At 62.2% G+C, this 273722-nt stretch overlaps 8 protein-coding genes across 10 annotated transcripts; 4 read left to right on the forward strand and 4 right to left on the reverse strand.

The window, feature by feature from the left end:
* Positions 1-4492: 4492 nt before the first annotated feature.
* Positions 4493-4918, reverse strand: LOC123823299 (pyroglutamylated RFamide peptide). The gene has a single exon (XM_045845881.1). It carries the CDS (start codon positions 4916-4918, stop codon positions 4493-4495), a length of 426 nt encoding a protein of 141 aa, XP_045701837.1.
* Positions 4919-11515: 6597 nt separating this feature from the next.
* Positions 11516-33570, reverse strand: FIBCD1 (fibrinogen C domain containing 1). The gene is made up of 7 exons (XM_045846417.1): positions 33499-33570; positions 24647-25126; positions 21448-21607; positions 20916-21052; positions 12986-13082; positions 12296-12475; positions 11516-11775 (listed from the first exon to the last, which is right to left on the reverse strand). The coding sequence occupies exons 1-7, from the start codon at positions 33568-33570 to the stop codon at positions 11516-11518; spliced, it is 1386 nt and encodes a 461-aa protein (XP_045702373.1).
* A 34724-nt stretch (positions 33571-68294) lies between these two features.
* Positions 68295-120770, forward strand: LAMC3 (laminin subunit gamma 3). The gene is made up of 28 exons (XM_045846267.1): positions 68295-68670; positions 78376-78680; positions 83710-83840; positions 87210-87376; positions 89560-89748; positions 89860-89977; positions 90429-90527; positions 93108-93244; positions 95741-95851; positions 97632-97824; positions 97960-98069; positions 99784-100002; positions 101540-101728; positions 102441-102686; positions 103454-103607; positions 104252-104394; positions 104822-105000; positions 105809-105947; positions 106934-107139; positions 107527-107603; positions 108727-108861; positions 110142-110289; positions 111403-111546; positions 114728-114830; positions 117174-117373; positions 117856-118002; positions 118105-118204; positions 119387-120770. Exons 1-28 carry the CDS (start codon positions 68295-68297, stop codon positions 119635-119637), a joined length of 4716 nt encoding a protein of 1571 aa, XP_045702223.1. The 3' UTR covers positions 119638-120770.
* A 2945-nt stretch (positions 120771-123715) lies between these two features.
* On the forward strand, positions 123716-145144 carry AIF1L (allograft inflammatory factor 1 like). Its single transcript, XM_045846476.1, has 6 exons — positions 123716-123910; positions 124122-124183; positions 134634-134700; positions 136953-136994; positions 139321-139483; positions 142211-145144. The coding sequence occupies exons 1-6, from the start codon at positions 123880-123882 to the stop codon at positions 142296-142298; spliced, it is 453 nt and encodes a 150-aa protein (XP_045702432.1). The 5' UTR covers positions 123716-123879; the 3' UTR covers positions 142299-145144.
* A 1062-nt stretch (positions 145145-146206) lies between these two features.
* NUP214 (nucleoporin 214) lies at positions 146207-223205 on the forward strand. Of its 3 annotated transcripts, none has more exons than XM_045845882.1 (36): positions 146207-146350; positions 148543-148738; positions 153955-154106; positions 155097-155295; positions 155947-156017; positions 157450-157513; positions 157950-158053; positions 160772-160878; positions 161617-161683; positions 163820-163946; positions 164912-165073; positions 168024-168495; positions 169995-170164; positions 170904-170998; positions 173818-173904; positions 174382-174531; positions 175634-175792; positions 178036-178139; positions 180031-180216; positions 181272-181357; positions 181450-181533; positions 183885-184154; positions 185418-185579; positions 188919-189018; positions 194595-194673; positions 195813-195891; positions 197727-197817; positions 199735-199796; positions 200315-202264; positions 203999-204069; positions 211247-211403; positions 215648-215800; positions 219662-219833; positions 221583-221722; positions 222543-222567; positions 222972-223205. In XM_045845882.1, the coding sequence occupies exons 1-36, from the start codon at positions 146306-146308 to the stop codon at positions 223003-223005; spliced, it is 6432 nt and encodes a 2143-aa protein (XP_045701838.1). In that variant the 5' UTR covers positions 146207-146305; the 3' UTR covers positions 223006-223205. The 3 variants fall into 3 exon arrangements, with proteins under 3 accessions (XP_045701838.1, XP_045701840.1, XP_045701839.1); XM_045845884.1 differs by having other exon boundaries at positions 211250-211403; XM_045845883.1 differs by having other exon boundaries at positions 180034-180216.
* Positions 223206-236844: 13639 nt separating this feature from the next.
* Positions 236845-248671, reverse strand: FAM78A (family with sequence similarity 78 member A). The gene is made up of 3 exons (XM_045845885.1): positions 248539-248671; positions 247750-248285; positions 236845-237684 (listed from the first exon to the last, which is right to left on the reverse strand). Exons 2-3 carry the CDS (start codon positions 248070-248072, stop codon positions 237156-237158), a joined length of 852 nt encoding a protein of 283 aa, XP_045701841.1. The 5' UTR covers positions 248073-248285; positions 248539-248671; the 3' UTR covers positions 236845-237155.
* LOC123823329 (translation initiation factor IF-2-like) lies at positions 248582-250595 on the reverse strand. The gene is made up of 3 exons (XM_045845914.1): positions 250523-250595; positions 249453-249685; positions 248582-248842 (listed from the first exon to the last, which is right to left on the reverse strand). Exons 1-3 carry the CDS (start codon positions 250593-250595, stop codon positions 248582-248584), a joined length of 567 nt encoding a protein of 188 aa, XP_045701870.1.
* An 8075-nt stretch (positions 250596-258670) lies between these two features.
* Positions 258671-269634, forward strand: PLPP7 (phospholipid phosphatase 7 (inactive)). Its single transcript, XM_045846426.1, has 2 exons — positions 258671-259418; positions 268315-269634. The coding sequence occupies exons 1-2, from the start codon at positions 258968-258970 to the stop codon at positions 268677-268679; spliced, it is 816 nt and encodes a 271-aa protein (XP_045702382.1). The 5' UTR covers positions 258671-258967; the 3' UTR covers positions 268680-269634.
* The last annotated feature ends 4088 nt before the right edge of the window (positions 269635-273722 follow it).

Genomic DNA, 273722 nt, shown 5'->3' on the forward strand with positions numbered 1-273722 from the left:
TGCGCAGGCCGAGCAGCCGCCGGCAGCGGGGAGGTCGGGTCTCCGCCCTCTCACTCCACGGGCAAAGACGGGGGCCCGGGTCCGCAGAGTCTGGGAGCGGTTGCACCGTGCTGGACACCCGCTCTCCGAAGTCTGGGCTTTTCCGCGGGTGGCAGGCTCTCCCCTCGAACGACACCTCTCAGGTCTGAGAGAAGGCGCGGGGCGACGGGGATGGCAGCTACGAGGGACGGCTGCCTCCCTCGAGTCAGACACGGACTGGCCGCCGCGGAATGCTCCCAGCGGCCTCTCTGGCAGCGCGTGTGGTAGGGCCCTCTCCCAAACGGGAGTCTGCCGTGTGTCCCCCGAACTTACACTTGGGGCTAGCCCTTCCAGGACAGTGTTTCTTGAACTCTCTCAGGTCAGGGGAGCCCTTGGGAACTGCAGGCACGCCGGCTGCAACCCCAGAGCGACACGCGCGCGCGCGCATGCGCAGCGGCTCCCAGAGAGCGCGGAGTTCTGCCCTCCAGGCCCAGAACCAGGGAGCGGCCAAGGGCCCACCCCGCCAAACAGAGCCGGTGCTGTGGACGTCGTCACCACGACACGTGAGCCTGAAGTGTCGGAATGCAAAAAACACTCCCGGAGGACAACGCGCAGGTCACCGGTGGAGGAAAGGATTAGCGCGTCGTGGCCCGTCCGCCGGGTGGCAGGTTCCCGAGCAGTGAGAAGGCACCGAGCGGTGCCGCAGCAGCGTACGAGGGCACGTCTCCGGCGTGATGCGGCTGAAGTGGCCGCGCACACCGCTGGTGCCGGCGCTTCCCTTCATCCGAACGGGCAGAGCTGCTGGTCTGGGGTGTGGTGCTGGGAGTCTGGGTGGGGGTCACTGCACGGCAGGGCAGAGGGAGCTGCGGGGCGCAGGCAGCCCTGACGGTTTGCAGACTGCGTGGTGCCGGCCGGTGGGCGTGTCCGCCGGTGAAAGTCCGCCCAGCTGTGCGCGCACTTCGGGCGGGAGCGCATTCTCGGCGCGCGCGTTCCGGTGAAGGCTTCCTCAAAACCCCGGCTCTCGCGAGCACTCCAGCTACTTGCAGGAGCTGGTCATGCATTCTGCATGAGGCACGTGGCCTTCTCACCTGGGTCTTGTGAGGGTGGTTCTGTCACTGCCCTCGTTGGATGGGTGAGGAAGCTGGGGCTCAGAGACGGGAAGCGGCTTGCCCAAGGTCGCACAGCGTGTGCCGGCTTAGAGCTCCTCTGCCAAGGCGCATGTTTTGACAGCACAGATGGCCGCAGCATGACTAGCAGAGACTCGTGCTCCGGAGCCAGGCTCCTCCCTCCGTCGTGGAGGAGAAGTCAGGAATTAGCTCACTCACCTTCTCGGTGACAAGATACTTTATAGAAGGTGTCCCCAAATTGAGTGCTCTGGGGAAACCAAATTCTGTGTGCTGTCTTGGCGCCAGGCGTTAGGTGGGACAGGACTGACCAGCCGGTCTTGGGACCAGCCTGTCCCTGCCCATGCCTGCCCTCGTCCCCAGGGGCCCACCCAGCCTCCTGGGCGAGGTCCCCAGCTCCCGGCTGGGAGGGCGGACACACCGTGTCTGGGTCGGCCTCTCCGTGGGATGCGTCATGTGGCATCTGGGGCCCTGGGGCCAGTGTGGCCCCTTGTCGTCTGCAGCAGCTGCCTAATGGCCTGCTGCCCACAGAGCCTGTTTTTCTTAAACATTCTTATTGTTTCAAACACGTACGAAAATACAGAAGGAAATATTCCCCATCCAGTTTAATAGGTATTTACCTTTAGACCTACACCCAAGATGAAGACTTCTGTGTGTTTTAAGTAACCAAGTGTTGCCAACTGCCCTGGGGCGCCTGCGCCGCCGCCCTGTGGAGCAGACTCGGCTGGCTGCTCAGGGGATCCCGCTCTGCCTCCGAGACAAACGCGTGCCGACGAGCCCCGCCCTCACTACCCCGGAAAGAGCAGGGCCCGCGCAGGCCCCCGACCTTGGCAGAGCCGGTGAGGCCGGGAGTGCGCCAGGGTTAAAGAGGAGATTAGCCATGGGGAGTGCGAGCGGAGTCAGCGGATCAATGCGCGCTGGAGCAGGTCGGCGTTCTGGCGGCCGATCACTGGGCTGGAGAGCACCACGGAGCGCACCACGCACCGGCCGCTGCGGGGGCCGCGGCCCTGCCGGTGTTTGTGTCGTGGGAAAAGCCCAGCGGCAGGCTGTGCGCGCCTCTGAAAGCCCCTCCCCTGCATCTCCAGCTTCCCCATCGAGGTGGGTCTGGCCGGGCTCAGTTAAAACCCAGCCAGGGCGAGTGTGTGGGCACACGCACGGGGGTATGTCAGCCTGGGTGACCACCGAGTCCTGTAATTAGTGACCGCGTGGGTGGGTGGCTCTTTTTTCTCAGGTGTGTATTTACACACTCTAAAAGTAGGAATGGGCAGGTGAGGGTCGGTCCCTCTGCTGTTGGTCTGTGGCCCGTTTCACCTGGTGATTCCGGAGCACGTGTCTGGGTGCATGTGAATGAGCCGAGGGAGGGGGGGATCCAGGTAGCTGCCTGCCCGCCCCCACCTTAGAGTGGGCGTGGCCACGCCCTGGGGTGAGGGGGCTTCATCCGGACACCCTGTGATGTAGACTCTCAGTGCCCAGCCGTCCCCGGTGGGCAGGCACACGGGCTTATTTTCTGGAGGTTTGCCCTCCGTGCCCTGAGGGCCGAGTGGTTGCCCCTGGGAGCAGCAGACAGAGCCCCGGGGTGTGCTCCATCCCCCGCAGACCATCTGGAGGTCAGGGGGACTCCCGACCCCACCCCTCGGACTGTGGTGGGGGTCGGGGTGTGATGGGCCTCCCCGATCATCTGGTCCCGGTCACAGAGCTCAGGGCCCCAGGGCCCCAGGGCCCGCGCACGGAGGCGCTGGGGAGCAGTAGTGGGAGCTCGGGGCAAGGCACCTCGCTGCGACAGCAGGCAGTGTTCCGGCTCCTGTGCACCCGTCATGTCCACCGCCCCCGTTCCCCCCAGTCCACCTGGCTGTACGGCTCAGACCTGGACACGCCGCAACGAAGTGCTTTCTGGCTGCGGAGGGTTGAGTTCTGGCTCTGGGGGCGTGTAAGTCACCGATAGACGGGAAAACACGGACATGCTCCGGGGCGCCAAGCGGGGCCGAGCCCAGGGCGGTTCTAAAAGGCTAATAAAAATCCACCAATTAACTGTGACAGCTCAATGGGAAACTATTCAATGGTGAACAGGGGCGAGCAGCAGCTCCTGAGGAGGAGGAGGGGAGATGTTGCCATAGTAACATCGATACAGGTTCCTGTCTCCTCCGTTGAAGCAGCCGGGGAGTGAGAAGCGTCCGGCTGCTCTGGCTGCCCCAGGACGGGGCGCCGGGCCGTGCCAGAGCAGCGTTTGTGGACGCGCTCCGCCTCGCCCGGGGCCTGCAGCCTCTCCGGATGGAGCCCCGGCTTCCTCCCTGCAGGGAGGCTGTTTCCAGAACGCTCCTTGTTTGGAGAGCGCCCGGGCGGGAGCAGCCAAGTGCAGGGCCAAAGGCCATCGTGTGTGTGTGTGTGTGTGTGTGTGTGTGTGTGTGTGTGCGCGCGCATGTGCGCGCGCCCAGTACTTTTGACCACGGGCATTTTACCAGTCGCCGATTAAGGGGGTGCTGGGAGAGGGGTGCGGTTCACGCAGCACGGTTTCTGTCTCCCCACGGCCAAGGCCCCAGCAGCCCGGGGGCGCGAAGGTGCCGGGGCACAGAGGGCCTGTGGGCACGAGTCAGGCGAGCTTCCTCCGCTTTTATTCAGGAGACCCACGCCGCGCACCTCACGCCCCTGCCGTTCGCAGTGCACCGGCTGCAGCACGGCTGTCCATGCCCCAACCCCGCGGGCCCCTCGGCCGACCCGCACCCCCAGCAGGGCGGTGACCGGAGGGAGCGGGCAGCCAGTCCTGAGTGGCACTTAGACACTGCGTGCAGCAGGGTTTTTGTGCCCGGGGGTCTCGTGTTCATGGGGTGAAGAACAAGAGTGTGTGGTTTTGGGGTTTTTTTTTTTTGCTGCTCCCTCTCTGAGCCGTGCTCTGTAGCCAGCGGGACCCTCCCCGTCCCCGGAGCACTTTGGGTGTCCACCACAGATATCCCCACGGAGACTGCCAGAGCCTCGGTCCCCCGCGGTCATCGCTCAGTCTGCCTGACCTCAGCTCGGAGCCAGCACAGCCCGCTGCCCGCTCGCGTTCCAGACCGACAGGGTCCTCAGCCCCGCGCCGCCGCGGCCAGCCAGGGGGCTGCTTGGAACCAGGCCACGGGGAGGGGCCGCCGCGACAGTGGCGTCTTCCTCCTCACCCAGAACGGCTTGTTTTTTTTTGACACAGCCCAGGTTTTTGCTTCAGCAAAGTTGGAAATCAAAACAAAGCACCCACCTAGCCAGTCCTATGGCTAATAATTCATTGTAATAATACCTACGCCTACTCAGGGTCTTGGAGGTGGGGAGGATGGTGGGGCCGGGGTCCCGGGAGAAACCCTTTCCAGGACGCCCTGGTCCCTTCACCGCCGGCCGAAGCGGAAGCTGAAGCCGCCTTTTTTCCTGCTGTAGCCGCTGAGCTCTCTGGCCAGGGCCCCCAACTGACCACGCGCCGTCTTGCCATCAGCGGGGAGGAAGCCGGCGGCCCCGCTGCCGTCTTCCTGCCTCCCGAACCGAAGCCTCGGGCCGGCACACGCTCTGCCCACCGGCGGCGGCGGCGGTGGCGGCGGCTCCTGGGCTGCGACGAGCAGGGACAGCGGGTGTGCGGCTCTCCGCCACGGAGAGGAGCCCCACGGGAGGCAGGCGCGGCGTCCCCCCGCCGGGTCGGCGCAGCTTGGTTTGCTTCTGATGCCACCCCTGGCGTCCCCGGGCTCTTCTCCGTCCGGCAGAGGAAGGCAGGTGCCCAGCGGCAGGAGGAGGAGGCAGGACAGGAAGTAAGGGCTGGCCATCTGGTCCGGAGGAAAGAGGGAGAGGTTAGAGGCCACCCACGTGGGCCGTGTGGGGCACTAGCCACCTCCTGCCCCGGGTCTGGGCAGCTGCCGGCGGTGTGAGCTGGGGGCTCAGCAGAGCCCGACCGGGAGGCAGCGCAGGGGGGTGTCTCCAGCTGGTGCTCCCTCCTCAGCCTCCCCGGGTCTGACAGCCACGGCAGCTCAGGGTCTAGTCCCACTGCTGCTGGAAGGGCTGACGGCAGCCCCGGGAGAGCCGGGCAACTGGGGTTCGTTCTTCTTGTACAGTCACTGACTCCGGCCGACTCATCTCAGAGCCGCGGGGCAGAAAGTCAGTAGCAGGGCTCCCCGTGTCTCAGACGTGGTCATGAGTGGGTCTGGCTGAGCTGTTAGCTGGGATGCGCTGCTCCTGCCTCTCACGCAGAAGCATGTTGCTCCCGAAGGCAGGAAGCAGACCAGACGACCCTGGTCTAGCTCCGGCCGGTGCCCACCTGCAGAGGGCATGCAAGCATGGCCGGGGCGCCGCTGGTGCCCACGTCAGCCTCAGCACAGCCCTGACTCTCAGGCACTGGGACTCCCGTTTCCGCCAGGAGAACTGTCCGGGAGACGAAGGATTGTGCCTCTGCTGGCCCGTGGGCACTGCCTCCTGTCCACGTCTGCTACCGACTGTCCTCACTGTCCTCACTGCCCTTCCCCAGGAGGTGGTACCCGCTCCGTGGGGACCGCAGGCTCCCACAGGGGACTCGCCCCAGATCTCACAGCTTCGCAGGTGACGGCCAGGGTGTGAGCCCAGGTCGGACTGGGCTCGACTCGGGAACTGCCCCGTGGATGGGGGTCCGCGGGGATTTGAACCCGGGCTAGCACTGCCCGACATGCCCCTGCCTCGGCAGTGATCGACCGTGTCCTCGCCAAGGAGGCCTTTTTGGTAGCGGTCGGTCGCGGCATGTCGGGGCCGGCTGGTCCTCTGATGGGAGCAGGCTGAGACCAAGAGCTGGCTCTGGGGAAGGCGGCCGGGGCTCCCTGAGTGAACCTGGCCTTGGCTGTCCAGAGCTCACGAGAGCGGCCCTCCCAGGCTCCTCTCCTCCCCCAGGGCTGGAGCCGCCTCCTTCTGGCCTTGTGGGGAGGCGGCAGGGGGGGGGTGGTGGGCAAGGGGCACTGCAGACAGCTGTGTGAGCCGGGCAGGCTCCCAGCGAGTGGACGAACCCACCTAGGGAGGGCTCCTGGGTCCCGTGAAAGGGGACATCTTGATGCATAGAAGGAAGTGGCCCTTCTCACCTTTTGGGGGTCAGGGGCCCCTTCAAGAACCTGGTGGAAGCTTGAGGCACTTGCCACCTAAAATCGGGCCCCAGCACACGTCGGGGCTTTTAGGCCCCGACATTCAGGACGCAGCAAGAAGCGCATGAGATGGGGGGCCGGGGCCGAGCCCCGGAGGGCAGCTCTGTGCTTCTCCGGGCCGTGGGGTGAGGCGCTGGTCTCACCTCCCTGGGCCTCCCCAGCCCCCCGACCCGGGTGAGAGCCTAAGCAGGGTCCCTATGGGGTGCGGGGCAGCTGCACTCACCGTGCAGTGGGCCTGGGCCCCTGGCCGGGCTGGGCAGCTCCTCCGGGCTCTGGTCCAGGAGATGCGGCTCCTGGGTGATCCCTGTTTTATACGGGCCGCCCGCGTGGGCTGGCCGCCCAGGCTGCGCTGATTGCTGTGCATTCCTGACCCCGGGATCCCATGGGGACGCCGGTGGTGAAGGAGGGGGCGGCGCCGGCTGCATGGGTGAGAGACCCACCGCCGCAGGATGTGCTCTGACTGGGGCTGGCGGGCTGCCCTTGTCTCCTTCCGAGGAGAGCCAGCGCATCATTAACTCTGAACTGCAGCCACCGGCCCTCGAGTGCCCCGGAGGAGGCGGCGGTGCCACCCTTAATGACCCTAACGGTCCTGGTCCTGCCTCCGTCGGGCCTGCCTCCTGCACTGACTGCCCGGCCGGCACGGCCGCTGCCGTGGGCTCAGGAGCTCGGACGCCCACGGAAACAGCGGTTGTCTCCCACTCTCATCAACTGCACCATTGTCAGGTGCCTCCGTGTACCGGCTCTAGAGCCTCGGGCCGGGCAGCGGGGGAGTGCAAGGGGCCCGGAGCCTGGGAAGCTGTCTCAGGGGAGGGTCAGGGCCACGTCCCAGCACATCCCAGCACGTCCCAGCGGACCGGCAGCCTGTCCCTGCCTCTGGGAGCATGGGCTGAGGGCAGGGCCTGTCGGGGTGGCGGCCTGGTGCTGGTGCCACTGAGCTGACAACCCCTCGGTCAGCTCCCGGGTTCGCGTCCCCCTCCAGCACCAGGTGAGCCTGAGGACTGGTCCCTCGGCTGCTCAGCCACGAGCCACCCGTGGCCGCTGGCGACTCTTGTCACATGCTGAGCCACCACCGTTTCCCCGCCTGACTGGGGATGACAGCAGTGCCCACGTCCTGGGGGGTCGTGCGCTGGGGAGGTGGAGCCCACCTGGGGGTGGAGCCTGGGGAGGTGACTCGGTACCCACTGAACCGGGGTGGGCTGCCTAGGGTGCCCCAGAGCCCAGCCGGCGCCCTCTCCATGGGCCCGGGCCTCCCCGGGGTGGGGGGCAGCTCCTCCTCTCGTGGGGGCCCCTCCGGTGCTGCATGAGGCCCAGTTTGGGGCTAAACCGCAAGCACCCTCCTCGGCCCTGAGAACCCCGTCGTGGCTGAACTCACCGAGTCTCGTTGACCGCCCCCCACCCCCCACGACCTGAGCCAGGGCAGCTCTCTGATGAGGGATGGGCCCCGGGGCTGCAGGGGAGGGGCCGAGTCGGGCAAGGCTGTCAGCTGTGGCCCGTGGGGAGGCAGATGGCCGTGGTCACAGTCACTCGCAGTGGCCTGGCCCACCCCCGGGCGCCCCTGTGGGCCCGATATGGAGCTCCCCAAGTGGAGGACACTGTGGAGGGGACAAGCCCCCACCACCCCACAGGGACGGGCGGGCGAGCGGCAGCCTCTGTCGGCCACACGCGCTAGGTGCACGGTCAGCGCCCAGCCCAGGCCTGCACCAGGCCTCCCACGCAGGCACTCAGTAAATACTGGGTTTTATTAGATAAGCTCGGGGCACTGTTCTGTCCTTAAGCCTCAAACTGGATTCACGGATAAAGAGCCACTGGGGGCCGTTCTCAGTAAAGACTCAGCTCCTCCGGAGTCCAGCCACGAGGGACCCACAGGGACAGCGTGTCACCCCGGGGACCCTGATGGGATGGGGCCCCCCAGCGCCCAGCCCCTCGGGTTTAAGGCGCTCTGGGAAGTGGTGGGGGCGAGTCAGGGAACCGCAGAAGGCCCCCTGGCCCTGGCGTCCCACCCACCTCGTGCTCCCCTGCGGGCGCGGAGCGGGGTTGGGGACGAGGCCCGAGCCAGGTCACCACGAGACTTTATTGGAGACGGGAACACACACGACGCCAAGTGCTCTCAGCGAGGATGGGCACCTGCCTCTCACAGGGCGGGCCCGCCCAGTCCCCCACCGTCCAGACCCCCAAACCCCACCCAAGGCCAAGCTCAGCCCCTGGTTCGTCCAGTCCCGCCCGCTGCCTGGGCCCCTCGGGCTGGTCCCTGCAAGCAGGGGAGCACCGAGGCCCTGGAGAGGCCTGGGCCGCGCAGACCGGCCCCAGGGTCCTTTGTGCCCGGGCCAGTGCGTCTGATGTGTCCTGCCAGCACGCTGCTCCTCGGACAGCCCAGGACGGAGTCTGCGGCATCGCTCCCGTCCCCGCCCCCAGCCAGCGGGTGGGCACCCACTCCCGCCCTCGCCTCCTGGCACAGCAGGGGCAGCAGGCGGTTCCTCTGAACCCACCCACCTCACGACCCTTCCCTCCTGATCCTTCTGGGCTGCAGCTCCCCCCGACCCCCAGCCTGAGGGCCCGGGAGGGTGAGTGGCAGTGTGGGAGGCGGGGCCAGGAGGAGGTGGGCGCTGACTGGTGCCATGGCTTCTGCCTCAAGGCAAACACGAAGCCTGTTTACAGGTGGCTGCAGACGCAGCCGCACTCGAGGGTTGCCCGCTGCTCTGTCCTGACTGCCGAGGTCCTGGGGGGCTGGGGGGAAACCAGGTCTGTCTGTCCTCTGGACTCGGGGGGCTCAGGTGGCCAGCCAGGGGGCTGGACTCGGAGACATGTCTGAGTTTGGGAAGCAAGGCCCGAGGCCCCGGCTGATTCCTCGGAACCTGCCTGTGCTCGTGGAGAGGAACTTGGAGGGGCGGGGTGGGGGTTACATGCACTGTCCAGCGTTCTGGTGTGGGCACTGCCCCTCCTGCAGGCTCCTCTCATTGGAGGAGGCGGGCGGTCCGCTGGCGTGGGGGGGCGGGGCCACAGGCACGCGCAGCATCAGTCTGGGCCCGTGGGTCAGGGTTCCAGTGCAGGGACCGTGGTCCTGGGTGACCTTTTGCACGTCTGTACCCCTCGGGACTCGGTGGGGCCTCCCCTCTCCACGGGCCCTCCCAGCATCCCCTTCTTCCTGTGGTCACTCCCGTCTGGTGTGGTGGACGGCGCAGCGCGGCGCGGGGGCCTGCCTGGCTCCCAGCAGCCTCCTGCGCGCCGTGTCCGCCTGTGCTCAGCGCCAGCCCCTGGAGGGGGTGCCGGCCTGGCCGTCCCCACCGTGATGCTCATTCAGCCGGCGTTTGGGCCGGCCTGGTCCCCTGGTGGTGCCGGGCCTGGGCTGGGAGCGGGACTGGGTGCTCTCGTACAGGGGGATGGGTGCCCCCAGGCTGGCCGGATGCTGACCGCAGGCCCGCGAAGGCCGTCCTCACGTGTCTCCGTTAGGCCCCAGCTGAGGCGCGTCTGCCCCTCTTCCCAGCCCTAGCATGGCCCCCTGAATGTCACAGTCACCGGGAGCGTGTTTGATGGCCGAGCAGAAAGCGCCGGGCACGTGCTGAGCGGCAGCTGGCTCTGCAGGGCTGGCAGCTCCAGCCCGGGGCTGGCCAGGTGTGGCCGCCCCACACCCGCCTGCCCCTCCGTCCTGCCTGCACCTGGGCTGCTCCCGCCGCTGCCCCGGGCGCCCTGGGCTGCAAGCGCCCGTTCCTGGGCCACCTCCGCTTTGAGCTGAGTGCCGAGAGGGCGGGGACTTGGTCTGGTCGAGCCGCCCGGGGCAGAGCAGATGTCCCACAAATCTCCGCCGAGCACCGAGGACCAGGTGGGGCTGGAGGGGACTGGCCGGGTCACAGGGCAAGTGGGCGGCCCTCCAGGCCTTTCCTGCCACCCCAGCCAACTCCAGCGTGTTGTCAATGCACACACTCTGGCGGGAAGGGCGGGGAGAGCGGAGCCCCTCTCCCCGTGTGCCTGCCTTCGGATGTCCTGCTGCAGGGGGGTCACCGGTGCTGCCCACGCTCTGGGCAGCTCCCCCCCGACTTCTGGGCCCCCACAGACCCCATTGCACAGGTACCCACAGATGGAGACTTGGAAAAGCAGCCCTGAACTTGGTTCCAACAGCAAATGCATCAGGGGCCCAAGGTCGTTGAGCAGGAGGTGAAGGTCAGGGCTCACAGGCCTGCCTTTCCCGACCACTGACCTTGGAGCCTGCAGTTCTTGTTGGGGGAGGGGGCGCACCAAGGGTGCCCTGGGCATTGGGGGCCTCAGTGAGAAAGTGTCTCTGAGTGCCGGGCTGGGACCCGTCTCCTCCACTGGCCACGTGAACCCCTGACCTGAGGTGGCAGCATGAACAGTCGCTGCCAGGGGCCAGCCTTTGCGCTGAGCGGTGGTCTCCGGGCTGACATGGGGGTGATGGCCACTGAACTCCCCAGGCCCCGCCTCCACCCTCCAGGCCTGCCCCGAGGAAGTCTTGGGGTCCCGGAAATTGGGGGTGCGGCAAGCCCCGAGCTGCCCAGAGAATCAAGAGGTCCTCCCTGGCTGGGCCCAGACTAGTGGTTTGGGGTCTGTCCCCTCCTCCCGCAGGCAGGAGAACGGAGGGGGCTGGGCCCAGCAGCCAAGGGCACGGGGACCTCCCAGGACGCGGGGACACAGGGTGGAGGGAGGGACTTCGGGGAACCAGCCCACCGTGGGGCATGCATCCCAGCAGGCGATGAGCCGCAGCCTGGCCCGGGGCCTGGTGGGATGTGCCAGCCCCTGGCCACAGCGGCCCTTGGCGCTGGCTGCTCCCAGGGCTCTTGGGGAGAGGTGGGGTCTCCAGGCTCGGTGGAAACAAGGAGGGGGGTGCCCGGAGGACCGGAGGAGGCTGGCCTCAGACCTGACTCGGTCTGCTAGGGGGCCTCCAGGGTGTTGTCCCCTCTTCCACGTGCCCCCATAACGCCAGGTGCTTGGGCTGGCAGAGCGCAGGGGGGCTGCGCGGAGCTGGGGCCGACTTCCGGCCAGGAGAACACAACCCGGAAGCCAAAGTCTGGGCTGGTAGAATTTGGGGGCATTTGCCCCGCCCCCCATCAGAGGCAAATTGGGGACTGGGGACAGTGTGAACGTGACATGCGACCTCATCTGCCCAGGGTGCTTAGTGTTGGGGTGGGCCTGGTGCACCCCAGCGGCACAGGAGCAGGTCAGCCAGGTGCGGGCCGGCAGGCGGGCGACAGGCAGGAGCGGCTGGGCTGGGGAGCGGAGGGAGGGCGGCGCGGGCGGTCGGTGCGCGGGGCCAGACTAGCGGTCCTCACGCACCGGCCGGATCTTCATCTCGGAGAACTTGAGCGAGTACTGCCAGCCGGTCCAGGAGGACCACTCGACGCCGTCGGCGTAGGAGGCGTGCGCGCCGCGCAGGTACTGCCCGTTGAGGTTGGACGTGTGGCAGTTGCGGTACCACCAGGCGCCGCGGTAGAAGGCGGCGCAGTTGTTCTCGGAGTGGTCGCTGTCGCGGTCCTTGGTGGTGAACCTCATGCCGCTGTGCTTCAGGAGGGAGTCCCCTGCGCGGGCACACACGCGAGTGCGCACTCGGGGCGCAGGTGCAGGCGCGATGCTCCCACGTGCCCCCACGTACACGCGCCGGGGCACACACACCTGCCCCGCCCAACAGACCACGGCGCCCATGCGGCTCACGGGCGCCCCCTTGCGGTCCCCGTGGCTGTCCTGGGGTCTAGGCAGTCCCTGCCTCCTCCCAGCCGTTCAGACCTTCCCTTCCTTTCTTGCCGCTGCCTAAGAAACCCGCCCAGAGGGGTTTAGCCACCACACTTCAGGGGCCCAGCGCAGCCCAAACTCCAGATGTCCCCTTTCCTGGCTCTGGGCCCACTCTGCTCACCTGCACAGCAGGCGGACCCTCCCGGCCCTCCTGGCTGGGCGGGGGGCAGGGGAGGGGGCAGCTGAGATAAGGACCCCGGGGGCCTTGGTGGGGAAGACCTGCAGGACCGCCCCCCCCGCCCCCGAGTCCTCCCAGGCAGGGAGACTGGTGGCCACCACGGCCACACACCCCAGCGCCCAGAGCCCCACCTGCAGTGCCCGAGTAATCGGCCACCGTGAGCGGGAACCCGTCCTCCTCGGGGTCCACGGAGAACAAGCCCACGCCGAAGCTCCCGTAGTGGGCGTGGGCCGTGCCGTTGTCGAAGTCCTCCAGGTCCACGCGCAGCTCGTAGGCCGCCTGCGCCGTCAGCACGTGGAGCCTCTTGAGCCCTGGAGAGGGGAGGGGACGCAGGAGGAGGTGGGGGCCTGGAAGGCGACCCCCAGAGAGAACCAGGGAGAAGCAGGAGCTAGGCTTGTGGCTGGTGACGGGCAGGTGACGGGAAGGGGGTGTCTGTGTCTCGCGCCTCCCCAGGGCCTGACTCTGTGCTCCCCCCGCACAACGCCCAACCCACCTCCTCCCTCCCTCCGGCCCTGCCCCCCAGCCCTCCCGGCCCGTCCTGGGGTCTCCCACGACCTCCCTCTCCCCCACCACACGCACCCACAGCGCTTCCCTGCTCCCATTACCTCTCCATGACGAGGCCACTTAATTAAACGCCTTCCAGGTTATCGGCATCTGGCGATAGTTCATCAGCCTCTCCCTCCTGCCTGCTTCCCTGAGCCCCCACCGGCCCCCCACCCGTGTGCGGGTCAGCGCGTGCAAGCTACCCGGGCATGAGGGCTGTGCGGCCCTTCCCCGTCCAGCCAGGCTGGGGCACTCGGGGGGAGAGCGGGGCCCCTCACCTAGCCAGTGCTCCCCGGTGAGCTTGCCGAAGCCGTCCCGGTACGCCTCCCAGCCTCGGAAGAAGTTCACGGAGCCGTCCTCCCGCCGCTGAAACACCTGCAACGGCAGGCGAGGGTGGAGAGTGGGCACCGGCCTCCCCCGCCCCTATATTTGCCCCCCTCCCGCCCCCCCGCCTGCTCCAGGAGGCAGGGGCTAAGCCTCCCGTGGCCCTATACGGCTCCCGGCAGGGGGCCTGGAGCAGAGCCGGGGGTCTGAAGGGCTGTGGTGGCCCGAGGTGGGGCTACCTGGATGGCCCCAAGCCCTCCGTAGGACCCTCACGAAGGGGTCACAGTCACTGGGGTGGGGTGAGGTGGGGGAAACCCAGCTTCCTTGCCTCACCGTTGGACCCTAGATGGTCCTGTCTCTGCCTGGGCCTCAGTTTCCCCACTAGTCAATAAAAGGAGTGGACAAAGGCCCTCATATCTTTCCCAGGCGAAACCGAAAGCAAAGAAAATCCCATTCTCAAGTTTTTAAAAACGGAGAACACCCACGCACGCACGCACACCACCCCCAGCCCCCGGGGTTGGCCTCCAGAGCTCTGCCAGTCACCCCCACCCCCACCCACAGAACAGCCCGGGCAGGGGATGAGGGGGTGGTTGGGGAAACTGCAGCCCCAGCCCCCCCCGCCCCAGGGGAGGACGGGAGTCGGCAGCAGGCTCGGGTGTGACTTGGGTGCTGATGATCAGCCCAGCCGCCTCTGTCCCTCCTTTAATAACATTCCTGGCTGGGGAGCGGGGAGTCCCATCGGTTACATTGCTCTGGAATAAGTGCCACGCTGGCCCAGGCCGGAGCTGCTGCACTAGCGCCGACAGTCCCCTCCCCCGCCCGCCCCACCGGCCCCCACTCCACGGTTTTCTGTTTAACCAGCCTTTTCCTCCTCATCTGCAGAGGCAGCGCCCCTGGCCCCGACCCCGCCATCTGGGCAGCCCGAGGTGTTGGGCTTGGCGGCCGCGCCAGCGCCCGGCCGGGTTCATTACTAAGCAGCCTGGCTGCAGCCACCCGGAACTGGCGGGCGCGGGCTGCCTGCAGGTGCACGAGAGCGCTCCGACCTGACATCGGGCGGGGGAGGGGAGGTCACCTCTTCGTCGTGCTCCACGACCTGAAACCCAGCCCGGCCCTGAAATGCGGACGCTGTCAGGAGGGGCCTGCTGGGCAGAAGGAGATTCGATCGGGCTCAGAAGATCTGAGGGTGTGCAGAGCTGCCGAGTGTGGCCCTGAGCACGGCTGCCCACCCTCCAAAAGGCCTAATCCTGGCAGGCGGGGGGAGGGGGCAGCAGGGGGAGGCAGGCTGTTTGGGGGCTGGGGTAGAGAGGGGCTGGGGGGGCGGGGATGGGCACCACACACGGACCTGGGCTCCAGCCCACCAGGGAGTTATCATTCCCTCCTCTGAGCCTCAGCTTCCTCATCTGTAGAATGGGGACCCTGACAGCACCCCGGCCATCTGCCGAGAAAGGCTCAGGGCCTGGCACGGTGGGCCTCGGGGAGTGCCAGCTGGGGGCAGCACGCGGCTGCCGGCCTGCCCACGGTGGGGGTCTCCCCCCTTCCCTCTCCCCCAGCCTCTGCTCTCCCTGTGGGACTCAGGCCCTGGACCCCCTCCTCCGTGAGCCACCCAGGGCGCCGGCCCCAGGCCCCTTCCATTCACTCAACTATCCCGCCAAGCGCCTCTGCACCAGGGCCAGCTGGGGGAGCTGAGTGAGGGCTCGCCCCTCAGAGCCTCAGGGCGGAGGAACAGGGCACCCACCACAGGCAGGAAGCAGGACTGGTCTGAGGGCCCGGAGGGGAGGGCTCATGGACGGCCCTGGAGGAGGGACAGGGTGCTGGCCCCACGTGCGCCCCCTTGTGGCCGGGGTAAGACATCCGTCCCCTCCGGGCCTCACTGCCGCATCCGCCGAGAAGCCTGCCTCCCAAGACCGCAGCCCGGAGTGGGAGGCCAGCGGCTGGAGGTGTTACTGCCACCATTGCAGTTAGTTTCCCCTGTTTCTGCTGTCAGGACATCGTAGGATGTGGGGTGCCAGGCCTCGGGCACGAAGCCCAGACGACCTGCCTGTGAGGACAGACGGCCAGGGCCACCAAGACCAGCTGGTGCTGAGGGTCGATCCTTCCCCGACCCGGAGCCAAGGTCCTGTGTCCCCCGCCCCCTCTCGTTACTGCCCGGCCGGGGCAGGCATCCGTGAGCAGCAGGATGGGCGGTCATGCCCTTGGCCCAAGGCCGGCTGCACACCTGCAGGCCATCGTCCACCACCCACGTTCACAGGTGTGTCTGTCAGGGTTTACCACCGGCCAGGGCGTCCGCTGCCTGGGCCGGGCCCCTCCCGCCCAGAGCTGACCTCGGAGCCGCAGGCCTCAGGGCCCCCTCTTTCGTCTGCCCTCCCGGGCCGGGGGCCTGTCGCAGGCATGTCCCCTCCGAGGGGCCTGGGTCCGGATCAGCAGGAGTGAGCACGTGTCCGGGGGTGCCCCCTGGACGCCCAGGCTCTCTCTCCCCCACACCTGGGACGGTGGACGGCCACCAGGTCGGCGCTGCCGACGGTCCCGACAGAGTGGTCGGCGTCGCCGCACCCCCGAAGCCACCGCAGTCGTTTGCCAGCTCGGGCCCTGCGACCGGAGAGAGGACAAACCCCCACCGCCCGTCCTCGAGGGGCCGGGACGCGTCTGTGACGAGGGGTCGCAGAAGGGGCCCTGGACTCAAGGACCCGGGGACGCAGCGACACTCAGGGCCCAGGGCCTCCCTCCGACACAGACGCTCGCTGGAACGGCGCCTGCCCTTCCCGGGAGGGAGGGTCGGGCTCTGCTATTTCCTGTCCTGTCTTCTTCTAGTCCCCTCTCTTCGACTTACAAAACGGCGCTGATCACAGCCCACGGGACTGATCTCACCACCTGCCCACACGTCGCGACCTAGTGCCGACCACCGGCACGGGCGGCCCTTCCGCCTCGGCTCAAACACCGCCGCGTGACCCGCCGTGCAGGGTCCGGGCTAGCGTCTCAGACTCGGAACCCCCCGAGTCTGGGGGGTTCGCCCCGAGCCCGTCCCGGCGCAGCCTGCTGGCAAGTCCAAGTGCGACAGGCGGCCCCAGCTCGTCTGCTGGTCCTCCCATGTCCTCAGACGTGCGGGGCGGTGTTCTCTGACTCAGGCTGAGGCGTGGCTGTGGCTTCAGGCTTCCAGAGACCGGCTGGGCTTTAGGGACCCCGGACGGCGGGATGGCGCCATGCCGGAGGCCTCCGTGCAACAGAGCAGGGGCCGGCCAGAAAGGCAGAGCAGAGAGGAAAGGGGGTGAAGAATTGGGATTCTCTCCCCATTCTCTGCCCACCCACCGGACATGAATCCCACTTAAGGGAAAAAGAAAGGGGAGCCCTGGCTGGTGTGGCTCAGCGGATTGAGCGATGGCCTGAGAACCAAAGGGTCACCGGTTCGATCCCCAGTCAGGGCACATGCCGGGGTTGTGGGCCAGGTCCCCAGCAGGGGGCGCGTGAGAGGCAACCACATATTGACGTTTCTCTCCCTGTCTTTCTCCCTCTCTCTAAAAATAAATAAGAAAGATCTTTAAAAAAAGGAAAGAAGAAAAAAAAGAAGGGGGGAAGGTAGGGAAACGAAATCATTATTAATTTAGAAGCTAAACTACCCATCAGTCCAGCCCCCGGGGCATCTCCGTGGTGTTCCAGCTGCGAAGCGATTGATGGAGGAGCGCTGGCGGCCGCCGTGGCCTCTTGGGCCCGTGCCACGAGCGAGCGGGAAGACAGAGCCTGTTCTCCTGGCGGGGGTTTCTGAAGCCGGCCGCCGGCGCATCTTCCCGGTGCCGCCGAGGGGGCTCAGACAAGGGAGCCGCCCCCGGGCTCCCGCCGCTGCAGATGGTGCTCCGGTTTCAAAGGCAGGCAGGCGGGCGGGCGGGCAGGAGAGTGGCCGGCTGTCCCGAGTGTCACACAGGCTGCAGGGACCCATCTCACGCTCCGTGGGTCCAGTCCCCGCCAGGATGCCTTCCTCAGACAGACCGCCGTCCGACCTGCTCCTGGTTTATTGGCCTCGGTGCCCAGAGTACGGGGTCGTCGTCCTGAGCCCCCCACCAGGGGCCTGGCTCCGTGGTCACCCCACCCAGACAGTGCCCTCAGGGACAGCCGCCGCCCTGCCCGCCTCACCACAGTCCCAGAGCGAGGCTCCGAGCTCCCCTTGTCATCAGACAGGTGAGAAGATGGGGGTCCCCTCTGCACAGTGGGGTGCCCCAAGGCTGGGCTTGGGGAGGCCCATGGAGGCCCAGAGAGGGGGGCCCCTGTGGCTGAGGGGATTGAGCAGGGCTCCCCCACTCCCGTGAGCCCGCCCGGCCCTCATCGTAGCTGAGCGGCCAGCCTGGCTCCAATCCAACCATGGGGTGTCCTGGGCCGGCCCCCAGGAGACCAGCCTCTATTGGGACTCCAGCCAAGGGGCTGCGCGGCCATCGAAGTCTGGGCTCGTGTCTTCTGCAAAATGAGAGGGCTGTGTCCCCCGGCCCCGTGGGGCGTCCCCCAGCGCACAGGGGTGACTCTGGCCCTTGGCCAGCTCACAGTCCCCCTGGAGACATGGACGCACAATCCAGCAGCCAGTCGCAGGGCAGAGAGCTACCTCGGTCGAGGCAGGCTCCCAACTGGCAGTTCCCTTGATCTTTGTGCCTCGGTTTCCTCATCTGTAAAATGGGCGTTATCACATGAGGTCTTGGTGATGGTCACGTGTGCTGGTTGCTATGCAGCATTCCGTGATGGTAACAGCTGCAGTTAGACCCGCTGGGAGCTTGGAGGAGGGGGAGCCAGCCACTGGGGGGGAGGGTGGTCCAGGAGGGCTTCCCAGAGGAGGAGGCGCTCAACTAACCAGTTGATTGAGCAGGGTCTTGGCAGGTAGTCAACTGCTGAGGCCCAAGGGATGGGGATTGGGCACATCCAAACCCTAAAGACGGGGAGGGGGCGTCTCTGCCACAGTGGAAGGGGCCTCTGGGATTTTCCTGGGCTCTGATGAAGCTTCTGTGGAAACCAATTACTGGCAGGACTGTGCTGGTGGCGGCCACCAGCCTCTGATCCGGGGGGGGGGGGGAGTGGGGGAGGCTGTGGCAGAGACGGATTCTTGCTTCTAAAGAACAAAGAACTTGGATGCGCGAGCGCACGCAGCCCTTCAAAGGCGGCCCCTGGGGAAGGCTGCTTTCCTGGGACACGGTGGCTCCTTAAATCCCATCTGGACACCTCGGGGTCTCGCCAGCCAAAGCACAGGTTCTGGAAAACCCCAGCTCTGCCTGCCGCTCACCGGCGTGCACCCTCGGGGAGGTCACGGCTCTGCTGGGCATCCGTTCCCTTCTCCAGAAAAAGGCAGCGTCTGCGACCCCGTGGGCACCCCGCAGGGTTGCAGCCAAGAAGCAACGACAGAAAAGAGGAAGCCAGGCGGCACACAGTAGGTCTAACCGGCGTCCCCTGCCTCCCCTTCAGAGCCAGCTGCCAAGCCCAGCGGGCCCTGCCCTCTTCTGGACTGAAAATGGTACCCCCGGGCTTGGCTGTCCGCCACGCTTCCCAGGCCTGGCAGTCGGCACCTGGCACGCACTGCTCAGCTGCCGTTTATCAAGCGCCAAGGCACCGGCCCAGCCTTCACGGGCACTGTCCCCGCTCCCCCGAAAGTTTGAATATCCAAGCTGCTCAGACACAGGCAGTCTGGTCACCGCCCTGGCCATTATCAGCTGTGCAGGCGCCAAGGACTCCCCAGAGCAAGGGCAGCCTGGGAACACAGCGGAGCCCCGGCCGCCACAGCCTCGGGGTGGGGGGGGCCAGCACCCCGGCAGGGTCACCATGGCCCCAGAACAAGCCCCCCCACCGCCTTGCCGACCTCCACATGCGTGTCCCCTTCACCTGGAACACTGTCCTCGCCTGGAACACTGTCCTTGCCTCGTCCCCCAGCACTCAGACCCCTGCCCAAGAGCCTCTCCCCGCCACCCCAGGCCGGGTCAGGGACTCTCCTCTGGGCTCCTGCGTGCCCCAGGCTGGCTGCTCACATGCTGGGTGCCCTTGCACCAATCTCTCGCCCTCTCTGAGGCTGCCCGGCCAGCCCCAGGGACCGGAGGGGTGCCGGAGCTCTGTGGGGCAGGGCAGTGCGATAGAAACTGGAAAGCACCCCCTAAGTGGGCAGAGCTGCTGACCCCAGCCCCGCCCCCGCCCGTGTCGGGGAAGCAGGCTCTGCCGACTGGAACGTCCAGCCCCGGGCGCCCTGTCCACCAGGGAGCGCCCTCCAGGGCCGGCACTCGAGGCCCAGCAGTTTGCACGGGGAACCTAACGAGGATGCATGGTCCCGGCGGCCGGAGAGGCAGCAGCCAGCTCCCTCCCGAACAACAATTGAGCGTCTGACAGATTCCGTGTGGCAGGGAGGTGGTCCTGACGGGCGCCCACGGCGGCTGGGAAAGGACGGCCTCTGGCGGAAGCCCAGATGGATATTAACGTTTATGGGCCCCGCAGACACTTCCCGGCGGAGGGGGGCCGTTCCCCCAGGGCCGGTCCCGGAGTGTGAGTGGGAGGCGGTGGGGGGGGGGGGGGGGCTCTGCCTTGCTCACTCGCTCCCCTCTGATCGCCCAAAGCCCAGCCCCGGGAACTGCCCGCCCCCGGCCCAACTCCGGAGCGGCTTCCCGGGAGGCCGAGGGAAGATTCACGGCTCGGGCTGGCGTCTGGGTCTTTCATTAAGTCTGTCCGAAGCCTTAACTCTGATGTCTGGGCTCCGGCTGGCGGTCGGGGCTGCTCTTCCCGCCCGCCAAGGGGGTCCCAGCGGCAAACACCATAACTCAGATGTTCCGCGTTAAGGAAACAAAGAGCTTTGAGCCCCCAGACGCAGATCCCGTGCGTCTGAAAGATCTCCTCTGGAGCTCGGAGAGAGGTTTAGAGGTCCGTCCGTTTGTCCGTCTGTCTTGGGGCCTGTGGGGAGCCCCACGCTCTCGTCTCACGTCCAGCGCTGCCGTCCAGATGCGCTCGCCTCGCCCCACCCTGCCCTGCCGGCCCACCCGTCTCACGCGGGCACCCCTGGGCTTCTCAGCTGGCGGGGCCTGGGGGGCTCTGTTCCCGACTGGGCGGCGCTGAGCTGGTTTCTCGGGGCTCCCCCCGCAGTCTCCCTCCCCCCAGATACCCCTTTTCTGCTTCAACTGGCCCCTTTCCATGGCTTGGAGTTGAGACCTCTACGTGACGCGGGTGGGCATCCCCGTTCCACGGCCGAGGGGACTGAGGCTCCGAGAACCTGAGTGACGTGCCCGCGGTCCCACAGCAGGGCCGAGAGCCACCACGGCAGGCCTGCGCGTGGATGGCGGGGCATGTAGCCTCTCTGGCAGTGGGCTCGGTGACGGCCCCAGCCCTGTCCTTCCACCACCAGTTAGGACCTCCCTTTGCTCCCACTTCCCCCCTGCTCCGCCCGGGCGGGGGCCAGAGGCGCAAGGAGGGCAGCATGGCCCCTGGCCTGGCGGGAGAGCGGCAAACTGGGTCCCTGCCCCCCGCAGCCACGCCTCCCGTCACCTCCTGCACGCACCACGAGGGTCACTGGACAGAAAGCCAGTGTCCACGCGTCGGCCCTTGCACTGACATTAGCCACAGGTGCCCCGGCTGGTCCCAGCCCTGCCCGGCCCTGCCTGGCCCAGGGAGGTGGCTCCACAGGCAGGCAACAGGGAGGGGGCCAGCGTCTGCTTCCCGGGGGGCCCCCTGCCCCAGGGTCAGCCCACAGGCTCCACTTGCCCCGGGCAGGTGGCGTCTGGGGGTGTGGAGCCCCCTGGTGGGATGACAGGCAGGTCTGTGGGGGCCAGAGGGCCCCGGGCCAGCCAGGATGAAGGGTGGGAGGCTGGTGGCCCCGCCCCCCGGGGGCCCCGCCCCCCCAGGCGCCCCGCCTGTCCGCCCAAGGCTGAGAGGAAGCAGCGGACTCACCGTCCAGCCGCCGCCGTCCGTGCGCATGTCGCAGTACACCTGGAAGCCGGCGGGGTCGTGCGTGGGGAAGACAGAGTACACCCCGTCCTCCTGCCGGCCGCTCAGGAGCACGTCCAGACAGTCGCGGGGCCGAGAGCCTGCAACGGGGAAGGCCTTCAGCAGGGCGGGCCCACCGACCGCGGCCCGGGCCCTGCCCCCTCCCTCTGTCCCTGGGTCTCTCTGGCCCCCCTGGTAATGTCGCTTGGGCTCCAGAGCCCCAGCCTCGGGGCTGGGCCTTGGCTCTGGCACTCCCTGGGAAGGGGGTGGGTGATGGGCACGGTCTCTGAGCCTCGCTTTGCTTATCTGGAAAATGGGCACAGGGAGCCCCGCCTCAGTAGGCGGGGGGAGGGGCGGGCCCCAGTGCCGCCCGGCGGCAGGAAGTCCTTGGCAGACTGCCGCAGTGTTTCCTTATCAGTGTGGCAGGTGGGGGGCAATGAGGGGGATGAAGCCGGGCCCCAGGACCCCAAGGAAGGCAACCCTCAGCCCCACTCACCGTTGGCACAGCCCCGGGGCCGCGACCCCCTGGCCGGCGCCCTCTGCAGGTCGGCCTTGACTCGGGGCCGGCCCAGCCCCCGGTCTCTGTGCAGGGCGTCCAGGACGTCGCTGACCAAGTTCACCAGGTGAGCCATGTGGCCCTGGCTCTCCGACAGAAGCTGCGGAGCACAGGGGTGGTCAGAGGGGGCAGGGGCTCCAGCGGGCACACAGCGGGACACCTGCCGGCAAGGTGGGCCCCCCGGCCCGGCTGCGGCCCGGACCCAGGGTGGTCTGAGCCCGGGTACCCGGAGGAGAGGACTCGTGTGGGAGGGGCTGGGGGGCTCCCGCTCCCCCCTTTTCTGGGCCGTAGGCCCCGCTGTGCGTGTGTGTGTGTGTGTGTGTGTGTGTGTGAAGGGTGCACCTGGCGCTGGGCAAAGCTGGGTTCGAACCCCAGCTCGCCCATTTTCCAGTTTCTCGACGGGAGGGGGTGAGCGACGTAACCAAACAGGCCAACCTGGCCTCCTGGCCCCGCTGCTGTGGGACCGGTGACACTGTGGGAAGGACCCGGCGTGGGGTGCAGCCCACAGCAGGGCACCCCATACTCGGCCGCCTCGTCACGTGAACCCGTAAGGCACTGTCCATGTTACAAAACACCCTCACCCACGTCTCTTCTGATCCCCGCAGCGCCTGGAAGGCCGGGGGATGGGATCTGCCCATGATGGGGGGGCCCTGGGGCACTGCCCCCCCCACTTGTCCCCCGGGCGAGCCTTGCTTTGACTTCGCACGGCTCTCTCGGGTCCAGCCCCGCCCTCACCCCGCAGGACTGCCCAGACGGAGGCCTTGTCTTCTCCTTGTTACAGTTGGGGAAACTGAGGCCCGGAAGGAGAGGTCCCTGGCCGAGAATGGCCTCAGGCCGCTTCCCAGGGGCCGTGCCACCCTGTGTGGGGAGCCCAGGGTGCAGGCAGCGGCTGGGATCCGGGCCCTGGTGTCAGCTCCGGGTTTTCCCACAGGCCCTGGAAGGGCAGCTGAACTTCCCCATGCCTCAGTTTCCCCTCTGTGAGCCAGAGGGGTGGGACCTGTGTTGCAGGGGCTCCTACAGCATGTGGAGGGCCTGAGCGCTCACTTGGTGTTCCCGGTACCTGCCCCACCCCTGCTGGTGGCCACCCTTCCCACCACCTACGTCCAGGGGGAGCCACTCAGTGCCGCGCTGTCCCCTGTCCCAGGACCGACCTCCGGGCAGGGCCTGCAGCCTGAAGGGTCTGAAGCCTGTCCCCTCCCCTCCTTGGGCTCTGGGAGACTGCAGGACCTCGAGGATGGGAGGTCGGTCACAGGGTCACAGGGTCACAGTCAGGCGGCCAGGGGCCAGCCCGAGGGCCTGGTGGGTCCTCACACGCGGAGATAACAGCCCGTTCTAGGAACAGGCTGCGCAGTCTGCGGGACGCGGCTCCAGCTGGTGCGGCAGCAGGGGCTGCAGAGCTCTCGCTCCCTGGCCGTGTCCCCTCTGCTGAGCAGGCCATCCAGTGCCAGCGGCCGGCAGCCCAGGGGAGCCGGCGGAGACGCGCAGGGAGAGGGTTCCGCCAGGATTTCTGCGGCCGGCCGCTCTCCCCCTGGCCTTCAGTGCAGCGCCAGGCAGACGGACAGGCGTGTGGGGGCGTCCCTGGGGGAGCCCCGGGGGTGAGGGGTGGAAGGCGGGGCCTGTGGGGGGGCAAGGATCACCGGGCTCGCCAGTGAAGTGTCTGGGGTTCCGCCCACGTTTCTCAGACACCACAAACACGTGAGAAACTCGGGCACGGCCCACACTTGCTAACAGGCAAGGAAGCCCTCGGTTTAAACGAGCAAATGACTCAAGTTAAAACGTGCATAGAATCAGGCCCCGGGTTGCGGGGAAGTCCGTGCCTGCTGGCTGAGCTGCGTGGGTGCGCTCCAGAGGACACGGCAGCTGCAGAGGTGGGCGCCAGGCACCGCCAAAGCCCGGGGACAGGGCGCTCGCCACGCTCAGCCCAGCGTGCCCCTCCGTGGCAGGAGGTCAGGACCCCGGCCCTGGTGCTTAGCACGCGGGCGGGCCTAGCACACGGCGGACCATCACTCCTTCTGCAAAAGGGGTTGTTAGGGGGGTGCCCCCGGCTTCAGGTGCAAACAATTTCCGCCACAAGAAAGGAAGCTGATGTGCAGACGGCACCCGAGGGGCTGCCAGCAGCTCCAGCGCCCCATGAGGTGAGGACTGTGTTGTCCCCATTTTACAGGCGAGGAGACCCACCCTGGGGAGGGTGCCAGACGTGCCCCAGGTCCCACAGCCAGAACTTGAACCCTGAAGGCAGGACCTCCGGGGCCAGGGATCTCAGCCACGGGTGCACGAGTCTCCCTGGCACTCACGGAGCTGCTGGGGAGTCTGGGGTGAGGCCCAGGGACGTGCCTTTGGACCGCAGCCCTGGCAGCCCTGGCAGAGGTGCCCGTGGGCACTGCTTCAAGCACTCAGGTCTGGGCTGATCAGCTGAGGGTCTGGGTAGCGTGGGGAGGGGCTGGGAGCCACAGGGCTCTGCAGGACACTTGGTCCCTAAAATCATCACCCTGAGCCTCTGGGGAAATGAGTCAAATTCCACACGGCTCCGGTCCCACGAGGGGAAGGCTTCTTGCCGTGCTCCAGGTGTGGTCAACGTGGTCAGCGCTGGAAACTCCCACCCTGGGGCCTGGCTTGGCTCGGGGGTGCGGTGGGGACAGGCTGGGGTTCTGGTTGGGCTCGCTCACTGGTCCCTCCTTCCCTGGAAAGCTGGGGCATCGAGTGGCAGTGGGGGGAGGGTGGGTGCAGGTGGCACCACCAGGAGAGAGCGTGTCACTGACCTTGAACCTCAATTTGCTACTGAAGGGCGGGCCCTCACCAGCATCCCACCCGCCCTGGAGCACCGGGAGGCCCCCAAAGCCCTGGATCAGACCTGACTGTTGGATGCCAGGGGTCCCACTCAGAGAGGTACCCAGGGCCGCCCGGGACTGTGGGCAGAAGGCAGTTGGAATCCTGGCACCATCGCCTGTGTGGCCTTGGATGAGAGACTTGCCTCTCTGGGCCTCATGTGCCCATCCGTAGGAATAGTCACAGCCCCTGGTCCCGGGGCATGTGGGGACTGAGTGAGGCCACGGATATCAAGTGGCCACCACAGGGCTGACGCCAAGGGGCAGCAACCCCGCCCTCCCACCGAGACCTCAGGCCCGGGCCCGGCCCTCACCTGGATGAGGCGGGCCTGCTCGCTCTGCAGGGCGCCGAGCCCCTGACCCAGCATGCCGTGGCCCTTCCGCAGCCCTGCGCACTCCGTCTGCAGCTCTGAGGCCCGGGCCAGCAGCCGGGGCAGCTGGTCGGCCAGCGTGTCCAGCAGCTCCCTGTCCTGCTCGCCCGCCAGCCGGGGCTGGGCCTGGTGCGCGGCCAGCGCCTGCAGCACAGAGGCCTGGGTGTCCTCCAGGCGGGCGAAGCCGTCGGTGAGGTCGGGGCAGCGCGGGTCGATGAGGATGCTGAGGCGTGAGCTGTCGGCTCTCTCCACGGTGACCAGGGCGCCGTTGGCACCGGCCGGCCCTGTGCTGACAATGGGCGGGGGCGCTGTGCCGGGGGCGTGCGCGTGGTTCAGGAAGAGCACCGCGCCGGTGACAGCCACGGCCAGCAGCACGGCCAGGGACAGCAGCACCGTGCACACCACATAGCCGCAGCTCGGCCGCTGCAGGCCGGCCAGGGCACATGGACAGAGGCAGACAGGCGGACAGACAGGAGAGAGAAGGAAGAGGCAGCCTCAGGGGCAGACCCAGCCTCTGGACGAGGCTCAGGGGGCGCCCTGCCTGCCTGGGGACCGGGGGAGGGAGTCATGGAGACAGAGGAAGGGGCACACCAAAGAGAGCGAGAGCGAGAGAAGCTGGGAGACAGAGGTGGAGAGGATGGAAAGGGAAACTGAGGTAGAGGGACAGGGACACCAATGGAGAGAGCGACCCCTTTGTCCTCACTGGCCCCAGCCCGCCCCACTCAGCCAGCCCAGGGCACCAAGCCCTCTAGGTCTGGAGAGAGCTGGACCCAGGTCCCCACGCTGCCATTTCCCATGGGGCGACCTCACTGATCCTCGGTGTCCCCACCTGTAAAGTGGGGGCAATGATGACACCCCCTGCCCCGCACCTGGGCACCTGCCCTGCAGACTCCTGCTGGAAGAGAGAGCCGTAAGTAAGGTGACAACAACAATGCTACAAATGTCACTCTGTCCCAGTGGAATGAGTGCCTTGGGGTGGCAGTGGGCATCCATCACTGAAGGTCCCTCTCAACCTGAGGCATCCACGTCCCAAGTCCCAAAGCTGTGCGGGCCCCTGAGGCTGCCAAGGGTTCTGGGCGCAGGGGGGCCTCCTGAGCACCCCCTCCCCCCTCCTCCCCCCACTGTCCACAGAGCGGGCCCCAGCGGGAGAAGCGGGGCACACACCGCGACGGCAGAGGACGGGGCGGGAAAGGGCCTCTGTTCTCCCCAGGAGGGGGGGCTGGGGTGACAGGGCAGCTGTGCCCCCCAGAACCGGAAACGAGGCAACGCAGCAGACGAAGGGTGGAGGCGGCAGGCCAGGCGAGAACGGGACCTGGGTTCGGGGGCGCCGTGGGGGCCAGCAACCAAGGAAGCTGGCACCCAAGTGCAGCTTGTACGTGAAGGAAGCGCTATGACACGGTGGCAAGTTGGTCATAGCCGAAAGGGAACGTGCAGAACGCCACCAAGCCTGTGACGCATGGGGAAACCCGAGACCCAGAGGGGGCAAGGGGCTTGCCCCGAGTCACACCGCAAATCAGAAGCTGAGGTCAGACTCGACCCCTAGCCTCCACCCGCTCCCAGGGCAGCCGCCTCTACGAGTCCATCCCCCACGTTTTCAGCGTCCCGGAGGCGGAGGCGAGGCGCCCTTGAACGAGTGAGCGCACCGACGCACTTGGCCCCGCCCCCGGCGCAGCGAGCCGGCCCGTGAGTGTCAGCGGCTTTCCCTGTCCCAGGGTCAGTGTACAGGCGCGTCTGCAAGGGCTCGGTGTTTCTAGTTTCCGCCCGAAGTGTTACTTCCCTGCGTGGCTGATACGTTGCCACATCTCTGGCGTTGGGGGGGCATCTCACTGCTGTAAGGGACAGCTCGCTTGCTTCGTGACCCGTAAAGCAGCGCCCCCCCCCGCCTTACGTCACATCACGTAACAGGCCTTCCTCTGGGAAAGGGGGGCGGAGCGAGCAGCTGCTTTCCCACAAATTTAAACGCCAGGAGTAACTCCCGAGTTACTTGGCCCCGGAGGGCGTCGGGGTCAGGGGAGAGGGGCAGGCGGACAGGCAGCCCCCCAGGGAGGCCGTCGGTTATTGGTGACATAAGGGAGAGAACTCCTGAGCCCGCGATGGTCGGCGGGGGCGCTGCCAGCCTTCCCACACCACGGGACCAGGGGCGCTGACCACTCTCCCCTGAGACGGCCCAGCGAAGCAATGACAACGGCCCAGCCGACAGCAGCCGTCCAGGTCCTGGGCCACAAATAACAGGCCGCATAAACAGAGTTGAATCTCATTGGTCACATCACATAACAAGGTTGCTTCTGATTGGTTAATTCTTGGTAGCAGAAATCCTTATATACAAGTATAGGCACCTGATTTTTTAAAAAGTCACTTTGGAGCAAAAAGGGTGGGTAATCACAGTTATTATTTTTTGTAAATCAATCAAAATTATACCTAGTTTTTGTCAGATCAGCAAAAAACATTTTTTTGGTGTGCCGCAGAATTCTGGTAATTAGTGTGTGTGTGCCGTGAGATGACACGGGTTGAAAATCCCTGCCTCTGCCAGTCCTTGCAGTGGGGGAGACTCACTGCGCCCTAGTTTGCTCCAGCCTCCTGTCCCCACACTGGCCCGGGCCCCGAGGGCCACCACAGCCATCCCGGGCTCCACGCGTCTGGACTGGTCACTCCACCCACACCTGCCCCCGGGGGCTCTCCTCCGCCGGCTCTGCACCAGCTGCACCCTGGGCTGAGGCATCCACTTCCCCTGCTCCTCTTCCACTGGCCTCACTCGCTCTCCTCCCTCAGGGCTCAGCTAGATGCCGCCTCCTCCAGGAAGCCTCCCTTGACTGCTTCCCCAGCCCTCCTCCTCTCAGCCCTTGCTGCCCCCTCAGCGGCACTTAATAAGACAGACAGCCATCGCTTTTGATTTCATTCAGACATCCAATCAGCAGTCACTGGTGTCCCCATGAGCCAGGCTCCAGGCCAGCCCCTGAGTAGGTCACTGTGGACACTTGTCCCAGCCCTGCCCCGAGGGAGCTCATGTCCCAGAGGCTGTGAATCCTACCCTCTTGGGGGGGCACAGATCCCTGTGGGCAGTAACAGCCGCAGACACAGGGAGAGCTGGCACTTGGGGGCCGGCCATCGCAGGCCCAGAGGCTGGCCCTGGACCAGGAGGCCCCGAAGGGCGGAGACCTGCGCACCGTCCAGCACAGAGCGGCGGCTGCCGGGCAGAGGGAAGAGCAGAGACACTAGGTCACTGCTGTGGGGCCGTGCTGGAATGGGGAGGGGGTGGCGTCCCTGGGACCCTCGGGGCCTGGTAGGGCAGAGGCCCAAGACCCCATGCTGAGCCCGGGACCCCGAGGCAGGGCCCCTCTGACCCTGTGGCCGCCTCTGATGGCTGGGCGCGGCATGAAGGCGGCCTGCGGGACGTCCCAGTTCCCCGGGCGGTACAGGCGGGCAGCTTCCAGACCAGCAGGCTGGTCACCACCTCACCCCCGCTGACCCTGGCTCACCTCCCCTGGAACCTCCAAACAACCCCCCGCTGTGGTGGGACTCGTCCTACAGGTGGGAAAACCGGGGCTCAGAGAGCAGAAGGCTTCGCCCGAGGCCACGTGGAAGGCCCCTGAACCCAGGGCCGGGCGGCCCGGGGACCGCACCGTCTGTGCCCAGGCTGCTTGCTGAGCAGCCCCACAGGGGTCAGCAAGCAGGTCCCCGCCAGGGCCTCCCGGAGCCCACGGCGGACACCCGGCCCTGAGCGGCGTGGAGCAGTGCGCCCCGACTGCAGAGCGCTGAGGACCCCAGCTGTTGAGGCAGTGGCCCGCCCCGTCCCCCTGCGCACCCACTTCCACCCAAGCCCCGGGCCCCTGGCTGGGGGGCAGGGGTCATGGAGGAGGGGAGGGGCTCAAGAAAGCTGCAGGGGGCCCCCCAGGGGCAGGGGACCGTGGAACTCAGAGATGACCCGGGCCACTGGGCAGAGGAGAGTTAGTCTTCAGAGAGTGCCGCGAGCAAGAAGTGCCGCTCGCTTTTACAGGCCACCGCCGCTGCGCCTGGCAGAGAAAGCCGCCGGGGATAACGAGGGGGCTTCGGGGGCGTGCAGCTGGGCCAGGGACGCTGCGGGGCTGGAGCTCCATGATCGCCCCCACAGTCCCCCTTTCCAGCGGCGAGGGGCGGGCGACCAGAAAAGCACCCCAGGAAGGGGGCAGGAGGGGAGCCCCGGGCTCAAGACTCCTGTCGCCCCAGCCACCTGCTTGAGCTCCCGACTAGAGGCAGGCGGCTTGCCCCCCGTGGACCCCCCAATCCCCCCGTGCCAGCCCACGGTCAGGCTGCCCCGGGAAGCGCGGGCCAAGGCGAGGACCAGATGGGTTCGGGCCGGGGAGGCAGGAGGCAGGGAGCCCCGGAGGGGCCTCACCTGCGCGGCAGCCTCTGTCCCGCTGCCTCGTCGGAGCCCCCGGCGTCCAGAGGTGGACGCGGGTCCGGCAGAGGGAAGGAGGGTTTGGGAGGAAGGGCCTCACTGCCCTGGCGCCCTGCGGGCCCATCCTGTCCGGCCGGCCCCTGCCTGCTTCCTTGCTACCTAAGGGACATGGGCGACGGCTGTCCCCTGGGTGGACTCGGCCCATACTGTGCGTACCAGAGTGGGAAGAAGAAAGTCCCCTCTGGCGGGGGGGCCAGGCAGGGTGAGGCCCGGGTGCAGGCCGCCCCCAGCCCCTCTTCTAGGGCACCCCGGCTGAAAGCAGGGGGCTGTTCATGGAGAGTCACGCTGTGGACTGCACATGGGGGCAGAGGGTGGGCGGTGGGTGGTCTGGGGCCCGGCAGGGGCTCTCTGGGGAGCTTAGGGGGTCAGCGGGGAGGGTGGGAGGCCCAGCCCCTGCCCTAGCCCCAGGGGGAGTCCACCTCACCTACCCCAGAAGCCCACCCTTGGGTGAAAGTCTCCTGACCTGAGCCGAATCCTGAGCCTCTGGCCCTGGAAGAGAGGCGTCCCAGAGACCCCTGGAGTGAGGGGCTGGTTGTTCTGCTCAAAATTCTGGGGTCCCAACGACTTAGGAAGAATGCCTGTGCCCTGCTCTATGAGCCCTTGGCTCAGGGCGCCTGCAGGAGGCAGGCTTGCCACCCCCCAGCCCCCCACCCTGCCCCACCCCCACCCCTCCCCGGTCCGCTGTCACCGCACAGCTGGCTAATGATCGAGGGGCCCAGAGGAGGGGCTCCGGAGGCGGAGGAGGGGGTCCTGGACTTGTAGCCCCCTCTTTCTTCCTTTCAGCCCCCTCCTCTCCCACCCTTACCCCATAGGGACCTCACCCCAAGCCCCGGGGGCCGAGAGGAGAAGGTGTCGTTTTCAACCTCGCGCCCATCCTGCTTTGTGAGAACCCCCCCCCGCCGAGGCTGCTTGGCCCCCCAGGACTGTGAGTTCCGGGGGGCAAGGGCTCCGGCCGCATCTCCCAGCTGCGAGGGGGGTACTGTGTAAGCGTCACTGAGTGAATTAAACGCAGCGGCATAAAGCTTAGGCCTCAGGAAGAACCTCTCAAGAACCTTTTTTCTTCCTAAAATGTTTTTAGAAGTTCCCAAAGTGTTGAGAATCGCCCGGGGTGGGTCGGAGGTGGACCGCCCCGCCCCGTGGGGCGGCTCGGCGCGGGGCTACTCGGAAACGAGCCCCCCCCCGGAAGTGGTTACACGGGGGCTTCCGGCCCCACGCGCCGGGACTAGAAAGATCGTGGCTGTGTCCAGATCCTTCCACCAGAGCAACTCCGAACTCCTGGCGGATATTCCGTCGGCATCTCCTGCCCCAAGGGCGCGCGAGCCCCTTCACTCTGCGGTGGAGAGCGGAGGCTCTAACGAGCGCGGCGTCTTGTCCAAGGTCACCCAGCGCAGGGGGAGCGGAGGCGGACGGGCTGGGGACAGAGCTAGCCCGAGGCGCCCCCAGAAACAACTGGACACAGGCCCTGCACCGGCCGCCGCTGGTGCCGCGAGTCTGGGAGCCACGCTGCCATCCGTCCGTCCCTGGGAACTGACTACGTGACGCGGCCGGGCGGGCGGAGCGGGGGACGCGCAGGCAGCCCCTCTTCCCTTCGTGTTCCCACCCAGGTTCGTGGCCTCCGGGGAGGGCCCCGCTCCAGCTCTGTTAGCCTCAGTTTCCCCATCCATCAAGTGGGACGATCGGCCGGCCACCAACCCCCTAGGGGGTGTGAGTAAGAAATGGGAGCCCGTGGGGAGAGACTGCTGGTGCCCGGACTGCGGCACTGCCGTCTTCTCCTGGAGAACGTGCCTGTTGAAGCAGCCGAGCCCCGCCGCGGGGGAGCTGGGGCGCCAGACCCCTTTCCCTGGTGGGCAGAGGGGCGGTCGGGACCCCGACAGCCTGAGAAAGGGGACAGGCTGCTCTGAGAACTGTCACCCGCCCACCTGGAGGGGGACAATGCTCTACAGTTTGCAAAACACGCCAGCACCTCACTTGACCCTTCGATCAGCCCTCGTGAAGTGAGGAGGACGCAGGGGCTGCGGTTCCCTTTTACAGATGGTGAAGCGCAGGCCCAGAGAGGGTGAGTGACTTACCCGGAATCACACAGCATGTCTGGGAAGCAGCTAGAAGCGGGGCCCCAGGGAACAGGCCTGGAGGGCAGGGGTGCAGCAGAGTTTCTCTCTTCCGACCCAGGGCACGGGAAAGACCCTACCCGGAGCTGGCCCAGGGGACAGCCTGTCTACCTGCTGGGCCACCGGAGGACCTGCAGGGTGAGGGAGTGCTGGATACTGGCCCAGGCCCCCGGAGCCACAGGCCCTCGGCGGCCTCTGATGCCCAAGGGCAGACCACTGGGCCCTGACCTGGTGGCAGCTGGAACAGGTGTCCCCAGGGAGGGCAGAGAAAGGCTAGGGCCAGCAGCCCAGGAGGCCCTGAGGCCACAATTCCAACAGATCCCAAAGAAGCCCCGTCCCTTCGAGACACAGCAGCACCTGCTGGCTCCTCCCCCTCAGCTCCCCTGGCTGAGGCTCCGTGCAGCTCAATTCAACAAATATCCCTCTGCTCCTGACGTGAGGGGCCTCAAGGCCAGCAGCTTGAGCCCAGGGGAGACCCCAGGCTGGGGACCCAGAAGGAGCGTGTGTCCAAAGGCAGCTCCTGATAGGGGAGAGACTCGAGGCTAGGGTACAAGGCAGGGGTATGAAGGCAGCTGAGCAGCACAGGTGCGATGTTGCTGGGACTTCAAGACAGCCTCTGGGTACCAGGGAGGGCTTCCTGGAGGAGGTGGCATTTAGTTGGTTTTCCCTGAGAGTGTGTGTGCGTGTGTGTTGAGGAGCTGGGTGCAGCCGACACAATGAGACAACGAAAGACTGGAAATGGGCAGGCTGGTGGGGGACAAGGGGCCGGCAGATGACAAGCACTGAGTAGCTGTAAGGGGCTAGTAAAGAGGGAGAGTGGGCCGGGCGAGGGATGGCTTTGAGCGACAGGTCTACGAGGTGAGCCTGCTCGTGCTAAGAGGTGAGAAAGTCGGGTCTCTTCTCTGGGGGTGGCTGGGGTGTGGACCTGCCCTGACAGGGAACAGACCGCCCTGGAGGCACCAGGGGTGGCTTGGGGTCAGGCTCGGCTCCTCAGCCTTGCCCCCCCACCCCCCACCCCCACTGACACGCCACGTCACATGGGCATATGCCCCTGCCTCTCTGAACCACCCTCCCTCCCGCCCTCTGGGGCTCGAGAACGTGCGTCGGCGCCTCGTCCCCGGGCTGCCGTGGGGAGCCAGGCTGGGAAGGAGCTTTGCAAACTGTAGAGCTCCCGTCACGGCGGCGTGTCACTCCGGGAGAATGAGCGAGTGGCGGCTCGGGAGAGCGAGGGGCCGCCAAGGCCCGCCCCTGCCGCCCCCTCCTGCGGCTGCCAACACGGACTGTTCCTTCCCCAATGACATCTGTCTGGGAGAAATTTGAAATTTAAAACGGGCAGCTCCATTAATTCCTCTCCTTGGCGAGCAGGCCTCCTCATCCTGCCTGCCTGCCCCGGTCCCTGGGCAGCCTGGCCCGGGGGCCGCCCCAGGGCCGTCCCTCCACTCCGCCTCCCATCTCCGACCCCCCCTCTCTCTGGCCAGCGCTGGAGCTCTGCCCTCACCCCTCTTCCGCTGCTCAGCCCTGGGCACCCTCCAGGCCTGCCCACTGCCACTGCCCCCAAAGAGGCAGCGAGAAGGGTGGAATGCACAGACCTGTAGCCCACAGACCCAGGTTCAAATCCCCGCAGAGCTGTGTGCCCTCCAGCGGGGTCGGCCTGCTCAGTCAGAGCCGTGCTCTCCGGGTCTCTGAGCTGGAGAAGCGCCGTGCCCAGCATCCTCAGAGGAGGCAAATACTTACTGATCCTCTTGTGTGTGTGTGTGTGTGTGTGTGTGTGTGTGTGTGTGTGTGTGAAGCTGGCTAAAGTGGGAGGATTTAGAGGAGATGGGGTTGGGGGGGTCAAGCCTTGGTCCTGAAGCTCAGGTTTCCGTGCCAGGCACCTGGCACAGGGCGGCACACAGCTTGGGAAGTAGTGAAGACGCCCACTGTACAGGTGATGAAACAGACTCAGAGATCTCTCGGACACCTAAAGGGCTGGTCGCACTGGGAACTGAAGGTCCCTCAGACACAGTGTGCACCCCGTGACTGCTGGAGGCACAAAGGGGGTCCTCCCTCCTGCAGGGGTACGGCCCCATCCTGAACCCCAAGTTCAATCCTTCTCTGGAGGCGATGGAGAAGAAGGCGCCTGCCCTTCCTTCCCTGAGCCTCGCGGTGGGGGGTCTCCCCAAACTCGAGCCCGGAGCTGGGTGTCCATCCCGCCAGCCAGATGGGCCACCGCCAGGGACCCAGGGAGTCCCCACGAGCCCGGCCGCGCGTACCTGAGGTTTGTCTCGAGGCCGGTCCTCAAGTTGAGGAGCGGTGCCCACGGTCTTCCACCGGTCGTTGACCATCTTCTGGCAGGACGGGCGGGGGCGCCGGCCGAGGCGAGCCGCTGCGGAGCGCAAAGGCGCCGAGCTGGGCGCGGGTTCCAGGCGCGTTCTGCCCGCCCGATCCCCGCTTCGGTGCCTCGCGCCGGGGCGACCCGGGCCAGCGGGCGGGCGTGTGCAGGTATGCGCGTGTGCGCGTGCCTGTGTGCACGGGTGTGTGTGCGGGTGAGAGCGGGAGCGCCAGAGCCGCCCGCCTGCCCGCCGCTCGCGCTGCGCGCCGTCCCCGCTCCCAGCTCCCGGCTCCCGCGCCTCCGCCGCGCGCTCCTCTGCCTCCGCCCTCCCCCCTCCCTCCTCCTCCTCAATCTCCCCGTCTTTTTTTTTTTTTCTTTTTTGTTTCGGACTCTCTGCCTTTTATTGCTCCCCAGTCTCCCTCCGACACACACGCACACCACACTCACATTCACACACCGCGGGCTGCGACTGTTACATTCCACCTCCAAAAGGCCAAGATACTAGGGAAGCAGATCGGGCCCTAGACACCAGGGGCCAGCGGGAGGGCAGCAAGCGCCTTGGGCAGCGCGGCCCTCGCTGGCCCACGGAGAGATCTGAGAACCCCTGCGGAGCCTCCTCGAAAACTTCCTCCGCGGCCGGACTCGGGCCAACTCACCGTGCCGGGCGCAGCGCCGAGCGGGCCTCGTGGGCGCCCCCTCCCGGCCGGCGGCGTCCCCCGGGAGCGACGCGCTCTGCTCCCGACTCCCAAAGCCCCGCAGGGCTCACCCCGAGACCCGGACTGAGGGGAAGGCGGAGCGGCTGGCCGGAGTGCGCCCCCTGCGGGTCCCCGAGGTCTTGTCCGGGGGTCAGGGCTAGTGCGCCGGGTCCGGGAGTCTCTGGTTACCGGGGACCAACCCTTGGGGATCCTGCCACTCAAGGTCAGCCCTGGGGCGCGTCTCAGCCACAGTCCCAGACCCGCGATCTGGCGGCCGGGCGCGCAGAGACAGCCCGACGCCTCCCTGCTCAGGCGGCCTGCGGGCCGAGTAGGGGCCCCCCCGCGCCGCAACAGCCGCCCGCCCCGCGGTGGGGAGTACGAGCAGCCCTGCGCTCTGCCCGCGATCCCGGCCGATCGCCCGCGTTCCCCAGGCGCGCCCCGCGCCGTCTCAGCCCCCGCCTCCTCCCCTGCGAGCAGAGGAGGGATTTGTGCCAGGAGGGGGCTTCTTAGTCTCCCCCTCCCACCAGCAGCACTTTTAAAAGCAATGAATCCGCCCGAGCAGCCTTCGGAGGTAATCGACACAGTCCCTAATCTGCCTCGTTAACGGGCTGCTGTTGTGGCTTCTCACCGGGAGACGCCCACACAGCCCGACGACAGGTTCGCCGCGGGCCGCCCTGGGGCGCCGCAGGAGCCAGGCCGACTGCCCCCGCCCCGCCCCTCTCTGCGACCCTGATCTTCAGCTGCCCCAACTGCAGAATAGACCCTCCCTCCCCCTCTCGTTCCCTGCTTCTCCCCAAAGCTGTCTTCCGGCTCCCGGGCGCCTTGGCCAGCCACGCTGTTCCCTGGCACCGTCTCCGTCTCCCCCCCACTGGCTGCCAGTCTGTCTCCCCATCTTTATCCCCTTCCCGGGTGCTCTCCACGCCCCCCCACTGTCGGGACAGGCTGCGGGAGGGAGGAAAGCTGGGACGGGGGCGAGGGTGGAAGGTGGGAACCTGGGCCCTATACCACCCGAGTAGACTGTCATTCGCCCACTGGACGCTGGGTTCACCGCCACCAGCTGTTTGTCCGTAGTTTCTCTTCCTTCCAAGGCTGCGAGGAGGCCCCCCAGAGCAGCCGCACTGTACCGCCCACAGGGGGCGCTGCCCACGACGCGCTCCCTGGGCCCTGTTCCTGTGGATGAAGAGGTTGGCAGGTGACCTGGGGGGCCATGAGGCTGGGCAGAGAGGTGTGGTGGAAAGCTCGGGACCCTGCCTGTGTGGCCTGGGCCAAACTACTGTGCCTCTCCGAGCCTCAGTTTCCCCATGTGTACCAAAGGGCTAACAGCACCCGATTCCGAAGGGCTCCTGCGAAAGAGCGTGGAAGCACCCGGGCAGGTTTCAAACTTGCCCGCTATGACCTCGAGCAGATGTCCTGCCCTCTCCAGCCCCGGTTTCCTCTTGGGACGAGAAATCAGAGCCTCCCCTTCTCAGCGGGGAGTGGGGAGGTCGGCAGGCATGGGCCTAGGACTTCAAGACAGTGTTCCAATGTGAGGAGAGGCTGTACACTCCAGCCGCGTCTATGCACCCACGGGAGACCAGCCCGAGGGGGACGCTGAAGTGGGATTCTGAGTGCGGGGAGGGCCCCGCAGGGCGGGCATCCTGGAGAAGGAGGGGCATGGGTCGGACGGGCGGGAAGACGGCGCTGCTGCGGGCGGCGAAGCCGCTGAGCAGAGGCAGGGGGGCGTGCAGGGGGGCGTGCCGAGTGGCGGTGCAGCGGGAGCTGCTCCCGGGCAGAGGGGCGGTTGGACAGGTGAGCGGGAGCCACCTAGCGGCTCCTCCTGGCACTGCTGGCTGTCTGGTAGTCTCACCTGTTCGGCCTCAGGTTCCTCACTTGCCTGCCTGCGGGGAAACTCTTATCTGGGCCACTCTTCACCCATCACCTCCCTGCTGGGTGCTGGGCACCCAGAAGAAGGGTCAGCCTTGGTGTGAGCTTTGGTGTGAGCCCACAAGGGTTTGCTCAGCGCTGTCCACGCCTGACACACTCGGGGCATCGTCGGGGGGAGGAGAGGCTGCCGTAAGCTCATTGGCCCTGAGACGGCTGCGCGCTGATGCCACAGAGGGAACCGGGTCCCACCCTGTGACTTCCTTTTGACAAAGCAGCTGTCCCAGAGCCCCAGGGAAGAGCTCAGGTGTGCTCACCTGGCCAAGAGGAATCAGGGATTTCTTATCAGCCCAAGACAAGGCATTCCAGAACCAGCCAGGACCTCAGGGGCGCGCGGACCCAGGACCACAGGGCTGCACGGCATCGGACCCGAGGCCTCCCTGCCCCGCCCCCCCATACACACACACCCTGCTCGGCCACGCCCCTCCTCCCTCGCCTCACCGGTTCTGCACGTTCCTACTTTTCCTGCCTAGACGCGATGCCCCACCAACATTTTGTTTAAAATCCCATCCTGCTGACCCTTTAGAGCCAGGACGTCAGTGGGACACCAGCTGGCCGAAGACGGCTGCCCTGGGACAGTTGCCCACCGCAGTTCGATGGAGGGCGTGGCTGTGGGGGTCCCGAGGCAGGCAACGCCCCCTTCGCAGGGCAGGGGCACAGGGCATGCGCGGAGGGATGGAGAGGCAGAGAGCCGGGGAAGGAGACGAGGAAGAGTGGCCAGGGTGTCAGGTGGCAACAGCCGGGGCGCCTGCCCTGGGACAGCCCGTGGTCTGCCTGGACGTCACCCCGACACTCAGCCCCTGCGCCAGGCACCCTGCACCCTCCCAGCCACCCTCGTAGGTGGGAGCGATGGCTCTCCTCGTGTTACGGATGAGAAGCTGACACGGAAAGGTAAGTGACATTAACTTGAGTAACAGTGCTATTAGTAAAACGATATAATTAATAGCTACCATTCCATAAGCATTTTCCGTGTGCTGGAAAATGAACAATGTATCTCTATTTCATGTAATCCTCACCAAAAACCTGTGGGCGTTATTGATGGCCTCATTTTTATAGGTGAGGCCACTGAAGCTCAGAGAGGTTAAGGAAGTTGATCGAGGTCACACAGCAATGGATGGGGCCAGAATTTGAACCCGGGTCTCTGCCCGGCCAGAGCGCATCTCTCTTCCTCACCTGCCTCCTCCCCCTTGGTTGGTTGGCTAGAGCGGGGCCGGAGACGTCCAGTGAGCGCCCGGTGAGCACCAAGGAGCCGGGGTGCAGCGGGGACACAGCGAGCCAGGGCCAGGTGTCTGACGTGCCGGTCTCCCGGGGCCTGGGGGACCGCCGGCCCTCGTCCCCTCAGCCTCTGCCCTGCGCTGCGGGGGCACTCAAGCTCCCTCCGTAAAGCTGTTTCAACTTAACTCTGACAGTTGCATTTATCATTAAAAATAAATTTGTCTTGGCTTCCCGTGGCACGGAAAGCTACCGCGCAGTGATTCAATGGGCCTGTCACCCCTCGCTGTTAGGCACGGGGCGCTGAACAACTGGATGGTCTCCGGCGCCAGCTCCTCATTCTCTCCGGCTGGAGCCAGAAACGTACAGCGGGCTGACATTTAATTTAGAATCCAACATACCTTGACATAAACCCATAATACAAAGGCGGGGGCGGGAGGCAGGGGGGCGCTGCCAAGCCCAGCTGGGGTGGGGGGGAGTCCGAGTGACAAGACGGATTTCTTTCTTTCCTTTTTATTTTTTATTCTGCTTTGTCAACACGGAGAGCGGCCGACAGACGAGAGGCCGCACTCAGAGGCGAGAATGAGCAGGGAGTGAACGTGTGTGAGTGCGCGCGTGTGTGTGTGAGTGCACGCGTGTGTGAGTGCATGCGTGTGTGTGAGTGCACGCGTGTGTGAGTGCACGTGTGTGCTGTCGGAGCTGCCGCGCGGTGCGTGGGCGGCGGGTCTGCGCCCCGGGTCCACTGGGACGCTGAGTGTGGCCTCTTGGGGCCTGTCTGTTGGATGAAACCGGAGAGACTCAGGCCAAGGCCTGGTGTTCCAGGCTGAGACCGGAGCCCAGGCGCAGGGGAGCGCCACCATGCGGGCAAGCCAGCACTGCCCACCTGTCTTTCTGTCCCCGGCCGCCCCGAGGGTCCTCTGACGCGTCATAGTTACGGATCCATAGACACAGGGCAGGGAAGCAGTGCATGCTGGGTTTTCAGTCTGCAGAACACGGGGCAGGGGCTAGTCGCGTGTGAAAAGCTGAGGGCCCAGGCTCGCGGTGGCGGGGAGGGCAGGACCCAGGAGGGAGGCCAGAAAGCCGGGGAGAAAGGGGGCGGGGCAAAAGAGCTGGAAGGGGCGGGCTGGGCTGGGCTGGGAGTAGCAGCCAGAGCAAGGGAGGGAGAGGCCAGAGCCCCCCAGCGGGAGCGGAGGGAGGGCTCTAGGAGCCTTGCATTCCGCCCAAGCAGGAAATCCGACCAGACCAGCGGGTAACAGGGGCTTGAGCTGTTTAGCTATCAATGTCCCTGAATGCCTCCCAGGTGCCAGACACCCCACAGGCAGCTAGGATCTCTCTGGAAGTCCTCAGGAGAACCCGAGGGGCAGACACCGTGTTTACCCCGCGTCACAAAGAAACAACTCAGGTACGTGGAGGTCAACTACCTTGCTCAAGGTCACACATCTTCTTAAACAGCACCGCTTGGCTTTGAGCCCCGAGGTCTGACTCCGGCCCCCACCTCTCCAGAACACACAACTGGAGAAGTCGGGGACCCCCACTCGGCTAACCCTTTGGTTGCAAGTGTTTCTTGTGAGCGGGAGGGACTGGATGGAGAAAACAAAAGTGTCGGAAGTTTGGATGCACCCTGGCCCTGTAGCTCAGTTGGTTAGAGCATCGTCCTGCCTCCCCGCCAAGGTTGTGGGTTCGATCCCCGGTCAGGACACATCCAAGAGTCAACCAGTGAGTGGGGACATAGGGGAGCAACAAACCGATGTCTTTCTCCTTTCCTCCCTCTCTCTCTGAAAAAATAAAAAGTTAAAAATTAAAAAAAAAATTGGATGCAACCAGCGGCCACACCCCAACCACCACAGGGTCGGACTTTCGAAGCTGGCACGTCCCTGGTTTCATCGTTCTCCCGTATTCTGACCCCGGTGAGACACTGTGTGCACTGTGCGAGGTCCCCGGGGTGCCCCCCCCCGGCTCGTCGCCATTTCTGCGGGCTCTCGCTCCCGGGCTGTTCCCCAGAGTGGGTTGTGTAGTTCGGGGCCCGGCGTTCCATCCGTGTCGGAGCCTGAGCTGCGGGGTCCGGTCCGCTCTGGGCTGGGTGTCTGTCCTCCCCCGGAGGGGCTTCGCGCCCATGAGGCACCTGGGACACTCTGGCCGTGGGCCCTGTGAGCCCTCGCGGCGCACGTGGGGGCAGCTCGGCCCCGAATCTTCGGGAGACCAGGCCCGTGGCCGTGCGGCTACGGTGCCGACGCCCCCTGGCCATCTTCCCCTTGGCCTGCAGGTGGACTTTCCCTTCCGGGGCTGGCCTCTCCACGCGGGCTCTCTGCCCCCTTCCTGTTCTGGGCCTTGTCGCGTGTCCTCTCCCTCCCTCCCTCTCTCTCTCTCTCTCCCCCCCCCTCCCTCTCTCCCTCCCTCTCTCTCTCTCCCTCCCTCCTTCTCTCTCTCTCCCTCCCTCTCTCCCTCTCTCTCTCTCCCTCTCTCCCTCCCTCTCCCTCTCTCTCTCCCTCTCTCTCCCTCTCTCCCTCCCTCTCCCTCTCCCTCTCTCTCTCTCTCTCTCTCATGTCAGGTTGGCTGGCATTTACAGGGGTGTCTGTTACAGCGTATTTAATTTTTGTAAGTTTTTGTCGTACATGTCTCGTCCACTATATTATTGAGAACAGAAGTCCCTTATTCTCTCGTGTTTATTTTCCTTTTTTTAACTTTAAAAACGGTTACAGTCTAACTTACATATAATGAAACGCACAGCTCTCAAGGGCAGAGCGTGGTGAGTTCCAGCCACACGCCAGCCGTCTCCCCCAGTCCGGAAGGTCCCCTCGTGCCCCTGCCCAGCCCACAGGCCCCCCGAGCCGCTCCCAGCACTGGGGTTCCTTTCGCCTTCTCCTCGCCTTCTCCTCGACTTCACTGAGCCACTGAGCGGAATGATGCGGTGCAGCCCGCACCGGGTCTGAGTTCTTCCCTCCGGTCCCTCCGGCACCCGGCGCCGTGGGCGGGGCAGCCCGTCTCCCGGCGCAGCTCCGCCCACAGCGGGGTCCTCCCTGCCCGTCACACCTGCCAGAGAGTCCGTCTTAAAACTGTGGCGGGGAGGGCAGCTCAGCTGTCACTTGTGCCTCTGAGGAAGCTGTTGTCCCCATCAAACCTCCGGAAGGGGCGGAAGGGCCTGTCGATCACCGTCAATCTATTTCCCAGTCCGCCCCTCCCCCCTCTGTTTTGGACCGCTTGGCACCCACAGAGAGCAGGGACTAATGGGCCGGTGCCCTTACAAAAACAGCCCACTTGCTTCCCAGTGCAGTTGCCCCACCTGGTACCCCCGCTGGCAGTGCGAGGGGCAGGAGAAGTTCAGATCCCAAATCCTCACGAGAACGAGCCCCGGTCACTGACGTGGAGGGAAGGTTTTCCCGGTCGCCCTCCCTCACCAGCAGGTGGGTGTCGCCCAGCCTGCCCCATCACCTGGGCCTGCAGGGGGCTGGGCTCTGCCGCCCTGCCCTCCCGGGGCCCACGGCCGTGAGGTGCGGGGTCCAGGTGCCTTCCGTCTGATGCTCCCGTCTCAGCTGGAGTGGCAGGGGAGGCCGGACAGAGAGGGCCCGGCAGGCAGACAGGCCGTGGGTAGCGCCCGCCTGGGCTGCCCCCCGCCCCCAGGTAAGACAACCCCCCAGCCTCAGGGGGACGGGCCTGGGGCTCTCCCGGAATCCAGGCTCCCCCTCACCGCCAGCTGGGCTGCCAGGGTGGACACTCATTCCCCACCGCTGCCCTCACCTCCTGCGTCTCAGATCCGGTGAGTTTTCGGCAAAGGCTTGCTGAGCACCTGCTATGTGGCGTTTCATTCTAGTAAGCAAATAAGATACTTTCAGAGGGCGGAGTGCGCTCCAAGCAAACACAGCTGGGCACCGCGGTGCGGCGTGGCGGGGAGGCCGGGGAGGCCGGGGAGGCCGGGGAGGCCGGGGAAGGGGTGGAAGGGAGGTCGGAGGTCGAGAGGGAGCCTGCCGGGTGGGTGGCTGTGACGGACAGGTCTCCCGGCCCGGGGCCCGGGGGCCAGGCCCTGCGGTGGGAACACGACTGACCACAGACAGACCGGCCTCACCGTCAGAGCACAGTGGACGGTGCGCGGTGAGGTCGCGGAGGGGAGAGGGGTGGGTGACGAAGGGCAGGGAGTGAGTGTGGGTTTTCCCTCCTTATTCTGAAGGGTTGTAGGCGGGGCCGTGATGTGGGCTGACCGATGGTGGTACAGGGTCGCTGCGGCGGCGGCCGTGGGGAGGACGGGCTCCCTGAGGGCCTTGTGGGAAGGGGGTGGGGGGGCAGCGTTCAGTCCAGAACCATCTTGGCCAGACGTGGAGGCGCTCAGACTGAGGTATCAGCAGTGGACGCGCAGAGACATGGACGGATGCGGGACAAGTTCTGGAGGACAAGACAGCAGCCCTGGCTGATGGAGTGGACGTGAGTGGGTGTGGGGGGGGCGGCGAGGAAAGGAGAGGAGGGTGATGCCCAGGTCTGGGATCCGAGATCCTGGTGGAGGCGGGGCCATCTACGCAGACGGGGGACCCAGGGAGGCTGGGGAGGGGGCTGGGGTCAGAGGTTCTGCTCTGGCCACGTCAAGTGTGAGACGCCCATAGACCTCCCAGAAGGGTGTGGAGGGGGCCCTGAACACCCCAGTCTGGAGTTTGGGGAGAGGCCCAGGCTGGGGCGTTGACCCTGAGCCCTGAAGCCACGGGCGCAGGGTGGGCTCTGGGTAGGTGGGGCATGGCTCCCAGCCCCTCCCTCCCTCCTTCCCTGTTAGAGGGTCACACGCCATGGCCTTCGCCTGGTGACTCTACTATGCCTCCCACGCCATCGACACTGGACTTGGCCATGTGCTTTGTTTGGCCAACTAGAAAGTGGGTGGGAGCCGAGAGCAGTGTTCTGAGCCGCCCTCCTCCCCACTCTCATCAGCGTGTCCTGCCCCGGGAAGTCACGGGCCCCAGGCGGCAGAGAGACACGTGGCCCGGCCCGAAGCCACAGAGCCCCAAGCCGGCAAAGTGCACGCTGCGGTAGCCCGCCAGTCGGTTGTCACGCAGCATCGACTGACTAAGGCACAGGTGATGGGAAGGAGGCCACCGGGGCTTAGCTCCGGGTCCGCACACACACGGCAGCACTCGGCCGACACTGCACAGTGTTACGAGCGTGTGTTACAAGCGTGTCACGAATTGTGAGTCTAAACACAGGTGCGTCCCGAAGACTTTTCCCCGCTCCGGGCCCCGCCTGGTCAGCCCTGCCGCAGCCACTCCCCTGCACCCTCAGTTTCAGGTGCTTTTCCCCATCATAAACATCGCCCACTACCACGGCGCCCAGAGACAATCCTGGCCATCACTTCGGGGTGCTTCCTTCCAGTCTTTTTTCAGTAGTAATTGCCAGAGGCTCCGGAACCGGGGCCGCAGCAGCAGCGGCCCCTTGGGAACCGAATCGCAGGTGCCAGCACATGCGGAGCGGGTCTTGGAGGTGTTTCTGTGGGCCGGCCCTTGAGAATACATAGCAGTGGCCTTTATTCCACGCTGACCACGCACCAGGGCAGCGGGCACCCTGGCTTCGAGGGGGTACCGCGCTCACCGTTCCGGAACCTGCCAAGAACTGCACGCCCCACCCCCACCAGGGCAGCCCTTGGCCAACGGAGGGTGTGAGTTGCAGGCACCAGCTGGAACGCCCTGCTCCCCCCGCCCTTCGGTGAGGGCGTGGCCCACCTGCTTCCGGAAGGTCCCCCCCACCGACGCTGCCCCAGGCCCCCGAACCTGCACCTGTGACACAGCCCACCTGGTGTGGGCTGCCTGCCCTCCCTGCCTCACCCCCTCCCGCCTTGCAGGACGTCCTGGGAATCACTTCCAGTGACCCACTTGTGCTTCCATCTCTGCTTGTGCAGGAGACCACGCAAAGCCGCCAGAGGCTGCGCACGCAGGCTTCCCCTTTCCGTGAGGCTCCACCCCTTTCTGTGCGGCTCCACCCCTTTCCGTGCGGCTCCACCCCTTTCCGTGCAGCTCCACCCCTTTCCTTGTGGCTCCACGCCTTCCCATGCTGTCCAGCAAATTCCGGGGTGATCTGTGTTTTCTTAGCGCCTGCCGCTGCTCTGCGCCAGACACCGCCTGCCCCTGGGAAGGCGCCGATAGAGGGGACACAGGGGCTGTGTCCCATCTCCGGATCCTGCCCGTCCTCCGGAGAAGGGCCTCAGGCTGAAGCAGGGATGGCCGTTTCTGGCCGAGGTCACGCTCACAAGGTTGAGGTTATACAGTGCACACCGTTTCACACCCCAATCATAAGGATGTCCCTGTGCCCTTAAAAGGTCCCTGTGCCACTTTTAAGGTTTGGCCTGTTTGATGATGATATTAGCTGACACGTTCAGGAGGTGATCCATGTGCCGGGACCGGAGCATGCGTGCTGCCTGCTCACTCGCTTAACGCTCACAGGGACCCAGAGCTGAGTCCCGTTGTCCCCTGTTCACGGGAAGGAGACAAGGCACAGAGAGGTCACACGGCTTGGACGGGAGAGTCACATGTGGGCCACTGGACTCCAGCATGGGGGAGGGGCGGGCATGGTGTTTGCAAGCATCTCTTATTACTGGACATTTATTTCTATTTTCTAGTTGTTGTAAACAGTGCACAGCAAACAGCCTTGCCTTCCCATCTCCATCATCATTACCATCACCACCACCATCATCACCACCATCATCACCATCATCATTGTCACCACCATCACCACCACCACCACCACCATCATCATCACCACCACCACCATCACCATCATCACCACCATCATCACCACCACCACCACCACCATCATCACCATCATCATCACCACCACCATCATCATCACCACCACCACCATCACCATCATCACCATCATCATCACCACCACCACCACCACCACCATCATCACCATCATCATCACCACCACCACCACCAGCCACTAGGACTGCACACCATCACCACCATCACCACCATCACCACCACCATCACTGTCACCATCATCACCACCATCACCACCACCACCATCACCACCACCATCATCACCACCATCACCATCATCATCACCACCATCACCATCACCATCACCACCATCACCATCACCACCACCATCACCACCACCATCACCATCACCACCACCATCACCACCATCACCATCACCACCATCACCACCACCACCACCACCATCACCACCACCATCACCACCACCATCACTATCACCATCATCATTGTCGCCGTCACTGCCATGTGTTGGGGTAAAAGCAGCCACTAGAACTGCACACCAAAGGAGGCTCCATTCATGCCCATCAGGCCCCGCGGTGCCAGGGAGGGTGGTGGCCGTGACCCCGGGCATCCCACCATGGGGGCCCCAGCTCCTGGCTCTCCCCTCAGGAGCTGCCGTGCCCCGTGGACCTGAGCTTGGGGGTGTCTGGAGTCCCCAAGGAGCGCCCCTCTAATAGAAGCTCATGTTGCCGGCCCCGTCCACCGCTCCCAGCTGACTTCACTGAGTTACGTGTCCTTACAAATCCCCGAGGTCCCGGGGCAGGGGGAGGACGGCCGTGCCCCGAGTCCCTGCTCTGCGCCTGGCAGTGAGTGGGGCAGACCACCCCTTCTGTCCAGGGTGCCCCGGTGATGGGAGAGAGCAGAGAGTGTGCTGGCCATGGGGGTCAACTCAGGGCTGCGCAGGGGGAGCCAGGGGCTTCCCCGATGCCCCCAGCTCCTGGCACCAGCTTTGTGCTGCCCGGAGCCCTGTGGCTGAGCCCTCGGCTCAGAGCAGAGAGCCGTGCTAATCGCATCCCAGGCCGGTGGCCACCCCCAGCCGGGAGGGGGAGGGGAGCCACCCGGAAGGAAAGCCAGCTTGGAGTCCAGTTAGTGGGGGGGGGGGGGCGGCAAGGGGAGGGGGCATCATGGTGCCACCAGGAGATTACCCACACTTGGCCGGTCCCAGCAGACAGACCCAGACCCCCAGAGGAGGCAGGTGGCCATTAAGGGGACTCACGGGAAGGGGCAAGGCGGCGGGAAGGCTAATCAGCCGTCCTGATTGTGATTGTCCGAAGGTGCTGGCCTCCTCCGTGAACGCGCCAACCGTGGGCCTGCCTCTGCGTCTCCCGCAGGGCCTCTGCCTGCTGGGGCCAGGCTGGGTAATGTTCTTTTGACATAACTCTATTTAAATTCACATTTCCATCACTCCCCAGAGGAGCCGGCCGAGAGCTGAGCTGCGTGGTATAAGCCGGGAAAGGATTAGCTGGGGTGGGTGTTCTTTTTCACTTTCCCTCAGTGATGGGGATGGGGCAGTGCGGGGGGCGGGGGATGGGGCGTGCTGTTCTAGAATCCTGCGGTACCAGAGTCCATTAGAGGCCATCCCGCTGAAACCCCTCTGTGTCCGGGTGGGAAACCGAGGCCCACGGCACCGCCGGCACCGCCTGGCAGGGCCCCCTTCCCGACTGCGTCCCTGACTAGACCTGGGGGCAGGCGTCAAGGAAAAGCTTGGGTCTTTGTCCCTTTGCCAGGCAGGTGACACAACTTCCCTTCGGGCCAACGTGCCCCTCGAAGACCCCCGCCCAAGAGGCCCAGCCCCTTCCCTGCTGCTCTGCTGAGGGGGCGGCTGGGCGGGCAGCCGCAGCTCGGTCATGAGTCACCTCTCCCCACGGCGCAGCCACGGCGGGCCTCATTTCCTCTGCAGGGGCCCCAGGGGCTGCCAAAGGCCGTGGCCTCCCAGGAGCAGAGGAGGGGGCAGCTGATGGGGGGGCGGGCAGACTGGGGCCGGGCACAGGGCCAGATCCAGGAACGGGGCTCTCAGGGGAGCCCAAAGCCAGCTCGGGGCTCAGTGGCCGGGAGATGCAGCACTGTGACAGGGGTGGGGGAGGGGAGGGGGCTTCAAGCGGGGACCCCCGGGGAGCCCCAGGCCCTCCCGTCGTTCTGAGGCGGGGCCTGGGGGGGCAGGAGGCTCAGGGCAGGAGGGGCGGCGGGCAGGGGAAGTGAGTCGCGTTTGTTCCTCGCTCGGGACCCCGCTCCCAGCCTGGCGGCTGCTCAGGGAGACATCTGGTTTTGTTTTTTTCAACTTCCCCGATATCAACAGCTTGGGTGCTGCGGAGGGGGCCGCAGCCCAGCCCGCATGTCCCCTCTGCCAAGAGGCTTTGCCACCATGGCAACAGCAGGGAGTGTGTGTGTGCACGCGCGTGTGTGCGTGTGACCTTGACCTCCTCCTCCTCCTCCTCCAGCAGCTGGGCAGAGCCCCATAGCGCCAGGTCCCCCTTGGTGGTGTGAGGCTCAGGAGCGGTCCTCGTCTGAGATGGGTAGGAGGGGGCTTTGTCTGCAAAGGGACTCCAGCCCAAGGAGATGTCCAGCGCAGGGGACTTTCTGCATCGGGCAGGGGGGGCAGGGGCGCCTCCCGCATGGATCCCGAGGCCCTGGGCTGCCACCCCTGGTGTCCACTGTGGTCCCTCTCTACGCCCCCATGGACCAAAATCTGCTCACGCGCCAGGATCTGTGCTGAATTCTGGCCACGACTCAGAGAGGTTGAGACGGTTACCTGTGGCTGCACAGCCAAGAAGTGCTCTCACCCCCACCTTGTGCTGCTCCCTGACTTGGGTGCCCACCACGACCAGCCTGATGGCCGCGGGGAGGGTGGAGGAGGGCACCTGGCCGGCCCAGAGCCAGGCTCTCTGCGTTCTTGGCCAAAACCCCCCTCCCCCGTGCTCCGTGGCCTCGAGCGGTCGTGCCCCGCTCCGACCTCGGTTGCCCCCCTGCCCCCCGGGTCTGCCTTGCAGGGCCATTTCACAGAAGGCCAAGGCTGTGAAGGGCTTAGCAAAGGGGTTCCATGGACTCCGACGCCGACCGGCCGGCAGGTGTGGGAGGCGGCCCAGGGACGGTGGGCTGGGACGGGCAGGGTCCTGGGGTGCCAGGTTCCTCCCAGGGGGGCCCCCACTTTGTGTCCACACCACAGGGGCCAGATAGGAGGGGCCGACACAGTGTTTCTGTCCTGGCCTCGCCACTCGCTGACTGACCTTGGCCAGGCGGCTTTGCCTCTCTGAGCCTCAGTTTCTCCATCTGTAGATGGGACGGTCACGATAACGCAAGAGGGCAAACCTCCTTGGCGGCCTTGGAGACGCCACGAGCCGAGGCGGGTTGATGCGCCAGCACGAGGCTGGGCACGCAGCAGGGGCTCGGGGCACCGCGGGGGTGGCCGTCACTCTCACCGCCGCCACCGCCTCCGTCATCTCCGCCATTGCCATCCCCATCCCCATCGCCTTCACCAGCACCACCATCCTCCTCCTCGCCGCTGCCACCACCGTCATCACCGTCACCCCCTTCACCTTCAGCACCACACCTGTCCGCTACGCCTGCACACAAGTCTCTCACTCTTCCTCTTGGACCTGCCCCCCCACTCCCCGTAGACTGGCAGATGCACCCCCGGGGCTGGGGCTGGGGCTGGGGCGGGGGCTGGGGCTGGGTCCGAGCAGGCCTTCCAGTGGGAGGAGCACCCCCTCCCCCGCCCCCAGGCTCACGGGGCCCAGCATTAACTCCCTGGTGCCGAGGCTCCGCAGCCACTCGGGGTCCGGCCCGCCCCACCCCGAAGGGCCTGGTTATGGAGTGGGCACCTGGTTTCAGCCCAGATTTGCTGCTGGTGTTTCCCCGCTGCCGCGCCCCCCGCCGCCGACTCCTCCCTGCACCACAGACGATCAGCATCGGGGCAGGGAGGGCTGGACGGACGAAACCGCGCAGCCCGTCAGGGCTCCCGTTCCCAAAGGTGCCCGTGGGGCCCCGGGCAGGCCCCATGGGGGGACCCAGGAGACCGGAGAGTGGGCCCCTGGCGGGGATGGCCTGGCCCGGACCCGGGGTCCTTCCCAGACCTCGCCCTCCTGGCCCCTCCGGGCCCCGAGGGAGACCAGCCCCGGGGACAGTGACGGTGAGGGGAGGCGGCCTGGGACGTGACCGTGCAGCCAGCTCCAGAAGGTTCCAGCCCAGCTCCAAGCTGCCCAGACCAAGGTGGGCTGAGGGGCTGCCGTCTGACCCCAGGTGCCCGCCCAGCGTCTCTGCCAGAAGGGGTCGAGTCAGCTGTCACCTGAGGCCCCAAGAGAAGAGTCAGAGGGTCAGGGCTGGGTGTGGCCCCCACCCAGCTGGCTGCGCGGGCATCGGGGGGAGTGGGGGGACCCTCGGACCCTGAGAAGGAAGGGAGGACAGCGCCGTGGCATGTGCCCTGACAGCTTCACCCGGGGCCAGCCTGCCCGCAGTGGGGGCCCTGCGTGAGCAGGCTTCCTCCGCACCCTCGCAGGGGGGGCAGGGGCGTACCCTTGGACTCCTCTCCCCAAGAGCCAGCAGCTGGGAGCTCACCCTGGAACTGTCTCTGGGCGCCAATGACCTGCTGGGAAGGCCAGAGCGGACGCAGCAAGGGGCCCGAGGCCAGGGTGGGCTTTGCTGCCCGAGTGGCTGGGGCCTGTGGACCTGCCTGTCTCCCCCAGATGCAGAATGAGAATGTCCAGCTCCTGGAACCTTCCAGCCACGGAGCCTCAAACCAGAGAGTCTGAGAATCATGAAAACACGGGCCTCCCAGGATGTTTGGGAGAATTTTTTTTCTCCCCAAAAAAGACAGAGAACAAATGGCAAAGGAATTTGGAAATGCTTCCCAAATGCGAGGATGGCTGTTCCTTTGTGCCATCTTGGCGGGTGGGTGTGGGGCGTCTGTCTGGTGGGGGTGGGAATGCGGAGGGGGCCGGAGGGACTTCGAGCGGCTGCTAAGACACCTGCTTCCCTGGGTAGGAACCCAGAGACTGACACGCCCTCCAGATGCCACCGAGCTCCCCCCTCTTCTCCTCTGACTCCTGTCCCTGCGGGGGGCTCCCCGCTAGCCTGGGACTGGGCTGGGACTGGGCTGGGCCTGGGAGGAGTGCCCTCCCCAGCTATGCTTCCTCCCCTCACCCGCCAGGCCAGGTCTCTGGATTCGGTTTTTAGCGGTGATACTCTGTTTAAATGCGACCTTAGACGGAACTGCACAGGCTAACATGAGAGCTGTTTTCTGGGGGGTGCTGAGTGGCCCCAGGCCCCCTGCTGGCCTCCCGGTGCCCTCCTTGAGCCCCTCCTGCCTTCAGCCCCCCAAAGTCGCTGCACAGAACCGGAGGTTGCCGGCACATCCCCCGCCCATGGCCGGGATGGGTGCTTCATGAGTGCAACACCCAGACTGCCACCCATCAAAGGGCCCTCGATTTGAAGACAATGAGAGGGGCTCCTCAGATTCCGAGGGGCCCGCCCCCCAGCACTGACCTGGCCCCAGATTCTGCTTCTGCCCGTGAACTGCTGAGTGGGGGTCAGCCGACTCCGCAGGGGTCCGCGGGCGGCGGTGACTAGAGGAGGTGGGGCTGGCGTGTCTGCTCCGAGGAAGGGACCTGCCGTGCGAGGACCTTGGGGTGTTCGGGGCTGCGCAGTGCCACTTTGGGACCCCGGGGTGGGGTGCAGAACTGGGCCCCAAGCAGGCATTCAGTAAATAGAGCTTGAGCAAATTGCACAAAGTGGGGTGCCCCTCTTGCATCTCGGCCTGAACCCCGATTCCTGGGCAGTGCAGGGAGCTGAGCCAGCCAGCACCCCTGGGCACCGGAGGGTCAACCAGGCTTATATCTGCAGGGGAAGAAGGGTCGCCCACCCGGGGTGCCCGCTCCCCGCCCTGTGTTGGGTCCAGGCATTTGGATGATGGGATGCCAGTCACCCGAACAGGGAGCCCCGGGCGAGGACCGGGCTTGGGGGCGGATCTGAAGCTCCGTCCACAACCCACTGGGCCGGGGGAGCCCTTGCCACGCGTTGCAGGGGAGTCAAGGGCGGTCAGGGGCCCAGCTGCGGGAGGCAGCTGGCGGCAGGTGCAGGCAGTGCGAGGTGCACCGAGGTGAGGGCCGCCCGGGCGACCATGGGGCAGGGCACGCGGCTGCCTTGGGGACTCACAGCTTGGGAAGCCCAGGTCCCCACCCTGCATGCAGCATGGCTGACGGGCTCTTCCTCCTCTGTCAGTGGCCCAAACGGGACACCAGCAGGGCCGATGGGCCCCCAGGAGAAGCCCCCAGGGGCCCCAACCTGCCCAGGGGGCTCCGAGAGTCAGCTGTGGCCCCAAAGTCACGTGGTTAGCAGGGGAGCAGCAAAGTGAGTCCTGGGGTTCGCGTGACTTTGCCCAAACTCCCAGCGGCAGGCTGGGGCCCCTCCGGTTGAGGAGAGTCTGTGACAACCTCCCACGCCTGTCCCACCGCCCAGGGGCTTCTGACACGCAGCCAGGCAGCCCGAGACGTGTCCCAGCTCGCGTGGCTCCTCAGACAGCCTCGTAATATTAATAACAAAAGGGCAGCCCCTGTGGACACCGCAGGCGCCCACATGTCGCCAGCAGTCCCTGAGACGCCACCGCAGACAGCCGAGGGAGCCCTGGCGGCCGCGGGCAGGGTGGCAGGGTGGCAGGGTGGCAGCCTGTCCCCGCCCCCAGGGGGCTGTCTGGGACATCTTTAAAGATGCTTTGTTAAGTCTCGTTAAATATGCATCGGCTCCAGTTAAACTTTAATGGCCCGCTTTGAGGTGTCACATTTTTTACCTCCTCCCGGGAGGGGGGGGGGTTGAGCCGCTGCCCAGAGCTGACGTCTGGCGCTGGGAACCCAGGCGGGGGCCGGGTGGGGGAGGCAGGCTGCGCCCTCCGCAGCCCGCCCCTGCACAAGGCCCGGCCTGGATGGAGTTGAGCCCCAGTCCCCACCTCTGCGTCCCCAGGCAGGAGGACCCCACCTCTGCAGTCCCACCGCGGGCCGCGGGCCAGCCCGTCCTGGGCGGGGCCGATGGAGAAAGCTGTAGTCTGTGCGTGTTCGTCTTTGGCTGCTTCCTACAGCCCTTCCAAAGTGTCCTCAGCTCACAGGCTGGACGAAAGCGGGCTGGAGCTGGACCTGGCCCGTGGGCTGTGTGGCCTCGAGGCTACGATACTGGCCTGGAGAGAGAGGAGTAAGGCGCTTGGGGCCGGGCAGACCCGGCTCAGGAGCGGTGACCTTAAAAATAGTCCCCCCACCTGTGCGCCGTCCCCCACCCCACCCCCCCTGTCTGGGAACCCACCTCTCTGGCGTCTGTTTTCTCTCGGTAAAGTGGGTACCCGGCCAGGGCCCCCAAAGACTGTCCTCAGGGCCAAGCGAGACAAAGCAGGGGCAGCGCTGACCCGAGAGCGCCTCCCTCGGGCCGCCAGCGGAACTGCCCCGGCCCTTAAAAAATACCGGGGACAAAGCCACAGGGACGGGACCTGGCGGAGGCTGTCCGCCCTCACCGCGTGCGTTCGGCACGGCACGGGACGTCCCGGCCAGAGCAGCTGGGCAGGAGAAGGGAGTAAGAGGCATCCGACCCGGGAAGGGACGGGTGATGCGGTCTCGTTCACAGGGGACGCGAAGGCCCTGAAGACTGCACCGGAAAACACTGTTAGAAACAAGTAACACGTTTGGCAAAGTGGCAGGATGCAAAAGGAACAAACCAAAGTCCGTTGTGTTTCTGTACGCTAACACTGAATAATTCAAAAAAGTGAAGACATTAGTTCCACTTTCAATAGCATTCAAAAAGTGTGAAATCCTTACATGCGGACTTCACCAAGGAGACAATAGACTTGCGTATTGGAAACCACAAAGTGTGGCTGAAAGAGAGAAGGCACAAATCAATCATGTTTATGGATCGGAAGGCTTAGTGTTGTTAAGACCGATGATGCCACCGAGAGTAATCTACAGATTCAATGCAATTCCTAGCATGGTCCCAACAATGTAGGTTTTTTTTTTTTTCAAAAATAGAAAAATCTACCCTAAAATTCATATGGCATCTCAAGGGACCCCAAATAGCCAAAACAGAAAAAAGAAGCACCAAGTTGGAAGACTCCCGTTTCACAATCTCAAAACCTACTACAAAGGTACAGTCATCAAAACAGTGTGGCACTGGCGTACAGACAGGCCAGTGCATTAGAACACAGAGCCCAGAAATGAGCTCTCGTATATATGATCAAGTAACTTCAACGCAGGTGCCGAGACCACCCAGTGAGGAACAGGCAGCCTCTTCAGCACAAGGAGCCGAGAAAACTGGATATCCACATGCAAAAAAAAAAAAAGCTGAACTCTTACTAACACCATATGCAAAAATTAACTCAAGAAGTATCAGAGACCTAAAACTAGAAAACTCTTAGAAGAAAACCTAGGGTGAAACCTTTAGGATATTGGACTCGGCAGTGACTTCTTGGATGTAACCCCAAGTCATAGGCAACTAGAGAAAAAATACAGACAAATTGGACTTCACGAACATTTCTTTAATCTTCACTAGATTTTAGAGAGAGGAAGGGAGAGAGAGGGAGAGAAACATCAACGTGAGAGAGAAACATTGATCCCCTGTCTCCTGTACGTGCTCCGACCGGGGACGAAATCCAAAAGCTAGGCATGTGCCTTGACTGAGGATCAAACCCACAACCTTTTGGTGCACTGGGTGATGCTGCAACCAACTTAGTCACTCAGCCAGAGACTTCGTAACGTTTTTAAAATGCATGCACCAAATGCATCCTGTGTTCTGTGCGCTGGGAGGGAGGAGGGGGGCGGTGGCCACACGCTCCCCTGCCTGAGGGCCTGAGGGCCAAGGACAGGGCCCCGTGGCTGAGGGAGCCGGAGGCCCAGCAGGCAGCAGCTTCGCCAGGCTTCCGAGGGGGCTCAGACCCCGCAGCTGTCCTCCTGGCCCCCCTGGTTCTCTCCTCATGGCTCCCCTCGATCACTCAAGTTCCCCGTTCTCTGGGTTCCCCCGCCCCGCCACTGTGTCCCTCTCTCTGTCTCTGTGTGTCCGTTTTCAGTGCGTGGGGGGGGTCCCCTCTCATTCTCCGAGTGCGTGTCTGTGTCACTGTGTATTTATCTGTGTCTGTCTCTCGCCTTCCCTCTTTCTCTGTCCACGTCTCTCTCTCTCTCCCCTCCCTCCTCTCCCCCCTCCACTTCAGTGGATTATCGATCAGCCTGGCTTATTAAGCCCCATTATTCCTCAGAACATTTGCCTTTGAAATTTCAGCAGATGGGCCTCGGCCGTGGCCAGAGCCTCGGGCTGCACAGGCCACACAGCCCGCTGGGGGCTCGAGGGGCTGCCAGGCCCGCCGCCCACCCCCCATTTGTGCAGACTGCAGACCTGCCTTCCCGAAGTCCCTGCCAGCCCCCGCGGCTCCCAGGCGGTGGGCAGCCCTCGCCTGCAGCAGCAGCAGCAGCAGCAGCGGGCGGGGGTGGAGCTGCTGAGCCCAGCTCGCAGGAGCCCCAGCCCCACACCGGGTCCTTCCCCTCCGCCCCAGGCTGGGAGGGTGTTTGGGGACTGGGGACTTTCCCCACAGTGTCCCCGCCTGTGCCGGCCTTGCTTCCCCACCCGCCGGCCAATTCTCAAACATGCGGTTGAAGTTTCCTGCAGAAAAACATCCTCGGAACTCCCTTTGGTTCCTATTAAGTCAGCAGCCTGTGGAAGGGGAGGCCGCCTGCCTCTCCCCCCGCCAGCCCCCCCCCCCCCGCCCCCGGCCTCCTCGCTGCCCCTTTCATCCCAGGGACGAATCCCAGTAAGATAACCAGCATCGACTCAGCCCCAGTTACCAAGACAACCTTACTGGCGGACAGCGAGGAGAGGCTGGAGGGGATGCCCCCCGCACTGCCACCTCCCCACAGCCCCTTCCCTCCACGGGGTCTCTCCGGGACAGGCTGGATCATGGCCCGCCGGGTGGGGGCGGGGGGGACTGCCCGGCACCCCTGCCTGGGGCGGCCAGCCCAGGTAGCAGGCTGTGCCGCCTGTTTGTCTGAGAGCAGCTGCCTTCACGTGGGCTGGGTTCTCTGGGGTCCCAGTGGCAAGACCGTGGAGGAGGGGGTGACCATGGAGCAGGGGCAGCGGGGTCCTCTCCTCAGCGGAGCAGGCTGGGTCAGGACCGCCGCCTCTTGCTGCCGCTGCCCGCTGCCTCCTCCGGCCGCCACGCCACCGGAGTGGGGGCCCGGGCCCTGGGGAGGGGAGCTCACAGGGACGAGGAGGAGGGGGCTGAGGAATCAGACCAGCACGGCCCCACCTCTTCTGAGCTGCGCGACTTTGGGAAAGTCGTTTAGCCTCTCTGAGCCCAGGAGTGACGGGACGGTAGTCACCGCCTCCTGGGCGTGCTGAGCTCTCAAACACGAGAGTCCGAACGCCCTGCGGACAGCCGCTCCCGTGAGCCTGGCATCAAGGCAGTGCCCGGTGGTGAAGGTGCCCACAGGAATGCCGGCTGCATCTTCCGCCCCAGCCTGGCCTCCTGGGGGCGGAGCTCAGGGGGGAGCTGGCCCCGGGCAGGGGGCTGACATTTGGGTAGAGCCCACTGGACCCAGGCCCCAGGCCCTGCCCCGTGCTCACAGCCACGCTGCCTGGGAGAGAGCACCAAGACCCTGTCTGGTTTGCGTGCGAGGCTCTGAGGCTGAGCAACTCCCCGACGGTGCTGGGCAGGGAGGGGGAGGCGGCGGGGTGGTCTTCCTGGCTGGTGGATCTCCAGGCCCAAGGTCCCCTGCCGGCCTAAGCGGCCCACCTCGGGGTGGCTTACGGCAGCAGAGGGGGCGGGGCCTGTACCTGGCAAACGTGGGGGCGACTGGGGCATCCCTGTCACCCTGTGGCCCTCAGGGAGGCCATGGCCCTCATGACCGCCCCTCCTCCGGGGCTCTCTCCCTGGAGGCGGTCGTGCTTTCTATCCCCCTCCCGTCCTTGCGGCGACCTCAGAGCTGTGACGAAAGCCCCGGGAGACACGCAGAATCCAATCGCCTGTCATTAAGCGCCCTCGAAAGTGGCAGCCCGAACTGAGAGGAGGAAAATGAAGTGTTCCGGACGGAATGAATCATCGGGAAAAAGCGATTAGCTGAGTCCGACCAACTGGGGGCTGGGGGAGGGGAAGTGGGGGGGTGTCAGGATGAGAATGAGGGGCGGGGGGTGTGCAGCCTGGCCAGCCGGGAGCCCCCCCAGCCCGGAAGTCCCCCGCTGCAGGGCTGGACGCCCCAGGAGGTGGCCGGCAGGAACGTGGGCCCTTAAGACGTCCGGTCAGCCGCAGAGGTCACCCCTGGGTCTCCGGGCACGGCAAAACCCGTTTTTGTGCTGGGTTAGCATCTCTCAGCCCCGAGAAAGTTCAGAATCAAGCGTAGACACATCCAAGAGCATCAACACAGTACTCTTAATATCTGTGTCTTCGGCGCGTGCGCGGGTGGACGAATTTGTAAAGTTCAGAGAGTTTTGCTGATTAAAGGAGTCGCCCAGCTCTGTGCCTCGAATTTAAACTAGGAAATCGAGCCCTTGATTAAGACTTGGGGTAGCAGGGTGCACCCTTAGGAAGTTTGTATTCAGGGCCGGAGCTCAGCGCCTTCCCGAGTCCGTTCTGCGAGAGACGTGCCGATAATGAACTTGAATGTGCAGAGGGGCCGGCTCCACGGTCAGACCGCTGAATCCTCAACAAGAAAGCTGCCGACGCTCGGTTTGTTTATACAGTTAAACATGTTTAAAGGAGCTCGATTAACCAGTTTTGGAAATGGGACCACACAGCCATCAAGTGTCCCTTAAAGCCCTCGTCGGCTGGGCTAAATTTGTAAACACGGGAGCAGAAATAGGACAGCGAGCTATGGGAGGTGAGCGCGGCGCTCGGGAAAGAACGGCGTTTGGTATGAATATGTAACACTCGCGGATGAAATGTCAATGTTTAACATTGAAGTCATTGAACAATCTCCCGAGCCCGAAAGCCGCCCTGGGGGAGTGGTCCACGCAGAAGCGTGCATCCGACACCCATTCACAGCTCGTGCTGCCGGGCACCCTGCCTGCCGCGGCCCTTCCCAAGGGGGGCGCTCTGGAGGTGACGGACTCGGCCGTCATCACGCATCTGGGGCTGACAGCCCGAGGTCTGGCCTCAGGGGGAAAGCCTTGGGGTTTTTGATCCCACCCTTCACCTTGGATCAAGGTCTCTAATGGCGGGGGCTGCCCTTTTGAAGGGGAGGATGGCCACATTCCAGCGACATCCGGGTACCAGAAAGCCGACACGGCCGTGGTGCTCCTTCCACACCAGGGGCGTCGATATTAACTCGTGGAATCGCCGCAGCGACCCATTTCACAGATGAGAAAACGGAGGCAGGGCGCCAGGACGTGGCCCCGAAGAGTCTGGCGGTGGAACCTATGCTCCCCCGCAGCCGCCTCCTGGACCCCCAGCACCTCTCGGAAGGAGACGTTTTTGTCCCGGTGTGGGACCCGTCCCCTCCGAGGGCTGGGCATCTAGAACCTTGCCCAGGGCCGCACGGCCAGCACAAGACGGAGACTCGGCAGCTTCTGGACCCGTGGACACCCGTGTGGCCCAGATCCAGGCGGGGAGGTGGACCTGGACCGGACAGGACTGGGGTGGCCGTATACTTGCAGTCAAGGCCATTGGTCCGCAGGCAAAGGGCAGGGCGCTGGTCACAGGGCCCACAGCAGGCAGACCTGGGCTGTCTGGGCTCGGGGAGGGTGAGCAGGTGCCGGGGCCGGGATGCGCCGCACAGGGAAGTGCACCCTGACATTGAACTTTCTCCAAAGAACAACGGGAGGTGACTGCAGAGTTCGGAGACAGAGGAGACGTGTGCTTACACTCACGTTTGTAACCGCCTGTCGCGGAAGCAGGGCAGGAAGGGACGGGGGGACCAGAGAGGGGCTGCCGCAGGTACCCAGGCTGGCAGCGGAGCCAGGTGGGCGCATGGAGAGCTGTCTAGGGGGCAGCCTGACGGGGTTCAGCATGGGCGGTCCGGTGTAGCATGGGCAGGTGTGGCCGCCCCCGCCATAGGGAGCCCCTGGCTGGCCACACCAGGGGGCAGCCCCAGGACCTCCCCCAGCCTGGCCCGCGGCGCCCTCACGGTGACCTGAGCCACTCAGCCGCCCGCAGGGGACTCGGGGCAATTCGGTCTCTGTATTTACTCCCTCAGCGGCGCTTCTGCCTCTCTCGTCCGGGCTGCTGACTGTGTCGAAGTCCCCGAGATAATTGGATCAGGTGCAGCCCTTTCTGCGAGGATATTAAATCAGGCCTCTGCCCGCATCCAGAAGGAGCCGTCTCAGAATATAAAGATGCGGGAGACGGCATTACCCAAGGTATTTTTCCTCCTTTCAACGTCCTCCCCCCCTCTTAATCAGGGCAGCTCTCTATTTGTTGCCAATAAACTGGGTCGCCCTCCCCCCGCCCCCACGTATTAGCTTGAGGAGAGGAAAGATTCCTGTGGGTTGAGGAGGCAGAGCCGGGTCACGGGGGGACGGGCAGGCTATGGGGCGGCGTCTGCCCGGGTCGGTCCCCGCTCTAGGGGACCTGCGGCCAGCGAGGTGGGATGGGGGGCGGTTAGCCCGACCAGCCGCCACCCTTCCCCCGAGTCTGCCCGTCGGGGCCCTGGGAGGGCCGCGTGGGTGCTGGGGACTCAGCGTGGGTGGGACCCCCCCTCCTGTCAGCCAGACTCCAGGGCGGGGCACCCTGGCTGCCCGGAAAACGCCGCCCCAGAGAAGCCCCAGGCCCCGCTGGACCCGGGAGGGGAGAGAAGCTCGGGGACACGTACTTGTTCAAAACAGAAGGGGGGGAGCGTGTTAAGGTCACATCACAGGTGGGTGAGGCCTTGTCAGAACAGCTGCCGTCGGAACAGGATGGGGATGGTGGGCGCCACAATGCCGGATGCACTAAATGCCACCGAAGCGTACGTTTGTGTGTTTTTTTAAAGATTTTATTTATTTATTTTTTTAGAGACAAGGGAAGGGAAGGAGAAAGAGAGGGAGAGAAACATCAGTGTGTGGTTGCCTCTCATGTGTTCCCCCTGAAACCCAGGCTTGTGCCCTGACTGGGAATCGAACCAGCGATCCTTTGTTTTGCAGCCTGCGCTCAGTCCACTGAGCTACACCAGCCAGGGCCGAAGCACATGTTTTTAAATGGTAACTTTTACGTGAACTTCACCTCCGTTTTGCAAAGCAGCTCTGTCAAAATGCTGCGTCGGCCACTGCTGACTCATTTTGGTCATTTGACCAATACCGCCTGAGCCTCTGCTCTGGGCCCCAGGGTGTGACTGTGAACCCAGCCCAGGTCTTGCCCCCGGACAGCTGGCGTCAGAGGTGCGGGGACAGAGGCCCACGTGGAGAAAGTGCTGGGGAGAACAGTGAAGCAGGGAAGGAGGTGGGCAATGGGGTCGGGGCAGGTGGCCTTGAAAAGGTGACATGTGAGCAGTGACCGAAGAAGGGAAGAGCACCCCGGGGACAGAGAGCCAGCGAGAGCAGTCAGCGAAGGCCCGAGGACGGCAGGGCCCATCGGGACCTCAGCCTGTGCTTTGAGTGAGCAGGTGCCACCGGAGGGTCCATGCAGAGGAGGGTCTTGACCCAACAACGGGGTTTCTCTGGGTTCTGGGGGCAACGGCAGGGGTCAGCCCTGGGACCCCATGTGGGTGGCCAATGCCATCCTTTACGTGAGAGTTAGTGGTGGAAATGCAAATGAAACCCACAGAGAGATCTCAGCGCCCAGCCGCCAGGATGGCTAAAACTAAGAGCAGACAAGGCCAAGTGTTGGTATGCACCAGGAGCAACTGGAACTCTCACAGGAGGCGGTGGGTGTATAAAATGGCAAGACCACTTTGAAGACATGCTTGGAAGTTTCTGGTAAAGCTAAACATACATCTACCCTATGACACAGCAGTTCCACTCCCAGCCATACACCCGAGAAAAACGGGCGCTTCTATTCACAAAAAGACACCCCGAACGGCGGTTGAAGCCGCTCTATTCACAACAGCCCCTGCTGGGAGCAGCCCAGGTGTCCCTCCGCCGGAGGCTGGATGCACGCACCGTGGCGCACTCGCACGGTGGAGCGCCGCCCAGCAGTGGAAAGAAGGAGCCCCCGATACTCACCATGACATGGAAGGGTCTCACACACGTGGCTGTCAGACAAACAAGAAAACAGACACAGAAGTTACATACCATGCACTCGCATTTTCCGGAAGTTCTAGAACCTGCAGAAGGACCTACGGTGACAGCAGGGCCGCTTCCCTTGGGAAGGTGGCAGTGACGAGGGAGGGAGCCTGAAGGGACTTTGTAGGGGTAACAAGTGTTGTTTGGCTTGACCCTCCTGGTGTTGTGTTTACATGGGCGTATACATGCATGCAAAAATTCCTCATGCTAAGTACTTACTTGTGCGTTTCACTGAATGTAAATTACATCTTGAAAAAAAAACTGTCAGAGAGAAGGGGGAGAGAGAGAGAGAGAGAGAGGCAGAGAGACACAGAGAGACAGAGACACAGAGAGACACAGAGAGAGAGCGGCAGCTCCCACCAGGAGCTAGTGTGTTAGGTGGGAAGCGGACCCAAAGGGCCGGAGAGACTGACGTTCCTCTCTGGGCTCGCTGCTTGCAGCCTGGCACCCGGGCCGCCAGCCTCCTCCAGCCCTCGGCCCTGGACCCCGCCCCGTACTTGCGGTGGAGACAGCCTGGGTGAGCAGATGCCTGCCTCGGCGGGGGCAGGTGGCCTGAGGAAGCGGTGATTTCTTGTGGGGACCCAGCCTGCCGGTCCGATGGGGGAGGGGCCGGCAGCACGCATCGTGGGGCCAGATTCCTGATGATAACTTCGTAACAGGCAGTGGCTATTCGGGACGTGTTGATATTTATGGAATAAATACGACGGGATTTATGGCCGTATCTCCCTCTGATGTCCCATCTGATATGCAATTCAATTTCTTTTATTGTCTTTGGGCTTTTGCCACGGAGGAGGATGCATAAATAAATAAATATATGGGCGAACGGCAGCCGGCAGGCCGAGCCGGGGCTGCCAGCCCGCCGCCTCCAGTCCCATATTAGGCCCATCGATCACATGTGATGACGCCGGAGCCGGTCCCCCGGCTGGGACAGGGGCAGATGAGCCGGTCACTCTCCGTTATTTAGGGGGCTCCACTGGCAGGCTGCCCCGCCTGCCCTCTGCCTGCCACCAGGCCACGGCACCCCAACTTGGGACCCGAGCCTGCCCCCGTCTGCCCCTGGCTTGCAGGAACCCTGAGACCCAGGTGTCGCCACGCTTCTGCAGGTGGAGGACGCGGTGGACCTGTGCCGTGTGGCCCTGCCCAGCTCCCGAGTGGCCAAGCCACACTCCGGCTCTGGAGTTGAGCCTCATCCTCAAAGCCAAGCGCTGGCAGCCAGGAGCTCGGGAGCCTGGGTAGGTCTCCCAACCCCGAGATTCACGTCCCCATCTGAGGGCGGGGGAAGCGGCCCTTAACCCACGGCGGCTTTGAATGGGGGGGAGTTATGCACAGAGCTCAGGACACAGGGCTAGGCCTCCCCTCCACGCACGCAAGTGACGGCCGGGCGCTGGCTGTGCCAGGGGCCGAGGGAACAGGCAGGTGGCGTCTCTGTCCTCGCAAGGTCCTGCTCTCAGAGGACAGGACGGCTCAGGGGCCGGGGCCTGGGGTCATCACCGACCCCCAGAACTGACCCAGGCCCCTGCCCCTGCTGAAGGACAAACCCCTAGCCCAGCGATGTTCTAGCGGAGTGTCACAGGACTTTCTAAAACGTGCAGCCCCCGTCAGGACTTATTTCATCAGGGGCGCCGGCCGCCTTTCCCGTAGACTGTCAGATAAAAATGACGCCAGCCACCCAACAGGAGCCGTCGGTGTGCTTGCCCTGCCTGCAGCCATAGATACACAGGCCGTACAACAGACTCGCATCTTATTGGTCACGTCACATAACAAGGTTGCACCTGATTGGTTAATCCTTGGCACCAGAAACCCTTCCATACAAGTATAGGCACCCCGCGTCTTTCCAAAGTCACTTTGAAGCAAAAAAGGTAGGTAATGACTATTTTTTTCCTAAATCAATCCAAACCGTACTTATTTTTTTTTTCACAGATTGGCAAAAACTGTAACATTTTTTGGTGTGCCGCAGAATTTTAGTAACTAGTTCCTGTACCGTGTGCTGAGCCGCCTGTGGGAGGAGGGGGGTGCAGGGGGAGTGCCCGGCCCAGCCCCCAGGCCGGCCCCCAGCCACTCTGTGGCCCCCACTTCATGTAGACTCGGGGGGTCACAGGTCCCTTCCCTGTGCCTCTTGGGGACTGTACCCAAGAAGCCAGCCTCTGGCCTCGAACCCCGTACCCCACCGCAGTGCCCTGCAGACTGTGTCTGCCCATCCGGGAGCCCACTCTGAGCCCCGCAGGCCCCCAGCCCGGCCGGACCTGCGGCCCCTCCCCGGTCTGCACGGGGGCCCCCTCCCTGTCACCTCCGGGCTGTGCCGCCCCTGCTCAGCCCAGGCCGCCTGTGTCCGCGCGCCCCTCATCCCCCACCTCTCAGGTCCCCGGCTCAGCCCCAGCTCTGCCACATGCACACACGCACACCACACATATAGACATGTGTGCATGCCCACACACAACCACCCCAGCCAGCACTCACCCATGTGGAAGCCTGCCCGTCCCCAGCCCGCCCCGGGACACAGTGCTGTGACCCGGGAGGTGACCCGGAAGACTGGCTGCATGGTAGACCAGTGTCCCTGCTGGCCGTGGGGCGGGCAGTGGGCCGCGGGGCTGTCGGGTCTCTTGCTGTGACGGGAAGGGAGTTCCCGCAGAGGGAACCGCGTGTGTGGAGATGAGCCGCGGCCCACGCAGAGCTCCCGGGTGTGTGTGGGGGAACTGTGATCCAAGACTGTGCTGCAGACGCCCTGGATGTGGTCTCTCCAGGAAACGGGGCGGGACAGGGGACGGGGTGCGGGGGCGGGGGGGGGCGGAAGACAAGGAGGCTGCTGGGAAAATCGGGGAGAACTGGGTTCCAATCCAGCCTGGCTGCCCCCAGCCTTATCCCTTTGGGCTGGTTAGTTTGCTTCCCCGAGCCTCAGTTTCCCCATCTGTAGCATGGGGCTAATGCCCTCTCCCGAGTAAGATCGCCTTCGGGAGAAATCTGGGTGATTTTGTAGTCCAGTGGAGGGGCAGGGCCTGTCCCAACGTGGGGGAGGGGCAGGGGTCACCATGTTCGCTCGCAACCCCACCTGTTGCGGCTCTCCACCACCTCCCCGTCCTCCGGGTGCCCCCTCGGCACCCCCACGCCCTCCCGGGGGAGGCATAGATTTGGCAGCCTTACTGTTTTATTTTCTAGGCGCTCCCGCCGTGGCCTCGCGCGGGCCCCGGCGGGCGGCATAAATTTCCCGCCTGCCGCCGACGCAGCGCGGCGGCAGCGCGGGCACCAGCATGCTAATCGGCTCCACGGGGTCCCAGGCTGAGCATCCCGCCTTTCCCTGACATTTGTAAAGTTCATGTTTCCCACTGGAGCCACGGCGGGGGGGAGGGGCGCGCCCACTTGTAGGTTATCCCCATCTTGGGCTTGCCGGCTCCTTCCCTGCCCTTGGCCTTCACCCGCTGAAGAGCTGGCGTCCCGGACAGGCGTCCCGGACAGGCGCCCCCAGGAACCCGAGACCGGCTGACGGATTTTTCCCTCCCTGCCACTGGCTTTCACGCAGTCACCCAGAACCTCGCTTCTTCACTCCTCCTGGACCCCCTCAGGTATCCCCTGCCTGGGCGGGTGTCGGGACAGAGCAGGCAGCCACAGGGTTCTTGTCCTCTGGGGCTGACCGTCTAGTGGGGTAGAGGGACATGGGACACTAATAACAAGCCGCAGAAGTGCCGTGAGGTCGGGGGCGGGGCATCAGGGAGGGCTTCCTGAGGAAGGGGCGTTATCCTGAGCCCCCCCCTCCAGGAGGAGCAGGGGTCAGCCTGGTGAGGAGGACATTTCAGGCAGGCACAGGGACCGGCAGGAGCAAAGGTCCTGGGGTGGGAGGGGGCCTGGGTGTCGGCAGGTCTGGAGGAGGCTGGCCGGTGAGGCAGCAGTTCTGGGGTCTTCGAGTTAAGGCCCAAGAAGCTGCTATTACCCAAGGGCCGTGGGCCCCCCCCAAAGGGTTGTGCCAGACCCCAGGGACAGACGGGGCTCTCACTCAGGCCTGGGGGCCCCCGCATGGTCCCAGAAGTGCCCTTGGCACTCAGATGAGGAATCCCCAGGGCAGCTGGGGCACACTGGTCACTTTCCTGAGCCTCCCTCCCCCTTGCTGGGCTCTGCTACTGACTCATGGCCGCTGTCCCTCTGTCCTCAGCAGAAAGAGCTCGGAAACGAAATTACTGTTCAAGGCCGGCTTCCCTGCAGCGGGTCCGCTGGGAGGGAACCAGCGTCCGCGTCCAGCCGGTCACTCTGCCAGGGGCCTCTGTGGCCTGCCTCGCTGCTCTGGGCCCTGTGGGTGCTGTGTCTGCATTCCCTCATCCCCGAGGAAGGGGGCGCAGCACCGCAGTCAATGAGGCCACCCGGGGCCCCGCCCTCAGGTGGGAGCTCAGTCTGGCGGGGGAGACAGGCCACAGACAGACACGCAGGCACAAACACGAGGAGTCAGGTGTGGCGAAGGTCGGGGCGGGCGGAGGGGCATGACGCTGGGAGCCGGGGAAGGTCAGGAGGGGGGTCCAGGGCAGGCTGTCCATGCGGGGACCCTGGGGCAGCGAGGGGATTCCGAGTCTGTGGGAACAGTGCTCCAGGCATAAGGAACAGCACGTGCAAAGGCCCTGAGGTGAGACCACGCCGGCTGTGGTGTGTGCGAAGGAGGTCAGTGTGGCTGGGTCGAGGGGGCCCAGGGGCAAGGCGGAGGGCGTGGTCAGAGAAATGGGGAGGGGTGGTCAGGTAGCCCCTCCCACTGGGGGGGAGAGGGCCCAGGACTGGGGGGGCATTCCTTCCCTGTCCCTCCTTCCACTCTCCTTTCTGCATGCATTCATTCATTCATCCATTCATTCATCATCATCCATGCACTCCCTCGCTTATTTATTGTTCATTCATCTACCACCCGCTTGTCATTCATTCATCATCCTTTATTCATTCACTAGGCGTTCTGTGAGCCCCCAGTCTACCGCCTGCCCAGGGGACGAGTCAGACCCCTCTCTGCCCACCTTTCAGAGGCTCGTAGTCCGGGGTGGGGGGCAGCTGGGATGTTTGTTCGACCCACGGGGCAGCTTCCACGGCCCCGGTGTCCCTGGCTGGGCCCGTCTGTGGGCAGCATGTCTGTGTGGACCTGGCCATGGGCATTTTCTTGGATGGTGCCAGGCCCGAGGGTTGCTGCCCTGGACGCCGGGTGTTCAGAGGAAGTGGGGGCTGGACCCCTCCCTGGCCATTACCAGTTCATGACCTGGGCCCCCACGTGCAGGGCCAGTCTCGCCATCACCCTCATTCTCTGCCCTGTGGCCAGCCTGGGGCCTGCCACATAGACTCAGTCGCTGTCTGCCAGTGAGTGAGGGAAGGATGGACAGCCAGGGCTACCTCCTTTGCAGCCCCGCCTCTGACCCCTGCACCTCCCAAACCGGGGCGTTCTTTATCTACCTGGGCGCCTCGATTCGCAGGCCACCCGGGCTGACTCGTCCTGGGCGCAGCCCAGCAGCGAGGCTGGGACAGTTGCCGGACTGAGCCGTGGCGTGGCTCCAAGCCAGCCTTGTCCCTCACCTGTCTGAACGTGTTAACTCCAGGACAGACGCTCTGTGGGGGCGACAGCCCAGGAGCCCCCTGTCGTCTCCCATCAGTGTGTGCCCTTCCTTTGAGCCGCCGGGCCTCCCATGCCGTCTTGCAGGCCCCTCCCCGAGCTGCCGCCTTCTCTGAGAAGCCCCCTCTGATTGCCTGAAGTCATCTATTTCCTTTGCGGCTCTTGCCATGACCTGTCACGGCCTGATTCGTCCCGTCTGTCTCCTGGGCCACCGTCTGTCTCCCTTGGTCTCTGGGCAGCCCCGTGAGGGTGCGGAGTACCCACTGCCTGCGCTGTGCCCCGCCCCCACCCCCGTGCCAGCACAGGGCAGGCCCGAGCGGGTGCACCCCACAGGGAGGGGGCGAGAGTGAGGCGGAAAAAAGCGCCTCAGGTCCAGGCATAGCGGGATTTGAATCCAGGCTCTGCTGCTAACTAGCAGGGTGGTCTTGGGCAAGAGCCTGCCTCTGGCCAGGCCTCAGTTTCCCTGTCCTCACTTACCTGTGCAGGTGGTCGATCAGCCCAGGCCTGGCCCCCAGGAAGCTGCTGTGATGGCCACGTTGTCCCCACTCAGAGGTTCAGGATGGCACCCCCACGGGGCGCTCACCAGGCACGCGGCTGGGCTTGGGCCTAGCAGCAGGGGCTGGGGACCACGTGCAGCCAGTCACTGCATTCCCTTTCCCTCTGTTGGTTGGCCTCAGGAGACCCCTGCTCTGACGTTCTGCTCTGCCTGCCCGTCTCCGAGCAGGTGGGGTCTCCCCACTTGACAGAAGGGAAGACTGAGACCTGGGCACCCACACTCACAGAGCCCTGGAGCCAGACAGAGCATCGTGAGACACCACGGAGGCCGCTGCGCTTGCCGTCCAGATGGGGAAATCGAGGGTCCCAGAGGGGCAGGTGCCCCAGGGAGTCCGGGCGCCCTAGGCCGAGGCTCCTTCCCAGGCCTCCAGGGCACGGCCCCAAGGCCCAGGGTGGGGGTTTCTTCCCCCTTGCGCTGCCGCCCCCAACCCGGGCCTCCGAGGAGCTGTCAGGAGGGATCAGCAGGGCCCCGGCCCCATCTCCCCAGATTTAATTAGCAAGCCTTTCATCTCTGGCTTGAAAAAATCCACTGTCTTCTGTCTCCTTAATTAACGTTCACTAAGCAAATCAGAACAGGGTTTTTCTCCCTGCTTTCTTCTCCTGGAAGGTTTTAACCCTTGGTAGGTGGACTGCAGGGAGCGGAGTGTGCCACCCTTGCTCCCGAGCTGGGGGCTGCGCCTCCTCAGGGAACTCCCAGTCCCTGGTGCAGGCTTGTTCCCCTATCAGCCACACACAGACACCGGCCCCTCCTCCCACACCGCCTCCAGGCAGGTCCCCTGGATTCCACCCCAATCATCTTCCTGAAGGAAACTGATAGGGGCCCTGCTGCTCCAGAGCCTGCCACCATGAGGACAATGGGCTAGGACAACAGGCAGGTTGTGGGGTTGGGCTTCAAAGCTACAGGGACACTGAGGCCGTGTGGCCCATGGCTTCGGTGCCCCTTCCAGGGTGTGGGCTGCAGGTCCTGTGTGTGCAGTGGGGTCACGGTGGGCCCTGCTGGGAGGTCGCACACAGAGCCTTCCACTGATGGAGAGCTGGCGGCAGGCACCCTATTGCCCCGTGTCCCCAATGGTGACTCGCAGCTCTCCTGGCTCAGTCCTGCAGCCACAGAGGTGTTTACTGCCCTCTGTCATGCAGATTGGGGGGGGTATCCTGGGACTTAGTGGACCCTGGCCCCTCCCTGACACCCTTCCTGGGAGGAGCGGACCGCAGGGATGAGAGAGACCCGGTCATGTACGGCTGTGGATGTGTCCTGTCTGGGCCTCAGTTTCCCCATTTGTACAGCCAGGGCCCTGGACCCGATGACTCTCCTGGGCTCAAGTGCATGGGCTGTGCAGGGATGGCCATGGGGTTCCTGTGCTGTGGGGGGCGGGGTTGGGGGGTGGGGGGGTGCCGGCAGAAGGGCAGGTGCGAAGTGGGGCTGATGTCGCCACCTGGTGGCAGATCCTGGGAGAACATGTACATGGACGGGCAGCGCTGGGAGGAGAAGGTGGAAATGCGGCAGGCTCAGGGAAACCTGGCAGGAGACCCCCAGCAGATCCTGACTAAGGTGGCCAGCAGAGGCAGGACAGTCCCCTGGGGGGCTTCTGCCAGGAGCCGGGCAAGGTCTGGAGCGCCCCACTGGCGCCTCTTGAAGGGGCCATCATCTGAGCCCAGCCCCTATTGCATCAGCCACGTGGTCCCCACCGGTTCCCCGAACAATCCCTGAGCTATGCACAGTGCGGGCCCTGAGGACGCCGGGTGAGGCACACGGGGTCCCTGCCCCACCGTGAACTCACGCCCCTCAGCTCCTGCAGATGCCCTGTAGGACGAAGCCCTGGCTCATCACCACGGTGCCCAGCGCCCCACGTCACCTGGCCCCTGCACCCCGCTCCAGCAGCGCCCCCAGGGCCCGCTCCCCACCCGGAGCTGCAAACACTCGTCGGACTCACCCTGCCTGTCCCCACCTCGGGGCCTTTGCGTGTGCTGTGCCCCCCCCCCCACACTGGTGACAACCTTTCCCCACTCCTCCCTGGTGGCTCTGTGTACTCGTCACCTCTTCCGGGAAGCACCTGCCAACCCCAGGCAGAGCCAGCCACCCCACCTTCCCTGCACCCCTCTCTCCCTGCACCCCAGCACTTCCGTGTACCACCTTCTGCTACACCCTACCGGCCTGCTCACGGAGTCTGTGCTGAATTTTATCTGGTGTTTTCTCTAGCACCTCTTCAGAAGCACACGTGACTTCTCTCCTCCGATTTACTAACTTGAATGAAGGGAGAGTAAAATGAGGTGTCTCCTGGGGAGGGCGCAGCCAAGGCCTCTCGGTGGCATCTGTGATGAGACCAGGGACCTGCTGTCACAAATATCAGGTTGGAGTCTCTCTGCTTTGAGGGCAGAGAGGGACTGGCAGCAGATGCGCTTCTCAGAGTTAAAGGAGCCGTGGCCACGTGAGGAGCCATCCCAGGCACTGCTAGAAAGGGGTGTGTGGGGAAAGACCCTATCGTGCCCTGGAATTTCAGGACTAAAAAGGGACAGGTGAGCAGGGTCCCTTTGAGGAGCAGCCATTGAAACCTCACAATGGCGGGAATGAAGTTGTGTCGGGACCAACCCGGTTTTACAGACAGGTACCCTGAGGATCCAAGGCTACGGGCCCCAGCAGAGCCAGGGTAAGGCCGCTCGGGCAGCTCCAAAGCCGGGCACTCCCAGGCGCGGCCGCCAGGTGGGGTCAGCGCCAAGGGCCGGCGCGGTTGGGCGGTGGGGGTCTGCCGTCGGTCCCTCCCGCCGTCCCTCCCAACCCGGTCTTGGGTCCCGCCCGCCGGGGAAGGCGGGCCCTGGCGCCCTGTGGCGCCGTCCGCGCCCACCAGAGCCAAGTTGAGCTGAAGAGTCTGGAGCGCACAGCCTGGAGCTCCGGGCGTCGGTGCCCTTGACCATGGCGGCGTCCGCGCTCCTGCTGGTCCTGGCGCTCGCGATGCCGCGGCCGGCCGGTGCGGGCATGAGCGCGTGTTACGACGGCGCGGGGCGCGCGCAGCGCTGTCTGCCGGTGTTTGAGAACGCAGCGTTTGGCCGGCTCGCCGAGGCCTCGCACACGTGCGGCCACCCACCCGAGGACTTCTGCCCGCACGTGGGCGCGCTGGGGGGCGTCGGGGCGCAGTGCCAGCGCTGCGACGCCACGGACCCCCTGCGCCACCACAATGCCTCCTACCTCACCGACTTCCACAGCGAGGACGACAGCACCTGGTGGCAGAGCCCGTCCATGGCCTTCGGCGTGCAGTACCCCACCTCGGTCAACATCACTCTGCGCCTGGGTAAGCCGGGGTAGGGGGCGCGCTCCAGGCAACGCCAACATCTCCTCCTCTGTCCCCACCCACTGTGTGCGCGCCTTGGGTGGGCTGTGGAGCCCAGGTATAGGGGCGCAGGAATGGAACCTGTGTCCGCAGGAGCGGAAAGGTTAGACGGATGGCTGCGCCCTCGGCCTGGAGGGGCGGGAAGCTTCGTGGAGCCCTTAAGGGAGCAGTGGATCTGGGTGCAAAGACCATGCCCTGTGGTGGCCGTTGTAGGGAAGGAGGGGAGGTGACCTCCCAGGGGATGAACCCGTCTGCCCGCCCTCTAAGGCAGGAACCTAACTAAGCTTGGGTCCCCTTCGGGCCTCGGCGCATCCCGAGGCCGTGTGCGGTCCCTGCGTGTGGTCTTCGGGCCGGAGCCTGCTTCACGCGGCTGTTGGGAGCCGGTCGCAGAGCATGTTTTTTCTGCTCTGCCTGTGTCCCTCCGCCCGATGCCCCCCCACGGCGCAGGGGGCCGGGATCCCTGGGAACCAGAGTCCAGAGTCTGGAGGGACCCAGCCCTTGGCTCCCGGGTCCTCCCGTACTGTGGGACCGGGAGTGCCCTCCCCGCTCTGAGTCCAACCCGGCCCAGGTGCCCCCGGAGCCGGCAGAGGTGCCGGCACCGAGCTGAGCTCCGCCCTGCGCAGCCTCCGCAGGCTCTCCAGGGCGGGGGTGTTTCAGCCGGTCCCCGCTCTGTTATCTCTGGGTCCTAAAGCTCCCTAAACTTCGAAAACTCAAAGTGTTTTATAACTTATTTTGGCTGCTAAATGCGACCTGGAGCTATTTATAGACCTTGTTTAGCCTACTTAGAGTGAATATTGATACATTTGGCTGCTGCAACCTCATCTGAGTGTATAGCCCGTGGCCCCAGGCCCCGCCGCGGTGTGAACACGGCGTGAGTCTTGGGTCATCTCTCTAAACTCTGAAAAGTGTGGAAATGCAGAGCACGTCTGGAGCCAGGCGGTGTGGGGAAAGGGGTTATGGGGCTGCACCCCCATTTCCCCGATGAGAACACTGAGGCTCAGAGAGGTTAAGAGTTTCGCCCAGCGGCACACAGCTGCTAAACGGCAGTCTGGACACGAACATCTGGGTGCAGTGTGTCCAAAGTCAGAGCAAAAAGTCCCTGACGTGAGCTCTGTCACTGGAGGGGGCTCATCCCAGCCCTGGGGGCCAGTGCCTCGGGGAGGGTGGGGAAATGTTCAAGGGAGGTGGGGGGCCCTGGGGCCCCTCAGTGAGCCTTCCGGTGCTGGTTGCTGCCCCAAGAAGCTCAGGTCCCTGGGCCTTGTCACCTTCCCTTGGCCTGTCGGGACCTCGAGGTGGGACGTCTAGATGGGGCGTGGTCTCTACCCAGCAGGCGACAGGAAACCAGTGCGGGAGGAAGGCTGGGGGAGCTGGCTGGACCCGGCTGGCAGGACCCCAGGGCCCCAGGGGAAGGAATCTGGGACAGGGTGGGGGTTGTGGAGGAGACAGGCTGTTCCATGACAAAGGGGGCGGGTTTGGTTGATGTGTTACATGTGTCGTGGAATCCAGAGGCTGGCGGACGGCTGGGCCCAGGCACCAGCCAGGTGGGCGGGCGGGCAGTCCCCGTGTGCCGCGCGCTGGGTGCGTGCCCAGCCAGGTGCTTCCGCTGTGTGGCCTCCTTGAACTCTGCCCAGGCTGCTGACAGCACGGTGGGTGCCGTCCGTTCGTCACCAGGGAACCCGAGGCTGGGACCCCACACTGACACACGCTCACGCTCGAGCGCGGGCGTGCACACACTCGCACACACACGGGTGTACCCCACCCTGCACCCGTGTTCTTCCACTGTGTGTACAGCATCGGGCGCACAGGAGGGGTCCGCAACAGTTTGTACAGTGAACGAACGAACGGATGAATGAATGGCAATGCTACCTCCTCCGTCCTGTGCTTGTACACCCAGCCCAGGGCCTGGGAGACAGAACAGGGTGCAGGTCACAAAACGGGCACAGCCACTGGGGGTGGGGGCAGGGGGCAAAGGGCAACCCCTCTAATACGCTGGCGTCCTCTCTGTAAAGCAGGGATAAGAGAGGCCACCTCCCCGGGCTGGGGTGGGGGTTTGCTGGTTCCCTGAGCTGGGGCAGGGGTGGCGAAGGCGAGTGCTCACCAGAGCCGTGACGGTCCCTGTGCATGACCAACGTCACTCTGCTGAGAGCAGCCCTGGGCTGAGCTTCCCCGGGGGGGGTGTCCCCTCTGACGGGATTGAGAAATACTCGCCGAGTTGGCCCGTGTTTGGCTCCACTGGGCTTCGGTTTGCCCCACGCAGAGCCATGGATCGCGTGATGTCGGAGGAAGAAGAGGTCTGGGGTTGTCACCGTATTCCCAGCGGAGGGCCCGTGGTCAGGCGAAGTGGGCGGGGAGCCTCTGCGCCTGGTCCTCAAGCCACCTCCGCTGGCCCCGCCCCCTCTCGGCTGGCCCCGCCCCCTCTCCTTGACAACTCTGCTGGGGAAGGGGAGCGTGGGAGGCCGCTGGACCAGGGTCTCCTTGGGGGAGCGGGGTGAGGGGCAGTGGAGGGGGCGGCAGTCCCTCCGTTCCCTGGTGGAGGTCGCTGCTTTCCCAGCCCCCCGCGAGCTCACAGACATCTGTTCCAGATCCCATTTGCCAAGCCGAGCCTTCCCGTCTGGGATGAAAGGCAGCAGCGGGGTCTGGCGGCGCCCCACCCTGCCCTGAAGGCCAGGGAGGGGGGCTGGGGCCTGGTGGCGGGGGTGGAGCGTGGGGGGGGGTGGATGGCCGTCACGGGTAACAGGCATGAATCAGGGGGCTCTCGCCACGCAGGGACTGAAACCCCCGCTGAGTCGCAGGATGCGTTCTCTTATAGACAGGCAGACTGAGGCTCCGAGAACGAGACCCTTTGCCCCGGGTGACCTGGCCATACTTGACAGACCACGGGACCCTCCCCTGACTGCGCTGCTCCGGGGAATGATACCCATGGCGGGCAGATGCTGGTGAGGCCGGTCCAGGCTTTGCATTAGGCTGGGGAGCGGAGCGGTCTCTTTGTCCACTTTCTTGGGTTCCTGAGAATCTCCCAGAGTGACAGACAGACTGTCCAGTTCCTGTTTTCCCAGCGGATGAGTTCTGGGGCCCCCGAGAGCAGGGGGAGTTGCAGGAAGAAGGGGGTGGGCTCCTGCCTGCCCTCCAGCCCAGCCCCCACTGCAGGATCGCGGGCTCGGTGGTCCAGGCCTGCAGAGGTCGGGCTGGGCCCAGGACCGAGGAGACTGGGGACACACTTAGGGCACAGGGACCTGGCTGAGATCTGAAGGGTGGCAGGAGGGGCCATGAGAATGAAGGGCATTTCAGGTTGGGGGACAGCGACCTCCTGGTGTGGGGAGCCAGGGGGTTGTGCCCCGCATCCTGAGACCCGCACAGCCCAGGCGGTTAGAGAGGACCGGAGGAGGAGGCGAGGGCACCCGGCCTGGGCCGTGGCGGACAGCGGGAGGGCCTTGCTGGCCCCTGAGGAGCCCAGAGCCGGCTGGGCCTCCAGAGCTTCGGCTCCACCGTGTTCTCGCCACGACTTCCCGCTGAGCGCGGCCCTGTTTGCGTTGGCTGCGGCCAGCGCCGGGGGCCAAGTCCTCCTTCCTGCTCCCTAGGGGTTCCGGCTGGAATGCTGGGCCCCCGGCAGGTCCGGGGGTCAAGGCAGCGATCCTGGTTAGCTTCCACCCACAGAAGCAGCCCCGTCTCGACCCTCCTGGGCCCCACCGCTGGCCCTGGCCGCCTCCACCCTCCTGGGCTTCCCAGGACTGACCCCGGAGTGGCAGGAGGGGCAAGTCCCAAAGTCCGGGAAGGATGCCCGCAGCCTCTGGTCGCCCCTTACCCACCTCCCACCCGGCTGCCGCCGGCTGCCCTTCGGCAGGGCTGTGGACGAGCCACGGCGGCCTTGCTTTTCCTCCTGGTCTTTGCCTGTGCGCTTACGTTTGACCTGTAGAGTCCTTCTTCCTGCCTTCTCCTGCCTAACCTGCATCTCGCTCACAAACAAAGCAGGGGAGTGCCTGCTGTGGGCCTGTCCCTGTGCTGAGCAAGGCCCAGTGACCCAGCTGCTGGCTGCACTGGCTGTGTCACTCAGCTTAGAGGCACCCTCCTCCAGGAAGCTCCCCAGGATTGGGCAGAGGTCCTGCCCAGGCCATCTCCCAGCCCCAGCCCCTCACCCGTCCCCGTCCCTGTCCTGGTCCCCATCTGGACTGTGCTGCATTGTGGTTCCAGTTCGTGTGTGTTGGTGTGTCGGCCATGCTCCGAGGAAATGCGTTTCCACCGGCATTGCCCGGCGCCCAGCACAGGCCCCCCATGCCGCGGGGCCCCATAAATGTTGGTCTGGCCAGTGAGCGGGGTCACAGCTCACATTCAGTTGTGTGCAGGCCACCTGCCTGGGGCTGTTCTAAATGCTGGCAGGCACTCACTCATTAAACCCTGTTGTTGTCAATGTGCTTTGTGCGAATGGGGAAACTGAGTCACTACTCTGGAGTCGCTTACCCAGTTAATGGGGTGGGGTAGGTATTTTGGCCAAGGCCACAGAGCCGGTCAGTGGTGGAGCTGGGTTACACACCCCAGCACTTCAGTTGTGTCTCAGTGCCGCCTGGACCTCAGAATCCTTCTTAACACAAAACCCTAGGCAGTAATCAACCTGCTGAAACCTGTTCACTCTCTCCAGTTAGACGATGGGCTGGACAGACTTGGTCCATGTTTGAACCTCAGACTCTTGGCCCAAAGATGAGACAACTGTGACGGGCCAGCCTGGCTCCAGCCCGGCTCTTACGGAGGCTGGCATCGCGGTCGTGGGGACTCCCCGGCACCCACCGGAATTGCCAGGAGCCGGGGTGGGAGAGGAGAACAGAGCTGAGGGCCCGGAGCGGCTCTCGCCGCCTGGTCCTAATACCCGCCACGGGCAGGGCAGCCTCACCCTGGCGCTCCGGCTCGGCTTCCCACCCTGCCCCCTCCGGCCCCACCCCTGGCCCGCTGCTCCCCAGATGGCTCCAATTAAGGGGCTTTGTTTTGTTTCCCTGTTCCCAAAATAAGCCTCTCCGTTCTGTTCCGAGCTCACCCTGGTCCGCCGAGCGGGATGTGGGCCAGCCCGGTTTTACGGCCGCCCCACTGTCATTCCCGATGGGCTGTACGTCCCAGCTGCTTGGAGAGGGCGTGGCTCAGAGCCCACGGCGCTGGCTCGGTGGCAGTGTCCCCGGGCAGCCCCTTCTCTCTGAGCCCCGAATGCAGGGGAGCCTGGTTCCAGGCGGCGACTTTGGGGCCAGCCGGGCCTGCAGTCGAGTGAGGGGCCTCGGCTGTCTTGTGTGGGACGCTGGGCAAGTCCCTCGTTCGTAAAACAAGCACGGTGACGGGACTGTTTGGGGATGTCTCGAGAAACTGTGCGTACAGCACTGAGCAAGGTGCCTGGCACATAGCGGGTGCTCAGTAAATGCTGGCTGTTGTGCAAGTACTATTTGGGGGTCAGGACCTGCAGACACACTGTGACCGTTTCAGCCGTGTTGTTGGCCTGCCTGTCTCAACGTGCTCACCGGAGTATAAACCCCTGGAAAATATACATCACGCTTGTCTTTCCTCACTCATTCAGCAGGCGTTTAGTGAGCACCTACTATGCGCCAGGCGCTGTGCTCCATGGGAGGGATTCACAGCCCTTGTCCCAGGGGGTCGGAGTCCAGTGGCAGAGATGGGCAGGTGTTTACGTACCAGGGTGAGGACGCCCAGGGTGGCTGGGGGAGCCCAGTGAGGCACCCAGGCCCACGGCTTAAGGGTGAGTAGCCATCAGCCCAGGAAAGTGGGAGAAGGATGTCCTGCCCAGGGATGGGGCTGGGGCATGTGGTTTGCCCGCTCCACCAGTGGGATGAGCAGGATGTGTGGGAGCCGGCCAGGTAAGGAGTAGAGGGAACAGCATTCCAGGCAGAGGGAACAGCATGCTGGGCAGCTGGGCGGTAAGAGCTGTGTGCCACCAAGAGGTGTAGCCACAGTTTATAGGTGGGGCCGGTGTTCTGGTGCAGCTCTCCTGCTGGGGCACCTCTGTCCCCCACACCACCCCGAAGCCTCGTCACCCAGCCGCTGGGGCTCACAAGGGTCGGGGCTGAAACTGCAAATTTAATTCTTGTTCCTGTGTAGAAGACCGGGGTGTGGGGGGCTTCCTTCCCCAGCCTTCAGGTTGCCTTAGACAGAAACCTTTTCATCACAAAGCGAGGATTAAGTTGCTTTCCTGGCTCTTCTAATTAACTCCGGTAACAAAAAGTTCCTGCCGAGTCTCTGTGATGTTCCAGCACTTTCTCTCACCTCCTGGCCCAGCAAGGAGGAGGAAAAGCAGCGCCCCACGTTCCTTGTTTGCATGGACTCCCTGTGACCGTCTTTTTCCCCATCGAGCGTCTCGCCGCCAGCCACCTTTTAAGTGGCTCCAAGCTCCCCTCCGGACACCGAGCGCGGTGTCTGGCTGTTCGGTGTTTACCCGGGAGTCTGGGGGACCGGGGCCCGCCTCCGCGGTGTCCTTCCGTGAGTGCACATCTGGGAGAAGTCCCCTCCCGGTCCCCAGGCTTGAAGCCTGCCGGGAACAGAAGCAGCCACCGGCTGGTCCCCGACACCGACTGTCAGCCACCCAGGATTCCTTTTGAGGGACTCGGAGTGACAGTGCCAAGCCGGGCTGCCTCAGGGCTTTGCAAAACAGCTTAAAAGAGAACATGGCAAGGCGGTTGCTTAAAAAAAAAATTTGTTAATGTGTTTTCTCCAGTTTTTAAATTGAAACAAGCCTCGTGAGAGAAAACTGGGGAAGTGCAGAACCATGAGACAGGGAAGGGGCGCTCTGCCCCGAGGGCGGGCGCCGTCTTCTGTTCGGGGACTTTGTTTTGTGCCTGTTCTTGAGAGATTTTTTTTTCTTCTTGAGAGAGCTTTAAATGTGATTCGATGGTTCTGAATGGTGGGTCTCGTGTCTCTTTCTCCATTCAGCATTTTGACTCAGCTTTGCCCCGTATGATAGACCAGTGGTCAGCTGTGTCGGTGGCTCCGCACACCCCTGAGTTTACCCCCTACTGTATACACAGCAGGGTCCGGCACAAATAACGCCCCTGTGCATTACCAAATCTTATGACAAAATCATAAGCGTGTGTCATTCTGTGACATAACACTATCCCACTCAAGCACACCATAGGACATTTTAGGTGAGATGTTCAAGTTAAAACAACACATTATTACGCTCCCATTATCACCCTCCCAACCACACTCACGCAGGCGTGACTGTTGCCGGATCCTGTGTGTGTTTGAACTCTTCATGGAGGTAAAACACGCAGACCGTGAAATTTGTCATCGTAACCATCTTAGGGGCACAGGCCAGTGCCATTCAGCACATCCACACTGTGGCGTCACTGTCACCGCCATCCGTCTCCAGAACCTTGTCATTTTCCCAAACTGAAACTCTGACCCCGTGACACGCTGACTCCCAGCCCCGCCCCCGGGCCCTGGCAATCGGCATTCTGCAGCCTGTCTCCGTGGGCTGGGCCCCCGTGGGGACCTCAGGCCCATGGGATCCCGCGGTATTTGACTCGTGGGGACGGGCGAATTCCACTCAGCGTAATGTCCTCAGGGCTCATTTACAATGTAGCGGGCGTCAGAATGTCCTTACATTTGAGGCTGAAGATAAACAGGCCACCTGGCTGGACCCCGTCCTGCGTGTCCATCACCCGTGGACGGACGCTTGGGTTCTGTCGCCCTTTGGTCGACGTGAACTGCGCGCTGCTGCGGACGGGGGTGAGCAGACGGGTCTTCGAGACCCCGCCTTCGGTCTTCTGGGGACGCCGCGAAGTGGAACTGCTGGATCGGGTGCTCATTCTATTGTAAACTTTTTGAGAAACTACCAGAGTTTTCCTTTGCAAGTGCACCATTTTACATTTCCTCTGCACTGTTCCAGTTTTTCCACATGCTCACCAACACTTGTTATTACCATTTAAAAAAGATTATAACCATCCTAATGGATGTGAAGTCCAATTTATAAAAATATATGTAACAGCTTTATGGAAATATAATTGATTCACTATGTAATTCACTCGAAGTGCTCAATTCAGTGGTTCTTAGTGTATTTGTAGGGTCGTATACCCATCACCACAGTCCATTTGAGAACATTCCATCACCCTGGCTGCTGTGGCTCAGTAGACTGAGCACTGGCCCACAGACTAAAAGGTCGCCAGTTCGAGGCCCAGTCAGAGTTTGGGGCCAGGTCCCCGGTTGGGGGGTGTGAGAGAGGCAACTGACTGATATTGCTCTCCCTCTTTCTCCCCCTCCTTTGCCCTCTCACTAAAAATAAATAAATAAGATCTTAAAAAACAAGAACATTTCATCACCCCCAAAAGAAGCCTTGTGCCCATGAGCAGTCACCGCCCAGCCCCCGCCCCCCCATTACTTGACAACAAATCCACTTTCTGTCTTTATGGATTTGCCTGTTCAGGACATTTAGTATCGGCGGAGTCATACAGAAAATGTAGTCCTTTGTGATTAGCTTCTTTCCTTTACCGTAACATTTTTGAGGTTCATCCGTGTGGTAGCATGGTATCAGTGCAGACGGTCCCCGACTTCCGATGGATTGACTCACCATTTGTCTGCTTGACGGCGGTGTGAAAGCGATACACGTTTCGTAGAAACCCCACTTGCATTTTGAGCATCGCCCTTGTGCCCGGGCCGGCGGTCTGCGGTGGGACACAGCCGAGGCTCCGCGGCGGCTGTGTTGCCGGCGGTTTTGGGTGCTGCGTTCGGTGGTTTGGCACAGCACCCTGTCCACCAAACGCCCGGCTGTGCCTCCTGCTCCTGGTGGGAAGACGGGAAGGCAACGACTCTTGAGATGAAACTCAAGGTCATGGTCGAGCTGGAGGCTAATGTGAGAGCTCTGGGTGTGTTCCGATCGGTTGGGCCGAGCTGCGGTGGCAGGTAGGTTAGGTGTAGTCAGTGCGTTTGCAATATTTTCAACTCACCATGAGTTTATCTGGACGTAACTTTGCCGTAATGGAGGTGCGTCTGTACCTCATTCTTTTTTATCGCCGAATGCTAGTCCATTGTGTGAGGCCCCGGGGGAGGAACGTGCAAGGCAGCAAGGAGCATGAGTGGCCCAGAGAAGCTGAAGGGCAGCGGACTGAGGGTTCGGCTGGGAGATGAGGCCGCGGGGTGGGCAGGTGAGCTTGGGTCGGAAGTGAAGTTAGACGGACATGTGAGGAGTGGAGGGTCCAGGGAGAACCGTGTTAGGGGTTGGGACTTGGAACAGGGCTCTCCCCAGACACCAGGGGTCTGAAGTCACTGAGAGGGACTGAGGCCAAAGTCACAGGTGGAAGGGTAAGCTTCGGTGGGATGTAGTGAAAGAAGTAACTTTCTAAGGGTAGAGCAGTCTTCTTCAGGATGCGGCAGCATCTTGTGGCCGTAGACACTTGAGCAAAGAGAGATGGCGCCCTGTGGGGGTGCTACAGGGCAGACTGCCACGCAGGGAGGCCGGCTGGCCCAGGTCAGGGATGGCAAATACCGGGAAGGCACGTCTACCTTGTTCTTCGCTTTACCCGGACAGGCATCACTAGTCGATGGCGGCACTCCCAGCACAGCACACCAGACAGCCTCTAACGATCCAAGATAGTTCGTGCAGCACAGCCGGCCTGCTGTCCCCGGGACCAGGGTTTGGACTGCCCCTTCCCGTCTGTGAAGTGAGTCTGTGTCCTCCCACTGCAGGGAAAGCCTACGAGATCACCTACGTGCGGCTGAAGTTCCACACCAGCCGCCCCGAGAGCTTCGCCATCTACAAGCGCGGCCGCGCGGGCGGCCCGTGGGAGCCCTACCAGTACTACAGCGCCTCCTGCTGGAAGACCTACGGCCGGCCCGAGGGCCACTACCTGCGCCCCGGCCAGGACGAGCGCGTGGCCTTCTGCACCTCGGAGTTCAGCGACATCTCCCCGCTGAGCGGGGGCAACGTGGCCTTCTCCACCCTGGAGGGCCGGCCCAGCGCCTACAACTTCGAGGAGAGCCCCCTGCTGCAGGTCAGACAGGGCGGGGTTGGGGGGCGGGGCTCGGGGTAGGGCATCGGGTCCAGGGACCACAGGAAAGTCTAAAGTGGCAGGACACAGGCGGACTCTATGGGATGCCGCGGTTTTCGGGTTTTAAACAGCATAAGTTTTTGTTGCGTCTAAACCTTTTGCGGACACCTGATGACGAAGTAAGTAGAAGGGGGACGACTCAGGCAGGCAGACCTGTTCCTTTCCTGGCCTCCCGTGTCAGCCCTGGGGTTCCCGCGAGCCACCTCATCAGACTCCTCCCTTATGGAGGTGGGGAAACTGAGACCTGGAGCGGGGATCGGGTTCTCCAGGGGCTCGCCTGCGGGGAGGGCCCAGGCCAGACCCCAGGTGTCCTGACTCCTGGCCGGTGCTCCTCCCAGAACCCCCCACCAAGGGCCTCACTCCCTCCCTGAACCCGCAGCGCCGCCGCCTGCCCCGTGTGTCTCCACGGGCTTTTCCGAGGATACTGCGGAGAATGCGAGCAGAACGTGCGTTTGGAATCAGAGTCCCGGGTTCTACGCTGACTCAGAACTTTAGGGAATGAGATGCAAATGCTCACACCGGTGGCCACTCGCCCCAGGGGTCTGTTAGAGCACTTAAAATGTGACTAGCACGACTGCCTTTAAAAGGTTTCCCTTCAACGAATTTCCATCGCAGTAGCCCACGCCGCCACGCTGGGCGGTCAGCCATCACGTGGCTGGCGCAGTGCTTGGCCCTGAGAGGCATGCACTCACGCTCTGAGGCTGCAAGCCACGGTAGCTCACTGTCCTCGTCCTCGAAGGTGAGGGCGCCGCAGGCCTGTGGCTGTGTCCGTTTACACAGGTCCCCTGGCCAGCCCGCCTGGCTCTGCTCAGCTATGGGGCCGTACTGGTATCGGCCCCCACGCATGTCCACCTCCCTGGGCGCTCATGACCTTTGACCCCGGGCACAGGGGCCTGGTTGATTGACGTTCCTAGGCGTTAACGGCCCTCTCGTCCGCTCCCCCACATCCAGACAGGCCTGTGGTCAGAAAAACGGCCACGTCTCCTTCCCTGGACAGGTCGCATTTCCTCCGCCCGTCTGGGACAGCAAGGGGGCGGGGCCAGAGTCCTGTTTGTTCCCAGAGGAGACACTGAGGTCGTGAGGGAAGTTGTGTCCTGCCTGGGCCACCCTGCAAGAGAAGATGGGGAGTCAGCCGGTTCAGGGGCCCCAAGACCACCCTCAGGTTCCAGAGTTGCTTGAGGCCCTCGCAGAACTCGGAGAAGCTGGCACCCTCAGGTGAGGATTTATTACAGTGAAAAGAAACAGACTGAAACCAGCAAAGGGTCCTGGGGACAGCGCTGATTTCTCCCAGCAACTGTGTGTGACAACCAAGTGTGACCGTTGCTGGCCAGGGAAGCTCACTGCACCCGGGCATCCGGGTCTTCACGGGGTTCCCCGCACAGACCCAGCCCACGGCCTGCACCACAGGCCTTCGTCACCAGCTGGTCCCCTGTGGCCCGAGGGCCCCATAGGTAACGGGTTAGCATAGACTACCTGGGGGGCCCAAGACCCGGGGTGAACAAAGACACTCTTAGCAAGCAGGACATCAGTCGTGATGGCTTAGAGGTGACCTCAGGAGCAGGCAGCAAAGGCCAGACCTCTCCTTGGGCAAGGCTCACCTTCACGGCTCAGAATCACAGCTCCGGACGCCCAGGCCCTGCTGGTCCCGTGGAGAAGGCTCACGTGTGATCGTCTTGATTCTGTCTGAAGTGACGGAGCCTCCTCCCGGGGCTCCAGGCCCGCAGATTAGGAAAGGTCAGCCGAGGTCGCCTGAGGACGAGCAGAACGTCCAGGCCTGCTCCGCCTGCGTCTGCACCCACGTCCCCCGGGGCAGAGGCCTAAGCTGGGGACCTTGGCGGCCGGTTCCCTGACCTGAGGTCTCGCATGTCCGGGACATTGTCCCTAACAGAGAAGCAACCGCAGAAACCCCCACCCCACCTCCCGCTGCTTCCGGGCAGAAACCGAGGTCAGAGAAGGACAAAGAAATTCAAGGCCACCCAGGCCTTCACTCCCGTCCCCCCCGGATGCACCCTGGTGACACTCTCTCTGAGAACAAGGAGCATTTGGGGGTGCGAGGTCACAAAGGATGTGTCCACTCAGCTACTGGGTCCTGGGTCCCACCGGCCGGGGCAGAATCGGGTGAGCGAGCTGAGCAGCCCTCCGCGGCTGCGTCCTGGGGGCCGGCTGAGCTGAGGCCCCGCCCCCGGCTCCTCCTCTGTACCGCAGTCTGGCCCAGAGCCCCGCCCCTGGCTCGCCCACTCCTAGTTGTAGTGGAGGCGATGCGAAGTTGCAAAAGCCTGTTTGCCTGTGTACATCGGGGCTCCAGTTTACCCCCAAATGGCCTTTAAGGCCTCAGGGAGGGAGGCTCCACACAAGTTGGGGTAAAGGAGCAAATCCCCCTGCTCTCTCACGGCCACTGTCCCAGTGTCTCAGGGAGGTTTGGACACGGTTCCTGTTGCCATTCCCGGACTGGGAGAACAGTCGTAGGCCCTGAAGCAGATGAGAAAACCCAGAGAAGGCCATGGGGGCTGGAGGCTGTGGGCAGGCCGGTGCCCTCTGGGCCCCCTGGTATGCTGAAGGCGCTAGGGTAGGTGCAGGAAGGCAGGCTGCCTAGTGGTTAAAGCTGGGACCCGAACCCCAGCTCTGCTGCGTGCCCGCTGTGCAGCCTGAAGCAGAGCACTCAGCCTCTCTGAGCCCCAGTCTCTTCCTCTGTAGAATGGGGTCGTGAGTCACCAGCCGGGGACCTGGCCCGGAGGGCGTCTGCCGTGGCCTGCTGGCAGGGTGTGGGCTCTTGACTTCGTGCCGCAGAGGTCTCCCAGCAGGAGCGCAGGCGATCTTGGGAGTGTGTTTGTTAAACTTGGGGACAGTGGAACAAGGAAGGGCTTAGGGTAGGAGCAACGGGAGGGAGTCCAGGCCGGGGCTGCTTGGGCTCTTTGGAAATGTCTTGGGGAGAGAAGTGAGCCACAGCGGGGCTGCTGTGTGCTCCCTGGGAAGTGAAGGTCACGGTGACAGAGGAGGGCCAAGGTGTGGCAGCTTTAGCTCCCTGGAGAGTCAGAGAGAAGGGGGCCCTTGGAGACAGGATCAGGGGTTGGCCCGGGGCGAGCTGCTGCTGCCCACACTCCCCCACTTGCAAGTCTCGTGGGGACCCTTAGAATTTAGGGGGAAGTGAAAGCTTTGTGCCCTAGAGCTGGCCCGCACCCCGAGTTTGTCTCCAGGGTTTTCTCTTGCTTCTGCAGCCGAGGCCCTTGGGGGAGGGGTCATCAGCTTCCCAGCTGTGTTTGTGATAGGCGGGTGCACCAAAGCAGCACGGAGGGGGTGGGGTCCTTCCGCAGGGGGCCCTACTGTTTGGCTTTTGTCTTGGGTCTGTCTGGTTCTCACTGGAATTCTGTTATTCGTTCCCCCGACTTCATCCGTCCTTGGGTTTGTGCTCCGTGTCCCTGACCGGGGAGATGTAAGCTGTGTGCTCTCTGGTCCGGGAGGAGAGGGGGGACCCATGTGTTCCCCAGTGTCCTTGGTCGGGGAGATAAGGTTTGCGACTCCCCAGCTGGATGTAAGTTGTTCAAACTCTTCGGCCGTGTTTAATTTCCTTGTCTGAGTTTCCCCATCCGTTCCGCTTGCCTGGGACTTTTCCTGGCTTCTTACCGTCCTCAGCAGCAGAACCTACTGGTCAGGGGACCGTGAGTGCCCGAGCCACGGCCACACAGTGTCCACCTCGGGGCCTTCCGTAAACTGGTTCCAGTTCTCTAGGTGGCGCTTGTTCTGGTGGAAGAAAAGACGCCGAGAGCCTTCAGCGCGTGCTCAGGGACCGGCAGCAACAGCCCCCCGCCACCCCCCGGCCGGGCCCCTGTTAGAAGGCGGAGCCTCGGGCCACCCCAGACCCCCCGGGTCAGAAGCAGGTTTTAACCAGGTCGCTGACCTCTGAGAAGTAATTGAGAGTGACGGGGACCGACAAACTCAGCTGAGGTCCCCACTGCGGTTTTCTGCTGCTGGACCGTTCCTCCCGGGCTGCCACACCCTGGGGCAGAGGCCCGGGGTGCCGGGCAGCGGGCTCGAGGGTCGAGGGTCGCTGAGCCCAGGGAGCGGCGGGGGCCCGCTGGGCTGCATCCTGCTGGGCCGGGAAGACCGACTTTTCCAGGAGCTCGTGTTCCGTGCTGACGGGCCCGATGGATGGCTGAACCGGGAGCTCCCGGGCTGAATTAAAGCGCTAATTGAAATGCAGCCGGAGCCACCTGATTGCAGCAAACAGCAGGCAGAGGAAAATGCCAGCCTTCGCGTGGGTTCGCTCCCACCTCCCCACCGACTCTTCCAGGGGAAGCTGCTCATTCAGCAGTGATCAGCGAGTGTTTGCTGTGCCTGCTGCCAGCGGGGCTGCAGCCAGTAAACGGGCCCCAAGTTCCTGCTGTTGTGGGGTGCCGCGTGTTCTGGGGAGACAGATGTCACCTGGGGCAGGTGGCTTGTCTGTGGGAGCCTGGTCTTCAGCACATGAGATGCCCACAGGCCGAGGTCCCACCGCACGCCAGGCCCAGCTGAGGGGGAGGAGGGCACTGGGACAGGCCGTCCTCCAGCCGGCCTCTAGAATGGGGGAGAAGCCAGGTGGCCTGCACAACGGGGTCACCACTCACCCAGCAGGTGCCAGACCCCCACACCTCACTGCTGACACCGGCCGTGCTCCAAACACCCTCGTGGGCTTGGGACTGTCCCTTGTCCCATCTCACAGGAGGGGCGCGGCTGCTCCAGGACACGGAGCGGCTTCCCCAAAGTGGCACAGCCAGTGAGTGGGCCGGGCCCCGGGCTGCCGTGACCCCCCGACGCACAGGCCCCTGATTTCTGCAGCGTGCTTGGTGTCTGTATGAGCCTGGCCCGCCCCTCCGTCCCCGGAGACCCCCGGGTTGGCCAGCTGTGCTGCCCAGCAGAGCGGGCCGGGGGCAGACACCCAGGGGCCTGCTGATGGCAGCCCTTCCCTTCCCCGCCCTCCACCCCGCTCGCCCCCCAGGAGTGGGTCACCAGCACCGAGCTGCTCATCTCCCTGGACCGGCTCAACACATTTGGGGACGACATCTTCAAGGACCCGAAGGTGCTGCAGTCCTACTACTACGCCGTGTCTGACTTCTCCGTGGGCGGCAGGTAGGTGGCGGGAGGCAGGGCGGCCGGCGGGGACCAGGCTCCCGAAGGTGGTGGCCGTGCGGGGGTCACCCCACGTGGTTAGAGGGCAAAGACGCCACTTCGGGTGTCCCAGGGGAGGGAGAGGGTGCGGGACCCTGGCCCCCTGGGCCCGGCACTCGAGGACTGTCCGGCTGCTGTGCGTCTCCCCTCCCAACTCCCGCTGTTTCTCCCGCACCCGCGGTCCCCACCACCATGGGCGGGGCACGCTGGACCTTTGCTGCTGCTGTTCCCTCTGCCTGGAAGCCCCGTCCCCCCTCCTCCCTCCCTCCCGTCCTTTTCCTGCCCTGAGTGGCGTCGCCACGGTGCACAGCAGTGCTCTGCCCTCCCAGCTCGCCCAGATCACAGCCGGGCTGGCGTCCCTCACGCTGTGCGTGTAAAGCTGGTTGATGGCGACCGCCAGCAGGCCCAGGACTGGAAGCCTTCAAGGTTTCGGTTTTTTTAAAAAAAATCAGCATTCCTGATTTTATAAGCAGTGCAGCCCATCAACCCCGCTCCCCCCCCAGACCTCCTGGTAAACTGGGGTGTAGTGGGGCTTCGTCGGGACCCAGACATTTTTTGGTGAGGTTGCGAGGCATCTGAGCCCTGGAAGAACAGCTCGGGCTGCTCCTGGGCCCCAGGCCAACGACGCGGAAGGGTCACCGTGCTCTGGGCGCCTCGCTCACGTGGGACTCGCTAGGCTGTGCCGCCGGGGCTCTGGTCCCGGCCGCAGTGGTCCCTGACGTCTGTCCGTCGGCACGTGCTGCGGTTTGTCCGTCCACGCATCTCCCCTCCCCGAGAGGCGGGGGCTGCTCACCTCGCAGGGCGGTGTCCCGCGTGGCCCCCGGTGGTGGGTGTGCGAGGCGGGGGCTGGAACGAGGGCAGCCGCAGGTGACGTCTTCAATGCCTGAGCTCGAAGGGCGTCTTCTTGGAAAGTCGAGAGGACGACAGATGTGTTCCCGCCCCCCGTCTCGTGGGTGGGGGTGGCAGGCAGCAATCGCATCGGTCTCCAGTCATCATGGCCACGTGCCCCAGAATGACGGGGACGGGAGGCCAGGGCAGGGCGTGCGCCGGGCAGGGAGACCGCTCCGCAGGCGGGGACCTGCCAGGGCTGTGAGGGTTGGGGGTGGGGAGCGATCCGGGCGGAGTGCCAGCGTGTGCGAGACCTGGGACCTGAGGGCCTGGGAGAAGGCAGGCCCTGGGGCTGGGGTGGGGAGGCGGCTGGAAGGTTGGGCCAAGGACACAGTCTGTTTATTTTTTATTTTTTAAATAGTTCTTTATGTATTCGTTAGAGAGAGGGGACAGGAGGGAGAAGGAGGACAGAAACACTGATGTGAGAGAGACAGTGATCACTGGCTTCTCGTACACGCCCCAACCGACGGGGAACCGAACCCCCAACCCAGGCATGTGCCCTGACTGGGAATCGAACCGGCGACCTTTGGCTTTGTGGGACAACGCCTGGCCCACTGAGCCACACTAGTCAGGGCAACGCAGTGTATTTTCGTCCCACGCACAGAGAGCAGCTGCTGAAGGTTCGGTCGGGTAGTGACAGGGCTGGGGTTTGGGGAACGCTCCAGCCCCTGCCGTCCGCGCGGGGGAGAGGAGGACAAACAGCCGAACTCGGGTGCAGCAGCTGAGGCGCAGCAGGGCCGGGAGAGGTGTGTGGGTCCGAAGCTGTTTAGGACGGGAAGTCAGTCCAGCGTGGGAATGATGGCCCGTGGGGTAGGGAGCAAGGGGCCCCGTGACGCAGGGACGCCCGGGCGGCGTTGGAGAGGCGGCGAAGTCTCGGAAGGGACGGGGGCCCAGACGCCCGCACTCGGCACGGCCGCGCCCTCCAGGGAAGGCTGGGGCTCGGAGTGACGGGGAGATGGGGGTGTCTGTGAGGGCCCCTCTGCCTGCTCCCCCTCCCCTGCCGCCCCCACACGTGACCCAGGTCAAACCGCCCGGGAGGAGGTTGTCCCCAAGGATTGCGGGTGGCAGTGAACTCCAGCCCCTTTGGCCTGGAGAGCAGGTGGGCCCCAGCCGCCGGAGCCGGACCACCCCCAGGCCGGCAGCTGGGTGGGGGCGGGTGGCCCAGTGGCGGCCCACATGAACCTCACTCCTGCCCTTGGGGTCACAGAGCTTCATGGAGGAGGGTGGTGTTTGCAACCACCTCTCGGGACACAGGTGGTCCCCAGCTCCAAGACTGCCTGGTGCCTGCCCTACCTCTGCCAGAGATGCCAGGGTGTTCCCTGCCTACCCCGGGCTCCCAGGCAGGCCTGGCCAGGAAGCAGCGCCCAGCCAGCTTCCCGAGCCCTGTGTCCCCAGAGCAGAGAAAGAAAGCATCATCGTGATCGCTGGCAGTGGTCATTGATTCTCCAGGACCCGCTGGGGGCGGAGCGTGAGACACGGCGCACCCGGGAAGCTGTGGCGTGGCTCTGGGGGGCTGCCCAGGAACACGGGTCTGCGCAGAGCAGCAGAGAACAGGGTTCGGAAGCCAGCTCTGCCTCTTAGCGCCCGTCCCTGAGCCTTTGTTTGCTCATCTGTGAAATGGGGATAATCATGTCCCTGCGGCCACGGCAGTGGGGTCCCAGCGAGATGTGAGTTAATGGCTGGGTCAGGGCAGGCCAGAGCAAGGCTGGGAGCTGGGAGCCAGGGCTGTCCTCAGAGTAACTTGGTTTGGCCCCTCGGGGTAGAGTGGGGGGTGATAATGGCCCCATGGGATCGGGCTCGGCGGACCGTGACCCCCAGAGCGCCTCTTTGCTCTGGCCTGATCCCGGCCGTCTCCTGGCCTGTGGGAGCTGGAGGGGTGGGATGGGGGCCAGCGCTGCCCTCCAGGGCACAGACTCCCTGGGCACTCAAGATGAGCTGGGGGTTGTCCTCCGTAAGGAGCAGCCTCTTTCTCACTAGACACAGTCTAAGGACAAGGGCATGGGGCACCCCTCAACCACTGTGAGCTGGCCCCCCCTCAGCCCGGGAGACAGAGGACTCCTTCCCAGGTCTCTCTCAGCCCCTGGGGGGGCTCCTCCTGGGCAGAAGCCTGTACAGGCAGCTTCGCAAACTTAGCCATTACTAACTGGTGGCCCTGGGCGACTCCTCTGTGCCTCAGTTTCTCCATCCATATAATGGGCTCGAGCTGGCTTGTGAGGTGCAACGGGGTCACACGTCCACAGAGCCCAGAACAGCCAAGCCCGGAGCCAGCACCCAGCACGGCCGGCTCCTTACTGTTGCCCCGGGCACATAGTAGGTGCTCAGTGAAGCTCCATAACTGAGCCATAACCTTGGGCGCGCCGGGACGCAGGGCTTCCTGGTGATGAGCCCCTCCCCTGCCGGCACCTTCCGTCCCGGACCCCCGTGCTCCGTGTCCTTTCCCAGGTGCAAGTGTCACGGCCACGCCAGCGAGTGCGGCCCCGACGCGGCGGGCCGGCTGGCCTGCCGCTGCCAGCACAACACCACGGGCGTGGACTGCGAGCGCTGCCTGCCCTTCTTCCAGGACCGCCCGTGGGCGCGGGGCACAGCCGAGGCCGCCAACGAGTGCCTGCGTGAGTGTCCCGTGGCTCTGGGGGCCGGGGTGCAGGCCAGGAAACAGGCTCCCCGGGAGCTGGCTGTGGGGGCTGCTCCAGGTGGGCCTGGTGGTGCTGGGGCTCAGAGCCACCACCCCCCCCCGCCCCCGTGCTGCTGCAGGGCTGAGGGGGCCGGAGGGGGGCAGGCGGTGGGCATGGCATCCTCCGTCCTTCCCCCTGAAGCAGCCCTCCCCCACCCCCAACCAAGTCCCTCACTATGGAGGTGTTTGAGGTGGGGGGCTGGGAAGGTCCCCAACTGTTCCTTTGTTGCAGCCGCTCCAACCGCAGTTGCTAATGAAAGCCAGGCCGCCCCAGGTCCTAGGGGGTGCTGGCCTGCCCATGACTGTCCCGCAGACCCCCGGCAGCCCTTTCATGTCTCAGCCCCCCGGGGTGTGGCTGTGACCACACGCTGGAGAGGACGGGGCCGCCATACCTTCTCCGGGGACGTGGGGCTGTGCACGGGGTGGGTGGGAGGACCCACCGCCTTCCCTCTGGCCTGGTGTCCCCGACTGCCCCAACACCCCCTGTCCCCAAGCCCCGCCCCGTCTCTCCAGAGGGTCAGCTGGTGTGCATCAGGCTCCCCGTGCGCGCGCAGCGGGTGTCGCCAGGCACCGGATCCCAGCTGCTCTGCTGCTGCCCCAGCAGGGGTGTCTCCGTGGCAGGCTTGGCCTCTCAGCCTCTGTCCTCTGGGGCTTGGGCCACTGGCAGCCTGTGGGCGGGGAGGGGACGGCTTGTTCCTCGGAACAGGGTGCCGTCTGCAGGAGCCGCCAAGGGCTGCCGTGACCCTAATGGGTTCCTGCCGCCCTTGCTGGCCTGCCTCCACCAGGAAGTCCTCCCGAGGCCAGGGAAGCTGAGCTGGCTGGCACGCCCGCTCCCAGCCTGGGGTCGCCTCCATGGTGGGGACACCAAAGGCCAGACTGCTTCTCTTGTCATGTCCTCACCCCTGGGGTCACATCTGTGTCCCCTCAGTCACCAGCCTGGACATAGGAACTTCATGCCCGGCCCCTCGACACTCCCAGTGCCAGCAGCCCCGAGTCCCGAATTCAGCCTCGTCCACGTCCCTGCAGCTCAGCTGTGCAGCCAGCGCCCCAGTGCCCCTCCCTGGGCACTGAAGCTCCCTCGTCCCTGCCCGCAGCCCGGGGTGCTTCCTAAGGTGCAAATGTGATTACATCCACCCTGCTTAACCCGCCCACAGCCCCCGTGCTCCAAGGTGAAGTCCGTGGCCCCGCCTCCCCAGTCCAGCTGTGCCGGCCTCTTGACTTCATGGCTGCCCGTCCCCTCACACTGCACAACGCCCCCACCCGCCTCCCTGCCCATCACAGGCCATGCCCGTCCCCTACACGCACTCGGCACATCTCGCTTCCCCAGCCGCCCACAGCTCATCCTCTGAGCTCCCTCTCCTGCCTGCCTGGGACTCTGCCCTCCCTCCCCTCCCCTCCCCTCCCCTCCTTTGATGGAGAGCTCCTTCCCCCCAACCCCTCAGATGCCACTGTAGCTGTGACTTCCTCCAGGAAGCCTCGGCCCATCCCCCCAGGACAGCGGTAAGGTCCCTCCTTTCAGCCCCCAGAACCCTCCACCTGCAGCGCTCCCACAGGCTCACTGCGCCTGGCCTGGGGCCAGCAGCGGGCAGCCGGCGGCCGGAGCTGGGATCATGCTGTTCCCGGTTCCCCTGCCCCGCCCCTGCCCCAGGCTCGCCACAGGAGTCCAGACAGAGCCCAGTACACAGAGGGTTCCTTTTAGTGAATGAATGAGCAAACGAAGGGTGACTTGTATTTTCCATGCTGCGTTACCTCATGATCACTGGGGACCAGATGCGCACAATTATGGCTTAAAGGACCCACACGAGGTGCTGGAGTGAGCCCCACTGCCACTCTAGAAGGTGGCCCGTGATTCATGACCAGGCCACTGTACACCCAAGGTTGTCTGGGACAGTCTTGGTTTTGGTATATTTATTAGGGGTGCCCCCTCTGCTCATATGAGTGTCCTCTTTTGGAAGATCAATTGATTGGTCTCCATGTCCTTGATCAAACTGGGCCTAAACTCCATCTTTGACCTTCCTCAAGCTGCCTCGCTCATTCAGCACAGAGGCTGATGGGCACGGACTCCACCCCTAACCTACCACATGCCACGGCCACTGACACAGCCCCGCCCCCTGCCCACAGCTTGCAACTGCAGCGGCCGCTCGGAGCAGTGTGTGTTCGACCGGGAGCTCTTCCGCAGCACGGGCCACGGCGGGCGCTGCCTGCGCTGCCGCGACAACACGGCCGGGCCGCACTGCCAGCACTGCCGGGAGAACTTCTACCGCTGGAACCCGTCCACACCCTGCCAGCCCTGCGACTGCCACCCGGCAGGTGAGTGGGCCCGGCCGCCCCGCCCCTAGCCCCTGCTGCCCCGGCCCCTAGCCCCGCCCCTAGCCCCTGCCCCATCGCGGCCCCTGCTGCCTGGTGCCCTTCCTGCCCCAGGCTCCCTGCGCCTCCAGTGCGATGACTCGGGCACCTGCATCTGCAAGGCCACGGTGACCGGCTGGAAGTGTGACCGCTGCCTGCCCGGGTTCCACTCGCTCAGCGAGGGAGGCTGCAGGTGAGGGCGGCAGCGCGGTGGGCGCTGGCGGCCCAGCAGGGGCGCCCCTCGGGGGATTTGGACGGGACGGACGGGTGCATGGACAGCTGCACGGGTGGGTTAGGGTTAGGTCAGTGAGAGGGTGGGTCGAGGGGTGGATGAATAAATGGACGGGTGGATGGAAGGATGCACAGATGGAGGAGTGAGTGGATGCAGGGAGGAAGGGATGGACGGATGGACGGATGAGTGGGTGGGCGGGCAGGTGGACCGCTCTTCCCATGAGCGGACGGGTCGTTTCCTGGGCAAGGCGGGAGCAGTGAAGCCAAAGGGGGTGGTGCAGACTCTCGGGTCAGTCGGCCTCCTGGTCCTCTCGGGAATGGGGCGGGATGGAGAGACTCCTTCCGAGGAGGACGGGCTATTGCTATTCCGGAGTTGCTCATTGGACACTTTCCCCTCGTCCCGTCTCTGGCAGACCCTGCGCCTGCCATCCCGCTGGCAGCCTGGGCACCTGTGACGCCCGCAGCGGGCGCTGCCCCTGCAAAGAGAACGTGGAAGGCAGCCAGTGCGACAGGTCAGTGAGCCAGCCCGACAAGGAGCCTGCCGGCAGTGCCCTCGGGGCACGTGGTGGTGGGAGGGGCCGGGGCGTGGGCCTCCCGGACTCGGTGACCCCAGCACCTGACCCCGGCCTGGGGCACCACGGACCCGCCCCCAGGGAGTTGTCGGGAGGGTTCGTTCCTCTGTCTACGCTTTGACCCATCAGAACGGATAGTTCACAGGCCTTGAAAATACATCTTTTCTTCTAGTTCAGAATCCTGAAAAGAAGTAGCTGGAAAGGATAGGAGAGATGATCTAATCCAGGGACAGCAAATACAGGGTACTCGTTCCACGACCCTCCCATCTTACCCCAGGACAGACATCACTAGTGGAGCGCCACCACGACCCTCCCATCGCCTACCAGGGCAGGCATCACTACTGGGGCGCCACCACAACCCTCCCATCTCCCACCAGGGCAGACATCACTAATGGAGCGCCACCACGACCCTCCCATCTCCCACCAGGGCTAACGTTGTTAATGGGCACCACAATCTTTATCCTGAGCCGGGTGGTAACTTCAGAATCCTTCTCTGTGCCCGGCTCTGAGAAGCTCCCACTAAAGCCGAGATTCAAGCCTACTTGCCATCCTGTCGTGGTACAAATGGCACATCTAAAGCTCAACGAGGCAGAAGAGTCCTCCTCCGTGTGTTTGGGGCCTCTGAGCTCCGGCAGTGGGCCTGGCCGATACCCGTGGGCTCCCTCCTGAGGTGCACAGTGTCCCCCTTCCCGGCTTTGTCTCTGACCTCGGAAGTCCTGTGCAGCCGGCGCAGGGTCCGCCAGGGACCCCGATTCGCTGGCCCCGGGCCCTGTGGCTGAAGCACCTGACATATTGTGGGCCTTCTGCTGTCCGCAGTCCGTGCTGGGCCTGCACCGCTCCAGGAAGAGGCCGGTGCCAAAGCCGCACGGCTGGCCCTGGCTCTGACTCACCACCGCCAGCCTCGGGCGCCCCACGCCTTGTCCACACATGCTCTGTGGGCCCTGGGGTGGGAACTGGACTCCCTGCTTCATCTTCCTCCCGAGACCCCTCAAATGAGGGGGCAGAGAGGAGTCGGAGAAACCGGTGCCACCCGGGTCTCCCTCGGCGGGGCCCCACCACCTTGCACTTGAGCAGGCCCTCCCTCTGGGCCTCAGTTTGCCCACCTGTGAAGTAGGGGGAGGGAGGCTGAGTGAGACGGTTCCTCGGAGCCTGCGAGGCATGGGGTCATGAGCAGCTTCTTATGAATCAGATTCCTCTATTGGGGGGCCCCCGTGGGGCCCCCGGGCTGCAGACCAGGAATCTCCAGGGCTCCCAAGGGAAAAGGCAGGACGAACCCGGAGCGTCTTGTAGTGCCAGAAACCAAGGAAGTGCCTAAAAACAAAAACAGGAAGAAAGAAAAACAACCAAGAAAACCTCCAGCAAACAAACCCCAGCTCAGGCTGGGGGACCTGTGTCAGGAGCCAACCTGAAAGAAGCTTCCAGAGCTGGGACAACTTGGACAACAAAATAAACAACGCTAGTCGTGGGTTATAACCCAAAGAATAAAATAAATATCCGTGCGTCCACACTGAAATAAATAGAGGGGTGCATAAATAAATACACGGGGACAAAGGGACAAATCTTCCTCGCAGAAAGAACAATTCCAAGTTATAAGCGGAGGAGGAGTGTGGGGAGTATCAAAGCACCGTTAGAAGTTGAGTGGCAGCGCTGCAGGCGGGCGCGGCTGAAGTGAGTGGGCGGAGCTTCGAGGAGAAACAGGATATTTCCATTGCCCCCAAATATCTCCCCCAAAATGTATCTCCGTTACTGTGGTGGTTTCTGCATTGCCCCTAATTTTGTATTCAGCAGCCCCCTCCGGGAGGCGGAGCTGAATTCCACTTAACTTGCTGGGGGGGGCTGGGTTTAGGGACTTGCAGCTAACGACTGGAGTGGGACAGGTGTGCAGCGGGGCGAGCTGGCAGGCGGCACCTTAGCCACGGGGTCAAGGTTAATATGGCCAGTGACGTCACACAGGGTCGTTTCCCCCGAGGTGTTGGGGCGAGGAGGCCACCTCACCGCTGTTTCTTTCCCAAACCCGCCGCCCCAGCCTAGTCACGGGAAAACATCGGGTAAACCCACGGTGAGGGGCGTTCGACAAATACGCCAGGCCAGCACCCCTCCGAGGTGTCAAGGTCGTGAAAGACCAGAAAAGACGCAGAAGCCGTCTCGGATCAGGGGAGATTAAGGACGGGACTCGATGTAACCCTGTGTCCTGGCTGGAATGCTGCAGAAAAAAAGACATTCATGGGGCAAGAGGGGAATCCTAACCAAGTCCCGAGTGGAGTGAGTGACGTGAACCAACGATGCGAACTTCTGGGCCGTGACCAATGTCCGGGGTGGCGTCAGGTGTCAGCGCCAGCGGGAGCTGGGCGAAGCGGCCGTGCGACTCTGTGTACTAGCTTTGCAGCCCTTCCGTAAAGCTGGGGGAAATTTGTTTTGTTGTTTTATTTTTTTAACGTTTTCCCAGTGATTCTGGGCTTGGGATCCCCTGAACCTAGCGCATTCATGTGGCCCTGTGGGCGTGTCCTGCTCCCATTTCAGATGCCGCCCCGGGACCTTCAACCTGCAGCCCCACAACCCCGCCGGCTGCAGCAGCTGCTTCTGCCATGGCCACTCCAAGGTGTGCGCGGCCGCTGCCGGGTTCCGGGTGCACCGCATCCTCTCCGACTTCCGCCGAGGTAAGAAGAGCCCTTCCCCCACCCCCACAGCCACCCCCGGGGGGTCTCTCCCAGCCCAGGTGGGGCGGCCATCCTGCTCCGGGCGATCCTACAGTGCCAGGGGGTGGGGGAGGAAAAGAGGGGCAGCCTCCCCAGCCCAGCTGCCTCCCCCCGGGGCCACAGCGCCCCCCTTGCAGAACAGGCGGGATATAGGGTTAGTCTCTGGATCCTGTGGGGGAGTTTCCCGTCCCTCATGGTCCAGAGTGCCCTCCCTTTGTGAGTCCTAGTGCCGAGGATTTAGGCTCCATCTCCTGGCCTGCATTTACTGAGCACCTGCTGTATGCGGGGCACAGTGCTCTTATGTTCAGGGGTTCTCATGCAGTGCCTGACCCGGTAGTTGCTCTCATTCCCATTTTTTTAAAAACTTTACTTATTTATTTTAGATAGGGACGGGAGGGAGAAAGAGAGAGAGAAAGAGAAACATCAATGTGCGGTTGCTGGGGGCCATGGCCTGCAACCCAGGTATGTGCCCTGGCTGGGAATCGAACCTGCGATGCTTTGGTTCGCAGCCCGTGCTCAATCCTCTGAGCTACGCCAGCCGAGGCTCATTCCCATTTTATAGATGAAGCGACTGAGGTGCAGAAAAGGCCGGCCGCATAACAGTTGTTGGCAACAGGGTTTGTCAGTGTCTGAGTTTGCTCTTAACCGCTGTGCAGGTTTTCTCTCTGAGTCCCGGGTCCGGGGCCCAGGGATGCTGGGGTGCCCAGGCGCCCGACTCCAGGCGGCACGGGTGCATCTCTGCAGTAGGAAAGTGGTGGAGGTCTAATTCTACGTTAACTCCCAGCTGCGCGTTCCTCCACAGCGCCCCACAGAGTGGTCCCCAGGGCGGAGGGGAGTGTCAGCCAGAGAAAGAAACTCCGGACCCGGCTCCGGGGCGCCCAGAGGTGGGGGCCGTGCGCCCTCTGCTGGACGCCGCTCAGAAGGCAGGACAGAGAGACTTAGAGTGGGGACCGGGTTGTGGTCCCCCTGGCGCAGGAGCCCGGCGTGTTAGCGTCCGACGGGACTCGTGTTCCAGACCGCAGGTGCGCCGGCGTTGTCCGTCCTCCCTGTGAGTGAGGCCCTGGGTTCATCCCGTTATCTCGCACTCACCCCGGGACCGGAGTTCTCCCACTCCCTCGGTCTCCACACCCCTTCACCCTCTTGAAAGTTATCGGGGCCCTGAAACTGCTTTTATTGACATGGGTTGCTTATGTGGACGTGTCCTGCTAGGAATTAGAATGGTAATTTGAAAAGAGCTCTGTATTAAAAGACAATTACAGCAAACATATAATAAATAATAGCATCTACCTGTGAGAAGGAACTTTCTAGAAGACAATAAATTCTTCGAGACCTGTGCTATTCGGCCTACAGTTTGGCGCGTCACCTCAAGGTCCGACTTAATGGAGGTCAGCCGATTCTCACCAGGACGGCTTCTGTCGTCTTGTCTGCTGGGGTATCACACGTCTTGGAGCTCCTGGCAGATCCCACTTTGCTCTTGTGTGAAAGAGAGAGAATGAAAAATACAAAATAACGTCTTCGACTTATTAAGAACAGCGTGACCTCATAGACTCCCCTCCAAGAGTCTCAGGGATCCCCCCCCCCCCGGGTATTCAGACAAACGTTGAGAATTGCTACCTGGACCGTAAGTGTTGCATTGTCCCCAGTCTGCCCGGGAGGAGGAACCGGCTTCAGAGAGGTTGAGTGATTTGCCTGGGGTCACACAGCCAGCGAGTGGCAGACCCTAGTCTGGCATCGAAGAGCCCTGGATGTCCCCTTCTGACCTCTTTCCCTTCCTCCCTCCTTCTTTGCCTCTGGAGTGTCCCAGGCGTTGGGCCTCCTGCCTGTCCCCTCCCCCCCCGTCCCCCCGTGGTCACATGCTCTGTGCTAGACTCTGCCGTCACCGGAGAGCGTGTCGCCTGAGCTGGGACTGGGCACCAGAAGGCCAGGGGTCCCATCCTGGCTTGACCACTGTCTAACCAGGTGGCCTCCCTGGGAACAGTGAGGCTAACGACCTGTCCTTGGAAGGACGGGGGTGGTGAGCTCGCCGGAGAGGAAGTTCTCTGAAGTCCGGTGTCGCCAGAAACAGCTCCGATGCCCCAGCGCCTCATGCTGGGGTCTCCGGGCTGTGTCTTCACCTTGTGCTCAGTGCCCGCTGAGGGGCAGCGCAGGCCCAGAGGCCTCTCAGCTGTGACGCTTCTCCTGGGGCTGCCTCCCTCCTGAGCCCCCCGCCCTGGCTCTGGGTTGGGGACGGGAGCTGGGCGGCTGTGCCCTGGGGACCTGGCTCCGGGCACCGGCCGGCTCTCAACCCCATGAGCCTCTCTCTATCTCTCTAGAACTGTCTCTCCTCTGCCCAGCCCCCATCGTTTCAGGCCTCTGGGCACCACCCTTGGGTCCCCAGGGAACGGTGTGAAGTTGGAGGGGGCAGAGGCCACCGTCCCGGATCCCCCAGGGACCTCTGTGTGTGTGTTTGCTGTCCAGGAGCAGGTGGCTGGCGGGCCAGCAGCATGGGGGACCCAGAGCATCCTGCACAGTGGAGCCCAAGGGGGCTCCCCCTGGACCCAGAAGGCGAGGCAGAGCTCACAGCACCAGGTACCTCCAGCCCCAGGTGGGACCGACCGCTCCCCCTCCCCAGCGTGCTTCCTCTCTCAGCTCTGACGAAAGGCCGCCCCCTGGTGGCCGCAAACAACAACACACGGTTATCGCTCCGGAGTAGGAGGTCGGAACCTGAAAGGGGACTCAGGGCAGAGCTGTGCTCCCAGGAGGCTCCGGGGAAGGACCCGGTCCCGGCCTTTCCCGCTTCTGGACGCCGTTTCATCCCTCGGCCCCTGACCCCCGCCTCAGGCCTCAGAGCCGATCGGCTTTCTTGTTTTTCATCACTCTGACACCAGCCCGCCTCCCCCCCCCCGCCTCCCTCTTCCCCCTTTCAAGGCCCCTGTGACCACGTGGGGCCCAGCTGCGTAACCCGTGTTCACCTCTTTACCTCAAGGCCCTGGTTCCCACCTCCACCCTGAGTGGCCCCTGCCATGAGGCACAACACAGTCCCCAGTGCCAGGGATTGGGACATGGGACGCCCTTGGGGGTCATGTTTCTGCTGACCACATGCCCTGTGGCGTCCTGGGGCCCCTGCTTCCTGGTCACGGCGCTGCCACCCTGGCCTCATTCAGGCCACGGTCGTAGCCCGGACAATCCCCGTGCACCTCCCATTGGCCCCGCACCCTGCCGGGCTCTGCACCGCCTGCCCAGGACCGTGGGATTCCTGCAGGAGCAAGTTCCAGATCGTTCTGAACCCCACCCCCATTGAGTAGGGCCACTTTGGTATTTCCAAAACCAGGAGTCCTAGGGCCAGAAGTCTGGAGTCCATTCTTAGCTCTCCCGTGGCCAGATTCGGGGTCCACCGGCTCCCAGAGCCAGTCCTGGCCGTCCCGTCCCTCCTCGAGAGGACCAGAGAGGGCACACGGATGTCTGAGGAGCTGCGTGGACGCAGCCCGCCAGGGCCCTGCTGCCAGGGAGCAAAGGACGCGGGTCCTCGGGCCGCCTCGTGGGGCAGGTGCTCCGAGCTCAGCGGCCCACACGCGGAAAACACGCTCCGTTCCCTGGCTGCCTTGTCGCCTCCCTTAAGGAAAAGGGGTTCGCCACTCAGGAGGGGTTTGCCGGCTCTGCACTGGGGTGGGGGGACACGCGGTGGGCAGGGCGAGCGGGCGGACTTGCCGCTTGTATTCACACGGCCCTGCGGCCGCTCCACCCCCAGTCCTGGCGCGCCCCGAAGGGCAGAGCGGGAGAGGAGCCCTGGCCCCTGGCCTTGCGCGCCACAGTGTCCAGCCTCAGCCCATCCAGAGAACTAGCGGAGGGGGAAAGGTGGCGACCGGGCTCGGGTCCCTGGCGTTTCTCAGGACGCCCCTGCCTCCTGCCTGCTGGAAGCCGGTTCAGCTGTGGAGGAGAGCGCGGCCGCTGGGGGCCCTCCGCCCCCCTGCTCCGTCCCTCCGTGGCCGGCTGCCCTGGTCCTCATTGCGTCTCCCTGTGCTCTGACGCCGTGGGTCCACCTGGGCTCTGCCTGTGAGCAGGCGGCCAGGTGCCTCCGCCCCGGGGACCGTGTCCCCTCTGCTCCCACTCGGACTCCAGTGCCCGGCAGACCGGACCGCATCTGCAAGAGCCAAGTTCAGGCCCAGAAGCATGAAGAGTGTGGAGACGGTGGCCGCAGGGCACGGGGTGGGGGGTGTGCCCCAGCACCAGCTGTGCTGAGAGCCTTGGGTGTCCCCCTTGCTTTGCTTTTCTCCTGTTTGGATGTTTCACTGCTGATAAAATCCACGTAGACATTTAAAATCAGGCTAATTAAGTGCAGACTGTCACAGCCGTCTTCTCTTGTCTTCAGAGACGTTCCTGGGTGACCAGCGGTTCAGCTACGGGCAGCCCCTCACACTGACCTTCTGGGTGCCCCCTGGGGGCTCCCTGCCCCCCGTGCAGCTGAGGCTGGAAGGGGCGGGCCTGGCCCTGACCCTGCGCCATTCCAGCCTGTCGGGCCCCCCGGACGCCGGGCAGCCCGGGGAGGCACAGCTCGAGTTCCGGTGAGTGTCCTGCTCTGTCCTGAGAGGTGGGGCTCGGCAGTCGGGGGTCCCCACGGTCCAGGCCTGCTGGGATCACCCTGTGATCTGTCCTGCCCCCCCCCCTCGGGTTCCATTCTGACCCCCGCCCCCCGCCAGGCTGCAGGAGACCTCCGAGGACGCGGAGCCCCCGCTGCCCCCTTTCCACTTCCAGCGGCTGCTCGCCAACCTCACCGCTCTGCGCATCCGGACCGGCCCGAGTCCCTCCGGTCAGTGGCGACGAGGGTGCCCCCAGAAGTGGCGGACCTGGGCCTCTTTGTTGAGTCCTCATAGCAGATGGTCATTGTCCCACGGTACCATGAGGACATCTGAGGTCGGGGCACTGGCCCCAGGCCGCATAACCGGTGGGGCAGCGGGGGATGCTGAGGACAGAGGCAGGGGCAGGCCAGGATGGGCAGCCCGAGGATGGGCAGCTGTAAGGGGTACGTGTGTAGCCAGGGAAGCAGCCCCCGCCCCTGCCATCACCCGGTGGCAGAGTCGCCAGTGGGCGAGGAGCCCATTTGTTGTGACAAAAACGCCCCCAGATTTGCTTCCAGGGGCTGAGTGGCTCCTGCGGAGAACCTTTGGCTTAGATGGCCAACCTTCCCTGCAGCCTCTTTAAGTCCAAGGCCTGGGGAGCGTAACCCGGCCTGCTCTGGCTGCTTCTCTTCGCGGCTGTGGTTGAATTGCCTTCACCCTCACTGCCCCGCAAAGCCTCCCTGCTCCCCAGGCCACTCCCAGGCCCTCTAGCTGAGGCTGCTGGCAGCAATGCCATTCTCACCCTTTCTGGCAGCTTCCAGCACTTCCCTTCACAGGGGCTTGCAAGGAACGCCCTCGTGCCTGCCCGAGCTGGGGGCCGGAGGCGGACTGGACAGGCAGGCGCACACACTGACCCTCTGCCTCCCGTGCCTCCCAAATGTCCCCCTCCCACTGACGACGTTCCAGGGCACATCTCTGCAGACCTTCCCGCGGGTGGGACGTACAGCTCTAGTTTTTAAATAGGGAAATGTGGTCACACAGCACAGGGTTCTGCAGCGTGCTGTTTTTGGCTCACTCTGTGTCCTGGGGGTGGGTGTTTATTATCACACGTGGGAGAAGTCTGTCTGTGTGTGTGCACCGTGGACCATTCACTCCGTGGTCTGGATGCTCCGTGGAGTTTCGGCCAGCCCCACCCCCACCCCTGTTTGTGGACAAGGAGTGGTGTCCGGTTTCCAACCAGCGCCCACGGGGCCGCGGGGCCCGGGAAGGGCTTCGTGTCCGGGGCTCTGGGTCCTCTCGCGGTGTGTCTGCAGGACGGGTCCCCCGAGGTGGAAGCGTCCGGCCCAAGCGTGTGCATTTTAAATGCTGCTGCGTGCTGCCACACTTCCCGCCAGAAAGGCCGTGCCACCCCCACGCCGCGGTGACAAGTGCCCTCTACTCTCCACCCGCCGTGGGGCTCTCCCGGGGTCACGGGCGCTGTTTTTTTTTCTGTCTTGCCTGGAGTTTTCAGTTGTTTTCCATAGGAAGTTTGGTCTGATGGGAGCTGCTCCAGTGCTAGCGGCAGAGCCTCCTGAGTCCCGTCCCTGCCTCCCGCCGTGTGTGGGAGCTCCCCACGGCCCGCTCTGCACCGGGTTGCGTTTTAAAGGGCTCACCGCCGTCCGAGGGTGGTGAACGGTGTCGCCGCTGTTTACGGGCACACAGCTTTGACGACACAGCCCCTGAGCCTGGGCGTCTTTCCGTGACATTTCCAGCTACATCTGTTTCCCGTCCCCTGTTCATTGCCTCATTTTCCTTTGCGCTTGATTTGACTGTTTTTTTTTAGAAACGGTGGCTGACCCATGGGCTGCCTCTGACCACGCGGGCCCGTAACCCCCAGCCCATCCCGGGTGGGAACAGAAGGGTTTGGGGGAGAGCCTCTCACGCGTGCGTGACCCTCTTCCTCTTGCCCTCTCTCCTCGCTCCCAGGCCCGGTGCTCCTGACGGAGGTCCGGCTCACGTCAGCCCAGCGGGGGCTCTCCCCGCCAGCCTCCTGGGTGGAGACTTGCTCGTGCCCCAAGGGGTACATGGGCCAGTTCTGTGAATCCTGTGCTCCAGGATACAAGAGGGAGACTCCCCTGGGGGGTCCCTACGCCAACTGCGTCCCCTGCAGCTGTAATCAGCACGGCACCTGTGACCCTAACACAGGTGAGTCTCCTAGCGCCCCATTGTAAGGGCGCCTGGCTACACCCAGAGCAGGGCCCGCTGGGGGCACAGGCCAGCAATCCCTGAAAACAATACTAATGAAGTGCTAATTAGATGTAGTTATCCATGGCATCATTGAATCCCGCCCCAATTATTACTGATGCACCTTCCAGGTGATGGGGCTGAAAGTGCAGGGAGGCCCCACGGCCACTAGATGGCAGAGCTGCTCCTCCCACGAGCTCAGCACCTGCTGGTCAGGCGCTGACTCTGGAGCAAACCCCCAAAAGCCTCCCTGAGGTCTCGGGTGTGCGGGAGGTGCTGGCAGGGCTGCACTGCTGCTCTCCTGGAGCAGGTGGGGCCTCTGAGAAGGGAGGTGCCTGCTCAGCTGTCCTCAGGCTCCATGGGGAGCCCGCAAATGACAGTGGCCTGGGAACTGGCAGGCTGAGGGGGAGCACGAGAAGATGCAGCATGAGGAGCTGTGTGCCCGTGGCAGGCATCACCAGTCGAGCCCAGATGGGCCTTGTAATCCTTCCGGGCAATGCTCCAGGCAGCCCCTAACTGCAGAAGCAGCATGGGCTCCCGGGATGGGACCCATTTGTCATCCCCCAGAGACCCTGGCTGTGCCTTCCACCTCTTGTCCAGGGGGCAGGGCGGCCACTGCTCCCCACCCCAGACGGAGGGAGGAGCAGTGAGCCTGTGGGTGCTGGGCCAAGGTGGGCACCGGTGGGCAGCAGGACCGGTGTGACGGTGCCCCTGGGGTACTACCCCTGCTCTGCTGTCGTGCCCCCGCACCTGCCCTCATGAGCCCCCCACCCCCACCCGGTCCCCCCTTTTTCCCCTGGTCACCTCGGCCCCAGCCTCTGCAGAGGGCAGTCTTGTCTGCCAACCAGGCTCCTCACCCCGTGCCTGGCCGGGGCCTCCCATCCCCAGGGTCCCCTGCTCGGAGCAGAGTCCAGGAGGTGTGGGGCTGGAGAAGGGGGTTCACACAAACCCCCCATCCCTAGGGAGCCTGAGAACCCACAGGCCCCATGAACGGAGCCTCACATCAGAACCAGAGCCCTGGGTCTGGGTCACTGTCCCTTTGGGCTGGTGCTGGTAGGAGGACTCGGAGGAAGAAGACTACGAGGGAGCGTTAGCGGCGCCCTCTGTTGGTTGGTGTGGTTGCAGGTTTTGGAATAGAAATAAGGTTGATGACAGTAATGATAGTTCCACGTGCCAGGATGTGCAGGGCCCTGGGCTGCGTGGCCTCTTTGCATCCCAAGGGAGCCTTTGAGGCCGGGGCCCACTTGAGCTTGTGGTGCCCGTTCTGCAGGTGAGGCGCCGAGGCACAGGGTGTGTCAGACAGTTTGTCCAGGTTCACACTGTGGACGTGAACCCGCGGTGGGTGCTTCCCCCCTGGACCATGCTGCTTCCACCTTGGAGGGGCTCCCAACTGTGCTGTGGGTCCCTCGCTGTGACCCCCACCACCAGGAGCCCGCCACTGTCTCTCGAGTGTTCTGGGCTCGGGCCGCGGTAAACAGGTGCGTGTCCTGCCCCTCAGGGATCTGCCTGTGCGGCCACCACACCGAGGGCCCGTCCTGCGAGCGCTGCTTGCCGGGTTTCTATGGCAACCCCTTCGCAGGCCGCACCGACGACTGCCAGCCTTGTCCGTGCCCTGGACAGTCGTCCTGCGCGACCGTCCCGGAGAGCAGGGAGGTGGTGTGCACCCACTGCCCCCTGGGCCAGAGAGGTGAGTGGCTCCTGCCCGGGGCTCCTGCCTCTGCCCGGGCTCCAGGGGTGGGGTCCTGCGTTTGGAGTGTGGCTGAGGAGGGAGGGCCAGTTTGGGAGTGACGGGCCTGACCTCTGGGGACCCTGAGTCCCACAGTCCCAGAGCCAGAGCGGAGAGTGATGGCCAAGGTGATGCTGAAGATGATGATGAAGGTAACGATCAAGGGTGATGATGGTGACAGTGAAGCGATGGTCAAGATGATGGAAAGGGTGCTGCTGAGGAAGGTGGTGCTGATTGGGACAATGGCAATGTCCATGGATGATGATGATGATGATGATGAAGCCACTGATGAAGATGATGACCAGGGCGCTGATGAGAATGGCGACGATGATGCGGGTGACGAGGCAGAGGTGACGGCAGGCACCAAGGCCAAGCATTTAGCACGTGCCAGGCACTGTGCTGGCTGCTCTGCGCAAACCATTACGCCGACGCCTCCCAGTGGTCCTGCCCCACGGTGCGGAGGAGGCGGCGAGTTCAGAGAGGCTCAGGGACTCGCCTCAGTCCCCAGAGCCGGAGCCAGGCGAGCGGGCCCCGCCCCGGCCCCCCGAGCTCTGCTCCACAAGGATACGGGGCGGCGCTGGCTCTGGTTCCCACGCTCCCAACCCCCTGGGGCCGCGGCAGGCTGGCGGCCCTCCTGCCCGCTCCTCCACACGGCGTCTCCACCTTTCCCTAGGGCGGCGCTGCGAGACTTGTGACGACGGCTTCTTTGGGGACCCGCTGGGGCTCTCTGGGGACCCCGAGCCCTGCCGGCGGTGCCAGTGCAGCGGGAACGTGGACCCCAACGCCGTGGGCAACTGCGACCCCCTGTCAGGCCACTGCCTGCGCTGCCTGCACAACACGGCGGGCGCCCACTGCGAGCGCTGTGGGCGGGGCTTCTACGGCAGCGCCCTGGCCCTGCGCGCCGCAGATAAGTGCGCGGGTGAGTGTGCCTCCTGGCCCCAGCCCCTGCTCCGCTGGGCTGGGCCACATGAGCAGCTTCCTTGCCTTCTCTGTTTCTTGTCCAGGACGGGCAAGGGTGTGCCCGCCTCCAAGGCCTCCCCCAGCCGTAGTGCTTTTTCCTGTCTTGATAATTAGTGCTCCACTCGGGCTCCACAGTTAGCGCACGAAACCGTCCCAACGGCCTGGGGGTCTTGTCACATTCCTCCTACCCCCCCCCCCCGCGGGCTTCCAGGCCGGCTGTGACCCCCACCCCCAGCTGAGGTGTTCTTCCATCCCTCCTCTGTCCCTGGGGTGCCCCTCAGCCCAGTGCCCCCTCTCAGAGGGCCACGGTGCGCTCAGCCTCCTGAAGTGCTACAGGGAGGAGCTCAGCATTCACCCCAAACTTGCTCCCGAGCCCTTTCTCCACGTAGCACCTGCCGGCACCTGCCGGCACCTGCCGGCCTCTTGTTTTACAGGCCCAGGGGAGCAGGGTCAATGTCCCAAAACAGTGGACCCGGGGGCCCGTCTGCCTGTGACCCCGACTGCGTCTCTGGCCCTCTCTCTAGCTGCAGGGCCTCGGGCTGTCTCTCCAAGGGTGCAGCAAATGCCTGAGATGCCAGCCGGGCCCCAGAGCCTTTTGCCTGAAACAGCCTGGGCGTCCGGGCTGGCCGAGTGTCCCCTCTGTGGGCTGCCCTCCTTCTCTGCATCTCCTGGGCCCCGAAGCTCGGACAGACGGTTCCCAAGCCCCTCTCCTGTCCCCACCCCCAGCCTGCAGCTGTGACCCCGGGGGCTCAGTCAGCGGGCAGAGACCCTGCGACCCAGTGACCGGCCAGTGCACCTGCCTGCCTCATGTGACCGGACGGGACTGTGGCCACTGCAGCCCAGGCTTCTACGACCTCCGGCCCGGGAAGGGCTGCCGGAGGTGGGTGGAGCGAGGCCACGGGTGCCCTTCCCCTGGGGTCTCCCCCAGATGGAAGAAAGCACCGGGGAGCCCCAGAGAGGGGTCTGGCTTGGCATGGGTGTCCCGGGCCCATGGCCAGGTGCACAGTGTCCCGCACTGAAAGGGGACAGAGGAACAGCCCCATGGGGGTCAGGCTGCCGGCCCTGCCAGCCCAGGGTAGGTCCCAGTGGGCAGGGGCCGGTGTGGCCTCGGATTCCCTTCTCGGTGCCGCTGACACTCAGTGACATTTCGGCCTTGGCAGCACCTTAGACGGTGTGTTTGGGGTGCAGCGGACCCCCCAGGAAACACCTGGTGAGGCGGACAGACTTCCTCCTCATGGGACTTCTCAGAGCCTTCAGTGTGCTGGTTGCACAGTGATGCTCCGATTCAGGGGGGCAGTCTCCAAGATGTGTGGGTCCCCATAGACATTTTTCTGCAGGGGGAGCCTTTTTTGAGACTGCTTCCCAGGGCACAGCTTGGGGGAAGCTGTTCGACACAGCCCCTGTGGGGACGGGCCCTGTGGACAGAGGGCATGACCTGAGGCCCCTCGCCGGCAGCAGCAGTGGGGCGGCTGGGCTGGGGGCGACCCAGGGCTCACTCGGACCCACGCTCTTCCCTTGTCACAGCTGCAAGTGCCACCCGCTGGGCTCCCAGGAGAACCGGTGCCACCCCAACACTGGGCAGTGCCCCTGCCGCCCCGGCGTCCAGGGCCGGGCCTGCGACAGGTGCCAGCTGGGTTTCTTCGGCTTCTCCATCAAGGGCTGCCGGGGTAAGGAAGCCAGGGCCTCCCGGGCCTCCTGGGGGGCGTGGCCTGAGGCTGCCGGCAAAGAGGACCAGCGGGGAAGGGAGAGAAAGGCCAGCTGCCACCGGTGGGTCCAGGCAGACGTGCAGTGAGTGGGGGGCTGGGGGGACCATGCACCTGGCCCATGTATCTCCCCCCCGGGGCCTCACTCTCCTTGTGCGTGCAGTTAGATTGTGTGGGAGTCCCCCAGAACCTGGGTACTCTGAAATAAGTCAGCAACTCTGTCGTCACCTCTGACCCCTGAGTCAGTCTCCCGGAAAGGACTCAGAATGTAATGCCCAGGGGCGTCTGGGGCAGCCAGGTGCGAGGCTGCAGGGGGACCTGGGGTCCTGGTGTTGGGTGGGAAGCCATCAGAGCACCCGCACCATCTGTCCTGCTCACCCGCCCCCCCAAGCCTGCAGGTGTTCCTCCCTGGGCTCCGCCTCGGCCCAGTGCCACGAGAACAGCACGTGCGTGTGCAAGCCCGGCTTCGTGGGCTACAAGTGTGACCGCTGCCAGGACAACTTCTTCCTCACGGCCGGCAGTGCGCAGTGCCAGGAGTGCCCCTCCTGCTACGGCCTGGTGAAGGAGGAGGTGAGCCCGCCCACTGCCCAGGCCCCGCCCACACCCCCTCCAGGCCCCGCCCAGGCCAGCTCCACCTTCCGTGCATCCCCAGCAAGCATCAGCTCTGTACTCGGCACCAGGACCTGCCCGTTCACCCACAGTTCTCGGGCTTTCCAGGACCGCCGGCTGTGCCCACGCAGCCTCCTGGCCCACGCCAACCTGGGTCAGCCCTCACCTCTGCCCTTTCACCGCTCCTCAGTGGGCAGGAGCCCTTGACCGTTTCCTTACCCACCGCCCAGGCGGAGGTCTCACACTTCCCCAAGTTCGATGGGGATGAGACCGCAGACGCCCTCGTGGGGAGGTGCCGGAGGAGGGTGAGGCCCATTCTGGGGCACGAGCAGAATCTGGAGCAGGGAGGTGGTGCGGTGCAGGGCTCAGGAGCCTGAGCTCGGGGCTTCCGCTCCCCCAGCCCTTGAGTCGTCGCGCGCCCAGGCAGGCGACAGTCTTGCTTCAGTGTCTCGTCACTCTCTCCACCCACAAGGGCCCCGCCGGCCCTGCTCTGTGCCGAGTTCTGGGTGGGGGCACCACAGGACGGGCAGAGGTTCTGCTGGGCTTCCCTTCCCCTCCCCGCCCCCTCAGCAGGACGGAGGTGGGGTCTGCTGAGTGCCTGCAGGTGCCAGTGGGTGGGGGAGGGGGAGGGGCTGCTACGAGCCCAGGGTGCGGGGGGGGGGGGCGGGCAGGGCTGGTCCTCAGAGGTCTCCGGACCCTCAGGGAGGGCAGGCCAGGCAGAAGCCAGGGGGAGGGGTCCAGGCGGTATTTCCCTCCCTGTCCCCTCCAGGCCGCCAAGCTGAAGGCCAGGCTGACCCTGATGGAGGGGTGGCTTCAGGGGTCCGACTGTGGAAGCCCCTGGGGGCCAGTGGACATTCTTCAGGGAGAGGCCCCTCAGGGGGACGTCTACCAGGACCACCAGCTGCACGGTACAGCGGGAGACGGGGAGGCCAGGGGAGGGCTGGCTGGTCGGACGCCCCCTTCGGAGCCCTTCCGGCTGGTCTCAGCATGCTTTGAGGGCCCCCCGCTCAGCCCCAGGGGAACCCACTTGCTGGGAGAGCCGGTCCGGCCTCCCTGCCGAGGTGGGCCCCTCCCGTGACGCCGTCCCGGCTCCCCGAGGACCTCCCCACAAGGTCCCTGGCCCAGACGTGCTGGGTAACTTTATTAGTGTCAGCCGCTTTCTGTAACATCAGTGCCTCCGCCCCCTGCCCCCCCCCCAGACTATGTAATCGCAGTGAGGCCGAGAGGCTGGGTTCACCCCTTCGTGCCCTCGCCCAGCCAGTGCCCGCCGGGCGCTGTCCCAGGTGCTGAACAGGTGCAGCTCCCGTGGGCCTGACCGTTGGCCGTTTTGCTCACAGTATCTCTCTAGTGCAGACCGTAAATGAGTTAGTAAGAGAAAAAAAAAAAGACTGGGATTTTGGCCCCAAGACATTGACGTTTCGGGGACATCCGAAGAAAACTGATTATTTTGTGTAACTTCACGTTCACAAGTGCCTATACTCCTTTAGCAGCCAGAGGTAGGCGAGCTGAGCGCCTGTTAGCAAGACTAGTTAGCGAAACAGGGAGGTCGCAGATGCCGCGACCTGCAACACAGTTCCCAGTCACGCCACAGATGACCCTGCTGGCTCGGGGCCCCAGACTCAGGAATTGCCTGTTGTCACTGTAGAAGGCCAGGTTCCCGCCACGCCCCGCTCTGCAGCTGGCTTCCTATGTGCGGGTTCTCTGAGCCTCAGCCTTTCCATCTGAGAAATGGGGAGGCTCTTCCTTGGTAACCGACAGGCGGGACTCAGGCCTGGTGCTGGAGTTAAACTGCACCCCGGAAGAGTAGAGGGCCCAGAGGGGGCCCCTCAGGGTGGGGGCTTTAGTGTGAAATCTTGATCGCTCCGTGACCCCCTGGACTGTGGGCTCTCTGCAGCGTTCCGGGAAGCCTTCCTGGCGCAGGCGGCAGGCCTCGGGGGAGCTGTGAGGGCTGCCCGGCAGCAGCTGCAGGCTCTGAGCGGGAGTGCCCGCTGCGGCCAGGCCGGAGCCGGGAAGACCTGCCTCCTGCTGGCAGACGTGGCGGCGGCCCTGGAGTCCGCAGAGGAGGAGGTTCTGCGTTCGGCCACCGTCCTCGCATCTCTGGTACCCCGGGGAGCTCCCCCCTCCCACCCTGAGCCCGGGCTCAGTGCCCTTGACCTGGCGACCTTGGGCAGAACTCCCACCCCTTTGGGGAGGCTCGGTTTCCTCATCTGCCAGAACGAGGGACGCCCGGAGCCTCCTCTGCTGGCTCAGCGAGGTGACACGTGCAAAGGACGAGGCATCGTCCAAGCAGACAGTGAGGGCCCAGCAGGCGGGAGGTGTCACGGCCGCCATTCCCACATTCTGGGGCTCCGCCCCCTGGATGGCCCCTGCAGCATTTCTGAAGGGCCTGCCACGGCCCGGTCCCTGCCCCGTAACCTGGCCAGGTGTGGCCCTTGCCCCTCAGGGATGGGCCACCAGTTCTCGCCTCTGTTCCTCTTTTCTCTCAAGGTGATTCCTCAGGAAGTCCCGGGCCAGCTCGCCAACTGGAGCCACCTGGCCACAGAGGCCCGTGACCTCGCCAGGAGGTGAGCCCCCCTGTGAAGGGAGCCCAGCCATTCTTCTGGGGGCTCCAGGGTCAGGACCAGCCCCACGGGTGTCCCCCACCAGGAGTTGGGATCAGATGAGGACAAGAGCCGCCCGGTTGGGGGGAATTGTGGCCACCGTGGGCAGGAGAGGCGTGGGAGGACAGCGTGAGCCCCTCGGCGATGCCGGGGGTGGGGCCCAGAGCCACCTTGGCTGACCGAAGGCCTCTGAGAGCATCTACCGTCCTTTTTAAAGTCACAGCTTTATCGAGGTAAAGCTGGCCTGCCCTGCAGCCCACCCGCCCAGGGCACAGTTCAGCGGTCTGCGGCGCGTTCACGGAGCCTGCAGTCCGGCAGAACGCCGCCTTGCCCCAGTCCAGAGCTCGCGCCCGTCGGCCGCTGCTCCCCATTGCTTCTCTTCATCCTCCCGGGGCCCCCGCAGCCGCCGGCACGCTTCCCGTCTCTGCGGGCGTCCCTCTTCTGGACACCCCACGTACGGGGGATCGCACAGCAAGTGGTCTTCAGCGTCTGGCCTCCTCCACTTCGCAGAGTGGCCTCAAGGGTCACCCACGCGGGGCACATGCCAGCGCTTGACTCCCTTTACGCCCGAGCGCTGTTCGTCGTGGGCACGGGACACGTCTTGTTTGTCCGCGGCCTTTGAAGGGCAGCTCATGGTCCTGGAGACACTGCGTCTGCCGCCGTTTCCCCCTTCGGCTGTGCCCGAGGGGCTTTAGACCCGTGTTGGAGTGAGCGGCCAGCTCCAGGGACTCGCTGAGGGACACACAGCTCGGAAGTGAGAGCGGGCGGCCAGACCCAGGCTCTCCGGACCGCCCTCTTCCGAGCTGTCCGTCTTAGGGCGACCGTGTCGATTTATTGCCCGAACGGAGCTGCCGTGTGTGAAAGAGGGCCCGTTCCTCATTCCTCCAGGAAGACAGGCATCGCCTCTCGACTCCACGTAGAAACGGGAACAGGGCGGGTCCCGGCCCCTCAGTCTGCTGTGTGTCAGGCAGAGAGCCCGGCTGGACGCCGGGGTGGCCCGAGGTCCAGGCCGTGGGGGGTGTGGGTTGGGGCCAACACCCCCTTTTTTGAGGGCTCTTGGCCACAGTTGCTGGGTATTTTTATGCAGCCACAAGGACACCGCCGCCAAGATCAAGGCCACGGCTCAGGGGGCTCTGCTCGCCTCCCACACCAGTTACATGCTTCTCTGGAGTCTGGTGGAGGGCAGAGGGGCCCTGGAGGCTCGGCAGGAGCTGGAGGACAGGTGAGGCCCTCCAGGGGTGGGTCGGAGCTTGGCTTGGCCTCCCAGAGTCAACGGGGCCTGGCTGGAGGCTGCCGGTCCCAGAGCTGGCTTCCTTGCCCTGCCAGTCTATGGGGAGGGTCAGGATGTCTGGGGTCTGGGCACCGATGGGTGGTGCTGCGGGAACCCACTCGTGCGTGGGGGTGCAGCTCGGCTGCTCAAGAAAAGGGTCGGCCACCTGAACCAGGAAGGCCCTCCCTCTCTCCCCTGCAGAGGCCCCAGCCCCAGCCCAGGCCCCGAGGCCGCTCCTCTCTGCACCAGCCTCCTCGTGGCCTTTCCTTCTCTGCTCTGGGTGGTCTCTCCATCTCCCGCTTAGTCAAAGGGGCAGCGGGGGCCCACCAGGGTCTGCCTGAGCCCAAGGTGGACTCTCCAGGTGGGAGTGGCCCAGCTCCTGTGGTCAGCTCTGAGCCAACCAGGATGGCGGGGGGAGGTCTCATGACCCACTCCGAGGGTGGGGGCCCTGGTTCTCTGAGAAGGGGGGGTGGGAGGGGGCCAGGTGGGCAGGGGCGGTGTGGACAGCTGGGCAGGACAGGACAGGACAGCTGTTCTAGTTGGCTGATTACAGCAGGGGCCCTCAACCCCTGGGCTGAGGACCAGTACCAGCCCGTAGCCTGTTAGGAGCCGGGCCACACGGCAGGAAGCGAGCGAACAAAGCTTCACCTGCCTTACCGCCTGAGCTCTGCCTCCTGTCCGCCCCTGCACACCCCGCCCACCCCACGTCCACGGCAAAATTGTCTTTCACAAAGCTGGTCCCTGGTGCCAAAAAGGTTGGTGACCGCTGGCTAAAGAGCCACAGAGGGATCATGCAGCCCCAGGGTCCCCATGCCCAAGGTCACCCAAGGACACAGCTGAGCCAAGGCCGAGTCTGGGCCGCTGCCCGTCCCTTCCTGGACGCCAGGCACGCTCCTCTTCGTGATTTATCCCGAGGAGCCAAACGTTTGCAGAACGTGGGTTCCCGAGTGGAAACCGAGTGTGAGCCCTTCGGGAAAAGGCGTGACCGAATCGAGGGCATGCAGAGACAGGAATGCAGTCCCTCTGCTGCCTTCCCCGTTCATTCGAAATCGGCCGAGGGGCGGCCAGTTTCCGAGGCCGTGCAGGGCGCTCTGCCCGGGAAGCTGGGACAGGCCTCCAGAGCCCGAGGGCTGGGGGAGGGGCACAGGACAGTGACGGGGGTGGAGGGGGCGGGGCGGGGAGGCAGGCCCTGCACCCTGCGCCTAGGGCCACCCGACTCCGTCTCCTCTCAGGTACCAGGAGGTTCAGGCGGCCCAGAAGGCACTGGGCACAGCCGTGGCGGAGGCACTGCCCGAAGCCGAGAGGGCGCTGGCCACCACGCATCAAGTTGGCGCCGACGCAGCCCCGCACCTGACCTCGCTGGCCGCCCCTGCAGCACTGGTCAGCTCTGTGTCCTTGGCTTTCACACGCGGTGGGGACAGGGGAGAAGGTGGCATCTGGGAAAGCCGTGCGGCCCAGGCAGAGGCAGATGCCCTGGCTTATTTTTAACTCCCCAGCAGTTGATAAAAAAACAAGATAATCCGCCTCCCGGGCTTGGCCGAACGCCCATCTGGCACGGAGTTAGAGCTCCGCCGCCCGCCGATCTGGTTGTTGATTACAATAATAATATCAAGGCGGGGCCCCTGCCCCTCCCAGTGGTGTTAGCGAGGGCACCCGACGGACTTGGTGTCAGTCCCGGCCCCGAGGATCCCGCCATGACCTTGGCCAAGGGCTTCCCCTCCCTGAGCCTCAGTTCTGTGTCTGGCGTGGGCGGTGGGGGGGAGCTCTCCCATTGGGTTATGTCCACGGGGAGGGGGCTGGGGTGCTGGTCAATAAAGCACAGGGTGGTCCCCAGTGCGTGCTGGCCTCGTCCCATCTGTCCCTGTCACCCTGCACTCGTCACCTCCAGATAAATCGGCTACATCATGTCTTCTCGGTAACCCAGAAACCCCCAATCTTGGGAACTGGACTTTGAAAGGAGGCTAAGCTTATACAATGCACGTGGGGCAGACCTGAGCCAGCCTGACCGGCCCCGGGCCGCTTTGGGGGTGGGGGTGCGGCGTCTTTGCCTCTGCCCCGGGCGTGAAGAGCTGCACAGAGGGAGAGCAGTGCCTGGGCTCCGAGCACTGGTTCCCCAGACTTGGCCGCAGCCGTGAGAGCACACGCGGCACCTGCATGGGGGTGCTGCCCTGGAGCCCGAGCACTCGGACCCGAGGGTCTGCGCTGGCAAGCACGCCGGCCCCGAGGTCTCGGCTGAGTTGTCTTGGACCTGAGGCAGGAAGTGCAGGTCTGGGGGGTGAGCTGCCTTGGGGAGGCTTCTAGAGCTCAGTGGGGCTGGGATCCGAGCCTCAAGAGAGCGGTCCCACCCTGGCCCTTGCCCTTACTGCTTCCCTGTGTCCGCATGACCCTACTCCCGCCGCCCCTGCCCCTGGCGCCTCTCACCCAGGAGAGGATCTGCCTCGTGGGCCTTCCCGCCGGGCCCTGTGTGACCCCTCCATCTCTCTGCATCCTCAGAATTCCAGGGCCCGGGACCTGGGCCTGAAGGCGCAGGTCCTGAAGAAGATGGTCATCTCCAAGGAGCGGGAAGTCACCGAGGCCGCCCGGGCCCTCCGGGCGACTGCCCGCACTGCGCTGCACGGGACAGAGCCCTTCACGCAGGTGGGCTTTTGTCCTTGGAGGCAGGGACCTGGGGGAGGCTGGGGCTGCCCCAGGGGTGATCTGGGGGTGGGGCTGCAGGGGTGGGTGGGGCAAAGATCATTCTTCTCCTCCCTCCAGTGCCCACCCCCTCAAACTCCAGAGAACCTCAGAGTCACCCGGGGCAGGAGGCAGGGTGGACAGACAGAGGGCAGGACAGACAGACAGGCTAGCAACACCCAAGGCCATGCCTGCCGCCATTATTCAGCCTTAGTTACAACTGGGGTAGGTTCGCCCTGCCCAATTTTTTCTTTATCCATTTTTAGACAGAGGGGAAAGGAGGGAGAAAGAGGGGGAGAGAAACATCGATGTGCGGTTGCCTCTTGTGTGCCCCCCTCTGGGGACCTGGACCACAGCCCAGACATAAGCCCTGACTGGGAGTCGAACCAGCTACCCTTTATTTCGCAGGCCGGCACTCAATCCACGGAGCCACGCCAGCCAGGGCCACCCGCCCAGTATTTACAGAGCACCTGCTCTGTATGTAACACTAAGCCACACAGTCTGGTGTTTGCAGCCCAGTGGGGAGATGGTATGAAATGGTGGGAAAATTCAAGCAGAATTATGGGGAGAATTTAGCCTAGCCTGGGGATGTCCAACCTATCAAAGTATAAAGACCTCTTAAATTTTTTACCTTTTCACCTGGAAGAAACTTTAGACATACAGAATGGTCTCAAGGAGAGTACAAAGCATTCCCCTCTGCCCCTCACACAGATCCACCCGATGTCAGCGTTTTAGTGGAGCAACCACAGGCCAAGTGCCCTAGTAAGGCAGCCCGTCTCGGGCTGTGGCCAACTAAGCTACCGGCGTTACTCAGATCCCGACACGGGTCCCGGAAGCGGCTTCTCCGGAGCCGTCCTTATTTCCCCTTTAAAAACGGAGCAGGGACCCTGGCTGGCGTAGCTCAGTGGATTGAGCGCAGGCTGCGAACCAAAGCATCACAGGTTCGATTCCCAGTCAGGGCACACGCCTGGGTTGTAGGCCACGGCCCCCAGCAACCGCACATGGATGTTTCTCTCTCTCTCTTTCTCCCTCTCTTCCCTCTCTAAAAATATAAATAAATAAATAACTAAATAAATAAATAAATAAATAAAAACATTAAAAAAAAAACAGAGCAGGGAGAAGGCTGTGTATGAGGAGTGAGCCTCCTCCAAAGAGCTGGGCCCTGCGGGCATGTACCGGGGAAGCTGGGCTGTGTCGGGGCTGCCAGGGTGGCACCCCCTGATCTGGGCCGTCGCCCTCCTCCAGAGTGGGGATGCCTAGGAGAGAGGGGCCCCCCACCCCCCCAGGCCTCTGAGCGCCATGGCAGGGCCCAGCCCAGGCCCCAGAGTGCAGTGTCCACCCCCACCGGGTCCACAGTGCCTCTCACCTGGCGGAGCGGCCAGAGTCAGACCGAGATGTGAGGGCTCCCAGAGCAGTGTTTTGTGGCTCTTCAAATCCATGTTATGAATTTGTTTGTTTGTTGATTGATCGATTTAAGAATAAAGATTTTATTCCTTTATTTTCAGAGAAGGGAAAGGGAGAGAGAAAGAGAGGGAGAGAAGCATCAATGTGCGAGAGAAACATTGATCGGTTGCCTCTCACACGCCCCCAGTGGGGGACCTGGCCCAAAACCCAGGCGTGTGCCCTGACTGGGAATTGAACCCAAGACATTCTGGTGTAGAGGGTGATGCCCAATCCACTGAGCCACACCAGTCAGGGCCACGTTATTTATTTATTATCATTATTGAGCTGAAATTCACGCAACGCAGAGTGAGCCATCATTCCAGTGTGCAATGCAGTGGCATCGAGCGCCTGCTCCACACCGTGCCGCCGTCACCTCTGTCTAGTTCCAGACTCTCCCCGCCCCGAAAGGAAGCCCCACGCCTGTCAGGCAGTCACTCCTCCCTCCCCCTCCCCTCCCTGCCCCCAGTGGCCACCACGCATCTGCTTTCCGTCTGTGGATTTACCCACTCTGCAAACTTCATGGGAGTGGAATCACGCAATACGTAGCCCTTCATGTCTGGCTTCTTTCCGTTCCCGTGATTTCGAGGTTCATCCACTCTGTGCACGTGTCAGAACCTCATTCCTCTTTATGGCCACATACTACTCCACTGTGTGCCAGAAGGGCAGGTCGGTGTGTCTGCTGTCCCGTGCCCCATGCCTGGTCTTGTTTAGCGGCTGGGGGAAGAAACGGACGTTCCAAGGGAAAAGTTGTGTGATGAACAGATCTGCTATTTGAGGTACAGCGTGTTCTGAAAGGAAATTTTCAGCCCTGGCTGTTGGGGCTCAGTGAATTGAGCACAGACCCACGAACTGGAAGGTCACAAGTTTGATTCCCAGTCAGGGCACATGCCTGGGTTGCAGGCCCGGTCCCCAGTTGCGGACGTGGGAAAGCCAACTACTTGATGTTTCTCTCTCTCCCTTCCTTTCTCTCTAAAAATAAATAAATAAAATCTTAATTAAAAAAAAGAAATGGCCCTGGCTGGTATGGCTCAGTAGACTGAGTGTGGGCCTGTAAACCAAAGGGTTGCCGGTTCGATTCCCAGTCTGGGCAGGTGCCTGCATTGCAGGCCAGGTCCCCAGTGGAGGGCACGCGAGAGACAACCACACACTGATGTTTCTCTCCTTCTCTTTCTCCTTCCCTTCCCCTCTCTCTAAAAATAAATAAGTCAAATCTTTAAAAAAAAAATCCTGCCCTGGCTGGCGTAGCTCAGTGGACTGAGCGCGGGCTGGGAACCAAAGTGTCCCAGGTTCGATTCCCAGTCAGGGCACATGCCTGGGTTGCAGGCCACGGCCCCCAGCAACCGCACACTGATGTTTCTCTCTCTCTCTCTATCTCCCTCCCTTCCCTCTCTAAAAAATAAATAAATAAGGTCTTTAAAAAAAATACTTTAAAAAAAAATCCTGTTGTCTTTCCTGCCTTCTTGTGTTCATGTTCCTTCAAGCTTTTCCAGGGCAGGTAACTTCTTGGGAGAGATATTCAGGGATTCACATTTGCATAATAAAACACCAGGTATTCTTCAGCGTACTTCATGGCCAGTCAGAGTTTTGGTGATGTTTCGGGACCTGGTGTATGCGGGTTCGGTGCCCGCCTGGCCCGGCTCCAGGCAGCACGCCTGCCCATGTGCCACCTGCCCAGCGCCTCTCTTCTCTCCTCTCTCTCCAGCTGCAATGCGAGGCCAGAGCCGCCCTGACCCGGGCATCCTCGTCTGTCCAGGCTGCCAGAGTGACCGTCCTGGGAGCCAAGACCCTGCTGGCTGACCTGGAAGGTACCCGTGCCTGGCTGAGCCCTCGACTGACTGAGGCACAAGTGCCCGAGACAGCCACCTGGACAGGCTTGGCTGCAGGGGACGGGAGTCCAGTCACGTGGGCGTAAGCCAAGTGGACAGCTCCCTCTGCCAGGACCTCTCCTGCGGCTGCTTGTCCCTCCCCCACTCCTCCCCCCACCCCGCAACATACTTCTCACCAGGTGCTCGCCCACATGGCCGCCCACATGACCATCCACCATCAGACCACGCGCAGAGCCCCTGAGAGCCATGTGATGCCTTCGGCCGTCCCATCCCAGTCTAGTCCACTCTGGCCAGGGCGCCCGTTACCTGGGGCTAATGTGACTGTCCAGTGTCCAATTGGGGCTACAGGGAGGGATACAGAGTTTCTCTGCAGAAGGGGGCATGGGTTGATGCCAGTCCAGGTCTCATTTTGAGCTTTAGGAAAATGAGGCGAAGTGCCCCCATTTTACAGATGGATAGACCGAGGAAAGGAAGTGATCTCTCTCCCTGGATGTGAGCTAAGCTGCACAGGAACCAGCCAGCGTTATGCTTCTTCACCTTGGTGTGCCCCCGTATTGTGGGCTCCCGTGATGTCCCCTTTGCTCCAGAGAGAAGCCCCCTCACCCTTTGTTTGTGGCTGTGTCCCAGTGAGCCCAACAAGGCAGGAACACGCCCAGAGCCCCCAGTGCCTCCTAGGGTCTGAGACCTGGGGTCAGGTCTCTGCCGTCATAGTGATTCTGCGGCCTCCCTCCCAGCCCCACCCGTGGGCTCCGAGCCTCTGGGCAGAGGCTGAACTGGGCAATGCCTCCAATGTCCTGGTGACCCGTTCGTTGGTCAGGGGACTTCTGGTGGGAAAGGCATGGCTGTGTGTGCTTGTCTCTGCCTGAAGTTTAGGAAAGTGTGAATTCAGTGATATGTAATGATGGAATATTAGGGTTTTAGAGCATTAGAATTATAAAGGGGTCTTAAAGTCACATACCACGACCCCCTCACCAGACAGGGGACTCACCGACCCTTAGCAGACAGGGGACTCACCGACCCTTAGCTTGCTTGCCCCTAGTGATGGTGTGCTCACTACCTCACAAGATATCTCCTTCTCATTGTTGGATGGGTCTGAGAAAAGGAAAGTTCTTGCAGGTACTAAATGGGAATTTGCCTCCCTGGCGCTGCTTGGTACTCAACATGGGGACGCACCTCCAGCCTCTGAGCTGGGTTCCTTTCCCTGTTCTCACCCCCTTCCACCAGCTGGCCCGGGCTCAGCTGGCGTTCAGGATGGCAGAGAACTTGGCTGAAGGGAACGTGGAGCAGCCTCCCCCAGGGCATGCTCCAGGGCCCCTGGCCTACCGTCCGTTCTTCCAAGACAGGGTTCATGGTCAAATGAGCTTAGGAAATGTGGTGTGTTGGTATCCAGGGCCCACCTTAGAACAGCAAAGGCCCCGAGAAGTCTCACGAGAAAGAAAGCCGGCTCACCCAACCTACACTCCATGGACATTTCTCCCTGACATTTATTAACACGCTGTAGACTCAGGGCTCCACCGAGTGCACTTGAAGAACCATTCATTTTGTGTAAAAGCAGGAAAGTGTAGATCTAATTTCTGGGTTATCTTCATAAAGCAATTATGTCATGTGATACCCATAAATATAAGAAGGCTTAGTGCTTCTTAAAATTTGACTTTGTCTACTGTAACCAGTAATCTTTAAGATAAATTTCCCTTACAATTTTATTTGAAAGGAAAGGAAAAAGTCTCTCTTTTTTTCACACAAAGGAAACTACTTCTTATAAGATGATAAAACCTATATGAATTGTATTTCCCTTTTTGTCTTGGCCGCTAGGAAGCTCAGAGGTAAATAGGATATTTGGTACCTGCAATGTCATTATCCTAATTTTCTGGCGCTTCTCATTCCTTCTCTTCCCTTCCTTATCCCCTTCCCTCCCCAGCCACAGGTGGCCCTTGGTTTTTCATTTTCATGGTCTAACTCAATTTATTTATCACTATAAGGTACCTCAAAGCCTTTTCAGAAATAGGTAGTACCTAAAAAGAAAGAGCTCAGTGGACTTTGCTGTGTAGCATGCCGTGGTTCCCCATCCCCAACAGTGGCCCAGACATTGGCCACCATGTGATCTGTGGCTTTAACAAGCATCATAATATAATATGAATCTTTACATTCACTGGGCAGTATGTCTCACTTGTGTGTTCGCCCTCCCCACCCCACCCCCGACCCCCAGATCTCATGCATTTTGACCTCAGCTCATGTTGTGTGTGGGTCCGGGGCTGGTCAGGCAACTGGCAGGCCCTCCGGCCGGGAGCCAGGCCCTCCTGACGGCCTCGGCCGGCTTTGCAGGCGTGAAGCCGCAGTTTCCTCGGCCCAAGGACCAGGCCGCGCTGAGCAGGAAGGCAGGCGTCGTCCGGAGCAGGATCCTTGCAGACGCAAGAAAGAAGACCAAGCAGGCGGAGAAGATGCTGGGAAACTCGGCACCTGTCTCCTCCAGTGCCAGGAAAAAGGGCATGGAGGCTGCGCTGCTGGCCAAGAACAGTGCCAAGGTCAGGGCCACAGATGGATGGCAGTGGTGTCCCCGTGGGAGAACTGTCACGTAAGAGCTGCCCCCCCGCAGACCCCCGCCCTTCCCTGGATGCAGTGCCGCACACTCCACACTCACTGAGGGCTCCGTGCATCCCGGGCGCTGCGCCCTGGAGCTTCTCACGGGTGGCCCTGTGGGTTCCTCGAGAAACAGGTGTCATGGCTGTCCCCGCGGGGTCAGGACAGGGGAGGACCCTGAGGCCCAGCTGCTTCAGTAACTTAAGTCTCGTGAGCAGGACTCACTCGTAGGTCTGCTTGGCCTTATCCCCCCCAACCTCCAGGCTGTTCTTTTTAAAATGGGGCCCCGTGCTAATGGAGGGGTGTCTCCCCCGTTCTCGCCGATGCTGTCTCACCTGTTGGCGTTGTCGCCAGAGTGGTCCTTACCTCCAGGAGGACGTTCTCTGTTCACCCTCTTCTGCACTGTCCCCCGTGTCACCCACCGTAGCTCGCCAAGGCCTTGCTGAGGGAGGGGGAGCAGGAACGCCGCCACGCCAGGCGGCTCTCCGGCCAGACGCGGGCGACACTGCGACAGGCCTCCCAGCAGGCGGTCGCCTCGAGGGCGCGGAGGCAGGAGCTGGAGGAGGCCAAGCAGGTGCGTGTGCCGAGGCCTTCGCCCCATTTCCTCCTGGCCCCAGAGCCCGTGGAAGCTGCTCAGGCTCTTCCTCCTTCCTCCCCCCTCCCCTCCCCCCTGAAGGTGGGTGCAGGGCTGAGCCGGATGGGGCGGCAGATCCAGGAATCGCGCGCCTCCCTGGAGAAGGACATCGGGGCCTTGCTGGAGCTGCTCGCCGGGCTGGGTAAGGAGGCCCGGGGCTGGGCCCTGACCCCCTGGGTCCTGGGGGTCCCTCGGGGTCTTCCTGTGAGCTCTGAGAGGGCAAACCACCCCGGCTGTTGCCCTTGTTCATTCATGCACGCCGGCACCACCCGGCCCCCGCCCCTGCCCCTGCCCCTGGGAGCTCCGCAGGGGCAGACAGAATGGAGGCTGTAACCCAGTCCTGGATCTCCTCTCAAAGGCCAGGCTGTTTGGCCTTTCCCGGGGACAGTGGGGCCTCTCCGGGTCTTTGCTGGGGGCAGGACCTGTCCGGACATCGGAGCTCAGCCCTGCTCTGCCTCCTCCTGCCCCTGGCCCCAGCTGCTGCTGCACCCGCCTGCCCTTCACGAGACTTTTATTGCCCAGGAATGTTGAGGCCGTGGGGAGCCCTGGGGCCCAGTGGGATCCTCTGGGTTTAGAAGAAGCCGTTTAGAATTTACTTCCTCATCCTTGTCACTCTTACCGTGCTGAGCTGTCTTCCTGTTGAACGTCGCCCTTAATGACGAGGGCCAGGTGGGGCAGGCAGCCTGTGGATTGCATGCCACATCACCACCACGTTCAGGCGTGAGCGCCTGGCCCCCACCCCTTGTTTTACTCTTGGGGAGCCTCCAGGAAGCCCTTCCCACCCAGGAAATAGAGCCAGACTAGGCCTGGGCCTGGGCCGGGGCCAGGCCGGGCTGTCTGCCCCCCAGGTCCGCAGCCCTTTCCGCCCCCTCCGCCTCCTGAGCTCTCATTCTGAAGCCAGAGACCCTGTTTCCACCCGCGCATCCGCCCGCCGCCCCCCTCCTCCCCCCGCACAGGTGGTCCCGGTGGAGGCGTGCCCTCGGTGACTCGACGTGGCGTGGGGAAGCCGGCAGGCATCGTGGGCACCTTGCACGCACCACGGCCTGATAGCAGAAGAGACCGGGGCACGGGCTTCACCCAAGGCCTTTAAAAAAAAAACAGTAGTAATACCAACAACAAACATTCAGTTGCCCGCAGTGCCACCTGCCCAGGGGAACACCCCAGAAATCTGCGCGTGACCTCGGCAGGGAGCCCGGGTCAGCCTCCACCTTGCTTTCCTGGTGGATTGTGGGTAGTCAGAGTCCTGGAGGGTTGGACTGGGAAAGGCCTCTGGGGTGGGGACGGCAGGAGCTGGCCCACGCTGAGGCGCTCGGCCCCCCTACAGGGTCGCTGGACACCCATGAAGCCCCCGCCCAGGCCCTGAACGAGACCGGGCGGGCACTGGAGCGCCTGCGGCTGCGGCTGGGCCCACCCGGGTCCCTGCAGGGCAAACTCAGGCTGTTGGAGCAGGAGTTCGAGCAGCAGGAGCTGCAGATCCAGAGCTTCGAGAGCGACCTCGCGGAGGTCCGCGCCGACAAGCAGAACTTGGAGGCCATTCTGCAGAGTCTGCCCGAGAGCTGCGCCAGCTGGCAGTGAGCACCCCCGGCCCGCGGCCGGCGCCACACCCGCCAGTGCGCCCGGGCGAACACACGCCCTTCTGTGACCCCCCGTCCAGCAGGAGGCATGTGCACTCAGGGTTCACCACTGAGTACACTCCCTGCCAGGCACACACAAACACACATACCACCACGTCCACGGCACACGGATGTGCTGTGGACAAGTGCCTGTGGGTGTGGTGCACACGTGTGCACAGGCCCCTCTGGGCACGCACACCCATGCAGTCCATGCACAGCTGCTTCTTGAGCGCCACTGGGTGCTGCAGACCCTCTGGGCGCTGGGGAGCTAAGTCAGACACGCTGCAGCATTGACATGTGCCCTGTCACTCCTGAAAGCGTGGGCCCAGGCAGGGCTGGTGCCTGGGAGGCTGCAGGGGCATCTGCAGAGATCCAGGGGGCGGCTCCAGAGCTGCCGTCTGTCCCACCGCGGCCCCCCACCCCTGTCGCCCCTGCACACATACAACCAGCAGTTCTGCACAAGCGAGGGACCGGCAGGCCGACCAACGCAAGGTCCTAGCAGCTTCTCAGCAGTGGAACTGAGGCCCAGGACTCCGGGGACACGGTGCAGCCTGCTGGGTCCCCCGGGAATGGCTGTCCCCTGTGGGGGGGACCACTGGCGTCATGAAATACTTCCTTCTGAGGGTTCTGCTGCCCCTCCCTTTGAGCCTGTGGCCTGTCCAATGCGCTGCTGGGCCTCAAGGGCCTGAGGGTGCCTGGGTCAGGGGAACACAGGTAGCAGGGAGCTGCCCTGTGTGACCCCACTGACCCCGGATGGCCTCTGACTGATTGACACTTCCCAAACTGGCACTGGGGTGCTGTGGCCCTGCCTGCTGGGGTGGAGGCCTCTGCTGGGGCGGAGGCCCGGCTGCCTTTCCAGTCTGTCCTGCTGGGGAATCCCCCTGTGGCCGGGGCCCCCCCGCCGACCTCTGCCCAGGATTCCCTGGCATTTCCTCCTGGCACCCCTCCCCCTTCCACGAGCCCTCTTCCAACAGATGGCAGGGCCTTGGCACCAGGGGGATGGGGGCCTCAGGGGGCCCAGGCCCCTCCCACAACTCAGGCCTGCCCCCAGCTCGGGGGACGGGCAGCAGCAGTCAAGTTCTGTTTAACGTGGAAATAAAGGTCCTCTTTACTAGCTGGGTGGTGGCCTCTGGTCCTCCCTTGCGGGGCGGCAGCGGGGACCCTGGCTGTGGGTGCACACACACACGGCACACCCGAGAGCAGGACACGCCCAGTGCCCAGGGAGTGGGAGGAAGGATGCCCACTGACCCACCTCGGCCCACACACAGGAGTAGGAACCTGGCCAAGGCTGAGCCCACTGGCATGGCAGGGTCTGCCCACTGCGGGGATTTTGCTGGGGTCCTGCAGCCACAGGCACCTGCCCCCTCCCCTCTGCTCCAGGGGCTTATCAGGCAACGCCAAGGGGCGGGAAAGTTTGAAGGGTGGGGTACAGACCGGCCCTCAGCTGACCTCTGGCTCAGTCTGAAGACACTGAGGCAGGAAATGAACTCAAAACCTAGTGTCCAGCAGCCCAGAAAGGCTCAGAGAGGGACACTGTTGAGGAGGGGAGGGCTTTGGGTCAGGCCCCGAAGAGGGGGGGACAGAGGGGAACATTCCAGGCAGGGGAGGGCAACAGCCTGGGCTCTGCAAGGAAGGGCTTGGCCAGCACGGGCCCCTCCAGGAGCACAGGTCGCAGGGGTAGGGCTACTCAGCTCTCAGGCCCTTGGCCAGTTAGGCCTGAACGGAGTTTGTTCGAGGGAGTTCAAGTTCGGAGGACATGGGAGGGTCTCCTGGAATCCTGCGGTGGGAAGGGCTGCCAAGCCCCTGAGACAGCCTGGGGCTGGAGTGGCCTCCCAGGCGGGTGGGCTGGGGTGGGGGGTGGCTGTCCTCTCCCCTCGTCTCTGCCTCTGGTCTCACCCTGGGCGCTGCACTCTGTTCTCTGGGCGCAACAGCTACCTTTGCATTTCCTGCACTCGGTGCAAGAAGATGCTCCGTCTGCCCTCCCCCCACCCCCTGCCCCACCACCATGGCCCCCACGGTTCCAAGTCATCGGGTCACATCCGTGGCAGAAACCGCTGGAAACTGCCCAGACCCCGCCTTGCTGGGGAAGGCCAGCCCAGCTCGGGCCAGGTCCCCGCCCCCCCCCCCCCACTCCTGCTCAGAACAACAAGGGTCTCTGTGTCCAAGGCCCAGAAGCTGGAGCTGGGCGGTGCCCCTCCAAACCTGCTGGGGAAGGACATCCAGGGGAGACGTATGTTCCTCCACGGAGGAGCCCAATGCCAGCCGAGGCGGGGGTCGGGGTGTGGGGGTGCGGGGGACGTGGGGCTCATGGATGGCCCGCAAGGGACTTGGGAGGTCTGGGAGGGAGGACAGAGAGCAGGGAGGTCAAAACAGGAGGCTGTTGCTTCACAGTTGGTTTGACGATCTGTGTCAGGCGTTACGTGGTGCCAAGGAGATGGGGGTTCTTCGGAGACCTCTGCGACAGGGCCTGACGCCCCCAGGCCCCCCCCCCCCCCCGCCCCCAGCGGCTTCTCTGCGGAAAGAGGGGCCGGCCTTCTGGTGCCTGCTCTTGGCATCCGACCGTGATCGCCAAGCCCAGTCCCAGCAGCCCCGACGGGCGGAGAACCGGCCCTGTCTCCATTCCACAGCTGCGTACCTCAGTCCTGACGTCGTGTGACTCACGCCTGCCGCGGCACGGCCCCGGAGGCGGGGCTAGGCTGGGTGGAATGTGGCAGCTGCTGAACATCTGGCGAGCGATGCGGCCCAGCAGCAGCTGAGCCCTGGAAGGTGGGGTGGCCCCTGCCCTGCAGACAGGCTGACCGGGCCGACAGGCCGCCTGAGGCTGGCCCCGGGAGTGAGTTACCAGGGCTTTGCTCTAAGCGACCTCTCCTCTCCAGCCTGCAGGTAGAACCTCTCCCATAACCCCGGGTTATGAGTCCTAAACGCTTTTTCCCTCAAAGCTTTTACTCCCTGCTTAAGCACCTTGAAAGTGACGAGTTGTAAATGTCCCTGCTTGGTGAGAGGAAGCTGAGAGGTGCTGTTCCCTCCACCTGCAGATCAGGAAACTGAGGCTCCGACAGGTCAAGTGCCTTGCCCAAGGTCACACAGCCCGGCCAGATCCAAAACCTCGGGGTGAATGGGGAAGGAGAATTCCCGGATCCGGTCCCGTGTGTGTGTGTGTGTGTGTGTGTGTGTGTGTGTGTGGCGGGGGTGGGGGTGTCACTGGGGACCAGTGTACTGTTTGTCCAGAGCAGCCCCCCTCGCCCGGGGGCCTGGACCTCAGCATAGTCGTTAGGAGTGCCACCTTTCAGTCTCAGAAATGACCGCCCCCCCACCCTGGGGATTGCCCTGTTACAAATCCCGGGCACCTGCACCCCGAAGGCCACTCCCCCTGAGACTGGAGGTTCGGTGTGTCATCCAGGTGGACTTGAACTCCAGGCTTCCCCGGGCTGACTTTTCTCGCCTCTAAAGTGGGAGTGCCCAGTGCTGTTTCAGAGAGTTTTGAGAATAAATGGTTTTACGAATGTATCCCCTACTGATCTGGCAGAGTGCCCGATGCACAGTGAGCGCTGAAGAAACAAGTTTTATTAACAAAACACTAACTCACTCGAACTGATTTAGTGTCGCTGATGTCCCCGTGGCACTTCGTCGTTATGCACTCACCACCCCTCTCAACAACGGTTGAGTAAACGGCTTTACTTTTTTTTTTTTTCAAGAGTTAAAAAGGAGGGCTGAGAACGCGCGCCTCCCTTTTAAAAGTGCGCGCCGCGCATCGGGCGATAGTAACTTGCCGGCCTTAGTTGGTGGCGCGGTCACTACCTGCCGCTGCCACCCGCGTTTGCTTCTTGCAGGCACCCCGAGAGTGAGAACCAAGACCATCCCCGTCCTGTTTGCGGGGAAGCCGCGGCCCGGAGCGGGAAAGGGGCTTGTGAAGGTCCCGGGGGGAGCGGAGAGGGCGGTGCATTTTCCGTGTCCTCCAGCAGAGGGGCGCTCGGCGGGCTCTGTGTCCCGCATAATAGCCGCTTTGAGGCCGGCGGCCGGGCGGCGCGAGGGAAGGGAGGCGGGCCGCAGGGGAGGGAGGGGTGTGTCCGGCCGCCCGCGCCTTCCCTCCGCCCTTCGGTTCTGCCGCCACACGCCGCGGGAGCTCGGACCGGGCGCCCGTCCCACCTTCTCGTTCCTAGCCGCGGCCGCGCAGCCCGGAGCCGGCGGGAGCCCCGTGCTCACCATGTCGGTCGCGCTCAGCAACAGGTTTCAAGGTAAGCGCCGCTGCCCCACAACCCTGCCCCGCCCCCGGCACGCTGTCCCGCGTGCCGCGGCCCGCGCGCGTTGTGCCCCGGCCGGCCTGCCACCTGTGTGCCCCGGGAGGACGGCGGGGTCTGCTGCGCGCGCAGGAAGCGGGCGCGGACCCCGGGGGCGCGCAGCCCCGGAAGACCCCCACTTCCCGGGCCGTCTCTTTGTCTCCTCTAGGAGGGAAGGCGTTCGGCTTGCTCAAAGCCCGGCAGGAGAGGAGGCTGGCCGAGATCAACCGGGTAAGCGCGAGCCGCCACCTTCGCTGTCGTAGCCCCGCCGCGAGGGCAGCTTGCAAGTCGCCGGAGCCGCGCGGCGCTGGCTTGTCCCCAAAACTCCCAACTCCCCCGGGATCCTACCTCTTCTTCCCCCCGGGCTACCCCCAATTTCCTCCCTCCGCCCCTTCTCCTGTGCCTCCTACTCCAGGTAGGTCCCCCTCCACCCCCTCCACTCCACCCTGGTCCCGGCGTCTCAGGTTGCAAGTTGTTACTCCTAGACTGGGGAGGCAGGGCCCGGCCAGGAGCTCCCATACCAGCCGCTCGGGGCTCCCCGGAAGCCCGCCACAGGGATTTGGCGCCGGAAGGGACCCCCTATGTCTCCCAGTAGTCGGGTTTTACAGCGGACGGAGGAAGGGAGGCCCAGAGAAGCTAGGCGGCTGGCCACCCAGCAAGTGTGGGTCAGGCTGCTGTTAGCACCCCCGGCTCCAGATGCATGAAAGCCAGCGCCCTCTCCACCGTAGGACACGCGGGCCTCCTGCCAGCCCCCACTCCCACCCGCACAGCTCTTTTCCGATCCAGCTTTTAGAAGAGGCTGCCTTCGAGTCTCGAGGCTTCTCTTGCCCGTCCTGGTGGATTTCTGTAAAGAAAGCCGACTGGCTGTTGCCAGGCGCACAGTGGGCGCCCCATAAACGTTTGTGCAAGGAGCATGCAGACTTTACATGGATTGGCCAGAGCTCAAAGGCAGCACAGCCAGGGGCTTGGCGGTTCTGCATGAAGTGGGCTCAGATCTGGCCTCCGACCCATGCCCGCTGTGTGGGCTTCTCCAAGGCCCTCACCACGCAGACCCAGGGCCGTCCCGAGGGCTCAGCCACAGAGGGCATGCCACGTGCTCGGTCCAGCACCCTGCACAAGGGAAGACCTCATAGATCGTACTAGAATTAGCCCCGCAGCTTCCTTCCTAGCTGGCTGTGGAGGCGTGCCCGCTGAAACAAGGCTGGGCATCCCCCCACCGGCTTCCTTGGGCCGCTGAGCACCCAGGGTCCGAGCCAGATCTGAGTCCCAAAGTGGGAAGCTGGCAGGGTCGGCAGGGCCCTGGTGGAGGCGGGGAGAGGGGTGAGGGGGGTGTAGGGCCAGCACAGAGGCAGGATTGCAGGCTTTCGGTGGGGGGCTTGCCATGTGGATTCTCTCTTTGGCTTGTTTGGATTGCCTGGAACTAGGCAGTCTGTCGGACTTCATTCCACGGGCCGCAGGACTCTCCTCCACGGGGAGGACTCTGGGATCCCCAGGGCCCCTCATTGCCATCCTCACCCTGCCTGTCGGTGTCATCTTGAGCACAGCTGAAAGGGAGCCTGGATGTCTGGCTGGGATCTCAGGGGTCCAGGCTGCGGGCTCCCTCCCAGTTCACTCTGCAGCCCGCCGGTCTTGGCTGCGCTTGCCTACTGGACAGGAGCCTGGAGCCCTGACCTCATACAGCCCCCTGGGCCGCTAGGCCGGGCGGGCTCCAAGCTGGCGGAGTCCACCCCCAGCCAGCAGGACCCTGAGCCAGAGACAGCTGGGGATGGGGGAGAGGCGACTGTCGCTGGACAAGCCTGAGCAGTGAGGGTGTGGGACTTTCCATGGCAGCCCCGCCCTCGGAGGGGGTGCTGGCTGCGGGGAGGCTACGGGGCTGTTTGGGAGGGGGACTGACTTGGCTCTGAAAGGGGGCGGGCTGTGCCTCTCGGGAGCTGGCCTGGACAGGGCTGGGACTGGAGGGGGTGAGGAAGAAGGGGCTGTGTTCAACCAGCTTGGGACCCCAGCGCCCAGAGAGGGCAAGCATCTGGCCAAAGCCGCGCAGAAGCCAGTGGCAGAGCCGGTGGTCTAGTGTCCACTCCGTGCCCGGGGGCTACTCCAAGACCACCACGTGAGCCAGGCCTGGTGGGCACAGGCTCTCGGCCCCTGGAGGAAGGAGGCTCCGGGGCCAAACTGGAAACTTGAGCTGCTTCCCACCGCAGTAGGTCAAGGTGGCCCCACCAGGGTGTAGAGCCCCGAGGGGCAGGGCGAGGAGGGCAGAGCGTTGTCACTCTGTGACCTTGGGCCAGGCACCGACATGGTGGTGGTCAGGCCGTTGTGACTTTGCAGCAGCGATAGGATCTATGGAAAGCGCACACAGAGCGCCGGCTGCTGTCACGATCGTTATCGATGGTTTGTTTGGGGCTTAAAGGTGCAGGGAGTGGAGACCCAGGGCAGAGATTTGCTGAGGCCCCCGCTGGCCGCCCGGCCCGGGCCGGACCTCTTCATCCGGGAGAGTCTCCGTTTCCCCTGCCCGAAGTGGGAGCGTGGGCCCTGCGCTGCCCCGTGTCCCCGCAGCGGTCAGCGGAGAGGGGCAGGTGAAGCTCTTTGCAGACTCCGAGGGAGTCACTCTGACGGAGAGTCTGGGTCCGCTTCACCCACGGCCGTGGCTGCAGTGGAGGTTCTAGAGGGAAATTCTAGAGGGATCCACATTAGCAGCCCGGACTGCCTTTCCTCTGGGGCTCAGTGTCACTGGAGTGGGGCTTCCGGGGGGCTGGACAGCACGGCTGCCCGGGGACCCCGTGGGAGCCGGAAGCTGTGAAGGACGGGACTGCGTGCTCCCTGCATGTGCATGGGCGCCTCTGGGGCTGCCGCCCAGGGCAGAGCCCAGCTCTGGGGGCTCCTGGGACGACACCCCTGTTCCTTTTGGGGCTTTTCTCCCATCTCCCTCCCTTCCCCGGGGTGGGCCAGCTTCCAGAAGGCAGCAGGGAAGCTAAATCTTAGCTGTTGCTATTACAAGGGATTGAGGGGTAAAAATAGAGACTTGGGTGGACCCAGAGCTGTATGGAAATGCACTTTTTTGGTCTCACTGGAGCTTTGGCTATTATTTTCTGAGCACTTGGCGTGTGCCAGGCGGTGTGCCAGGTGTGCTTTGGGCACTGTCTTGCTGAGCGCTCACCCTAAGCCCGTGAGTGTGAATTCCCAGGTTACAGAAAACCAGACTCAGAGAGGCTGAGCCAGTTGCCTGGGTTTCAACAGCCAGGGTTGGGTCCAGCCTCTCCTCTCAGTCTCTGAACTGGATAGGGCCTCCTGTGTGGGCGCCCGCCTGCCCCCATGCCTCTGTGTGTGTGTGTGTGTGTGTGTGTGTGTGTGCACTCTCTGCGCCACTGGAGCGGGCAGGACGAGCGCTCACCTCCTACTCCCCCCACATAGCTGACATTCTCCAAGCCCTGACGGCAGGGCAGGTGACCCCAGGCCAGCCGACTCAGCCTTATATAGCAACAGAAAACATTCTCCCTGGCTTCCCACAGGAGCGGAGAGACACGTGGTGGGGCTGGGTGGGTGCCCCTTGGGGTGCCGTCACCCTTCCTCGATCCGCAGGGGGAGCCCCGAGGGCAGGGAGTCGAGCCAACCAGAGGCCAGCGTCTTTAACAAAACCCCGCGAGGCCTGCCTGGCGCCTGACTTGCGTCATCTCCCCGACTCCTGTCAAAGGGACGCCCGATCGGAAAGGCGCGCCCCAAGAATGTATAAACGTCACCATGGGGCAAGGATGACGAGGCCTCCCATTCCAGAGATGAGGAAACGGAGGCTCGGTCGGGGGGACGTCACCTGCCCAGGGACATCCAGCCAGGAAGTGGCCGGTCCAGGAGTCTGACTGCAGACGCCGCCCGTGACCCGCCTGGGCCCTGTCCGCCAGGTGGCCGCGGCCACGCTGTGACACAGGCCTCTCTTGCTTATGCAGATAAAGATCTCTGGCCTCAGGCCCGCCCTCCCGGCCCTCCTGGGTCGAATGAAGGGCACTCGGCGTTCCCGGCTGCATTCAGGTGCCCTGTGGCTGTTTCACAGCCCATGTGGCACCTGCACTGGGAAGAGCTGGGCGCGGCGGGCTGTGTGTCTCTGCCCACAGGGGCGTGCGTCCCCGGCCCCTCCCCGAGCCCCCGGGGGGACCTCTGAGACCTGACCCAGGCACGACGCAGGCGTGTCTTTTTTCCCTGTGTCCTGGCAGTGCCACTGTGTCCCTGCCCAGGTGAGTGTGCCCAGCTGGCACCGCCGGGCACTCGTCTCTCTTGCTCTTCCTTAATATATTATAAGGGAGATGGTGATAAGTGGCCACGTGAGCCTCCGGGGATTCAGTGTCCCCGCAGGGCCAGCCAGTCACGACCTCATTGTGGCCGTGTCACAGGAAGCCAGAGATGGAATTTCTTCAGGGTCTGCTTCACTTGTGTAGTTGATGGGGTGTCTTTCTTCGGCCGCCCCACCTGCTGGCGGGGACACCGTGTCCGGATGCGGCCCCAGAGCCGCCGCAGGGAATGTGAGCCTCCTGTCCTTGCGGGTGCACGTTACAGGCTCCGTCTACGTGCCAGGCACCAGGCCGGGCACTCGTGGCCGGGTCCTGGCCCTTTAAGAACCTGTGGGCTGCGTCAGAGGCGCCAAGGGCCTGGTATGGTGCCGTGTCCGGCCTTGGGGTTTGCGCCCAGGGTTTTGGCCACCAGCGTCTTGGATGGCCTCCAAGATGGTGATATCTGCCCGCCCCAAAATCCTGCTGCAGCTCATACATAAAGACGAGCCGGGAGGGCCAGGAGCAAGCATCCGGGAGCAGGTGCTAGAGGTACCGGCCCAGGAAGAGAGTTAAGTCTGGGGTGGAGATGGTGGGGGCAGGGGAACCAGGCAGGTGGCAGGGATCTGGAGGCCGGACGCAGCAGGGGCTGCCCACTGCTGCGGGTTTGGGATATGCCCATTCCGGGGCCTGCGCCCTTGGACGGGACTCCTGGGGGTGGGGGAAGAGTCAGACGTGCATCCGAGGTTGTGGAGGAGCGAGGGGGGCAGCAGTGCGCAGGCGTGGCGGCGGGCGCTGTCCCCCAGGACTGAGACGGGAGCACTCTGTCCTGTGCGGATGGCCTTCCACTGCTAGGTCAGCCAGGTGTCCGGGCTGAGCTCGCCCTGAAGGAGGGATGGCCAGAGGGTCAAGGCTCACGTGGAGGACTTTGTGGGACACTGTGGGACAGAGTTGCGGCTGGGTCACTCCTCTGCCCTTCCCCTGCTCACAGCTGTCTCTCGGTGTGGCCAGGGTTTGGGCACGCCAAATGCGCAATGCCAATTGCTGACACTGAGTCAGTGTCTCTGCGGTTAGCTCCCTTAATCCAACCCAATGAGGAGATGTTATTGTGATGATCCCATTTCACAGACGGGGAAACGGAGGCCCAGAGGGGTGAGACAAGTTGCCCAGGGCTGCAGAGCTGGTAGCCAGTGCTGGATCTGGGACCAGAGCCCAGGGAATCTGATTCAGCATCCCTTCCCTGCCCCTCTGCTCTCGGGAAGGTAACATGTGGCTTCCCACCACTGTGGCTTTAGGCGAGAACCTCTCCGTTCCGAGGCCTCCATTTCCCCAGCTAGCGAATCAAGAGGAGAAGCCGGGCGCTCTGAGGAGTCCCCTTCATGTTCTGTGGCCTGGGAGATGTTTTAACAGCTCCGTCGCCACCCCCAGCCTTGCCTGGGGAGGCTCACAGCTTCCTGTTTTCAACCCCAGGCTCCTGCCTGCTTGCGTTTCCTGGCTCTTTGCCTGGGACTGACCAGGCGCCCAAGGCCTCCGAACTTGCCACTCGCTGGGCATATCCATAATCACTCTCATACCCGGAGGCCCCGCCCTCAGGACAGAGGGCTGGAGGGGGAGAGGGGGTTTTGGGTAGAGTGAACCATCCACACCGCCGCCCCCCGCCTCCCAGTGGGTCACAGAGTGGGTCCCTAGCCTCAGGAGCCACCTCCTTCTGCAGCTGCCCCAGAGGAGAGGCCGCTCCCAGTGCTGACTTTCTTCGCTCAGAAACCTGTGGTCAGGCCCCTGGCTCCTTGCTCGGGGCGGGGAGGGAGCTGCAATGGTGGGGTGGAGCGGGGGGCTCAGCCTTGAGTTGTGAAAACTCTGTGATCTTGCGCAAGCCGAGCAACCTCTCGGGGTCTCAGCCGGCCGGCCGGTCAAGCCGGGATGCGCAGAGAGGGGAACGAGAGAACTCAGAACCAGCCGCCGCCGGGGAAGAGGTTCGGGGAAGGAGGTTAGCTTCTGATCCGCCCACTGGTCCGTGGGGGTCTGGGTGATGGCGCGCCGTGGGGGTTTATCCGTGGGTTTTACGGACAGAAACGTTCGAAGTCAACAACACACAGCCAGCGTTTCTTTAGCGTTTGTTCACCAGGTGCCAGGCTCTGTGTTAAACACTGCACGTGAATGGACTCGCGGGTTGTAATCCTCAGAGCCAGCCTCTGAGATATGTGTGCGCCCTCCCCGCAGACGAGGAAACAGAGGCACAGACCCATGCAGTGTTTTCACACGGCTGCCTGCGTGAGCGGTTCGAACCCAGGCCTTCCGGCTCCCGCTCGCCCTTCTTTGGTTTTTGCTTTTGCTTTTCTTCCAGAGGGGGCTGGCTTCTATCTCTGTCCCTTCTGCCTGGGGACCCAGGGTCAGGGCAGCCGGGGGTCCTGGCGTCTGGACAAGATAGGGTACCTGCCCGCTGGGCATGGCTGGGCCCCGAGGCTGGGCCCCGAGGCTGGGCAGGGATATAGGGTCAAGCGCCCGAAGGGGAGGAAGCCGTGGGCTGTGCATAAGCAGGAACCAGGAATCTGAAGCTTGGAGGAGGGGTGGGAGCTGGCAGCCCGGCCAATGGAGCTCCTGTTCCCGCTGCCCGCCTGCCTCCCCATGCCCCCGCCGAAGGCACAGGCCACACAGCTGCCCTGAGCCCAGGGTCAGCGAGGGCCACCTACCCCCACACGCATGGGTCAGCTGCTTTTCCCACCCTGGTCGCTCTGTGGCAAGCATTTGTCATTGTTGGCTCCTAAGGAAAAATGCGATTCCAATCTCTGAGTCCCTCCCCCCCACCCCCCAGTCTCTGTCACACACGTGCACACACTTTGCAAAGCTGCCTCACCCTGTTGGGTGAGAGAGGAGAGAGTCACTCTGGCTGCACGGCAGGCGTCTCTGCTCCCCCGACGGACGTCTGCTGAGCGCCAACGGCATGCTGGGCGTGCTGGGTGCTCCCAGGACTTGTGGCCGAGGGCCTGCCCCCTCCCATCCTCCTTCTAGGACCCGCTTCCTCGGGTCGCTTTCCCGTTCCAGCTCCGTGCAGGGAGGGAGCCCCAGTGGCCCCCTCCGTGCAGTGCAGCCCCGGCCTGGCCCCTGGCCCGCTGTGCTGCTGTGATCACGCGATTCATCCCCTCCGAGTCCCGACTCGGTCACTCAGCCTGCAAACATTTATTGAGCACCTACTATGTGCAGCCTACATTCCCGCAGGGGGTGACAGACGACGGACAATACCCTTCCTGAGCAGTTAAGTTGTGTTAGGGCGTAACTCATCCCGTGGCGTAAAACTGAGGCGCAGGAAGGTGGGGTGGGATGGACGTGGGGGCGGGGACTGTGGCTGCGGGCAGGGCGGACAGTTGCGCAAGGGCTTAAAGGGGCGAGGTAGAGAGCCGCGCAGATGTGCGGGAATGCGCGGTCCGGGCAGGGCCCCGGCTGGAGCCAAGTCCCCGATGGGAGCAAGCAGGGCCCCCGCGGGGTCCGGCGAGGGGAATCACTTTTCAGCCCTCCACAGCGCCCGCTGCGCTCTGGTCCTCACTCTCGGACGCTGCCCGGTTGCTCCGCGTCCAGCTCTGTGTGGTTGGTCTGTCCCCGACAGGAGGAAGGCCCGTGTCCTACCCCTGGAACCCAGTCCCAGGATTCCTAGAAGTGGTCAGTACACGGTGCTCATGGGCCCGGGCTGGTGCGGGAGGATTTCTGGTCGACCGGAATGCGGGCACTGGGAGGCACCCAGCCCTCTGCCCAGAGAGCCCCAGATGGGGGAGCCTTGCCCGTGGCTCCCCACCAAGTGGGGAGTTCCCAGTTCCTAACGTGGGGAAGCGGAGGGAACACGGGGGCCATGCAGTGAGTTGAGTGTCGGCTAGATGGTTTCCACTTCACGAGTCTGAGATCCCGGGCTTCCTGCTTTAACGAAAGGTCCTTTTCTGAACGCAGCCGCAGCAGTCTGGGGCCGTGGTGTAGTCTTCTACTTGGCAAAACACAAATTTGGCAGCCTGGTTTAGCGCCTCTCCCTATTTTTAACTTGTTTGGAAACGGTTCTTTCAGTGTTACCCCAAAGTCTGGGAACTGCTGACCCATTTGTCCTTCTGCTGGGTGGGTTTGGGATCTGTGACCCCGGGAGGTGCCCGGTGTGCCCAGGGGCACGGACAGGAGTTAATTGTCCTCCTTCTGGTCAGCGGCGGAAAAGAGCTGTAAGGGGGAGCCAGGAGGAAGGCGAGGGCTGGACAGAGCCAGCCGGGAGGAGGGCCGCTCCCCAGGCAGCGGGAGAAGGTTCCAGCCCTGGCTAAGCGGAGGTAGGGCCGCGCTTGGTGCATGGTAATGAGGCCCCGAGCGAGGCTGCGGCCAAGCCAGCTGGACTGCGTGGGCCCTGGGGCTGCCTTCCGCCGGGCGGCTGGAGGCACAGGTCCTGGAGTCGGACACGCCCCGATTCCGAACCAGCCCTGCGTTGCCTCAGCTGCCGGGACTTTGGAGGTGATGTTGAGCCAGGCTGGCTGGTCCCCCTGCTCTCACCTGCAAACTCGGCGAGACAGCGAGGATTTAATGGGGCAGGGCAGCACCTGCCGAAAGCAAGGGCGTGGTCAGAGCCCCTCGAGCCAGCAAAGGGGGTCGCGTTGGCAGGCGGGTTTCTCCTTCTCTGTCCAAGGGGGCGGCGTTACCGTGGAGACACTGGGACCCTGGAAGGGGTCACGCTCTGCCGCATGCTAGGTCATCTACCGTTGCTTACGGAGCACTGACGGAGGAGCTTGGCTGTCCCCATTGAGGGACGGGTGCTGGAGGAGGTGGGTGGGTGGGTACGCGACGCCCATTTCACCGTTAGTGAGGCGGGGACTGAGATCCGAACCCAGGGGGCTTTACCCTTTCTTGTCGCTCTCCTGCTCTGCTTTCAGCCTGTCGGGGGTTTGCAGGACAGGCTGAAAGGTGGTGGGTCTCCCGTCCTAGGAGAGGTGCAAGGGCAGACCCACTCATCCAGCAGTGGGAAGAAGCAGCGGGAGGTTAGGAACAGACTGAGTGGCTGACCTAGGAACACGGCAGTGGGCGCTGTGGTCCCCCAGAGACTGTTGGATGAATGAGCACAGGAGAAGCATGCCCACGTGTAATCGGCTCAGTAGTGAGGAACGTGTGGTCCAGGGAAGAGGGAGTGTTCTCGGCCTCCGGTGCCAGGATGGGTGGGCACACACCCTCCGCTTCCCCGTCGGCGCACAGGTTCTAGGGCGGCTCGAAGATGAGCAGTGAGGCAGGTAAGACCCCTGGCCCTGTGCTGGCGTAGCAGGTGCTTACGAACAGGTAGCTTTTGGTTTTAAAGCCAGATGAATGCCTGCTATTTGCCCATCTTTTTTTTTTTAAAGATTTTTATTTATTTATTTTTAGAGAGGGAAGGGAGGGAGAAAGAGAGAAACATCAATGTGCGGTTGCTGGGGGCCGTGGCCTGCAGCCCAGGCATGTGCCCTGACTGGGAATCGAACCTGCGATGCTTTGGTTCACAGCCTGCACTCAATCCACTGAGTTACGCCAGCCGGGGCTATCTGCCCATCTTTAAAGGTCAAGGTCAAAGATGCAGACTTTGAATGAGATGGCGCTAAATTGATGTAGCCCTGGCAGTGTGAACCTCGATTTTCTCATTGATAAAAGGAAACCGTGGCCCACAGTTTCCTTCGGGGACCCAAAGGGGTCATGTGAGTGAGTGCTTCATTCTGGGGGCCCTTGTTAGTGTCCCCCGGCCCCCACCACTGGGTTCCGAAAGGACTCGCTCGAGTCTCTCCCGGCATCTGAGGGGAAGGCGGGCCTGCTTTACAGGTGAGGACGCAGGGGAGAGGGGTAGGTGACCTCCTGGACAACATACAGTCGTTTTCTGGCCACAGCAGAGACAAATGACGAGACAGCCACTGTTCACTGAGCCCCTGCTGTGGGCCAGGGGCCACACGTGCACGGCCCTTGGATTCTGACGCACACTCCAGAAGTAGCTGGGGTCTCAGACCCGGCTGGAGATAAAGCACTGGAAAGCCAGAGAGGAATCAACATGCCGGGGTCGCATACTTAAGACATTAGTGCTGCCGGAACCAACCAGGCAGTTTGTCGCTGGGGCTCATTGCTTCACGGAGCCCCGTGTGGAGTCCCCAGGGAGGCAGTGTCGGGGTGGGGAGGCCCCGGTCCCTGCACAGGTAATTCAGAGTTTGAGTGAAGGTGTTTCTATCTACTGGAGCAGACCCTCCATGCCCCGCCCCCGCCCCGCCCAGCTGGGGAGCACACTTCCTGCCCGCAGGCTGGACTCCGCAGGTCTGCCCCGGGGGTTGACAGGAAGTCAGGGCAGCCGCTGGAGCCTGTGTCCCTGGCCTGGTGGGACAGGAGGCCCCTGGGGCAATGGGCCTCCATCCTGGCAAGTTCTGCCTGCTGACCCTTTGCTCAGTTCTGCCCTCTCGCCTCTGTAGGAGTTTCTTTGCGACCAGAAGTACAGCGATGAAGAGGACCTGCCGGAAAAGCTCTCGGCCTTCAAAGGTGAGCTGGGGCTGGCTGCCCCACCTCCCAGCCCCTCGCACGTGGGATTCCTTACCCGCTTCGGGTGAGGCTGTACCCCTGCTCCTTCCAGAATGCCGTGTTCCTGGTGGGCTGCAAGGCAGGGTGCCCAGCCAGAGGGGGGCAGGCCCCTCCACCTGCCTCCAAGCCACCCCTGGCCCCCTCACCCCTCACCTGCAGGCCTGAGCCTGCCTCTGCCCCTCTCTCCCCCCTGGCTGCCCCGCAGGGCTCAGGTTGGCTCCTGTTGCCGCTGCCCAGACCCTGCTCGCTCCCGGGGCCCCAGCTCACAATCAGCTCTTTGTAGCAGCGCTGGCCTCTCCCCCTGCACCGGGGAGCGTCTCGGGAGCCCCTGCGGAGAATGGACGTTTGTGTCCCTGCAGTGGGGCAGGGGGCAGAGTTTCTGCCCATTGAATCCCGGCCGCACGGGATGAAAAGAAAACAGGGCCCAGGAGCCCGCTCGCGGGGAGGGGGCGGCATAAAGGTCCCTCTGTTCCGGGCCCTGGCGCTTGGTCCCCAGCCAGCCACTGGGGAAAGGAGAGGAGCTGTGCACGTAAGGAGCCGTGAGGAGCAGGCGGACCCACCTTTGCTGCCGGAGAGATGCACTCGGGGTGCGGCCGGACCATGGGAGTATCCCCGAGGCTGCACCCCTGACCCCACCCCAGTGTCTCGGCAGCGCGGGCTACGTCCCTGCTCGGAGTCAGAGAACCGGCCCAGGGGTCTTCAGGCTGCTTACAGCTTGGTTGTCCTCGGGTGGGACACCGGTGGCTAGGCAGTTGTCGATGCCGACCTGTGGGAGGCGCTTCGCAGGCTGTGTTGTGAGCTCCCCGAGTCATCCCAGTCCAGCCCGGAGGGAGGTGACGCCATCGGTAATTTACAGAAGGAACTCAGGCTCAGAGAGGTGGGGTCATTTGCCTGGGGTCACACAGCCTACCTAGGGCAGAGCTGGGGCTTCTACCCATACTGGTTTCACTCTGAAACCCCTGCTCCTAACCATGATGCAATGTTGCTTTTAACATTAAAGAAAAGAAAGAACTACTAGAACAAAAACACTCCTACCCCGTCCCTGCCTGTCACTACCCTGCACCCCGCCAGCTGTCCACAGACAGGAAAGCCTCACAAAGGGGGGGCAGTCCTTCCCTTCTCTCTGCCTACCCGTGGGGCCTCTCTGCAGAGGAGGCTCTGGGACAGAGGTCTCTGGGGTGGTGGTAGGTGCTTGGTGTGGGCGGGTGGGGTGCCCGACTAGAAGGGCTGAGGGGCCCTCATGGCCCTGAGGCTACCTGGCAGGGACATCCCGGGCAGAGGGGTGGCGAGTCCCCAGAAGGAGCAGGTGGGGGACAGGCCAGGTACAGCAAGGCCAGGGGACGGAGCGCAGGGGATGGAGGGAGAGGCAGCCCAAGAGGCTGGAAGGCAGATGCTCCGGAAGGCCGTGGGGCCTCGACGGCCGCTGGGAGGACCTTGGCTTTCTCATGACCTTGGCTTTCTCATGCCCGCTGCTCCGTGCAGAATAGACCTGGAGGGCCCTGCTCGTCCTTCTGTGGCAGGGCCGACCTGCCCAGGGCCGCGGGGCTTGTTTGTGTGCACGGCCTGTGACGGACGGAAGACACCAGGGCGCTCCCCTGCCATTCTCTCTTGCCCTTGGAGCTTCCCCGGGCCCCTGGATTGGGGTCGCTTCAGTCTGTAGGTGTGGTTGGTGGAGAGGGTCTGTGTACGCTTGGACACTGTGTCCCACTTTGTGGTCAAGGGCAGGCCCAGGGGCATCTCTGCTGGAAGAGCAGCAGCTTCTCGGTGCTGCCCTTGACCGAAAGCTTCGGAACCACAGGGACTCCTTCCCGGGGCCCCCACCCCCGGCTGCCCGTCAGAATCGGCTGAGGCACGCTGGGCATTTCCGGCTCTCCCCCCGCCCTCCCCACCCTCCCCGAACCTGTATCTCCAGGGCCAGGGTTTATGGTCACCGCAGCCGATGGGGATGCAGCCGGCCGGCCCCGGCAGGAACCTGGGGGGAAGCAGCCGTCCTCCCTGGCACAGGGTCGGGGTGGCTCTGGGGTCCCTTTCCCTGTGGCGCCCCCAGGACAGGGGTGCAGACAACTGAGATGACAGGACTCATGTCGAGAACCCCACGTGGGGTGAGGAGTCCAATGTGGGCCCCCCGAGGACCAGGCCACGTGCCCTCAGGGGCGTCACTGGGACCACCCTGCTGTCCAAGCTAATGCCGGCTTTTGCTCTGTGATTTCCAGAGAAGTACATGGAGTTTGACCTGAACAATGAAGGCGAGATTGGTGAGTGACGCCTTGGGCATGTTGTAGGGGGCTAGAGGGTTTGGTGGGTGGGCGGTGTGAAGGTCCAGGGAGCCCCACAGACTCACCTGCGTGGGTGAGGTGTCGTGAGTGCGGCGGTCACACGCCGAAGCCTTCCCGGGGGCTGGGCCAGCTGAGCCAGGCTGGAGTCTGTCGTCCTTTGCCCTGGATCCACTGTCCCCAAACTTCTCTTCCGACCATTTCCCTCCCCACCCCTCTGTGCTCGCTGTCCCCGCCTCAGCCACCCACCCCAGGGGGCCCAGCACAGAGAGCGCCACCCCTGCCTGGGGCTGGGGACGCTCAGGTGGTTGACGCCTGGCCCAGGGGGCTGGCCTTTCCCTTGTCCCCAGCCCTCTCCTCACATCTGTCCACTCCCCCGCAGTTGACAAAGGTGTCCTCTCCCAACAGACCCATGTCCAGATGCTGGGGGTGACAAACGCCTGTCTGTGGCACTTCCATTCAAGACCATAATCTTGACCTTCACCAGTCCCAGAAGGACACGGTCAAGGCTGGTTTAATTATCCCCATGTTACAGATGAGGAAACCGGGCTCAACGCTGCTGTGTTTCCACTCTTCCTTCCCTCGGTCTTCCCCTTTTTGAATATTTGTATTCTTCTTTTTTCTTTCGAAAAGATTGATTAAGTGAATACGTTTTCATCGTAAACATGTTTGGAGAGCACAGCAAAGCACAGACAAAAGTATGTCCCCTGCCGCTGTGACACTGTGAACAGTTCGGTTCATACCCTTCCTGCTTTGTTCTCATCACAGATGCTGTGTTACACCATTTTTAGAGCCTCCATCTTTTTTTATTTTTTATTTATTTGTTTTTTTAAAGATTTTATTTATTTATTTTTAGAGAGGGAAGGGATGGGGAGAGAGAGAGAGAGAGAGAGAGAGAGAGAAACATCCATGTGCAGTTGCTGGAGGCCGTGGCCTGCAACCCAGGCATGTGCCCTGACTGGGAATCGAACCTGCGACACTTTGGTTCGCAGCCCGAGCTCAATCCACTGAGCTACACCAGCCAGGGTAACCTCCATCTTTTTTTAAAAAAAATAACACATTGTGAGTACTCTGACATATGACGAACTTTTCTTTTGAAATATAATTAGTGGCTGAGCAACAATCCATCGTGGGGATGGACTGTACCTTAGTCGGCCCGTGCCATCGTGTCGCCGATAATGCTCTGACGAGCACCTTTGTCCACGAGTCTTTGGCCACGTCCCTAGTGATTTCTTAGGAGTAAATCTCAGGAACGAGACATTCTGGGTTAAAGGCTTCCAAAGCGTCCCGCCCAATGGCCTGGCCGTGAGGTCTGGCTGCTCCAGCGTCTGGCCGGCACTTGTGGGAGCCCTTTCGCTCCTTCCTGCAGGCAGCTGCCCAGCTTTCTTTGAGACGCCCTGGGCGTCCTGGCACCGCGGGGCCTGGCACCCGTCCTGCCCGCCCTGCCCTGGGGTGAGCTGGCGCAGCGTGGCCTGGCCCGAAATCCACACTCTGCCGCTCCGCCTCTCTCTCCCCCCGCCATCCTCTGCTGACCCATTGTTTCTGGAACAATCTGAAGGAAACGGCCTAGGGTCTGGGGAGCGGGGTGGTCAGAGTCAGCAAGCCCTCGGGGGGTGGTGACTTTTGGGTGCCTCCCTTGTTTTTCTGGGATTTTGTTCCTTTGTTGGTTTTCCTGCTCTGCAGGCTATTTTTGGCACCCTGGCCCTTCTGGCCAGAGTGATGCCCTGGGGCTGCAGGGTGGGAGTGGCAGACCGTGGCGGAGGCTACCACCTGGCCTCCTGGGCAGGACTTTCCATGCCTGGAGTCGGGCCACCTCGCTGGGCAGTGACCCCGGGGCAGCAGGGCGGCGGGCCCATGGCTCCTGCTAACTGCAGGGCGCAGTGGAGATAACAGGGAAGAATAGCTGCTCTGTCACCGCACCCCTGCTCCGTGCCATGCAGCGTCCCTCCCAGTGACCCCCGTCAACCCAGGTGACCACCGGTGAGAGCCGGGGTTCGGAGAGGTGAGGTAGTTGCCCTGCGTCCCAGAGCCAGAAATGGCGGAGCTGGACTGTGACCCCAGCTTGTGCGACAGGAGAAGCCCAGGTCCCTAGCCACTAGTTGTACAGCCTCTGGGGGGCACAGGGCGGGGGGACAGGCCCATTCTCCGGAGAGGAGCGAGGCTGTCCACTGCAGCCCGCAGGGACGGGCTGTCGGCTCGGCTCCCTCTGGGGGCGGGGTCCAGAGGGCGTTTTAACTGCTTCCCCGCTCGCCGCCCACCCCCACCATGCCCGTCTCCACCTAAAGGATTTCTGCTTTCCCCCCGGCAGACCTGATGTCTTTAAAGAGGATGATGGAGAAGCTCGGGGTCCCCAAGACCCACCTGGAGATGAAGAAGATGATCTTGGAGGTGACAGGCGGGGTCAGCGACACCATCTCCTACCGAGACTTTGTGAACATGATGCTGGGGAAACGGTCTGCCGTCCTCAAGCTGTGAGTACCTCCCCGCCTCTCCCGGGGCCTCGGAAGGCCAAGTCCTGGGGTGTGGAGAGGCCCCTGGCTCGGGCACCTGGGCCGTTCCCCGGCCGGGGAGGTGACTCACGGTGTGACCCGCCGGGCCAGGCTTTTCATCTCTCTGACCCTGACTTCCTTATCTGTCCCCTGCCATGCTCGCCTGTACCTCTTGGGTGAGATTAGCCTGTAGCAAAAGGTCTGGTAGGATCGGCGCTCAGGAGGCGGCGACTGTGATGATGGTGGCTGTCACAATGACAAACCTGGCAGAACGTTCTGAACCTTGGTTTTTCTCATGTGTAAAGTGACCCTCCCACCCCCACCGGGTGGTTGCGAGCTTAGTGTAGAGCGAAACCCTGAGGGAAGGGAGGTGGAGCTCGCTGCTATTCCTCTGTAAGACAGAGATGTAATAAATGTCTTTCGTGAAGCGGTGTCCTGAGGATTAATGACACGACACGCTCGGAGAGGCCAGCCCGGTGGGGCCTGGTGGGCGGCAGACGCCCAGGGCGTGCTGGCCAGGGTCGCACTCCCTGCGCGGGCCCTTCCCCACGGAGCAGCTGCTGAGAAGGTCCCTGCGGAGTCTCGTGACCTTTGAGCTGAAAAGGACCTCACTTGGCGTTCATGAAATGAGACTGATTTTTTTTAAGACTTTATTTATTTATTTATTTATTTTTAGAGAGAGAAGGGAGGGAGAGAGAGAGAGAGAAACATCCATGTGCGGTTGCTGGGGGTCATGGCCTGCAACCCAGGCATGTGCCCTGACTGGGAATCGAACCTGCGACATTTTGGTTCGCAGCCCACGCTCGATCCACTGAGCTATGCCAGCCAGGGCGAGACTACTTTTTTTTCGGATGTACAAAGGTCAAACATACCTGTCTCCTTTACAAAGGGGGAAGTTGAGGCCCCAGGAAGCTGAGTAACCGGCTCAGGAGCCCACAGTGTGGGTGGGTCAGAGCCGTTAGTATGGGCGGGAGGGCCATGGGCATCAGAACACACAGTGACGGCGCCGTTAACACGACCCCGAAGATGTAGCGGGCGTTGGCTATGTGTCAGGCACTCATCTGCGTGTTGGCTCTTTAGACTGATCACGTGTTAATTCAGCAAATACTTACCGAGCACCAGCTCTGTGTCGGGAATTATTCTTGGTGCTGGAGACGCATGAGTTGCTGGCCTCCTGGTGGAGCTCACGTTCAAAGCATAGGAGACAAACGACAACCAAGAAGAACACCAGGTTGCCATGGTGTAGTGCAAAGAAATACCAAGTGGGCGAGTGGACCAGGCACGATGCGATGGGGGCAGGAGAAGTCTCCCCGAGAAGGCCACATGGGCACAGAGCCCTGAGTGAGGACGATGGGAGGAGATGAGCCGTGGGAAGACCTGGGGAAAGGCATTCCAGGCAGAGGAGGACCTGGCATGTGCAAAGGCCCTGGGGCAGGGTCGTGCTCTTATGTCCAAGGCCCAGCACAGAGCCCAGCGTGGCTGGGCTGTTAGTAAGTGCAGCGGATGAAGGACGAGTCTGCCGAGGGGGCCATGGGGCCCTGTAGGCCGCAGCCAGGCTGAGCACTTTGTACTAACGTGGAGGGGTGCCCCTGGACTACTCTGAGCTGGGGACTGACCTTTAGAAGGCCCCCGCTGGCTGCAGCAGGGGGCAGAATGGCAGCGGGGTGGCAGGGGGTGGGGGTGGGGCGCTGTGCAAGGAGGAGATAAGGACACTCTCCTGCAGAGGCTCCCGCGGAACTGGGCAAGAGCTGTTGGAACCAGGAGTGATTTTGCAGGTAGAGCTGGAAGCCCCGCTTAAATGCCCAGATGTGGGTGTAAAGGGAAAACGAGGAGTCTGCTGGGTCTCGAGTCTGGGGTCTGCGTGGCTGAGTGGGCGACCGTGGTGTTGGCTTGGAGGAGAGAGCAGGTGGGGAAGGCAGGAATCAAGAATGCAGTCCTGGACATGTTCGAGCTAAGGGCCCTTCAGCCATCCAAGGGGAGGAGGGCTCGAGGAGGGAGGGGGCGGGGCACACCTGCAGCTCGGAGACACGCTGCCTGTGGACCGCCACCGTCTGAACGGGACTTCCAGCCCGGGCGCTAGAAGAACCCCAGCAGGGCCCGAGTGCAGGCGGAGTCAGGCACTGACGCCTGGAACAGCTCCAGGGCGAACGCACTGCTGGCACCGGGCGCTTCCAGATGGAGACACTGAGCAGAAAGGGGACTGAGTGTCTTGCTGGAGTCGCCAGCTGGGAAGTAGCGGGGCAGGGACTCAAACCCAGCTGTTTCCTTCCGGACGCTACACCACGAACACTTACCCTCTGCTCCCCGGACATTGCTCTTGGAGCGGTGGGAGGTTTCTGAAGATCGGAAGGGTGTTTTGAGCAGAGGCATGGCCCAGCCTAGCTCCGCTGCCTCCAGGCAGCTTGGTGAGGGGAAGGCGCGTAGCCCAGATGTCAGAGATCCTGAGTCTCGCCCTGCTTGCGCTGCCTGTGTGGCTCTGAGCAGTCACGTTGCCACTTTGTGCCTCAGTTTTCTGCTCTGTAAAATGGGACTAGGAGCCCCTCCCACGCAGCTGCGGTCCCAGTCTTCCGAGAAGACTCTGTTGGAAAGTGGACGGAGGGCGTTCTGCTGAGGAACCTGCAAACCGAAGGCTGGATGAGCTTTCCCTGGATGAGGGAGGGAGTCCTAATCCTGTTTCTTTGTTTTTGTTTTCTTCCGTCTCCAAACCAGAGTCATGATGTTTGAAGGCAAAGCCCAGGAGAGCAGCCCCAAGCCGGTTGGCCCCCCTCCAGAGAGAGACATTGCCAGCCTGCCCTGAGGACCCCGCCCGGACCTGCCCCTGCCCTCCCTGCCCCGTTCCTCCCTCCTGATCTCGCTGCCCTCTGGACTCATCGTGTTTCATCTTATTTGGGGTTTTTTTGATCATTGGGCATGTTTATTTCTTCTTTTCATCTGCAGAATCAGTGACCTCTTTGTGAAGCACCAATTATCTGCCTTAAAGAGACTCTGGGATCCCCTCCCTCTCTCTTCCCCTCCTCCCTCCACCCCCCACCCATGCAGAAGGGCTGACGCCAACCCAAAAACCAGAGGAGGCAGGGCCAGGCAGCTCCCTGCCTCCTCTGGAAGCCTGTGACCCCCATGCTTAGAGCTGGTATTGTCTGTTCTTCCCGGAGGTCTCTGAGCTCAGCCCAGGCTCTCTGGCCTGGCCCTGCTGAGGACCTCAGCCCCTTTCAGAAGACACTGGAGTAGGGACAAGCCTGCAGGTCTTGCTAGGTTTTCCCCCAGAGCTTTCCAGGAGGTCACCACTCCCTGCCCCACTGCCCCCAGGTGATGCCCCGCTCAGGCCTTGCTTCTTCTCGTCCTCACTCAGGTGATGGCAGGATTGAGCCCTTCAAGAAATTCCAGAAGGGAATTCCAGAGGAATGCCAGAAGAAACCCTCTGGCCTCGCCATCCCCACCCTCCCTGCCAGCCACACCTTTACAGGCAGCTCGGGGGGAGCCCTGTCCCTTGCTGGGGCAGCAAGGGCTTTGGAGGTGGAAGGGAGGCCCGGGGCCTTGTGGGAGGAGGCTCATCGCAGTCTGGTCCTACCTTTCAGGGAGGATGCTGAGGGCAACAGGTGAGGAGGGTGAAGGATAAAATGCTTGTGGCAAAAAGAGTCAGCACAACTGTGAAGCCAAGACGTGAGAAACAGGATGCTGCCTTTCTGATCCCGGTCTCCTTGAACACTGTGCTTCCCCACTCGCCTCCCCAGCTCACGTCACTCACTCGTTCATTCACTCATTCATTCACTCAGTCCCTCATACACCAGATATTTATTGACCACTTATTATAAGCTTTAAGGCCCTCCGACTTTGTCCTGACCTGTGCGTGCGTGTCCACTGTCTCTCTTAACTCATCTCCCCCTTTCCAAATTGCCCCGAACCTTGAGCTTGGGGATTGGATGGAGGGTCCCCCATGTCCTCCATCCTGGACTCGGGGTTTTACAGCCCTGATTTACCCTGTAGGTTAGCTGAGCCAGTCCTCTCGTGTCACTGGTGAGAAAACTGGGGTGGCCCACGGGATCAAGTGCCTTGCCGAAGGTCAGGGGTTACTGTGGAGACGGAAGGGTCTGGACGGAAGCCCCGGTGTTCAGATGCCCTGCCCCTGCCTCATCTCTGCTCTGGGTTGCCTCAGGCAGTGAGGATAACGCAGGGAGGGGCAGTCTCCCAGGTCAGGGCTGCGGGGAGACCCTGGGCCGGGACGCACCTTCCCAGAGCCTCCGAGTCCGCATCAGGGTCTGGGTCCGGGCCTGGCCAGCTTTGCAGTTCTGCCTTCCCTAGAGCTTCTCAGCCAAGCCGTGTCTCGGGGCTCGGGGCTCACGCAGGTGCCACAATCAGCCCCACGCTGGCTGGGCAGGAACCTTAGCCTGGACCCCACCTGTGGTCTGGGTCCCTTACCCCTCGACGCACTCATCTGTTGAACGTATTTATTAAGCGCCTGCTGTGGGCCAAGAGCACTGAGAACCCGGTAGTGAAATGGACAGGAACGTAGAGTCCCGTGAGGAGTCCCGTGAGGATGGCAGACCCAGGCAAGGACGAGGGAGATGGATGCTAGGAAAGAGGGGGCTTGGGGGTGACCTCACAGAAATTCCGAGGGCCTAGCCAGGCCCTCGATGAGGCGAGAGTCTTGGAGAAGCCCTCGCCAAACCTGAAGCGGAAAGGTGTGGGTGCTGTTGGAGGCTGGAGCCAGTGCGGGATCCCCGTGGCTCCTCGGTGCCCCCATACTCAGGGCCCAAGGAGCTGCCCTGACAGCAGTTTGAGGGACTGCAGCAGGCAGGGGATGGGAAAACACCCCGCTCTGGTTAGTCAGCTGGTCCTAACCAGTGCAAGAGCAAGATTACTTTGGCCAGGACTGTCTGATCTTCAGGCTAAGGAGCTGCTCAAGTGCACAGGCCTAGTTGAAGTTTAAACCCCAGCAAAACAGTTCTCCCTGTAAATGTAAAATCTCACCCCACCTCCTTCCCTGCCTTGTTTTCTTCCCCCGCTGAGATCGTTAGATAATTTACTGCCCGTCCCCACCCCTCCCTCTCCTCTCTGGGACAGGATGAGACCTTTGTCAAGGTGAGGCTTTCTTTGACTGCCCCTCAGGGCACCCGATTCTCCCCCAGAGGGGGCAGAGCCAGCCGGGTTTATTTCAGTAGGCTCAGCTGTCCGGTCTGCAAGACCATGGGAAAGCCTCCCTGGGGAGGAGAGGGAGTGGGTGTGTCCCAGGCTCTGGAAAGCGCAGGAATGGGAGCTCGTCACTGCAAGGGGCGTGTCCTGAGGAAGCCCACCTGACCCTTCGCCATGTTTGGAACTCAGCTCCTGGAGGGAGAGGGGCTCAAGAGTGGTCTCTGGAAAGGGGGTCCCGTGTGTATTCCAGGTTGTGTCTACTGTGTCTAGAACTCTGCTTCTCTGGCTAAGGGCTCAGCTTCTTAGAACTTCAGCTGTCTTCTTTCCGAAAGACCAAATCTTACTCGTGTAACCAGAAACTTGGGGACTGCCAAGTCTGGTGTGTCCCCGCGACTCAACATGAAGAAGTGTGTCGCGCAAGTTCAGGTGGATGCAATGTGTGTGCGCATGCCTGTGAGCGTGTGTGATGCCGGTTATCCTCTGCACATACTGGAAATAAAACAGACAAACTGATGTCTTGATTGGTGTATTTTGGGGATGGGCTCCGGCCGGTGGGGGGGAGGGGGGCGGGGCTCAGCAAATTCTGAAGAGCCAATTATAGGAACAGATTGCATGAATGTGTCTGGTGTACCCGGCTCTGCTAAACACGAAACTTCATTCATCCCTCACACAACAACCCAAGGAGTCAGGTTCTGATTGTCATCCTTTTTTTTTTTTTAAATATAAAATGAGAGGCAGGCTTGTAGCAGATCTGCAATTTGCTGAAAAACCAAGCAGTAAGTGGTAGAGTGTGTCCCGGCCTCCCACCTCCACGCAATGGTCATCAATGAGTTTATCCCGACGAGTTGAATTCTAATCCCGCCTCCACCGCTCTCTGACCGACCGGCACTGGGTAATTGGCTTTTCTGTGCTTCTAGTTAGCTCATCCATCGTATGGCAATGACCCCTAGGTGACTAGGACGTCTGGAAGAGTAAATAACACACCCAAAGTGTTTTCGTGGTTTCCAGGCTCTTGCTTCGGAAATGACTACCTTGGAAGGATAAGCACAGCCGATGTTTGGGGAACTTGAGCCTCCCCTTTCAGCCTTCAAATTTAGATACAGAAAAGTCTCCCTTGGTGAGGTCCCATTCCACCCACTTTCTGCATCTCCTTTCCTCCACATCCCTCTCCAAAGCCCCTCTCAAGAGCTGCGCCTGGAAATACTTGTCAGTTTCCTAACTTCTCTAAATCCGCAATTATTCATAACCACCTACGTCCAAAGGTTACCATGGAGTCTCAACCCAACGCTGAGCACTGAGCGCGGAGCGCTCGGGCATGCGCGGTACGACGACGGCCACCAACGAGATGAGCCGGCTCGAGCTACCAAAGCCGGATTGGCACCCGGATGGTTCAGGACGCAGGCGCGCAGGCTCCAGAGCCACACCCCCTACTCAGCTCGAGCCAGCCAATGGGAGGCGGCGGCTAGTAGAGCGCGCGACTTCAGACCGTCCCTTAGCCTTCCTAGACCAAGCCGCGGACGGAAACGCGTGACGCCACCAAAGCGCGCCGGAAGTGCGGGACCGCTGTGCGCCGCTAGCATTGTGTGGAGGAAGTCGGCCTGGGGGCGGCCTGCGCTGGGCAGCCAAGGCCGCGGGGGGCAGCGCAGGCTGCTTCGACCACCCGAGGACGGCGCAATGGGAGACGAGATGGACGCCATGATCCCCGAACGGGAGATGAAGGTCAGAGACTAGCCGGGGCCTCCCTCCCTTCTTTAGTCTTGGCGTTGCCTTAGAGCCCCACGGAACAGCTCTGCGCAGGTGCCGGCTGCCCCGCCTCCTGCTTGAACATTTGCCGCGTTCAGAGTTCTCGCCTGCACACCCTGGGGCACTGTGTCTGCCGCCCGCGTTGGAGGAGAGCGGTTTCCCTTTCCCGTGTTGGTCTCGTGCGAGCCACCTGGGTTACTTTAGCTGCTTTTCTGTGGTGGTCGGAGTAGTGGTAATAAACTATTAATATTGAGTTTACTATGTGCTAGGTACTGTGTTAATCACACAGCAACCCTACGAAAAAGTTAGTATTAGAGGAGTAAGTCAAGGTTCGGAAAGTAGCTTACCCAAAGTCACACTGGACAGAGACAAATCCAGGGGGCGGGTTTGTTTGTTTGTTTGTTTGTTTGTTTTTTAAGTAGTCTCTCTTTTTCTGCCTCATTGTACTGTTTCTGCCCAGGCCTGCTTAACACAGAGCCAGGACTCATCACCTGTCCTACAAAAAAACTTAAGTTAATTGGAATAGGAGGACTCTTCTGGTACTGGAAATCTGCCTAAGTCAGGAAACTAAAGAGGGGGCAGGTGATCCCAATATTGGTTATAAACACGAAAGGGAGTAAGTTGCAGGAAGGTTTTAGGCATTTGTTTGAACAAATCTCTGACATCAATTTAGGGAGTAGTAATCCATACTTTTAGAGAGCAGTGATTCTCAAAATCACTGCCTTCATATTCATCAGATATGCTGGAGCAGGGGGTGGAAAAGGTTTTAGAACCACAGACTCAGAAGATGGCATCTCCCTTTGAGTTACTGACTACAACAGAAAGGAGAGCGGTCTTGTGGCCTCTTCGTCCCACCAGCCCTCCACCTCCATGTGACCAAGGCCCGGGAAGGATATTTGGGATTACCAGGATAAGAAATGTCGAAGAGACTAAAATTTTATTGCTGCTCCTGTATGAAACTGTACTGTGGTTCCCCCTGGAAAGCTGTGCGGATTTCTGGTCAGTTGGAAATTAAGAGCATTTCATTAATCTTTCCGAAAATACACATTAAACGTGGAATCGAAGGAGGAGCGTGTGGGGTGTGGCAGGGATGCTCTGTGAGACCTGCGTGTGCCGAAGTGAAGGCCGAGGAAGGCTGTCTTCGGCCCTTACACTTTGGGGACGTGAGCAGAAGGGGATTTGCATTCTTTTCACCAAAACCTGGACTCAGAGATAAGTTTAGAATGAAAGGGGGGGAAAAAAGCTCTTATAGTACAACTTAACATCACGATTGGTAAACTTATGGACCTCTTTTTACCAAGAAGCGGCACACACTGAAAATTGTCTTTGAAAGCATGTAGATAAATTCTTGGAAGACTAGGTGAGTCCGACATCGACAGGAGGTGGGGGAAGGCTGCCAGGCCCTGAGCGACTAAGGAGCGTGAAAGTGGAAGGAAGTGAAAACTGGACATAGGTGGGGGCTGGAGGTGGTGCGGGATGCAGCCCAGGTGCACCTGTGTCAGGGACACAGCGTTGTGAGGTGAGGCTCCAGAGTTGGGTTGGTCAGGCCATGCCTGGCTTCATAGCCCGTGTTAAGGGTTTTGGACTTCCATGTAAGACTTGAACACCAAGTGGTTGACCATATATTCCATTTTGTTTTTGTGTGTGTGATGGGATTTTGTTGAGCATTTGATGCAGGTAAGTCGGTTCTTGGGGTTTGGTTATCTTTCTGTGGTCTGTATTTCCACGTATATGTGTTGAGTGCTGCACTGGATAGTCAAGCTTACTGTTTAGTGGGGATTCAACAATTTATGAAGCACTGCTCTGGGTCATGTGATAATGCATACTACAGAACAGGACAAGATTATAAATAAATAACATTAGCTTGTGTGCTGGTTAAGACTGAAAACTAGGAATTCAGGAAATGAAAAGTTCAGTGTGAGCTGATTAGTCAAGGAAGGCTTCGTGGAAGAATTTTTAAAAATTTATTTCATTGAATAAGTATTAATAAGCACTATGCCAACTACCACAGTAGGCACAGGAAGCTTAAAAATGAGTAAGTCACACAGTCGTTGGCCTCGGGGTGATGGGTATTTTGTTGTACTGGAATGGGGTCTTCTGGACTATGACAGGCAGGATTTCGTTTCCCATTTTCTCTGCATTGACCTTGCTTCGATCTCTCGCAACAGGATTTTCAGTTTAGGGCCCTGAAGAAGGTGAGAATCTTTGACTCCCCTGAGGAGTTGCCCAAGGAACGTTCGAGTCTGCTTGCCGTGTCCAACAAGTATGGCCTGGTCTTCGCTGGTGGAGCCAGCGGGCTGCAGATTTTCCCTACTAAAAATCTTCTTATTCAGAATAAACCTGGAGACGACCCCAATAAGATCGGTGAGTTATTTGCTCTGTGTTGAGTAGAAGGGGGGGAGTATAGTGGAGTGCTAATCTAGCTCCCTTCCTAAGAAATTCCAGTATTAAAGGGAAACCTCCTGTAGCCCTCAGGTTGGCCCCTGAGGGTAAGTTCTAGGTCAGATGTTGGAAGCCTTGCTGGTTCTTTTTGGTCCGTTATATCTCTTTGTTGATGAGTTGTTCCTTTGAGCTTATGGGAAAGAAGAATTTACCATTCCCCCGTGCATTTCTTTTTGCTCAGTTTTACCTGGGTTCTGCCTGTCTTGGAGAAAGGCTTTGGTACATGGCTTTTTAGTTGGCACAGTTTCATCCCAACAAATGAGATTGTGTGCTGTTTGGAGCATGGTTGCAAAAATATGGGTACAGGTTGCGATTGAAACATTGGTGGGGGAGTTTTTTATGTTGTTGATGTAATTTTGGGAAGCATCTAAGGATCGGGATTGGTTTTCAGTGGAGTGGAACCAACCTTTTGATTAGAGGGTTGGAACTTTCAGTTCCCCCAAACCGCACCCCAGGAGGCTGACTCAAATCACCAATGGCCGGTGATTTAATCAGTTCTGTCGTTGTAATGCAGCCCTCGTAAAACCCCCGAGGAGGGTGGTTTGGAGAGTTTCCAAGTCGGTGAGCACGTGGAGATGCAGGGAGAGCTGCAAGCCTGGACCTGCACTCAGCAAACTACAGGACACTGAAGGACAAAACTGAGGAAGACACAAATAGAAGGAAGCGTATACCATTTTCATGAGTTGAAAGAATTAATGTCATCAAAATGCCCATAGCACCCAAAGTGATCTATAGATTCAATACAACCCCTATTAAAATACCAGTGATGTATTTCACAGATAGAGAACAAACATTTCAAAAATTTATATGGAACCATAAATGACCCGAATAGCCTCAGCAGTTTTGAGAAAGAACAACAAAGTAGGAGGGATCGCAATACTTGATATCAAACTGTATTACAAGGCCACTGTAATCAAAACAGTCTGGTACTGGCATAAGAACAGATGCATAGATCAATGGAACAGAATAGAGAGCCCAGAAATAAACTCATGTCTCTACGGTCAATTAATATTCGACAAAGGGGGCAGGAGCATAAAATGGAGTAAAAATAGCCTCTTCAACAAATGGTGTTGGGAGATCTAGACAGCTACACGCAAAAAAGTGAAACTCAGCCATCAACTTATACCATACACAGAAATAAACTTGAGATGAGTAAAATACTTAAATGTAATAAGTCATGACACCGTAAAAGTCCTGGAGGAGAACATAGGCAGGGAAATCTCAGATAGTGCATGCAGCAATATTTTCACTGATGTGTCTTCTAGAGCAAGCGATGTAGAGGACAGAATAAACAGATGGAACTACATCACATTTAAAAGCTTCTGCACAGCCAAAGAAAACATCAGCAAAATGAAAATGGAACCAACCATATGGGAAAATATTTTTGCCAATGATACCTCGACAAGGTTTGATCTCCGAGATATATAACGAACTGATATGACTCCACACAAGGAAGACAAACAACCCAAGTAAAAAATGGGCAAAGGACTTGAACAGACACTCCTCCAAGGAGGACATACAGAGGACCCGGAGACATATGAAAGGATGCTCAGCATCACTAGCCATCAGAGAGGTGCCAGTGAAAACCACAACAAGATGCCACTTCACAGCGGTCAGAATGGCCGTCACAGACAGACGAACAAACAGCAGGTGCTGGAGAGGCTGTGGAGAACAGGGAGCCCCAGTGCACAGTTGGCGGGAAGGCAGACCGCTGCAGCCGCTAGGGAGAACAGTATGGCATTTCCTCAGGAAATTGGGACTGGAACTCCCTTTTGACCGGGCAGTTCCACTGCTGGGAATATGCCCTAAGAATCCTGAAACACCATTGCAGAAGAGCCCATGCACCCCATTGTTCACAGCAGCACAATGTACAATAGCTAAGTGCTGCAAGCAGTCTTTAAGTGCCCGTCAGTAAATGAATGGATCAAAAAACTGGTGTTTGCACAGTGGAATACTATGTAGCAGAAAGAAGGGGCTCCTACCCTTCACAGCAGCATGGATGGAATTGGAGAGCATTGTGCTAAGGGAAATAAGCCAGGCTATGAAACACAAATACCATATAATCTCAACTATAAGGGGAACCTAATCAATAAAACGAACAAGCAAGCAAAACAGAACCAGAGACATTGATATAAAGAACAAACTGAAATGACGGGGAAGGGGAGAGGGGGATAACAGGGGAAAGAAGGGGAAGGGTCAAGTCCAGGAACATATATAAAGGACCCGTGGATAAAGACAGTGGGAGGGGAGAGGATTGAAAGTAGAAGGTGGGGGGTTGGTGGGGCAGGGGAGAGTAATGGGGGGAAATGGGGACAGCTGTAACTGGATAACAATAAAAAAAAAGTTCCAAGCCTGGAGAGAAAAAGCCTGGAGAAAAGTTGCAGGCGTGGAAGCTCCATGGTGTTCCCCAGACCTTGCCCTGTGTACAGTAGCTCTTCCATCTGGCTGTTCCTGAGTTACATCCTCATAGTAAACCACCGATCTAGTCAGGAACACCCGAGAGGTAATCCAAAACAACTGGAATTATCTCCCAGAGGGCGGGCCCCTTGTAGTACAGGCTTCCCCTGCTAGGTGAGTGTTCTAGGAACCCATCTGTATCTGTACCAGCTGGCGTTGTTGTGAGAGGCTGCATTCAGATTCAGTGAATTTTTCTTGAAGACTCTGTCAACACATTTGCCCATTTCATGATGGGTGATTTACGAGTGCACCTGCCCGCATCAGGCTGAGTGTGCCGCAGTTTTTGACCAAAACCCAGCATGCCCCTGTGTCCCACCCTCCCACGTCATCCCGTCTCGCCCCCAGCAACTTTGTTTTGTTCCCCTGGATGAAAAAAGTGCCCAAAGGGAAATGTTTTGCCGATGTGGAAGAGGTAAAACAAAAAATGGCAGAAGCACTAAAAGGCATTGAAATCAACAAGTTCAAAACTTTTGAACTGGCACTGGAGGGAGGGGATGTGGCAGGCGGAAAACTCGGAAAGAAACGAGCTGTGATCCCGTCCACGGAAAAGGTGCTTTCTTCTAAGGAACTGCAGTTGTGTGGATGCGGGTAGACTTTTTACACTGGGGTGAGTCATTCCAGCATCTTTACCTGCACGTTCGGAGACAGTGGGGCCCATCAGTCCTTTCAGCAGAACCTGCCCAAGGCACTTAACCCTTCGTGGCTCAGGTGCGCCAAGACAAAGAAAATGGCCCAAAGGAAAGAACAGATCAAAGCTCCAGAAAAATACAACTAAGCAATGAAGAGATAGCCAGTCTATCAGATGCACAGTTCAAAGCACTGGTAATCAGGATGTTCACAGAATTGGTTGAATTTGGTTGCAAATTAGATGAAAAAATGAAGGCTACGCTGAGTGAAATAAAGAAAAATGTACAGGGAACCACCAGTGATGGGAAGGAAACTGGGACTCAAATCAAAGGAGTGGACCAAAAGGAAGAAAGACACATCCAGCCAGAAAAGAATGAAGAAACAAGAATTCAAAAAAAAATGAGGAGAGGCTTAGGGACCTCAGGACATCTTTAAATGTTCTAACATCTGAATTATAGGGGTACCAGAAGGAGAAGAGGAAGACCAAGAAATCAAAAACTTATTTGAACAAATAATGAAGGAGAACTTTCCCAATCTGGCAAAGGAAAGAGACTTCTAGGAAGTCCAAGAAGCTCAGAGAGTCCCAAAGAAGTTGGACCCAAGGAGGAACACAGCAAGGCACATCATAACTACATTAGCAAAGATTAAAAATAGGGAGAGAATCTTAAAAGCAGCAGAGAAAAGGAGACAGTTACCTACAAAGAAGTTCCCATGAGACTGTCAGCTGATTTCTCAAAAGAGACCTTGCAGGCAAGAAGGGGCTGGAAAGAAGTATTCCAAGTCATGAAAGGCGAGGACCTGCATCCAAGATTGGTCTATCCAGCAAAGCTTTCATTTAGAATGGGAGGGCAGATAAAGTGCTTCCCAGATAATGTCAAGTTAAAAGAGTTCATCATCACCAAGCCCTTATTTTATGAAATGCTAAAGGGATTTATCTAAGAAAAAGAAGATAAAAAATATGGACAGTAAAATGACAACAAACTCAGTTATTAACAACCACACCTAAAACAAAAACTAAGCAAACAACTAGAACAGGAACAGAATCACAGAAATGGAGATCACATGGAGGGCTATCGAGAGGGGGAGAGAGGGGGAAAGGTACAGAGAATAAGTAGCATAAATGGTAGGTAGAAAATACACATGGGGAGGTTAAGAATAGTATAGGAAATGTAGAAGCCAAAGAACTTATATGTACGACCCATGGACATGAACTAAAGGGGGGGGGATGTGGTTGGGAGGGGGTGTGCAGGCCGGAGGGGAATAAAGGGGAAAATGGGACAACTGTAATCAATAAATCAATAATAAAATATATTATTTAAAAAACTTTCGAACAGTGGAAAAATGTCTGGATAGGTATAGTGCATCAAATGGAGAGTACTTTGAAAATGACTGAAGTTTAAACATGCTAGAATAAATACACAAATTTTTATAAGTCAATTACAGGTTTTTTGGGGGGTGGTACCCCCTCGTACAGTATTTCTCTGAGTTCTTTGAATGGTTCTAGCAAATTAATTGGACCCAAGGAATAATGGGTTGTGGGAAACCTCTGATTTATAGCCCGTTGGTCAGAAGTGCAGGCAACAAGCTGGACTTGCAGTCGGCATTCCGAGTTCGAGGGGCTCGTGGAGACCTCCAGCTGAACCCAGCTGGTCAGCGGCACAGAGACCCTGGGCTCGCGTCTGGGCCTGAAGTGCGGGGGCGGGGGTCAGTCTCGTAGGGCTGACCGCTTGACCTCTGGATCCCGATGCCGTCTCTGGGAAGATAGTGTCAGAACTGGGTTGGATTCTCAGACTCCTGAGAATGCCCCACCCCCGGTGGAATGAAGTCTGGAAACCCCATTTGAAGCACCATTTTCAACAAAGGGGACTGCCAGTCAGTCTCCCCAGTCGTGCACAGAAGAACTGCAGCCCAAGTGCGCCATTACACATGTGTCAGGGCCCGTTCCCGTGTTTGTGGAGATGCAAAGACTGTTTCCCGTAGACTGGGTGAGGGCTTGTGACGTATGCTTAGAACATTCCATCTTCTGCCTTTCTTTTTTTTTTACATGTTTACAGTTGATAAAGTCCAGGGCTTGCTGGTTCCTATGAAGTTCCCCATCCGTCACCTCGCCCTGAGCTGTGACAACCTCACACTCTCCGTGTGCATGATGTCCGGTGAATACGGTTCCGTCATCGCTTTTTTCGATGTTCGCACGTTCTCGAACGAGGTAAGCTACCAGCCACCTCCGATGTCGACATGGGGCCTAGGGGTTCCTGGTATCTGTATTCAAATTCGGATTTTAAAATGTTCTCAATTATAGAACCATCAATCCTTGAGGTAGAAGGGACTTCCAAGAAGTTATTTCATGATAGCGCCCCTCTATGGTATTATCATTTCTCACGTACATGTGAGACAGCGAGCGCCTAGGGAGCTTCAGGTGACTTGCCCAAGACCGCAGAGCTAGTGGGTCATGTCCAAAGTGACGACACCCCGGGTCTCCGGCGTCCTCGTGGGGTGCCTCCCACTCCTGCAGGAGTGTCAGTAATGACACAGCGGTCCGTAGCAGCGTCCCCGCTGACTGCCAGGCCCCGTGCTAGTGCCCAGTGTGCCTCATCCCCACCCGTGCCCGCCAGGGCCCTGCCCGGGGGGGCTGCCACCTGCACTGTGCAGATGGAGGCACCGGCCCAGGGCATTTGCGCACGCCTGTCCCAGGGCCCAGTGCTGCTGAGAAGCAGAGCCCAGACTTGAATCCAGCGTGTGCTCTTCATCGGTCATCCTGCATTTGTGTGTCTCCTCCTGGGAGGCCCTCCAGTGTGCCAGGATCACTGATTGCCCCTTTCAGAGTTGTGTAACAAAGGGGTTGTTGTGTAGAGCTAATTTTTTTTCCATGTTCATGGAGAAAAGTGAACCACATTTTTTTTTTAATGATTTGAGAGAGAGAGAGAGAGAGAGAGAGAGAGAGAGAGAGAGGGAGGGAGAAACATTAATTTGTCGTTCCACTTTTCCAAGCATTCATTGGTTGGCGCTTGTATGTGCCCTGGCCGGGGAGCAAGCCTGCAGTCTTGGTGTAGCGGAATGATGCTGTAACCAGTTGAACGAGCCGGCCAGGGCGTGACCTGAAACTTGAGAGTCCTTCAATATTCAGTCATTTCTTCCCCCTGTGAAGTATCTATGCACTAATTCATTTCTTTTTGTTTCTGGCCGTTTGTTTTATAAGGCCAAGCAGCAGAAACGCCCATTTGCCTATCATAAGCTTTCGAAAGATGCAGGCGGCATGGTGATCGACATGAAGTGGAACCCCGCTGTCCCCTCCATGGTGGCCGTGTGTCTGGCAGACGGCAGCATCGCTGTCCTGCAAGTCACCGAAACAGTGAAAGTGTGTGCGACGCTTCCCTCCACGGTAGCGGTGACGTCTGGTGGGTGCGAAAGGCTTTTCCTCTGTGGCGTACATTAATGCTAATCTCCCTGAAAATTAATTTCTGGAAATAGGAGCAAATGTTGTATTTGTGATTATTTGGTAGAAGTGGAGAGAGAGTTCTTTATTTCCATAGTTCATATCCTTGAAACCGAACAGCACACGCGATTTCATCTGAGTGTGCGCGGGTTTTCTGGAGGAAGAAATCTTTTGGTTCAGCTGGTTAAGAACTGTGTTTTTGAGGAGAATTGTTTCTGGGTCTAAAACAGTGGTGCTCTGTAAGTCACCTGTGCTTTCAGGGGAAAGGCATCAGAAACTTCAGACGGGGCAAGACAGTGATTTCTTGGTGTTTGAAAGTTTTGCATGCTTCCAGCTTTCTGGGACATGCTCCATGGAAAAGCATTTTTACCGTCGATTCAGTCGCCCGGTGAGGAATCACGATCAGCTGTGTCCTCAGAGCGACTTTCATCCTTTCTTACTGTGCCGAAGGGTGACCTTTGAACTGGGAGGACGAGGGCTGGTGTTCCGATCTGTAGTAGTGTCCCCACTGCTAAGCACAGCCGGTGGTGACCAGGCGCCGACTCGGTGCGCCTCCCGCGGTTCCCCCCTCCCCCCACAGTCTTTCACCGATGGCTCTCTCTTCTTTGCTCAGTGTGCTGGAGCCCCAAAGGGAAGCAGCTGGCCGTGGGGAAGCAGAACGGGACCGTGGTCCAGTATCTCCCCGTAAGTCTTGCCTTGGGTTTCAGATCTGTTCCCACAGGAGCCACCCACTGGTGTGAGGGTGGTGCGGGGACATCGCTGCTGTGCTTTTCTGTTAAAATGTCATCTATGCTCATTGCAGCAAATTCTTCAGTACACCAGTGGGTGCAGGAAAGAGGGGAGCCCCTCTTCCATTCCATCCCCCGTGCGTGTTCTGGGCCCCCTCTGCTCTGGAGGCGCATACACATAGACTTGGTGTGCATGCAGCACTTTGGTTTTGCTTTTTTTTTTTTAACATGATTTTTTAAAAAAATATTTATTTATTTTTAGATAGGGGAGAAAGGAGGGAGAAAGAGAGGGAAAGAAATATTGATGTGTGGTTGCATCTTGCATGCCCCCCCAACTGGGGACCCGGCCCGCAACCCGGCATGTGTCCTGACCGGGAATAGAACCGATGACCCCTTGGTTCAGAAGCTGGCACCCAGTCCACTGAGCCACACCAGACATGACTTGTTTTGCTTTTTAAATAAAATGTTACCATTTTCTACGCACGGTTCCTCAACCTTATATCCTCAACCCATTCCATAAAAACAGAGGTTGAGGGGGAAAGGAGTAGGTGAAGGCCTGTTACCATAATGCAGAATCACTTCGGGTAGAGCAGTGTTCGGCCTCTGCCTGGGTCCGTCGTCAAGGTTATGTTTCTGTCACTCCCGGCGACAGAGCCAGTGGATGCTCACGTTGTGGCGCGTGCACTGTGCCATCCTGTGCCCGTGGTTTCCTGGCATACTCACAGAAAGTCCGTGGGTCTGGTCAAGCCTGGGGGGTGGGGGCAGGGGGAGGGGTTCACAGGCGACGCCCGGGCCTGTGCTGCTGCTTGTAGCTCCTGGAAAGACTGTGCTCTGCGGGGGTGCAAGGCAGTGAGTGTGGTGGTGTGGGCTTGAGGTTAGGGTTTGTTACTTGTTATCGCAAAAAGTTATGTGAAGTTTGGTCCATATTCTAGGGTATTAGCTTGTAAAATAATACAATGGGTTTAGTTTTATTGGTTTGCTGTTTGCCTTTTTAAAAAAAACGTAGCAGTATATTAGAGTCCTTCTTCCAACTTCCATATATAGAGCCACTTAATTGTTTTGAATGGCTCCGTGGTAGTGCAGTGCACGGCTGTGCCGTAAGTTGTCCCTTATTCCGTCATTGATGGTTGCCTGTCGGTGGGAGTGGTTTTGCTGCTGTAAATGGGGCTGCACTGAGCGTCCCCATTACCTACGTCTGAACATGCTGGTGTGTTTCTGTGGGACAGCACCCCGGAAGCAGGCGCCCCCCCCCTTCCCCGTGGTCAGGCTGTCCTCGCTGGGGCGGGGAAACTTAGGTGGCTTCCGGGGGGACACACTGGGTTTGACAGTTTCATTGGCTTGGGGACTGTTTCGTGTGACACCTTTTTCTTTTTTCAAATCTCTTTCAGACGTTGCAGGAAAAAAAAGTCATTCCTTGTCCTCCGTTCTATGAGTCAGATCACCCGGTCCGAGGTAACACACCGTTTTTCTGTGGGGCAGACCTTCCGTAAGGTGCCGTCTGTGTTACAGAGGTTTCGATGGTGCGATGCGCCTGCACCCCTGCTCAGGGGCGTGCTGTCACCCCTCTGGGAGCACACCCACTGTCAGTCGGTGGTGCGGTCAGCGTGACGGCCATCTGGTGGACAGCTGTGTCTCGTGGCAGCTGGCGTTAACTGGATCCTGTTTTTTTTTTTTTTTTTTTTTTTCATTAGAATTCTTCATAACGTCCCCTGATTATAATCCACCCCGGGGGGAAAAATGCCACTTCGGGATAAATTTGGCCTTGTGATCAGTGAAATCCGGACCTTGGTCAAAGCTGTAGCAGTTGGGTTTTTATCCCTAAGATGTTAGTTTCGTGGCACACGGGCTGTCCCAAGCTAGGTGCTCATTTCGGGCGTGTGTCTTTCAGTCCTGGACGTGCTGTGGATCGGTACCTACGTCTTCACGATCGTGTACGCCGCCGCGGACGGGTCCTTGGAAACGTCTCCCGACGTGGTGATGGCGCTGCTGCCGGTGGGTGTACGAAAAGGGCGTCTTCGTGCTTCGAGAATTAGCAGAGTCTCCCAATGAAGTTTGCAGCTCAGGCCTCCCTTCCCTGTTCTGGTGGCGATGGCGCACCTTTAGGTGCACGGTTGCAAAACCACACCGTCGGCCGGGGACCAAACTTACGCTGCCGACCCGGGCGACACCCGCTCGCCTGGTGTGCAGCAGAGCCACACGCTGCACCTGGACGTTCGCAGCGGAGGAGTTAAAGCTGTTTTATTTGTCGGGCGCCTGCAAGGAGAGTGGGAAGCTACTGCTTAAAACCCGAACTCCCCAATGGCTTTCTTAGGGGTTTTTAAAGGCAGAGATTGAGGGTTAGGGGGGCAGAAGGGCCGGCCGTGCAGTTTCGGTTGAGATCCTTGGCCCTCGGCCGCTGTGATGAGATTTGTAGGGGCTTCGGCACCAGCCTTCCCGCACCACGGAGCCTTCGCTTCTGAGAGGGCTCTGGTCTTCGAGCTCTGGTGTGTTTCGGTCTTCTGGTTCCCTGAGGAGGGTGACGCTTGGGCTCCAGCTGCAGCCGGAGGGGTGCTCCTCCTCTGCACGTGTCTCGGCTGCAGGGCTGCGGCGTCGGTCCCTTGTCTGTGCAGAGTGACTTCGGACCTTGTCAGGACGGGGCCGTCCTGAGCCAGTTCCGCAGCTACAGCACGGCCTCCGCCTGGGGCCTGTCTCACTGTAACCAGTCATAAGTGAAAAAACTGGAGAACTTGCTTTTGCTTAAGCTGTAAACTGAGTCTTGGTGATGTTAACCTGCAAAGGCATTTTAGAAAAGCAGGAGAATACCTTGATTTTTAAAATGCTTCCCCTTATTTATTCATCAGCTGTATATCAAATGCCTGCAATGTGTTAGGCGCTGCGTTGAAGCCAAGCATACAGCATTCTTGCTTTTGCTGGTCTCACGTTCTCATGAATGCGCCAGCCCAGAGCCGAGCGCGGGGTCACGGAGGGTGAGGGTGACGGGCAATAAAGCGGGGCCCGGGGAGGGGCGAGTGGTGACCGGGGCAGCTGCGGTGGGTCGGAGAAGGGCTCCGGGGGGAGCCGTGCGAGCCAGGACCGAGGGGGAGGGGGGCAGCCGGTGTCGGCTCCGAGAAGGACGGCAGTGTCTGCAGAGACTTGCTGACGTGCGGCGGCATTTAAAAACAGCAAGCGAGGGGACGTACTTCCAGAAAATGCTTTCAGAGTCCAGAAAACAACTGACAATACATACATAAATGTCTAAGCACCACAGAAGTGGGAGTTAAACTTGTCCTTCTGTGTTGCAACCTTATTTTACCTGGTAGTAAATTGCAAGCATCTTTCTGTATTGCTTAAAATCTGATTTGCTTTGAACAGATTTATTTGGCTCCGTTTTTAACCCTGATGGGTTCCTGATGCTGTGACTTTTTACGTGTTGACAGTCACGCGCCGCTTCAGTGCAGGTCTGGTCTGAGAAGGGCCACACCACGCGCCACCGACCTGGACTGGGCACTCGTGCAAGCCCACGTGACCCAGCCACCCCCCCCCCCACACCCAGCCCCTGCGGTCGAGCCCGTCTCGCTGCAGGGAGGAGAAGTCGTTTTCCCTCGGCTCCTAGGTGCTTTTGGCTGAGACGCCCCTGTCACACATGCCTAGGAGAAAAACAAAAATGTAATAACATGTTTACCTCCTGTATTCGTGGAAAACAGTAATTGCCTGAAAGGGCTGAGTCCACCTCCTTAAATACCGTGTTCAGCTGAGGGCACAGGAACATGGTGGGGGGGGCCAGGGGAGTCAGTCTGGGAGGTGGCCAGGGACAGGACAAGGCTGTCAGGCAGATTTGCGGGCCGTCGTCTGTGTTGGCGAGAGGCCCTAGAGAGGAGGTTGTGCCTTCCTTCCTGCGAGGGAAACACCCTTGAGTGGAAATTTCCCTTGTAAATGTTTTACAAAGGCAACTTCTGCTTGGTTTTCAGAGCGTCTTCATGTCTGCTCTTTCTCAAAAGTAAGGCTTAAAATAATCCTATGCCAAGTAGACGTTTTCAGGCGACAGGTGCTGTTCCCCTGCGGCCCCGGGTCACAACCCCGTGCCGCGTGTCCCCGTACGGAACACGTTTGTGTGCGGTGTGCTCTGCAGCTTTACGACGGCCAAGATGTTTGGCCGCCACGGCGCTAGCCAAGAGGAATTTCTCGGCTTCATTGTAATCTTAGGGAGTCACAGTCATGTGTGTGGTCTGTTGACCGAAATGGGCCAAAATGTCACCGTGCAGCTCAGGAATGCGGTGAGTGTGTTCCTGTCCAAAATCCCGCGGAGGTTTTCTGTTCCTGGGATGACGCGAACTCCGGCAGGGGTTCACCTGGGGACCGACGTTCCCAGTCTGTGCTGGAAGCTTTGTGTTATCACTTCGTTTCACGCCTCCAGCAACCTCGGGGGTCGTTCTGGTAGACGTGTTGTCACACGGGTGAGGAAGGTGAGCGGAGGGCCGAGCACTCCACACACCCTCGTCCGTCCGGGCAGACAGTTCGAACGCAGTCGGGTCGGCGGCCGCCGCTCCTGCTCCCGACACGCCTCGGGGCCGCCTCCCCGCCGTGCCTGTCCACCTGGACGTAGATTTCCGAGCGACTTTTCTTGTGAAACTTAAATGGTTCCAATGGTTTAATGATCGTTGAAGATCATTAACTGCATAGGGGTAAAGACAAGCCGCACCTGAGGCTTTTCCCTCGTTCCGTTCGTTGCAGAAAAAGGAGGAAAAGCACCCCGAGGTGTTCGTGAACTTCATGGAGCCCTGCTACGGCTGCTGCACGGAGAGGCAGCACCACTACTATCTGAGCTACGTCGAGGAATGGTGAGTGGGGCCGGGGCGGCGCATCTGCTCTCGGGCCTTTCCTGGGAGAGGAGAGCAGGGCAGAGGCGCCGAGAACGTGTTTTCAGCGGGGGCTAGGTAATGCCTTCCGGCTGCGCCTTCAGTTCCCCGGCCTGGAGTCAGGTGGCTTTTTAAGGGACATAAAGGGATTTAAGGGACATAATAAAAGTCTCCCTCTGAGAGCAGGAGTTGCGCTCTGACAGGTGACTGGGCGCAAAGCTCCTGTCCCTCCGACAGGACCATCCTGGTGGTGGGATGCCGCGCAGTGTACTGGGAACTCCGACTTGAGTCGCCTGTGTCTCTCCTGCGCTTCAGCTATCGGGCCGGTGACGCGGTGTCCAGGGCTTTTTACATCTGAAAGCCTCCTCGCTGTTCTGGCTGCCGTGGCTCAGTGGACTGAGTGCCGGCCTGCGATCCAAAGGGTCGCCGGTTCGGTTCCCAGTCGGGGCACATGCCTGGGTTTCAGGCCGCATTCCCCAGTAGGGAGCGTGTTGAGAGGTAACCACACATTGATGTTTCCCTCCCTTCTCCTCTCTGAAAATAAAGGAATAAAACCTTTAAAAAAATTTTAAAAATAAAAGTCTTCCTACCTCTCTTCAGCCCCACAGGAAACTCACCTCCTTGACGCCTCCGGGCAGCTCTCGCAGACAACCCCGCAGACTCGGGGCGGGCCGGGCCGGGGCTGTGGGACCTAACGGCCTTCCGGCTTGTTCTTTGCAGGGATCTGGTGCTGGCGGCGTCTGCGGCCTCCACAGAAGTCAGCATCCTCGCTCGACAGGGCGATCAGGTACGTTCCTCCCTTCTGTCACTTCTGGGGGCCGCTTTCCTGAGACATTGGGGGGAGGTTAGCCCTGGGGTCAGGACTTAGATGAGGTCACATCCTTCTGACGAGTCGCTGGGTCAGAGCAGAGCTAGAGTGACGTAGCGTCTTGGACTGGCGGCCGGGGTGCTGTGCTGTACGAGCTCAGGTGTCAGAATTCGCGGTTCTTCGGTGTCGTGAAAAGCACTTCTGTTCTCCTGGGGGCCCCCATGGTACGGGGGTCCGACTCTGTGTCACCGACCTGCAGCGGGAGCATGCCTGGGCGCGCGGGGGGCTGTCCCTGCCTCGCTCTGTCCGATCGTCCTCGTCTTGATTCCGTGAACAGTGACCCACCCTCAGTAACTGGAGAGGAGCACACGGGTCACACCAAACTGTTGCTCACCAGAAACACTTCCTGTTTCTCTCCGAAAGACCGCCAGAAAGCTGGGGTGCCTGTGCGCAGGAGAACCTACCTGCCTCCTTTCACGGGGTCCTCCTGGCGGGCAGGAGGTGGGCTGAGCTGGCGGTGGCTCGCCTCCTAAACCGCGCTCGGTCACGGCGAGTGACAGAGGGGACACAGCGAAGGGGAGGCTCTTCGTTCGCACACTTTGCCTTGATCTCAAAGACGTTTTGTGCACGCGTGCTGGTGGCTCCTCGCCCGTGCAGCGCTCGTCCGTCACTGGGTGGCAGGGCCCTCCCTGGAAGTGCTCGGCTGGCGCAGTATTGGCGGGGGGGCGGGGGGCACTTTGGGGTCGTGGGTCAGAGCTCAGCAGTCCAGTTTGCTCTCGGATTGACTTCAGTAACGATTTTCTGATAGACTCATATTTTATGTGTTTATACATTAAAGATATACCATTATCTTCGCTTTTTATCAAAATAATGTATGTACTTGGAGCAGGGATCATGAATGAAAAAAATCACTGCAGCTGCACCGTGTCCCGATCCAGTTTTGTTCCCTACAGGGACCGTTTTTAACCTGTCAGTTTTTTCTTCTAATGGCTGTGTCCTTATCCTTAAAAAAAAAAAACTTGCCTCCTCAAAAATGACCAGCCGTGCTGGCAGATGAGCAGTTCGCTCACACGCTCCCTCCTCCCCACTGGGGCTGCGGGGCTGCGTTAGTGTCTTCTGGGGTCGCCTTGGTGACTTGCAATTTTACCTTCATTCCTGATGGCGTCACCGCACACTCCACTCCTTAATCTTCCGCTTTGGGAGAGGGGCATCTCAGCGCCCCACCACCCTCAGCCGCCCTCCCCTGCCCACCACCCAGCTCGTCTTACATGTTGTCAGAACTGGTGCTGCTCGCACTGTGTCCTGTGGCGGCTGACGAAGACTTTATTTTGTCTGGAGACAGCTGTTCAGGGCCGAAGTCCGTTTGCTTACATTATTCCGAACGTGACTGTTACTCACGCCACTGCTTAGGCGTGGAGTGTGGTTATGTCACCCCCCGGAACGGCTTCTCGGGTCCCTCTCTTCCTCACGGAGTGTGTTCCCCTTGGGTTCATGCTGCACAGCTTGGGTCAGTGCTGAAGGTTAGAAAAAGTGTTGGTAGTCCTTAAAACTCGGAAATCACTTGCCGAAGGAACAGAGCCCCTGCAAGCAAACGAAGCAGAAGGAGAGTGTGTTGGGGGAGGCTTAGTGGCTTGTCAGAGGCAGGCAGGTGGGCCCACGCGGGGCACTCACACCAGGACCGGGGCAGGCGAGAACGAGGTCACCTTCTTCCGTGGACCAGTGAGCACAGGCTGCTGCCCAGCTTTGTCTCTGCTCAAGACCCCTGCAGGGACCGCTGGGGGCCCTGGTCCCAACCCCAGGCCTCCCAGAGCAGGGGTGCCGGGCTGAGTGCCGCTGTGGGGTCTGCCCCGCAAGTTCAGGGCTCCCCCTGGTTGCGGTGGGCGGTGGGTAGTGTTTACACATGAGGCAGGGACCTGCTGGATTGGGAAAATCAGCCCCTTGTCTCATGGGGTGCTCGTGGCCTTTAGACGGTCTCCCCAGGTTGCCGAGTCCCCAGGTTGTCCACATGCAAGTCTGACCCAGGCGGCTGTCTCTTTTCCTCGCTCACGTGTGAACAGTGCTGGGAGGCGCCCGTGCAGAGCTCTGACGTGGTGTTTTCTCCCCCTCTTTTCCCAGATCAATTGGGAATCTTGGCTGCTGGAGGATTCCAGTCGAGCTGAACTGCCTGTGACGGACAAGAACGATGACTCCTTGCCCGTGGGAGTGGCCATAGACTACACCAACCAAGTGGAAGTCACCATCAGTGAGTGAGGCCCGCTGGGGCTCAGCGCTCTGTCCCTCACATTTCCGTCCAGTCCTGCGTGCCCGCGATGGCAGTCCCCTCTGCTGGCACTTGACCTTCTGGTAGCACGTTGCTTCTCGAAGAGCGACGTAGAGTGCGGTGACGGCACTGGACTGGTTTGCAGACACTGAGGGGTGAGACCGAGGCCACTCTTTCGGACGTGGTGGGGGTCCAGGACATCGGGGGTTCTCGGTGCTGTCTCTCGGCCCTCTCGGGCCCCCAGTGCCTCCCCGAGGGAGCAGTGCCCTGGGCCGGCACCGCAGCGGACAGCCACTCTGGCTTCGGAGGCTTGGGCTGGAAAGAGAGACCCCGGGCGCATGGCTCCTGCACGGGGCCCGAGCGTGTGCTGTGCACGGAGCTCCCCTGGGCGGCGCTGGGCCCGTGGAATGTGCAGGTGCAGCGGGAGACACGCTCGTGAGGCTTCCGTGGTGGGTGTCCCGCCAGGCACCGCTCCGCACCTCGACCCCTCCCGGGTCAGGTTGTGTGGTCTGAGACCGGCTCTCGTGCTCGGACTCTCTGGAAGTCCGTGCTTGTGAGGCCCCTGTGGACGAACGTGAAGCAGTTAGACTCAGCTGTCTGTCCTGCTGTGTGCTTTCTGGAGAGTCCCGTGCGCCATTTCTCAGCTGCACCAGCCACGTCCTAGACGCCTGTCCTGGTCAGGGGAGGGCTGCCCCTGCCTCCCGAACACCAAGACGCTCCTGAAAACTGAGGGAGCCTCGGAGCTGCCCCCCCCGCCCCTTCGGGCTGCCAGCGCCTCCGGGCGGCCACCGGACCGCAGCAGGAGCGCTCTGGAAGGAGCGGTCGCGGGAGGGCCCTTTGGGATCAGAACCAGAGCGGACGGACGGGGCCTCTGAGCCCCTCCTCGCTCCGGGCAGCCTTTCGGACTTCGCTCTTTTCTCACTTCGCTTTCTTTTTTTTTCCCGCAGACGAGGAGAAGACTCTTCCCCCTGCTCCAGTCCTCATGTTACTCTCAACCGATGGGGTGCTCTGTCCGTTTTACATGATCAATCAAAACCCTGGGGTTAGGTCCCTCATCAGGACGCCGGAGCGGCTCTCGTTAGAGGGGGAGCGACAGCCCAAGTCGTCAGGTACGTGTCTCCGACCCTGGCAGCGAGCGAGCACGCAGGTGGTCGCCGTCATCTGCACAGTCTGTGTGGCTGCGTCGGGGGCGGGGTGGGGGGGGTTACCTGGAACAAGCGCGTGTGCACTGGCCGTCCTCACTCACCGGTTCTGTCCTCCGGCCTTCGCTCCGCTCCGCTCCGCTCCAGGGAGAGAGGAGGCCGAGCCGCACGGCCCCGTCCCGTAGTTGCCAGCAGCCCTGCTGTCGGGTCCGGGTCCTGCACGCTGGGCCGCGAGGGGCTGGTTCCGTGAGCGAGGGTGCGTGAGCGCCGTGCGCCCGTTACAGGCGGTATGTGCGCCCCGGGGGTTAGAGGAGCGCACCCGCGAGGCGCTGTGTGCCGTGCGGTCCCTTCTCTACGAGGAGAGCGTGTGCGTAGGAAAATACCTGAAAGGCGGATTTTAAAACCCAAATAGTTGGGTTATTTCTGGGGGTGGGTGGGCATTCTATTTTCTTTTGTCTGTGTTTCATTTTCTTCAGGTTTGGTTTCTTCCTGCTCTTTAAGTTATTACATCCATGGTCTGTTTATCAGAGAAAGATTAGAGAAGACACAAGCAGTGTCCCTTATGAGCGTGTCACCCGCACACAGCCCCGGTCAGCCCCTCGGTGGTGCCTGTTCGTCGTGTGCGTGAGCGCGCACACACGCATGCCCGTGTGCATTTCAGACTTTTGACAGTGTTCTCCTGTCACCTCTGAGAGCACAGTATAAAACTTTTCAAAGGGGAGGTTGTTTCATATTTTGAAATTTCACTAATACTTCACTTTGAGTTCTGTGAGTATATAACTATTAACAGTTTATCCCCTAGTGTGGCTGGAAATGCTTATAGTGTAACCAGTTCTATGTCTAAGGAAAAGTACGTTGACCGTTGGGTTGGGTGAGGTCGCAAACATTCCGCGTGTGTTTTCTCCCGGCTTCCTGAAGCAGAGTGAGGAGTGCACCGTCAGTGGCCAGGCCCTTAGGCTCCGGCCGTTGGCAGAGCCACCCCGAGTGCCCGGACTGGGTGGCTCGCGCGGACGTGAGCAGCTAGTGCTGTGTTGGGACGCCTCTCGGTCTGCGGCGTGTGTGCTCCGGGCTGGTTTTCCCCGGCGGTGGTCGCGAGTGCCGTGCACTACCTACACCCCCTTGCCCGGTCGGCCAGTAACGCGCAGTGCCCCCCTCGAGGGCGGGAACTTGTGGGGTGTTTGTTTCTGAACACCGTTCAGTGTGAAGGGCTTTGCTGCCAGCCCGGAAAGCCCCAGCACAAGCAGGGGCCAGTGCCACCGCCAGCCTGCCCTGGAGAGAAGCCCTCTTCCCCACGCTGGGCCCAGAGGTGGCCGCCACGCTCAGGTGCGTGGGAGAGAGCCACGGACGGGAGGAGGGGCCCCGCCGCCTCCCGCTGCAGCCCGTTGTGGGTTCGGAAGACGCTGGTGGTTCCTCCTGCCCCACGGATGCGGCTCCGAGTGGTCAGAGGGGGCAGCGTGATGGTTTTTCCAGTGGGACACACTCTTCACTCCGTCTCCCGAATGTGCGTGGGCGTGATGAACGTCACGGGCGTGTGTGCTGCTGGTTCCCTGTCACTGTGTAGGAGAAGTGCCGACAGAGCAGATCCGCTCGGTTGTCATGCGCGTGGAAGGGACAGTTCAGGAAGCGGTGTCCCCGCGCTTGTACCCTCAGTGTTTCGTCACCGTAGGCGCAGTGAGGTAAGCTGTCGTCTCAGCAGTCGGAGGAACCGAGACCCACTAATATAAACGTATTGATAAAAAGACATTGCTTTCTTAGTTATTTAATTTAGAGAATTAACGTGTTTACTTTATAGCAAGTGTGGAAAGTGGAAACAACTTTAAACCTGCTTTTTGGGGTATTCTCGTTCACTTTTTTTTTTCTCATAAACATCTTCATAGTTGTATCCCTATTCTCTGTATCACTGGTTGCAGGTTTATAATTTAAATTGTAAGGACTTCCCAGATTCTTACATGATCTCCATGATTCATTTAAAAGAGTGACTGTTTAACATTCCATTGAACACTTTTTACCATTTGGGTTGCATGAAATATCTTTCACTCTTAAAAATTATTTTCACAGGTCTTATTCTTACAAGTTTACTGGGTCTGTTTTTTTAGGATTCTTGAGATATCCTAAAATGTTTTTTTTAAGACTGCTGAAGTAGGTGCCTATTAGCAATCAAAGGTTTCAGGCTCATTTCGCCCATCCAAGTGCAGGAGATAGTAGATATTTACATCTTGGTAGTCTGGAGGGCAGTGCTGTGCCTCCCTTAAAGTTACGTTTCTTGTATTAGATTAAATATACTTGCTTTTTGTAAGTTAGTTTCCCCGCTTATATCCATTAGAGTCTTGAAATTTTTAATCTCGATTTATATGTTCTTTACTGCAGTTTTTTTTTTTCACTTACCTTTTAGTTATGTAACTTTTATATAGTCAGATGTTAATCTTTTCCTTTCATAACTTATTTTGTCATGCCTGAATTGATTTGTTAGACTCTCGAAGACTTAGCTCGCTCTTGCCTCCTTGTGTTGAGACACAGCCCGTGTGTACTTTTATCCGTACCTCCAGTCCATCCGAACTTGCGTTCAGAGGCTGTCAGGAATCAGAGCGCCGAGTTAAACCTTCTGATGGAACAAAGGGTTGCAGAGTGACTGCTTTCCACTGCGACCTTGAGAAACATGTCTTCTCCGTGTGGTTCATCTGGGCTTCCACACGGTGCTGTCAGTCTGAGGTCCTTCCCCGTGTCTGCCCCCCTCCCAATCCTGCAGTCTCACGCGGCGCGTCTGCCTGCCGCGGGGCGTGCGCAGCAGCTCCTCGGCCTCGCCTCTCTGTCCCTCAGGAGCCGGGCCCTTCCTCTCCGGCCCCCTCCTGCCCCAGCCCTTCCCCGGCCCCCGGCCTTCTGCTGTGGCCGGGCTGACTCCCCCACTCTCTCACTGCAGGAAGCACGCCCACGACCCCAACCTCGCCGGCCCCGCAGAAGCCCGAGTTGTCGGCAGCTACGGCCCCCGTGTCCGTCCCGCCTTCCCTGCCGGCGGCCCCCACCTCCACCTTCTCCTTGCCCTCTGCTGTGGGGGCCCCTGGCGTGTTCTCCTTTGGTTCTTCACCGTCCTTGAAGTCGTCTGGGCCTGTCACCGCGGAGCCCCCTCCGTACCCCAGCAGCTCCGACGCCTCCAAGGCAGCCGTGGGCTCCGGCACGGCCTCCTTCTCGTTCGCGCCTCCTCAGGCCCCGCTGGCGCCCGCCCCCACGGCCCCCGCCATGGCACCCCTGGCCGCCCCGTTCTCCTTCGGCTCATCGGGCTTCAAGCCGACCCTGGAAAGCACACCGGTGCCGAGCGCGTCCACTCCAGGCGTGGGAATGAAGCCCTCCTTCCCGCCTTCAGCCTCTGCAGTCAAGGTCAACCTTAACGAAAAGTGAGTGGCCCAGGGGGGTGGGGGGGGCGGGCGACGGAGCAGATGGACTGCTGCTGTCACTGGGGGGCGGGCGGGGGGGCGACGGAGCAGATGGACTGCTGCTCTCACTGGTGTTTGCACTTTCTCCAAAGCAGCGCAGGCACATGGTGGGAACCCAGACTGCGCAGAAGGTTTGCGGCTGATCAGTGGGCGGCGTCCAGGAGGGTCACTTCGAATTTTTTTTCTTATTAGAGGTTTATATGTAAATACTTGTTTGCCTTCCAGTGTAGGAGATATTCCCTGTTTTTAAAAGCGAAGCCGTGCTGAGTCCACACCCTGTAGGGGAAGCGCACCTCTCGCCGTCCTGTTCCCTGGTCGGCCACCCTTGACCCCTGGCCACCCTTGACCACCCCCCCACCCCCTGGCCACCCGGGGTCGCAGGAACGCGTTACTGCGTCAGCTTGACGTTCCCGCCTGGCGGTCCAGGGCGTCTCATTGCTCCCGAGCGCAGGGGTCTGGCCCCACCCCCCCAGCGGGGTCCTCCCGGCTGCCCCGAGCCTCACTCTTGACCGGTCCTGCTCGTGCGGCCCCCGCCCCGCGTGGCCCTTCCTAGCATGGCCCTCGCGTGCGAGCGCTGCTGCCACCCCTCCTCCGGCCTCTGTCATCGCTGTGGAGGCGGTGCTAGCTGTGCTTCCCCGCTGTCACCATTGTCGCTGTTGACGCTGATTGTCAACGCAGCCACTGCATTCTAATAGTTGCCTGGTGTTCCGTTTTGTGGCTGCGTTACAATTCATTTTCCCAGTCATCTAATGCTGGGCGTTTACGCTGTTTACGGATGTTTGCTCTTCAGGTGAAACTTACCTGACATCCCCCCTGGCCTGTAAGCATCCCAAAGAGGGCGACCTGTTTCCTCGTCCTCCTGCGCCCCTCGGAGGAAGGGACCGCCGGAAACGAGCTCTGAGTGATTTTGTGGGCAAAAAGAGAGTGTGTAATCGAGTCCCACCCTCTGTTGTACTCATCTTGGTAGACTGGACAACAGGCATTTTGTATCATGATAAACTTAGTTTCACTTTTATACTATTTACTTAATATTTTCATTGGGTAATCTGTTTCTAAAGAAGTGGAAGATCTGATCAATGTTTTTTTTTCTAAAGATTTTACTTATTTTTAGAGAGAGGGGAAGGGAGGGAGAAAGAGAGGGAGAGAAACATCAGTGTCTGGTTGCCTCTTGCGCGCCCCCTACTGGGGACCTGGCCCACACCCCAGGCATGTGCCCTGACTGGGAATCAAACCAGTGATCCTTTGGCTTGCAGGTCGGCACTCATTCCACTGAGCCACACCAGCCAGGGCCAGATTGATGTTTTCCTGCAGTTTTCACCGTTCATAAGAAATAGCTAAATGTGTGCATTTCTCGAAGGCCGGAAAGGGTGGGCAGTGAGTTGCCCTGCGATGACCGTGCTCTGACCAGCGTGCAGGAACCTGCAGCGGGCCCTCCTGACGCCTCCGCTCTGCTGTTGCAGGTTTACCGCCGCGGCCGCCCCCGCCAGCAGCTCCCCGGGCACGCCCCCGACGCTGCTGTTCCCCACCTCCAAGCCGGCTGCCCCTGGACCTCTCAGCCACCCCACGCCCCTGGCGGCAACACCGCTCGGCGCCTTGGCCTCGAAGCCCCCGGCCGCTCCCTCGGCGTCAGGTGTGGTTTCAAGCAGACTGCTTCAGAGCTCAGCCCTGAGTTCTCGGACTCCCTTGTGTTGCTTCTAAAGTCTCACCCCGGGACTTTTTAAAGTCAGTTCATTCTAGAGAGAGAGTAACATCCGTGTGAGTGACAAACACGGATGGTGGTCTCCTGTACACGCCCTGCCTGGGGGGTGGACCTTCCGGTGCCCGGGACAGTGTTCCCACCAACTGAGCCACCTGGTCGGGGCAGGTGTTTAGTTTTTTTGTTTTTTTGTTTGTTTGTTTTCCAAAAAAGCCCCCCAGGTGATTCCAGTACACGAGAAGTTGAGGCCTCCGGGGGGGGGGGTCCAAAGACCCCGTGAGTTCTCACAAGGTGACGGGGATCATAGTCCTCACTTTATGGTTTTCAAGCTGTCCCCAAGGGGCCTCGGGAGCCTCTGGGGACCAAGGATGGGCCCAAGGACAGGCCTCCGCCCTGTCCTGTCCGCAAGGCCACCTCCCCGCTCCCAGAGACGCTCCGGTGTTGTCTGCTGCGCGGTGGGCTTTCCCATCCGCAGATGCAGCGCGCGATTCGGTTGTGTTGGGACAGAGGCCAGCACGGCCGTGGACGGCACTCACGCCAGCGGAGTTCCTGACGGGCTGGCAGTGAGACGCTTTTTTAAATTGGAGGATGGGCCCCTTGTGACGGGGCGGGGGGTGGGGGGGCACGGCGGGAGTACCTGCTGTCTGTCCTAACTGGTGTCTCACCCCTGCAGGGCGCGCGGCTCACGGCGGTGCAGGTCCGGCGCCCTCCGCGGGGCAGAAGGCGCCCAGGATAGCCCCCCCGGTGGCGAAGTCAGGCTGCCCCCAGGTGCGTGCAGACTCGGCCTCCGGTCCTGTGCTCGCTGGTTTACTGCCCCGGGCGGACATGTCCATAATACAGGATTTTGTGTTTCAGAGTTTACACTTTTGAGACAGTGCTTAGGACGACGTGACAGGAAATACATGAGTTCCGAGTGTTTGTGACGTGGGCCCGTAAAAGCCGTTTCTCTCCTCTCCGAGTCCCTGCGCTGTTGTCCCTGCCGCTCCCGGGCCCGGGTGCACTGTGCTCTCAGCGTGTTGGGTTTTCCTGACGCGTGCAGATGCCGGGGCATCTGACTGGTTTCTCTGATGCTCAGAGTCATCGAGAAATCCATCTAGTGCCCTCTTTTCCTACCGTCTCAGCGTATTTTATTTAACCTTTACCGACATACAGTGCACGTAGGGAGAAGGCACGTACACCCCAGTGTCGTGCCGTCAGCGAGACGCGCCTCGGCAGCCAGCACTGAGATGAGGAAGCGGAGCAGGACCAGGAATTCCCAAGAATCCCCGTCGTGTGCGCCCTTCTGGTCTCGCCAGGCGGGACTCGGCTGTCGTGGTTTCTCGCCGCACAGCTGCGTGCAGCCCGTGTGCCCTCTGTACACGGAGCCTCACCGTGTGTGTGCTTCTGACTGGCCGCTTTGCTCAGCACCGTGTGCGTGAGGCGCGTCCATATCGTACTGGGTGACGGCACTGCCCGTGTGCTCTCCACCCCGACGGACGCTTGAGTAGTCTCCAGGTCCAGGGTGCTGCGAGCAGTGTTGCCAGCTGACATTTTCGGTGACCAAGTGTGTGCGTTTGTGTTGAGCGGACCCCGGAGAGTGGGACTGCTGGGCCCCTGGGTGGGCGTTAATTCCTCTTCAGTAAATTCCCGGGGGTTCGGCTGTTCCCTCCTCACCAGCCCCGGCGTTCCTCGTCTCTCACTGTCGGTGCTTTTTGTGGTGCAGGCGAGTGCTTCCCCGACGGCCAGTGAGCGGAGCTTCTCGCATGTGCTTGCTTGTTGGCCGCGTCAGCATCTTTGTGGGTGTCTGTCCCGCGGTCCCCGTTTTCCCGTTAGGTCTCCTGCCTCTCCCTTACTGCTGTGTGAGAGGTGGTTCCTCGTGGGAGCCACACACGTGCACGCGCACACGCACACGCACAGGGTGAGTGCTCTCCCCGTCTGTGAACCGCCTTTTTTCTCGGTGCGGTTTCTTTTGATGCGTCCAAGTTCTTAATTTTAATGTAGTTCCGTGTTTTAGTTTTTCTTTTATGATTAGTGCTTTTTTTCTGATTTAGTAAGGTTTTATTTTTCGAATGTACAGCGGGGCGGGGGGCGTGTTGTTCATGCATCTTCACCCACAGCTGGGCCCCCCCCTTTGGCATGTCGATGAGTGCTCTTCGTGTTCTGTTTTAGAAACCACTTCCTGTGCCAAGGTCAAAAAGGCGTCCTCCTATGTTCTTCTAAAGCCTTATTTTTCAAGCACAGTGTACATTCGGTATTATTTTGTGTTAGTTTCAGGTGTGCAGCATAGCGGTTAGATAATCTACACATTATAAAATGTTTCCCTCCTACGTCTAAGAGTTTTGTTACTTTACTTTTCATATTTAGATGTACATCCTGTCACCTCAGTCTGTTTTTTATGGTTCGACCTGAAGGTAACTCGGTCCCAGTTTCCCCCTTGGTCGTCTGCATGTCCCTCCGACTGGCAGTCACGCCTTTTCCTTCCGTCTCCCCTCCAGGCGGCCCCCTTCCCGCCCTGAGCTCGCAGTGGGGGCCCAGTGGGTGCTGATCCGGGTCTGGCTTCTGACATGATGTGTGGCACGTGGTATTTGTTAAATAACCGTTTGCCATTTTAATGTGTGCTCATACGTTCTGCGAACTGTACGCTAATTGCCGTAGGTATCGAGTAGTTGCAAAGTCGTCTCAAATTCCAACGTCGCTGAAGCCGAGCTCTGGACCTCTGCCGCACCTGGACCTGCCCCTGTCCCGGTGCTTGTGTCGGGGGAAGCAGCACAGCCGGGAGTTCGCGCGGCCCCCAGCGCAGAGCCCCCCCCCCCACCGCCCCGGGAGGCCCCAGCTAGCCTTCCCAGCCTGCACTGCTGCGGCGGCGTGTATCCTAATCCACATCGCCGATCCCCGGCGATGTCGTATTTCAGGCCATTGTTGTCTCTCCCTCTAGCACGGGGGAACTTTTAAAATCATAAAGGGTCAATAAACGCTCCCAAAACTTCACTAGTAGCTTTCCAGCACACTCAGAATAAAATCCAGTCTCCTGGGTGCAGCACACGTGATCCGGCCCCTCCACGCCCTCCACGCGCACATTTATCTCTCTGCCTCGCACACACCGGGGTCTCTCCCGCCTCCGCGCCTTGGCGCTTGCTCTCCTCCCCGCCCAGGAGGCCGTGCCCCAGGTCTTCCTGTCGCTTGCTCCTCATCTCGGAGGTCAGAAGCAGCGCTCAGTGAGGGCTTCCTGGGCCCTCTCCTCTCACCTGGCCCCGTTTTTTTCTCTCCATGTGTTTGCCCTGTGTGCCCGTCTACTGCTTTCGTGTCACCTACTCCCCAGCTGGGATTTATCTGAGGCGTTCACTTTCTCTCACTCGCCTTTTCCCCAGTAGGAACTTAGTTCCACGAGCGTGGGGACCTTGTGTCTCCCGTTCACCTCTGCCCCCACTGGCTAAGCGTGCCCTGTACCAAGTGGTTCCCAGGACATTCGGGCTCAAAAGAAGGAGTGACCGACCAGTGACTGTGTTACGACAGCGCCACTCCCTGTGACGGGCACTGAGCCCACTGCTTCGAGACGGCGGAACTTGGGGTGCCGGGTGCGTTTTTAACCCTCTCGCCTTCCGTTTCAGGCGAAATCACTTCCGCCCCCTGCTGTGGAAAAGCAGGGACACCAGTGGAAAGAGTCCGATCCTGTGATGGTTGGAATTGGCGAGGAGGTAAATGCGCTCCTGCGTGTGTTTTCGAGACGTGGCCCTGATGGGGGAACTTGACTGGCTCTGAGTGTCTAGACTCCTGCAGGATGTTTTTTTGTTTGTTTGTTTTTTTGTGTTTTTATTCTCACCTGAGGACATGTTCATTGACTTTAGAAAGAGAGGAAGGGGGAGAGGGAAAGAGAGAAAAACGTCAATGTGAAGGAAACATCAGTCAGTTGCCTCACATGCATGCCCCAACTGGGGACCGAACCCTCACTTAGGTGTGTGCCCTGAGCGGAAGTCAAGCCCGTGACCATTGTGGTGTACGGGACGATGCTCCAAGCAGCCGGGCTACCCGGCCAGGGCTCCTGCGTGACTCTTATTCCGGCCTTGAACCTTGGCGTGTCCCAAGAGTCTGTGCTGTCAGCGAGCTCAGTAGCAGTGACACACCACTGCTGTGCCACTCAGGCTGAGAAGTCCCCTCGTGTGTGGCTCCCGCAGATCGCGCACTTCCAGAAGGAGCTGGAGGACCTGAAGGCCCGCACTTCGAAAGCCTGTTTCCAGGTGGGCAGCTCGGAGGAGATGAAGATGCTGCGGACCGAGGCGGATGACCTGCACACCTTCCTTTTGGAGATCAAGGAGACCACGGAGGTCCGTGTCTGCTGGCGGTCTGCCGGGGGGGGGGGGTGGTGCGCTGCCGGCAGGGCGCCCCCGGTGTCTGCGGGCGCGCGCTTTCCCCCAGGGACCACCAGGGCTGTTCCTGGTGGCGTGCGTCCTTCCGCAGGAGTGACGAGGTGCAGGCCCTGCCTTCAGCACTTAGTAAGTCAGGTGACTGTGGGCAGGTCCATCCAGCTACTCCGTTTTAGTTTTCTCACGGAAGATGAACGGTAATAGTTTCCACCCCGCCGACACGCACAAGGTACTCCGTCAACGTTGAACATCATTAGTTTTGGCGTATTTGAAAATTTGTTAGGTTTTGTAACAAATTTTTGTAACTAAGTTGTTAGGTTATAATGAAGTCTTAGGTTTAAAAAAAAAAAGCAGACACGTAGGACTACATATAGTATAAAAACACCAAACAGTTGTTGTTGGTAGTCGTGTCTGTCGTGTTGCTGTTATTACCACTCACTGTGTGCCAGGCCCTGTGCTAAACCCTCGACCCGTGTTGCCTCCGTGAATCCTCACAGCTGGCCGGTGTGGTGGGTGCTGGACCGGCCCTGAGTGGGTAGCTGTGAGTCGTTGCTGTTTTGCGAGCCTGGGAACTGAGACTGAGAGGTGACGTGATGTGCCCAGAGCCCCGGTTCCTGAGTGCTGGCCCCAGGGTCCCCGTCCACGCCGTCAGACCGCTGGGCTCTGGTGTTACAGGCCGTGCTCGACAGAGGAAGGTTCTCCCGGCGTAGGCTGTGATTGTCCTCAGTTTGTAGGGTCTCGGCTGCTGTCAGTGTTGTTCTTACTCTCCGAGCTTCCAGTCACTGGAAGTGTTTTCTAATGAGGAAGAAAAATAGTGTTTTTAAAAGGAGCACTGGTAGACTAAAAAAGTGAAAAAACATTTAAAGAATAACAGGAAAAAGGTAAAAACGAACATTGGTATCTTTCCCTTCACACCGTGAAGCTCTTAACTTTTGCACGACGGTTTGCTGTGTTTGGGTGTTCGTCACGGTAACTGTTCACGAGGCAGCGCCTCTCCTGACCCGGGACAGAAAGGCTAGTTTCTGAGCTGTGACCACCTTTGTTGGAATTCGCCCTTCTCCAGTCTCTGCACGGGGACATCAGCGCCCTGAAGACGGCCCTGCTGGAGGGCTTCTCTGGGGCCGAAGAGGCCCGGGAGCAGAACGAGAGAAACCACGACGCCGGCTACCTGCGCCTGCTCTACAAAAGGCCCCTGGACCCCAAGAGCGAAGCACAGCTCCAGGTAGGGCCCGCCCCCCGCCCCAGGCGCCGGCTCGGGTTCGGGCGGCCGCCTCGCACGCCGTTTGTCTCCTGTGGGTGGCTTGCCTCCTTCCCGCAGACTTCTGCAGCGGCCACAGAGAAGAGAGAGTGCTTTTCGGATTGAGCAAAAATAGAATTCTTCGTTAACCCTTAAGCTCGGTAGAGAGTATGCTGTTGGAAAAGATTTACTTAGAAATTAAATCACGAAGAGTAATTATTAAAGCAGCAACTACCCATTTAGCACCAGGAGCTCTCCTTGGCGTTTTTTACTCATTGTTTCTGGTCTTGAAAACAACTGCTCTGTCCGCCTAGCGTTTCTGACCCCATGACACCCCCGTTACAACCCCGCCGGCCCGGGCCGTCTGCTGGGTGCCCACACAGCAGCACTGCGTGTCTCATGGTTCATTAGTCTTGTTTTCTGTCTTTGGGAAATCTGCGTTTCTTTCCGTCTTCCCACTTATTCCGAATTCGCCACAAGCTCTGGTGGCGGCCATCTCCCAGTTGCTTGCACTCGCCTGGATTCCCCGTGGGGACGGGGCCCAGGGGACGGGGCCCAGGGGGCAGTGCTGTGCCTCCGCACCCAGGGCTCGAGGGTCTGTGAGTGTGCGGAGTCCCCTCCTGCCCAGAGCATCCCCCACCTTCTCGGCCCACGCCTGACTGCCCGATGGGCAGGGAAACCGAAGGGCATAGTCCCTCCTCCCAGAAAGGCCGAGGAACCGCTGCGGGGTCCCCCAGCCCTGGTGGTGGTCCTGGTGCTCCCTCCCGCTGTGGATGTCAACTTGCTCAGCCAGGCAGGCCAACCACCGGCCTCCCGCTCATCAGATTACAGCCTCGTGTTGCATCGAGTTACACTTTCTTCTGACGGCCCTTTTCTCCTCTCGCTCTGTGTCCAAACTCAGAGAAAAGCATGCTGCTTTAGGGTGACACTCCCCATTCAAAAGGAAATCATTTTCTTCTTCCACAAACGCTAACTAGACCATAGTAGCTTGGTGTTTTTTGAGTGCATGTCTCATACAAAAGGAAGACGCTGGAAGTACTTAAGTCTCACTGCTAATAGATGCTGGACCCTTGAGTCTGGACGGTCTGGCTCAGAGCCGGTGCTCTTAACCCCGTCGCTGCCATGTGCAGGCCCTGCAGCTGCACGTGTGGCAGAGGGACAGGTGACACACGAGTGCAGCCTGCTGCTGTGGGGCGGCAGGTGAGAGGGCAGCTGCGCCACAGAAGAGAGGTGGCGGTGACAGGCCTGGAGAGAACGGTAGTTTTTCCCCGTAGATGAAGCGGGGAGAGCATCCAGGAGAAACAGCACCAGCCGTTGCGCAGAAGTCTGGTCCCATCCGGGTGTCCCGAGAAGGGGCCTCCCCGTAGTCAGGTGGGAGCTGAGACCCGAGTTTGGTGCTCGTCGGCCGGGCTCTCTCTAAAGGACATTCTCCCTGCTTTAGTCGGGCCTGTGCTCTTACCCCAGCGTGGCTGTGAAAACACTCACACACGGTGAGGTTCTCGCGCAGGCGCAGGGCGCGTGCCCGGTGTGTGCGCCTTGTCTTCGCTCGTGTGCATGTCCAGCGGGCTGCTTCCCTTTGTCATCAGCTCTGAGAGTCAGATTGTATTGCCATGGAGGTTAACACTGGACCAAACTTTAAAGAAAATTGTTGCAGGCTTAAAATAAGTTCATAGGTAAGAATTTTAATAATGAAAAACTCAATTTCTAGTGCTGATACTATTTGTTTTGGAGAAGAAATGAGGTTTTCCCAATTGCTGAGGTGACTTCTGTGTTCTGCATTCTCAGTAGCTGGGATCAGAACCGTTTTCAGCACTGCTGTGAGGGATGATTTTGTCTGTCTCACAGTCAGTGTCACGAGTGGGAGAGCAGAAGCTCAGTGGGCGCCCGGTCAGAGCACAGGACGCAGTGGAAAATCCCTAGCCCGCGCTGGGATGCTCTAGAGGAGCTGGAACGTGAGAACCGGGCCAGAGCGCCGGTCCCCTGAGGCCTGGGCCCCGCTGGCTCTGTGTCTGTCCCTCCGCCCGCCGCCCCGCCACACCCGCAGAAGGGCGAGCTCTGGGGCTCCCGTGGATTACCGCGGTCTGGCGGTTCTGTTAGAGCCCGGCGTGTTTCCTTTGTTCGTGGTGGTGGTTCTCAGTATGAAAACAGTTCAGGGTTGTTTTCACTGCCTTGGTGCCGCTTCCCCCGAGGCCCTGGAAAACCGAGTCACCTTCGTGTTTCCCATGCAGGAGATTCGGCGCCTTCACCAGTACGTGAAGTTTGCTGTGCAGGATGTGAACGACGTTCTGGACCTGGAGTGGGACCAGCACCTGGAGCAAAAGAGGAAGCAGAAGTGAGCGAGCGGTCGGCCGCGGTGGTGGGAGGCGGGAGGCGGCGCCGCGGCCTCTCCCACGACGGTTTAGGCGCACTGATAAAAAGCCCCAGGTGTCGCTTCCCGTTGACCCAGGCTTTGTGCGTCTAGGTGTTCGTCCTAGAGCAGTAAGAGCCGTGCTCACAACTGTTTACGTGAAGGAACTTACGGCACCGCGCAGCTTGTGGCCTCGAAACTGGGATGGAACCCGTCGTCCAGAAGCTAGAGGACGGGCTCGGGCAGTCCGGCCACTTCTTAGTCTCAGTCCCGGCACTGCCACCGACTAGCGTGTTCTCCAAGACAGAACCCTGTTAACCGTATTTTTCACGTTATGTGGGGTGTGCTACCTGATGCGTAACGGCACCTCGGTCACTAGACGCCACCTGCAGGACGGGGAAGGCGTAACTAGGGGGCGAGCCCAGAGCGCAGCTCTGCGCCCGGGAAAGAGGCTGGGGCGACCCCGGCGGACACTCGCGGGAATAGCCGCGAGGTGGCGCGGAGAGGAGTTTCTCCCTTCTGCCTTTTTGCGTATCCCGAGTTCGCTTCTTAAGGGGACACTGCTGGTCAGTGTGCTCACTAGAGGGCCCAGAGGGCTGGTGTCAGAGGGCTGGTGCCAGAGGTGCTTCTGCAGGAGGAGTCGAAGGCAGCTCGTTGCGGGAGCGCGCAGGCGCCCACGAGGAAAGCAGAGAGCAGATCAGCCCGCACAGCGCCCGGTTTCTGAAACCCCTGCACTTGGGGGACACAGTTAGCTGTGCAAGGACACACGCCCGGAAGTGGTCTGCCTGCTTGTTTGTCAAGCTGTGGGATCGCAGAACTTTCGAGTGGGGCGACCTGAGTGTGACGTCAGGGGGGCGCCAGAGCGTGCGCAGTGTCGGGGAGCAGAGCGTAGCACGTCACGCCGCACCCCGTGGAGAGAGGCTCTGGGCCCGAGCCGAGGAACCTCAGCTTGGAACCGGGATGAGGGGGCGAGGGGTGAGCGCTGACCCCTCGGACACGGGCTGGGGAGGGTTCCTCTGCCCGTGCCAGGGGCCCCGTCCCCGTGGACACGTGGGCCCCGTTAGAGATTTCCCAGTTGGCCCACCTAGTTCTGAACTCGGGTTCGGCCACACGTGAGAGGGGGCCTGACCTGGCCGCGGGCCCGTTCTGCCCTGCTTGCCCGTCAGACTTCTCTCCGCTGACTTAAAGGTCGGACTTTAAAAAAAAAATGCATAATGAAAACACAGAAGCCCAGCTTTCTTTTCCTTTGTGACAGTTCCATGCATTTACTGCGTAATACGCTTTCTTTAGTTCTCTTCTGCAGAGTTCAGATTCCTAAGTCTGTACAATTTTCTCGCGTTTCTGTGTTTGAGGTTTTTTTCCTCAGTGCTGCTGTGTACCCTCTTGAATGTGTCCTGAACTGCCTGTCCCCCGGAAGACAGGGAGCGGTCCCATCTCCTTTTAGTCCTTCGGGTGGGCCACGCCCCGCTGCCAGGTGGCGTGCGGTCCCTCTGTCTCTCAGCAGCGCCGTGACTCCCGTCGACTGTCACTGAGCCCTGGGCTGCTACTCCTTATTGGCCGTTATTTACACACAGGGAAATACACGTGCCCTAAGTGTACGGCGGAGTGCGTTGGTCCTCTGTTGCGGACCGGTCTCCGGGCCTTTTCCTCCCCAAAGCCTCCTCTCTGGGGCTTTGATGATGCCTGCAGGCCTGGCCCCCCCTCATCGCCTTCCCTCCCCATCGGGCTGTCATCCCCTTGGCCTGGTCTAGTGATTCCTGGATGCTTTTTGTCCGCTAGTGGCTCTGTTCCATTCTTTTCACTCCCCTCCCGCCCCCTGTCGGAGGGTCCTTCACTCAAACCGCTCACGGTGAGTTCTTTTTCTCATTGCTGCCAGCAGGCGCCTGCTTGTGCCGGAGCGAGAGACGCTGTTCAACACCCTGGCCAACAACCGGGAGATCATCAACCAGCAGAAGAAGAGGCTGAACCACCTGGTGGACAGCCTCCAGCAGCTGCGGCTGTACAACCACACGCCCCAGTGGAGCCTCCCCTCGGACGTCTCCTCCCAGAGCAGCACGCACAGGTGCGCGCTCAGCGACTGGGGCCCGGCGAGTGTGCGCTTGGGAGTAAGGGGGGGGTCGTCCTGAGGTGGTTCACGTGTGGGTGCCAAGGGACTCTGCTGCCTGACACCATCGGGTTCCTCGCCCCTTCTGACGCTTTGTCCTTTGCTGTAGATTTTAATGTTTTTAGAAAGGGGGGAAAGGAGGGGGACAAACATCCATCGGTTTGGGGACCTGACCCACACGGCCGGAGTGTGCCCTCACCAGGGACGGGGCCCTGCGGTCTTCCTGCCGGTGCTCAGTCCAGCGAGCCACCCCTGTTCCTTTGCTTAAAAAATAGGGGTAACAGCCTCAGCTGGTGTGGGTCAGTGGATTGAGTGCCGGCCTGCAAACTGAAAGGTCACAGGTTTGATTCCCAGTCAGGGCACAGGCCTGGGCTGTGGGCCAGGTCCCCGGTTGGGGGGGTGCGGGGGGCAACTGGTTGATGTGTCTTGCACATCAGTGTTTCTCTCCCTCTCTTTCTCCCTCCGTTCCCCTCTTTCTAAAAATAAATTTAAAAAGTCTTTTTAAAAAATAGGGATAACAATACGTGTTTCACGGGATTATTGGAGAGTTAAGTCTAGAAAGCCCTAGTGTATGTGACGGAAACAGGTGTTCGGTAGAGGACAGCAGACACTCTCGTAACAGCATCATTTTATTGAGAATTAACTGGTAGGGTTAGGCTGACTCACCTCAAAGCTTAGATTGGTCCTTTTGCTTGAGTGTGGAAACTCGCAGAGCCCAGCCGGGAGGCAGCTCGCCCTTGAAGTTCCCGAGGAGGTGCTGTGTTTCCCCTGCAGCCCAGACGGGTGCGCTTTAACTCCCAGTTCTGCCAAAGCACTGGCGGGGTGCTTGCCGTGTGGGTGCAGTTAACGCCGAGGTCGCCGTGTCTTTGGGGCGGATGGCATGGAGGGGTCGGCCCACCCGTTTCTGTAGGAGGGACGCGCTCCTCTCCTGCGTTTGTGTTCAGGACACGCGCCCTCCGGCCCTCGGGTTTCCTGGGCGGCGTTGGTCTGTAGGTGACACTGGCCGGTTTCAGTTTTGACAGTGACCTGGAGAGCCTGCGCAACGCTTTACTGAAGACCACCATCGAATCCCACGCCAGACCCTTGCCGAAGGTTCCAGGTGGGTGCGTTCTTCCCGGCCCTTCAACCCTCTGGTTCCTTTCCTCTGCCGACCGGATTTTAAGCATTTATGGGCCCGTGAATGTCTTGCAGCTAAACTGTCCCCTGTGAAACAGGCACAGCTGAGAAACTTCCTGGCCAAGAGGAAGACCCCACCCGTGAGATCCACCGCTCCAGGTACGGGGCGCCGGTCCTGAGTGTCTCGGCGGAAACCGCACGGCACGTGGCACGGGGGTGCTCTGTGTGTGCCGTCTGTCTGTGCTTTCCACCCGGTTCTTAATGGGAGAGACGTCCCCGGAAGCTGTGGTCCCTCTGCATGCCGGAGCAGGAGGCTGCTGGCACGTCTCAGCCACGCAGCTTGTGTCGTCGTCGTTGTTGTGCTGTCACGACAGGTGTTCCGCGACCCCCGTCTGTGTGGCAATGACTCCGAGGCTTTGGGGTTGCTGAGCTGGTGCCGCGGAGCGTGGCCGCTGCTTTGGAGGCTTTGCTTTCCGAGTCCTGTGGGGTTTGGAATGAGAGGGTATTTAAAACTCTTTGTAAAAAAGGTAGACAGTAGAAAAATCTACTTATTAGGAAAACGATAGCCATATAAGTAATGGAAAAAAATTGTTTTTGCAGGTAAATAAATTAGATAACTACCTCAGTTTTCTTTTTCATATTGCATGTTATTTGCAACTTCCAGCACACCGTGGCTTTGCTTTAGTGCCCACATGCGCTCCTTTCTTCTTTTAACTTTGTTTTGGGTAGAAATTGTTTTTTTTTATACCAACAAATTATTTTTGGTAATTAAAATAGCAGAAGAAACTTAATTTAATCTTACTGTACCGCAGCTTATTTATTCTTCTGTAATCATATAAAGTTAAAGTAAATTAGCTAAGTAATAGTCACAGACAAGTGAAATTTTTAGTAACTTTTTCCATTATCTCGAGCGTACCCTCTCTTGGCAGATAGTTAGAAAACGTGGAAGAATTTAAAGAACAAAAACTGCACTTATCTGCCAACCCAGTTACGTCATCAGTTGTGTCATCTTGGTTTACTCTTGATTTTTTTTCTTTGCATGCATAAATTTAATTTTTGAAAATGAGGTTGAGACTATTAATCTGTAACTTCATATTCTTATTTTTTTTTAATTAGAAACTTGCAGGCTTTACTGTAGAACAGAAAAGGACAGGTGTTGGCTAGGCCGCGGGCAGGTCGGAGCCCTTGCGCGCCGACCGACCGTAGGAGAGAGGGAGACGGCGCAGCACTGTGGGCAGCGGCTGGGGGCTGCTCGGGAGAGCAGAGCTGCCCCGGCCACAGCACAGACTCGAGAGCAGGGGCTCAGACAGCGGCCCTGTGCGCCCGTGGTCACGGCCGGGTCGTTCACGGCGGCCAAGGGCAAAAGCGAGCCGGACACCCCCCGTCCGGGAAACAGGCAGAGTGGGGTGTGGGCGTGTCCTCGCCAGGAGGGGACCCTGACACACGCCGCGCCTCCTCAGTGGGGGAGACTGAGGGTGCAGTGCTGAGGGGTGCGCCGGTGGCAGAGAGACAGCTCCCGTGGGACACTGTCTGTGGGAGGGACCTGAGTGACCAAACCCACAGACACAGCAGGCAGGATGGGGGCGGCCGGGGACCGAGGAGGAGCGGGCTGGAGGGTCGTGGGGCAGAGTTTCCGGCGGACAGGATGGAGAGGGCTCAGCAAATACGATTGCTCACTTTGCTCCAGACTGGGAGGCAGGCGAGAGAAAGGCGGCCTCTGGCCACAGGGAAGTTTGTATGAAAGGGGGGAACACAGACACTGGGGAGACAGCTCCACGTGGGGTGTGCAGTGTGGAGAGTGACTGTAACTGTGAGCGGTCCTGACCTGTCAGCGCTGCGGCCGCGGCACACGCAGCGCACGAGAGACAGAGTCCGTCCGTCCGTCCGTGTGCCCCTCCTGGTTCAGAGGCAGAACTCGGCCGCTGCCGACTCCCTGCGCCCCCTCTCGGGCTCCCCCGTCGCCCTGCTCCCCGAAGGAGCGCTGTGTGACATATGGCAGTTCGCCTCCGTCTCTGTTTTTTTCTTTGGACATCTAGAATTTGTATTATTCCAACCATGTCTAACCCCCAGCCTCTGGCGCAGTGCGGCGAGCGCCCTTCCGCCCGCACCCGCGTCTCCCGGACCGCTCGCCACAGCCGCTTCCGTCCTCCCTCCCTCCTGCACACGCACGCATGCACATGCACCGCTGTTCTCCCGTGGGGCTGGTGGGAAGCGAGCGGCAGCGGCCGTGACTCCGGAGCGTTCCGGCGCGGGCCCTCCCTGAGCAGTCGCCGGAACAGCGGGCAGGTTGGGGGCCCGCCCTCAGGAGGGCGCTGCTCTCGGGCGTGCAGTCCTCCCCCGCTGTGCCGCCTGCCCCCCCCCCCCCCCCCCGTCACGCCCTGCATGCCGCTCTGTTGTAACGTCTGTGGCCCAGGCCAGGGTTGCCCCTTGGCTGTGTCCCTGCCGACGGTGAAGGTGAGCGCCGTGGGGCTGCTGCCTCGTGGCTGACCCGGTCTCCTCTTGGCCCGCAGCCAGCCTGTCGCGGTCCGCCTTCCTGTCCCAGAGGTACTGCGAGGACTTGGACGAGGCCAGCTCCACGTCGTCCGTCTCCCAGTCCCTGGAGAGCGAGGACGCACGCACGCCCTGTAAAGACGAGGACGCAGCGGCGGCCGCCCAGGTCCCGCGGCACGCCCCCGTGGTCCGCACGCCCTCCGTCCAGCCCGGCCTCCTGGCCCAGGCGGCTGCTCCTTTCGCCAAAGCCCACCTGAGCCACGGTTCGCCTGGTGTGACGGGGACTACAGGTGAGGAGACGTGAGCCGGGACGCTCCGTGTTCCCCGGCAGGCTGAGCTCAGGAAGGAACCGTACCTGGGCTCCGTACTGTGTCACCACCACCACGCTGTTGGTGCCGGCCCGCTCCTGCTGGTACTCCGCAGGTCGGAGGGCTGGTCCCACAGGGGGGCGTTCCCCTGGGAGGCAGTGGGTAGGACGTCGTGAAGGAGCCGGAAAGCGCACGCTGTCACAGCTTCACGCTGAGTCCTGCTCGTGTGTTTTACACACACCTCCTCTGGGGTCACGGGGGGAGCTGTCTGCCTCGGTGTGAGGCAGCGCCCACTCTCGCGCCCGCACGTCTGAGCCCGTTTCGGCCTGCCACTATGCCCTCCGGCACGCGAGCGTGGGCGGCGCTGGCTCGCCGAGGCGACGTGCCCTGCGTTGTGCTGGCGCCCCGGCCGTTCAGGGATCCGGGGCTCTGCCCAAGGCGGGTCCTGGCAGGGAACAGGCGATGAGCCGGCGACCGTGGGATGGAAGAGTTTTGTGGGGGTGGGGAGCAGGGAATCGACCGAGCGGGCCTGTGTTGGCGTCACGGTCGTGTCGGGGTCGGTGTCGGCGGGAGCGACCGTGCAAGGCAGTGGTCCCAGCCAGCGCGCCGCAGGAATTTCTAGGAGGTGCGGCGCCTGCCGTTGGGTCGGGGGCACGGCCCTCTCGTCCCGCAGATCGTCAGATAGACCGGTGACAACAGCCAGCACAGCAGCCGCCACCCATGTGAATGATCAAAGTTGTACCTGTTTTGCGGGTCAGAAAACACATTTTTTGGTGTGCTGCAGAATTGTAGTAATTAGTTCACGGGTGCAGGAGGTGGCACAGCTGGGAAATCGCTGACGTAGGGTGCTGCAGTCACTCTGCCGAAGTAGGCGGGCGGGCAGATGGCACGTGGGCCTTGGAAAGAAAGACATGGGTGCCGGCCTGTTGCTGGTACTTTTTCTTTTTTCTTTTCTTTTTTTTTAAAGAAGGAGAGAAACATCAATTGGTTGATTGTGAGAGATACATGAATTGGTTGCCTCTTGCAGGCCCCCAACCGGGGAGGGAATCGAACCGGCGACCTTTTGACTCATAGGCTGGCACTCAGTCCACTGAGCCACACCAACCAGGGCTGTTGTCGCTGGTACTTTTCTATGTTCGTGCTTAAGGATAATTTCCCTGAAACCTAGCGCGGAGATTTAACCATTTTAACGTGTGTTTTCCTCTCCTCTGACGCTCTCTCACCTGATCTCTCTGTTTCCTTCAGCATCTCCGTCTGCTGGCAGAGTTCTCCCGCAGGGGGCTGACAGCACGATGCTTGCAACCAAAACCGTGAAGCACGGGGCCCCGGGCCCCTCCCACACCATCCCGGCACCCCAGGCGGCCGCCGCGGCTGCGCTGAGACGGCAGATGGCCAGCCAGGCGCCAGGTGAGAGCTGGAGCCCCCCTCCCCTCCCCCCGTGCAGAGGCCGGGTGCGAGCTGTGTGTGTCACAGGCCAGGGCAGCAGGTGCGCATGAGCACCTGGCCCTCTGCTGCTGTTCAGAAAAGAAAACTGCTGTGACACCCTCTGTCCTCCCTGGGGAAAGGGTTTCAAGGAAGCAGAAAGCAGACCTGAAACTGTTTTCTGTTACGGGAAGGTGTCAGGTCTGCCACGTTTAGATAAGGAGGAAATCTGGTGTTTAGATGACCTTGTTAATCCCTACATTTGAATAACGTCTGCTGTATACCCAAATTAACCTTTGTGATTTGATCAGCTAGTAGCATTCAGATCGTCTCATGGTGTGGGGAAGCGCTCCACCGCCGTGGGAGGTGGGGATCAGAGGGGCCCGCTTGCTCCAGAGTGAGATGTGGTTCGGAGACACGAAGGTCCCCCGGCCAGTAAGAGCGGAACCCAGACTCCAACCCCGGGTCTTTCCGCTGCCACACTGCTGCCTCTTAGGGTGGCAGATGCGGCCTTCATAGATGGGAGCTCTGATTTACAGGTGGGAGCACCTGCATTTTGTCACTGGTCTGTGGCTCTCCAGGCTGTCTGCAGCAGGGCCTGCAGGCCGTCGCCCTCCAGGGCCTCAGTCACCACCGCCGCTGTGCGTGCAGGCCAGCGGTTCCGCCCACCCCGCCCCCAGCAGTTGGCGGTGTTGGTGGAAGAAGGCAGGAGTGCTGCAAAAAAAATTTTTTTTCATTTATTTTTATAGCTATTTTTTGCATATGATTGTCACTTATTAAAGCATCATTTAAAAAGCATCATTACTACTGTAGTTGGCAGTAATTTACATTTTATCTCACGGTAGCAGTTTTCAAGGAAAATGTAAAAGGACATCACAATGAAGAAAAAGACTACACTTACAAAGTCATGTGAACTTCAAGGCTAGTTTAGAGCTGATGTAAGGCTACTTGAGTTTTGTGACTTTAACATAGTCTTTTAATTTTTTAAAAGATCTTTATTTTATTTATTTTTAGAGAGGGGAAGGGTAGGAGAAAGAGAGGGAGGGAAACATCAAGTGTGGTTGCCTCTCACATGCCCCCTACTCGGGACCTGGCCTGTAACCCGGGCATGTGCCCTGACTGGGAATCAAACCAGCGACCCTTTGGTTCATAGGCCAGCGCTCAATCCACTGAGCCACCCCCGCCAGGGTCTTTCATTTAAAAAAGGTACCTAGTGCCCTAGTCTCTCTCTCTCGATTTGTTCACTACTTACTTTGTCTGGCGGAACTGTAGTTCTGTCCAGCAAGAACCCTCCCAGCAGGTTAGTTTCCAAAGGGGCCCTCTGCGTCCTGTTGCTGCGCCCCAGGGCAGAGGGGCGCATGGATCTGTGCGTGCCCACGCAGGCGTGGGGATCCCCTGCAGTCAGAGGGGAGACAAGTGAGCAAGGGCGATGCATGTGGCCCCTTTCCTCTTGACCCTCACGGCAAAGAGATGAAATCGATAACGTCAGGTTCCCCCTGAGCCGCACTTCCTTCCATTGGAGCCACGCAGTCGCAGATGGCTCTTTTTCTATCACCGGTGGCAGGGGAGAAAAGGGAGGGGGAGCATGTAAGTTTCCTCTAAAAGACTTGATCACCTTGCACATTTCATCTGTCCTGGGGATCATGAACAACACACTGCGCATTCCTTGGTGACACGCGTGTGTCACGTAACTCAGACTCTCTTATCTTCGCTGCAAAAAAAAAAAAATCTTAAAATGCACAGGACTCCCCTACAACAAAGGATTACCCAGCCCCAAAATGTCAGTAGTGCCAAGGTTGAGAAACTGCTGTAAGTCAGATATTTTTGTTGTAGCTGAATAAAATTATTTTTCAGTTTTATCACTGCTTAGAGTACATGTCAATGTAGACAGGGGTTTTTTTTGCTTAAGACTAGAAAGATGTGGCTTGATTTAGACAAAATAAGAAGTACTATTATACAGTGATAAAAGATTTCTAAGAAAACTTCAAGTATTAAAACCTGTATCAAGGCATCTAAAACAGATAATGAGCCGTGGCTGGTGTGGCTCAGTGGATCGAGCACTGTCCTGGGAACCGAGAGGTCGCTGGTTTGATTCCCAGTCAGGGCACGTGCCTGGATTGCAGGCCAAGTCCCCAGTTGGGAGCATGCAAGAGGCAACCAGTAAGCGTATCTCTTATACATGGTGTTTTCCCCTCTCTGTTTCTCCCTCCCTTCTCTCTTTCTGAAAATAAATAAGATCTTCTAAAAAAACAAAATAGATATGAAAGCGCACAAACAAGATAACTGCCAGGTACCTTTGAGCCTTCTGAGAGAATAGAACGCTCTGATGCTCCCTTCAAATATTACTTGGGCCAGGCAGAACCGTGGCATTGTGCTGGGCAGGCTCAGAGTCACGCTGATAGAGTTGATTATTTATACGCTGGAAACCTGCCAGGATTTACGGTCATTCCACTCTCAGCAGGAGGTGGTGTGATCTCTTTTATCATGTTGGAAGCAGAAATTTCCAAGGTGTAGGCACCTTCGAATGAGAAAGACAAAGAATGTGCAGTCGTAGGCGAGAAGTCCCGGCCGCCTCTCTGAAGGAGGGAAGGAGAGCGGGCCGCCGCCCACCCACCTTCTCCCCAGCCTGCAGCTGCTGCGGCTCTGTCAAATACGTAGTCAGAGGGGATCCGAGGGCTTCGCTCAGCCTAATTACAAAATACCAAGTTTTGGAATACAGCGTTAGGTCGTAAGACACACGAAAGGAGATGCGGAGGCTGGCCAGCCCGAGACGGGTGGCGTGTGTCAGAAGGACCCCGGTCGCCCTCCCTCAGGGCAGCCTCTCGGCCTCCCTCCCGTTCCTGTCCAGGCCCCGCTGGCCACGTTTTGTGCATCGTGTTGGTCTGGGCCGTGAGCTCCTGTGGGGAAGACGCTGTGTGTTAGACAGTTGTTGTATTCCCAGCACCCAGCAGTCTGGCAGTGCGAAGCCCGTGCAAAAGAACGGTTGAATGAATGTGTGGGTGGGTGGAGAGATCCTTAGTCGGAATGCCGCCCCTCCTCTGGCTCTTCCTGCCCTTCTCCAAGATGAGCCGGCAGCGTGGCTGGTGGTCGCGGCTCTGCTCTGGGGAACCTGGCCAGGGGATTCCTTTTCCCTGAACCAGGACATGTGACTGAGTTGGGCGAAGCCTTGTGTCATGATCTTGGTGAATGGAGGCGGCCAGGTGTTCCAACCACGGTGCCTCGGGGCGGCCCGGAGTGGGTTTCCTTTCTCCAGGGAGACTGCATCCTGCGTGGGTCTGTGTCCCGGCTGCAATGAACGTGCCTGTCTGTTCTCTCTCTTAATAGCTGTGAGTACGTTGACTGAGTCGACTTTGAAGACTGTCCCCCAAGTGGTAAACGTGCAGGAACTGAAGAATAACCCTTCACCCGCCTCTGCAGCGATGGGGTATGTTCCGCCTTCGCCGTGCGTGTCTGCTGGCGAATTATTCTGTAACCGTGAGGGCCTGCCTGCAGGGGGCAACACTGCCACTGGCACTGGGCGGCTGTTCTCCCTGCCGAGCCTCAGGTCACGAGAGGGGTGGGCGGCTCATCTCGGGTGCAAGGTCGGGCTTTCAGGAGACTGGCCTCTTCACCTTGCCCCTGGCAGTTCGTTGTAAACCTTCAGAGTCCGTGCGGCCCAGGGTGCTGTTTGCCGTGTACACGTCTGTGTGGGGCACACAGTAGGGTCGTGGAGTCAGGTGCAGGGCTTGATTTTCTTTAATGCTTTTGAGGTTCCAGAGTTGATGCGCCCGTTGTGACGCACACTGCTGATCCTGAAAACTCGGCAGAGATCCTGAGGTTGACCGTCTCCGCCTCACTTCCTCTCTCCGGCATCGCTGTTCTTTCCAGTTTCTTTTGCCTTTTGTGTGAGAAACAAAAAACGAGCACAGTCTTTTAAACGACAGAAGCTCTGCTCGGAGACTTCCAGCCTGTCCTCTGCGCCGCGAGTTTGAGGGCTGGGCTGTCGCTGCCAGAGCTGCTTCTCTCAGGAGCGCCAGGCCGAGGCCCCGCCCCCGCCGGGCCGCCCAGCTCTGGCAGCGCAGTGCTCGGACGACGCCTGCTTGCAGCTCTGCGTGCTGTGGCTGTGCCCTCCTGCGTCCGTCCGGCCCAGCCTGGCCTGGGACCCAGGGAAGAGTCGAGGGACGTTTCCTTAGGGGGGGCGTGGGGGTGTGGTGACCAGCGTCCTCCGGACAGTCGTGTCTGTGCCCGTGGTCAGTGCCTCAGCAGCAGGAGCACCCAGACCGCACTTCTCCCACATCGCGCCCACACGCGCCCTCCGCCCGGGTCTGCCCCCTCGTTGGGCTCAGCTCTGTGAGCGGCCCCACGTCCCTGTCTTGTGGTGACCTTGACGCTCCGCTGTGCTGTTTAGGCCAAGGTGGTGCTTGTGGTGGTGGTGAACTTCAAGGGGAAAGATCCAGGCAGTAGCGTTTGGGAACTGCAGACAGGCTCGCAGTGCAGGGCAGGCACAGACAGGCCACAGGGGGGCAGAGTGTTAATGACGTGAGAGGAAGACCCAGCCCGGCGGTCTGGGCAGGAAGTGGGGCCCGGCCTCTCTGAGATGCTGCAGCCACTCACTGTGCACGGGCGGTGCCCCTCGGCGACCCCACCGCACCCTGTCTCGGGGCCCGTGTCCCCGAGTGGCTCGCCTCGGCTGCTCTTCGACTCGGGCGTTGTCAGAGCAACCGCTCTGCGTCTCCCCTTGTTTCTCACCACAGGAAAGTGCCACGGAAGTTAAAAAGGAATCTGGGAGAAACTTTCCCCTCCTTTCCCTGCGGGATTGGGCTCTGGACAGTTGTTGAACTTGGTGCCCAGCGTGGCGCACGGAGGTGGTTCCTTGTCACTGACCACTGGCCAGCTGGCGATAAGGGGAGCTCGCAGCATGGCCGGCCGGCGGGCGTCGGTGTGTGCCGCCTCCCCCCAAGGACGGCTTCGGAGGGGGACACGTTCAGTACAGAGTTACTCGCTTCAGGTTCTGTTCCACGGTGGTTTCCTAACTGTCCTTGGAGTGTTTTATTTTGCGTCTCACTTTTTCTGAGCGGTATCGTACAGAAGATTTGCCGTAAGATGAGCTTACGTGTTCCTGCCGTTGGTCTTTCTCCCGTTCTCGGCTTCACCCGTGCTGTCACCTGTGCTGGTGGTCGGTCAGCGTGACGCTCGCTGGCTGACCGCCCTGGGTTCGGCTGAAGCTTCCGGCTCCTCTGCCGTGAGCATGACGCTGCCCCACGGTCAGGGACACAGCAGTGAGTCAGTCATACCAGTCCTGCTTCCCTGGCACGTATGTGTAAGCAGGGAGACAGGCCCCAAACTACCAGCCACACAGGTCACTTGACCGCAGTGTGGTGAGCTCAGCGAAGCGGGGGGTAGAGGGACCAGGGGCCAAGACAGGACGCGATGCGCTGGGGCCTGGGGCTGACAGAGCAGCTGGTGAGGAAGCGATGTTTTAGCTGGAAATGGAACAGCGGCCAGGAGTGCCGAGAAAGGGGTTCTGCCCGAGGGCACGGGGGGGGCTCGGAGCTGGCGGCCTGGGCTGGGCGACAGCAGTGCCTGTGGGGCGAAGTGGAGAGAAGGCTGCAGTGGGGCCGATGAGGGGAGGTTTTTGGTTTGATTCTTCTTTTTTTTTTAAAGTTTTTTTCATTTACTTATTTTTAGAAAGGCAAGGGAGGGAGAGAGAAACAATGTGTGGTTGCTAGGGGTCGCAGCCCACAACCCAGGCATGCGCCCTGACTGGGAATCGAACCTGCGACGCTCTGGTTTGCAGCCCGCGCTCAATCCACTGAGCTGCACCAGGCAGGGCTGATTGTTCATTTTTATGAAAGCACACCGGACCCCTCATTCCTTCCAGGAATTTTGTTGTGCGTTCACTCTTGTTTTCACAAAGACTTAATGAGCCTGCCCTGTGTGCCGCACACTGGTGCCGAGGGCAAGGCAAGGCCGGCAACAAACCCCACAACCAGCCCGGCCCTCGTCCAGAGGGACGAGTGGCGAGTGGGAGGAGCCGGCGCAGCAGTGCGCAGTGCGCACTAGCATCCTAGGGGTGGCGGGTGCAGCAGAGAAAACGGAAGTAGGGGAGGGGCGCAGGGGCCACAGGGGCCACAGGGGCCACGGAGGGGCGTGGGTGCAGCCTGAACAGGGCGGTCGAGCGAGGAAGGCGCCTCGCGCATGGCTGACCGGCTCGGGTGTCTCCGCAGTGCCCAGCCGGCCAGCCTTCATCCCGCGTTCGGCTGGGTTTCTCTGTCTCTGGAATATTCCGCCTCTCGGTGGCCGCTGGTGCTCGACATGCGCCTGGACAAAGACCAAGGCCAGAGAGCGGGCCTCACGGATATCCGAGGGGAAAGGGCTCCACCCACAGGGGCCCGTGGCGGGCACGTGGCGGGCAGGTTCACGAAGGAGCCAGGTGGCCCCTGGTGGCTGGGCAGAGAAGAGAGCCCTGGACCTGAGGCCAGGGTGGGGTGGGGGCCCCATCCTGTCCCCTCGAGCGAGCCCGGCTCAGGGCCCGGCTGACCATCGGATGTGTTAGTTTGAGCAGTTGACAGATCTGATTTGGGGTTTTGTTCATTTTGTTTTTAACTGTAGTCATGTTTTAAAATGGAGGTGTAATTTACAAACAGTAAAATTCATCTTTTTTTAGCATAAAACTCCTAAGCGCTTTGATAAGTGCCGATAGTAGTGCACGATGTGTGGTTTCGGCCGGAAGCCGCCGGTCCTCGGGGTGAGAGCAGGTCGGAGGGGCCGGCGTGGGGCGTGTGGACACGGGGCGCAGCTGGGGGCTTCTCCTTGTGTGCCGTGGTAAAGCGGACACAGCAGGGCTTACCGTTGTAAGTGTGCAGTTCAGTGACATGAAGTCCGTGTACAGTGCCGTGTGACCCTCACCACTGTTCGTTCCAGAACTTGGTCACCATCGCCACCAGGAGCTGGGTACCCCTTCAGTAGTAACTGCTCGCCCCCCTTCCCTCCACCCCCGGTGACCTCCGCTCTGCTTTCCGTCTGGCGATTTGCCGGTTGGAAGTGCCTCGTATAAAGTGGAGCCGCACGTACAGTGTTTGTCCTTTGGTGTCTGGCTTATTTCACGTTTGTTTCCCAGACTCACCCGTGTCGCACCAAGTGTCCGAATTCCGTTCCTTTTGTGACCGAACGGTGCTCCGTTGTACACGTGGCCCCCATTCACCTGTCGATGGACACGTGGGTGCTCCTCCCCTGGGCTGCTGGGAACGACGAGGACTGCAGGGGACGCTGGTTGGTGCACGAGTGTCCGTCTGAGTCCCGGCTTTTGATTACTTTGCATAACGTTCAGGAGTGGGACTGCTGGGCGGCGCGGCCCTTCCGTGTGGCTTTCTGGACTAAACGGAGCGGACCATGTTTTACAGCATGGTCAGAGGGGCAGCGAGGGGCTGCCCCTTTCTGCACGCCCACCCCCAGCAGCAGCAGCAGCAGCGGGCAGGGGGCCCCGGTCTCTCCACGTCCTCACCAGCACGTGTCACTGCCCGTCGTTTTAACTGGAGACGTCCTAGTTCATGTTCAGTGCCGTCATTGTGGCTTCGATCTGCGTTTCCCTGATGGCTGTGACCTTGGGCGTCTCTTCGTGTGCTGGTCGGTCCCTCGTGTCGTTTTTGGAGAAATGTCCACGTGGATCCTTCGCCCTTTTTTTTATCGGGTTGTCTGTCTCGGGTGTCGAGTGTAAGGTGGTTTGTACAGTCTGGATCCAACCCCTCGTCAGACGACCGTTTGCACTTCGGTCTTCAGGAGAAAAATTACGGGGGTTTTGTTTCGCTGACAGTAACTCCGTTTTCCTTCCCTCTCCCAGCCTGGTACCGTCGGTCTGGGGAGGTTCTGTGTGCTCCAGCAGAGTCTGGAGGTGCGTGTAAGGTCATCACTCATTGTTTTCTACGCCGCACGGCTTGTTTGTGTCTTCCTCTCCCGCGCTGATTTCCCGTGGAGAGATGGGGGCCCTCCTGACTGCAGGAAGGGTTCTGCAAAGTCAGACAAGACCCGACAGCTACTACTGCCACACCAGGCAGAGCAGCTCGGGGTCGGGGACGGGTCAGCCTTGACCGCAGGAGTTGCTCCCAGGAGCCACAGTGGAGCTTTCCCCGGGGGTCGGGTCGACCTGGTGGTCTTTCCCGCACGTTAGCACTTGAATACTCACTGAGATAGTAGCTCTCTGCGTGGCGTGTTCGGGGCTCACGAAAGACGGTGAGAGCTCCTTCTGCAGACAGTGGCTGCGCTTTCCACTTTGTAGCAGAGGCGCGGGTGGGACCTGGGGCTGGCCGGTAGTGTGTTTGAACCGCTCGTGTGCGGCCCGGCGCGCACCAGGCTCTCGGGGATGGTTCTGTGAGAGGCTGAGCTCTCTGAGTAACTCCTTAGAGCCACGTGCAGCGGCGGGTCCTGTGCGTCCCGTAGATCCCGTGAGTGTGTCCTCAGGCTCGGAAACAGAGTCAGAATTTCCCCACGTGGTCCAGAACGGGGGTGGGGGGTGGGGCTGGGTGGAGAGGGCTCCTTCTGTGGGTAAGAAAGGTCCTTCAGACTACTTAGTGCTTTCCTTTAGGGTTGCGGGAAGAAAATAAGGGTTAAGGCTACTGCTTTGGCTTTTATGTTAAAGACCCAAATTTCATTTAAAGTATGTGGGTTTTTTTTTAAAAGATTTTATTTACTCTTTTTTTTTTGAGAGAGGGGAAGGGAGGGAGAGAAACATCAGTGTGTGGTTGGCTCTCGCACAGCCCCCACTGGGGACCCAGCCCCACAACCCCGGTATGTGCCCTGACTGGGAACTGAACCAGCGACCCTTTGGTTCTCAGGCCAGCACTCAGTCCACTGAGCCACTCCAGCCAGGGCTAAAGAATGTATTCTTCAATCTGAAAACGGTCAAATGACTCTGGTTACAGTCCAGACATCTGTATTCTGCCCCAAATTGATATTTATCGGACTCAAGGTTGGCCCCAAGATTGACTGTGATTCTCTCTTGAGTGTGTGCTTTATGCTTTTCAGAACTTCGGGGTCCTACTCTGCAGCCAAAACCCCTCACCCCGTGCTGACCCCGCTGGCCACTAACAACCAAGCTAAGCAGGTAAGCCCCTGGCTTTTTGCTTTGATAACAGTCATGCAGTAAAACTTAATCCTGTTCTGGTCCTCACGTTGTTTTAAATGAGCTGTAAGTGTGACAGAGACCTGCGGTCCCTTCCCCGCGGTTCACGCCAGTCCTGACGCCCAGCAGGCTGGTCAGGGCTTCCCACCGTCTTCACGGGCTGCGTGACGTCCTGCGTGCTGTCCTGCGTGCAGTCATCCTGGGTCCCCGTTCTGTCACCTAATCTTCACACGGGTGTTCGGAGCTGCAGCCGCTTCCTGCCTGTCCCCCGCAGCAGCCACGTGCGGTGGGCCAGCAGGTGTTGGACACGGAGCACCTGAGGCTCGGCGGCGAGTGTGGGTGCCCACGGTCCTCGGGCGGGAGCAGGGCTGGGCCCCCGTCTCCGGCGCCTCCCGCCTGTGCCTGGTACGTGCTCCATCGCCTGTCCAGTGGCTGTGTCTGCGGCCCATCCCCCGGAGCTCGCACATCCTGGGACGCGTGCTGGGTCCCCTTTCCGGCTCCCGCGTCACAAACACTGTCTCTCACGAACACCGGCCGTGTGGTCAGCAGGCACAGAGGCTGGCCGGCAGGGAGCCCGAGCCGTCCCAGGAACCCCGCCGCCCGCACCGTGCTCTCGGGGACGCGTGGTCTCGGGTCGGGGCTGAGGCTGAGCGTCAGGACTGGCCTGGCATCCGTCCTCGGTCACGGCTCCCTCTGCTCCCTGCTTTGCTGTGACGCAAAATGGCATTTAAGCATTTGGTCATTCTTCTGGAAGTTTCCACATTCACTTCGGTGGACACAGGATAAGGGACTAGTTGCAACAAACAAGAGTAAAGAAACATTGACTGAAGGTGGAAAAGTCGAAGAGTTTTGCTTTTTCAGCTTGTTACAAATTTATTGAGAACCAAAACTCACTTCATTCATTACTGTTTTATGCGTTTGTCTGCCTGACAAACACCCCAGTGCCTTCCGTGTGCGGAGCAGGACGGGCCCGGCCCCGCCCCGTCGGCACTTGCGGAAGGAGCGTCCCCTTCTGAGACGCCGTCGGAGGCGTGTTATGAACTGCACTGTCACTGCACGTGTCTGCTGTCCCGAGGACGTTCGGGGTCTCCCTCACACGCTGTGCTTGTGCTCTCCCGTAGGGGCCGCTGGTAAACCCCCTCAAGCTGCCTGGGCCCGCGCCCGCCTCCACTCAGCTGCCGTCCAGCGACAAGGCTGCAGGTCAGTTTGCGTTTCTGCCGTGGAGAGAGCACCGGTGAGAGGGGCGCCCGCCGCAGACCGCAGAGGTCTGAGTCACCCAGACGGTCGGCCCGGGGAGCCGGGTGCAGGGACGTCACAGGGCCTCGGTGGCTGCAGACGCTCCAGGACACCCGTGACCCCTCAGCGACCCTGCAGGCCTCCGGAGTTGGAGAGCAGTGGGCACACCCTTCCCGCAGCTGCTTCTCCCGAACAGGCGCCGTGGGCGGCCCCCCAGCCAGGTGGAGGGGAGCGGGTTGGAGCACTGGACGCTGTCCCTCCTCCGGGGAGAGCGCAGACTTCCCTGGGCTCGCAGTGACGGTTCAAAGGCCAGTGAAGTACACAGAGTGGAACGATGTCGTTCAGTGTGCGATTTCAGAGCAGGGGTGGCGTCGGCACCAGAGTCCATGACTTCGCCTACTTGCAACACCCACTCAAGCACAGTGGTTCTCACTGAAGTTCACTTGGCCGTAGGCGCGCCGCCCCGCAGGCGTCCGCACTGCCCGAGGGCACTTGGGGCAGGAGCGAGCTTTCACAGAGAACCGAGTTCCCCCGGGGGCCCGTCCGCCGCAGCTCCTGCCGGTGTCACCGCTTTCCGGGGCGCGTGCTGCTCTCTGCGCCAGCGGTCGTGTGCTGGCTGCGGTCCTCCTCTTGCACCACGCTCGGGGCTCCGGCTCTCGCTTCATCACTTTTATTTCATTTCGTTCACAGGTTTTATTAATTAATTTTCTTATTTATTTATCGTTAGAGGGGGAAGGGAGGAGAAAGAGAGGGAAACATCAGTGTGTGGTTGCCTCCCCCTGGGGACCCGGCCCTCAACCCAGGCCTGTGCCCTGACTGGGAATCGAACCAGCGGCCTCTCAGTTTGCAGGCCGGCACTCAGTCCACTGAGCCACAGCAGCCAGGGCCAGGTTTTATTTTGATGCATGTTTTCAGGGGGGTCTTCAAGCTCATTCGGTGGGACTTGCTGAACCTCGCATGGTAGCAGTCTGCTGTCCCTGATCTCCCCTCAGTCGTGCACTCGCAGAGGACTCTCTCTGCAGTCAGAAGCGTCCTTGTGGACAGTGGGAGCATCTGCACTGAACGCTCTCTGAGCCCCGCCCTCAGAAGGAGCCCACGTTGGCTCCGGGGTCCGGGTCGCGCCGAAGCACAGCTGCGGTCATCTGTGCCTCGCACGCGGGGACGCTCGCTGCACGTGCTTCTTGGCGAGGGTCTGAAGCCTCGTGGTAGAAGGAGGGTTCTAGTGGGGCAGAAGGCGTCTGAGTCACCTGGGGTGCAAATGAAGACATTTGTTCCCGTTCCTGGCTAATATTTTAGAAAAAACTTGAGAGATCTCGTGTCCTAACTTGAAGGACTTCATCGGAGAGTTCTTTTACTCCTCGGATGAAGAGTCAGTGATCTCTGAGAGACTTTGCCTTGCAGTGTCTCACACAGCCGGCATGCCTGGCAGAGATCACTTAGTGGCGGTGGTGGTGAAACATTCTCTCGTGTTGCTGGGCGTTTGCTTTTGTGTTCACTTGCTGGAGAGTCAAAAGAAAAGGGCTTTTTGGGGGGTAGGAAAATTTTCCTGAGAAATACTATTTGAGAATTTGCCGAAAATTTAGTTTAGAAAGCGTATCTGAAACCTCTATACAATAACTCTCTGACAACTGATCGTGGACATGCCTTCACTGTCCCCTCCCCCTTGGCTGTGTGGGACGCCTGTGCGGCCCGCAGGCCTAGGGGCCTGCTCTGCCCACCACGCCGCTGCCACGGTCACAGGCCTGAACCGTGTCTCTGACTGGCTTTTTGTCATGTTCTCATTTTTCCCCCCATTTCAGGGCCGGGGGCGACCAAGACGGAAACCGCCGTGACGTGCACCCCGTCTGCAGTCGGGCCGTTCGGCAAGACCTTCTCCTTCTCTTCGCCAGGGTCAGTAGCGAGCTCCGGTTTCGTGGCCCTTCACTGGCAGCCTGGGTGGGCAGCGCCCCCAGATCCCACGGTCGGTCGGTACAGTGCTCGTGAAATGCACAGGAGCCCAGAGTTCTTACCGCTGCAGGAGCACACGGAGAGTAGGGCAGCAGCCCGAGGCCCTGCTGTACGTCTGTTTCCCCTCTTCCGTTCGGGCTTGTACGTGTGCTGCTCCCTGTCGTTTTGGTCTTCAGGAGAAGCCTCGCTGTCTTCGGCTCACGGGCCTGTGTCACACAGTTCAGTCGGCCTGGTCCGTCATACTGAGCTACTTGCACTCGGGCCGTCTGGGGCCGACGTGACATTCACATTGGCCTTCCTGCACGGAGCGGGGCGCTCAGCGAGCTTCCGAGGGAATGCTACCCTCGGAGGGAGGGGGCAGGGGCAGGCCGCCACCTCTGGGGGCCGCCCGCGTCCTCGCTCTCCACGGGTGGAGCTGGACTCCGTGCGGCTGGGACGCAGACCCGCCCGCGGACTTTCCGCCATCGGAGGGCGGTGCGCTCCGTCCCGTCGGAAAAGCCCCTCGGTCTCCTTCAGTCAGTGTGCAGTCACACTGACCACGCTCTTTGCTCCGACGTTGCAGAATGCTCTTTGAGCATTTTGCAGGCCTAACGCGTTAAAAGAAAAGAGGATGTTAGGATTTGAGAGGGGAAATTGTATGTTGTATGATTTCTCCTCTCCTGTAAATTGTCGTTTTATGCAGGGTGCGGCAGAGGTGACACCTGCTTGACTGCAGTCGGTGGGGTGCGTGCCCGTCCCGCACGAGGTGGACAGCAATGTGAATGTTCCACCTAAAATGTCACAGGGTGCTTGAGTGTGGTGCTGTTACGTTACAGCGTTACATGCTTATGACTTTGTAATACAAGGTTTTGTCATAACAAGGGGTGTGCCTCCCAAAGGTACTTCAGAGCACGTTTTAAAGAGTAGTCATCGCTAGGAGTCAGTGCGTTTTTTACAGATGCTGATGAGTCTTCTTTACTTCTGTGAACCGATACTCTTCTTCCCACTTTTAAAATAAGCTAAAAAGGTTTGGGTTATTGGGTTAATGGCTTACCTCCATTAGATAAAATTTCTCCACCAAGGTGGAGGCAAAGAAAAAGAGTTTTTCTTAAATACGGTAAACAGTTTAACACCCCATTTTAGATGGTCTTTGTCCGTTTGATGAAGGCCACGATGGGTGAAAAATCTAAACTTCCGCATTGCTTATTACATTTGATGTGCTGGGTCCCTTACATTTTAAAGTTACATCAATTTAAATGTGCTGCTTGAGCTTTCATCCCAATAACAAGTCTACTCCGCTGACACCTGGGCTGACTCGCCTCTTCGGCTGCCACGTCCGCATCGTGGCACGGGGCCAACGTACAGGAGGCGGAGGAGGTGGGGGGGTCGGGACAGGGTGTGGACCAGGCTTTCCTGGCCCAGGGCCGAGGGGCGCGCGGACGACAGCGACGGCGGCCTCCGTGTCGGGCTCCCCACCCAGTGACGTCGGGACGGGTTACGAGCGCGTCCCCCTAATCCAGACTGTCTGTGTCCTGCACTGGGCGGGCCCCTGCCCCAGCCACCATCCCCACGTGCGCACGGCCCTGTGTCTGTGCTGCTGCTGCTCCTCTGTCCTCCTCGGAGTGGGCCCCAGCCCGGCCGCCCCCCCCTCCTCCCCCGCGGCCTTCTCAGCCGCTGCTCCCACTCGCCTCCCCACAGGCGGCCCCTGCCACAGAGCTCGTGGGTGCCTGCCTGCCCCGCAGGCGCGTGCTCTGCGCCCTGCCCCCTGCTGGCTGCCGCACTGTGCGTTCCCGCGGAGCGGGCCGCATGGGGCAGCGTGGCGTGGTGTGTTAGGAGGGGGTGCGGCGCCTCGGTGGTGACCCTCTCCTCTTTCTCTCCCAGGACCGGCTTCAGTTTCGGGATAATCGCACCGACGCCATCCTCTAATTTCACCGGCACGCAAGGTACGGCCCCTGTCACGCAGCGTTACTCTCGTCTTTCCCCCGGACCAGTGCCAGGGTCTCGTGCGCCGAAGCGTTGGCCGTTTCCTTGCCGCTGAGTCTTGCCCGAAGCATTTGCCCTACGTTTACCGTGGGTGCCACCCGTCCGAATAGGCTGGTCCGTGACTACCCCAACGCTGTGCCAAGAGTGGCACCAAGGAGAGCGCACACGGGGGAGAGGAAGGGCGGACACCGTCTCATTTCTCTTGTGGGGCAGGGAGGTAGCTGTAGGCGTTGCAGCGATGCCACGGGTGTGGTGACGTACGGGCATGAGGACGGCCGTGCGTGTCAGCAGCGAGGTGCCTCGCAGAGCGAGCGGCGCCGTGGAGGGCACGCACCGCCCTCCCCGGGGGGACCACTGTTGGCAGCCGCCGTCCCTGCCCGTGTCAGCGGAGGGGCTTTGGCTTGGAAACAGTCCATGGAGAGGTGATGGTCATATTCTGCTACATCCACCCCGTTCTCTGCTTTCTTTGTCTTACCAGGGGCAGCACCCCCCGCTAAGGAGTCCAGCCAGCTGGACACGTTCTCGTTTGGCGGGGGCGGCAAGCCTTTACCTGAGACTGTTTCCGAAAGCTCGCCTCCCTCAGTGGTGACAGCAGCGTCGACCGCCCCTGGAGCTGCTCCCGCCCCCCCGGGAGAGCCTGCTGCGTCGAACGGCAGGCCTGCTCTCAGCACCCCTCCCGGCAAGCTGGAAACCCCGCCATCCAAGTTGGGGGACCTGCTGTTCCCAAGCTCTTCGGCTGGCGAGACTCTCGGCAGCTTCTCGGGGCTGCGGGTCGGCCCAGCCGATGACTCCGCGAAGCCCGCCGGTAAGGCTGCGTCCGCAAGCCTGACGAGCGCACAGCCGGCCAAGACCCCCCTCGTCCCCTCCGGGTTCACCTTCGCTGGCCCTCCCACCGTGGGCAAGCCCGCGGAGCTTCCCGCTGCCTCCTCTGGGGCTGCTGCCGCCCCCGCGCAGGTGCCGGCTGCCGGCACGAGCACGAGCGGGGCCTCGGCGGGCGTCTTCGGCGGCCTGCCCCTCACCAGTGCGGGGTCCTCCGGGCTCGTGAGCTTCAGTGGCCTCTCTCTGGGCGGCGGCAAGACTGGGTTTTCCTTCGGAAGCCAGCAGACGAGCCACACGGCACCCCCGTCGGCCCCTCCGTCAGCCACCGCTGCCCCGTCCCACCCCACGTCGTTCCCCGTGATGTCGTGCGGCGGCAAGACTGGGTTTTCCTTCGGAAGCCAGCAGACGAGTCACACGGCACCCCCGTCTGCCCCACCGTCAGCCACCGCTGCTCCTTCCCACCCCACGTCGTTCCCCGTGATGTCGTTCGGTGGCCTCCTGAGTTCAGCCCCCGCACCCACCCTCCCTGCGTCCTCTGCTAAAGGCACCGAGGAGGCGACGTCGGCGTCTGTGCCCGAGAAGCCAGGCAGCAGCGAGGTCTTGGCGGCGGCGGCCTCGCTTCCAGGGCCGCCACAGTCGGCCCCGCTTCCCCAGGCTCCTCTGCAGACCCCCGACTCCGTCAAGAAAGAGCCTGCGCCGGCCCAGCCCACGGGCAGCGGCCCTGGTGCCGCAGCGGCAAGCGCCAGTCTCCCGGCACCTCCTGCAGAGGCCGTGCCGGCAGCCCCCGAGGTCCCCGACGTCAAGGCAGAGGCGGCCTCTCCTGCGTCCTCCCTCTCGGCGCCTGGGCCGGCTGCCGTCACCGCAGCCCCAGCCCCAGCCCCAGCCCCAGGTGCAGGCCCTGTGACGGCAGAAACATCAGGTGCCCCCGCGGCCACGAGCGCTGTTCCCAGTGCGGCCCCGAGCCCCGCCCCAGACACGGCGGTGTTCGGGGCCGTCACGTCTGGCTCCTCTGTCTTCACCCAGCCGCCTGCTGCCAGTGCCAGCTCAGCCTTCAGCCAGCTCACCAGCAGCACGGCCACCGCCCCCTCGGCTGCCCCTGTGTTTGGGCAGGCGGCATCCAGCGCCGCACCGAGCCTGTTTGGGCAGCAGGCGGGCAGCGCGGCCAGCACGGCCACCGCCGCACCACAGGCCAGTGGCTCGGGGTTCGGCAGCCCGGCGTTCGGCACCTCGGCCACCACCGGGGTCTTCGGGCAGACGGCGGCCTTCGGGCAGGCCCCGGCCTTCGGGCAGGCGACGAGCGGCCCGGCGAGCAGCTTCTCCTTCAGCCAGCCTGCCTTCAGCTCCGGGCCCGCCTTCGGCCAGCCCGCGTCCTCCGCGCCCACGTCCACCAGCGGGAGCGTCTTCGGGGCCTCTTCGGGCTCCAGCAGCTCCAGCTCCTTCTCCTTCGGACAGTCGTCTGCCGGCGCGGGCGCGGGGGTGTTTGGCCAGAGCACCCCCCCTGCCTTCGGCCAGAGCCCTGGCTTCGGGCCGGGGGGCTCCGTGTTCGGGGGTGCCTCTGCTGCCACCACCACGGCGGCGTCCTCGGGGTTCAGCTTTTGTCAGGCGTCAGGTGAGCATTATAACGGAAGGCTTCTGCCTTGTCCCCTCCTCCACGTTACCCGCAGCACTGGCAGCGAGCCAGTGTTGCCTCCGTAGTCAGGGGAGAGGGGAGGGCCTGGACGACTGTGCACAGTCCAGGGCAGCGCCCAGTGCTGACGGCCCCGGGTGTTCCTCGGCCCGGGCGCTGTGGGCTCGTCCGCCCTCCTCAGCACGCCCTCCTCTCTCCTGACAGCAGGGTGCTGACTGCACAGTAACACGGTTAAGGTCGTGACGTGTGATGCGTGGGTCGTCTTAGACAGGAAAGTGTCCATTCAGGAGCACATTAGAGGTCATGGCATGCAAAAGCGTCCAGCCGTAGAGGGGCCGGCCTGTCGCCACTGAGAGCCCACAGACCAGAACTGCGCCCGAGCCCCTGGCCACGGCCCCGCCAGCGTTTTTGGTCTCCACCGGCGTTTCTGGTCTCCGACGCCACCTTTCTGGCTGGGGGGACAGGTACCGACGTTCGAGAAGTTTGGTCTTCCTGTGTGTGGTGTTGTAGTTTAAAAACAAGAATGAAATCTTTGCATTTTACTTTTTGGAAAACTAAAATGTAATTTCTGCTGCACATCCAGTTGTAGCAGCTCCTTTTTAAAATTTTGCAGCAGAACGATTTGAAACCTGTTTCCGAAGGTTCCCTTCCTGACGGCCAGCTCATGGAAGGCGGTTCTTCTGTGGGGGGACTCTGGGGAAAACAGGGTTATTGGTTTCTTTGTGGGTAGGGCTCCGAGCAACCTCGAGTTCATTCCCTCGGTGGTAACTTGTTTGAGAATGGCTCCTCGTTTATTAGAAAGGAAATCTTTTCTTTCCTTCCTTCAAGACACGTTTGTTCAGCTTTCTCTGAGTTTGACTCCAAGGACTTGGGGGTGGGACACGGCCCCGGGGCCCGCCTGCCGGCCTGGGAAGAGTCAGGACACTGGTGACCTGACCTCGAGGGAGGACAGGGGAGGCCTCGTGAGTCCCAGGGAGTGGGACATTCGGCCCCCTCTCTTCGGCATCCCTTGTTCAGTCAGAACCTGAAGTCCCCCCTGCACGCACACAGACGGTTCTGTCATAATCAGAGGCCTCAGAAGACGCCGTCTCTCCTGCAGTAGCTGTGGAGAAGCCCCTGAGCCGCCACTCCAGCCCTGGCTGAGGAACGGGGGCCTGCCTGTGCTCCCCTGCCTCGTCCAGCGATGGGAGGGGGGCTGGCGCTCCTGTCTCCCAGCTCCGTCGGGTGGGGCTCTTGCTGTGCCACGGCGCTGGCCCGGCCTCCCCAGCCCTGTTCGGCCCAGCACCTCACCCGCGGGGGGAATGCCATGCCGAGGAAGGACAGACTGCCCCGAGAGAGTCTGCTCTGGGAGGTCAGAGGAAGCCAGGGCGCAGACGTGTGCGTGGGGTAGCGGTGGGGAAGACCCCTTGGTGGCTGAGAGTCCCGGGCACAGCTCCTCCCAGGAGGCCCCGCCCCGGCCCCACCCCCTCGGGCCTGGCGGGAGGCAGGACTCGGTCCTTGGGGCTTTGGGGTTCTTGCGATGATCATGTGTTAACGAAGCAAAAATACCTGCGTTTACTTATGACTTTCCTCATTTCCTAGATGGGAGGACAGAGTTCATTCAGGGGTTGATTTATTGTGCCGTATCTCAACATGTTTAGCGGCCATTTTTAGAAAAACTTTGGTATTGTAAAAGACCCGCCCAATTTAAACCCTTACTCTCCTTTTACTTTATAGGTTTCGGGTCTAGTAATACTGGTTCTTTGTTTGGTCAAGCCGCCAGTGCCGGGGGGACAGTCTTTGGCCAGGTAAGCATGGGTGTTGGGCTCTGTTTGTGGCAACGGCTCCCAGCCCCGCCCTCTCGGCCCCGCACACGCTGGGTCGGTGCGCCTGGTGCACCTCGCCCCAGCCTCTGATCCGAGGGGATCACTGCCTGCCGACCCTTCTTTAAAAGGAAGCACGTCGCCTGACCTCCGTTGGCCTTTGGTGCACTACAGCCCAGGGGCTAATAGTCCTTCCTTCCTTCCTTCCTTCCTTCCTCCCTCCCTCCCTCCCTCCCTCCCTCCCTCCCTCCCTCCCTCCCTCATAGAGCTGAGAATGGTTGTTACCTTCTTAAGTGGTTATTTAAACAAAAAGAAAAATATGCAAGAAACCAGGGACTCCTTTTGGTGACCTGAGCTGTTTTGCATGGCTAGTAGCTCTCTGTGTGCTGGGCGTGGTTTTAAGTGCTTTATGTAAATTGACTTCTGTCATCATAGTACTTCCGTCAGGCAGGTGCCGTCGGGTCCTCGTGAGACAACGAGGACCCCGAGGGCCCGGAGGTTGCCACCATTAGGTCATAGTAACCCCAGGAGGAGCCCTCCTGAAGAGAGGCGCTCCTGTCTGTTGGGGGACCATGACTTCCTGAAGGTGGGACTGGTATTTGTGCACAGTTAGGGAAGTGCAGGGCGTGTCACTTGTTTTTATACATCTTCGGGAAGAGATTCCTTCAGCGTCTGTCTCCTTTGAAGATGGGCTCTGCACTAGTCGGTGATCCTGGGCAGAGAGAAATGGAACTTCTGGTCTCCGGTTTCCGGTGATGGGGGTCAGACCTCTCAAACCCAGTTCGCCCCTGAACACAGCTGAAACTGCTAGATGAAACATGAAGCCAGAATTCTTAAAAGCGCTCGTGAGCTGACAAGGTAGTTTGCCGAATCGCCAGGAAAATGGGAACCTGTGGCAGTGATGGAGCACAGAACCCAAGTTCGCCCTGAAAGTGTCCACTGGTCTGGGAAGATTGGAGTTTCCTGTTTTGATAACCTGGAAGGGCCAAGGAGCAGAAGTCGCCATCCCAGGTACGCACAAAGGGAGCGGTGCTCCCCACGGTGAGCCGGGGCTCCGGGCGCGCCGGCCCCAGCCTGCGCGTGTGGCCTGGCGCGGTGCTGGGGCGGCCGTGTCTGCAGCCACCGGACCGAAGCAGCAGGCGCTGAAGAAAAGCAACATGACGCTCAGCCTCGAGTAGTTAACGTCATGGGAGCACAGCCCGAGCACAGCATCGGTTTCCGGCGTCCAACACGGTGACTCGGCGTTTGTCTGTCTTACCACGTGCTCGCCACACTAAGTCTAGGAACTGTCCGTCACCACGTCAGCTCGCCCCTCTGTTACTGGCTGTGTTCTTGTCCACCTCGGGTCATTTCTGAGGGTCATTTCTGGGGACGTTGGTCCCCAGACTTAGTCACAGCGGGAACCAAGGAACCGTGATCAAGAGCCAGGACAAACATCAGGCGCACAGGGACCCCCAGAGCAGCCCGTTTCCCGCCGCCTTCGTCTCCTGCCCACGTCACCTCAGGGCTGGAATTCTGCAGCACACTAAAAACGTATTTTTTGCCAATCAGACAGAAAAACAGGTATAACTGTGATCGATTCACATCAGACAGCCATTGTAGTGTTGGCTGTTACCATTTTTAACCTGACAGTCTAAGGGAAAAGAGGTCAGTGCCCCCGGCTTGGTCAGGTTTTAAAAACTCTTGCAGCACACTGGTCGAAAATCACTGTCCTAGGCTGTAAAACAGTTGGGCTTTACGCGTTTAGAAGAAATAGAAGACCAACTTGAAAATACCAGTAAAAAATAGGAAATTACAAGAAGTGTCATAACAGCTTTGAAAAAGAACCAAATAGATCTTGTAGAAAAATATAACTAAAATTTTATGTAACCAGATTAGACCCACGTGAAGAGAACAGTAATATACTAGGCCAAGGGTCAGCAAGCCTCTTCTGTAGAGAGCCCGATAGGAAACATTTTAGACACTGAGGACTTGGTTATACTTCCATAAAACCTTATTTATAAAACCAGAAGGCTGGATTTGGCCCATCGAATATAGCTGGCTGAACCTTGAACTAGAAACCAATTCGGATTAAGTTACCTGGACTGCCTCACGGAAGATGCAAAAGCAAAAGTCCTAAAAGGGGAAACTCAATGTACATTTAATCAGACGGAGGGGCAAGAGAAGGAATGCGTGGCAATGTAAGAAAAGACCCAGACAGAAATTTCGGGAAGCAACAGAAAGAGTATGCCACAGGTTCCGAAGTCTGACAGATGCCACGCAGGACGGGTGAAAGGAGGTCGAGTCCAGGACCTCGACCCGCAGGACGAGGAGGGTGAAAGGTCAGAGGCACGCGGAGAAAGCAGGGCCGGAGCGGGTCTGCCGTCCCGAACCCTCCAGACCCGGCGGAAGCTGTTTCTGCAGGACGTGAGCCGCGCGTCTTCCAGGCGGACGCCGAGAGCGCTTCGCCGGGGGGGCCTGGTGGAGATTCCGGCGGGCGTTCTTCGGGCGGAAGGAAAACTTGATCTCGTTCGATCACAGCTTTCTTAATTTTAGGGCAAAACGAGCTATGAAATAGGAGAGTTGCAGCGTATATAACCGAAAGAATAGTTGTATTCAGAAAATATAAACAATACCAACCAAAAAGAAGAGAGAACTGCGCCCCCCACCGCAACGGCCGGCGCCGGAAGGGCTGCCGACAGACACCCGGTGGCGGCGAGGACGGGGAACGAGGAGGAGCACCCACACCTTGCTGGTGGCGGGTTGCTCGCCTTCGAAGGTCGTCCAGTGGGACCGAGACTGGAGACGCGAGGTTCCTGCTTCCAGACGCGGAGGCAGCGGGAGAACCGAGCGCCCTTGTTCTGAGGCCGTGGACGAGGGCGTCCGGGGCAGGAAAGGGGGTGCGAAGGAGCCTTGTGACGTGCTAACGAGGTCAGACGTGGGGCTCGTCCACCGTCGTCAACACTCTGAGGTCAGAGTCCACTCGGCGCTCTGCACAGGAAACCTGGGCACCGCATGAAGACGACAGAAAGGGGGTCGGTGATGACTCCATTGAAACGGGCAGCGGTGGCCGCACACGCTGTGAATGTGCTCACGCCACTGGGCTGTGCACTTAAAAACACTTAAGACTGTAAGCTTTACGTATATATTACAGCAGTTTTTTTACAACAGTTAGAAATGGGGGCGGATAGCCAGGGACTAATAACGTATTCAAATTAGTTAGTAATACAAATTAAAACCACAGAGAGCTGCAGAATTAGTGTTACGAGTATAGCATTTTTGTTTGAAAAGATGAGAAAGCCCTAGAAATCGGTGGTGGCAATAGCAGCCCAGCGCTGAGTGTACTTAATACCAGCGAGCCATACTCTTAACATGGCAAGTTTTACATTACATACACTTACCACAATAAAAAATAAAGACAAAGGAGGTTAAAAAGTTACTTTTAAAACAAGAAGAATAGGCCCTGGCTGGTGTGGCTGAGTGGACTGAGCGCCAGCTTGTGAACCGAACAGCTACTGGTTTGTGTCCCGGTCAGGGCGCACAGCTGGGTTGCTGGCCAGGTCCCCAGTAGGGGGTGCATGAGAGGCAACCACACCCGGATGTTTCTCTCCCTCTCTTTCTCCCTCCCTTCCCCTCTCTCTAAAAATAAATAAAGTCATTTAAAAGACAAAACAAGACGAGTAGGCAAATTCATAGAGTCAAAAATTAAATGAGCGCTTACGAGTGTCCGGGCGGAGGAGGAGCTGGGGACGTGATTGCTCAGTGGTCTCAGGATTCTAGTTGCGGCGGTGAGGACGCTTTGGAAACAGGTGGTGGTGGTGGTGGTCGCACAACACCGTGGCTAGAGTTAGTGCCGCCGGGGCGTGCACTTCAAAGTGGGTATAAGATGGCACATTTTATGTTTTTTATATATATATAAAAATGTAAATACCAAAAACCACTGAATTTTTTACTTTGAGTCAGTTCTGTGGTGTATGAATGATGCCCCAATAAAGCTGTTTCAAAAACAACCACAACTACAAATTGGGGTCTGAAAGACTTGCACCTAATACAACAGTAATTTGCTCAGTGTAAAAGCCCCCCAGTCCACCCCCCACCCCAACTTCTGCCAGTAAGAAACAGGAAGTGAGGGCAGGACTGGGAAACGAAAGAGCTTGCGGTCTTGTGATCTCCCGTTGCCAGGAACTGCTGGATCCCAAGGTGGCCCGGCTGCCGCGAACACAGAGCGAGACGGATAAACTGAGCCCGAAGCAGAGACAGCAGCCCGGGGCCTCCGTCCCCGCGCAGCTGCAGGCGAGGTCTGCACGCTGCCCCCTCACGGCGGGGTCCAGGTGCAGGAGAGGGCCCACGCGCTGGGGAGACCGTCAGGCTGCTTCGGGCACCCCACGGCTGTGCACAGAGTGTCCTCCTGTGCACAGAGACCAGGGCGTGCGCCCCTCCCCCCGAGTGATAGTGTAACGTGCGGAGCCGTGAAAACAAAAGGGGACCTCACAGTCACATTCTGGAAATCAGCAGAAACAGCATGTAGACGGTGCAGGTCTTGGAACTGTCGGATAGAGTCTTTAGACTAACCGTTGTGTCACACTCGAGGACTTACCAGGAAGCGAAGGAATGATTGATAAAGAGTCTCAGCAGACAAATGGGAATTACAAGAACAAACTTCTGTGCCCAAAGTTAAAACTCAGTGTCTGAAGTAAGAAGTGGCTAGACAGGACAGCAGCGGAGTGAGGGCTGCAGAAGAGCAGGGGACTTGGGGACAGGTCAGCAGAAGTGACCCGAACGGAGCTCCGGGGCCGGGGAAAGGCAGACCGTGAGTGACGAGAGCGGCAGCAGCAGGCAGTCCACTGTGCTTGTTGTCAGGGTCCCAGGGAGAGGGGACAGAGAGGGTTGGAAAAAATTCCCTGAAGCCCTGGCTGGTGCAGCTCAGTGGATTGAGCTAGGGCTGAGAACCAAAGGGTCGCCAGTTCGATTCCCAGTCAGGGCACATGCCTGGATTGCAGGCCAGGTCCCCAGTGGGGGCCATCTGAGAAGCAACCACACACGGATGTTTCTCTCCCTCTCTTTCTCCCTCCTTTCTCCTCTCTCTAAAAATAAATAAATAAAATATTTAAAAAGAAAAAAATTGCATGAAGAAACTGTGGCCAATCTTTTGTTTCAAATTTGTTGGTAAACAGGCATCCACGGATCTAAGAAATTCAGAATAAACACTAGAAAACCACAACTGGACACATCAGCGTTCACCTTCCAAAAACCAAATGTTAAAAAAGGAATTTTTTAAAAGATTGTATTTATTTATACTTAGGGGGAGGGGAAGAAGAAAGAGAGGGAGAGAAACGTCAATCTGTTGCCTCTTGCACACGCCCCAACCGAAGACCAAACCTGCAGCCCAGGCGCGTGCCCAGACCGGGAACTGACCAGCGGCCTCTCTCTTTGTGGTGTGATGCCCAGCCAACCGAGCTGTACCAGTCAGGGCAAAAGAGGACTCTTAAAACACCTGTGCTACCTTGGAGCAGACCAGCGGTTGTCAGCCAACATTGGTCTTGTCCCCCAGGGGACTGTCGAGGTCGCAGTGTCTGGAGACCTGCGTGGTCCTTGTGAATGGGGAACTCTACTGGCATCGAGTGGGCGCGGGCCGGGGGTGCGCCAGGCCCCCCGCAGCCCTCCGGATCACAGAACTGCCCGGCCCAGGGTGTCAGCAGTGTCGGTTGGCAGCAGCAGCAGCTAGGCAAAGATTCTTTAGGGCACCGAAGGCACTGACCATAAAAGAAGAAAATCGAAACCTGGACTTCGTTAAAATGACAAACTAGTGCTCATCAAGAGACTTGTTGCGAGATGAAAAGGCAGGGCGCAGGCGGGGAGGAGATATTTGTAACACGTATCAAGCCAGACGGCTTCTGTCTGCAGTGTACGGCGTGGAGCACGGAAGCAGGTGTGCGTTGCTGAGTACGCCTCCAAGAAGAGCTGCTTCTTGCGTTACTCTTTGTTTATTGTCTTTCACACGAACAACTGGAAACCTGCTTTCGCGCCTGCCTGTGTAAAGAGCTCCTGTGAATCAAAAATAAAAGGACACCCAGTTTGAAAAGTAAACCAGGTGCCTGGACAGAAACTGACGGAAGAGGACACGAGGCGAGTGGCAGTGAGCACGCGGAGGGCAGCTCGGTGTGGCTGGTCCTCAGGGGCGTGCAGGTGGCACCCATGGCACAGTGTGGCTCTGCCCCCGCCGGGGCAGCCGGACGTGGGGACGGCCCAGGGCGGCGGCCTCCGGCCGGCACGCCACAGGGGTTTCCGAAACACACAGTGCCGGCCCGTGCAGCCGGGCTCTGCCCGCTTTTCCCTCAGACCATCAGGCGAAACGGTGACGACAGCCAGTACAACAATGGCCATCCATGTGAATGAATCAAAATTATTTTTTGGGTCAGTCAGCAACAGACGCAGTTTCCGGTGTCCCAGAGAATGTTAGGAGTGAACCCGTTCGGGTGTGCGTGTGCCGGGAGGTGGGGGAAGCCGAAACCGCGGCTCCAGAGCAGCTGGGTCTCGGCGCATGTTGCTGGTGGGAGCGTGACATGGTGCGGTCGTCCCGGAACATGGCTTGGCGGCCTCTTAGCATGTGAAATGTGCACGGGTTTTGCGGGCTGGCCATTCCAGTCCTGGGTGTTTACCCAAAAGAAAAGGAAATATGCGGCCACGAGCGGTGGTCACCACCTCGGTGGTGGAGCCCTTTCTGCGGCACTAGCGCAGTCACTGGGGCACGGGAGCGCCCGTGTTGGGGAGAAGCCGGCGCGGGCCACGTGACGGCAGTGGCTCCTGAGTTCAGCCGGAGACCGGGGGGACCCAAACAGGAGGCACTCACCATAGCCTGGAAGCGTCTTTACGCTTCTTCACTGGGGGGACCCGGGAGGGGTGGGTGTCCCGCCCCTGGCATCGTGTCAGCAAAGACCGCAGGCAGCCCGGCAGCGTGACACTGGGAGTCCCCCCCCGCCCGCCACGAGTCGGGCTCGGAGGACCGCGGCTGTAGGCGAGCAGGGCGCTTGGGCTTGTCGGAGGGCCCGTGCAGAGCCCGGCTTCCTCGGGGTGGTGAGCGCGTCTGCTCCAGAACGGACCGGGCCTCCCCGCGTGCCCGCGTGCCCCAGTCCTCATGCGTGGCCTCTCACCCTGTGTCGCTTCCCGCCCCTCTGTTCTCCAGCAGCCGCCGTCATCCAGTGGCAGCGTGTTCGGGTCCGGAAGCGCTACGCGAGGCGGTGGCTTCTTCAGCGGCCTCGGAGGGAAGCCCAGCCAGGACGCAGCCAACAAAAACCCGTTCAGCTCGGCCGGCGGGGGCTTCGGATCCACGGCCGCCTCGAGTGAGTGGAGCGGGTCTTCCCAGTCCCTCCGCCCCCTGCCCCAGGGCAGTGTGGCCTGCTGTGACCTCGTTTCTCAGCTGCGGTTCTTCAGTGAATGTGCCGTGGGGTTCCGAGGAGGCAGTGGAGCTGCGGGGGGCGGGTTGCCGGGAGTTGGGACTGAAGCGCCTGGAAGTGCACTCAGGCAGGCGGGCACGGACGAGGGCAGCGTGCAGGCCGGGGTTCCGGGGGTGCAGCGGGGCGCCGTCCGGGCAGCAGCGCCCTCCCCGGGCTGGCTCCAGAGTTCCCCGTAGGGGAACGTCGCCCGGAAGCGGAATGAAGCCTGCGGCGTTTCTCAGGTCTTACGTTCTCGTCGTGTTTCACGTGGCGCCGCACCCTTCTGCTGGCTGATGTTTAAAATTCGTTGTTCGTCTGTCTCTTCGTGGTGGGAAATGAAAGGAATTCTTTGGTTTAGATCTTTAAAAACACCTACGTGTCCCGCTGCCGATGGGGCTGACGTGGGGAGCTGGGAGTCGGCCGTCTCCGCCTCAGCCTCTGTCGTCTCGTGCGCTGCACACACGGCGCCCTCGCCCGTCGCACGCTGTGCCTGACCTCGGAGGCCGAGAGCTGGCTGTCTGCGGACAGGGCAGGCGTCCCTGCAGTCGAAGGCACAGCTCTGTGTCCCAGGACTGCTGGATCCACAGGTCTGGTATCTTGAGGGCGCTGCGCATCTGGTCACGTGGAAGGAGAGATGGCCTCCGCTGGGGTGGCTCAGTGGCTTGAGCGCTGGACCGTGAACCAAAAGGTCGCGTTGCCCGGGTTGCGGGCCCGGCCCCCAGTGGGACACGCGTGAGAGGCAGCCGCGCGGAGCTGCAGGGCTGCACACACAGCGTGTGAACACCAGGTCCTGCCTAGCGCTCTGCACCATCGAGGGAGGAGCACGCTCCAAATGGTCAGGTGACTTCTTGGCGGGGGTGAGCGGGGGTGGCAGTTAAGTCGTGTAGCCGGAAAGTAGCAGATCTGGAGTTCAGCCGCGTCTTGCACAACGTGCCCAGCAGCATCTGGCACGGGACAGGCCCTTGATAACGCACCCGTTACAAGTGTGGGCTTACCCCACGGGTCGGTTATCGTCTGTGCGACTTACCAGCCTGTTTGGTTAAAACTGCGGCGAGGCCCCGCCTCGTAAAAGTTCACGTCCTTCCGGCCGGTCCGCTTCCGACGCCACGGCTCTTGCCTGTGGGAGAACAGCCTTCCCTCACTGATGGGCCGGACTCCGGCCCCGCGCCCAGCGGCACCGGGGAGTGTTTGTTTACGCCGAGCAGACTGGACCGTGCCCTCCCCGAGCCCGTTTGCGGCGCGCCGTTGCTCCCGATGCTCTCGCCCTGGTTTAACACAAACACGTCTGTTCGCGACGCCAGGCCCTGCCGGCCCTGGCCCCTGGGCGCTGGCAGCTGTGGCCCGGCACCTGACGTGTGTGCCTCGGGGAGTGGGAGTGGCCTTGAGAGGGCGCCGGACAGACCTAGCCTTGCTGCCGTTTCTAACAACTAAACGTGGGATGCGACGGTGGGGGGGACAGCAGCCCCTGCGGCCCGAGGACCAAGACCGGGAGAGGAGGGAGGAACGGCGGAGAGGGCGGAGCTGGGAGTCGGCCGTGTCGGGCCCCAGGGCTGAGAGTGCCATCTGCACGTCACCAGGCGCGGCCTCCTCCCCCGGGCGACTCCGCGGCCTCCCTGGACCGTGGGCACTGCCGCTCCAGGCCCTCTTCCTGCCTCTCAGCCCTGTCCCTCTTCCACCCTGTCCTGCCACTGTGGGACGTGTGCCCACCGCCCTGGGTGGGCTACAGGGGCCTCCAGTCTCCTCCGCTGCGCTCTGGAAGCCCCGCCGAATGGAGTGACTCGAGACGCCGCGTTAATCCTGCCACTGTCCCTACTCAGAGCCCTTCGGCGGCTTCCCACGGACCAGCACACGGGAGGTCCAGCTCCTCAGGCTGGCGTCCAGGTCCTTCACGAGCTGGCCCCAGGTTCTTTCTGGCCATGGCCGGGTGGCTCAGTCGCTGGGGCATCGTCCCTGTACCAGAAAGGTTGTGTGTTCGATTCCCGGGCAGCCGGTCAGTGTCTGTCTCTCGTTCTCTGTCTCTCTTTCCCCTTCCCTGCCTCCCTCCCCGTCAACAGACACAGCCTCAGATGAGCGTCAGGAGATGTGCACAGACTTGTCTAGCTTGGACTCAGTCTCCCCAGCCCGTCCTCCCTGCTTCAGTGCCCGGGTTCACACTGCTCCCCCGCCCCTCCCTCCCTTCAGGGGGAACAGGAGTCTCTCCCCTGTGCGGCGTGGCCTCGGGTCGCTGGGCTCCTGGACGAGACGTGGGGGGAGGGGCGGTCACCTCTGTGGGTCACCTCTGTGTGCCGGGTGCTCCGTGTCTGCGGTCTAGCCCCTTGTCACAGCAGTGGTTCAGACACGCGGCTGTCCCCACTCCATCCATGGGACAGAGAAGGGGGTGGACTCCGAGGGGCAACTGCCAGTGAGTGGTTTCGCCGGAGTGGAATGATCTGGGCGTGCTTCCCGAGCGCTGCCCCACCAGGCTGCCTCCCCATGCCCTCCTGGCTTGGCAGCGTGGCGCACCCCTCCCGGGTGTGCCCACGTGACAGCCCTGTCTGTGCTCCTTCCTCGTGGCGTCACCCGCTCACTCCCCCTTGCAGACACCTGTCCGAGCGCTGGTCGGGCAACCGGCAGGTCCCTTGGGACCGTCAGGCCCCGCGGGCCAGGTCCCGGGGCCGCCCCTGCCGCCCCGAGCGGTCGCTGGAGCTCGGCGAAGTCGGGGAAGGTCGTGTGGGGCGGGCATGCTGCGTGCGCAGGCCCACGCCTTGTGCAGGTTCCTCCACCTTCTCCGGAGACAACACGCAGGTCCATCTCCGTGAATCCCAGGGGTCGTTTAAAGTCCAGGGGCCGGCCGGGCTGTTCACGGGGGCGCCCCCGCAGCGGGAACCCAGGGACCCTAGGTGAAGGCACCGCACAGCCCAGCTCTCGCGCTGTCGGCAGTAGTTTCGGAGGGCGGGTGGGGTGACCGTGCGGTGGTCCGAGGCTCCGTGTCATCAGGGCCTGGCAGCCGGGGCCGGCGTGTCCCTGAGGTGAGGCCGCTCGCTCCAGGACCGCGGGTCAAGCACTGCGACTGCAGCATTAACAGACACACCTTGTGCACTTGGGGTCCGAGCAGGCGAGGGGGTCCTTGGCACTGGCAGGGTAGCGGTGGGCCGACCACCTCTTCAGACAGCTTGACTCGAGAGTGAGTGACCCTCTTGACCCCCCTCCCTCCCGCCGTCTCCACCGTGAGTACCTGGCGTGGCGGCCTGGCCTCGTGCGGACGCTCGAGCTCCGCCCCGGCACGGAGTCCCCTCCTTCCCCACTCCCCTACCCCCTCCACCCCGAGCTCGTCCCACCAGCCTCCCAGCTACACCTGTGTCCTGTGGGTGCAGGCCACAGTCTGTCTCCTCACCAGGTGGGGAGACAGACGCTTGTCACCCAGCTTGGGTTTAGTGGTCAGTTCCCTTTCGTTGCTGGAGGGGATCCGGAGCGTATTTGAGGGAATGACCCGTAGATGTGCACCTGAAAGGTCGGGAGCTTAATCAGACTTCTTAGAAAGAGGAGATCTTGCTGGCCCCTCTCCCCTTCTCAGAACACGCCTGGCCCCCACCGGCTCAGGCCAGAGCCCCACGCTTGCTGCCCATCGGCGTTCCCCGAGCAGGCCGGGCAGCGAGCGGGCCGCGATCGGCCGCAAAGGCAGAAGGCCGGGGGCCAGCACACTGGGCTGGGGTTTGCTCTGGTGTCGTTCTCTCGGGCTCGACTGAACTTGAAGGTGGTCTCCACGAGGAGACGAGGAGACGGGTGAGAACGAGCCTCACTCTCGGGAGAATCCGGTCTGGAGGGAAGCCGCTGGGCCCGTTCTCTGCGCGGAGAGGCCCCACCCCTGCAGGGGTGCAGACGGATTTCTGCAGAGGAGCCCCCTCCGCCTGACTGCTCTCTGCCTGCAGAGTGGTGTCAGGGCGTCCTGGGCCCGGGTCCCAGCGGGACTGAACACTGGCCGTCAAGGCACAGGCGGATCAGAGATCAGAGAAGGCGTCCGTTTCCCCCTACTCCTCGCACCCTCCTCACTCGCTCCCTTCTCCCGAACCCGCGGCCAAGGGCTCTTCCCTCCCTGTCCCGAGAGGCGGACCAGGAGGAAACCCCCCTGTTCTCCCTCTGACCTCCCTCCCGCTCGCCTGTCGTCCCCTCAGGCACCTCTAACCTGTTCGGAAACAGCGGGGCCAAGACCTTCGGCAGCTTCGCCGGCTCCTCGTTCGGGGAGCAGAAACCCGCCGGCACCTTCAGCTCTGGAGGAGGAAGCGTGGCGTCCCAAGGCTTCGGGTTTTCCGCGCCGAACAAAACAGGTACTGGTGTCCTTTCCCGCTGGGGTTCCCTCTGTGCGCAGCGCCGCGTGTGCGCAGCTGTGCGGAAGGAGGTGGCTCGCGGCGGCCCTCGGGACGCGCGGGTTGGAGGGGTGAATGAGGCCCCGCCCCCTTTGCGTTTACTGAGCATCTACTACGTGCCCCCGCTGGTCTGGGTCTCCCGGGGCGTGTTAGAAAGCACAGAGCGCATATAGGGGAACCTGAAGAGAACTTCGAGTCTTCTTAGGGAAGAAAATGTAACTGTTTAGCCACCACAGAGCCAAAGTAAGGGCCCTTGTAAGACAGACTGTGTAATTTTTTCTGTCTGTCATTTTGTCATTCTGGCCAAATCAGGTTTTTTTTGCTTCTGACTGAGTCTAACAAACATAAACACGTTGGACACACATGCACGATACCCAGATATTCACGCAGCACACGCGTGCAGCTCGGTTAGCACCCACAGTCGGGTGCGCCCGGTAACCAGGAACAGGCAGCGCTGCCAGCCCTGCCCTCTGACCCAGCGTCAGTCAAAGCGCTTACGAACTGCGGCTTTTTGTAACCACGTACTACACTGGAGCCGAAATTTTTCAGGGACGTTGCATGTTTAGACTCAAAAACATACTTCATTTCTGTCACCTGCCCCTGTCCTGTTTCTGTCTCTGAGGTCTGCAGGGGGTCTGCCTTCGCGTCCCTGTGGCGTGGACCGCTGTGTGAAAGGGTTTGTGTGTATGTGTGTGTGTGTTTGTGTGTGTGTTTAAGGCGGGGCAGAAGGGGGTGTTTGCTGAAAAAGCCGTTCTTCCGAGCAGGCTCCCCTGGGGTGGGCCGGGGGGCCCTCCCTCGCTCGGGTGTGTGGTGGACGGAAGTCCTGCCAGTGCCGGGGGAGGACCCCACTGCAGGCCCGACGCGCGGGGGGCTCTGACCAGGACCGCCCCGGTGCGCACCCGGAACCCCTCGCAGGGCCGGGGCCGTGGTCTCCGAGAGCCTTGTGCACCCTCCGGCGGGTTGCCGGGTGTTGGTGCCTCTTCCCTCGAACCTGACAGGGACGAGAGGCGAGCGGCGCGGCTCTGTTTTGGCCCCAGCCCCCGTGCAGCAGACGGTTCGAAGGCGCTCGCTCCTCGTTCACGAGGCAGACGTCCCTTGACTCAGAGATCTTAGTCCATTCGTCATCGAGACTGTTTCCTTCAGGAGCCGGAATGTTTCTTTGGCTCGTGTGTTCACCTCACGTGTCGTTCCTTGTCCTGGAGTCGGGTCCCAACTGGTTGGGGAGCCCGATGCCTTAACTTTCAGCCCTAGAGAAGACGTACCTCCCCCTCAGAACAGCTCTCCTGTCCGATCACGCGCCCCGTGAAACCACCGGGCCCAAGCCCTCAACCAGAGAGCGCTCCCTGGCAGACACACGCGACGAGTGAGCTGGTGGCTGGGCAGGCGACGGTGAGGGCGTGTGCCTCCGCGGAGAGCGGTGCCTTGCGCGTCCGCTGGACGGCTGTCCTCGGCACGGCAGCCGCCCACCCGGGCAGGCAGCTCGGGGGCCGAGACGTCGGGATTGGTGCGCTCGGCTCTCTGAGGGGCTTAGACTGGGGGTCCAGGGGGGTCTCTGAAAAATTCCAGAAGTGTCCACCCTCCCTCAGCCCAATTGCGTTAGGAAGTTATACTCATGGGGGTTACTGGGGGAAGGGACACGAGGGGGAACAGGCTGGAAGTGACCTTGCCACCCGCCGTCCAGTCCCCTGGGCTCACCCCGCTCTGTTGCTGGAGTTGCCGGGTTAGTGGCGGTGGAGGAAGGGGCGCGAGACACACCGTGGTCAGGTGAGAGGTGGTCCTCGAACCCCTCGTTCCAGCCCCGGCTCTGCCCTGCACCAGCTCGCTGCCCATGGACAGAGGACACGGCTCCAGGCCTCGGCGTCCTCGCCTGTGGAGCGGGGACCCCTCACTCCCTGAGAGAGTGGGGCTCGAGCAGACCGTTCCACAGCGCCTGGCACACGGAAGGTCCTCAGCGAATCAGATATTTTAGGGTCGGTGGTTACTAGGACGTTTTTGTGCTGATCTGGGGAAGAAGAGCACAGAAATACGGCATCTAGTAACATTGAGCCCCTCCTAGCATCGGGAGCAGGTTGCCGTCTCCGGAAACAAGACCAGAACCAGCCTTCTCTTCCCGTCTCATGGAGCTGTGACCCCACCTTGTGCGGAGGCCATGCGTGTGTGTGTGCGTGTGTGTGTGCATGTGTGTGTGCGCACGCTCTCCCCATCCATCTCCCTGCCTGTGTCCTGGTGACTTCTGGCCTCCAGTCGCCTGCACCGTGCGGCCTGAGTACCGGGGAGGCCCCGGCCCTGCAGCGCCCTGCGTGTCTAGAAAGGAAGGGTAACCGGATCTGGGATCCACCTTGAATAATTCAGCTGCGAGGGGGGTTTAGCACTTTTTTTTCCAGTCCGTTACATTCGTAACCCATCAGTCCCTGTTACCATAGCTTGGAATTTCACCCACGGTTTTAAAATACAGAACGTCTACCCCAAACGTGAGCCCCAGCGGAAAGCGCCTTCTCGGCTGGGCGGGCCCGCAAACACTCTACCGGCCGAGTGGAGTCACGGCGGAGCGAGCGGTTAAGGAGAAAGGCAGCCGGGGCCCTCCTGGTTCCGGGGCTGAAGCTGGGGGTGGGGGGGCAAGGCTTCTCAGAGAGCACCCGCCCCACGGACCCTCCTGGTGGCACTCGCTTCCCGAAAGAGGCGAGAGGAACAACACCCAGTCCCTCCCTTGCGCCCGGGCCGCCCTCGTGCCCTGCGGCGGCGGCGTGTGGCTCCCGGGCGAGGCCCCGTTCAGGAGACACTCCCTGGAGCACGGTTCTCGCACTGTGCGTCCTGTTTCACGCGGCAGGCGCTGCCCAAGCCTCTCTGCTGATGGCCCGGAACAAGGGAGGCAGTGTCTTGGGACTCGGGGACCCTCCTCGGGAGCCGGAGGGACAGTCAGGGAAGGACAGTCCCTCCCCCGCCCCACCGCCCGGGCCCGTGAGCAGCAGGGCCCGGAGCCTGCGGAGGGCGCCTTGGCCTTGGGGCCTCCCCGCGGCCGACGCGTGACCGCGGTGGTGCGCAGTCTTATCACAGAGGAGACGCGCGGTGTGCCTCCTCCCTGAGGAGGAGGGCTTCCTGGCTGCGGGGAGAGCCCGTTCCCCTGAAAACCCTCCCGGACAGCGGGAGGGGAGAAGGCCGCGGCGGAGACGTGAGAGCCGATAGCTTTAAATAAGTAAAAAGCCCCTGGCGCAGCGCCAGCCCCCAGCAGCTCTGCCTCCCGAGAGGCCGTGACCCGGCCCACGGGTCTCCCGAGGGGGGACTCGGAGCGGCCGTTGCCCTCCTGTGGGTTTCCACGCGGTGACACCTTGCCTGCCTGGCGACACGCAGTGGGACTGCCCGTTGTCTCTGATAGCTGGACGGGGGCTGGGGCCTTTGAGACCGGTTTCACAACGGAGAATCTCAGAACAGTGCTGCACCCCGGGAAGGGGCCCCAGGTGCACCCCAGACACCCCGAGCTGATTCTTGGTGACAGTCCGGTGTGACAAGGCCTGGAGCCGGCAGGCCCAGCGCACCGCCAGGAGGGCCCGGGGTCCCCCGGACGAGTGTGGGTCTGCTGGGCGCTCATGGTCCCCGGGGGCCGCCCCCGAGCAGCCCCCAGACCCGGGGTGGCGGTGGGGTGGGCCGCGGTTCCCGGGACCCTGCCGACACAGGGCGCCGCCCCCGTCCGAGTCCCGTGTGTATGTGCGGGTTTCTAACGTGTTCTCCCTTCTCTCCCTCCTCTTTGCTTTGGCCCCCACCGCTCACTGCCCCCTGCTCCCGCCCCCTCCCTCCCCCGTTTCTGTTTGCCTCTGTTTTGCTCAGGTGGCTTCGGTGCTGCTCCAGTGTTTGGCAGCCCTCCTACTTTTGGGGGGTCCCCTGGGTTTGGAGGGGTGCCAGCATTCGGGGCAGCCCCAGCCTTTACAAGCCCTCTGGGCTCGACGGGAGGCAAAGTGTTCGGAGAGGGCACCGCGGCGGCCAGCGCGGGAGGATTCGGGTAAGCCCCGGGGCAGGGCCCTGCGGCCGCCGGCCTGGCGCTAGGGGTCGGAGAAGGACGTGCTCGCCCGCTCCCTGCGAGAAGGCCCGCTTCTTCCCGCCAGACTCCGCGGCGCGCGTGCGGGGAGGCGCGCGTGCGGGGACGGCGGCCTCGTGGTGGCCCTGGTGCGGGGGTCCTGGTGGGCGGAGCCCTGTGCTCCAGCAGGGGCGAAACGACGGGTTAGAGGGAGGAGAACAGTCCTCCCAGGGCTCCTCTGCGACCGAGTCTGCCCCTCGTGTTGTCACTCCTGCTCGGGAATCCTGAGTGAACCGTCCTCACCAGATTCTTTCCTCTCGGGCTGTTGTGCGTCAGAGCAGACCGCTGTCCTTGAGCAGGCCACTCCCGTGTGACCTCCTCCACTCCAGCCCCTCAGAGAGGGCGGTCGGCCCACCTTCCCCCGGGCCGGCTTCCCCGCTGGGCCCTAAGTGGGCCCCTGACCACTCGCGGGTGGACGGCCGCCCAGCTCTCAAAGCTGCTCCTGTGGCCCCGTGCACGTCCTCGCTTAAAAATGCCGTGTTAAGCATCGGCCTTCAAGGGCCGCGGCAGTTCAGTCCGGGTGCCACAGCCCCCGGGAGAAAGCGGCCGTCACCGCACCACGAAGTCCCCATAAAGTACCCGCGGCCCGGGCAGCGGGGCGCCTCGTGCAGAGGGGGTGCCGGCGCCCGACATGAGCGTCTCGCCGACCTCTTGCCCTCGGCACAGGACACACAGAGCGGAGATCGGGGAGGAGGGTGGTTTGGGGAGCCGCCTCGGTCCCGGGGCGGGTCTTGCCGAGGTGATACCATCTTCTGGAAAACGAGCTGACGTTCTTGCTCACGCCCTCCACAAAAGAACCTGGGGCAGAAGCGTTGGCCACTTTCAGGAACAGCGAGCGAGTCTTTATATCGCTTCTCGGGTTCATGTGGAGAGTAAGGGGATCTTTAAGTTCCCCCCAGGAAACCCCAAGAATTCAAGTCAAGGAAAGCTTTTAAAGGCGCGTTGGGGCTGACGCCCGACACCAGCGTCCTCGGCAGGTCTCGGTGACCCCGAGCGGCCCCCGCCCGCCAGCACAGAGCTCCGCCGTTGCCGGAGGCGCGTGTTGGCCGGGCGCCTTGAGGTTGCATTTACGTGCTGCCTTCCCCGCCCCGGAGGGGCCGTCCCACGGGGGTCCTGGCCGCCGGCATGGTCCATGCTGTGACACAGGGCTCGTGAGGACCGGCTGACGATTCCAGTGTGGCGTCTCCGCACAGCCCGGCGTCCCCCTGCTCGGGCCCCTGACCCCGCAGACCTCTGAGGAGTGCCCCCTGTAGTTTGGGGGAGCACCACGGTGGGAGTGGCAGGGCCACGAGGGGCGGTGCGTGTGGACGACACCTTGCCGCAGCGTGGACGTTCAGAGAGGAATGGTTAGAGGGGGTGGGGTGTCGATCGGTGAGAAACGGTGGAATAAAGTCCAAAACCACCAGATACAGAGCAGAAAAACGCAGGGCTGCTCCATTTCCACACAGCCCCGCGTCTCGGAGAGCGGGCAGGGCGCACACGCCGGACAAGCCGCAGTTTGGGTGTCGTCCTGTGGTTCCGCTCCCGAAAGCGGAGACGGCTTGCCCGGCTCTGGCCCGTTCTCTCCGGGGTGCTGCTGGTGGGGTCTCTCGGGGCACGTCTGTAGGGCAGCCTGAGGCTTCCGGGCGCAGGGCGGTGCGGCCGCATTAACCCGCGTTTTCTCACTGGCACCAGGTTCGGCAGCAGCAGCAGCACCACGTCTTTCGGGACCCTCGCCAGCCAGAACGCGCCGACGTTCGGGTCCCTGTCCCAGCAGACCTCCGGCTTCGGCACCCAGAGCGGGGGCTTCTCTGGCTTCGGGTCGGGCACAGGAGGTAGGCAGGCGGTCCTCCGCACGGCAGTCCCTCCCGCTTCTCCGCTAGTGCACCCCCTGTCCCTCCCCCCGCCGCCCTGGCCCACCTGCCGAGACATGAGTGCTGGTCACTGGGTGTTCGGGGCAGCGTTCTGCAGGTGCTCGAAGGGCACGCTGTCCTCCGTAGATTCTAACTGGACTCGGTGCATTATGCCTTTTCTTACCAAATTAACGACTGGCTGGATTTTTCTCTCAAGATTTGAGAACCCAAAATAACCATCTCACTAGATCTTGGTTTAAAAACCCAAGCCAGCAAACAAACAATAAGATGTAGAGACTTCACAAAACGTCTTGCATTCGCTTGGTGCTCTGCCCCTTCAGACAGTGGGCACGTGTGTCTCCTTTCTGTCTCTGCGACCCCCTCGGGAGGCACAGAAGCCGGGCGCTGCTGTAGACGCGGACGCGCGGGGGCCCTCCGAGGGGCCCCCTTGTGCGCAGGTGCAGGCAGGGAGCAGCAGAGCTGGGCCTGGACCCAGGCTCCCGCTTCAAGGGGAAGAGGAAGGAAGTGGGTGGGAAAGCCGAGAAAACACATTTCCCCAGTGACGTGGGTCTGTGCGGCCCCGTGAAGCTCAGTGAGAGGGGCCGGACCAGCCCCTCTGCCTGCACCGGGGCCGGGGGGAGCCCCTAAAATACCCTGAAGACACTCGTGGCTCTGCGGGGGCCTGCAGGAGGGCGGGCTGTCCTCATGGAGATGGTGCAGGGGGGTGGCCTCGGGTGTGCGTCTGTCTTCCAAGCGCGGGCGTGTGTGTTTTAACATTGTCCTTTTTTTTTTTACCCCCCAGGGTTCACCTTTGGATCCTCCAACTCGTGAGTGTCCCCAGGGCGGAGGCACGGAACACGGGTGACGGCGGGGCGGGGCGGCGGTGTATGGAAACGCCGCGCAGCTTGTGCTCTGTGTGTGCACACTTCCTGTTTTGAAAGCTCGTCCTGGGAGCTTGGGGGCTCCGCGGCAGGTTCGGGGTGTTGTGGCTTTGCCAACCCTAGCAGGGGTGTGGCGGGCGGTGCCAGGCTGAGCAGGGCCTCGCCTGCGAGAGGGACGGGCCTCCCAGTGGGCAGAGGCCGGAAGGCAGGACTCGAGTGATGCCTTTGCAGTGGGTGCCAGGCCCTCGGGCCAGTCGCAGCCTCCCTGCGACCTCCGTGCGAGTGCAGAGCCTGCAGCGCGAGCGCCGTGAGCCACGCAGGCCCCGAGGCTGACCGGCACCTCCCTGCAGGTCCGTCCAGGGCTTCGGCGGCTGGAGAAGCTGAGTGGGTGTCGTGTTCCTCCCAGTCCCTGGGCCCAGCTGCCTGCTCGGCTCCTGTTCGCCAAGCAGCACTGAAGCCGCCCTTCACGTGGACGTCCTCACCAGCACCCCCAGGAGGAGGCGGCGGGACCGGAGCCCACAGATGCTTCTCCGCTGTCCCCCGACCCGCCCCCACCCCCCCGCACCCCTGCCATTAAACCGTCCGGTGGGTTTGCACACAGGTGTGAGTGGGTTTTCTCCGGTCGTGCCGAGGAGAGAGGTTCCCTCCTCTCCGGGGCTGAGCAACTGTGCGGCCGCCCTCGGCCTGCAGCGGGGTGCTGGCGCCCAGCCTCTGGGTCTCCTCCTCGGGCCCAGGGGCTGCTCACAGGGAAGGGGCTGAGTGCTGGCTCGTCATCTCCTCGAGTCGGTGCCGGGACCGTCGGGGGCCCACTTCCGGTGGGCGGCGGGGAGGAGATGCCTGGGCACAGCCCTGGGCGGAGCTCAGCAGCAGCCCCGCAGCAGGCAGGCAGCTGCGAGGCGGACCCAGAGCGCACCGGGACGGTGTCCTCGGAAGGGCCCGGCCCGTCTTCTCGTCCGGCCCCAGGCGCTGTGTGTTCTGCAGCTGATGCCTCCCACTCTGGACAGGAGGTGGGCGGTGGGTGGCAAGACAGCCTTTCTGTCCAGTGCGTGACAGCAATGCTGGCACGCGTGCCTGGCTCTCCGTGAACCGCAGTGCGGACACCCTAGTCGTCCCGTGGGCGGGGATGCGGCTGCTTCCGGGCACCGCGGCAGCGCTGGCCGGGCTGGCTGGAGCTCCGCACCCCGGGTGCCCTGCAGCACCCGCCACCTGGGGCTTCAGGTCGGGCATGTTTCGTTTTTCAGGCCAACGGCGTGACAGGTACTGACAGGCAGAGGCGGCCCCGTGCGTGGTGGGCGGCGAGGGATTCGGCCCAGCACGTGCCGTCTGCTCCTGCGCAGGTCGTTAGCAAGGAGCGCTGGAAGGGACAGGGCTCTGGAGCTGGACACGTTGGGAAGGAGTGTCCCGACACATTTCAGGGACAGTTTTCCACGTGGTTCCCCACGGGGGTGGGTCTCCCCGAGGCCCCCTGTGCCGCAGCCGGGCCTGCTGGTCCCGCTGGGCTGGTGCCGGTCGCCCAGCCCCCGCCCCGTGGCTTCCAACCACGTGGCCTCGGAGCAGGCGTCGAGGTCCGTGCTTCCCCCACTTCTCCCAAGGGGCGCGTTTCCGTGGGCAGACGGCTGGGCTTCGGACTGCGGGACGCCCTGCGCCGGAATGAGACCCGCGGGCGTCCCGGGCGACTGGCCCTGCTGCTCTGTGGGGTTCTCGGGAGAGAGTGAGGTCTGTGCGTGCTGCCCCCACGGCCGCCTCAGACAGCTCTGGTCCTGGTGGGGCAGAGCGCCTGTGCCCCTGTTCCCACGCGAGCCCGGCCGCAGGGGAGGGCGGGCCCCCGAGACGCACTCGAGGCCAGGCACAGGGCCGTCTCCAGACGCTGAGAAAGCGCTTGACGGGGCCCTCGCTTTTGGGGGGGGGTTCATGTGACCCGCGGCTTCTGCCTCCGAGTGAGTGTCGTCCTGTCAGCCGTCACGCCGCCGACCAGCCCGGTCTCCTGCTCGTCTGTCTTCCTGGAGGCTTTCTTATAAATAGAAGCTGGTGCGGCCTAAACCCTTGACCTCAAATTCTCTGCCTTAATCCTCCCTGGAGGTGGCGCCTCTCCGCCAGGCCGTATCAGCTGTGCTCGGCCAGATAACGCCCCCGACGCCCCGGCGGCGGCTGCGCCCAGGAATGCGGTGCGGGCGCAGGAGCCCCTCTCGGCTCCTTTTTTGGGGCCAGTCACACTGGCAGGAGGCAGGGGTCATCTCAGAGCACAGCCTGCACACAGCCCCTGAAACCCAAGCTCCCGGGAGGTGCGGCCCGGAATGCGCCGTGGCTCCAAACCCGCCCAGGGAGCGGCGGTGGGCCGGGAGCCTTTCCTGGGAGGCGGGCCGAGTGGCCCAACTGGGGTGCAGGGGAGAGCCCCCACCCCACCGGCTCTGGTGGAGCGGTAGGTGGGCAGCCGAGGTTGGCCTCACACGCACCTGCTGGTGACACCCCGGAGAGGCAGGAAAGGAGGCGGGAAGCCATCGAAGGAGCTGGGCTGCGTTCCGCTCGGCTCTCCTGGATGTGCCCAGGGAGCCTCCCCGGCAGCGACTCTGGTGGCCAGCCGCACGGTGGTGGGGGCCGTGGACGGGGCTTCTCGGGGACAGGGGCTGAGCCCGTTGGCACAGCGGGCGTGCTTGTGTCCCCCGGGTGCTGACGCACCCAAGCAGGGGCCCCCTCGGTGCCGCCCCGCCCCAAGACCGGCCTGCCACTCGCCTGCGGCTCTGCTCTTCACCCCTGCAGGGCCCGGTCCGTCCAGACCCGGACCCTGGCTCGCTGCGAGCCCAGAACCCGGCGCTCGCGGGGCCGCCTCGGACGCAGGAGGCGGGACCCCGTCTTTCGGGTGGTCGTGAGGCCTAGAGGGCGTGCACGTGGAGCGCTGGGCTCCAGGGAGGCTCTCGCCAGTCAGGGACGTTCCCACCGGCAGGCCCTGCCCTGCACCGCACCGGGGAGAACCAGCCGGCGGTCACAGGGCCCCTTACGCAGCAGCAGCAGCAGCACCGAAGTGCCGCGGGCGGGGGCCGGCCCTCACTGACGCACACTCGGGGCGGACGGCTCGCTTTGAGACCCCCACTCAGCGCTGCTGAGTCGGGCCTTCTGACAGGCTCTGCAGGTGGTCCCGGGCCGCATCTTGAAGCCTTGAACTGCGTCACCAGGAACATGATCCCACAGCATCTGAAAGACAGTCTGACTCCCGTGGACACGTTTATTTTGTCAGTCAGTAACCCAGGCTAAGGGGTCCCCCTGAGACTGTTGATGACAGTGAGCTCGACTCCAGCTGCTCTCCGGGCACCCGCTCAGAGAGCACCGGGAAGAAAGCACAGGTGGGCTGTCCCCTCCCCTCTCCGACAGCCTCTGGACGCCGCCTCCAGGCGGGCTTCCCGCCCTCTCCTCTCAGCCCTTCGTGCTGGCGACAACGTCCGCGGGAGCAGGAGCGGTGTCCCCACGTCCTGCCGTACTGGGTTCCCGGCTTGTCTCTTTCTCTCCGGTCCATCCGCCCACGGCCTCCCACCCACAGCTTGTCGCGGAGCGGCCGTGGGTGCCGCCAAGCGTCTGCTGGCCCTCGTGCCCCGGTCTGTCGTCCCTCCGTCACTCACGCGTGGACAAAAGCAGCGGGCTGAGATGGCGGTGGCCCCGCCCCTGCCATGTCCCCGGTGTTGCCCGTGGGAGGTTTGGTCTCAGCCAGAACCAGAGGCTGCCCGGTCACCTGGACGGAGGCGAGGACAGACCGGAGGAAACCCGATAGCTCTCTGCCGAAGACTCCTCGGAGCCCTTGCTGTCCGCGTCTGCTTTGTAAATCAATAAAGCGAAGCGGCCTGCCATCTGCCCGTCGTCCTGACCTTGGAACCGTTCCGCTGGCACCGGGTCCCTGGGAACCCGCCCCGGGACCGGCTTCGTCGCTGGCATCGCCAGACAGAAGCATCCCCAGCTCCCGCGGGCTAGCTGCCACCTCCTGTCCGCACCGCGGGCCCTGAGCCACACGGGCATGACCCGCGCGGGCCCACATGCACTGGGCTAAGCCGCCCGTGCGCCGCAGGCCGGGTGAGGGCCTCAGCTGGGGGTCCGCGTGTCCAGAGAGCTGATGTCGGCCATGGCGGGCGGTCAGCACCCCACCCACCGCGTCGTCCAGGGGGTCTCTTTGCCCACTGTACCAACAGGGGCCATTCCTTGGTGGTGCTTCGTGTGTCGGGTACCGTCTGTCGTAAGTGCTTCCCAGACATCTTCACGGGGCCCCTGTGAGCCAGACACCCCAACCCCTGCCCTTGGATGAGAGCGTGAGGCCGAGAGGAGCGGCATTTGCCGAGTCCCGGGCCAGGTGGCGGTGGAGCAGGAAGGCCCCCGGCCGTGCCTCCTGCCTGCCCCGTCCGGTGCCACCCCACTGTCAAGCCCCTGCCCACGCAGCCGTCCTGTCCGCCCTGGGACAGCAGGCTGACCTCAGACACAGGCCACAGCAGTCACCTGTGGTGTAGCCATTCGACCCCGTCCTGCTGGCCCCAGCCTTGTCCTCGGTCACCGTCTGTCTGAGTCCCCCCCCCCCCCCCGAGGAGGCGGGGCAGAGGCTGAGTTTGGCCTGTGCGGGATGCACCACACACAGGCGGGCGGGCCTGTGGGCCGTTTTCTGGTGAAGGCGGTCGGTCCGGAGGAAGCAGCTGGCTCCGCGCCCTCCGGCTGGCTGACCCCTCCTTCCGCCACGGCCTCTTCCGGGGTCTGGCCCTGAGGTTTCCCAGAGCCCCACAGGAGGTCCGCCGCAGGCCCACTGGGCAGCTGCCGTCCCATTGTTCAGCCCCGTCTGCTTATAAATAGAACCCCGGCCGTGCCGCAGCCCCCGCCGGAGATTCTCCACATTGTTTTCAGCCCTCGGCCGCCAGCTGCAAAGAGTCTGTGCTGGGGATGGGGGTCGGGGGTGGGGGGTGCAGCAGGCAGGAGCCCAGGGTGGCACATGGCAGCGAGGGGAGCTCACCTCTGCCCTCGCCGGTCCCTTAGCGCTGTTCAGGCCCCACCTCCCGACCCCGGCGGGGCCGGCTTCTGCGCAGCCTTCCTAGGCCTGGCCTTCCACCTGGGGGTCCTTACCATGGCTGGCGGTCCCATGTCGGTCCCTCCTGCCTCCCTCTGCACGCACCTCTCCCTCCGCCCCCCCCCCCCACACACACACACAGCCTTCCGGCCCCGGCCAGCTCGCCTTCCCGTGACCCTGCCTGTGGCACAGAGCTCAGGATCCTGCCACTCCCCCCCGCACCTTCCGAGCCACCTGCGCAGCTGAGGTCCCGCGGCCCCACCCTCTCACCGTCCTCCCGCGCTGCCACAATGTTAATCACTTGTGTGGTCGTCAGTTGGCTGATTTGTTTGTCGAGTCCACCCCTCCCCCCATCAGCCCCGCGGGGACAGAGACCCCGTCGGCCTGGTCTGTCCTCAGCTCCTGCCGGCGCCAGGACAGCGAGAGGCAGGAACTGTGGGATGAATGCCACCCTTGAACGACTTCCCGGAGAAAAACCAGGGCTTCCTCAAAAGCCACATCCTAGCAGGAGATGACAAGGGGGTGGGGGCAAGGCTCTTCCTGAAGGTTCAAGGGCATGGAGCCAGCGGGACACACCAGGGCCCCACAGCCAGGCCCGAGTCGGAGCCAGGCCCGGGGCTGGCTCCAGCGCTCCCTGCCCAGGCCGGCTCTGCCCAGGCAACCTCATGGCAGTGCCCCCCGGTCCTCCTCGTCCTGGGGAGGTGCCAGCTGCGGCCAGGTCAGCTGTCCGAGCCACACGGGGGGAGGCACAGACTTAGGTACAGGGCTGTCCTCTCGACGCTCACCAGCTGGGACCACTTGTAGCATCTGGCCCAGGCTGCCACGGGGCCAGGTGTGTGCAGGGCCCAGGCAGGGCTGCGTCGGGCACCGTCACGGTCACGCCCGTCTCCCAGGCGGCTGGCTCACCAGGCTTCACAGAGAGGAGCCGGCAGCCGCAGCACCCCAGCCCAAGCGGACAAGCCCCAGGGCCCCCTGCAGGACCCTCATCTCGGGACAGGACACCTGGGGGAGGGACAGGGCCTCGGGCTGGAAGATCCCTCCCCTGGTTGACCCCTCAGCCTCTGCCTCTGGCCCGGGAGGGTGCAGGGCCGGCCGCAGGGAGCGGGTCCCCAGCCTCCCGTCCCACCTGCCGGTGAGAACAGCCACGCACACAGCTCGCACCCCTTGCTGGTGGTCTTCAGGTCCCCCAGCGGCCCAGCTGGCCGAGGGGCGGGAGGGGCAGGAAGGGCTGGCGGGGCCGGATTTGAGTCACCGCCGCTGCCGCCGACAGAGGGGTCTGCGTGAGCCGACGGGACGGCTCGGTGGCCGCCAGCCCCTGGCGTCAGAGGCATCTGGAGCTCTCGAGTCTCGGGGTGTTGGCGCTGGAGTCGGGTTCGTTCTCTGTGTTTCGGGGACAGGGACTCGGCCCGGCGCAGAGGAACGAAGCACGTGGTTATGCCACGAGGTTCCATGCGTGGTGCCCTGCCAGGGCGCCCCCGCCTCTGTTTCTGCCGGGGTGACCGTTGCTCGGAGCCAAGTCCGGGCCTGAACCCCCTTCCCGCTCGGGCTCCCGGCCTCTGACCTGCTCGGATTCTCGGCTCCAGGGTCGTCTTTTTTCATTTCGGGCCCCTTCTGGACACACACAAACACCGTCTCGGAGACGTTCCAGCCCGGTGGTGCGCAGACTCCGCCGCGGGGCTGCCAGCGGCACAGATCGAGGGGCCGTGTCCTCGTCCCCAGGCGCCGATCGCTGCGGCGAGCCGTATGTCCTGTACGTGGCTCCCCCCCCCGCCCCCCAGCCTGCACGCACACCGAGCTTCCTCCTCACGGGCGGTGGGTGGGTCTGGGTGCAGCAGCCACTCACTCCGCACCCAAGGCTTCGCTCCCCAAGTGCGTCGTGTTGTGGCTGCGCGTCGTGCATTCAGGGGGCAGGCGGTCCCTTCGGTGGCCCCGGGCACACGGCCGAGCTGGCCCCAGCAGGCTCCAGAGAAGCCCGGCGTGCTAGGGCTGAAGATCGTCCCGTTGGACTTCCCCCCTGAAGACGGAGAATGGAGACCCAACGCGGGAAGAGAGTGCGTCAGCCCCGCGAGCAAGTTGTTCACGGCGAGAGCCGGGGGCGTGCGTGCCTGGGCCTCCGTCCCATCCGAGCTGCCAGAGTTCAGGCAGGCCGCTGGTCTCTCTGAGCCCCGTTTCCCATCCGTAAAAAGGGGGGATAGTCCCTGGCTGGCGTAGCTCAGTGGACTGAGCGCGGGCTGCAAACCAAAGCATCGCAGGTTCGATTCCCAGCCAGGGCACATGCCTGGGTTGCCGGCCAGGTTTCCAGTTGGGGGCACATGAGAGGTGACCACACACTGATATTTCTCTCCTTCTCTTTCTCCCTCCCTTCCCTTCTGTCTAAAAATAAATAAGTAAATAAAATCTTTTAAAAAATTAATGCCTAAGTGGAGGGGTATATACTCATGAATCAATCAGAAGGGTCGACGTTGCCAGTTCTCTCCAAACTGGTCTCCAGGTGCAGTGCAGCCCCATGAAACCCCAGGTTTATTTTGTTTTTGTAACGAGGAACACGGGGTTGGAGTAGGGGGGGAACCCGCAGACGACCCTGGAGGAGGAAGAGTTCGCTTTCCCCCACCTGGTCGGCCCCACCTCATCCCATCCACACCCCCGAGCAGGGAGGGACTGGACGAGAGCCGGCCAGAGGGTCCCGGGCCCCTCACTCCGCACACCAGGGCAGGTAGCGGGCGGGGGCCCAGCAGTGGCGAGTGACGCTGCGTTATTGGCCCGCCACGTGTCGGCCGGAACTGGCGCAGGGACGAGAGCTGCTCAGCATCCGCTCACGGGGTCAGGAGCGGCGGGCGCCCCGCAGGCCCCTGGCTGCGTGCGGGGAGCCCTGCGCCCTTTCCTACGAGGAGAGCGCCACAGCCCTCCTCGCCCGTGCCGAGGCCGGGGCTCAGGGCTTGCTCACCAGCGTCGGCAGCTCCAATGTCCCGAGCACCTACTGTGCGCCAGGCACTGTTCCAGGTGCCTCGCATCAACTGGCCTCCGAACGCCCACCCCATCCTGGGAGGTGAGCAGCCGTGTTTATCCCCATTTCTTGTGTGAGGACGCCAAGGCCTGACAGCAGCCCAGTGTCCCTGCTGGGGTCACACGGCCAGGGAGGGGCGGAGAGGCATGCAGACCCGGGCGAACCCAGCGCGACCCTCTGCTGCGTCGCCAGGGCCAGGCCAGAGGCCCGCCCCCGGACCGGCAGGGGCCCAGCACGTGGGGCTGTTCTCTCCTTCACGGGACCATCTGGTGGGTCGTGCACGTGCGGCGGACAGGTGCCGCCACAGCTGCAGGTCCCCTGGGCGGGGAGGGGGGGGCGTCCGCAGGTGCTGTCTCCCAGCGGGGATGGCAGAGCCCCTGTGTGGCCCCCGAGGGGCCCACACAAAGCCCGGCACCCCCTCTCCTCCTCACCCCTGAACGTTGGAAGTCCTTACCCAGGCCCAGCTCGGCACCCAGGTGCCGTCTCCCCAGTTAGCCCCCCGCCCCCTGCCCGCTCTTCCAGTGGGTGCGGCATCCTCTCCCTGCTCCTTGTGAGGCCAGGACGCTCGGTCCCTTCTCCCAGTCTCTGCTGAAAGGCCCCCTCCCCAGGGGAGCCTTCCGGACCCTCCAGTTTCCTCACGTTCCCCTTCCCAGCCCCTTGCAGATGTCGTCATAGTCGCCCAAGTTCTCCCTAATGGTTCGCTTGTCGTCGTCGTGCGGCCAAGCGCCATGAGCTGCCACCTGTCCCTCTGGCCTCCAGCAGAGAGCCCAGCGCACAGTTGGCGGTGCTGAGGGGGAAGCAGCGGAAGTGGCACATCTGGGACCCCATTCGCAGGAACTGGCCGGAGTGGGGGCCTCCGGGGGGGCAGGCAGCAGGTCAGCGTTGTGGAACAGCCCCCCGCCCCCTGGGACTGCGGTGATGGCTGTGGAACTCGGGGGGCTTACTGCACGCCGCAGAATCATGCGCCCTAAGTGGGTGCATTGTGGGGGTTGTGGACTGTGTCTCAGCAAAGCCGAGGAAAGTAAGCACCCCTGGCTGGCTGGCTGGCTGGCTGGCTGGCGCTCTGCGTGTGCTCGTCGGTGCTGAGACCCTAGGTGGCCCGGAGACTTGCAGCCCCGCCGAGAGGAGCATCCTGGGCTGCAGGGGCCGACCCTCGCCCTCCCTCCCAGGCGCCCGGATGGCCTCGACAGGAGGTCGGGCCGGGCGTGCTCGACCCGCTGGCGGAGGAGGAAACCAGCCTGCGAGGACAGGAGGCCGGCCGGGCCTCACTCGGCGACTCGAGGGGTCGCCAAGAACAGCACGGGGCTTCTAGCTGTGAACACCCAGCACCACCCTCCTTCTGTCTGGTTTAAAGGGGGTGTAAAACACAAATCTGGGCCGTGGCACTTAAACCTAAGCTGTCGGTGGAGGGACTAACTGTGTAACTCTGTCTGGGCCCCGCCTGGTCCGAGCAGGCCGGCCGCTGCCAGGACCCGTGTGGGCCCTGTGGGTGCCTCTCCGGACACAGGCGCAGAGACGGAGTTCCTTGGCCCCGGGGGGGGGGGGGGCACATTTGCTTGCATTTAACAATTCCCACTGGCCTGTGCCCGCCCGCAGGCAGGGCTGCTGGCTGCTCGGCTCCCCGCTAGGGGCCTCCTGCCCCGCGGGAGAAGCAGACTGTGGAGAAGCCCGGTGGTGTCACCGAGAAAGCAGTGACAGAGCAGGGTCACACGGTGGCTGTTTGAAACCAGCCCGTCTCTGCAACGTCCCAGCTGAGGGACCTGAAACAGGTCCTCGCCGCCACCCCCGCCCCACCCCAGGGGTCTGTTGCCTCGGCTGTCAGCGCGGAAGCACGCCCCTCAGTTGACCGTGGGGGCAGGACAGCGGGCGTTTGCTGTCTGGACGTGCGTCTCTGCGGGACTTGGCTGTGTCCTCGAGGTCCGGGTGGGTCCCTTTCGAATAGTGTGGGTGCACAGGGGTGGGGCTCACTCCTCTTGCTGCCCGAAACGTTGGCCTTAATCGAATGCCCAGCCAAGCGAGAGAGGTGGAGACCAAGAGCCAGATCAAGCCAGAGTGACAGGAAGGGCCCCTGGGCCGTTGGAACCATCCGGGGGCCTGCGAGGGGTGCCAGCACCGCCTCCCAGGGAGCTGGCTCCTTCTGGGACCGAAAGTGACTTCCTTTGGGCCTCAAATGCCACCCGCCATGAGCCCGCGTCCAGAGCAGAGGCCGGGCTCTCCCCCCAAGGCGGCTTCGGGGTGGACAGCGGGCTGGGGCTGGGGCCGGGGCCTCGGCGCACCTGCTCCCCACAGACGTGTTGGGGCAGGTGGGCCGGCCCTGCCCGGGCAGCAGGCTCCCAGGTCCCGGCTCCCGTGACAGCTGGCCTGAGCCTGGTGGTGCCTACTTCCCTCCGGCCTGGGACTTCTAAATTTAACCTGCTAGCTATCAGCTTGCTTGAGAGGCTGGAGGCCTGCATGCCACTCGGAACCCACTTTACTGTAGCCCCCCCTCCCCGCACGGGCCCTTCCCAAAAGGGACCCCGCGTGCCGGCTGCCGACCGTCCCCACGTCCTCCCTCGGCCTCGTGGCCGAGTAAAGGGTCGCGTGCCCCGGCCACGTCGGCGTCGCCCTGCTCAGCGTCCAGCTCCGCTTCCTCCGGCCAACGGCCAGGCCTGCCCCGTGCCCAGCCCTCGCTCACTATGCACAGGCACGCGTGCACACACGGCCCCCCTGGGCCTCTCGCCGGCCGGCGGGGCTCAGGAGCCCACGCCGAGACCGAAAGCCGAGCCGCCACAGTGAACGGCACGCCCCCCGGGAGCCATGCGGGTGGAGGGCGGCTGGAGGAGCCTGTTGTGCAACTTCCTGCTGTGGTGTCCCCGGGGCGGGAGGCACACAGCGCTGGCGGGCTCCTGCAGCGTGGGCAGCCCGGAGAGGGGGGCCAGCGCCCCACGCCCAGAGTGAACGGGGCCACCCGTGCTCTGTGGCAATGCCCGGAGGCCACCGCCCACCCCACCCCCCCCAGCGGATGAGCCCGCGGTCTTCCGCTGAGCGGGCAGCCCCTCCCCGAAGGGAGAGAGCCCGGCCCACCGCGGGCACACCAGCTCCAGACCCCCCAGGGCTGGGGTGGGGGACGAAGGCGTTTCCTGCCCCGGGAGCCCAGGGCGGAGTGAGCCGCAGGCACGGGCCCTGTGGAGGGACAGTCCTCCATACTGAGCACCCAACGTGTGCTCCCCAGGACTTGGGTTCTGGGGCCAGGGTTCGAATCCTGCCCCCGCCTCTTCCCAGGTGCACAGCCCTGGGCAGCCTCTCTCCTCTGCTCCCCCTCAGTGTCCTCACCTGTGAAGCGGGGACCCTGATGACCCCCAGGTGAGGCGGCACCTGGAAGCCGAGAACGGCGCGTTCTCGTGGCGTCAGGTGGGAGGAGGCGGCTCCCTGGCGGACCCCGGTTTCCCACGAGGTAAGTGGGGCTCAGCATGTTGTCCGAACTCACACAGGTGGCCTTGGGTCCACGGCCGGCCCTGAGAGCACCCCCCCAACTCCACGTCCCCCGGGCTCTGTCTTCTGATGAGAAGATGGTGGGAGCTGGTGGGGCACCGAGCCCACGCAACCCCCCTTCATCAGCTGCGGGCGGAGGGCGCACTGTGCGCGGGCGGAGCCCAGCGCGCTCCCCTCACAGAGGCAGGTGTGCAGGGCGGCGGGTGGGGGCCCAGGCTGTACACCAATTCCCCTTCGAATGGGAGTCCGCTGTTCGCCGAAATGCCAGGCTGCCCCCAGGCCTAGCTCTGCCCCCGAGCCACAGGGCACCAGCCAGGGGCACTGTGGGTGGGGGCTGAGGTCCCAGGGCTGCGGACCCCCGGAGAAGGCATCGCCCACGGGGCCTTCCCCCTCCCAGGATCTCCCGGGCCCTGAGCACTGGCCGCCCCAGGCCCCCAAAACTGTTCACTCCCCTGTCCAGACTCACGGAGCCGCCACCCCAAAACCAACTGCCACTTCAGAAACATCCAGACCCTAGCCGGCCCTTCTTTAAAATTAATTTTATTTCTCTTTGTGAATATTTTTTTAAAGGTTCGTTTTACATTTTCTTCCAGTCTCGTGCCTCCTGGTAAGTGCCCTGGTTGGTTTTCACAGTACTCTCCATGACCACGGACGGCCCTTATTGCTGGATGGGCGTGTCCACGTGGGGGAGGGGACGGGGGGACCGGGGGACCGGGGGCCCCGGCCAGGAGCCTGGGGTCTGGGCCCCTGACCCGAGGAAGGACGCCAAGGGACCAGCCCCAAGCTAAGCCCGGCACCCTTGGCCGGACCTGCAGCCTCTCCAGGGTCTTCAGAAAGGCCCGATGGGCACAGAAAGGGGAGGGCGGGGGTGGGAGGGGACGGGAGCTGGGGGCCAGACAAGCAGCGGTCAGCCCTTCCAGCTGTACACAGCGCTGCCGCTGCCGGGAGGTTCGCTCACACTGGCCACACCTGAGCTGCCCCCAAACAGCCCAGGACGCCCCCTACTGCTCTTCCCCTCCTCCACCCTCTGCCCCAGGAAGAACCTCCCAGCTGGGACCCGGCCTCCGGGCCCTCGCCAGGGCCGGCTCTCCTCTGTGGGGCTAGACCTGAGTGCAGACAGCGGCCGCTCCACTGGGAGGCCAGGCCCTGTCCTTGGTGGCCGGACGCGGCACCTGGTTCCCTTCTGGCCCGCCCCCAAGGTGGAGCGGGGACCCACTGTTCCTCTCCTTCCTCAAGGCTACGGCCTCTCTGGGTGGCACCACGGGGAACTGGCAGCGTCCAGGGAGAGGTCCCGGGCCTGGCAGTGTCCCCAAGCACCAGGCCCGTGGCCAGCAGCACAGGGCGGCCGGCCGGCCGTCCAGCTGCCCCGGGATGGCTGTGCGCCTCCGTCGGGCGGGGCTCGGGGGAGGGACTGGGCGGTAAGCACCCCTTGAGTAAATACATCACCACACAGTCACGCAGCGGAGCGAGGGCGGGTCACCGACGCCCTCCCGCGCTGCCCCTGGGATTCCCCCGCATGTGGCTCGTGCGCAGCAGAAACGCGGTGTTTTGCTTACCTGACGGGCTGTCTGTGCTTGACTATCACTAGTTCGGATGCGGGGCCTGGATGGTGCAGCTGTGGGTTTGGCAAGCTTGGAGGAAGGGGGCTGCCGCGGGGGGGGGGGGGGGCCTGCAGCCCCCGCGAGCAGCCCTCAGAGCAGACGTGGCTGAGAAAGCGTGGCGTCGCTCGGGGCAAAGCCCTAGGGCCGCAGGGGCCCGGGACTCCAGGGAGGGTGGCCCCCGACGACTGGCCGCACTGTCCCAGGCCAGCCTCCATGGCAGCTCTGACACCTCTCGACCCGGGGCCCACTCAGTCCCACAGCCGGGGCCCTGGCTCACTTCCTTGAGGACAGGCAGCCGGGGGTGTCTGCCAACTGACCCCCGCACGCCCAGGTCCTTCCTTGGGTGCTTCCTGGGGGGCTGCCCCGCCCCCAGCTCTGTGCTGCTGGGGCCAGTCTGCAGCCCTCCCCCGCACCCCCAGCCCTGGGAGGGGCGTTCCCTGAGGAGCCTGGAGCGAAGAGTGTGCGGTTCTTCTCCCCTTTGAATTAAAACCTGGTCGCTGGCCCGGCCCTCGGGGCCGTGGGAACCCGTGTGAATGGACAGGGAGAGCCACACACTGGGACATGAGGGCAGGCCCTCTGGGGACACGGGCACTGAGGACGGAGGGTGAAAGCCCCCTGGGCTCGACCTGCGGCTCACAGGAGAGCAGGGGCCACAGCTCACGGTCCTCCTCTGCAGGTGGGGGGCGGGGGCTCTACCTGGGGCCCTTTAAGTAGCATCTGGCTGCGGCTGAGTTTGTGCTGAGACGCAAGAATGAGCAGCCGGTCCTCGGCCTGAACCTGCGCCCCCGCCCCGGAACCAAGACGCCAGGGCCCAGGGACGCAGGCGGTCTCCCTCCCTCCCCACCCAACCCCCACCTCTCCGGCGGAGGAGGATGAAGTCCAGTAGAAAAGAGACCCGGCTCCCTCGCGCTGGTTCGGTTTCTTTCCTCGAAGTTCAGCTTAAGGCAAAAGTTTGGCAAAGCAATTCTACGTAAGGCCGCGTGACGAGAGGGAGGACGAGGGGGAGCCGCCACGGGAGCGCCGCACTCTCGCGGGTCAGCAGGAGCCGGTCCGTCACGCGCGCGCCAGCTCCTCCTCCTCCTCCCGCCCCTGAACCTCCTAAAGAGGCGTTCAAAAAGACTGAAAAGCAGTTGTGTCCGGGAGACGGCTGCGAGTGAATGGCTGAAACTGTGAGAAGAGGGAAGGAAAGGGGACCCCAGGCGACACCGAAGGGCATACACGGGGCTGGTCTGTTCGGGGGCTGGCCCCGCCCCCCGGCCCCCCACCGCGGGGAAGCGGCTCCGTCCGAGGGGGCGGGAGGCCATGCCGGGGCATGCGCACAGTGAGACCGCCGCTGGGCAAGGTAGAATGGTTGTATTCTGCTGAATGAGGGGGCGTCCGCGTGGGGGCTGGGCCGCCCCTGGAGTCTGCGCGAGCGGCGCCCCGGCTGTCACCGGTGCTTGGGCGGGATCACCACCAGCGGCTGCCCGTACTTGGGCCGCCACATGAGGACCTGCGCGTCGTTGGCGTTGGGCTTGACCAGGGCGCTGGGCGGTATGGGCTCGTTCTTGCTCAGGATCTTGGGCTGGTCCTGGGCGATGGGCTCCCGCAGCCGCGCGCGCTGGCCCAGGGGCCGGGTGGGGTTCACCTCGATGCTGAGCTGCATGCGCCAGTGCAGCGTCTGCAGGATGATCATGTCGTTGGTCGAGGTGTTGGTGGCCACCAGCCACGTGGTGAAGCTCTGGTCCCGGTAGATGTTGGTCAGTCTGGCCACGTTGCTCTCGCTGACGGGCACGGCCCACGTGACGCTGGGGTAGAAGTTGTCGTTCATGCTGATGATGAACCTGGAGTCCCTCCGGGTGGGGCCCACGATGGTGCACGTCTCCGTGGTGTTGCCGTACCAGGGGTAGTTCACCCCGTCCGAGTCGCTGATGGCCTCGATCTTGCCCTCCTGGAGGTCCGGGAGCTCCCAGCTGGACCTGGGGACAGGGAGACCAGTTCACTCAGCCAGACACCCCCCCCAGGCTTTTCCGCATCCCCTCCCGGGGGACCCAGACAGCAACCAGACAGTGACCAGACAGTCAACATCATGGTGGGTGAACCAGGGCTCCCCCGACGTCACCTCCCTGGAAAGCCACCCCGTTCCTCTTGCATCCTCTCCCGTCGTCTCCCCGAGACCCCTGCAGACAGGGCTGGACCCTGGCCGGGCTTCGGGGAGCCCTGGGGCCCCTGCCTGCGAGAGGATGCAGCACCCAGAGGGGCCTGGGGCTGCCGAACAGCAGTGGGAGCCCTGGTGCGTGCGGTGCGCCGCTGCTGGTGGCAGGGCCACACGTGACCTCGGTTAAGGTGGAGGCCGTGGGTGGGACGGAAATGCAGGCTGGCCCGGCCCCTCTGGGTTACATGTGTCCTGGGGGTGGCCGCGAGGACCTTTCTGTTGCTCTAAAGGCCACCAGGACACTTCTGAGCCCTGTGGTCATGGGGCAGCACGTCCGGGGGTGATTCCTGACCCCCCCCCTGCCCCGTGGGCCAGTGTGTGACCTGGGGCAAACACCTGCCCCTCTGAGCTTCAGCGCCCTCACCTGCGGTAGGGGTCGCCTCCAGCCTCTCCCTCCTCCCAGCTCTGGGGTCTGGGGCGTAAGGAACCAGCACCCCCAGAGCCCTTCGAGTAGGGTCTGGCCCCTCATCTCCATGTCTCCCCCGCCGGACGGACCCTCCCCCCGAGCCACAGCCAGCCCTGGAGGCTTCCGGGGGGCCCTCCTCTCTGCTCACGCCCGCCCAAAAGAGGAAGCGCCCTGCAGCCTGACTCGCCCCCGCCTGGCTGGCCCGTCTTGGAAGCCGCAGAAGCAAGGAAACCCGAGTCGCCCCCATCTTAAAGCACCACGCTCAGCCCCACCACCAGCCCAGCTCCGTGCGGCCTCCTCCGCGCCTGGCCGCGCTGCTGAACTCGCACTCGGTTCTCCCCTCCCGGAGGCCGAGGGGCCCGGCCTTCCGGGGCGGGGGACAGGCAGCCGGGCTGCCTGAGCTCAGCCTCGGGAACCCTGTGACAGGCCTTGCTCAAGTCTCAGCTGCCTCCTCTCTGGCGTGAGACCCCCTGATCGGGAGGCCTGGCCCTCCCTCACCCCCGGCCTTGGACACACGTCCCTGCTGGGGTCACTGGAAAATGAGGGCAGGAACGTGCCAGCCCAGCGCAGGGCACAAAGCACATGCTGGCAGTCGGTGGCTGCTAACGCCATGGTGGTCACTATTGTTTTGCTGTGACAATAACTCAGACACGAGAGCACGCCAGCCAGTCCCCAGGTGCTCCAAGGACACAGGACACTCCAAGGACACAGCCGAGTCTGGGGAGCTCACCCCTTAGAGACTCATCAGGAATCAAGTGGGGGGTTGGGCTTTTCCCAGGGTGACAGCTAAGCAGCAGGGCATGGGGACCAGGGCCTGGGCAGGTGGACCTGGTCCAGTGCTGGCCCCCATAGGCCCTGTCACACCAGCGCTCAGAGTCCAGTCCACAGCGTGCCACTCCCCACAGCCTGAAGGCAGAAACAGCCCGAGGGTCCTCAGCAGGGGGGGTGGGGGGGGATGGATAAACGACGCAATGGGCCGCCCACACCGTGGAGCGCCGTTCAGCCCGAAACAGGAAGGAGATTCCGACACCTGCTACCACGCGGAGGGGCCCTGGGGACACTTCGCTGTGAAGGAAGCCAGTCGCAGAAGGACAGACACCGTGTGACTCCACCACCTGAGGTCCCTGGGGGCGGGGGCGGGGCTGGGGGGGTCACATTTAACGGGGACAGTTTCCGTTTAGGACGAAAAAGTGCAGGAGATGGACACAGGCAACCACAGAGACGCACTTCACGCCGCGGAACTCAAAGATGGTCCAGGTGGTAAATTTCACGCGACTCATCACAATAAAAAACGCATTCTCTATCGAAATGCGTCCTTCGCTGTTGGCAGTTAGCGAGTCCGGGGCCGCTACGGGAGGAACGGTGACGCACGTGACCTGGCTCACTCTGTGATCCCTCATCGCGGTTTTCTGCTTATTTTACGGACAGGCCCAATTTCGGACGCCACCTGCCGAGCAGGCTGCCTCTGGCCCTGAGCCTCCAGCTCCCCGAGCTCCAGGGGAACCCGGGCAGCAGCGCCATGGCCTCGAGCTTCTAAAGCTCCCACCCATCCCTGGGATCTCCGGGCTCTTCCAGAGCCGCCGCGGCGGAAGCCGGGGCCGGCACCTGTTTCGGAAGGCGCCCCCTCTCCCACTCGCAGTGGCCACACTCGTTGCAACACGCTTTTTAAGAGGCAGAAAGGAAACTTGCGAGAGGAACTTTGCTCCTCCTTGGCCTTTCACTTCCTAAGAGCAGGCCTGTTCGGGGACTGGGGTTGAGGTCAAGGACGGCCTCTGCCCCCCACCCCTCAGCCGCTGACCCCAGGCTGCACGGTTCCTCTCCACCCCCAGCCCCCAAATGCCCGAGCCCCAGCTCTGTCACAGACAGGTGACCATCCTCGTGAGCTGGCAGCCAGCCATGTCTCGTGTGTGCTATTACTCAGAGCCGGGGCCAAGGGCGTCTGTTTTCGAATCATCCCCTGCCAGCATGGGCTGGCTCTGGCCCCCGTGGTCCCTGTGGTCCCCTCGCGCAAGTGAGGGTGTGCGGTGAAGGGCACGGTTTCTGGGCACCCTGTCTCAGGCCGGCTCCTGTCGGGTCTCATGTCTCCGAGCCCCCTTTTCTCACCAGTGAACTGTGGACAGCCCTGCCCACACCTTGCAAGGTTTTGGGGTGATGAAATGCGTTGATGTATGTGCTACCGGGTCCACAGGAAACAGCAACCCGTGGAAGCTTCTAGACCCTTCAGAGGGAGGGGTCAGCAATTGGGATTTGCCCGGGAGCCTCTCTGACCTCACTTATAGTTTCAGACTCCAGGATCTCCGGCTTCTTCTGGAAGGACCTTGGACTGCAAGGCAGACCCTCAGTTCCTGGCTCCACGGGGTGGCGGGGCGAGCCCAGGCCCTGCACACACTGAGCATCCTCTCCGCTCGCGGGCCGCGGACCACGCAGGCTCTGACCCGCAGATGCCACCAGGAGGGCGAGTGAGTAACGAGGCTCCCAGCAATGCCCTCCCCAGGCCGCAGAGCCAGCGGGCACTCTTGGTTCCTCCAACGGCCGTGCCCCACCCCACCCCACCCCCAAGCCCTCTGCCAGCAGCAGCGCCCCTCCCCCGCCCCAGTCCTAGTCCGTCTCCTGGCGAGACTCTGGGGTCTCCCAGGGAAGCCTGCCCCAGCCCCTCCCACAAGGCCAGGTGCCCGCATGAGATCCCCTCGGTCCTCATCCTGCTGCTTCCTGGCGCGTTCACGGGGGGCGGCTCCATAACCCTACGACCGTCGCTGACGACCCCGGGAGGGCGGGGGCCAGACCTCCGGGACCCACTGGGTGCCGGGTGGAGAGTTGGGCACCAAGCATGCCGGTGGCCTGGGCCTGACCTCGGGCAGGCTGGGGCCCCACAGGGGTCTCAGGAACGGGCTTAGTTTCACTCAGGGGACCCTGGCCCGAAGCTGCGTCGGCTGGTGCAACTTCTCTCCTGGTGCGGCTGAGGCTGCCGAGCACACTGGCCAGGCCAGGCCAGGCAGCCTGTGTACGGACGGTCACCTGCCCAGGCTTCTCCTCGGACTTGGAGTCGCTAGAGGCCCGGCCCAGGGTCACATAACCAGATAGCCGCCAGGCCAGGACCCACAGCCTGAGCGAGCTCTTCCCCCTGGCCTCCAGCGGGCCCTCAGCCTACACTCATTCACAGGTACACGCACCTGCATGTGCATACACAGTGCACATGTGCACACGCGTGCATACACAGGCACATGTGTGCACACGTGCACAGGCTCTCCACAGCGCGCCTGACCGAGAGCGGGAATCTGAAGGGACTACAGAGAGGCCTGCTCCGGAGGCGGCGGGAGGGGTTCAGGCTGTGCCGAGGGCCACCCCGAGGGCTGGGGGCCGTCACCCTGTGTCCAGGCCTGGCCACCCGTCCAAGCTGGCCCAGTGCAAAGGCCTCTCGGTGGAGGGCGAGGGCCCAGGGCGGCCCTTCCGTGGCCCCGGGCTGGCGGGAGCACCCCCTTCCCTGGACAGTTTGGAGAGAGCCGGGCAGGGGTGGGAACGGGGCTGGGCTCTCACCCGGCACGGCAAGAGCCCCCCGCTGGGGGCTCCCCTCCCAGGGAGTGTGGGGTCGGGGATCCAGAAGCGGACCACCCGGCCTGGCCCACCAGGCCTCCAAGCAGAGCCTTGGCCCTTCCTGGCTTTCTTCGCTTGGGTTGTTTTCCTTAAAATTAATCACTTTTTAAAAAACTCAACTACGTGTAGCTTTTCCTAAGAAATACCTTTGAAAGCACAGGTTAAATATTTTAGGTAATATGTGCATTTTTTCCCTAACACACATCAAAATAAATGTGTTGCTTTCCATGGGAATTCCACTTTAGCTTACACGGGCCCACCGAAACACTAACATGGGCCCAGCTCCCTGCAGGCACCTGAGGGACCCAGGGACAGGAGGGGGTCGGCGGCTCCCTGCCTGGGGCCCTGGCTTGGGCCAGACCGGCACTCGGGGTCACTCCACCTGGTCGTCAGTAACACAGTTTTATACAATTTGTAGAAAGTCCCGATTCTGTCAAGTTTTGCAGTTTCACGCAAACTGAGGCCCAAAAGCCCTTCCCAAACCAGCCTGGGGTCCCCGCTTCCGGACTTGTGCCCCGTGCAGCGCCCACAAAGCGAGCCCCTCCCACCGAGGGGGCCTCCAGGCACCTGCTGTGCGAGGTTGGGGGGGGCTGCAGAGTCCCCTCCCTCCCCACCCTCACCCCTGGGCTCCACCCCGAGCACCCTGGGCCCTGGGGCAACACCTGTTTTCGTTTCCAGTTACAAAAGCTGTGTGTGTGTGTGTGTGTTTTTTAACGCCAGCCATAGAGAAGTGTGTGAAATAGAAAGGAAAACATCTCTTCCGCGCTGCCCACCTCCCCCCCTGAGGTTACCCACCGCACACCACACTGCAGGCTGGTAAACATCCTTCCAGACCTTTCCCTCACACACACACACACACACACACACACACACGCACGCAGTGTACGCTGCCATTGCCAGTGGGACCTTTTTAACCGACACGGGTCCTTACCCTACACAGTTTACAACTCTGTTTAAATGCAACCTATAATTTGATTGCTTTTCCCTTGGGGGAGCCGCTACAGGTCCACCTACTGATCTTTTCCGTTTTACCCAGATCCGATCGGCAAAAAAATACATCTCTGTGTGTAATGCCTCCCCACCCCCCACCCCCGACCCGGCGGCCGCCGGGTGCCTTCCCGCACGTCCCCAGGAAGAGGCAGCGTTTGTTCCAAGGCCCGAGGACGGTGAGGGTCGAGGCATCGCCTGGCCAGGGCCGGTCCAGGGGGGATTCTCTTTGGGCTGGCATTCCCCTGCCACTTCCTCCCACCCCAAAGCCTGGAAGCGAGGACTTCCCTCTCCCACCCACGCCGCCCTCGCCTCTGCCAGGGCCCAGCAGATGGGGAGGCCCTTTCCGGTCGAGGAGAGGAAGCAGCATCCTCGATTGTTCTGTGCAGGGCCCGTGGCTCAGGCCTGGGCTGCAGGAAGAGGCCCCGTGGTCACCGGGCCATTCCTCCTGGCCCCGTACCCAGACCCGCCGGAGCAGTGCAGGCTTCCCTGGGCGAGTGGCTCCCGGCCTTGCAGCTGCTGGCTCCTCATCGCATGAGGTCCTTGGGAAACAGCAGAGTGGACAGGGCGCCGGGCAGGTCTGCCCCGGCCCAGCTCCAGCCTCCCCCAACTCCCGCCCCCCCCCGCCCGCCCCCCCCCACCCCGCCAGCCTCAGCTCCGCCAGCGCGGCCCCGCCCTTCCCACCAGCAGCCCGGACCACGGTAACACTGTAACACAGCCGGCTGCAAGCTGGCTCTGCTGCGTGTTGCGTAATTAATAACGATTATCCGTCGTTACGATATTGGCAGCTGCCAGGGACCAAGGCTTCAGCTGCGCCAGGCCCTGGGCTGGGTTCTTGCGATGCCTCCCCTCGTTCCACCCCCACACAGCCGCTCGAGGGAAGCACCGTCCCCCCCCCCCACCTTCGTAGATGGGAGCAGGGAGGCTCGAGGCCCACGACCGCAGCCCCGGCGGGTGGCGGGGCTGGGACCCGCCCCCTGCTGCTCCCCTCCCCTCCCCCACAAGTGTGCCTTTCGGCAGAACCCCGGGCTAGAAGCGGACCGGGGCCTGGGCCCTGGCCGTGGGCCGCATTCCCCGGAGGGTTCCCGAGGAGGGCAAAGCAGGGACCATGGGAAGCATCTCCCACACAGGCAGGAAACTGTGACTTGTCACGCAGAAGACTGTGCCGGCTGACAGGTGGCACTTGAGGGATTGCGGAGGACGGGGGTGTGGAGGCAGGTGTCTCCGGCAGTCTTGGGGGGAGGGAGGGTTGGCTTTTAAAGCAATGTGGGTTGGACCCCAACCCTATAGGATCCCCCCAAGCTGGCGTGGAGACGCTCACCATTTTGCAGCGGCCGGTAAGATTCGTATTACATCGTCCCACGTTGGATGCTCCAAGCCCAGAATACCTTTCTAAATTCTCCCGGATTAGAGGTTAATCTCAAGCAGGGATAATGTTGGGGGTATTAGGGGTTTCAGCTAAGTATCCGGAATTAATATTTTGACCACGAGTCCACTTGGAAAGAGCGGAAGCCCTCACTCTGCGCCCCCCCCGCCCCCGCCCGGGCTGTGCCCGCCCCGGGCCACTAAAGCCCAGGGTGTGGGTTTTGTTCTAATGGTTCCGACTGTCTGGACCCGGTCCAGCGGTTCTCAGCCGGGGCGGCTTCACGCCCTCCCGGGGACACGCAGCAACGTCTGGGGACACTTTTGGTCGTCACGACAGGAGGTTGGGGGGCTCCCGGCATCGAGTGGGCAGGGACGAGGGGCACTGTCCCCCGTCCTACAATGCACAGGGCAGCCTCCGGCCTGGGCAAAGCGAGGGGACAGCCCTGGGCAGCTGGCGGTCTCCGGCCAGTCCCCCTGGCTCAGCGCCCCTCTCCCGCTGCCATGTCATGGGGACTAAAACAGGACACAGAGCAGTGGGGGTGAGGACGATGGGGAGGGTCCTTTACACCACCCTCATTGCCAGGCTCCTTCTAACCCGGCCCTTCTTGTTCCGGGGCGGGGGGGGGGGGGGCCCCGTTGGACACAGCGCTCTGCCCGCGACGGGAGGGGCCGCCTCGAGGAACCGAACGAGGAACTGCGCTGCGCGCTGATTCTGAATACGACTTTGTCGGTTAGTCCTAAGTCGAGCCGCTCCCAACACAGCATTTGAGCCTCAGGGTGGTCACCTACTCCTGTCCCCTCACCGGGTCCCCACAGCAGCCTCCGGGGAGTCCTCACAGGTGACAGAGCCGGAGTTCCGAGCCGCCCCAGCACCAGCACTGGTCGGTCATTCGGACCCCAGGGCCGGACCCCAGGAAGGACACCGACCCCCCCAGGGCGCCCCCAACCCTGCCCCTTTCACGGGGGCGGACCCCCCTGCCGACTGGGATCACGAGCCCAGGAGAACAGGACGCGGTCACAGAGGGTCCTGGCCGACAGAGGTGGCCCGCGAAGGGGAGGGAACCAAGGCGAGCAGGTCGAGAGCGTGAAAATGGGCCTCCGGCCCCTCGAAAACTCCAACTATTCATAACCTGCACTATTTCCAAGTTTCTTAAAGCTGGGGCGTGGCCCCAGGTGAAAGAGGAGAGTCTGGGCCGGGGGGAAATTCGGAACAAAAGGAATTTCTGTCTGTGGGTCTCGGGGTTCCGGCCCCAGGTCCTGGGGTTCCAGCCCCGGCTCCCGAACACTGCAGTCGCCATGGCCCCTCACCCCATCAGACAGCGATCACCACGGGAATGACCACGCTCCAGGCGGAAGCCGCCCGACTAGGTGTTTGGTCGTGGCCTCAGCCGGTGCCGACTGTTTGACAGATGTCACCTCCCATCACTCCCGCAGTAAGCCAGGGCACAAGCACTGGGATGCCCCAATTTGCAGAGGAGGAAACCAAGGGTCAGAGTGGCTCAGGTCACAGCCTGGACAGTGGTGGTGGTGGCAGGGCCTGGACTCCCGCCCAGCTCTGCTCCCCTGCCTCTGGGTGCGCCCCTGGGTGCACACTCTAACCAGGAACCGAGGCCGGGCACAGACAGACAGAGGTCGCCTCGGGTCGCCTGACGTGGGCCTGCCTCCGGCAAGCGTGCCTCAACCTACTCAGAGCTGCAGAGCGGAGTGAGAGGCCTGGAAGCCCAGACGCCCCGTGCGCAGGGGGGAAGGTGGAGGCTGGGAGCCAGGCCCGCCCCCTCCCCACCGCACAGCGCACCCCAGCTCATCAGAGGGCAGCAGTCCCTCCATTCTTGGCGCCGGTCTCCCCCACCCCTGGCGCTCACGTCTCCCCGAGTTCTGGAGGACCGCTGCCTACTGTGCCCCAGAGCCCCTGGGGGCGGGGACAGACTCAGCCCGAAGCCCCTGGCCAATGCCTTTGTGTCTTGCCAGTCGCCCCGGATGCCAAAGTCGGACGAGGCTCCGGGCCCAGGGTTTCCTAGGGCAGGCTCCCGCCAAACCCCCAGGGCTCGTGCTTCCCCTTCGGACCGGGAGGCCGGCCCCCGGCCCAGACTCAGGGACACTTCGGGAAGTCAGGGGCCTGGGCGTGGAAGTCAGCTGGGCAGAGGAGCCGCTGAGCGTCCAGGGAGGCCGCACGCGCTTCTCCCAGGGGGCGACCAGGGTCACACCCAGGTTTTGAGTGTCACCATGGTCCCCTGTGGCCCTTGTACCTTCAGCGTGGTTAAGTGGAGGAGCCATAAGATCGGGTGTCCCCCCACCTCCCCCCTCTAATTTCAGGTGGCCCAGGGTGATCCTCAGCCAGCGTGGACTTCCCGCTCCTGGAAACCTTTGCTCTGTTCTCTCCTTGCACACCCAGGACACTGCTCAGAGTGCACGCCCAGAGAGATGATGGGAGAGGGTCCCCGGCCAGCTCTCGAAGACACGGCCTGGCATCTGGTAGCAGCGACTGCCGCCACCCTGGCCTAGGGGGGGCCCTGCGAGTTCATCTCCCACTGCTCTGTCCACGCCAGGGGTGACCATCTCCAGGGTCAGAAAACGTGTCCGGAAAGACCCAGGTCCCAGGGTCCCGCACGGAGATTTACATTATCCCGGGAACGTTCTGGAGACCAGGCCGCAGAGAAGAACCCAGGGGGCTCCTCTCGGTTGCGCAGGCCGCGCTGGAGCCTCCTGGACAGTGAAACAAGGTCTTCCTAAGTGGCCTCCCGCCTCGGAGAGAAAAACCACCGCACCACGGAGCACACCGGGCTTCCAAACCCGGCTCTCCTCTCAGACAAAACACCGCTGGCCTGCTGGCCACAGCAAAGCGCTCCCGGCCCGGGGGCACATCTGGAGCCCCAGAGCACTGCACAGAGAACTCCCAGGGTTCAGGGCCCCGGTACTTCCCCGAGTCTCCGCCACGTGGGCTCGCACAGGCCTGAACCCGGGGGGTGGGGGTGGGGGCAGGGAGGTGGCGGGCCTCGGCCTCTCGGGTCACCCAGCTCGTTTGTTTTGCCGAAGAGGCACCTGGTGGAATAGTCTCTGCTTGCTTGCTTTGTTTTTAAATTGAGTTGAGAGAGAGAGAGAGAGAAACAGAAACTTCGATTTGTTGTTCCACTCATTCATGCATTCACTGGGTGGTTCTTGTACGCACCCCGACCCAAGGATTGAACCGCAACCTTGGCACACGGCTGGGGGCGATGCCCTCACCAACTGAGCCACCCGGCCGGGGCTCCCCTGCTCCCTCAGCATCTTGCAGGGCAGGACGCCGGAGCCTCGGGGACAGTCGTAAGGAGGTCCCAGAGCCACCATCCCACTCTGAATCAACAGACAGGCCCTCTAAGAGGACTTCCGTCCATGCCTAAAGTCCCCCCCGCCCCGGCCCCATGAGGCCCTGACCCCCACCGCAGGCCTCCAAGCGCCCCACCCCGAGCAGCCCCACAGAGCTGGCTCCCGAGCCGTACTCACATGCCCTGCTCCCCATACTGGTTGTAGAACTCCATGTGGCTGCACGCCTGGATCCAGCCCACTACCCAGGTCTCCTTCCTGGGGATGGGCGGCATGACCACCTGGGCCGAGGCACGGAAGTGGGGTGTCCGGTAGCGGAGCACCACGCTGGAGGACTCATCGATGCTGGTGGGGACGGGGTCGATGGAGGCTTTCACGTCGATCACCGTGATGCCTTCCCGGAAGACCCTGGCTTTGCCCCCGATGCTCTGGATACAGCCCATGGCCCGCAGCACCGCTCTGATGTCCAGGGAAGGCCAGCAGTCCCAGAGAAAACCGGGCATTGAAAGGGTGGAGGCTGCCGGGCCTACGGCAGACAGCGCTGATCTCCGATTTCAAATCTCAAGACCGATATCCATAGGATAGAACATTCACTGGGTAGGGGGCATTTGCATATCACTGCCTCTGGCCTTGTTTACAAATAAGGATTTTGCTGCATTTCAAGGGCCCCGGGTTCTCTCTTCTTCGGCTAGCAGTGGACAAAAATCACCGATATTCTTTGGGTTAAAAAAAGAAAAGTTTGGATGTTAATGGATAATCATGTTGTTCAGACATCCAGCCCTTCCGCGCCGCACACGCGGGGAACGCGGCTCACAGACGCTCCCTGAAGTCTTCGGGGAAGCAGGCGAATGCCGGCAGACACATAAATAAGGAAGGCTCTGTCCCCGGCGCAGCGCCGCCACCCTCGCTGCAGAAGACCGACTTCCTGCCCTCCTGCCTTCCGCACGCGCTCGGGACACACACACCGACCTCTCGCGCAACGGGGCCGAATCAATGGAAGGGCAGTTTCTGTTCAGTCGGCAGAGGTCCCGGCTCCCTCGAGGGCGAGCGCCGACCCGCGGCTTCCTGGAGGCGAGCGCCAGGCTCCGGCCGCTCGCGAGGTCCCCGAGGAGCGCGGCGCAGCGCGGGTCCGGGTCGGTGCCCACTGGCGGGCGCAGGCCGACGCCCCAACGCCGGCGCACCGCTTCCCCTTGCCGCTGACTCTGTCGCCGCCCGCCGTCCGGGGCTGCAGGGTTGCGCCGGAGCCGCCGCCTAGCTCGCCACCGCCGAGGACCTGGTAGGAGGTGGAAGGGACAGGGCGTCAAGGCCCGCCTCAAAGTTGAGCCTAACTTTGCCGAGGGGGACGCGCGGGGCGGCGACGCGTGTGCGCGGGGCGCGGGCTGCGGAGCTGACAGCGCAGCTCTGGGCGGTCTCCCCGGAGGCGGCGCCCCCCCCCGCCCCGCCCGCCCCGTCAGTGGCAGCCGCACGACCGCGCGCACCAGCGAATAATCGCCGCCCGTGACATCTCCGCTGACACCCTCCCGTCCCGAGGGTGGGGTGGGGGGGCGATAGGCTGGCACTGCAGTGGGCCGCGTGGACTTGCCGGCCCTGGCACTACGCCCGCCGCCTCGCCGCCAGCTCTCCTTCCCCAGCCTGGGTCCCTCCGGCCCCCTAGGGACGCAGTGTCACCCCTGCAGGACAGTCTGATCGGGCGCGCGCCCCCTTCTCGGGCCGGGATCCCTCGACCCTCGGAGGGCTCAGTGCCCTAGTCCCACCGCACCGACCGCCTCTGTCCCCCACTGGTCAGCCGCGATCGGCCTTGAGTCCCCGCGCGTCCGGCGCGCTCGCCGCCGCGGGGCAACTTTGGCGCGCACGCCCCCACCCGGGCGGTGTCGGCCACTCACCTGCCCCTCGGGCCAATCCGCGTGCCCCGGCCGCCGCCCTCCGGCCGCCTCTGACCCTGCTGCGGGCACCCCCACCCCCTCCCCCGGGGCAGTGTCCTTTGGCTCTACTAGGGTCTGGGGCCGGCGGGGGCGCCCTCGGCCCCCACGTTCTCCTAGCTCAGGGCTGCTGGGGGGGGATGGCCGGGGGCGGAGAGCTGAGGCTGGGGCTCTCTCGCCCCCACCCCGCGCACCTCCTTTATTTTATGATCATTTTGAGCGTGCTGTCGCCGCTCAGCCCCGCCGCCGCGCCGCAGCCGCCTGGCGCGCCCGGCGCTGCCTCGCTCTGCAGCAGCATCGGAAAGGCAACCAGGTCAAACTTTGCAGAAACTCAGCCCCTGCGCCGGCCTGGCCCCGCGTCCGCCCGCAGCCGCTGGCCGGCGCGCAGCGCAGCGCACGCAGGCACCGCCGCCCGCGCTCGCCGGCCCCGCGGGGATGCAGTCCGCTGGCGGCAGCGGCGGGCGCCGCCTCCTCCTCGCCGCCCGCCCTGCTCTACACCCTCGCTCCCCGCACCGCCCGCCCTCCCCCCCGGTAATCCTCTCCCCCTCGCCCCCCTCGCTCTCCCTCTCTCTGCAGCTGCTGGGAGAGCTGAGCCTCTCCTCGCAGAAACGACATTTCCTTTCTGGCTAGCCCGGGGAATTCTGGGTAATGTAGTTCGACTTGTGCCTTGGGTCCAGGTGGGCTGCTCCCTATGCCCTTTGAACTCCCAGGCTTTCTGGGGCTCAGGGCCCGCGGGGAAGAGCCGGGCTGCCCCGCTGTTCCAGGTCCCGCCAGGGCCGTGCCTGGTTGGAGATGGTGCCAGGATTCTGGCAGGCTCCGGGGTTGGGAAGGTGGGGGTAGATGAGTTTGGGGAGAGGGTCCCTGCGTTGCTCCCTCTGGGCTGGGCCACTGGGCACCCTGGCAGGTGGTCAGGCCTGTTGGGCCCCAGCTGTACAGCTTCCTTTCCGCCACCATCAGCCACCCTGGGCAGGAGGCCTATGTTGTGCGTTCCCGGAGCAGGAATCCAAAGCTGGGAGACTTGCCCAAGGTCCCACCTGGCATGCGTCCCGGCTGCCTGGGACCTGGTGGTCTGAGTGCAGGGTTTAGAAGGGGGTTGAACATGGACATGGTGGGGGGAGAGCATAGCTGTGAACCACCCTAAGCACCCTTGAGCCATACCCTCACCCTCACCTGGGAAAGTCCAGGCAGTTTGTGACATCGGAAGACCTTGCAGCCACCTTGGAGCCAGGTCCTGCCCCCACCACTCTCACTTCCCAAGGCTCCCGCAGCCAGGCCCCGGGCAGATGGTTCTGGCCATTCCCAGGGTGTGCCATGGCGGGGAGGCGGGAACCAGAGGAGTAGGGACTCCAGCCACGCTGAGGTTTCTTCTCCGACGCAGGATCAGCCAGGCTGAGCGGCCCATCAAACGCCAGCCCAGCTCAGGCTGCAGGAAGTGTCTCATGGTACCCGCCACACCCCCGCCTGCACCCTGCTCACAGCCACGGCCCTCGCCCGGCCTGGGGACGGGCTTTCCCTGCCCAGCTCGGTTAGTTGGTAGCTTATTCCTGGGCCTGCTGACCGAGGCCGGGGCAGGGTGTCTCTCACCATCTGCTGACTGCCAGACGGCAGAACTCCAGACGGCATGCGTCTCCTAAGGACCCATGTAAATCCCCACTTCGGGGAAGATGCTTTCTGCCTCTGCCAGGCACTCACGGCCGCCCTACAGCCGCCTGCTCCTCCCTCCCTTGCCATCAGACACGTAGTGTGCTGTTCAGTTTCTGTACAGGTGAGGCATTAAGTGTTGGGGTGTCTGTCTCATCCCCCAACACCATTAGCCCCTGGAACAAAGCAGACTCATTAGCCAGGGTGCCCCCCTGATGGCGGGGACACTGCCCTGGTGACGAGGACACGAGTGCTCCATGAACATGTGCTGAGCCGCACGTCTCTCTCATTTGACATAAAGGGACAGAGGCCAGGGCCCAGACCCGCTTGCTCAGTGGCTGAGCCCCTGCAGATTATTTGCCAGGGACAGGTCCCCTGGGTGCCCACGGCAAAGGGTGTTGCTCCCTGCGGGCCTGGGCTTGGCCTGGGTTTGTGAGGTCCCCACTGTGTGTTAGGTGCTGCCTGAGCAAGCACGGTCTCCTTTATCCTTCACCTTGACCCCAGGAGGTGGGCTGTACAGACAGAGAGACCCAGGGGTCAGGGGACAGTGGCCTTTTCAGGTCTGGATCCCTGTCCAGATCTGGCCAAGCCCAGAGCCCAGTCGCCTCCTCCTCCTCCTCCCCCAGATGCGCCGCCCCAGCCCCTCCGAGAGAGCGAGGAAGGAGCCGATGCTGCAAAGCCCTGTCTCAGCAAGTTGCACCAGAAGAGGGTGAGGGCTCTCGCAAAACTGAGGGCCCCTGTCCCTAAGCTTGGCCCCAGAACCGCCTACCCATTCCATGATGCTTTCTTTGTCCTGGGCTAGTGGGAGGGTGGGCTCTGCAGGGAAACGGCCCAGGCTGCACCCGGGGATCGGCTTCCCCAGAGCCAGCCTCGACACACAGGGGGCCCGAACGGTCTCAGCTCGTTCGCACGGGCATCCCCTGGCCTGCCGGTCCGCCAAGGCTCTGGCCGCCTCTTCCTGCTCGGGGCTTCCCGGAGCCCTGTGGGCGCTGGGCACAGGCCCGCGGCGGTCTCGGCCATGTGGGAGGCTCAGGATGCATCCACGTGAGCGTGAAGCGCTGGCGTCTGCAGGGCAGAGGAAGGGGGCCTCTGTTGGAGAGGTGCCCAACACCACAGGGACCCTCACAGCTTCCCCTGGACCCCTCCCCTCCCTCCGACCACAGTCTCCCCGGACCCTCTGCCATGACAGCACCAGTGAATGGGACGGAGTGGGGGTCGGGATGCACAGCCCCGATCCCTACCCAGACTTCCTGGTGGACTCCTGAGTGTGGCAGCTTGGGAGGTCAGAGTGAGGTCCACGGGAGGACACGGTCCCTCACCCACTGGCACTTTCCTCAGTGCTGACCGGCCCCTGCTCTGTGCCAGGGGCTCAGAAGACACTGGGAACACGGCCAGGGCCAGGACAGGCAACAGGCGTGGTCCCCACGGCACTCGCATCCTCGTGGCCAAAGAGACATCGGGGAATGACTCCAGGAATGATGAATAGAGGCATTAATTACCATGAATAATAAATAGGTGCAATTTCATACTCAAACGGCTATAAGTATCGATCCAGGCACACGGGGACGGGTGTGAGTCAGCCGTCCTGATGTGCGGGTGCGTTAAGCTCAGGAAAGGAGGGTACCGAACGCATGTTCCTGGGGCTTTGGGGGGTGCAAATGAGCGTGTCAGAGGAGGTTAGAGTGAACAAGGGTGTGAGTGTGAGGGACAGTGTGAGGCTGTGTCTCTGTGTGTGAGGGCACGTGTGGCAGTGGTGTGTAATGTGTGTGGAGTGTGTCCAGGTAAGTGCGTGTGCCCACAAGTGTGTGTCTGCCTGTCTATGGGTGTGTCCACGTGGGTGTGAGGTGTGCAGGGCTGCAGGGGAGATGACTGAGTGGGTGTATATCGTGCGTGGCAGTGTGTGCATTGTGTGAGGGTCTGGATGAGTGCATGTAAGTGCAGAGTGTATGTTTGAGTGTGTTCTGGCTCTGTGAGGGCTTCTGTGAGCTGTGGGTCTGAGTGTGCATGCCGACGTGTGTGCACGTGTGTCTGAGGGTGCACATGCATGAGCGTGTCTGGATAAGGGTGAGTGTGTGTCCATGCCGATGTGTGGCTGTGTGTGTGATGTAGGCGAACCCGTTTGTGGGTGTGAGTAGATGCGATGCACCAGCGCGTGCGCGTGACAGTGCGCATGTCTGCGCCTGCGCAAGTAGGTGTGTTGCGTTATTTTCAGACTGGGTTGCTTTAAGGTGTCTGGCGGAGGGAGAGACCCGAGGCCAAATCAGGTCGGTAAGAGCCAATGAGGGGTGGCTCGTCCCAGCCTGGTTCACAGGACGATCCCTACCTGGGCACCCTCCGGGGGCCGCAGGACCCTCTGCTGCTAGGCCCGGCGGCCCCATCACAGCCCCCAGAACCAGAGTTCCGAGAAGCTCCCTCCCCTCCGACGGCCCTCCGCGCTGAGGAGGACGGGAGGCCCGCGGGGCCCCCAAGGTCAGGCAGCCCTAGCTGGGGCGTGCACGGCTGGGCCCGCTCGCCTGGCCACCTCTCGTGGCCCCGCCCCGTGTCCCCTGTGCTCCCCCCAAACCCAGCATCGTGGGGTGAGGATCGGCGCAAAGGCGACGCGGGAGGACGCCCCGCGCGCTCGCCACCCCCACCGCCTCCACCGCCTCCACCGCCTCCACCGCCTCCACCGCCTCCACCGCCTCCACCGCCTCCCCGCCGCACGTCCGCAGGGTGGGTGCGGCCGGCCCGGATCGGGCGCGGCACTGGGAGTTCTCCAAGGTGCTAAAATAAACCCAGCGAAGGATCAGGTTTCCCGACCGAAATAACCCAAGAGCCGCCTTAGAAATTCAAACTGAGAAAGCGATCCGGGCGGGCCTCCTGGGGTGGGGAGGCGGTGATGAAAAATGCTTTGCACAGGACTCCCGCCCCGTCCTGGCAGGAGACCCTGCACCGTCCCTCCCTCCGGCGCCCTCCAGCTGTGCCTCCCCCAGGGCCCGCTGCCCGGAGCCGAGCACCTCGCTGGCTGCCCTCCCCTTCCGTTCTGGGGTCATTGCCCCCAATTAACCAGCCTCCTCTTGGCCATGGGCCCCTGATGCCAAGGTCTGCAGTCGATAGGAGCCCAGACTCCAGATCAGATAGCCATTAATCCAGTAAATGTTCCTTGAGCACCTACTGTGTGCCAGGCACTGCCTGGGCTCTTAAGTGAACAGAGAGACAACGGTCCCTGCCCACTGGCTGACACTCTGCTAGGAAGACACAGGTCACGGACACAGCGAGTAACTGAGCGTCGAGTTAGAAGAGATACAGGCCAAGGAAGAGAGCAGACAGGGTAAGGGATGTTGGGGTGATGTTTGAGCCCCCGGGTACCCCGTTGGCTCACTCAGCTGCCCAGAGAGAATCCCTTTGCCTTTGAGCTTCAGCATCGGAATTTGTGCAGTGGGGACTTAAAGCCCACCTGGGACGCTGCTGTGACAGTTAAGGGACTGGCACAGAGCACGAGTTAAGCGCGAGTGAGGGTGTCATTCGGTCAGTGTGCCCAGGAGCACTGGGACGTCTTCCCTGTGCATTTAAGACGACAAGGCGCAGTGCCCGTGACGTGCTAACTGCCCCGGGTCCCACGAAGCTGTCGGGAAACGCCCCCTGCTCTCGGTGGCGGGGGGTGGGGGCAGCGCACCCGGTGCGTGGGGACAAGGGCTTCGGGCTGAGACCGGAGGCCGGCTCCGGCCCTGCCTCCTGCCCGGCGCGTCTCCTCACGCCGCGCTGCGCCCCTCTCTGGCGGTGGACTGTGCTGGGACAGGAAGGCTCCGTGGGCCAGGGCCCAGGCGGAGCCGCGGTTCGCGGGGACAGGTGGTCTGCAGGCACAGCGCCACCTCAGTCATCTTCGCTTGTCGCTGGTCCTTGCGTGGGGCTGGCGTGCAGCTAGCCTCAAAGGTGTTCCATGAGTGAGTGGGTGAGTGACGAGTGACAAGCAGGCAGGGCACGGAGAGGCTGTGGGGCACGTGGCCGGGAAGACAGCCCGCAGGCCCAGAGTTCCGGGGCCGGCCAGCCCACGTCCCAGCTCCGGCCCTCTCCAGCTGCGTGGCCGCCGCTCTCCGTCACCTCTAACGTGGACAAGCTGGGCTGGCTCTGTCGTCCGGACGCGCCCGCCATCCCGCCGCGTTCTCCCAGGTCTGGGCACCGCAGCGGGAGGCGCAGGCTGTCCCTCCGACCCCACGGCGACGCGCCCGAGCACGCTGTCCCATTGGGCACTGGCCGTGTGAGCCACTCATGCACACTCGCGCCAGCACGCAGGGACCTGTGCGAACCAGGCGGCCGCGCCAGGACCGCTCCAACGGTCACGAAGCGGAAACAGCCTGCGTGTCCCACAGTGGAGGGTTGCTCACGTGCTCTGGGGTCCGTCCGCGGGACACACAGCCATTGAAAAATGACAGGTTGTCATGGAAACAGGGCCAGGGTTGTATTTGTTAAGTGAAAATGGTAGGTTATTTTTTTAAAAGGCATGTAATACAATCATATTTTAAAATGCACATCTGTATATATGATATAGATATTGATAGACACAGTTTTTTTTAAGTTTATTTATTTACTTTTAGAGAGGGGGAAGTGAGGGGGAGAAAGAGGGAGAGACACATCGATGGACTGACTGCCCATCCCACACCCCCCACCGGGGGCCTGGCCCACAACCCAGGCACGTGCCCTGACTGGGAATTGAACAGGCGACCTTTCGGTGTGCGGGATGACACTGAACCCGCTGAGCCACACTGGTCAGGGCTAGATATAGTTTTTAATGTATCATTTCCGGTTATTAAAGTAATACTTGGTGGTTGTACAGTGTTTCAGGAATTGGAAATGAGACCAGTGAGAACCCTTTATCACCTGACCCCCTGGTACCCTCAGAGTCTGCGGGCAGTAGCTTACACTCGTGTTACCTGTATCTATTGAATTTATCGCAGCAAGCCTGCGACGTTTTGATCATAAGAAACCATTAGGCAATTGGTAAAATTATACCGTTTTACACTCTGGCTGGTTATTCTGGGGGTGTGCAGCCTGTCTTCCCCGCTGGATGGCAGGGAAGAGCTCAACGAAAGTATCGATCCAATGAATGAACGAATCCCAGCCCCCCGAGAAGTGGGGGCGTGCGGCTTGTTGCCGGTGTTCACACGGGGGTGGCACCTGCTTCTCAGCTGCCTGAGAGTGGGAACAGGGTCACCCCACCTTGCAGAGGGACAAGCGGGTCTCGGTGCAAGCAAGCCCTTCACACCACCCCGTCACCTGCCCCCCAGGGCAGGACAACGGGGCCAGGAGGACTAGGCGGACTGGCCTGCAGTCACCGAGCCAGAGGTCGCCGAGCCAGGCGTTGAACCCTGGGCCGCCCCACTCCGGGGCCGGCTCTGAGCCTCTCTCTCGGGCTCTGCCCAGCATGGAGCCCTCGGAGCCTGCCGGTAGCTCCGGCCCGACCAAGATGCTGACATAAGCCTCGGGGTATTAATAGCCTCCCCTGGGGCCGGGCTCCTCTGCCTGTTCTGAGGTCGGCCCAGGTCACGGGCGCCACCTGGGGTGGGGGAGTGCCTGGTGGGGAGCAGAGCAGGCACGTCCAGGTTCCTGTGGTCTGAGGCCCTTGTGTCCCACCCCAGGGGCCTCTTGGGAGTCAGACCGCCCCTCTCCTGGGCTTTCTAGCTGGAGGCCTCCAGCCTTTGAGCCTCAGCATCCTCATCTGTGCAATGGGGCTGCTATCCCAACTTCACAGGAAGGCCGGTTGCATGGCCCATGAGCTAAGGCAGGTGGCGAGCTCAGACACTGCTCCTGACCCACGTACCCTGAGCATGTGTTCTCAAGCATCTGTCCAGGGTCCAGGATGGGGCAGCGCACATCACCCTGCTGCACCCTGGGGGTTGGGGGGGCTGTGACACAGTCAGGGCACCCCCCTCTGGGGCCGAGTCTCAGTGGAACTTGCTGGAAAAGGAGCACCAAGGAGTCTGCAAGGAACTCCAGCCTTGCAGGTTCCTGGAGGCTGGCTCTGTGCCACCAGGTACGGGGTGGGAGCGGGACCTTGGGGCTGGGCCCTTCCAAAGGGGGACCTCAGAGGGGACGGAAGCTGTGCCTCCTTGGTTAAACGAGGTCCGCTCCCAGCCCACGGTGCTGAAGGCTGGCGACACGGCGGAGAGGCCCTGCTCAGCAGTTCACCAATATCACCTCGCCGACCCCACGACAGGCCTTGGCAGGTGCCTGCTGTCGCCCCCACGTCCCAGGTGGGGCAGGTGCATGCTGTCGATCCTGTGTTCCAGGTGGGGCAGCGGGGGCCCAGGGGGCCCAGTGACTGGCTCAAGGCCTCGCAGCTGGCTGGTGGCCAGCGGGCAGGTCACCCCTCACCCACCTGCCTCTGGAGCTCCTGGGCTGGCTCCCTGTGGCCACAGTGCACCCCCCATGAGGCAGCCTCCTGGCCTTGGGGTGCTCTGCACCCGGTCCCTGGGAGGCTGCGGGACGGGCGGGCTTCACACAGGCAGCACGGCAGGGGTGGTAGTCACCGGTTCCCGCCTCCATCCCAGCTGAGCGGATAGGCCTTGGCTGCCGTGAATAGTGAGACCGCAGCGTCCACTCCTGACCCTTCTGGTCACCCTCAAACAGTGGCTTCCCCCCCAGCCCAGGCCTAGTCTGTGCCAGCAGGGCTGCAGAGGCTACGGATTCCTGCAGTCGCCTCAGGGCAGGGGGTGCGGGGAGGCCTGACTCCTCCTCCACCGGGCCCCTCGGCCTGCCCTCTCTGGGTTTGCAGCCCCTCTTGCCCCCTTGGCTCTGTGGGCCCCCGAAGCCTCACCTGGGATAGGCTCTCCCTTGCCCGGGGCCTCCACCTGCCCTTCCTCCCCGGCGGCCCTCCACAGCACCAGGCCAGCCCCACAGCCGGTTCTGTCCCCTCTCCAGGTAGTGTGCACCCGTGCAATGACGTCCGAGCCATGAGCTCCCCGGGGACGGGGACGGGGTCTTTCCTCCGCTGCCACGTGCCAGGGGCCTGGTAACCATCCCCAGGCTGCCTGGCGCTGTGCCAGTGCCCCATCCTTCACGAAAGGGAGGCTGCCTCCAAGGGGCAGAGCCGCTGCCAACCCGTGGGTGTGCACGTCCTTCTAATGGAAAGCAATCTTACCGATTGCCATTTCATTGGGCTGCGATGCGCTGAAGCCCGATTCAAGACTGATTAAAAGAAAAAAAGGCCAGCCTGCCAGCTTAATGAAATGCTCTCCCAGAGGGGAGGGGCGGGGCCTGGTCCCAGCAGACCCAAAGGGATGCTTTCAGTGACATCATCCACCCCATCTGGTGGATGCCCGGAGAGGCCTTCAGCCCGGGCTCCGAGGCCCAGTCCGTGGGACCAGGTCCCAGCCGCCCGGGGCCCGCAGCACGGGCCCCAGGGCAGGCCTGGCTTGCAGGGGCCTGGTCTGCTCAGAGGGAAGCTGGTACACGCAGGGCTTAGTGGAGAGCCCACTCTTAGGGCCCCAGGCCCGGAGCACCGCTGAGGACTACATTTCCCAGAGTGCCCCAGGGCCTGGGAGTGAGCCATTGGAAGATTTAAATAGCCCAGGCCCGAGGCCGCGGCGGCAGCTGCGGCCTCCTCCGCCTCCCCGGTGGCCCCATTGGCGCAGGCGGGCGTCGGTGGGCTCGATTGGCTGCCCAGCTGGCACGGACGCCCCTCGGAGCCCGGCGGCGGCCGGAGGTAAACAGCCATGTGCGGTTCGGCTCTCTATATTTAACAGCCGCCGCGGAGGAGGCAGAGAGGCCGGGAGCGGTGGCGGCTCCGGGGGCAGCGCCTACGTCGGGAAGAAGGCCCTCGCAGCGCGGCTGGCACCGGCCCTCGCGGTGTCGGCGTCGCCATGCCCGCCTCGCAGAGCCGGGCCCGCGCCCGGGACCGCAACAACGTCCTCAATCGGGCCGAGTTCCTGTCCCTGAACCAGCCCCCCAAGGGGGCCCCGGAGCCCCGCAGCTCGGGTAGGAAGGCTTCCGGCCCCTCGGCGCAGCCCCCGCCCCCCGGCGACGGGGCCCGGGAGCGGCGCCAGTCCCAGCAGCTGCCCGAGGAGGACTGCATGCAGCTGAACCCCTCATTCAAGGGCATCGCCTTCAACTCCCTGCTGGCCATCGACATCTGCATGTCCAAGAGGCTGGGGGTGTGTGCCGGCCGGGCCGCGTCCTGGGCGGGCGCCCGCTCTATGGTCAAGCTCATCGGCATCACGGGCCACGGCATCCCCTGGATCGGGGGCACCATCCTCTGCCTGGTGAAGAGCAGCACGCTGGCCGGCCAGGAGGTGCTCATGAACCTGCTTCTGGGTGAGTGTGCCCGCCGTCCTCCACCCACCCGCCCCACCCACCCTGCCAGGACCAGCAGGGCCCTGGGAAACAGACTGGAACAGTCTAATGAGGTTAGGCAAGGGAGGGCGCCCCAGAAACGGGTGAGCTTCCGGCCTGGGGAGGAGAGAGCCGGGGACGTGCAGAGGAGGTCCCTGCAGAGTGGGGCCTGGAGAACGGGGTGCCCCACGGGAACCCCGAGGGGAGGGCCTTGCTCTTGGTTAGTGCTCCACCGCCCCAGGGGCAGCTCAGGGGGTGGGGGCTGTAGCCTCAAGGCAGATGGCTGGGGTCTGGCAGGGCCCTGGGGAGGTCCTGGAGTGGGGCATCTCATTGTGGAACCCCCACCCACAGGTTGGGGTCCTTGAGTTTCTGGGTTGCTCACAGGCAGCACTTGTGAGTGAGTGGCCCCCTGGCCCCTGCCTGGCTCAGGGACCCACAAGCTGCCTGCAGTGCTCCCACAGGGCCTAGGGGTGCAGGGGGCTCAGTCTGGGCTCCCACGTGCTCGTGGCCTCCTGAAATCCTTACCTGCTGCTTCCCTGGGCAAATCACTGGTGTTCGGTTTGTTCTGACAACGTCTTTGCCACCGCGTCTTGCCATTCGGCCTTGCTCTGTGCCAGGTGCCACGTGGGGCTGTGTGGAAGGCAGGCCCCCCTCCAGCTGCCACCCTTCAGGCACCCCCAGGTCCCCAACGTGCCCAGGGAATCTCTGCTTCTACCCTCCGAGCTGGGCCCATGTCCATGCCTCGCCCTTCCCAGCGTGGCTGCCATTTGGAGCACAGGTGGGCGGGAGTCCCAGGGTAAGCAAGCACTGATGAGGGGGCCCAGGCCCTCCAAGGGTGGGGGGTGGACCACTGAGAGCTGTGGTCCCAGAGGAAGTCCTGACACAGAGGGGTACCTCCCTGCTCAGGTTTCAGAGAGTCAAGGTGGACGCACTTGGGCGGTACACAGGGAGGCAAGAGGTGGTTGGTCTGGCACCGTCCACGTTTTCTTGTTCTAATGACTAGATTATCTGTATTACTTGTTACTGACCCCGAATAAGCATTCCCACGTGACTGGCGCTATCTTCACTCCCATTTCACAGATTAGGAAAACTGAGGCTCCTGTAAATGAAGGAGCCAGGCCAAGTCCTCAGAGCCAGAGATTTCCAACAGGTCCGCCTGACGTCCTGGCCCGTGAGCATGGGCCTGGGTGGGAGGGACACAGCCAGGTGGCCAAGACGCCACATGGGGGGCTTCTGGGGGCAGAGCCCTGCTCTCATCACCTTCAGCCTCCCCAGGGCCCACCGCAGCCTCCCACGGAGCAGCGTTGGGGGTTAGGTGGCCCAGCGTCAGGGGACGGGAGTGGAGAGTGTGCTTGGGTCTGCTCCCCGGACACCGTCTGCATGTCCCCTCCCCGGATGACGGTGGCCGGGAAAGATCCAGGACGTGTGCGGTGTCATCGCGGTGGGCCCACTTTCCCGTAAACCACGCCACCACTCCTGAGCCTCACCGCACCCCGTGGGGGAGGAGCCATGATTCCCAGCCACTTGAGGAGGAGCAAACAGAGGCACAGGGAGGTGTGTGGCTGGTGGGGGACAGGCCGGGGTGAGAGCTGGGAGCGACTCTCACTTGTTAGGAGAAGGTTTCTGGCTGTTCCAGCCGCCAGCCGCTGTGGTGCAAAGGTGTTTGCTCGAAGAGCAAGGCTCCAGACACCTCTGTTTTTTTTTTAAGACTTTATTTATTTTTATTTTTAGAAAGAGGGAAAGGAAGGCAGAAAGAGAAGGAGAGAAACATCAATGTGTGATTGCCTCTTGTACGCCCCCTACTGGGGAACCTGGCCCGCAGCCCAGGCACGTGCCCTGGCTGGGAACCGAACCAGCAACCTTTCGGTTCACAGGCTGGCGCTCATTCCTCTGAGCGACACGAGCCAGGACGTTTTAGGTTTTCTAAAACTTCATTTATTGCACTTCATTGTGTACCAAATACTTTGCTGTGAATGTCCCATATTTCACAATTTCAAAATCTTTTTAATGACCATATAAGGTAAATGTGAATACACCCACTTTACAGATGAGTTACATGGGGCTCGGGGTGGGGGTGAAGGGACTTGCGCACTCCACCCCGCTGTACTGGTAGGTCAGGGGCCCAAGCCTGAGTCCTCTAGGCTGCAGACCCCTCGCTGTCCCCCTCGCCGCTGGTCTGCGGGGTCCTGTCATCCTCCAGCCTTTGCGGGCGGGGGCTTGGGGTCCTACAGCTCCAGAGCACAGGCTCCGAGGTCGGACTGGGCTTCGTCCAGGCCCCGGCCTGAACCCAACTTGCTCTGTGACCCTGGTCACAGCAGTCTCTGTCTCTGGGCCTCAGCGTCCTGGTCAGTACATGGGCTGCAGGCTACAGTAGGGACCCAGAGGGCAAAGCACTGGGCATATGGTGGCCACGGCTGTGCCCAGTGGATGGCCGATGCCAGCATTCTGCAGACCACAGACCCCGAGCGGTGAGGGAGCCCTGCCCAGCCTGCTCGCCCACTCCCACACCAGGGATTCAGGGGGACAGTCTCTGAGCTGCAGCAGAGACCCCTACCTGTACAGCTGGGGCCTGGGCTCCCCTCGGGCCCGGGCGACACTCAAGAGCCTTGGGAGATGCAGGCTCCAGCCACGGGGACTGGAAAGGGTCCCAGCTGGGCCCGCTGGAGGTTCTCCGCCCTGCCCCCTGCGCTGCCTGCCCCAGGGCACGCCGCCCACACTGGAAACCTCAAAGCCAGGAAAAGCAGCTGGCAAAAGCTGGGGCTCCAGAGTCAGCGGACCTGGGCGCCAATCCCCGCTCTGCTGTGGGAACTTGGGCAGGTGACTCTGCCTCTCTGAGCCCGTTGTCCTGCTCTGTTAAGTGGGTTGCTGGGGCACCGCCCTGAAGGATTGCACAAGGGGTGCCAGCACATACGAGTGCCAGCTAGCGCCGGTGTAGCAGTGATTGTCACCGTCCTCATCGCCGTCTCCCAGGTCCCCTCCACGCTCTGGGCGTGCGAGGTGACCCCATCCCTCCTTTGTCCCTCCCCTGCAGCACCTGGCTTGACGATCCCACAGGGAGCCAGGGGACAGGTGGCGCAGGCCTGTCCCAGTTCGCCAAGCCCATCCTGGTTTGCTCACGGGCCTGCCCTTGGGGGACAGTGGCCTCTACGTCAGGTTGTCATGGTCTCCAAAACTGTCTTTACTGAGACCTTCCGACTGGGAAAACCGTGCATTCTTTTCCTGTGTCATTGCTCTATCGTGGTGAAGTACATATCAAATGAAATTTGCCACGTTAACCACTTGTGAGCGTGCAGGTCAGCGGTGTTAATTACGTCCTCGTTCGAGTGCTACCGCCACCGCCACCCCCGTGCAGCTCCAGAACTTTCTCATCTCCCAGACCGAACCTGTGTCCCCACGAGTGACTGCTCTAGGGGCTGTGGACCCGCGGAGTGACGCCGTGTTTGTCCTTTTGTGACCAGCTTCTTTCCCGGAGCTTACTGTCCTCCAGGTCCGAGTTTCTTACGTGTCAGCATTTCCTTCCTGGTGTGGCTGAATAATATTCCATCGCGTGGCTGGACCACGTTTTCTTTATCCGCCACCTGTCGGTGGGTGCTTGGGTTGCGTCTGCCGTTTGGCGGTGGTGGCGCGCGCCGGTGCTGAGAGTGGGCGTGACAGCGTCCTTCTGCGTGCCCGCTCTCCCTCCCTGCGGGCGCAGATCCGGGTGGACGCGCCGGGTCGGCTCCGTGCGTGCCCTGTGCAGGGACCCGCCTGTTCTCCATAGCGGCTGCGCCGTCCCGCATCCCCACCGGCCCCGCACAGGGGCTCGTTTCTCCGAGTCCTCGCCCGCTCCTGCTATTTTCCGTGTTTCTGATGCCAGCCCCCCCGATTCGTGTGCACGTGGACTGTGGCTTCTGTCTGCACCTCCTCGGTGAGGCGCAGAATAGGGGGCCTTTCCACTCGGCACCCCGAGGTCAGGGAACGCAGACCTCACCCGGGCAGGTGGCGGGAAGGGCGAGCCTAGGAGTGACCTCCCCAGCAGTCTGGGTCACGGGCCTCTGGATTTCCCTCTGTGCGCGCATGCGTCTCTCGGATGACCCCCCACCCCGCCCAGTGCTGTGCGGCCCAGCTCGGCCTCCTTCTCGTGGCTGTGACGGACCTGCTGGGCCCCGTACCTCCCACCTGGACTCATGGTCTCAGCCCCCACATCCCTTCACATCTGAGGGGTTCAGAGCCCAGAGCCAGCTTCCTCAGCCCTGCAGCAGCACTGCCCGCGCCCTGCCACAGCCGTCTCTCAGCACCCCCTCCCTGCAGCCCCCCCTTCCCACCAGCAACCCCCCCCATAATGTGTTCTGTGAGCTTTCCCAGCCCCGCCCACCAGCCCCTGCTCCCCAGGACAGCTTAGGTGACAACCTCTTCGAAAGTCTTGTGTAGACTGTCCCCAACTGCTGGTATTTAGGCTGGTCCCAACCTTCACGGTCAGGAACACTTACTTCTGTGGAAGATGACACTGCCTCGCTGCAGAGGTGGCACAGCCGTCCTGCCCTCTCCCCAGCTTCACTCGTCATCATCTCAGTGGGGCTCGGCCAGCAGACCGGTCTGTGTCCCCACAGGGGCCCTTTGGCGGCCCCTGACTGGTCAGGGCCCTCCTGCCCATCCTCGCAGCCAGCTGCCCTTGTGGCTCGTACAGAAATGCAGGCAGGAGGCGAGCCACCGGCTGGCCCTGGGTCGCCAGCGGCCCTGCTCCCGGGCTGCCCCCAGCAGCCTGGCACTCAGCCGAGGGGACAAGTGGCTCCATGGACCTTCTGCGCCCGTGGTTTGGACACCCTCGTGGCCCGCATTCCTCGGAGCCAGGGCCAGCGTTCTCGTCGGGGTTCCTCGGGTGAGAAGCCGGAAACCTGCAAAGGTGTGAACTCTGCCGAGAGCCGCTCAGGCCAGGGGACATCAAGACCGACCCTCAGGCCTCCCCGCCCACCCCGGCCAGCCCGTCTGCCGCGTGCACGCTCCCCGGGGTCCGCCTTTCTGGCCCGGTGCTCGGGGTTCTGCAATCACCCTGCTCGAGTGCTGAGACACGCGTCCCGTCGGACTGGCCATCCTGACCGCTCCACAGCACGCAGATCGGCGGCGGCTAGTACGTTCGCTCCCTTGCGCACACAACCGGCGCCTCCGCCGTCTCCAGAACCTCCTCGTCTCCCCCGGCGGAAACTCCGTCCCGCTCCACACGCAGCCCCCAGCCCCTGCCCCAGCCCCTGGGAGCCTCTGAGCTACGTCCCGTCTCTATGAATTCCCGAGTTCCAGGCACCTCCTGTAAGGGGAGCTGTGCAATACCGGTCGTTTGTCAAAATAACTGTTTAAAAAGGTGTACAAGCGTCGTGTGTATTTGTGGGAAGAAACCCAATTAAATGCAGAATGGCGGAAAGACCATGCGCATCACCCCCGGCCTCCCCAGCTGGCGGGCAGCGCGGTGGCCTCTCCCGGGGCGCCTGCCCGAGGGTTTGCTCTGGCCCGTTTCACAGAAATGGCGCCCTACTGTAAGGCCCGCGTGGGCATTGGCTTTTCCCACCGGGCCACCCCCGGCTGTGCTTCAGTGGCTATAAATACACACCGGCTCCACCCTTCACGGTGGCCCGGAGCGCTCCATTGTCTACGCTTGGCCACGGTTTGTCCCATCCGTCTGCCACTCAAGGGCACTGTGCTGGCGCGTGTCCCTCTCTCGGGGAGACAGGGAATGCCACAGCGGCCATCCTTGACCGTGAGGCCCGGTGCGCAGCCCTGACCGCTTCCCAGGACGTGCCTGCCGATGGAAGGGGCCGCCTCCCAAGTCCGAGGCCAGACGCCCTTCAGAAGGTCAACGCGTTCAACCTTCCGAGTGAAGGTTTAAGCACTGCTGGCTGGTCCCCCCACCTTCCCGAGAAGCCAGTGGGGTGGGGGGCTAGAGGCAGGGCCACCCCCCGGGAAAGAAGGGCCAGGACCCCTCCTCCCAGCCCCAGCCAGCGAGAGGCACAGCTCACAAACCTGTGCCCTCCCCAGCCAGCATGGAGCCCCACCTTTGTCTCCTCTCTGGGGACGGGGGTCAGGGGACAGGACTTCAGGGCCTGGGGAAGAGTCGAGCTTCCTGCATGGGGGGGTGGTTCAGGCGTCTCAGACCCCAGTTTAGTGAGAGGGGGAGGAACGGCCCTGCCTCCCAGGCGCCAGTGACAGAGGGGGAGGAGGGCCTCGGAGCAGCCTCTGGGATGGTCCCGTTTTATCAATGAGGGGAGGGAGGCTCCAGCAGAGGGCTGTGCCAAGGTCACGCCGTGTGCGAGCCGGCGACCTTGGAGCCAGCTCAGACTCTGGGTCCCAGCTGCAGTGAGCCGAGGCCCAGGAAGGTTTAGTGACCGGCACGGTCACCCAAGGGGTCGCAGGCCATGGGTGCCAGCCTCTCTCCCGCCCCAGGTCCTCAGCCTCCCCACAAGCGGACCTTCCCTGTGGGGGCCCCGGCTTCCCTCCCAAGCCCTGAGGGAGTGTGGTTGGGAGCTCGACCGGCCGTGAGGGCAGGACTCACGGAGTCCTCAGTGGTGGCGCCGCGGGCTTCTATTTCTGGGCCCCGGATTATTCGCTGACAGGTCAGAATCACAGCACACTGAGGGCTGGCTGCCATGCGAGAGGAGGGCAGGGAGGAGGGGAGCGGGGCCCTGCAGGGTGGAGGGGTGGGGGTGGGCGGGCAGGCCGTCAGCTCTGCTGGAGACCCAGCCTGCGGTCTGAGCGAGTCACCCACTGCCTCTCCTTCCAACCCTCCACACCCACAGCTGCCGTGTGGTGAGGGGGCGGCCCTGCAGGTGCACCCCACCTGGAAAGGGGCTCTTATAACTGTCCTTACTTCCCGTCTCTTCCTCAGCTGTGTGATACCCTGCCACGGTTCACCAGCCCCGGGGCCTGGCCCGCCCCTGACATACCCAAGAACTGGGGATGCCCCAAAACTGAACCAGCTCAGGATGGGCTGGGCCAACTGCACAGCCAGGCTGGCCCCATGGTTCCCCCAGGGACACAGGACAGAGGGACAGAGACCCGTGTGGAGAGCCTGTCACTCAGGGAGGGAACGGCCTCCCTGGGCTGGAGAGGGCTGGCGGGCCCCTCTCGGCCTGGCCTCCCGCCTCAGTTGCTCCGGCTGCTCCCTTAGGCCCAGAGTCCCAGGGGTCAGAGGCAGCCGCCTCCGTCCAGCTCCCAGCTGCCCTGCTGGTCACTCTCTCCCGCTGGAACTGTGACCTCCCACGGGCTCATGGGGCTCCCCTGGGTCAGTGGCATGTGGGCTGGCTGGCCACCAGCCACACACCACCCAGGCCCCCACCTCCCCAGAGCAGGCCTGGGCTCCTGGGAGCAAGTTGCCATGGAAACTCGTGGCAGGCGTGTGTAGGGTGTGGAACAGGTTCCCGCCCTTCCTTAGGCTTCTCCTCTCTGGGCCCTGCAGCCTGCTCCTGCCCTGCTTCCTGCTTCTGCCCCCGTTCCTTGCTGGCCAGGCATGCCCCCGGGCCGTGGGACATTGGCCAGCCCTGCAGCTAGTGAGAAGGGCCAGCCCAGGGGAGAGCAGGGGTTCGAATCCCAAACAAGAGCCCTGTGGCGGGCAGGAACGAGGAATGCTGACCAGCCCTGTGCTGACCAGGTAGCACCATCTTCTTCTGGGTGGTCTGGCCGCTCAGCGCCATGGCCACTGTAGAAGTGAGTCACGGTGCCTCCGACATGACCGCTGAGGGGTTCCGGGGCCGTGTGACATGGCAACTTTCAAATACAGGTCACCGCAGGGCGTGTGGAGAGCATGGTACAGCTTTTACTAACCCTACGCTCTACAGATGGCCAGAAGGGTCTGGGACAGCGGCTGCCTCTGGGTGGCTGGGTCCCAGGTGATGGCAGACCCTTTGTAAATGTTCTGCCCTGCACATCTACCGGGTCACTATTTTCAACAGTTGTTTGTTTTTCATCTGAGCGGGAGGGGTCGGGGGCCAGCGATGCTGGTGTCCCCGCACAGGTTCCAGGAGAGCGCCCAGCGCCAGGCCGCAGCCCAGTCATCTGGTGCTCACCCTCCTCGGCCGTCCCTGGGTGCCGGGCACGTGCGGGGACCAGGTCCCTTTATAGGAAGCAACCAGAACAGGCAAAGCTATAGGGACAGAACGCAGATCGGGGGTTGGCGGGGGTTGGGGGGAGGGGTGGAGGCGTGACTGCTTCATGGGTGCAGGGTTTCACTTTGGGGCGATGAAGTGTTTTGGAACTGGACAGAGGTGGTGGTTGCACCCCGTGGAGGAGGTGTTAAACGCCACTGAAGTGCGGGCTGAAAAGCGGTTCGTTGTACCTTACGTGGCTTTCACCTCCACCTTAGACAAATGCGGACGGTAATGCGCAGTTCTCAGGATTGGCGGGGGTTTCGGTGAGTCCCTTTGAGAAAGGAAACCCGCAGCCCAGGGTCCCATTTGTGAGAACTCAGGTCGTCCGCGGTGCCCTCTGGGCCCTGATGCCCAATCACCCACTGTCCCCTTCCGCCGCTTCACTGAACCGCTCCCAGCTGCAAGCAGATGGGCCCTGCCCCTCACGAGCGCCCCCTGCAGGCGGGAGAGCGATGAGAGAAACGCATGAGAAACCGGGGCCCTGTCGGGTGGGGAGAAAGGCGTAACGAGAACTAAAGCAGGGACCCGGATAGAGGGCGGTGGGCCTTTTGTGAACAGGCAGTCAGGGCAGGCATCTCTGCCGGAAAGAGTGAGGGTGCGTGCCGTGTGCATGTGCCATGGAAGGGCATTCCAGGAGGAGGGAACAGCACAGGCGGAGGCCCAGAGGCAGGAGTGCAGAAGACGGGGCGGGAGGCGGGGCGGGAGGGGAGAGGGAGGAAGGCGGCACTGACAGCCCCGCCCCCCCCGCCCCTCTGTCCCGCCCACAGCCCTGCTCCTGGACATCATGACCGTGGCCGGCGTGCAGAAGCTCATCAAGCGGCGTGGCCCCTTTGAGACGAGCCCCAGCCTCCTGGACTACCTCACCATGGACGTGTACGCCTTCCCCGCCGGGCACGCCAGCCGCGCGGCCATGGTGTCCAAGTTCTTCCTCAGCCACCTGGTGCTGGCGGTGCCCCTGCGCATCCTGCTGGTGCTCTGGGCCTTCTGCGTGGGCCTGTCACGCGTGATGATCGGGCGCCACCACATCACGGACGTCATCTCGGGCTTCGTCATCGGCTACCTTCAGTTCCGCCTGGTGGAGCTGGTCTGGATGTCCTCCAACACCTGCCAGATGCTCATCTCCGCCTGGTGAGCCCATGCCCGCGGCTTGCGGCTTGCGGCGGTGGCGGCGGCGGCGGCGGCCGCCGGAGAGAGCTGGCAGGAAGTGGGCAGGAAGCGGCAAGGCCAGCAGGGACGGGCGGACTGCGCAGCCCCACCTCCTCTTCTCCCTCCTGGCCGGACGCTGGTGACCTCAGGCGGGCCCAGCTGGTGACCGGTGGGCATGTCTGGAAGCACCGGGGCCCCTGCTCTTTAGCTGGGGCTCCAAGTCCCTCTCCAGGCAGCCCCGAGTCCTGCGTGGGGACACCTCTGCTTCGCTTCTGCAGTGGAGGTAGCCGGCGAGAACCCAGCCGGCAGGAGAGGGGCGGAGTCTCATTCTTGCATCATCACATGACTGTTGAGTTCTTGGCCACGCCCACCAGGCCACAGTTCGAGGCCCCGCAAAGTTCCCCCGACCTACCACCCAGCACGGGTGCCATGCAGGGCCATTGATAGCTTAGGGCAGCCCTTTGCACAGGGTGCCCCACGGGACAGCGGCTTGGGGAGGAAAAGGGTTTTGTGGTCAACTAAATTTGGGGAAAGCTGCACCCTCTGCCTCGTGTCGGCTGTCCGCCAGGGTGGCTACTGTCGCAAAGCCTCCGCCAGGCCCTGCAGAGCAGCCACCTGTCCAAGTGGGAGGCGCCCCACGTTTCCTGAGCTTATTTGACCACAGGGCCCTTTTCTCCTGGGACAGCTGCCGACTCCTAAGGGGCCGCTGTCTCCTCCAGCCCATGTGGGGAGACGCTGCCCCGCAGCGGAGGGGCCTGAGGTGCGAGCTGGCCTCTCCCAGCGCTGAGCAGGGCCACAGCCGGTGGGAAGCCCACGGCCTGTGGGCGTCGGCGCCACTTTGGCCCCCAGGGGCCGGACTCCGTGTGACCTAATAGGTCGTTTCCAAGTCAGCCGTTATGGAGGTGCATTTCATGTGACAATACAGATGATATGCAAGCAGACCTTGGCCTGTGTGGTTTTCCTTTGCGAGTGGGGAGCTTCCTGGCTGGGGAATACCTGTCAGCTGGGGCGGGGGAGGGGGTTGAGGGTGGAGTTTCTGTTCACACGGGGAAGCTGATTTCTTCACTCCCAGACGGGCCATGGGGCCAGGTGGTCAGAGGACAGTGGGCTCCTGGACTTTCCCAGGGTGGTCGGTCTCTTCTCCCTGAGGCCCCTGGGTGTGGCACCCCAGGCCCCCAGGTGCACTGGCCCCTCTGCCCAGCTCCCACTGAGATGCTGCCGGACTTCCCCCCTGGGGTGGAAGACTTCTCCCTCCAGTCTCCCAACTCTGCACTGCTCCCCACCCACGTGGTCCCTGCCCCGGGAGTTGGGGGTGGGGAGTTGCAATGAGATATATACTGGGATCTTCCCCCAGCCACGGGTGCCAGGGCAGGGGTCCTGGGGAGGGGAGAGGCAGGAGACTGGTGGGGTGGGCCAGGAAGGAGGGGGACAGGGTCCTGGGCAGAGGGAGGAGAGGGGCGGTGGCCAGGAGGCAAAGGGGGCCGTGGCTGTCACAGATAAGCAGGGCAGTCCCAGCCGCTGCACCCCAAGTGTGGAGTGGGGTGGTCAACATGCCCACGGCATCCTTGGGAAAACAGGCCCCGAGAGAAGAGGTGACTTGCCAGGGTTGTCCTGCAGAAGGCAGCGCAGCAGAATGGGGGTCAGTCTGCCCGTGTGCCCTCGGCCCATACTCCCCCCGCTCCAGCTTCCCGCACGGGCCTGTGCATGGTCGTCTGGAGAGGTGGGGGGCAAGAGGAGGATTTGTGCTGCACATTGGTGCCGACGCCCAGGGCTTGGTTGCCACGGAGGCCGGAACGAAGAACCACAAGCCAGCAGCTTTGAACAACAGGAATGTCTCCTCTCGCAGTCTGGTGTTTGCAGCCCGGAATCCAGGCGGCGGCAGGGCAGGGCGTCACTGCCTGACATCTGGGTGGGTCCTTCCCTGGCTCTCCCAGCTTCTGCTGGTGGACAGCCCTGGGCGTGTCCTGGCGGCGGTGGCGTCACTGCAGCCTCCACCCTTGTCCTCACAGGCCTCACAGGGCCTTCTTCCCCGGTCTGGGTCGGCCTCCCCTTCTGAGGACAGCGGCCGAGTTGGGCTGGGGTCCTCCCCCTCCAGGCCGCCCTCGCCGTAACTTCCATCTGAATCACACTGGCGAAGACCCTCTTTCCGAATCAGGCCACGTTCATGGGTACTGGGAGTTCTGCCTGCAACCACCCGCTGGGGACACATCCACCCGCAACACACAGGATCCTTCGGGGGAGAAAACAGCTTCCCCGAGGGGACTGGGCAGGACCCAGGAGCCCAGCTGATGGAGGGTAGTCAGGTGACGCCCCCCCCGAGCGCGGAGCCCCCGAAGGCCCAGCCTGCAGGCCTGCCCGCCTTCCCTCGAGGCTGCAGAGACCCCGCATCCTCCCGGGTCACGGTGTCCCCAGGGCTGGTGCCTCGCTGACAGGCCCCAGGCCCCCTGGTCTCCCTCCCAAGCCCCCCCACCCCGTTTCTCTCTGAGCCCCCAGGGTGCCCGCCCAGCTGGGGGTACAGGAAGTGCCCACGTTGTCTTTGCCCTGAGGGAGCTCAAGCCACCAGGGTTAAAAGCCGCAGCCCCCCATCTCGAGAGCGTTGGCTGGTTCCGGAGTCTCTGAGACACACTCTGCAAGTTCCCGCGGGGCTCCCGAGCTGCCTGCGAGCAGCGGACGGGGGAGGGTGCCTGCCTCCTCTCCTCGTGCACAGCGCCTCCTGCCCCCTGCTCGCGGGGGGCCGGCTCGCAGAAGGATTACGAAAGAAAGAACGAGCTGCGTGGGCCACCCCCTCCCGCCCCGCCCCGCCCCAGAGAAGCCCCCTGGCCTCCCCCCCCCTCAGCACTCCTGGAGGGGGCGGGGTGCAGAGGGTCTCCGAGGGCAGGTGTCAGCGGGGGAGGAGGCCGGAGGCAGGCACCTGCCCGTGTCATGGCGGCCCAGGGCTGGCTTCCCAGCCTCCCTCCCGACCGTGAGGGTTAGGTGGGGGGTCCTTTCCTGGGCCCTCATGTCCCACCTCCCCAACGGTCTTTCCCACCCCCCAGGGAGGGAGGGAGGAAGGAGGGAGGAGGGAGGAGGCAGGAAGGACTGAGGCTGAATCCTCCCCGGAACCTTAGGCCTCACTCATGGTCCCGGCCCGCCTGTCTCAAGGTCAGAGTGTGTCTTCAGCACAGCCCCAGGGCCAAGTGCCCAACCTGCCAAGGCCCGAAGTCCGGGAGGGGGAGGGAGGCCGGAAGCAAAGCCCAGGAGGTGTCGGTGGGGCCGTGAGCCAGACCTCCTGGGTGGGCAGCTGCGGCCTGGAAACTCTGCCCGCCCCGGATAGTGGGGGCTGGTAGACCCGGCCGGGCTGCAGGTAGATCAAAGGTGACAGTGACAGTGACAGTGCCCACGGCCCGCAGATGGGGAGGAGCTGAGGACGATGGGTGCCCTGGGGTGGACACAACAGCGGCCGCTGAAGACGCCCACACGCTGAGCCCCGGACCCCGTGACACCGTCACACTCGGTGGCATTGGGGAGTGGCAGAGAGAGTCACGGGTGCTCATCAGTGGGCTGTGACACAGGGGGCTGAGCCCAGGAGGTCCAGGTGGGCCCAATGCAATCACTTAGAAGGGGGAAAGGGCAGAGGAAGAGAGCACGGAATGATGCCGTGTGGGAGCTCCCTCCGCACCCCACGGGCGGTGGAGACGAAGGAAGGGGCCATAAGCCGAGGGTTGCAGGCGGCCACCCCTCCCCCCACACCCCGCTGGGCAAGGCCGGAGCCGCTTCTCCCCTGGAGACTCCACAGGAACCTGCGCTGCAGGACTCTGAATCCTAGCCCCGTGAGACCGCTGTGGACTCCGGGGCCTGGATGGCAGGTAAGATGGTAAAAACTGGTGTTGTTTTAAGCCACTGCACGCGTGGCGATTGGTTACGGTGACGATCAGACACTAGCTCGCTCAGGGGCCCTGTACCCACCGCCTTGCCCCACCCCGCCCGCTGCGGTGGCCTCGAGCCCCACGGCCCTTTGTCCTGAACACACCCCAGCCATCCAGCCCGAGGGTTGGATGGCTGGGGTGTGTCAAGCCGTCCCACCCAGCAGGCCCTTTGCACAAACAGGGACACGAGCCCAGAGAGGGTGTTGGGGTCACGCCAGGCGTCCCAGGCACCATGGGGCCTCCCCGAACTGCCCCCCACAGGCTCCCCAGCTCAGGCCCTGGCTGGGCAAAGGGCAGAGCGGCAGGGGGCATGGACGGACCCCTCCCGTCCTGCATGCTGTGGGCTGTCACGTTCCCCTCCCCCTGCTGCTCAGAGCCTTTTCTCAAGGGGGGGGCGGCGGCTAGTGAGGTCCCCCCACCTGGATCTCCACAGTGTCTCCGTGGGCCTTCAGTAAAGTTTGTCGCAATAGAGAGCAGGAGGCTGGGGTTCTGGTGACGGTGGGCTGGGCGTGGGAGAAGCCCCCTCCCAGAACACACCAGCCTGAGCGTTATGGGTAAATCGAGTCTCCCTCCCCAGACTCGCGTGTTGAAGCCCTAACCCGCAGGGCCACGAAATGTGATCGCATTTGCAACTCAGCCTTTAAAGAGGTGATTAAGTGAAAACGAGGTCATTGGGGTGGGCCCCGATCCAGCAGGACAGGTGTCCTCCCAAGGAGAGGACATTGGACACAGACGCGCGCACAGGGAGGGCCGAGGGCGGGTGCAGGGAGAAGTCCGTCTGCAGGCCGAGGACTCCCAGCCCCCAGGACGGTGGGACGGGTCTCGCAGGACTCGGGAGCTGTGCCCCGGCAGCCCCGGGAATCCAGTGGGTCTGTCAGGCCGGCCGGCTGTCGGCTGGTACACGGGAAGAGCGAGGCTCAGGGAAGATGGGGACACACACCCGGTGACTTTGGGGGCCCCTCTGGGGCAGCATGCTGCTGCACCGGCCAGGCTGCTGCAGGGCAGCGTCGGGGGAGCACCATGCAAGGAGCTCCGGAGGTGCCGAGTCCCCACAGACACCGTCTCGGGGCCTGAGCTCCGGCGGGGGAAGCCACGTCCCAGCCCAGGCGGTCTGTTCTGTGCAG

Source organism: Phyllostomus hastatus, unplaced genomic scaffold (assembly GCF_019186645.2).
Source record: "Phyllostomus hastatus isolate PE091 unplaced genomic scaffold, TTU_PhHast_1.1 phas_contig_495, whole genome shotgun sequence".
NCBI classification, from domain to species: domain Eukaryota; kingdom Metazoa; phylum Chordata; class Mammalia; order Chiroptera; family Phyllostomidae; genus Phyllostomus; species Phyllostomus hastatus.

Coding starts and splice junctions, on each gene's coding strand:
- LOC123823299 (XM_045845881.1), bottom strand. CDS start 4,918: ATGGCCAGCCCTTACTTCCTGTCCTGCCTCCTCCTCCTGCCGCTGGGC.
- FIBCD1 (XM_045846417.1), bottom strand. CDS start 33,570: ATGGTCAACGACCGGTGGAAGACCGTGGGCACCGCTCCTCAACTTGAG. Junction 21,608..24,646: donor AGCAGGCCCGCCTCATCCAG/GTGAGGGCCGGG, acceptor TGTGCTCCGCAG/CTTCTGTCGGAGAGCCAGGG. Junction 12,476..12,985: donor CACCGGGGAGCACTGGCTAG/GTGAGGGGCCCC, acceptor TCCCCTCTCCAG/GGCTCAAGAGGCTCCACGTG.
- LAMC3 (XM_045846267.1), top strand. CDS start 68,295: ATGGCGGCGTCCGCGCTCCTGCTGGTCCTGGCGCTCGCGATGCCGCGG. Junction 87,377..89,559: donor GGCCGCCAACGAGTGCCTGC/GTGAGTGTCCCG, acceptor CCCTGCCCACAG/CTTGCAACTGCAGCGGCCGC. Junction 93,245..95,740: donor CCTCTCCGACTTCCGCCGAG/GTAAGAAGAGCC, acceptor TTTGCTGTCCAG/GAGCAGGTGGCTGGCGGGCC.
- AIF1L (XM_045846476.1), top strand. CDS start 123,880: ATGTCGGTCGCGCTCAGCAACAGGTTTCAAG. Junction 123,911..124,121: donor GCTCAGCAACAGGTTTCAAG/GTAAGCGCCGCT, acceptor TGTCTCCTCTAG/GAGGGAAGGCGTTCGGCTTG. Junction 124,184..134,633: donor GGCTGGCCGAGATCAACCGG/GTAAGCGCGAGC, acceptor TCGCCTCTGTAG/GAGTTTCTTTGCGACCAGAA.
- NUP214 (XM_045845882.1), top strand. CDS start 146,306: ATGGGAGACGAGATGGACGCCATGATCCCCGAACGGGAGATGAAG. Junction 168,496..169,994: donor AAGGTCAACCTTAACGAAAA/GTGAGTGGCCCA, acceptor CTGCTGTTGCAG/GTTTACCGCCGCGGCCGCCC. Junction 195,892..197,726: donor GTCCAGCGACAAGGCTGCAG/GTCAGTTTGCGT, acceptor CCCCCATTTCAG/GGCCGGGGGCGACCAAGACG.
- FAM78A (XM_045845885.1), bottom strand. CDS start 248,072: ATGCCCGGTTTTCTCTGGGACTGCTGGCCTTCCCTGGACATCAGAGCG. Junction 237,685..247,749: donor CAGTATGGGGAGCAGGGCAT/GTGAGTACGGCT, acceptor CCCTGTCCCCAG/GTCCAGCTGGGAGCTCCCGG.
- LOC123823329 (XM_045845914.1), bottom strand. CDS start 250,595: ATGTCCATGTTCAACCCCCTTCTAAACCCTGCACTCAGACCACCAGGT. Junction 249,686..250,522: donor GCAGCCGGGACGCATGCCAG/GTGGGACCTTGG, acceptor CATAAAATAAAG/GAGGTGCGCGGGGTGGGGGC. Junction 248,843..249,452: donor CGGATTGGCCCGAGGGGCAG/GTGAGTGGCCGA, acceptor ACCTCCTACCAG/GTCCTCGGCGGTGGCGAGCT.
- PLPP7 (XM_045846426.1), top strand. CDS start 258,968: ATGCCCGCCTCGCAGAGCCGGGCCCGCGCCCGGGACCGCAACAACGTC. Junction 259,419..268,314: donor GCTCATGAACCTGCTTCTGG/GTGAGTGTGCCC, acceptor TCCCGCCCACAG/CCCTGCTCCTGGACATCATG.